This window comes from Scardinius erythrophthalmus (genome assembly GCF_964197995.2).
Source record: "Scardinius erythrophthalmus genome assembly, chromosome: 2".
NCBI classification, from domain to species: domain Eukaryota; kingdom Metazoa; phylum Chordata; class Actinopteri; order Cypriniformes; family Leuciscidae; genus Scardinius; species Scardinius erythrophthalmus.
Window position 1 is genome coordinate 38075119 of NC_138222.1, and position 279324 is coordinate 38354442.

General features: G+C 38.6%; 7 protein-coding genes across 13 annotated transcripts; 4 read left to right on the plus strand and 3 right to left on the minus strand.

Moving 5' to 3' along the window:
- Positions 1 to 31144: 31144 nt before the first annotated feature.
- Positions 31145 to 34083, minus strand: LOC308680987 (uncharacterized protein). Of its 3 annotated transcripts, none has more exons than XM_081349494.1 (3): positions 33967 to 34083; positions 33569 to 33678; positions 31145 to 33130 (listed from the first exon to the last, which is right to left on the minus strand). In XM_081349494.1, exon 3 carries the CDS (start codon positions 32809 to 32811, stop codon positions 32083 to 32085), a length of 729 nt encoding a protein of 242 aa, XP_081205620.1. In that variant the 5' UTR covers positions 32812 to 33130; positions 33569 to 33678; positions 33967 to 34083; the 3' UTR covers positions 31145 to 32082. The 3 variants fall into 3 exon arrangements, with proteins under 3 accessions (XP_081205620.1, XP_081205621.1, XP_081205622.1); XM_081349495.1 differs by having other exon boundaries at positions 31153 to 33130; positions 33493 to 33678; XM_081349496.1 differs by having other exon boundaries at positions 31153 to 33130; positions 33569 to 33769.
- A 10311-nt stretch (positions 34084 to 44394) lies between these two features.
- heatr3 (HEAT repeat containing 3) lies at positions 44395 to 89134 on the plus strand. The gene is made up of 15 exons (XM_081359956.1): positions 44395 to 44709; positions 45114 to 45286; positions 50483 to 50570; positions 51054 to 51157; positions 51895 to 52004; positions 52312 to 52452; positions 75830 to 76140; positions 76803 to 76893; positions 77092 to 77246; positions 80136 to 80218; positions 80304 to 80440; positions 86858 to 86946; positions 87051 to 87194; positions 87619 to 87795; positions 88194 to 89134. The coding sequence occupies exons 1-15, from the start codon at positions 44578 to 44580 to the stop codon at positions 88305 to 88307; spliced, it is 2049 nt and encodes a 682-aa protein (XP_081216082.1). The 5' UTR covers positions 44395 to 44577; the 3' UTR covers positions 88308 to 89134.
- Positions 89135 to 89272: 138 nt separating this feature from the next.
- On the plus strand, positions 89273 to 124596 carry tent4b (terminal nucleotidyltransferase 4B). 2 transcript variants are annotated; one of them, XM_081359957.1, is made up of 12 exons: positions 89273 to 90254; positions 109074 to 109197; positions 115195 to 115241; positions 115860 to 115980; positions 116076 to 116183; positions 118339 to 118467; positions 119660 to 119873; positions 120029 to 120155; positions 120840 to 120949; positions 121029 to 121225; positions 121345 to 121488; positions 123902 to 124596. In XM_081359957.1, the coding sequence occupies exons 1-12, from the start codon at positions 89746 to 89748 to the stop codon at positions 124037 to 124039; spliced, it is 1968 nt and encodes a 655-aa protein (XP_081216083.1). In that variant the 5' UTR covers positions 89273 to 89745; the 3' UTR covers positions 124040 to 124596. The 2 variants fall into 2 exon arrangements, with proteins under 2 accessions (XP_081216083.1, XP_081216084.1); XM_081359958.1 differs by having other exon boundaries at positions 89437 to 90254; positions 121092 to 121225.
- Positions 124597 to 127812: 3216 nt separating this feature from the next.
- On the plus strand, positions 127813 to 182320 carry adcy7 (adenylate cyclase 7). Of its 2 annotated transcripts, XM_081393732.1 has the most exons (27): positions 127845 to 128013; positions 154786 to 155297; positions 158218 to 158424; positions 158596 to 158760; positions 159016 to 159165; positions 162988 to 163145; positions 164154 to 164265; positions 165544 to 165671; positions 165817 to 165975; positions 166100 to 166232; positions 166335 to 166523; positions 168179 to 168219; positions 168412 to 168471; positions 169389 to 169469; positions 169593 to 169662; positions 170219 to 170316; positions 170471 to 170555; positions 170928 to 171065; positions 171288 to 171353; positions 171656 to 171831; positions 172224 to 172332; positions 172469 to 172627; positions 174154 to 174300; positions 174777 to 174881; positions 179153 to 179267; positions 180394 to 180518; positions 180668 to 182320. In XM_081393732.1, the coding sequence occupies exons 2-27, from the start codon at positions 155133 to 155135 to the stop codon at positions 180812 to 180814; spliced, it is 3288 nt and encodes a 1095-aa protein (XP_081249858.1). In that variant the 5' UTR covers positions 127845 to 128013; positions 154786 to 155132; the 3' UTR covers positions 180815 to 182320. The 2 variants fall into 2 exon arrangements, with proteins under 2 accessions (XP_081249859.1, XP_081249858.1); XM_081393733.1 differs by lacking the exon at positions 168412 to 168471 and having other exon boundaries at positions 127813 to 128013.
- Positions 182321 to 184956: 2636 nt separating this feature from the next.
- Positions 184957 to 196314, minus strand: brd7 (bromodomain containing 7). Its single transcript, XM_081394197.1, has 17 exons — positions 195899 to 196314; positions 194873 to 195066; positions 194662 to 194785; positions 194502 to 194559; positions 193608 to 193752; positions 191944 to 192054; positions 191504 to 191688; positions 189952 to 190063; positions 189785 to 189860; positions 189597 to 189704; positions 188129 to 188270; positions 187791 to 187902; positions 187238 to 187294; positions 186037 to 186133; positions 185595 to 185738; positions 185235 to 185378; positions 184957 to 185089 (listed from the first exon to the last, which is right to left on the minus strand). Exons 1-17 carry the CDS (start codon positions 195945 to 195947, stop codon positions 185052 to 185054), a joined length of 1896 nt encoding a protein of 631 aa, XP_081250323.1. The 5' UTR covers positions 195948 to 196314; the 3' UTR covers positions 184957 to 185051.
- A 5544-nt stretch (positions 196315 to 201858) lies between these two features.
- On the plus strand, positions 201859 to 212755 carry LOC308687163 (uncharacterized protein). Of its 2 annotated transcripts, none has more exons than XM_081359448.1 (18): positions 201859 to 204365; positions 204725 to 204842; positions 205114 to 205206; positions 205338 to 205548; positions 205883 to 206052; positions 206148 to 206246; positions 206618 to 206850; positions 206938 to 207116; positions 207204 to 207297; positions 207443 to 207787; positions 208001 to 208118; positions 208194 to 208285; positions 208388 to 208505; positions 208783 to 208899; positions 209512 to 209703; positions 209929 to 210081; positions 210756 to 210958; positions 211107 to 212755. In XM_081359448.1, exons 1-17 carry the CDS (start codon positions 204264 to 204266, stop codon positions 210956 to 210958), a joined length of 2637 nt encoding a protein of 878 aa, XP_081215574.1. In that variant the 5' UTR covers positions 201859 to 204263; the 3' UTR covers positions 211107 to 212755. The 2 variants fall into 2 exon arrangements, with proteins under 2 accessions (XP_081215574.1, XP_081215575.1); XM_081359449.1 differs by having other exon boundaries at positions 210762 to 210958.
- A 4253-nt stretch (positions 212756 to 217008) lies between these two features.
- On the minus strand, positions 217009 to 225608 carry LOC308686869 (uncharacterized protein). Of its 2 annotated transcripts, XM_081358938.1 has the most exons (9): positions 224924 to 225608; positions 223917 to 224396; positions 222839 to 223004; positions 221598 to 222080; positions 220675 to 220719; positions 218748 to 218789; positions 217775 to 217842; positions 217453 to 217496; positions 217009 to 217197 (listed from the first exon to the last, which is right to left on the minus strand). In XM_081358938.1, the coding sequence occupies exons 2-9, from the start codon at positions 224127 to 224129 to the stop codon at positions 217134 to 217136; spliced, it is 1125 nt and encodes a 374-aa protein (XP_081215064.1). In that variant the 5' UTR covers positions 224130 to 224396; positions 224924 to 225608; the 3' UTR covers positions 217009 to 217133. The 2 variants fall into 2 exon arrangements, with proteins under 2 accessions (XP_081215064.1, XP_081215065.1); XM_081358939.1 differs by lacking the exon at positions 217775 to 217842 and having other exon boundaries at positions 217115 to 217197.
- Between the last annotated feature and the right edge of the window lie 53716 nt (positions 225609 to 279324).

The window sequence follows — 279324 nt, forward strand, 5'->3', positions numbered from 1 at the left end:
AGGTCCAATTAAAAAAAAAGTACCCTTTGTGCTTCTTCTCTGAAACTGACTTTACTGACAAGGAAAATTTTAAGCTCTTGAAATTTATTATAAATGGAATTGTAAAGCATTTAATTGAATTGTATTTTCATCTAATCCTGTACGGAGGTTTATAAATGGCTGCTTAACTCACTCACATTTTGGTGTGATTGTGGATGAGGGGGATTATCTGAATATAAAGAATTACATTACAGAGCTACCATGTAGCTTCTGAAGACTGATCATTTTATTGTGTTGGACCTTTTTTTAAGTTTCACATGTCCAATGGTATACAAAATAAAAACTAAAATGAATTCAAAATTAAACTGTAACATAATTATCAATCACTTAAACCTTTTAAAGTTTAGGCTTAAGTGATGTAATGGTTTGAAACAAACTGAATACGCCAGCAGGATTCACACAGAACAGAATGAAACCGCTATAATATCAAATACAGTAAACGTGCAAAAAGATGGCATTGAACTGGTTTGATTCATCTTCTTGAATAATACAATAAAACAAACCTATTAATTCCACGAATTCAATATTATATGACCAACAGAGATTTGTGAACATTTGTAAGTCTCTAAGTTATTCATACGTACATTGTTTCTCTTGTAAAAACATTCTATTCACACTATACCATTCAAACGTTTGGGATGATTTTTTTTATGTTTTTAAAAAAAGTCTCTTATGCGCATCAAGGTGCATTTTTTTAATCAAAAATAACTGTTTTCTATTTTAATATATTTTCAAATGCCATTTATTCCTGTGATGGAAAAGCTGAATTTTCATCATTACTCCAGTCTTCAGTGTCACATGATCCTTGAAGGGATAGTTCACTTTAAAATGAAAATTCTGTCATCATTTACTCACCCTCAAGTTGTTTCAAACCTGTATGAATTTCTTTCTTCTGCTGAACAGAAAGGAAGATATTTTGAAGAAGGTCAGTAACCAAACAGTTAATTGTAACCATTGACTTCCATAGTATTTTTTTTTTCCTACTATGGAAGTCAATGGTTACAATTAACTGTTTGGTTACTGACCTTCTTCAAAATATCTTCCTTTCTGTTCAGCAGAAGAAAGAAATTCATACAGGTTTGAAACAACTTGAGGGTGAGTAAATGATGACAGAATTTTCATTTTAAAGTGAACTATCCCTTTAAGAAATCATTCCAATGCTGATTTGCTGCTCAAGAAACATAACTTATTAATGTTGATTTATTTTTTATTTTTTTACATTTCATATTCAATTTTTTTTAGGATTCTTCGAAAACAGATATAAATAAAAAAAAGTCATTATTTGAAATATTTTGTCAAATTTATTGTAAATGTCTTTACTGACACTTTTGATCAATTTAAATGCATTCTTGCTGAAAAGAAGTATTAACTTCTTTTTAAAAATGACTGACCCCAAACTTTTTTAACGTAAGTGTATGTCATTTTATTCTGTTTCTTTGTAATTTCTATTATACTGTATAATAAATTAAGTGTTTCAAAAGGAATTTAGGAATTCTTGTACTTCACCTTCATCTTTACCTGTTTCCCTTCTTCTCAATCAATGATTATACTATATGAATATGTGAACCTGAAAGTCAGTTTTGCATTATATATCTAGCTATTTCAACACCAGCGTTTGGCTCTGTGTTTGTTAATATGTGCACTGTAGAGGTCAAAAACATCCTCTCAGTTTTGGTAATCTAATGAAAACTTGCTAATGCAAGATAAGATGTGCTTGCTACATATGCTTTCCAGTAATATCAATTCCTGCGAGTGATGAGCTGCATATATACTGCAGGACATTGAGAAACACGACATGTTGCTCACATAATGTAGACTTGATTGGGGACATCACATGTTGTGTACATTGTGTAATTTGCTCTTTTCATTACATGTTACAGTATGAATGAACATATTGCTCAGGTCAGGATATTCTTATGGTGAATGTGCACATTGCGTCATGTCCTGCTGAGTGCTTTCTCATGAAAGTAGCATAAAATAAAGAACTCACAAGTGATGTCACAATAGAGTGATGGATCTGTTACATTGCTAGAATACAAATTACACTTATAGGATCCGGCATTGTGGTTGGTTTGAGGAGATTGCGCAATTGGAGTAATTACGGTTTTTCAGTAAATGGATGAGAAGTGGGCAGTGCTATGACCTTGTGTCCCATTGGGTGTGGGTGAAGGTGGCTTTTTTACACGTCTTTCTCATCAGCCCTGGTGAAAGCTGCGGGAAGTTCCCTATATTAACGGACAAAATGTTTCTGTAATTTCCTGAAGAGTTTGCAGATGTGTTAAATTATCACATATATGTCAGATATGTATGTATGTATGATCTTGCTAAACAAAGCAAAAGCATTTCAAATTAGAAGAACGGTATGACTCTGGTGTCTTCCTCAGAAATCACATGTGCATCACTGACATCCAAGTAGCCCTGTGATTCACTCGCTGTGATACTGTTGTGCCTCTGTTGCAGGTATGTGTGCACGCTTGCACATGAGAAACACTGTATATGAGTGTGTGCTATGCTATCTGGCATATAGTGAGTACAGGGCAAAGCTCTTCACCAACTCTTAAAGGAAGTCAGCGGTATGTGTGTTTTGTATATCTGTTGAGGTAACCAGACTATCCCAGATCACATCTACCGCTGGGGGTCTGTGGTCTCTGTCACCCTGTCATCCCAACACACACACACACACACACACACACACACACACACACACACACACACACACACACACACACACACACACACACACACACACACACACACACACACACACACACACACACACACACACACACACACACACACACACACACACACACACACACACACACACACACACACACACACACACACACACACACACACACACACACACACACACACGCACACACACACACACACACGCACACAAAACACTCAGCTTCCCGGCAGTCTCACCCCTCTCTTCCCTTCTTGGTAAGTTTCCTCTTTCTCCCCCCATATCATGTACTTTCTATACTGTCCATTTGCAGAGGGGAAGGACAGCACGTTTCTGAAATGTTTTATCAATCACACACACACGGTTCTGACATCACTGAATGGAGACCTGCTTGTACCATTTGTTCTGGAGAAAACAGGATTTCACTGATGTCTTTCGAAATCTGTAAAACTTTAACTGAAATGAGGAAGGATCCCTCTGAGAGCCAGTTTAGGCTGATGAGCATTAATGATAGTGTATGCAATCTCATAACTGCACTTCAGGAACATTACCACATGCACACTGGCATTTATTATAATTCCCAAAATATTGGAAGTTTGTACTGATGCTTCAAAATGGTTATTTTGTTACACAGTCTATGATAATTAAATATTATTTAGTCTTGGTAAACATAACTGCACAGTAAATGTGTGTGTGTGTGTGTGTGTGTGTGTGTGTGTGTGTGTGTGTGTGTGTGTGTGTGTGTGTGTGTGTGTGTGTGTGTGTGTGTGTGAGAGAGATAGAGTGTGTGTCTGTCTTTCTGTCTGTCAATAGCCAGTTCAAGAGGCCCGTCAAAGTGTCCCAGACCTATACATTGATACAGACAGATTTCACTGAATTAATCAACAATAAATGTAAATGTAAAAACAAATGCATAAATGTAGATGTGACTTCATATATCTAATTTACATCTGTCTCCAGATACATGCTAATGCAAGTGAAACATTTGAACATTTATAATAGAGGAACACTTCTATTATCCACATTGTGAAGAGATGGTCAGTTGTCCATCTGTGATGAGTCAGAGCAGATTTGAGGCCGCGCCTGCAGTGCAAAGCTCCACACTGCCTCTCCCATCAGGCAGAAAAGGGAAGCGAAAAGGGCTGACGGCTGCTGCAGGCCTCTTTTCAGTCTTCCTGTTGGGTTTAATTTAAGGACAAGAGAGAGAACGCCTGTCCTTCTCTCCTAATTTCCAATCTCTCCATCCATCAACATATATCACATGGTCCTAACGCCTCAGCAACACCGTGACCAACTTCTGTTTTTTTTTTGTGTTTTTTTTTTCTGACAGTTTGGGTATGTGTGCAGATGTTTTTCTTTCTGTGCGCACGCAAATATAAGATTTTAGCTCAGCATATTTAGGAAAGGGAAAGGGAAAATCTTTTGACTTTCTCATGTTCTGGTTTAATGGTGGAGTTTGTCATTGATTTGAGAAAAAGGTGAAAATCAGTTGAACAGGGTGAAGCTGAAATAAAAGTGGTGTGCAATGTGCAGTGAAAAGTAAAACAGCAGGTCGTGGTTCTCGTAAAACTTTTATAAATAATCATTTAGAATAATTTTTAGTTTAGTTCACAAAATGGTTTTAGCATTTCATCTTATTCACACATTTGTTTTATAGTTATATGTATAGTTTTCTTTCATAATGAAATGAATTGAATTTGATTTCTTCTTTTTATATATAAATCTTGTTATGATATAGCTGGATACAATGCAACATTTACCTTCGGCCCATGGCCCTCCAAGAAGTTCATTAATGTCATAGCTCACTTTTGGGACAAAAAATACATTTTTGTCCCTTTGTGGTAAAAAGCTTGGATATAGATGTTTAATCTCATTCAGTTTACAAATATTATTCTATCAAGCAGTTTTAGAAGAATTATGCATATAAACCCCAACATAGAGGAACTGCTTTTTTTTTTTTGCATCCTCAAGAGAGATCTGCCTCCGACTTTAAAACTCAAACTTCTTGGCTGACATGTACCTTATAGGTTTGCACAAAAAATATTGGCTCATTCTTATGTAGCCAATCCTGAAATCTGGAGGCTTCTCTCCCTGTGGGAGTTTATGTTTGTGTGGATCCATGTTTGAATCCATGAGCATGTCTCTAAATTGTCTTGCATATGTTGAATCCAGGTCTGCATAAACCTCTCACTGGACTCCTAGGCTATTGTACTGATTATTTTGGTATTCTTAGTGATGATGAAAGTCTTGTCAAAACTTTCTTTCAGTATTTCGTAAGCAAAGTTGTGTAGAAACTGAAACATTGCCTGTGTTTATATGATATTACTTTTGTTTTCTGTTAGTGTTACAGTAGCCTGAGGAGTCAACTGAACTGAATCTCTAGAATCTCAGTGAAGTTAAATGTCTGAAACGGTTTCACAATTCTAACTCTCAGCTGAGTCTAAGACTGTATTCAAACCCAGTTCTGGGCAAGCTTGAATGCATTTTTTTACAGCATCTGCCAAGAACTGCTGTTTTTAAAAGTGTTTGTTTCAAAAAACCTTTTAAGATCCATTGGAAGATTTGGTGGGTGATGTTCTCTGTAAAAAAAATCAGGAATTATGAATCCACAGTTTACAAGAAAATAGTTTCTATTAAAGAAAAAGAAAAGAAAGAACTGGACTAGTCTAGTACGTAATATAAACAATTTAATTTCATTATATTCTCTTTCGGAATTAAAATAGCGTAATGGGACTGATGGATTCAAATGGAAATGCAGCAGCATGAATATACATATTATAGCTTTGAATAATGGAATGGAAGAGTTAATAAATAAATGAGTGGAAGAATTCAAAAGCTCCTTTTTTGATCCATGCCTTGTGAATAAGGTTTCAGCTACCCCTGTCAGCACTGCCTCCTTTATTTTATGTATTTTTTATATTTTTTATTTATTTATTTATTCTCAAGTTCCTACTGTAGTTATGCAAATGTTCAGAAATAGGAAAATAGAAATGATTTATTAACAAATGAATAAATTAACCTAGTAATTTAATCATGGAAAAACCCAGGGCCTGTTTAAGAGCTAAATCAAGTTTTACTCACTTAAAATTGTTAATAAAGGAAGGTGTTTGGTGGAATGAGCACTTTTTCATTTAGGAGTTTATTAAGGGCAAAAGTCATACTGTAGTTAATTGGACCCTAACCTAAAATATGTAGCCTGGTTTACACCAGACCCTTCTCAGTCGTAACTGAGAGTGGGTCTGGGGAAGCTTCATTCACATCACATTTCCAAAGGGGCGTCACCAACGGACATCGCTCAAATGCCTCTAGGCGCAATTGGATAGACCTAAAACCAATCAGAGCGATCGTCATCGTGTAGAGCCCGCCTCAACATTTGTGATTGGTGCCAAGATTTGGAAAGATTGGAAATGGGCTTGAATGGCCAGACTGACTTGCAGAGTAAATCTAAATGGCTATAAAATATGACCAAAGTAAGATAAATGCACAAAGAAAACTTCATAAACAGAAACAGATAACAAATAACAGACATATTATATAATCAGTAAATAATGAATAAAAAAAAACAGTGAACGACAGTATTTTGTATACTTTGAACATGTTAGACAGAAAATTCGTCCAAAATGGTTTTATTTAGCCTCCTACATGCGGTTAAAAGGGGAACATGGTACATGTACGACCCAGAAAAAATGCTTTATAAATAACACAGTATAATTGTGGTTACATTATGTATGTGTGCATGTGTTTTTTGTAAAGGCTTGAGCGGAAGGTTAGTGACCTGAACAATTAGGCCTATGTTGGATATGCACTCTGCATATGGACTCTCTCTGTCTTTAAGATTTTCTTCTGTCTCACAAGCAGCAACACTTCACTGTATTCATACACAACATTGCAACACATAAACTACACCACCTGAGGAAGAACAGACAGATGCATAATCATGAATTAAACATGAAACTGTGAAGACAGATCTGGATATATACTTTTGGGCCTCATCCATCTATATTGGCGACTTTTCACCTTCAGAGGCTACCTGTGTAAATATCAGGGAAAATGCTCCATCTTTACAGCCCTCTTCAATATGAACTTTGGACTGGGTGAGTAGTGCAGGGCAGGAGGTGTGTGTGTGTGTGTGTGTGTGTGTGTGTGTGTGTGTGTGCGTGCGTGTGTGCGTGTGTGTGTGTGTGTGTGTGTGTGTGTGTGTGTGTGTGTGTGTGTGTGTGTGTGTGTGTGTGTGTAGATTTTATATATTTGTGAGGTCCAAAATGTCCCCACTATTCAAAAATGTCCTCACTAATATAGTGAAACCTGCTGAATCAGGAAATTGTAGGGTTAATTATAATTGGATAATAATAATTAGCTTTATACAAGTCTGTGATTTTTATTAAAAGTCAGAGATATGTGCTTAATTAGATAGCCAGGCCTGTGTGTGTGTGTGTGTGTGTGTGTGTGAGAGAGAGAGAGAGAGAGAGAGAGAGAGAGAGAGAGAGAGAGAGAGAATGTGGGTAGAGCTCACTTTAAGATTTGGAAAATTCCATAACAATTATTAACTTGTGTTTGTGTGTGTGTGTGTGTGCGCGCTTGCGCTTCTGCGTTTGTGTGTGCATGTGCGTGTGTTCACTAAACACATATATCCATAAGTCTGTGTGTGAGTGAGCATGTATTGAAATGCTGCCATGCTGCAGTTCAAATGTTGATCTGAAGTAAATCAGTAATAATTGTAAAATTACTTTCTCCAGAACTAGCTTTACACTCTAATTCCCTTGCGTTCGGTCTTGTTGTGAAATTAATCCATGTGGATCTGTATGCTTTCCTCTATGAAAAATATTAATATAAATCATGATGTTTAGTTTATTCCAATGTATGGTTCAGCATTTTTATGTTTAAGCAATATTTACTGATACATTTGTTCCAAAATAATTTAAACACAATTGTTTACTGCAACCCAATGATATAATTTTCACAGTTTAATTTTACCATAAGAGCAGATGTTGAGCATCTTGATTAATGCTTTGAGTTAATTTATCTGTATAAATAATGTACTAGCCTCTGTAAATATTAACATTAGCAATAAATAATTTCTGCTCATTACATCACTGATTTTAACGATTTAAAAGACTGGAGGAACCTAAATGAATATAGGTAAATAATGATCAAATATAAAATAATAAAAACTTAAATAATACAAAATACAAACAAATATGAAAAACGAAATTACTTTTAAACTCTGAGAAGTTGAGGCTCAATGGTGACTCACACCCAGCTCAATTATGATTTTATGGTTAGCTTAATTTAGAAAATGTGTATAATTATGCAAGTATTATTTTTTTCTTTGATGATTGCTGTCTGTTTATACAGTATAGGGTGAGGTTCATATTATGTCACTATAGTAGCAGGCCCATTTGAGACCTAACCTGGTGCTTAGCCACTCTCTCAGAGAGTTTTTGTCTTTCCAGCAGTTCCTACTTTAAGACTGGTGAAAGAACAGAACAGAAATGACAGTAACAGCATTTTAAATTGCTCAGGCAATGAACACCTTTGAAGCTCTTTTTCATAAAAGAAATTGAACAGCTCAATGTTCAGGTTAGTTGAATTATGGCTTTGTGTTCACTAATGATTTACCAAACTGACTCACCCTGTTGACTAAAAAAAAAAAAAAAGGAAAATATGAGTCTTGACATTTTTGCAGAGGTCACTCCACTAGCGTGGAGCAAAGGTCAAACTTTGAATAGCACAAATGAGCCACACGTCTTATGGTGATCTTAAAAGATGACGGATATGACAGGACAGATTAGAGAGAGAACTAAAGTAGGGTGGGATGGGTGGGGAGTGAGAGTGTGAGTAGACAAAGAAAAGGGGAAAGAGAGATATGTTTGTAATTTTTGTTTAGAAAAGATGTTAGCATTAATTTGCATGACAAGTTAGGGAAAAGATGGCTTGAATTTCCATAGCAATTCATTATCTTCCATTATTTGCCAACTGACAGCTTGCCATGAAACATTAAACACTGAACACAAGACAGTTCTTGTTATAATCAATTGAATTCTTCACATTGCAATTCATTTGTTCAAAATGAACTTCACATTGCATTTTTTAATATGCACATCTGCAGACAAACTGTCAGTGTTTTGCACTGAAATGTAACATAAGTTGTTCAATTATTTGTTTATTATTTGTTGTTGACCCATAAATTGTTATTCTGTTGAGTGGGATTGTTCACATATTGTATTGGTGTGCATTAGGTTTGGGAGTGTTCTGCTACCTCATGCTTGGTCATGTTTGTGTGAGAGCTTCTTCCCTCAGAGATCTGATAGATTAAACTTGTCAGTGCCGCAGGCTGCAGTCCTCTGGCTTGACATTCACTCTCATAAAATGTAAAAAGACATTCTGGCATGAAATGTGCCTCTAATTTACTTCTTGGGCACATCAATTAACTCACATTAGTGAGAATCATGTCAGTTTGTCTCTGATTTGTATAATCTGGAATGTGAAATAAGTGTATGTTATCTTCTCTTTAATGAAAATGCCTGAATTATTTTTCATGCTACTTGGAATTTCTGCAGTTGCAATTTCGCGTCTTTTGAACCATGCTATGCTGTTTGTTTGTTTGTTTTGCACTGAAAAAAAAAGAAAAGTTTTTGCACGCAGATTTGTAAAGTAAATCTCACATATGGAATTAAGTAAAATCTACTTAACTGAGTTAAGTAAAATTAACAAAGAAAATAAGTCAATTTAACTTAGAGTAAAAGGTTGTTGAGTAATGTCTACTTAGTTTCCTTTGCAAATGCTTTTTACTCAAATATAACACTGAATTAAGCCACGCTTTTAAAGTGTATGCTTTACTTAAACATCTAAGTAAATAATACAATAAATGTTGTATAGACACCATATCTATAAGTATATAGCGGCACCTGAACACATAGACCTGAATACTCAATATACAATGATGGTAACATTCGATGGATGGTTTTTGAGCATGAATGTGGCATTTTGAGTAGAAAATAAACTCCAAATGTCACAAAATGGCAAGTCTCTAAACCTAATAAGAAAAGCAATGTAAAACAGTGTAAGTAAAGCTGGAAAACGTAAAACAAAATCAACCTTATTACATTTTCAAGCCACAGTGCATGATGGGAACACCGGTATCAGAAAAGTTGAGTAGTTTTACTTAAAGGGATACTTCACCTCCGGGAAGATGAATGTGTATTTAAAATAGGTCATTTAAGTAGAAGAAATGTGAAGACATTTTTGAATTTGGAGCTTTCTAGACTGAGAAAAGCCAGAAAATGTATTTTTGGCTTATGTGGATGAAAGACAACAACTCCCAGAATGCACTTGCTTCGCTGCCTTAGGAGGCCACTCCCAAGCCACGCCTACCGGTGAGAGTGCGCAGTTGAAAACAACAAGGCTAGCCTACGTGATGAGTTTGCCAGGGATTTAGAGATCGCCCAAAATGTCCAGGATTCGGCTTTTGCGTTCTATAGTCGCCATTCATTCATCATGTTTACTTTGGCGAGCAGGACGAGGCTGACGGCCGCGGGAGAACGGCGCGAGGCCGGTGGCGTCATTACTGAGACGCGCCGGGTCTCGCATCGCTCACGGAGGAGCGGGAATTTTCTCAGCAATGGTAAAACGCACATCAACCGATCACTTGTTTAGCATTCATGTAAACACTACATTCAGACTCACCAATCGGAATGAATTCAGTTAGATTGAAACAAAAGGTGTGCATGTAAACAATGAATGGCGACCGCAGAAAGCAAAAGCTGAATCCCGTACATTTTGAACGATCTCGCCCGCCGGACAAGTCCGGGAAAAAGAGGATGGTAACCCCTACTTACTCAGCTTTCTCCTACTATTCAGCTTTCTCCACAGAACAAGAGCCTGCAAGCTTAGAAAGACGGCTGACACTGTGTACATTCTGTGAGTGAGATCTCACCCTCTATGGGCGGGTTGAAAACATGCGGAACAACGCCATCTACTGGCTGTAGTCTTTAGCCTCTGGCCAGAAAATCCTCCGATGACGCAAAATGACGATTTTGCGTCATCGGAGGATTTTTTCCAGACAAAAAATACATAAATCTCTCCTCTCAGGGGGATATGAGGGTGGAAAGCATGGTAATTCGAAAATATTAAATATTATTAGGTTTTCTACTAATACAAAGCTTAATGCTAAATCCTGAAGTATCCCTTTAATTTTATAACGTTGATATTTATGCTTTAATTTCTACAAATCTGAATTGAGTGCTAATATATCATTTACTTTGTTTTTTTATTTTTGTAGAAATTACATAAATTTTTTCTGTAGTATTTACTTCACCACAGAATAATTTTTATCAGTCTTCGTTTTTTGATGGGTTTCTACTTAACTTTCTAACATTGAAAATATGTAGTTCTTATGTAATCAAAGCTCAATATTTAAAGGAACACTCCACCGTATTTTCATATTAAACTATGTTATTTCCTTAACTAAGACGAGTTGATACATACCTCTCTCGTCTCAGTGCGTGCACTCAATCGTTCTGGCGCGCGGTGACACTCTGATAGCACTTAGCTTAGCTCAGTTCATTCATTAGGGACCAAACAGAGATGAAGTTGGAAGTGACCAAACACCTCCATGTTTTCCCTATTTAAATACAGTTACACGAGTAGTTACCTTCTCACTTCTGTCATTAGAACCAACGTGACTTTTTACTGTGCCGAGTCGAAGTGCTCCCAAGTGCTATTCTGCTATACATTATAGTTATCCTTTTTACCCGCTTAGAAAAGCGCCACGTTTTATTTTGTGTCACCACACTTGGTCGTGTAAGTACTCGTGTAACTGTATTTAAATAGGGAAAACATGGAGGTGTTTTCATCTCTGTTTGGATCCTAATGAATGAACTGGTCTAAGCTAAGTGCTATCAGAGTGTCACCGCGCGCCAGAGCGATTGAGTGCACGCACTGAGACGAGAGAGGTATGTATCAACTCGTCTTAGTTAAGGGAATAACATAGTTTAATATGAAAATATAGTGGAGTGTTCCTTTAAATTAGTCACCTGTGTGTAGTGATGCTATTTTTTCAGTTAAATAGTTCACAAGCCAACCTCACCTATCAGGGATGTTAATTATTGAAGACTGTCTGTGTATGTGTGTGTGACCTTACCAATCAATATGGGTCTTTATGTGTATGACCCGACTTATCAAAGTGTGTGTGTGCTCTCGGCTTATCAAAATGCCCTCTGTCTGCCAAATAGTATCTCATCTGCATGTTAAGAGCAGGTCTTATCTTACTCAGCTCTACCTTTGCACCTAGTGTCACTGCGTCCTGTTTGTTGAAGCCCATATCTGCATTCACAGTCATCTTTCTATCTACACACACACACACACACACACACACACACACAGACACACACACACACATACACACACACTCGCTATCTCTCTCTGTCTGTCTCTATTCTGGATTGAAGTGATACTAGTGGCTTGCTATTGATCAAGAGCTTGTTTTTTGATTGACTGTGTGGTCTGAGAATTGGTCATTGCACATGCATGTCAAAAAAAGAAGACACTTGAATCGTCTGCTGTAGACTGATGAGTTTATTCCTCGTATGTTATTTGAAAAGGATCACAGATGTAAGAATGGCCACCTTGTTGCACTGTGTGCTGCTTACTACTGTGAATTTATCCAATGTCATTATTATTTCACTTTCACATCAATCTCTTTAACATTGTAGACGTTAAAAGCACAAAGAGCCATTGATGTGTGCCAGCATTGTGCTTTAAGGGGGAGCAAAAGGTCCAACGTGTGGAAATCTGGGTGCTCTTTTCCACTTTTTCTACTTTTCAATGCTGTTATAGGTATGACATAAACGCTGCTCTCTTGGAAAGTATTTATTTTTAGACATGCTCAGGATTTAGGACTAGATTTCTTTATCATTCGGTTGCAGCACAGAACTGTTTGATTTTAGTCATTGTATGCTTTGGCAGAAGTTGATTACAAATATTGGACGAATAAGCATGACACTTCAAAATGATATTTGTTTTATCTGTCTTCTTTTCACTGTGTAAAAAAAAGTATATTCACATACTGCTCAATGCAAGTAATACATTTATTTAGCAAGGATGCATTAAATTGTTCAAAATACATTTATTATGTTACAAAACCTAACAACAGAAAGAACCCTGGTATAAAAAAAAAAGTTTTATCATGGATTCCACAAAAATATTGAGAACTGATAATAACAAGAAATGTTTCTTGAACAGCAAATCAGCATATTGACACTGAAGCCTGGAGTAATTCAGCTTTGCCATCACAGGAATAATTTGCATTTCAAAACATATTAAAAATATTAGAAAATAGTCATTTGAATTTGTAATAATACTGTAAACTTTTAATGTATATGTGTTGTGTGAACATATATTTTGAAGCTGAGAATAAAGCTGAGATCAAGGGCCTCAGGAAAGAGTTTTAGCAGAAAAATATGCAAAAAGATTTATATTTTTTCTATTCAGTCATTTAATTGAACAACAAATTGGCTAATATTTTAATTAAGACTATATGGCTGGATCACATCTGTTCAAAATGACCATTTGTGTATGCTTGTAAATATGTGTCAGTTTAGGTGGGCTTTTCCAGCAGTCTCGGTTCCTCTCAAGGTTCTTCCTCATCTACTTAAACATCTTAAGGACTTTACTGTCACAAAGAAAACAGGAGGGTTGTAAAGCTCTATTCTTGTAAAGCTGCATGCCTTGAAACAATATGAATCGAAAAGTGCTATGAAAATAAGAATTAAAATGAGTAAAACTGATTTGAATTGCTCAGGACTAGTTTCAATATGGCTCATATTTAGTTCAAGTGAAATAATCTAAAAGTTCTAAACAGGTTATTGCACAAATCTGTTTACACTGTAAATATATGGTAAATATGGTATTGCTTTATAAACCTAATGTATTTATTTAGATGGTTGTCGAGATTTGAAGCTGAATTATTGAACTTGTCTGCAAGAGTGAAAGCTATGCATTGTTACTTTCTTTAAGAAAGATAGAAAGAGAGATGTTCAGTACACAGCACCCATGCTCTAACCTGCCAACACTAATATTTCATCTATCACTCCTCTCTCTGTACCTGTCAGCACAAATCTTTCAGATGTATCTTTAATTTTACACACACACTGAATTCTATCAGTTAAATGTCTAATTTACGTGTAGAATAGCCAGCTGAGCCAACAACCTTCTCCAGGTTTTATTCTGTTTCCCCCTGTGGAGACATGCTCAGAATTTAGGACTAGATTTCTTTATCATTCGGTTGCAGCACAGAACTGTTAGTCACTGTATGTTTTGGCAGAAGTTGATTACAAATATTGAAATATTGGACGGATAAGCATGACACTTCAAAATTATATCTTTTCACTGTGTAAAAAAAGCATATTTACATACTTTTTAACCCTTTCATGCATAGTGGTCACAGTGGACAGCTATTAAAAAAGCATTTTCTTGAATTTGCACGGGTTTTGATGGCATAGTTGCACATCAGCCTCTTCAGTGGACCCTGGTGCATCATCCTATACATTGCAACCAAGTGGCAAACCGTTGTGTTTCGATTTTTCCCCCCTCCAAACCAAGATGGCCAATGGTCAGTCAGAAATGCCAAGTTGCTCCAGAATATCCACCCATTCCTTCTATCCTAGGAGACTCTTGTTGGTAAAAAAAAAAAATATTGCAGCATCAAGCAATATCTAATGAGTCATATCACAGTAAAATTTTCCAAGTTTTGATTTTAGATTGGGAGAAAAATCTGATTAATCATCCGTCCACTATAGTGGACCTCTGGCATCAATGGCTATATTTCAGCTACAATTCATACTTATACTGTGAATATTGTTTTTGAAAAAACTTAATCTGCAGTGACTTTTTTTGACTGTAAATAAATGTATTTGTATTATTAGAATGTAATTTTCATTGACATCAAAAAAAGTTATGTGATTACATAATGTATGTGACTTGTAATGCATTACTTGTTAGATCAAAAAGTAATCTGATTTCGTAATGCACATTACTTGTAATTAATTACTTTACTTGTTAGATCAAAAAGTAATCTGATTAGGTAATGCATGTTACTTTTAATACATTACTTGACCCGTAACATTAAAACAAATCTGATTACATAATGCAGGTTACTTGTAACACATTACTTGTAACATCAAAAAAGTAATCTGAATGCGTTATGCAATGTTACTTGTAATGCGTTGCCCCCAACACTGCTCATTTCAGATGAGATTGAAAAAACGTATCGCTAGGTTTTCTCAGAGGAGGGCTATACTAGAAATGTGTCCATCTTGAACATAATAAGAATTATCAGCTAATAAGGGTAAACTGACATACTCTGGTACACTGGAGGGAGCATCTGAGTGGTTTCCACAGTTGAACCTTGACAGGCTGTAGAGATTTCTGATGGAATCACGTCCTCATGTCCTGATATCAAAGATACGCGAAGTGCAACTTGTATGAAGTTCAATTGCCTTTGCAATATTTCGCATTTATATTTTTGTATGTTTTATAGTTTTCACATGATTTGACATAATTTTATTGATTAGTTTGTTAAATACACATACTTTATCTGTTTGATTATTGTATCATGTTTAATACAGTATCTCTTCAGTTTAAACCATAAACGCATGCTGTCCACTCAAGAGGACATCTGAAAATCTCTTTGAAAAATGTGTATAAATAAATAAATAATCAAATCTTGTTTTTCATGCCCTAAGAGCAATAAAAACACATAGGGAAAAAAAATCCTGACTGAGGTTATCATAATTCATGCATGAAAGGGTTAAATATTTTTATGAAAGAAAATAATACATTTATTTAGCAAGGATGCATTAAATTGTTAATTGTAAATAATTGTAATTATGTTACAAAATATTTATATTTCAAATATAAATGCTTCTTTATTTTAATAGTTCTTTTAAACTTCATTTTCATCAAAGAATCCTGAATTTAAAAAAAAAATTTTTTATCATGGATTCCAAAAAAAATATTTAGCACTTATAATAATAAGACATGTTTCTTGAGCAGCAAATCAGAATATTGACACTGAAGACTGGAGTAATTCAGCTTTCCCATCACAGAAATAATTTGCATTTAAAAACATATTAAAAATATTAGAAAATAGTCATTTGAATTTGTAATAATTGATAGTGTATACTGTAAACCTTTTGTGTATACGTGTGGTGTGAACATAGATTTTGTCTATGCATACTTATTTTGGTGGTTTTAGTCTATGAACAGTCATTTCCAGCCTTGCAAAACAGCTACTTTCAACTGTAACCATTTCTCTTCTATATGCGTTTTAGTGTTAGTGTTCAACACTTTCCTCTGTTTATTCTGGTGGTAAAAAAAAGGGCTACAGCTGGTGATTCCAAGACAAATGTTCCTTGAAGAACTTAATGGATGATGTTGCACAAGCTACAAAACTTTTTTTTTACCTTTATATGAAAATACTGTTGAGTTTTTCCCCCCTAAATTTAAGGTATTTATGGAATTTGATGAGTAAACCAAAAGAAATGTAGAACTGCACAGTCAGATGATGGATTAAGTTCAGTGATCAGTGATGTAAACTGGTGTGGATGAGTGTGTGGTCTTGTCTGGGAAGTGTTAATCAACTGTGAGTAGAAAGGGTTCAGTGGAACACTAAACCGTAGCGCATGGATGGATTGTACTAGAGAGGCTAGTGATGTAACAGGAGAAACAAGTCAGAGCAGAGTAACATTTTTTTTTTTCTTGAATTCAGAATGATGAAATAGGAGCCGTTATTCTCCTTACTGTTATTCTCCCTCTGAAGTGATGACATGAAAACAGAACACCCTCATCCCAAACCTTCTACATCAATTCATGCTCTTTCCATTCTTAAAGGAGAACTCCGGTCAATTTTAACATTGAGCTCATTTTTTTGTACATTTGGAGTGCTGTCAATACAGAGAACAACGACAAAAATCGGTGTTGCCTACACCGTGTTATCCTCTTTTTAAAATTTGCACCCTGTTGACTTCAATGGGGCAAGTTTTAAACCTGCTTTTTGCCTCTTAACATCCTTGATGTGTCATTACAAGTGCACAGCTAATGTGAGTGATTCCTTCAGAGTGATCACGGGTGAATCTGACTGCAGTAGATGTGAAAGATATTAATAAAAGTGATGTTTATTCAACCAGCGCACATACCTGTATTTACATCCTGTTTTCGGTCGAAGTCCATAGTAATCGATTATCGAGTTCACATGCATAGGTTTAGTTACCTATGATCACGCGCGTGAACTCGACAATCGATTACTATGGACTTCGACCGAAAACAGGATGTAAATACAGGTATGTGCGCTGGCTGAATAAACCTCATTTTTATTCATATCTTTCACATCTACTGCAGTCAGATTCACCCGTGATCACACTGAAGGAATCACTCACATTAGCTGTGCACTTGTAATGACACATCAAGGATGTTAAGAGGCTAAAAGCAGGTTTAAAACTTGCCCCATTGAAGTCAACAGGGTGCAAATTTTAAAAAGAGGATAACGTGGTGTAGGCAACACCGATTTTTGTCGTTGTTCTCTGTATTGACAGCACTCCAAATTTACAAAAAAATGAGCTCAATGTTAAAATTGACCGGAGTTCTCCTTTAACCAGTCTAACAGGTCGAAGTTAAAATGCACCCATGCATGCAGACAGACGCTCCTCCCACCACACAAACACTGTATTAATCAAACACTTTATCACATCTAAGAATCAAAGACATCTTTGTATTAAGTGTATCTTTTTTCTACCCACTATTAGAGTACAGTTAGATGCATACATTTTAAATTAATTCATTTACTGCTTTTCACATGAAATGATTCATAGTAGTTTATTTATTTATTTATTTATTTATTCATGTCAGTGGATGATGGGTTTAACAGATTAACAGAGCTTGACTATATTTGAAACTGAAATGGCTCTTCACTGGATGAGGAAGATTTTCTAGAAGCCAGTATTTAGTAGCACATGTGGCAGTGACTTTTTAGACTATAAGCAATTATTAGCAAATAATTGTAACTTGTGTGTGCAACGGTGGGAGTCTTTAAAGTACAGAAGCCAAAAGCAGCCTGTTTAATTCTAAAGGTAAGAAAGAGTATGATAAACAATTGCAAAAAAAAAAAAAAAAAAAAAAAACTAATGGCTAAGGAAAAAAATAAAAATAGTGGACCTTAGGGGAAAAAATGTAATTGTAAACCTCAACTTCCTCGAGGGGAGCTGCCTTTTAGCCCTCTATGAACCCATGGCTTTTATTATTCCATCTACCTTCTTGTTCCAGCCATACTGTAGCTTATATACTTCGTCCAAATGTGCACCTCAGTTTTGATGACACTAGCCTGTTAGTATTTAATATACAGTATTCTACGTGGGGTGGACATTTGACATATTTGGTTTGTAAGCCCTAAATAAAGATACACCGTCTCCAAAGACAGCTAAATATATGCACTCTAACACACTCTGACACACACACACACACACACACACACACACACACACACACACACACACACACACACACACACACACACACACACACACACACACACACACACACACACACACACACACACACACACACACACACACACACACACACACACACACACACACACACACCATTGAGTCCAATATAACACTGAACTCACTCAATAACTCTTCTGAAAGAGTCCAGAGAGAAAAGAATGAACTTTTTGCACTATACATCATTGACAGCTGTGAAATCTCTTAATGGATTGCACTAATTTGATTGCTACCAGGACATTCCCCAGAGATGCAGGGGGAACAGAATAGTCCCTGAGTGATTTGTTGCTTTTCTGCATTCTGGAGCTCAGATAATAATTCTGTCCAAAACGCATAACTCAAACTATAAGTGGGGTGCATGGGGGCAGAGAGAGGTAAAGAAAAAGAGGGAGGAAAAAGATAGAAACAGAGTGAAAAATATGTACATAGAGAGAAGCGGAAGTGGGGAAGTGGAGGAGTATGTTAGCCAAAGGGAGTTTTCTTTCAACACGGTCTCTTAATGTTGAGTTTTGAGCCTTGAGAGAGTCAACAATAAACCTCATTCAACCCCCCCCCCAAGCCCCCCCCCCCCACACACACTCTATCAACACTTTTTTTCTTTTACTGTCCTATTGTCTCCTTGAAAGCAATGCAAATTAATTCATCATAATTAGGAGGTAAAAAGGAACAGTCAATAAACTTTTTGAATTAGCAAGGCGGATACGGCATACCCAGACATTATCATTGTCACAAAGGTAGACATCAATCTAGTCCTTTAACAATGTTTTCTCACTTGTTATACAAATTGCTCTATTACTGACTTGCTTTTTTAAACTGACCTCCAAGAGTTTTAAAAGTGTATAGTATTTGTAAAATGGTTATATAATTATTTAGTTAAAGCCACTTTGTCATGGTGATTTGCCATTTTGTCATTGTCGTTGTGAAGACTAAATTTGATCAATGTTTTGAACAGTTAATGCAGAATTAATGCAGAGCTTGATGAAATGGAATGGAAGTTTTCAGTGCATTTTCACAATCTTCAGTATGTATGCTATCATGGAGGGATTTCAATCAGAATTGATTATTTGTGCTTGCGATTTTTATTGCAACAGTAGATTCTGCAGTAACTCTTTATGCACTTTTATTTTCTTCTGTCACAAACAGTTTGCCAATAGCAGCACCTGTGAATTGGCATTCAGCATTCAACACTATGGCTGCAGGTTCAGTGTATTGCTACATGAATAATGTTTTTGGAACGACAACGTAATTTAATCATCCAAATGATTCGTAAGGCATAAAGTTAGCACATTTGACTTGGGGGATTCAGTTTTTATCCGGTGTTCCAATATGTTTATTTGAATAGGCTAAACTGTTATTATTTGCACTGAAACAAAGAGTTTCATTTCATGAAACTGTACTTGCAACACAATTTCAATTTTTGTTTTATTGAGAAACAGGGGGTTTGGCACCTGTGAATCCCTCATGGTTTCTAGTCACAGAATTGCCAAACTGAGTTTAAAGATTTATATATTTCTGACCATAAATCAGACCTGTGTTCTTATTTCATTTTATGATGGTCTCTCAAAAGGAGAAATTTAACAATACAATATATGTCATGGTGCAGAACAGTATGATTCAAGCAAATGTTCTTAGAGAAGTAGTGAAGTTTGCAAGTAGCGCTGGAGTGTTTTAAAGATTCTTTATTTATTTAACACATTTTATCAAACTGGACAAGGATAGTATCACATTGTCTTCCTCCCAGGATTCAGTGATAACATTAGCAAACAATTACAGTAATGATTTTGACGTCATAACATTTGTCACATGACCTCATCATATTGCATGTTTAATCCAGTTATCATCTTAGAACAGAAAGAGCACTAAATGAGCAGTTTTTACAGCTCAGTTTCAATCTTTTTTTCTTTTTTAAAAAGTTCTCAGCATGTCAGTTTTAAAAACCAGGAAATCTGATTCCTCATTATATCTATAAACTGATTTTATAAAATGTATTATTATTTGTTTCTTTGTCTTATACAATTTCATATACAAATGTTTATGGTTGGTAAGCTATTTTAATGTTTTTAAAAAAAAGTCTCTTCTGCTTACCAAGGCTGAATTACTTTGACCAAAAACACAGTAAAAACGGTAATATTATTATGAAATATTATTACAATTTTAAATAACTGTTTTCTATTTTGCTGTATTTTAAGATGAAATTTAATCCTGTGATAGCAACAACACTGAATTTTCAGCATCATTACTCCAGTCTTCAGTGTCACATGATCCTGCAGAAATCATTCTAATATGCTGAATATTTTTGTGTAAACCTTGATGTTTTTTTCAGTATTCTTTGATGAACATAAGGTTCGAAATAAGTGCATTTATTTTGTGTCATTGGAAATGTCTTTAGTGGCACTTTTGGTCAATTTGATGTGTCCTTGCTGAATAGATGTATTAATTTCTGCATGTTTAGATATATTATGTACATTATCTGACTTTTTAAACATTCTTTGTAGTGAGAATTGAAAGTTTTGAAAATTTGTATTTGTCATTGTTATACTTTCTCTAAAAGGCGTAAGAAATAATTTCCTGTTTTGCAGAAATGCTTCCGTTCTGATCATTGTTATTTATCTTTAATCTTTTTTATCATTAACAAAGTGATATCTCATCCTGAGATGGCCTGTTGGTCTTTGTGTTACATTGGCCTGCTATAATTTTAACACAGTGCCCAATGTAGGCAATGTTTACTCTAATTTGAGGAAAATTAAATAATAAATTAAGTATTCATTCCTCTATTAAAGTATTAATTCATCTATATGAAACTTTAGCAAGCTTTAGCGCATTTCTTTATCAAAGCGAATGATTTTTCATCATTTAAAGTGCTCCTATTATGCTATTTTAAAGGTTCCAAATTTTCGTTAGTCTCCAACAGGTTTACAAAGGTCAAAAAACTTAATTTTCTCATAATATAAATTGCAAATCACCTAATTTCTCAAAGAGTCTGAAAACGACTCGTTCGACGATTCAGCCTCTCTAAGACCCGCCTTTCTGAGAGCTACTCAGCTCTGATTGGTCAGATGGCCCAATCTGTTGTGATTGGTCGACTGCTTACAGAGCTTGTCGGAAACGAAACGCCCCATTACCATAACTGAATTTCAGCTCCGGAGGCTTCCCAAAGCTCAGCGATTGTACACACTGTAAAGACGGTAACAATGGAGTCAATATCAATGTTATGGTAATCTTTATGGGGTTAACAAGAAGATTATGCTGTTGTTTTAAAGCTGTTTTCACTCAAAAAAATAATCTGTTGAACGAACTTAATTAAATTAAGGAAAGGTTTTCCACGAAATTGAATTACATTTTTCCAACAAAATCGAAATAGTTTGAAATTATTTGTTGTAATCTTGTTGTATGAATTTAAATTAATTTAGTCATTCCTGCTAGATAAAGTTTTGTCAGGTTAACTACATTTAGTTTTTGTCCTGCCTTAAATAACCAACATTATAATTTTTGTTAATTTGACTCTATGGTCACTTCTAATGATAGACACTACTATTATACAATTGAATTATTACTTGTGCAGGACTGTAAGCGAGGTTTACACAGTGTATACTGAATGCCCACAGCCTGAGCACGAGGTTTAATGCACATATAGCATAATACTGAGCCCACAGCCTAAACACAGTCGCCACTCTTCTGCATAATGGTAACCACAAAATTCAAAAACATTACAGAAAGTCCTCTAAGTTTCTAACATAACTGAACATTAAACACTAACATTAACTAACAACATCTTTCCATTTACTGAAAAACACATAAAATAACACTTTTTCCCTAAATTGACCCTCTTAATGCAGTCCCTTGCAAAGCATGCTGGGAACTACAGATCCACTGCCCAGTTAGATGTCAGCAACAATGATTCATGTAGTTTTCACACAAATGAATTAGGTTGATTGAACACAATTAAATTAAGTTGTGACAATATTAAACAATCGTGTTACTTTTGCTTATTGTAATTAATTATTTTAACAAGAGGCCAAAATTCTTTTTTTGAGTGACATCCGGTTAAGACGAACAAAAAATATTCATGTTGACTCAATTAAAAAAAATTTGGTAAACCAAATTTTTTACAAATTACATTGATTACGTTTAATGAAATTAAGCTGGAATCATTTCTATGAAGGGTTGTGTTGTATATGCTCATTTTAATTAATGAAATTGAACAAAGAGCTAAAATCATTTTTTTTGAGTGAATAGCTAGGAACTCACCACGCCTTAATTAGTCCATTTTAGGTGTGTAGTAAGAAACTTCAAGAGAGTCTGCACACTCCGCCAAAGACAAGAGTCATCAAAAAAGCGAGAAAAAATCAATGCTTGAAGAAAGGGCAAACGTTTCGGTCACATTTGACCTTTATCAATGCCAAGCTTACAATGAAAGTATTGTTAGTCATGGTATTACGGTATGGTAACCTAACTGTACAGCTTAAATCTGAATTGGTGCACCTGGTACTGACAGAATTAACAATTGTTGGCCATGAAGAACATCTTAATCTTCGAGATTTATATGAGAAATGCATTCTCAATCAGGTACAGACATGCAGAATAATGTAGGTGATCAAACTCACTTCTTTTATCCACAGTATATGAACTGCTGTGTCCCAATGTGCAAATTAAACAGATAGGCCTACAAGAATTCCTTTGTACCTGCATCTGTGCGAATGTTGAATAAGTGTTTATACACAATATACTTACAGATTGTGATTCAGAGGAGCAAGTTGGTCCAGCTACAGTGTTTGAGTTTGGCGGGATGTTGTTCGCGGGCAGCCAATGAAGACCCAGCTGGCATAATGCAAATGTGTCACATTGTTACATATGAATGTTACGGAAGTAAGACTGGAATTACTGATTTTACTATTTTAGGCAGTTCAGAATCGGTTCTTTCTTTTTGGAGACAATAACTTTATTGAATAATGAATGAATTAAATCATTTATTTGTCATGCGCTTTGATCTTTAAAACTTTGCAGACCTTTTACATTCACAAACAGCTATTACACTAAGCATGAAAGGTAATATCTGAAAAAGCATAACAGGGACACATTAAAGTTTTATAATAGTTACTTTGTTCTGACATCAATGACATCATCATTTTTTGTTCTAATGTTAATAGTGCATCATAGAGTGACACGTCCAGCTGATTTTTGTTTTGTTTTGTAATTTTATAAACATATTGCCTCATTATCTGAACAGTGTGTGGGGGTGTATGAGAGAAAGCAGTGTTTTCTTCTTTGTGTTTGAGACATGCCTGTCTGTGCGTTTTGATGCCTGGTGTGAGTATGATATAGGCTTTGGGTGTTGGGCAATGTTTGTGTATTTTCTGCTGAACGCTGTGAGTGTTTGTAGATTTGCAGGGAATGATTAATTGGTAATTTGTCCTAGATTCGTTTTTTCCTGACCCTGTTATCCTACACACACACACACACACACACACACACACACACACACACACACACACACACTTTTTGGGTTTTCATGTTTTATGGGGACATTCCATACAATTATTTTTGTACTGTATCTTTTATACTGTAAAAACTGTATAGTCTGTGTGCCCTACCCTACCCTTAAACCTACCCATCACAAAAACTTTCTGCATTTTTACATAAAATAAATAAATAAATTAAAAACTCATTCTGAATGATTTATAAGCTGTTTTCCTTATGAAAAAAAAAAAAAAAAAAAGTCCCCCAATAGGACATGGATTTCAAATATTGCCATCTTTGTGGGGACATTTTTAATCCTTTTAAAATAGCTGCATTTTACATTTTTTAATTTTGAGCTCGTGAAGTTTAGAGAAAATATAAGGAAAAACTGAACTTTGAGCACTTTGATTAGCTGATTCCCTGTCAGTGATGATGCCGTGGAAATGAATTACAGAGTTAAAACTCACCAACTAAAATAAAAATAAAATAAAATAAAATATACATAAAACATGTCTTAATATATGATGTTATAGACAAAACTATTCTAATTGATGTTGTAAGAAGATAGAAACTGTGTTAACATGAATTTACACAGGACTAAAAAAGAAACAGAGAGGGGAGTATGCTTCCTCATTTCAGAACACCAGAACACTTACACACCACTGTTTCATCTGCAGACTGAAAACCAAAGGGCTGAAGAACAACCCTCCCAACATCTCACGAAGACCATTTACAGTCCAGTCACGGCTCATCGAGTGCAGTCATGTTATGGAGTACAGGAGCTTCCAGTCTAGAGTCCCCTGATACCCAAGTGAGAACATGCTGTGTCACAATGGAAACAAACACGCTCAGGCTTCATGGCGTGTGGGTATGACCAAACACCATACGTGTGATATGAAGTCATCTGATCCCAAAATATCCTCTGACACAGATACTCATGTGGTCATCACACCCCGTCTTCTTTACAGTGTTTGCCAGGAATAGAGATGTCAGTAAATATGCAGATTCATAATGATTGACAGCTGGAATAATTTTTATAGCATCTGTATGATTTCATTAACTTTTCAAATATACAGAAACAAGCACTTTGGCCCTTTGGACTTTTAGAAAGTATCAATTTTCACACTCTCACAAGTTCAATTCCTCCACTAACAATTTACTTTACACTAACTTTTTTTTTTTTTTTTTAACATAGGCCTACTAGAATTTTTTTTTTGACGGATTTTTTTTTTTTTTTTTTTTTTTTACGTAGGCCTTTCAGGGCTTCCGTAAATCATAGTTCTGAAAACGAAAAAATTACAAATCTGTATTTAAAAAAAACTTTCTCGCTCTTTTTAAAAAAAATAATAAAAATCAACCTGGGAAAAATAAAAGTGTGCAAAGTTGAGAAGAACACCCTAAATTATCATATCAAACTAATCAACCTATTTCCCTCCTTCTCCCACAGTTTTTCTTTTGCAGTCCTACCACCAGCACCCAGTCGTAGGGCTTCAGGTAAGTGTTTTATTTGTTTTTGAATTCTTGAAGCATTAAAATTAAGAACAGCATGGGATAAGCTCATAACTGATATGATGGCCCCGCAGTAATAACATCAGACACTGAGCTTCAGTAAATAAACAGTAGAATTGTGGAGGGGGTGACCTGCTGATGTCATCAGGACAGAATGTGTCATGATCATGAGGCTGTCATCAACAACAATGTGAAGAAGCTCAGCTGTTGCTTGCTCTACAAAATAACTGTAACTCTTCCTAATAATCACTTATCACATTCAGAGTAAACAAACTAGTGGCGAAGCATTTTGAATTGTGGCGTACCCCATCAAAAGTTGGCTATTTTACAAATAGATGTTTGAAATAATTTAATAAACAATAATAACTATAATAAACGTCTTATCACACTATAACTTTATTTATTTAGCTAAAATAATGATTAAATGCAAGTTTCCATGGTCAATTGCAGGCGATTTCCGTTCTCCCTCTCCCCATAGGTGCATGTATATATACGCTTGTCAAAATAAAACTAAATGTGATTCGTCAGTTTCTGTTAGTTCCCTCCACAATCTTATCTTTATGATGCAAGGTTGTAAAAGTTGTAATAGTGATTCGCACTTTTGTGGGATTGAATTTGAAATTGGCGACGCAAAAATCAATCAGTTGATAAAAAAGCCTAAATTGGATATCCCAATTGTACTACTGCAAGAAACCAAGGCTATATGAATATATGAATCCAGGCAATTCCTATAACTCTGTTTTTAACCAGAAGTTCTGTCGTCTCAGACTAATATTGCAGGAGGACATGTAAAGGTAAGTACAAATATTTTCTCAATGTTTATAGTTAAAAAAAATTCTAAACATTAATTCATAAAGCCTAAGCCTGTTTATACATACTTGACAGAAAAAGGAAGAGCCATTTTATTGTGTGTTTTCATGCAATTAATAAAAAATGATATGATCAATAAGTCATAGCAAGTTGAAATAAGTGGACTTATTTCACTTAGGACTACACGCCTGCGCACATATAGGTTCCAACGCGCATACCTATAGACTAAACACATGATGCGCATGTGCACGCCGGCGGCGTTTTTGCGGGTTTGCGTTTTTGAGGTTTGCGCATTGGAATCTATTTCAGGGTTTGCGCTTTCGAGCCACCAGGCACTGTTTTGTGCGAATGAGCTAGCCGGAACGCGTTGAGTGTTTTCTGTTAGAACGGTGTCGTGTTAGCGGCCCATAAGTTAATAACTGGTGATCTTAGCAACGGAAGTGAATCAATCAAAACTAACTTTAGCTGGACAATAACTTTATTCTAGAGCTGCTATAAAGCCAAAACAATCTCTGTTAGCCTACTTTAATTTCCTATTATCACTGTTAAGCTGCTTTGAAACAATCTATATTGTTAAAAGCGCTATATAATTGAGGGTGACTTGACTTGACTTGACATGTGTTTTTTATGTTGCATGATTCAAGTTGACCTTCAAAAGAAGCTCATCTTCCCAGAAGAGGTGGTGGTGACTACACTTCAACCAGACATGGTTCTTCTGTCCAGGAGCACAAAACCCATCTTGGTTGAGCTGACTGCTCTGGGAGGACAGGCTAGCCATCTCTTATGAGTTGAAGAAGGCTATCAATATCTGATTGACCAGGCTTCTATTAAATGATGGAATGCAGCATTGTTTCCTATCGAAGTTGGCTGCCGCAGCTTCCCAGCTACATCTGTGCGCTAGTTCTTACTGAAGCTTGGGCTGGAACCTAAATGACTGAAGCTGTAGCAAAGACTAGCTCAAGGTGGTTTTGGTTAAAGAGAGATCGCAGTTGGAATCCTTCTGTAGGTGAAGGCTGATTTGGTCTTCGCTGCCCTGCTCAGGTGAAGCATATCTACAGGTTGAGGGGGGAAACGCTCATGACCCTGAGAAACCTGCTGAAGATGCAGAGGGATTTCCCAAAACCAGTGCTCTGACCACGCAGTCGGCTACTTTGAAGCTGCGTTATTTTTTTATTTGTAATTCGGTGTGCAGTTTTCATACTTATCCGCTTATTCCATACTGTTTTATGAAGGTCCACCCACTTGAACATTTCTGGCCTCGTCCCTGGAACAAACCTAATCCCCATCCTTCTGTTTTCTAACTTGTACATCTTATCTTTCTCTGATGAATGTTGATGGTTAAGATATAGAACTCCTCCCTTATGGTTCTGGACTTCATCTTCGACGAAAACATAAATACAAAAAGAGAGATATTTAGAATTACTATTAGATAAGGTAGAGAGGAACGCTAAAATATTTATATATATTTACTTGTAATGTACTAGTGTATTAATCTATATAAATGTACAATGTTAAAATATCTTCTTTTGTGTTCCACAGAAGAAAAAAAGTTTGGAACAATAGTGACAATGATGGCAGAATGTTCATTTTTTGGTGAACAATAACTTTAAGGCATGTGAACATGTTTATTGACCCCTCTGGGATCTGCACTGCAAGGTATCCAGTGTGTGTCTGTGTTTTTGTGTGTCAGCATTTCTGATGCAATCCTCTATAATCAAGAGCTTGTCTGTACAGATGCCACTGCTTTCTAATAACGTAAAATTCAAAGCCAAAGTGTTTCCTCTAGATACGCTGGTTTAATGTCTTTCTTAGTGCTCATTATATGTAATTCACTTGCTTTGAATTGAAGAGTTAATTCAAGTGAGGCAAAGGCATGTTAACAATCTGCCTTAATCATGTCTGCATTACTATACACACACACATACACGCACACACACTTTTAGTTGATATATGACTACTATAAAATTAATGGCAACCTCTTGCTGCCAAGTTTGCCATTGTATCAGCCTGTCAGAACACATTCTCTCTTTCTCATGTCATTTGTCCTCAAGGAAAGCTTGTGAACTTTATTCCATGACAGCGGCTTTTGATCACTGCAAACAATCGGATTTGGATTGGACTGGATTTTTCCATCTGTTGACGAGAAGGGGGGGGGAAGGGCAAAGTTCTTTCTTCGACTGCGCCTCGGCCCGCTTATAGTATGTGCTGACCCGATCCAGTGCCAGGCATTCTTGAGCTTGCACATGGCACAAAGTAGGGGTTGTACAGTAGGTACGCACAGATGCTAAGAGTCTTATGGACTTGGTGATACTTTGATGAAGATTTGAAGGGCATCTCAGTGCACTATAACACAGTGACGTAACAAGCCCTAGTTTACCAGACTGTCTAATGCATCACAATTTCCCATTTTAGGATTTTTAGAGTGCTGGTATTAGCAGAGACTTTGTTTGAAATATTTTTGTTGAACAATTGCAACATGGTAGACAAAATTCAGGTGTTTCAAAGGAATATTTTAGAAAAACAAGAGCCAGGTGTAGTCTAATATTCCTGTCTGTTTATGATTCCTGTAAATTATAAGTTGCCTAAGTATTGATAATTGAGTGACAGTTTCTACACTGAAAAGCTTTCAAAATCACCTTACACAGGCTCAGTGACAACATGCCAATGTTTCAAAACCCAAGACAGTTGTATATGTTCCTGGGCTGAATGTTGCAATGCATTATTGCTTAGGATTGGCAGTTAACCAAGACAATCACTAACATATATTACATTTCCATTTATCATTAATAGTTTAACTGAATCAGAGAGTGAATTATAGTTTAACGTGAGGCCAAATAAATGTACAGTATGATACATCTAAGGAAAACTCTAAAATGCAGTTAAACATAAAGGAACATTTTCTATTATATAATATAACCGTCAGAACTCATGTTGTATTAAAATCAGCTACCAATAATTACTTTTAATTGGAATGCATGTTATGTGCCTGTGTTTTGTTCAGTTGACTGTGGGGCCTGTCCATAAAAACAGAAGCATCTCCAAGACAACATGAAGATGGTATAAGATAAAGAAAGTAAAGAAAGAAAGAAAGACAGAAGATGCCTGTAGTGACGCCACAAGTTCTGTAAGCAGGGTTTGCTTTCGTGTGAATGGTGCATAAACTTTGATACCTCAGTTTGAGTGCTCAGACCAAGCTTTTAATTAATATAGCAAAGCATCACCCATTAACTACCATTCATCTTTATATCTTGACAGCATAATAGGAGTATTGGTGTCTAACATCAATGTGCTTCTGGTTTCTTTATAATTGTGGTGGAACATACAGTATGCTCTGTTTTTATTAATTATGTCACTCCAGAAGATATTAAACATTTTGATTTGAGCACTGAGGCATGCTCTGGAGTTATTTGTTTTCAAACAGACTCAGTTGGATAATTATGGTTGAACCAAAGTATTTTTGTTATGCACATCATGTAAACCAAGAGAATATTACAAACCAAACCACAGATCTGTGATGTGATGGTTTATTAACTACAACATTTAGCAGTAGGAAAACATGTTTGACATTAAATGAACAGTAGTGGTTTAGTGACAGCCTTCAAACTTCATATACATTTCAAAGCTAAACCTTTAAAATATTTGGGTAGCTGTAATTTGTGTCAAAGAGTTGCAGCAACAGCTCTGGACACATACATGCTTCAGGATGAGCGCTTTGGGAATTTTACTGTATTTCATGTCAGTCTCTTAGCAGCAATGAAGAGAAGTAAAACTCTGGACTCCATCAGGGCCAAGTTGGTGAAATGGTGCTATCAGCTTTTAAACTCGTAGGGATAAAAAATAAAATAAAATAAAAAAACACACGGCCATCCATTAAACTTCTTATCAGAGGTTGAAAACCAAAGGCTAGTCGTGATGGCTTACACTATAAGATTTCACACTGGTTTTGTAAAGTTGTAAATATTGTCTTTAGCTCTTTCCGGCCATTGATGAAAAGTAATAAAATAATTTGAAGCATGCACTGTGTACAACATAGTTATTAGCATCACCAATTGTTTTCAAATAAGTTTCCAGAAGATTCTCTTTGTCTAACTGATAGTCCCACCCCCAAATTCAAACCATTGGTTGAGCCAATGCTTGCTGGTCAGGATGATCAGTAAAACAAATGCAGTTCCCAGTTTTCAAAAGTCAGAATGCTAGATAAGATGGTGTATAATTTCCATAACAATGACTCTTTAAAGTCAGCATGAAATGAAAATTCACGTTATTTATTTTGTAAATGCATGTTATAGATCTTATTTTAAATTAGTCTCTTTTTTTTAAGTGACCTAAATTTCTAAACTGGATCTTCCAGAGAAAATAACAAACGTTTCTGGTGAAATATGCAGGATTTCTCCAATCATTTAGTCCGCCTAAACTCCTCCCCTGCAAGCTCACGTTCACCCGAATCTCAACGGCCAAATAAAACCAGGTCCCCATCCTATATTCTTTCTTTTCTTTTCTTCTGATAATCCGTTACACTAGTATATATATATAAAACTTACATATATACATATATATTATTACTTATATATTTCACATGACCTTTTTTTGTGGCTTCCTGGGAAACGAATGATACTGATACTGTCCAGTCAGATCCAATCATTATTATTATTCTGGGAAGACAATTATCTTTTATTTTACTTGATGGGAGCGGTAAGGGAACTGGAAAATGGATAGGGGCTTCTGGCCCCAAAAATGTTAAGAACCACTGTCCTACATTAAAATGTGTGGTAACAGTAGTGATTTGTAATAAATGATTTTTAATTTTTAATTTGCATATTTTGGATATGCCATCAGAGTCTGGGGATGGAAAGTTTTTTTGGTTGTTCAGTGGACTCGTGAATCAGCACAACCCTGCCTGCTACACTGGGAAGTGGTCTGCACTTCCTCTTTCAGTCAGAGAAAGACAGGAGAAAAAGAGACAGACAGCATGGCTAGTCTCATGATTCGGGGGTGGAGGAGTTGTTTGTAGGGGGGGCTACTCCGTTCTTGCACAGACACACACACGCGTAACAAAAGACTTATTCCACACACACTGCTGGACATTGTGTGCATGCATTTATTTGTCGTTACAGGAAGTAGATCCTCTTACGGAGCATGTGCTCCTGCATCATCACAGCGTTATGTGTACCATTTGGTGCTGATCTTATTACAGTCACAGTTATATAAACCTTCAGAGAACAGCTCCATATAATCACTCCTTCAGTCTCAGTGTGGCATTTCTGCTGATTCTGTCTGGCGCACATGGGGCAGCTGCTCATCAGGGTGAAAGGTGACATGAGAAACATTAAGAACGCTGTGCAAAGGTTAGCTTACTTGTACTTATAACTAGCCTTTTTAACTGCTTGAATGTCTTTCATTTCTCCTAGAGAGAAAAAAAATCCTTATTGTTACAGCTGGTAAATGTTGATTGAAACACTGAAACAGTTCATGCGTTTTAGTATTTAAAATGTGAAAAGAATATCTTTATAAGCCTGGTTTACATCAATGTATATTTTGTGTGAATTTTGTATAAAAAAAAAAAATGCACTAAGGAAGATGCAAATAAATTGTCCAAAAATACACAAAAACCTACATATGTTCTGAGTTGCTAGTGGCTGCTGTAAATCGCATGGCAAAGGAAATTCAATAAAAAAAGTTGTTACTTGGAAAATACAGGAACAAAACCACTTTCCAACATAAATGAGACTGAACAATGATCAGAGGAAACTAAGGGCTTAAATACACAGTGATAAGGTAACTAAATGAACAACAGGAGAACACAATCCAATCAGTAACCATAGAAACAAACAGAACAACGGAAAAGCAGCAAAGGGAACAAAAGGAAAACAAAACAAAAGCACAAGATCGTTACAATAGCATCCCCTCCCAAAATGAGTACAACTGAGGAGAAAGGGTGGAGGCTTTGGCGGAGAACAAGGGGCTGATGAAGGAAAACAAAACAAAAGCACAAGATCGTTACAATAGCACCCCCTCCTAAAATGAGTACAACTGAGGAGGAAGGATGGAGGCTTTGGAGGAGAACAAGGGGCTGATGAAAGGCAGGAAACAAGAGGAGATGATGGCGTGAGAAACCAGGGCAGCGATGACGGTGGGAAGAGCCAGGGAGGAGAAGAGAGCAGGAGGATCCAGGTGGAAACCCAGAGTACAGCCAGGACAAATGCCCCTGGCATATTCGAAGGAGGGAGGAGACATGGTGGCGACTTGGCCGGCGGATGACAAATGGAGACGGAGACCGAGGACCAAGGAGGAGCCAAAGGGGTGGAGGTAGAAAGCACAGCTGAAAGCCCAGAAGTCCGTGGCACAGGCAGAGTGATGTCTAATCAAGGTGAAGCCGGAGGGACAAGGGAGCTCAGTGGAACCAACTGATCGATGAGCCGAGGTGGAGTGATGGGCTTGGCGGCTGGAGGCAGAGCCAGGGGATCCTCTTGCCAAGGTGGAGTTGGAGACCAGAATACTCGAGGCAGATCCACGAAGCAACAGAGGAGACGAGGGACAGAAGGAAACAACAGATGTGTTATAGGCAGAGGAGGTGGTAGAGAGGCTGGGCTGGATCTTTGGAGACACAGGAGACTTGGAGCTGGGCAGAACCAGCAGGGATGGACGAATCAGGGAAATGGGCTCCTCCAAATACTCAAAACAGTGTGCAGAGACCAGCTGCAGCTCACCCTCAGTGGCGGGAGTGTGGGCGGGGCTCCATTCCATCAAACTCCATGAGGACACTCACTGGCACAGATGATATTGCTGGCTCGTGCACCTTGTCAGACCTCTCGTCGGGCTTGGGCTTGGGTTCCGGGGCGATGGTGGGCCAAGTCATTCTTTCTGTTGCTGACATCATGGCAGACTCGGGCTCCGTGTCTGAGGTGGGCTTTGGCATAGGCTCTGTGCAGGGAGTGGGAGGCGGCTGGCTGGGCGGGCTCTGGGACCAGAGTAGGGATGGTGACATCTTCATCAGCAGAGTGATCACCAGCACCCACTACACAAAAGTGGTTAAATTCCCTTGAGGATCATCCATGCTGCGTGCCTTGAGAGAAAAAAAAACAAAAAAAAAAAACGGAACAGTCGGGGAAGTTGGTAAGGCACACCAGGTCTAAAAGTTTCCTTGTGTGGTTTAGATCTTCTTGCTCTGGTAGACAGAGCAACTAGATAGCAGGTAAGTCCCTATTTAATCGGTGTAATAAAACTTTCTGCGTTAAGTCTTGTTACAAGTTGCTGTAATAAAAAAAATATAATAATAAAAAAAATTTAAAAAAGGCACAGGACAAACAATGAAAACTTTAATTATACACCAAAAAAACAACAACTTGGATATAAACAGCTATTAGATGCTGCTAGCATTGAATTTTGATTAACACCAGGCTATGACTCTGGGGCTTGAATAGGCACCTGGCTGAGCAGTGGGGCTTGAGCAGACTCATGTGCTGGAGCCAACACTGGAGCGGACTCAGGGTCTGGAGCCTACCTGTGGGTGTCCCAGACACACATAAATGCTAGAGCCATTATGGATAGTGCATCTTTCTGGAATTTCCCTCACTGGAACAGACTCAGGAATTTTACACTCAGGAATGGACTCTGGGAAGCCATTTTGAGATGGGAGAGAAGCAGATCAGCAAAATCAATATGGGTGAGGAGAATGCTCATGTTGCTGTCTGTTTAGGGTCTTCTGTTACGGAGTAGTAGATTCAAGAAAGATTAATAGGAAAAATATGGAGAGAGTTTATTACGACAGATGACAAACAGGTAAGTAATGCAGAAATATGGCAGTTCATTGAGATAATATTACTGAATTGGAGCTTGCAGTGGAGCTCGTGGATGTGCAGATGGAGGACCGGTGAAGGTAAGTTGACTGGTAATCCTTACTTGAACACAGGAAGACGAACGGAGACACTGGAGTGTGCACAGGGACATAGCTGGAGATAAACATACAAGTCCTTGAAAGGCAGGTAAGAGTATTCACTCAAAACATGACCAGACATCCATGAAGAGTGTTGTGCTGGCTTTTAAGGTGTGGAGCTGATGAGGGTGATTGATTGCAGGTGCAGGTGATGGTGGAGTTTGTGCAGGTGGGAGCCAGGAAGGATTATGGGAAATGAAGTTCTGAGGTGACAGGTGATCACTACAATGACTTTGTATCAGGTGTAAATGTAGAGTTTATTCATTCATCCCACATCCACTGTATCCCATTCCTCAAATAACCACAACAAGCAGCTGTAATATCTGTTACTATGACAGCAATTAAGGGAGGATTCCATATCCCTAACCCCCTTTCCCATCCCACATTGGAGAAGAGATAAGATCCATTAGGAACTTATGATGGGATCCTCCTACAATAGCGAGCTCATTGTGGGATGTGTGGAATGGCCTTATGAACCAGAGCATGTGAGAACCAGGCTCTACTTTTGGCAGAGGACATTAACACACAGAGCTGATTCAGCAAACATGCCATACACTCAAGCTCTTTATATAGATGCGCTCATTCATTAATAGTAAGTACATTCTGGACAGGATCTTTACTGATCTACAGGAAGTCCTGTTCTATATGATTTCTTTGAGTATATTTGATGGTCAGCTCTGAGAAGTTGTTAAAAAAAGACTGATAATGTTTTGTATCTGTTCAGTGTTAAAGGGGGGGTGAATTACTGTTTCATGCATACTGAGTTTTTTACACTGTTAAAGAGTTGGATTCCCATGCTAAACATGGTCAAAGTTTTAAAAAGTTAAGTTGTACGTTTGAAGGAGTATTTTTGTTCCAAAAATTGTCCTTCCGGTTTGTCACAAGTTTCGGAAAGTTTTTTTTCGAGTATGGCTCTGTCTGACGTAAGAGAGGGCGGAATTTCCTTATATGGGTCCTAAGGGCACTTCTCCGGTAAGATCGCGGGCGCGCGCGCACTCGTAAAACAGAGCAAGAGAGTGAAAGCAGTTCGCCATCAAAGCGCCCTGCCCGGCTTTTGGGAAGTCAATGTCACCAAAGAAGTGTGTTTTTGGTTGCCAGGGCAAGACAACCCTGCACAGATTCCCAAAGAACCCGGCGTTAAGGAACCCGTGGATGGAGTTTGTTTTCCTGAGCATAAACGGAGTTGTGATAGACTGTTGTTCCCTGCATTTCGACGATGATTGTTTTATAAACAAAGCCCAGATCGATGGATTTGCAGATCGTCTAATGCTTAAGGATCGAGCAGTCGCAATGATAAAGGTTCGCGGTCGTGCGTTGGAACGGTGAGTAAAACTGTTGAACAAATGTCTCTGTGTGTTGTTAGCTCGGCGCGTTAGCACAGCTTTAGCTTCGCCCACACGGCCCGCCCCCAGCCGCTCGTTTTTTTCCGGAAAGACTCGGTACAGCCAATCTTTCAATTAAAAATATAATAAAACAAAAGACTTTTTGGAGATATGAAGGATGCAATATTACTCTATAGGTACTCAAGATTAACAGGAGATTGAGTGAAAATGAGCATTTCACCCCCCCTTTAAGTTTTTTTTTCTGTGTGTCAACTTAAAGAAGAAAATAATGAATGAGGAAAATACTTCAACATTTTCTGATCATCGTGCTGGTTTATCTCCTCACCACACATATCCAGAATAGCCGTCAGGGCCAGCACGGGTCATCTGGCTTTGTTTGCTCATGTTAATCCTTTGAAGTTAGTTGAAAGATCAATCCAGAGAATATTAATAATTATTGCGATGAATTCACAACATACAAATTTTAAAGAACAAAAAGACAAATGGAAAAAATCTGTATGCAATACAGTAAAAATCATAACAATTTTTGAGTTCATTCTTCAAAATAAGAATTTTTAACAAATATGTTCAATAACATTGTGAATTTTCCATTCTGTGTTAAAAGAGCTCTAGATTTTGCCCTTTAGATTTTTGCCTTAATTTAGCAGAGGTCAGTGAACTTAGCTGCAATGTGTTTCTTCGCTGCAGTAGGAGGAAATAAATCAGTGTCATCTGCAGAGTGATTTTGGAAAGCAGCATTTGGAATATTCCACTAACAACCCAAACTAGCTTTCAGAAAACAAAGGGCCCTGTAAAAATGTCTCCCTCTGAATTACTGCATGATTTAGTTGTTGTTGAGAATGAACCATTGAGGAATCAGGAATCCTAATAAAAATCATTGAGACCCTAATGCGTATATATGCAGACTTTTATAAGTGATAATATTTACAGAATGATGCTTTGAATCTCTTAAGCTGTAAAAAACTAGATGAGGTCAGAGAAAGCTTTTTTTCAGATCAGATCTGGCTCCGATAACAGCTCAGATACATTTGTTCCAAATTACTGTTTTGTGGAGGCACAATTGAGGAAAAATGTGCTTCATGTGGAAACATTTAAATTAATTGATTTTATTCTAATCAAAATATATCCTATTGACATCACTGAATCAATGTAAAGTCCTTATGTTACAAATTTAAGGGTCAGAACAGGTAGAATTAGGGCCAGCACAAACCCTCTTTTGGCGTTAAAAAACTAGTATCAGGATTTACTAAAGACACGCCGTGAAAGATTTGCGCTGAAAAGGCGTGGACAGTTATTTTTGCGGCTGATTGCATATGCATTTGAAGGAGTTTCCCTTTCAGATGCAAAACTTATGGGAGGAGAGTATTTAAATGAATCATGCAAGGTGATGCACTAGTCAATTTACCGGTATTTGTGCCATTATTTAATGTCCCCCTGCGTCTGTGTTCTTTAATTTGCACGTCGTCAATAGACCACACACAGAACTTTGCACTCCCATCTGCGCTTTTTTGGGATTACGCTCTCACGCTAATTTGCCGTTTAGTAAATCCGACCATTAGTGTCTAAAGGTAAAAATTGTAGGTTATAGTGTGCCCACCAAAAATTTACATTATGAGGACAAACAGATACAATGCTGTGCTCATTTCTAAAGAAGCTTTGAGCACCAACTCTGAGTGTTTAAAGTCCAGCTGAGCTTCTGCCAGAGAATGTCAAGCCCACGCCCTCCTAGCCATACACTGGAAAACCGCACAGAGAGCTCACACGATAGGCCAGCTGACTGCAGCCATTTCAGCCAATGATTACACTTGCGAGGCTAACACCCCACCCTCTCTTAACCCCCCACTCACTGGGCACCCGGGAAGAGATCAGGAGGTCTCTGGGTTGCAAGGTCTAACATAGTCTTTTTCTGTGGCATTGACGCACACTCTGATACATAATTTATACCCCTTCACATTGTCAGAGATCCATCTTCTGGGAGTTAAATATCAGCCACACTTTTTGCCCTGGTGGAATTCATCCATCATATTTCAGCCTTTCACCCAATTAGTTTCAACTTATGCTCTCTATGCACAGTTTTTTGTATTCATTTAGATACAGACATGGCTCTGTCCCTTATCACTGAGCCCTTCATATCTATTAAAGTATCATCCCAGTAACTGAAGCTGGTACTGGTACTACATTCGATACCTTTACGCGGCACACCGTGCAAGAATTTCTTACCTGGGTGTGACAAGATTTCAGTAGTAGCCCTAAAGAATACAGAGACCAAAACAGTGTTATTTCATGAACTTGTGTGCACATATAGTATCTTGCATGTGGCATCAAAGGCACAGTGCATTGATTTACCGGGCATGAATATTCGCTACATTGTGGTGTTTGTCTGAAATGCGGTACATTTGGACCTTTCTGCTCATCCACCATATTTATGACCATCATTGGGGTGAAGTATTAGCAGTGAATACAAAAACATATTCTGATATAAAGGGAGGTTGAATAGCGTTGCATTAAAGTGGAGTATATTGTACAATTTTTCTAAATAATTAGGCTATTTGTTATATTTTGAATTCATGTTTTAAAAAAGATACAGCATGGCATGATGTCACATCATGACCGATGCAGTGTCTGAAGAAATTTTGCGTGTTTAAAGTCTAATGCTGATTTCTGTGAAGTGATCATGGATCAAGCTTGAACAGCATGGATAATCATGTGCTGAGTGAACACAATGCGTTAAATATGCTGTCATTCTCAGGTGTAGGTTCAACAGGTTCATCATGTGGTATTTACATATAATTGATTAAAAAAGTATTTTTTCCCCTTTCCATTTATATTTTATGCATTACTGTAATGCATATTGTTATGTGACAGCCCTTAACAGTTAATTGTACCAATTAAAGGGATAGTTCGGCCAAAAATTATATTTAACCCATGATTTACTCACCCTCAAGCCGTTCGAGATGCATATGTCAATCAGTTTTCAGACGAACACATTTTCAGTTATTTTAGAAAATGTCTTAGATCTTTCAGGGGTTATAATGTGAAGTAGCCTAATGGGGTCCACTCCTTCAAGTCCCAAAAATGTGCATGCATCCTTCACAAAAGTAATCCATCCGGCTCCAGGGGGATAAACGAAGGCCTTCTGAGGGTAATCCGTGCGGTTTTGTCGTAAAAATATACATATTTAAAACTTTATAAATGAAAATAACTGGCTTCCGGTAGCGGTCGACGCGCGTTCACGGAGATGGATGCTGGCGTATGACGTAGGACGTAGCGTAGGAAGCGTCGTGACGTAGAACGAACGTTGTTTGCCAGAGCAAAACAAAACTCTACGTTCGCTCTACGTCACAACGTTTCCTACGCTACGTCCTACGCCAGCATCCATCTCCGTGAACGCGCGTCGAAAGCTTCCGGTTTATAAAGTTTTAAATATGTATATTTTATGTCATAGCTATTTATCTATACATGTGTCTGACAGATTTTGATAATTAAATGGATCATTTTGCATGTGATGGCGCACACGTTGAATATGTTTACAAACAGTATGACTATTTCACACCATGTGCATTTAGTTATTGTGCAAATTGTAGACAATAGTTGCATGCATACACTTCACTTGCTTAAAGGGTCATTTCACCCATTTGAACATTGTTTTTTTATTTAAAGTGGGTCATATATTTAGTCGAAATGTAAAATAATTTTTGAATTTGGTGCCTTCGTAACCGAGAAAAGACAAAAAATAACTTCAGAACGCATTTGTATGAAAGACAACAACTCCCACAATGCACCACATTGCACAGCTCCGCAAGCCACTCCCACTAATCCAGAAAGCGCATACAAGGCTAGCTACTACCAGAGCTTGAAATTCATTTCACATTCACACAAAATGTCTAGTTAGTTGGCGAACTCATATAGTGCATTACTCCTCGTTTGTATTTCTTTCGAAAAGGTGAATTATTGCATGGTACCTGGATGTTCAGTCAGAACATATGCGGTGCGAAACTAGGATAGTTCTCAACACAAACGTCCGTGTCCTCGTCTGATTCAGAGATTTCGTCCAGGAGAAATTGTCATCGTTGAAATTCTTTGCCGCAGACGGACTCTATCTCTGTGTTCGTAGCGGTTCGTAGCTGCATTGTGAGATCACCGGCGCCACCAGTCCGCCCTAACTCGAGCCAGTCCGGGCTCCTCGTCCGCGGCAGGCAGGTCTTCTGCCTCGGCTGCTCTTCGCTATAATGCGGCTTGTAAAGGTAGCCACAGACACCTGATTCAAGCATCAGACTTCCGAAATCCTCTTCTTCTATATCATATTGAGCACTCTCCTCCGCTATTGTCATAACTTTACATCTGTCTCCACAGCGCCTGTTAGCTTAGCTTCAAACAAGATGGAGGATATTGCTTTCAGTTTCAGAGAGTAAAGTCCCACCCACTGATCTGTAATAGGTCTGTAGCGTGAGCGCGCCCCACCCTGGCAAAGATGAGAAACTAGTGTCTGTAGTCTTAACAGAAATCCCCCCCTCTAACACTTCCTCCTACAATGACGCAAAATGACGATTTTTGCGTCATTGTAGGAGGAAGTGTAAGAGGTAAATAACAGATTTCTCCCGTCTCAGGGGAAAATGAGAGAGTGTTGCACGACCATTCAATAGTATGACTGGGTTTCTAACAATGCAAAGCTTAATGCAAATGGGTGAAGTGTCCCTTTAAAAAGAAATTAAAATGTGTGAGCAAGAAATTAATTGTTCAAAGATCTGAACTTATTGTTATGAGAAAAAAAAAATCTCATTCAAGAACTTAGCCAAAGCGACTGAGAAAAACTGATAGTAAAATGAAACTATATACAGTAGATATCATTATAGATGCACTATAAAAACTAAACTAAAACTAAAACCTTACAAACTAATGTTAGTGCCCATTTTAGTCCATATTGTATATTCCAGCTATCCAGTAATATCCAAACATGCAAAAACCGAGCATCCAATATTATTAGAAAATATGTATATATGTATGTTTGAATATCTATGAATACAAATGAGTTGTGCTTTGAATTTGTTATAGTGTGGGCACAGTAGTGAAGATGTTCAGAACTTTCTGTTCAAAGTTTTGGATGTTCAGGTAAAGAAAAAATATGGTTGCATAAAATCAGTTGAACTAGTTTTAACTGGCTAACATGTATAAACTGGACTCAGAAGAGACGTCAGGATTAGCAAACCAGGAATGGAGTTCCGTGTTCACTTGAGTCAATGACTTTCTCAAGCTTTTCAGTGACGCATACAAACATAAAATTACTACAGCCACCAAACTTCCTTTTCTTTGTTTTAAACAGACACACACTGCATTGCATGCTCTTGAATATGTTTATGTAATTAATTATTGTTTATTCACCCTCTAAATGACTTCAGAGTGGGTCAATTTATTTATTTATTTCTTACAGATTTCAAAACGCTAAGACATACTACACTCAAATTACTATTAGACAAGGAGACAACAGTAAAGCTACCATGGTATTTTGATATATTATGGTACTTACATGGTGCTGCAAGGTACTACTTTAAAAAATGTAGGTGTTGTGGCATTTTGAAATCCTTTTTGGGATCCTTTTTACTGGCATCTATAAGCCAGACAGCGGTAGATGTTTTGCTAATGGCTGGAATCTAGTTGTATAATAATGCATTTACCCCCATGCACGTCATTTATGTGAATAACTGAGAAGAGTTTTCTATGTGGCAAAATGCCTAACAGTTGAAGGAACTACAAATTGTTTCACTGGAAAGCCAGTCATATGAATCAATGCAGTCATTTCCCGTAAGGCAAGAGTTAAACCTGTCTGATCAGGTTGTTCTTGCATGAGTGATCCACAATTTTAGCATGACATCACAGTTCCCTCCTACACTGGGGTCCCAATTCAGAGCGAAGAGAGGTGAGGGAAAGTATTTGGACCCACTCACTACGTCAAGATCTGTACTGAAGTAATTTTTCTCTCATTGTTTCTGCAGCTGGATTGTGTGAGTTTTGTTGCTTTGCATAAGAGGTCAGATTGAAGCCTTCAGGGCAACAGCTGATGGAAAAAGATCACACGAAAAATCATAACAATTATACCTCGTCTGCTCTTACGGCCTCTTTTTCTCCTCTTTATTCCATGGAAAATAAATATACCGATTCTCTTTTCTGCATTTAGTAAATAAGTTTGTCGGTAAAAAGAAAATGGCTAGTGTTTCTGCATGTTGTTCCTCAGTGTCACCCAGCGGAGGAGGGCTGCAGGGGGCAGATTATGTCTATATACTGTAATTAAATTTCATTATGTGGTTTTTCTGACATCAGCGACAAACATCACCCATTTATTTTGACCTAAAGGGCCGTCTTTCCTCATTTTACATAACACCAGCTTTCCTTCTGCCTCTCTCATTCTCTCTCTTGGATGGAAATGCTCTATTGTAGCATTTTAAGGCAACATGGGGCCGATTCTGTGTTTCTGACTCTGTTATAGTGCTTGTGTGGGTGAAGATGGCTAGTCTAGAGGTCACTGTCTCATAAGGCAGAAAGCTGATGAGCTTGTCATGAGGTACAAATGCGCAGCCGTGTCCTCTATAAAAATTCACAGCGACTTCTCTCTTGCCCCAAACCTCAGAACAGAAACATTGAGGATAAATTAATATTTCGATAAAACATGAATAACTAATAATAAAAAACAAAACATTGGCGTAAAGAAAATTATTTTTTCTTTTTGGTTTGATTTTTAAAAAAAATTGAACTACATTTAGAAGTCTGAAACCAGTTGAAATGGACTCCTGGACCAGAGCTAATAGACAAGAAATCACATGAAGTCAAGAGGTTTTTTTTTTTTTTTTGCAGGATTCCTCTCTTAATTTTGCTCAGTGGGATTCTGAACATCCGTTAGAAAAAAGCAGAAATAATCTTCTGCTGTCTTGTGCTTGGGTTACTCACATGCTTGTAGATATCATCTAACACGCAACAAAACAGACCTGTGCAATATGTTATAATGTCTTCTGGCATTGATATTCTGAAATTACAAGAGATTTGATAAGTCTTAGAACATTCTGCAACATGTAAATCTACACTGAAGAGTGAGTTTTACTTCATGTCGAAATGGCTAATGTTTTAAAGCTGAGTGAACAATGGTAAACCATGTAACTGAGCGTGCTTGCTGGAGGAAAGTTTGGCCTATTTGCTTTACTCAGAAGAAAAGCTCGTAGATCATTCACCTTACAAATGCCCATCCGACAGCCTCTCAGTGCGGTTCAGCTTTCCTCTGGCCCAGGCGCTGATGGATATTTCACCAAACAGATGTATTTCGTCATCATGCTGCACTGTTTATTCGCACAAACATGATCTGAAAAAGTGTGAAATTGCTGTGGAGAGATTTGGGACGTTGCGGGCGTAGTAACATAGAACAATACTTCCATCTAGTGGTGAGATGGAGTTTGTGTTCACCCTCGTGTTTGAGGGGATTTGTGAAGGTCAAGTAGTGTGTTTGTAAGATGATAGATGGGGCTTTTATGTTCGTACTGTGCAAAATCTTTGACTTTCTTGCATTTTAGAACATATTAAAGCAGGATGTGTATGAACGATAAAAAAAATGAGTTCACGAGTTCCTCAGTCGTTATCATTGGGAGCCGTTATCAGTGAAACATACAAGGACAGCTGGCGCTGTGCTAGAGGAAACCTGCTGGATCAGGAATCAACCTTTACACACATTTTTCAGATTATTCAATATATTGCGGACAGAGAGAGGGAGAAATGTGTGTGCGTTGACGTTGAGATGTGCTTTTTTTCATAAAGTGTTTCAGACCATAATGTTGAAATCCTCTCTGATCTACTGTATGTGATTTTGAAACATGCTGATTTTGGGATGAATTATGGGTCCTCTCAGGACAGTTGTCGGGGAGGTTTGCCACGTGCTGACTTGCAGGGGATTTGGAAAGGAAGACCCGGGGTCTCTAGCTCTCATTTGACACTGCACAGGGTTAGGAGAGGTCAAACCTATGCTACTCTAGAAAGAAAGAAAGAAAGAAAGAAAGAAAGAACGTGGAATTAAAAATGTTAAAACTGAGAACTTATAAAGTTATTTTATGTATGTGGTAGATGGAATTGCTATTTTCTTTATCCAAGCTAAATTACTGATTCTTGATTGCTTTTTTTTTACACACTATTGTTCAAATGTTTGGTATCATCATTCTGGTATAAATGCATTCAACAAAAATGCATTAAAGTGAAGACATTTCAAATAAATGCAAATTTTCAACTTTCTATTCATTAAAGAATCCTGCAAAAACTGTATTACAGTTTCCACAAAAATATTCAGCTGCACAGTTGACATTGGCACATGTTTCTTGAGCAGCAAATCAGCATATTGATGATTTCTGAATGATCATGTGACACTGAAGACTACTGATTCAACTTTGCCATCACAAGATTAAATTACATTTTAGAACATATTAAAATAGGAAACAGTCATTGTAATAATATTATATACTGTATTTTTAAATGCATTTAAATAAATTCTGCCATGGTGAGCATAAGAGATCGTGCCGAGCTTTAAAACACACTTTAAAATGATATTGGCCTTGTGTACATTTTCATTCTTTAACAAGCACAAATCAAATAAAATAAACATTCCATTCCTATTCCAATCTTAAAAAAAAAAAAAACAAAAAAAAAAAAAAAAAAAAATGAATGATTGAATTAATATTATTTTAGATCCTGTTTAGGCAGTGAATGATAGCAAAATAGATTACCCCCCCCCCCCCAGATTCCCAGGTTCCTGAGAGATGATGCAGAGGTAGGCTACAGTACAGACAGATCTCAAACACCATGTGGGAATATTCACTAACTGTTAAAGATTAGACATGGGCTCTCCTGGAGGAGTTTATCTGTAAGAAGATCAAATGCGCTTGTTTTTTTTTTATTTATGTATTATTCTGTGGTGGAACTTCAGATAGAGAAAACAGATGACTGGATGCTGACCATTTGACATCCAATATCTCCCTTGCAGAGTAATAAGATTTATTTTCAGTCAGACCCGCTTTCAACTGCAGTGTGTTTTTGACCCACAGGGTGGCGCGCCAGTGTTTTCGACGACACTTTACTTTACGACTATCTCCTGCGCTTTACGGCAGCTGCTAATGTCCACATGGTCGCTCGTGTTGTGAGATTGCCCGAGTTTTAAAACAGTTTGGAGTTGATTTTACACTTCAAGTGTATTCCAAACACATTAAAAACATGGGGAAGACTAAGAACACCAAATTCAAACGACCACCGTTTTCTCCTGATGGTCTTGCAGCGACTCCTGTTAAACAGGCTGTTGAAGAATCAGAAGATGAAGACTCTCCGGCAGCGGAGCTACTCGATAAAGTAAGCTTCCAGTACTGTGACAACTCTACAGAGTTGCAGTAAATTATGTCTAGGAATCCGAATACCCCAAAACACTGAGATAAAAACAGTATTAGTGTATCAGGTTAATATGGAGTGTGTAATGACTGTGTCAGCTCTTTCTCTGATGGGATGTTGACATTGAATAGATAAAGCGAGTCAGCAAACCTTCTTTACTGCTGAACTGACTGATGCAGCTGTCAAGCAAGTGAAATTCAGCTCTTCAACTCTGAACCAGCCAGTCTTTCTTAACTTGCATAGGTGGGTTCAAATATATCTCTGTTTGTAACCCTCTCTCTCTCTCTCTCTCTCTCTCTCTCTCTCTCTCTCTCTCTCTCTCTCTCTCTCTCTTTCTCTGTCTGTCGGTCTGTCTGTATAATGTACAGTTACAGAGTCCATCAGCAGATGTGCGGGAGTACGCCTGTGCCAGTATCTCTCGTGTTGTACAGCAGAGTCAGTCGATCCCAGGATTCCTCCAGAGAGATGCAGTCAGGAAAATTGGACCTTTACTGCTGGATCGCAGCCTGGTGGTCAGAGAGACTGCTGCTGGAGCTCTCAGGTACACACACACACACACACACACACACACACACACACACACACATACACACACACACACAATCTTAAGTCTATCGCTCAGGTGAGACTGACATTCTACACCTGAGCTGTAGTACTATTCAACCACCATGGAGCTGAACCACATATTTTCACAAGCGTACAAGTGAGGGCTTTTTACACGTAAAATATTATGTTTCTTTCTAAACCCTGGTTAAATGGAATCCTGGGTTATCTTGCTTCACATTTCACATTGCTCATAATTTACTGAGGTAAACAATAAGTTGGCGTGTCATACTGTACTTTCCTGAAACCCAGGTTAGTGTTCTTATTTGCATAAATGCGGTAAGGGCTGGACTGGGACAAAAAATCGGCCCTGGCATTTTGGCCCAGACTGGCCCACTACATATGATCATAAACACCATATGAATATGTATATCAACTCCTATTCCTTAAAACCACTAATGCCGTGTAATGAGTGAGTAGAAACAAGTGAGAGTTAACAGATGAAATAAGTACAAAATAGTCATTTATTAATACAATTGAACTATACTCCTAAGTGATGAATCCTAAAACAAGCTATAAGCTGTATTGGCATAGCAATACCAGTGTTTCTCACAGGATTTTTGGTAAAACTGTGGTGGCGGACCTCGGGCCTTCTAGGGGGGTTTGGGGGCATTCAAACCTCTTTTAGTTACAGTGTCTGTCTACATTACACTACTACATAATAATAGTTATAATATTAATCCCATAACAGTAATAGCTATATATTGTAATATATATGTATATGTATGTATTAACTACATGAAGTAAATACTGAAAAATAAAGGAAACTTTCATAATTAGTTTTGTACTAATTTCTATACTTGAAAGAGATAAGCACATGATCTTTTATTTTGACGGAAACTGCATCAAGCTTTTATTTTGGTGAAAAACATGGTTTACAAATGCGTCTCATTAAATTTCTAGTAAATTGCGGTAATCGTCAACTATGCAGATGTGGAAATAATGCATAACTGGGCAATGGGTTCCTACATTCATGACATAGCCTAAGTTGTTTGAAAGTAGTTCTGCTTACCACAGGCTCTACACTCACTCATCTCTCTCCTCATCCTCCTCACTATCATCATCATCAGCCACTGGAGCTGCAGAAAACATATTTGACACATTTTACAGGGCCTGTTTCTATTTTTCACACTATTTCTCTGCACATTCCTTGCGTTTCTTCTCCATCTCTCTATTCAAAATCGGACTATATTGACAGATACACACTGACACTGCACACTCGCTCAGAGCCCAAACGGGGAGGCGTTTAAAGATGTGATTGGGCCAGCCCAGTGTCAATCAAGAAAAGAACCAATGGTCTGCTGATCATGGGCCGTTCTGTTAAAAAAAAAAAACTAACTCTGATTTTTTTTGACCAATGCATTACACCGGCACAAACCCAGCGCCGCCAATTAAGCAAAACAAAACAAAACGAATGTATGAGTTTTATGGGCTGTTAAGACAAAAAAAAAAGGTATGAGATGTCAGGGCTCGCAAAATTTCAAAATCACTGGTAGCCCTTCAGGCAGGCACTCTTCAGATTTTGGTAGCCCGAAATTACTTTTACTAGCCCAAATAAAAAGACAATTTTTAATGTAGAAAATTGGTTAGGAGTCAAAACATGAATCAAAAACTAGTTTCATTAACATGCAGATGGCAGGGTTTTTTTCATCACTGAGGTCCCGAATGTGAGGTAGGCTAGTTAGGGTTTTCGGGGGCTCCCCCGAGAAAATCTGATCTACATATGTGCATTTCAAGACGTTTGAAGGCCAAAAAAAGGATAAGAAATAGCTTTAAAACCATGTCAGCGGGCAGTAGATTATTTGTCATTATTACATGGCGGTTGAATTCTAATGTAGAATGCGGTCTGTTATTTCTTGATAACAGACCGCTGCTAAGTAAAACACACCGTTGCCATGAAAATCAGAGCGTTGCTATGGACGCAGGATTCTAACCGTAGAGACGAAATGGACTATTTTCCTTAGCGGAAGCAATACAATCGTTTTTAAATTAATAAACTCCTTTTTAAAACAATATATTGTGTCAAATCATGGATTTATTTGGTGGGTAGCCATGTAATAAGCGGGATAATGTAGAGCAAGGTGGTTGTTATAGCGAATACAACCCCTTCAGGCTGATTCAAGACCCCTCCGCGCCTGTCGGGGTTGTATTCGCTATAACAACCGCCTTGCACTACATTATCCCTTACATACCCGCTCTCACTTCTTATCCATCACTCTTTGTTTTTCTCTCAGTCTCCTCATCTTGCCCTGTCTCTTCCCCTCCTAAAGCTGAACTTTTTTGAATTTACTGAAGGCTACAAATTGTACTATATTAATTCTTAACATGTACACATTCATTATTAATCTTGTGCCTAACATGATGAAAACGGCTTTGTTAATGTTTCTTGTCCCCTCACAATGACAGTAAACTATTTATTACATTATGAGTCACGTAACATATAGGCCTATTTTTAGTTCAAAATGGTGAAATTAGACAAAAGTATATTCGTTTGCCTGATCATTTTTGTCATTCGTTTCACATTTATGACCTAAAAAAACGATCAAATATGAAATGTTTAGTTTAGCTACTTACATCTTATCTCGCACTTGACCGTAAACTGAAGCGTCGAGTTGCTTTGCTCAAATTCACGCTCAGCAGCTTCTGTGAACATAAATCCCGCCTACTTTGATTTGATTGGTCATCTCAAATATTCTGACATTGACGAGCAGTGGCTGGCCAATGAGGCTCAGGTGAACACACACACACTGTCCTCTGTTTCTGACGTGCGCTGTGCTCGGCGCCGCTGCGGATTGAAGATGAAGAACGCGCTGAATCTGATTATAACAAGACTGAAGTGAACAATATTTCAGACAGCCCGTCGGGCAGGCCGGTTATGCATTTTGGTAGCCCGACTGGAAAACACAATAGCCCCGGGACGTCAGGCTAGCGATTTTGCGAGCCCTGGATGTATCGGCCCAAAAAGCACGACGGCCCACCGGTGAAGTGCCCGGTCTGCCAGATGGCCAGTCCACCCCTGATTGCGGTGTCAGTGTCACTGATTGGACTAACATAGATTTTAGGGGTGGGAATCACCAGAGGCACCACGATACGATATTATCCCGATACTTGGGTCACGATACGATATTATTGCGATTTTAAACATATTGCGATATTCTGCAATATATTGCAATTTATTACTTTTTTCCAAATTCAAATTATGTCCGCAAAGGAAAACTGTCAACATCTGTTTGTTCATGTCACATCAATTTTAATAATCTCCGTTAATAATCTGCGTTAATAATCTGTTACACAGAACTTTATTATATTAAATATTAATCAAAAATGATTCACACCTTCACAAAATCCAAACATTCAGTGTAAGAGTAAAACAATGACATAACATTATTTATAGTAAGTTTATTTGATTCACATCTTATTTTGAGTTTTGACCTCGACAACCCAACTGCATTTACCGCAAACAGTCTAAACTAAAAGATTGTTTTGGTTGAATCGGTTCAAAGGAGTAGTTCGCGAATCGGACGTGTCATTAGCGGACTTGTACAACGCGTGTGATTATCCCGGCAGTCAGGACATCGCACAAGATTTGTCAACACAGAAAACATTTCATCATTGGATTTTGTTGTGTTTATTGAAAGTGTTTTTCATGTCAGCTGAATGTGCGGAACGCTTTTCAGAGAAGATAAGGCAACGTAAAAGTTTTTCTTCTTTTTTTTTTTGCACAACACCCAGCAGTAATTCAGGGAAAAAATACCCGAATGCTGCACGTGAAACTTCGGTCTTCCGATCTTTTACCATCGTGTCAATTCTCAATTGATTTTGATTAATATGCGCGAGGGAGCGAGAGTGAGAGAGAGCAAGACAGTTTGAAGACGACGAGGGTGCGCGCGCGCGACCGGGGCTCTCTCTCTCTGCTCGTTCTGCCCATAATATGCACATTATCGCAAGCGCAGCAGTCATGTACATCACTCACCGATCAAATAAGGCTTTGGCGAGACAAAACATTGCTTGTGAGAGAGACGCGTGAGTGACAGAGAGACGGAGGGAGAGCAGGGAAAGGAAATGCAGCTGAATGAATATGCTGCGTGTTTTAAATTGCGTAAAAAAAAAAATTATAACGAAACGCAATATGTGGCCGGTGTTGATTCTGTGGCGCACCGCCACGAATTAGTCTATGCGTGGGATTTCTTTCTCTGATGCTGCCATGTTTATTTTATCTACGTCCTCCTGCATGCTGACAGTCAACCCGACAGTAACCCCGCTGACCTCACCAGAAAACAAACAGCACCATCTAGTGGACTGAATGAGCAATTGATTTTTAGCATTCTACTACCAAAGTTAAATTCTCATGTGTAATTTAAATAATAAAAGATCGATACATGGCTTCCGTGTATCGATACAGTATTTGCCACAGAAAATATCGCGATACTATGCAGTATCGATTTTTTCCCCCACCCCTAATAGATTTGCATGTGACCTGTACATAAAGGGTCTGGCTATGTGCATCCTCGTATTATATTGCTGACTCTACTTTTTCCTGAATGGACTATAAGATATGCATCTTCTTCACTCAGATTGTGAAACTTTTCATCACCATTTGACACTTTTTCCTCTCAAACGCTGAAACTACTGTTTATACGACAAATTGTGTTTCTGTGACTGCCCAAAACACATGAATAAGAGGCAATCAATTTGCTGTCTTTTGCTAAGCATCTAGCTGTACTGCATCCGTTCACACTGTACAAATTTACCACTGCAATGTAGGGTTAAATCCGTAAAAGCATTGCTGTAAAAAGCGACACAAACCCTGCTTTTAAATTACAAATGTGAATTGTTCTTCTACCCAGCGTTAATAGGGTTTTAGAATAGCAATAACCTGAGGTCAAGCGTAGTGTGAAAAAGCCCTATAGAAACTGTCACACAGACTGCGTGAAGAAGTCTAAAAAGACTACTTCAGCATTTATTGTGTAGAAAAGAAAAATGGTAAATATGTATGTCATTATTTCTCTCTGGAATAGTTTTTCTAATGAACCTCTTAGTAATGATATGCTTGCTATCACTTTTACACAGCTCTTTGATACAAGACTCCTCTGCTTTGGGGTTTATTCTGTAAAAATGACCCTCTGTTTTACAGGAATCTTAGTGCCTGTGGAGGCCCTGAAGTATGTGAGGACATGGTGAGACAGGATGTGCTGACATCTCTGTCTGCTGTCCTGAGGGAGGTATGAATCAAGGATCAATTCACTTCAAACTTTTCTCTGTTTACGTATATGATGAAACACGCACAGGCTAGTAACGCATGTATGCGAAAACCATCTAAATGTGTAAACTATAAATATAAAATATAAATGCTATTTTATAGCTAAAATTTAAACGCTTAAAATAGGCTTACCATCGTGAATGAGGGTAAGACAAAACACATTTTGGAAGAAGGATTGATTATGTATTGACTTTAAATTAAAATTTTGTTAATATTGAACAAAAAAAGTTACATAGTGTACCTTTAAATGGGAAATGAGTTAGGTGTACTGTACTGGCCAGTAACTTCCAAAATAGTCTTAAACCAACATAAAAAAGAATTGATAAGATCATGGATCATTATCCTGCCTGAAAAATTGTAATATTAACACCGCCCACCCCTAGTGAGGAGGAGACATTTTTCTATTTATTCATGAGACTCTGTTGTGTGTGTTTGTGGAGAACAGTGCTGTGCTGGATTTGACGTGACGACCTCTCCTGCTATGAAAGGACAGAAACACACGGTTGAAGACGTCGCCAATGAGGCAGTAAATTTACTTTGGAACCTCTGGTAAGACTGAGCTCAAACTAACTCCAAAGTCTTTTTTGTGGTCATGACAGATTGACGTTTATACCTAACAAGAGTATTAACAAATGTCTTAGAAATGCTCTTGAGTGTTTCTTGTGACCACTTGACAGTGCATCATTATGCTTTATAGTGTCCCTAGGGCAAGAGAGACACATTCCCGGTTACTCCTGGTTACTGTGGTTAAATGTATGGGCTTTTTCAGATTTTTCAATCTAATAGACAAAATCATTTTGCTTGCACAATTTACACATGAACGCGACCGGAGATGCCGGAAAAACGAACTGAGAGTAGCAGCTATCTCTCTTCACATAATGTTTACGCATTAGGTCAGTAGACGAAGAATAGGCGCTCTTTTGTGGCTGTTTGAATGTATTTGTTTTTGACTACCTCTGGAAGTGGTTGAAAATGGACAAGCTCAAAATGTTTTACACCCTGTTTACACCTGTATTTACCGTCGTCCACTTGTGATCCGATCGACCAAAACACATCCTAATACCAGGTCTAAACAGGGCCTAGATTGATCAGTTATCATATTAAAAGAAAAGTAATTTAGCAAAACATTTAGTGATGACATTTAGAGTATTACTTAGCATGTACTTAAATTAAAACAAAGCATGAAGAGTTGTGCTGTAACCGTTCAAAATACATTCAGAAAGTTGACAGGGTTGCAGTCTTGTATGATCTGTGTGCCTCTGTCTGTTTTCTTTGTGGCTGTGTAGTGAGAGCAGTAGCAAAGCAGTGTCAGTGTTCAACAAGTCTGGACTTCTAGATATTCTTCTACACTGTCTACAGAGGCACCCTCAGAATATGGAACTGGCAATATCAGCAGGTACACACACACACACACATACATCCTGACTGAAAGATTTGTATCATGGTTTACACAAAAATATTAAGCAGCACAGCTAATTTTAACATTGATAATAATAATAATTATAAAAGATTCTTGAGCATCAAATCAGCATGTTAGAAGTATTTCTGAAGGATCACGAAGACAAGTTATTTCAAGTTAAATTCAGTTATTCAAAATAGTGCTGTTTTTACTCCCCCTCAGATTGTTACATTTCATTCTCACACTCCTTTATTTGGGACTATTTAGAGGTTGTTTGTGTATGTGTTTTTTTCCCCCTGTGTAGCTCACTGCTTGCACACAGTAACAGAAGAGAACTCAGAGCTGGTGCGCAGTGTGAATGCAGGGGTATTTGGCATCTTGGACAACATTCTGTCCACCACACATACCAGTATGGAATACACTCTCCTTCGCACACTGGCTGCAGGTAAAACAACACAACACTGGACGTGTAATAAATATTTTTACTAAATACATTTACTACATCCAAACTTTTTTACAACATACAGATTAGGGCTGTCACTTTATGTTCGATAATCGATTGTACAATCGGTCGGACCAACCAACGCAAGTTTAAAAAATGAAAATAGGGAATCGATTTTAACGGTCTTTTCTAGGAGCGCTTCCAGCTCGTCACGATACGCCCGCAGCGAACGCGCGTCACATAGCAACTGCAGGCTCTGACAAACACGCATAACAGCAAATTATACTTCTGCATAATGTGTCTCTTTTTACAACTAAACTGTGCATTCTGCCGGTATGCAGACAGTCTCATGCATACAGATACAGATTCGGGCTACGGTCTATAATTGCCTATGTAGGCGAAATTTGTTTGACATTTTTAATCGTAAACACAGGCATGTTGAAGACTGAGGTAATGTTTTTCATTTATGCTATGGCAGTCCACTCTGCTGTTTTTCGAGAATGTTGCACTCCTGTTTGTCACTGTGTACGAAACTTCACGCCAATAAATCATCAGAAAATTTGCTGATTTGTGCGCGTTTCAAGCGCCCTCTTTACGTTCGTCCTAATGCCTGTTAGTTGTCTGTGGATTTCCCCATATTTGGCGTTTAAAATGGAAACGTCTTTAGACATGGAAAATCGATTTTACAATCGATTCAATGAACACTTATGTCTCAAAAATCGAACAGGATTTTTTCACAAAAGTGACAGCCCTAATACAGATGGTACTCAATAAGAATGCTTTTTTGTGGCAGGAAAAACATTTCTGCTCTTGACCACTAAGTGGCGCAATAACCATAGATGTGATAAATGTTAGATTATGTCCATTATTATTGAGTGGACTTATCACAGCTCGTTTTCGCGCCATGTGGAGATTACAAAAAATCACATTCACATAACCAAATGTAGTAATCCAAAGCCAATGTAAGCATTTGCTGTTTATGAATTCAGACAGAGCAGGACATGTCAAAATTGTGTTTACTTTTTCATGCACTTTATAATGCACTACCAACACCCGCATTCCATAAAAAAAAAAAAATCTTAAGCCTAAGTATTATGTTCTAATCTCCTATTAATATAAAAAAAAAAAAACTATAGAAATGTGAACTATCAGGCTACACATTGGCATGGGAGTATTGAGAGTGATAGCGTAGTTTTCTAATAGGCTTTATGAATTAGGCTTTGCAAGGAGTATTAGGAGTGATAAGACAATAGCCTTGTGAGCAGGGCTACAACACATGCTGCAACTGCACTTCAGGCTATTCGAGCTCATGGCTTGTTCACAGGCTTTAGCCTCTAGTTTAATATTTGTCACAAATAAAAACATTTGAAATGTACATTTGATTTGATTTTTATTATAACAAAATACTATAGTATTAGGCTATGTTTATTTTTAATTGATACTTATGATAACATTGTAAATATTTACTCTTAACCTCTGTTGGCTGACAGCGTACGTTTTACCGTTCTTAGTGAGGCTTAGAAATAAAAGAATAAACAGATTATTATGGTCCAGCATTTGTTTTTGTGAATCACTCATGAAATTGAGATGACTGACAGTGATAACCAAAGCAGCAATAGAATAACAACAAATTTCAAAACAGATCCGTACATTAAACAAACCAGTGTTGGCTGAATATGTTTATTATAGCTTTAAAAAGACTAAACCTTTTTGTTGACTAAAATGAAAAAAAAAAAAAAAACTAACTAAATAGGTATTGCTTTTTAGTTAGTTTTTAGCACTTAACCTCGTCATAAAAATAAACAAAATTCTATGCTTTTGCTTTCCTTTAATCCCTTCCTATTCTAGCTTATGCTACGTTGAGCAATGTCTGAAATGTATTTTGAGCACTTCCTTTGTATATTTGCCTCTTCACGATGAATCGCTTGCTGTATTACTCATTTGTAAGCCGTTTTGGATAAAAGCATGTGCGAAATGAACAAATGTAAATGCTTTAAACATAAAAACTAATAAAAATTAAAAAGGATACTTAAATTGAAATTCAGTAATAAAACAAACAAACATATTGCACATTTCAAGGTTTACATATATTTTGGAACAGTATTTATTTTTTACAGGTTTGCATAGAGTTTAGTGTTTGTTCCCTGTGCGATTTTATTTAAAATGAGGAATACAGAATCTTATTCTTATTCTTGAGACGGTTTACATTTGAATTGCCAAAGAAATTGCAGCATTGCTGTGTACAATTAAAAGAGTGCGAAATCAAAAGGAAGAGTACAATGCAACAGCATATTAAGAACAGAAGTTTTCTTTGCTCTCTCTTGTGGACGCACTGGATCTCTTTCAGCAAGTTTTTTTGTCTTCCTTGCTGATGTTACAGGTCCAAGAATGACACTGTGGTCTGGTGTAACACATTTAATTAAAAGTCTGTTGGAAATACAAAAGATGTGACAGGTCATTAGCGCTCTTGTCAAGTCAAGTCATCTTCATTTATATAGCGCTTTTAACAATGTAGATTGTCTCAAAGCAGCTTTACAGAGATAAACGTATAATTTAAGGTAACAGAGATTGTTTCGGCTTTACAGCAGAGTTAAGTTATTTCCATCTAAAGTTAGTTTTAATTGATTTGGTTCCGTCGCAATGATCATTTGTTATTAAATTAGGGGCTGCTAAGACGACACCATTCTCTCTACACAGACTTTAAACGCGAACCTGTGAGAAACGCTGATGGCGGTCACATGCGCATTTAGAATGGGTTCTATAGTTATGTGCGTTAGAATATACGCAGGTTTGGAATTCCCTACAAGCCAAGCCTAAACAAAATACTTGTCTTTCCTTATAAATTTTGTTAAGGAATTTTATTTTATTTGTTGCTTTGGGGTAGGACCGCGAGACGAATTTTCCCGACAACGCCTTATCTGTAGAGTGGTAGTGGGATCCTCCATAGGGAGAGACTAGTTGGCACTTCAGCACTGCGTTGTCATCGGTCCAGGCGAAGGTCCTTCGTCAGATCTGGATACGGCCTGGATCCGGCAGGCTGCAGGAAAAACCTTGGGATAAACACAGACACTAAAATTAGCGTAGATGCCATTCTTCTCATGATGTAACGAGTACATCAGGATTTTTGGGAAGTGTTCCCGGTTCCGGCTGACCTAATCTATGCAGCATAACATTAAATTATAGAAGTCTATAATGTATTATGTGAAAGCTAGGTCAAAGAGATGTGTCTTTAATCTGGCTTTGAACTGAGTGTGTCTGCTTCCCGGACAATGGTAGGAAGACTGTTCCAGAGTTTTGGTGCTAAATAGGAAAAGGATCTACCGCCAGCAGTCGATTTTGATATTCTAGGTATAATCAACTGGCCGGAATTTTGAGATCGTAATAGACGTGACGGACTTTAATGCGTTAAGAGCTCGCTCAAGTACTGCGGAGCTAAACCATTCAGTGCTTTGTAAGTAATCAGCAATATTTTAAAATTTATGCGATGTTTAATAGGGAGCCAATGCAGTTTTGACAGAACTGGGCTAATATGGTCATACTTCCTGGTTCTGGTAAGAACTCGAGCTGCTGCGTTTTGAACCAGCTGTAGTTTGTTTATTAAGCGTGCAGGGCAACCACCCAGCAGAGCATTACAATAATCTAGCCTTGAGGTCATGAACGCATGAACCAATTGTTCCGCATTTGTCAATGAGAGCATATGACGTAATTTAGATATATTTTTAAGATGGAAAAATGCAGTTTTACAGATACTAGACACGTGACTTTCAAATGAAAGATTGGTATCAAAGAGCACACCCAGGTTCCTAACCGACGACGAAGACTTAACAGAGCAGCCATCAAGTGTTAGACAGTATTCTAGGTTATTACGTGAGGAAGTTTTTTGTCCAATAATTAGAAACTCTGTTTTTTCAGAATTTAGAAGTAGGAAATTACAAGTCATCCAATTTTTTATATCCGCTATGCATTCCGTTAATTTTGTGAATTGATAAGTTTCGTTAGGTTTTGAAGAAATATAGAGCTGAGTATCATCGGCATAACAGTGAAAGCTAATGCCATGTTTCCTAATGATATCTCCTAAGGGTAGCATGTACAGAGTGAACAGCAGCGGTCCTAGTACTGAGCCTTGTGGTACGCCATACTGAACTTGTGATCGATGAGACATCTCATCATTTACTGCTACAAACTGATAACGGTCAGATAAGTATGATTTAAACCATGCTAGTGCATTTCCCGTAATGCCAACATAATGTTCTAATCTATTTAAAAGAACGTTGTGGTCGATGGTGTCAAATGCAGCACTAAGATCGAGTAACACTAATAGAGAGATACAACCACGATCGGATGATATGAGCAAATCATTTGTGACTCTAACGAGAGCTGTTTCGGTACTATGGTACGGTCTAAATCCGGACTGGAAATCCTCGCAGATATCATTTCTTTCAAGAAAGGAACACAGTTGTGAGGATACTGCCTTTTCTAATATCTTTGACAGAAAAGGTAGATTCGAGATCGGCCTGTAATTAACTAATTCTAAAGGATCAAGTTGCGTTTTTTTAACAAGCGGTTTAATCAAAGCCAGCTTAAAGTTTTTTGGTACGTATCCTAGAGACAAAGACGAATTAATGATATTAAGAAGAGGATCTATGACCTCTGGAAGTATTTCTTTCAGTAGCTTAGTCGGTATAGGGTCTAACATACATGTTGTAGATTTAGATGATTTAATGAGTTTAGTAAATTCTTCCTCTCCTATAGCAACGAATGAATCAAATTTTTCCTCAGGGAGACTACAATGCACTGCCTGATGCGATACTGTAGTAGACGGTTGCATAGTTATAATTTTGTCCCTGATATTATCAATCTTATAAGTGATAAGAGTACGTGTGTGGAAGTACGTGCTCTTCCACACACGTACTCGACAACTCTTGTTCTGGCCAATATTTAACATTACCAAGTATCATAACCTATAGTTCATGTATAACTAGGGCTGGGTATCGTTCAAAAAATTTCGATACCGATACCTTGATTTCGATACCGGTTCCTGAACGATACTTTTTTCGATACCAATTTTATGAAATCCATTTTAACAAGATTACATAACACATTACCTCAGAAAAACTTTTTTTTTTTTTTTTTTTCAGTTTGACTCATGCTCCTTAGTCAGTGCACAAAGGAACAAAAAAAAGCACAAAGGAACAAAATATTCCTTATACAGGGTTTTTCCTGGCTCAAAATGAGGCGGAGGTGGTAAAATCCTAATAATGTATTTTAATAATAAGGTAATTAAATGTTATTTTTCATAGATCATCATATAGTCTAATGTGTTTTCGGCATTATTTTTGTGGGTGGAGGTTGGTACCTCTAGGGGGGTCCGGGGGCATGCCCCCCCGTAAGATTTTTTTGTACATTTTAAAGATAAATTCATTAATCTGGTGCACTTTGAGTCACCCAAATCCACTGTTAAAAATAAAAAAATCCACCCGCAAACCACCCATATTTTTTGATTTAGATATCTGCATCTGATCACATTACAATTATTCAAATTCTCAGTGTTAAGCATGATAATATGGTAACATATCACACTGAAGTTGGCTAATTAAAAATGAACAATTTAAGAATTTAAGAATTAAGTTCTTCTTTTGGCAAAATTACATTTCCTTAACCCTCTGGAGTCTGAGCGGTTTTCTGGGCCCTTGAGATGTTCTGACATGCCCTGACATTTGTGCTTTTTTCAGTTGCTTATAAACATATTAATGGCAAAGGTGTAAATTCACTCTATAAAGCACAAACAGGGCTACCATAATATGTGAGCCACGTGTATGTACATGTTTTAATTTTTGAGAGAATAATGTTTATGCGTGGATATTGAAAAAACTAAAAACTAAAATGTCTGAAATAAGGCCACAAAACACATAGTAAATATGTGTCAATAAGACTTTTGACCAATGGATGTCGTCGCCTATAGTTTTTTCTTCAAAATTATGTGAAAATAGTCTTGCTTTATCGTTCAAATAAAACCATACATTGATTTAAATTGATGTAAAACAGGTTTTGCTTGGAAAGCCAATATGCGAGGGGGCGTGAACGAGGAGTGGTTTTCACCTGAATTACCACCCACTCTGCATAATGACTCTGTATAATGATGAGCCATTCACACAGGTGTGAAACTGGCTGAGCCACAATGCTTGGACAAAAGATATTTAGAAGAAGACTTATATTGACCATTTAAGATTTTGCTTACATCTATCTTGTACATATGTTGTGCTATTTTATTAAAAAGGTTACAATTACAACAATAATTACAATTTCAACAATATTTCAAGTGTACTCTTTCTTTGTAAAAAAAAGAAAGATTATAGGCCTACATTTTATCTATGTATTCATTACTTTGAATATAGCCAACATTGGAAGAGCTAACATCTTAGTTGATGACTTTATTTTTGACAAAAATATTAGGCTATTTTATATATAGAAATTGCTAAACAAAAGCTTATTTGACGAGGCAGTATATTCTACAGTAAAAACTGTACCCAAATCTACTAAACAAAATGTTGTCTTTCATATTTCGCCTGACTGTAAAGTTGTTTTCATGAAATATTAGGGCATATAAATGTTAATTTGCAGTTTACGTTGCTTATACAAATAGCCAACATTTTATTTCAACATATTTCAGTCGATTTTTACTCATCTCAGTATAGCAATACAGTTTGCTAAAACATCATCATTCGTTGACGATAGGCTTATTTACTTTAAATCCAGGAAAGTTGTTAATGAAAAAAATATTAAAATTAAGATACAATTGATACAAAACGAAATTCGTTTTAAAGAAAGGATTTGTACTTTTTGTTTTGAGGTCTCTGTGAAAGTTTGAAAGTCTTTTAGTGTTTTTTTTAGAGCTCGCGTCCATAATGGAGAAAAAACAGAGCGCATGCCGTTCATTCGTCAATAAACAGAAACCCGAGAAGGAAAAACTTACTAGTATTCCTCAGCTCGTATTCCTCGTATTCCTCATTATTCCTCACAGCGCTGCAAGACGGTGTAAGCAAGTAATGTTCTGAATAAACTTGTGTTTTGGTTTTCTCGAGCTGATGGGGGCGTTCACAGGATTGCGCGGATTACCTCAGCCATTTGCGTTTGAATAGCGTGCGCTCTCCGTGGGCGGAGTCACATTACATTTGAATTAGCTCTAATTAGGTCGACTGGAATCGCTCTCTTTTAATTCAGATTTCACAAGATGAGAATATTTGTTTTTTATATAAATTACTTCATTTAAAAGAAGAGATTTCAAGCTTCATAAAGACATATATCACGTGTATGTGTGAGAAGTATGCACTGAGTTATGGTTCATTTTCGGACGCGTTTCAGAATGGACTACACGGACAGAGAGAAGGCAGAACTCGCTTCGTGTTTATTTTTCTTTATTTGTCGAAAAGCACAACACTATGTTTTTATTGTGAGTATACACAAAAATAATACACATTTAACAGAATCGATTGATGTATAGAACTCCTATGGAAAATCAAAGTCAACAGAGTATTCATGAGTTTCTTTTACACTGATAAAAAAAAAGCGAGCTGGTATCGCCGGCGATACCGTCGACCTCAGGGGGTTAATAGCCTTAACAGAGGCTTTACTCCATTCAAACTTAAATTGTCAATGTTTCATTACATCGCTGTTTGAAAACAGAATAATTTTTTGTACCTTTAGAAGGTTTTATTTTATTAAATGTTTGCTCCATCTTTCATTTCAAATTCTTAAATTTGATCAATATATTCAATTAAAATCAGACATTAGGCTGTTTCCAATCAAATTAAATAATTTACATTGAAAAATTATAACTGTATTAAATTCGATTATTTTAAATATTTTTGAATATACAAATAAGGAATGTTGAAAAGAATGATACTTTATGAAACTAAACCGCCAGTAGGAGGCGGCAGGCGACCGTCTTAATGAGCGAGTCATTGAGTCATTCATCCAAACGATTCGTTCAAAAGGCTGATTCATTCCGAATGAGGCAGTTTATGAATAGGTAATTGAATCTTTGACTTAATCGATTCGTTCAAAAACGCTGAATCATTCAGTAATGAAACACGGCTGAGTGTTGCTGTGAGATACGTTACGGTTCTGCTGTGATCTTTGTTTGGAACTATTTTCGCTGCTGAAACAGAACAACCATTGCGTCTCAAATGTAAGTGACTTAATTTTAACTATTTGTTTATTGAACTGTTATGAAATCAGTCTCGGTTTCAATCTTGATGGCATTCAGAAAAACATCACTCTGATCGTGTGTAGCCTAGGCTATATATTGTTTCTTAACTATAATATAAATAACAGCACGAGCCTCAACAGCGCAACTTTGTTACCGTCAGTACATTAGGTAGGCCTATATTATCAACTATAGGCTATCAATCGCCACTTACATTAATTTAAATAAAACAGAATCATCCTCACGTTTTCGGTGATTCGGAATATTTTTATATTATTATTTTTTTTTAATCAGGGCATTTGTCCGGATGGGCTACAATTCTCTCTCACTTTTCCCTTCAAAAAAGAAAGAAAGAAAAACACACGTGTCCCGGACAAAGTATATGGTCCCAGACAAGTGTTATTGTCAGTCCTCCTGATATGTTTTCCTTGATTGGTTTTCCATGAAGAGAATTACGTTGTTGAAAACGAAAGTAAAGTGACGCACGTTCATTGCGTTTTACCGAGTTCCGTGTCTTTATTAAACTCAACACAAAATTATTTATCTGTCATCCACCCTCGATTAATTGGAATGGAATGTTTTTATTACTTGTCCGCGCACTGCGCGCAGCAGCAGCACTATACGGTTTGAGAATGGACACAAGCGGTAACCGCAACAGAACCGTCACGGTGGAAAAAGTGTATCTGACCATGACTGTCTGTCCGAGTTTTGTCGAGAGCCGGAGGCGGCACGAAATTTGACGGAGGCGGCCGCCTCATAATTCTCTATGCAGGAAAAACCCTGTTATACATATACATAAGGAACAAAATATTTTTTTATAAAGAGCTCATGCTCACCAAAGCTGAATTTGTTTGATCAAAAATACAGTAAAACTTGTAATATTGTGGAATAGTATTACAATTTAAAATCTTATTTGAATATATTTAAAAATGTAATTTATTCATGTGTTGTCAAAGCTGAATTTTCAAAATCATTACTTCAGTGTCACATGATCCTTCAGATACATGAAAACAGTTTTTGGAAACTATGATACGCTGATTCTTTGAGGAATATAAATTTCAAAAGAACAGCATTTATTTGAAACAAAATATGTGTAATGTTACAAAAGATTTCTAAGGTCATTTTTGAGCACTTTAATGCATCCTTACTGAAAAAAAATTCTGACCAACACATTTTTGAACGGCAGTGTAGCCTACATTCAGTAGGTCATTATTGCAATATAAACACTGTCAGAGTGATCAACAAGGTAATCTCTTCATTTACCAGTCAAAGACGGAGCAACTTTCTGCTCTTATGTTTACTCCGTGCACTGTCAAGGGCTTCATCATATCTGTCGCGGTACCGGTCTTTGCAGCAATTATTTTACCGCAAATACTGTTATCGCGCGCTGTTGGCATCGAGCCTGGAGAAATGTAGCCACACTTTTGATCGACTTTTCCACATCTTTAGGGTATTGTGAGTGTGTGTGCTCGCGTCTCATTGAGTATGTGCTCGAGTTTGTGTGTGTGTGCTCGCGTCTCATATGAGAATGTGCGTGGACAGTTTGTGTGCGCGCGCGCGAGTCTCTCATATGAGTATGTGCGCGGAGAGTTCCGCGCGTCTCGTGTGTGTAGTGTATGTGCGTGAGCGGCGTGTCGTTGTGCATTTCATATGTATTTGTTTGAGCACTGACGTTGACGAGTTAACCCCTCAGGTATCGAAATCTGGTACCGAAAGTCATTTTTCGATACTCGATAGTATCGATGCAATTCGGTCGGTACCTAAAAAGTATCGAACTCGGTCAGGGTTTTTCCTGGGTCAAAATTGGTCTTCGGTGGTGGCTGACCGACATGGTCATCCACACACAGCAAAGAGTACCCTAGTACCCACATGATCCGCAAGCCCAATATTGACAATACATGTTAAATTTAAAATAAATACAAAGAAACGGTTTGTGATTTTTTTTCTTATCCTATTTATTCAGGAAAAAACTATCACTGTCAGGCTAGATAGTAAAAGAAAGCGATTACAACTTATTTTATATCTATACCTTGATGTTTGTTTATTTTGTTCCTCGTTGTTAATATTTGGTTGTTCATTCTTTTATTTAATTTTTTTGGGGGGGCATTTTCTTCCAGACTGGCTGATAATAATTCAATATTAAACCACTTCCAAATTATATATAGACTGCAATTATCAGACACAGATATTACCTGTCACACTCACTGTCATCCTTTCTTGCCCTCTTTGCAAAAAAAGCTGTGATTTTTCCACGACTGGCTTTCATTGTTTTGAAAGATGGTGGGCGATATGGCAAAAATATCATATCACGATTTTTTTCAGGAAAATCACGATTCACGATTTTATCACGATTCTTTTTATGTTGGTTTTACTATTTTGTGACTTAGCATTACAGCCAAACTAATGTCCATATTTTAAAAACAAAGCCTTAGGTAACAAAATATAAAAATAAAAAAAGGCAGACAGGGGCGAAGATAAAAATATTTGTCATTATTTTCTTTGTTATTAAATATTAAGATCAAAGATACACATTACACATACACAACTTAATATACAAATTAAATAAACAGTGCTTTGTTTTCAGCTACAGTAGGTGTATTTAACAGTAGCACTGAAGAAAGTAATTAAATGAACAAATATGAAAATAAAACAAAACATAGACTTCACTGTATAAATTATACATTGATACTTATTAAAGCTACTATTAAAGTTATCCGTCAAGAGCAGTGAGTGATTTTCTCTTTGCATTTTTATACATTTTAGATTTTAACTTTGTAAGGGATAGTTCTCCTAAAAATTCAAATTATCATAATTTACTCTCTCAAGTTGTTTTAAACTCGAATAAGTTTCTTTCTTCTGGTGAAAATAAAAGTTATTTGGAAGATTGTGGGTAACCAAACAGCTGATGTACCCCAGTGACTTCCATAGTATATTTTTCTCCTATGGAAGTCAATGGGGACCAGCTACTGTTTGGATAGCCACATTCTTCAAAATATTAATATTAGAAAAATATTAGAAGGAAATTAATAGAGGATTGGAACAACATTAGAGTGCGTAAACTATGAGATCATTTTTAGTTTTGGGTGAACTATCCCTTTAAGGACAAGCGGCAGCGTGTTTACTATTGCTGCTGTCTCTTTAAGAGCTGTGCGCGACGCGTCTACTATACACGCATTTGACAAGCAGATTTTCTCTCAATTTTCTCAAGTTTGCTTTCACTTTAGACATAACCGACTTTGTTTATGTAAACCTTGTGTGTATTTAACAGTATAAGCACAATAAGACTCGAAAGATAACTTAGTCAAGTATCCAGGCGCTGGTAGACAGGCTTTTAGTGCATGTGAGCTTCACATGTACGCGCTGAGGAACTCACACGCAACAGTGCATCAGCACGCGAATTAGCCTAAATGTTTAACCGACAAGGCATTAAAGCACATGCAAATTATGAACTGCAGTGTCCCGTTCCGTTCCGCTGCGTTAACATTTTATGTGAATATACGTCGCGTTGTTCAGTATGTTGGGACCATAGACTGTAAAAAAAAATACAGGGACAGAGGCGCCAGAACAGATATAATGCACGATTCTACGATATTTCTTTAAAAGCAGATCGTGGAGACATTATAATCATCCACGATCAAAAATCGTCATATCGAGACCCCCAAACCACTTCAAACTGGATAGATTTTTGGCGTTTATTTAAAGTTATGTCAGTTGCATGTGTGGAATGCTTGTCACAAGTTGTAAGAGAAGATAAGGCAACTTTTTTTTGACTGCAATTCACACCCAGCGCTAATTCAGCAAAAATATTCTCCGAATGCAACACGTGAAACATGGATTCGGTCTTCCGACTTTTAGGATCAGTTGATTTTGATGCGAGGGAGAGAGCAAAGAAGACGGAGAGTGCGCGCGCGGGGGTGGGGCGCTGTGATCGTTCTCTCCGTCACTCCGTCAGTAGCCTGCTTCACTCACAAAACCCAATTACAGATCAAATAAGGCTTTGGCGGGACAAAAAATCGTTTTGGCGGCCGCCAAAAAATTTTCAATGTAGGAAAAACCCTGTCGGTACCCAGTAGGCTTGGGCGGTATTGGAATTTTGATACCGTCAAACCTCCTCCCTATTTTACCGGGGTATACGGTATTACCGTGACTAATTAAAAATTATGACATAATGGGCTCTGATGGCGTCACCAAACTGTTGGCTTGTGCCTACACCGTTCAGAAACTGAATGCCAGATAAAAAAAAAAAATCAAACCGTGCACGTTATGTCTGAGTCCGGCTGACGGCATTAACTGTTATTATGAGCCCGAGCCCACCATTATTCAACATAATATCTGTGTGCGTGCAACAAGCAAGAAGTGCCTTTGTAATCCGGTGACGCGTGTCCATTGATTTTTATTAATAAAACTTTTCTGCAAAGATGGAAGTTGACGATCGCCATCTCTGTGGTGAACGCGCCTATAGAGAGAAATGCACATCATTGATCAATCAGATTTATTTTCGTTTTGAATTGTTTCGTTTAAAGAAATTGACGATCGCCATCTCCATAGTGAACGATAGAGAGAAATGCACATCATGGATTACAGAGAGTAGGCTAGTCTATTTCTTTTCTTTTCGTTTTGTATGGTTTCGTTTACTGAAATTGATGATCGCATCTCTGTATGAACGCGCCTAGAGAGAAATGCACACCATGGATTAAATAATCAGAGTGGCCTTTTTCTTTTCGTTATGAATTGTTTCGTTTAAAGAAATTGACGATCGGCATCTCTGTGAACGCTATAGAGAAAAATGCACATCATGGATTAATCAGAGAGTAGCCTACCCTATATTTCTTTTCGTTTTGAATTGTTTTGTTTAAAGAAATTGACGATCGCCATCTCTGAGTTTCGGTTAATTTATGAGATTTCAATGCAAGTGACCGTGGCATGCCAGCGCCCATCATGTCATGATTATATTAAATCCAGGCAATTTGGTTGATAAAAAAATTATTAAAATTAAGATACAATTTATACAAAACGAAATTCGTTTTAAAGAGGCCTTTTACAAAACGAAATTTATTGAAGTGGTCAAATCGTCTGACTCCCGATGCATCCCATCTTATTTGTGCTGTTCACTTTTCATAATCAACAAAGATGGAAAAAATAACATTATAATATTTTAACAAATACGAAACTTAATGCGCTTATTTAATGAACTCGAGAACAAAATGCATCCTGGCAGCAGTTGTTTCGGAGATGCGACATTAGAGGTGTTTAGGCTACATCTCTCGCGGTCACCTTTTTATGGCACAATTTACAAATTGCCTCGTCAGTATTTACCGCCTCTCCCTTCTCATTTGGCTGGAACCAGAAATATTACCAAACTGCAACCACACAAGCATTTTTAGGCAATAAATAAATTATATATATTATAGGCTATATAAGTGCCGGTAATGACGGTATTGAAACTGATACCGGTGCTATTTTAAGATCCCGCGGTATCCGATATTACCGTAATACCGCCCAACCCTAGTACCCAGCCCTATGTATAACCCAATCACACATTGGGTTTCATAAGAACATTGTTAACATTTAATAGTTGAATATGCAATTAAATGCAATGTCTCGCATAAGCAGTTATAATGTAACAGGTAAGTATTTGTGAAGATCCAGTGTGTGTGTGTGTGTGCGCGCGCGCCGATTGTGTCTGTGCTCGCGCGCATGTATGTGTGTACAACATTCTCACTGAACAACATTAGCCTATGTTCTATTCCCAGTATGGGGATAACAGATAATATTTCTTAACATCAATACAGAAATAATGTGACACTTAAACAAGAGAGGACAATCCTGTCTTGGTGTATCCTTCCTTAAGAAACCACGTAGAGAGTGTAACATAACAATAACCTCTATCGCGATTAGCGTTAGCTAACATACATTCACTCATTGGGGCTGATGCTGACACAAACATGGAGCTAATACACAAAACAATACCTTCAATATTCACTTCTAGCATATTTTACATAAGTTAACCTCATACATTACATACACAGCATTAATTTCTGAACTGTATTATTCGTCTAGCTGACAAGCTTTCGTATAACGTAACAAACATACTCAGTGGCTTTGCCAATAACCGTTAACTGACCACGCGCCATTGTACTCTAAGAAGCTTGTCAAAACTCACAAGAAAACACATTGCTGTAGAGAGTTAACATTACAACAGGTCGCTATCTGTGTTTCTACTACTGTTAACTATTTTCAAGATTCTGTTTTAAGTGTATTTACCTGTTGGAAATACAAAAGATGTGACAGTTCATTAGCGCTCATCCACACACGTTCTCGACAACTCTTGTTCTGGCGTCAGCTATTTACTAGTAGTTGCCCATGTGTATTACAGAGAGCACCATCTGCTGGAAATTTTACTCTTAACAGGGATGAATTATATCACAATGAGAGGTCTACAGAATCAGTGGCAGTGTTCCTACCAAAAATAAAATGGGGTTCAGTCTTTTCTGTTTTCTAAAATCACCCTATGCCGCACTCTCCCCCACAAAAATAAATGTCTCCTGACATTTGTCAATTTACCACACTTAAACTGTCCCAAGGCCGCCAAAAGGTCTCAGTCTCTGAAATTCGAGTCTCTGTTACCTTACAGTCCTGCTGTGCGTAGCACGGCTGGCCTAATGTGTCATACCTCAACATCACCGGTCGCTTTCTCAGTCTCTTCGGTTGTTGTCTCACCAGCTGTGGTAGACTTCTCTAAGTCAGAGGTGTCAGCCACTAACATGACTAAATTGTTAGACTTGTTAGACTAAGACTTGGTGAATGGTGTTGTAGTGGCATATCCTCTTCTGACTGAGGTTGTAGTGGCACATCCTTATAGTTGAATAAGAGATCAATTGGCAGTCGGGGCGATCGTCCGAAGAGAAGATAATAGGGTGAGTAGCTTGTTGTTTCACATCGTGTACAATTGTATGCATGCACAACTTTTGCCAGTGACTCTTTCCAGTCCAGTTTCTCCACATCTGCAAGGGTCCGTAGCATGGCTAGCAAGGTACGGTTAAACCGCTCTACCTTCCCATTACCTTGTGGGTGGTAGGGCATAGTATGGGAACCACGGATGCCTGAGAGCTGTTTCAGTCTGGCCATCAATTTGTTCTCAAATTCCTTGCCCAAATCATGATGTAGTTTGCTCGGGAATCCAAATTTGAATGCGTAGTCATTGAAGATCTTATCTGCCACGGTTTTTGCAGACGTGTTTCTGGTGGCGTATGCCTGGGCAAACCTTGTGAAATGATCCATAACTACTAAGATGTACTCATATCCGTGCTTGCACTTGTCCAAATGTAAAAAGTCTATGGATACCAGTTCGAAAGGGTAAGTGGTACGGATGGGTATCATAGGGGCTCGGGTCTGCTTGTTTGGCCTCTTTCTCTTCAGACACTCACACTCATTCGTAATAAAGTGTTCCACATCTCTCTGCATCTGGGGCCAGTAGAACCTCTCTCTAATCAGACTGAGTGTTCTCTCTACACCCAGGTGACCCATGTCTTTGTGCAATTCTTTGAAGACCAGCGAGTGGTAAATTCTAGGTAGGAGCAGCTGTTCTCGCCTGGAGGTCTTTCGCGGGAGCATTCCATCCTCATCAATGAAGATTTTTGTCCACTGTTTCAACAGCAATGCCCCTTCTGGATGCTCATTCTTTGCTTCCTCTCTCCCTGGGCGATGGTTCTCTCGCTTATACCTTAGAATTCTGCCCATGACTCCATCTTCCTCCTGAGTTTTTCGGATCTGTGCGGGCATGAATGGTTGGTCAGGGTTGCTGTTGCCACCGTCCTTTACAAGCTGAAGGGCACAGATTTGCACCACTCCTGCCCCTTGGCGAGGGCTCTCTCTCTCCACTGCCACTCCTTCAATCGATGCACTAATAACATCCTGACATACTTCTTCTGTGCACTTCTCCATGTAGCTCTCCAGGTCCAGAGGCATCCGGGACAGTCCATCCGCATCAGCATTGTTTTTCCCCGGCCGGTACTGTATCGTGAAATTGAAATCAGCCAATTCTGCCACCCACCAATGTCCGGTGGCGTTGAGTTTAGCTGAGGTGAGCACATACGTCAAAGGGTTGTTGTCAGTGTATACGACAAAGGATGGGGCTTGGAACAGGTAGTCACGGAACCGCTCACACAACCCACTTCAGCGCTAAGAATTCCAATTTGCCAGAGTGGAGATGGTAGTTCTTCTCTGATACACTAAGAGTACGTGAGCCATACCCTATCACCCTCATCTTCTCCTCCTGGCGTTGGTACAGAACCGCGCCCAAACCCTCCTGGGAAGCATCACAGGGTAACACAAATGGCTGCATAAAATCAGGGTAGGCCAGGACTGGAGGCTTCATGAGGGTGTCTATCAGCCGGTTAAGGACATCTTGGTGAGCTGGTCCACTGTATTGGAGTGCGTGATGGGAGCTGTCCTCTCTTGGTCTTTTTAGGCATCCTATTCTTCCTGCGGTGGGGGTCTGGCAAATCTGGCATGATATTCTCTCCATGTGAACTGGTCAGTATCCCATACAAAGGCTGGGCAATCCGGGAAAAGTTAGGAATGTAAGTCTGGTAGTAAGAGAGATATCCAAACAGCTGACGCAGGTCACCCACCGTAGCCAGTGTTTTCTCTTTCATTGCTTTCACTGGCACAGTTTCGGCTGGGTCCATCGTGTAGCCTTCACCTGTCACCATCCTCCCGAGGAACCTCACTCTTCTCCGGAAAAGATCACATTTCTTCGGAGTGAGATTTACTCCATGTTCCCGGTACCGCTGAAACACAGCCCGAACATGTTTGAGATGATCTTCAAAGCTGCTGCTGTGTACAAGGTTGTCGTCTAAGTAAGGCAAACAGAAAGTGTCCCTCAACCCCCCTAGACAGTGTTCCATGCTCCGCTGGAATTCGGCTGGAGCAGAGCTTAAACCAAATGGTATACGCACCCACTGGTAGAGGCCCCATGGAGTTATGAACGCTGTCAACGGTTGGCTCTCTTCATCAAGGGACCCCGGTGGTAGGCCTTTCCCTGGTCCAATACCGAGAACCATGAGCTCCCACCCAGTGCATCCAACATGTCCTGTATCCTCGGGATGGGGTGGCGATCTGGAACTGTATGGAACTGATGTACCCGACATCCTGCTCATCATATGCAAAGGCCTGGCATTCTTCTCTTAGCATTTGCTTTGCTACTTCCTGTTGTGTCTTGGTTAAGTGGTCCAGGTCCACTGGAGGGTCCCACACCTGTGACTGCTTGTGGCTTCTCGGGGTGGACTGTGTGTCGATGGAATTGGACGTGGACTTGTCCTCCAGAGGCCTGTCCATGTCCTGTGTTGCCGGTACGTACACAGTCTTCACTGCCTCCAAACGTCCCATAATTCTGTGTGGCTCCAGAAAGATATTGTGGTCTGTGGTGTTACTTATGGGAATAGGTACATACATCACCTTCCTATATGGGACTCGAACCAGCACTTCATTGATGACTAAACCTTCTGGGGGTGGGTGGAGCACGTCAGAGAAGAACACATCCTGGCCCCGAAACTGAGGACTGATGTGGGCCCGGACATGAGCGGTGATCACTTGTTTAGCTGGTACAAACATTCTCTTCCACCCTGTCCTCACGACACCGGGGTTCTGTTGAGCCTCTGAGTGTTATATCAGCTTCATTACTGTCTGTGCCATGTCCACTGTTTCGAGAAAGCTTTGCTCACTTTGTGTGCCAGTTCTTGTCTCCCCAGAGCAGTTCTGCCCACATCCTTCTGAACGACTGTCTCAATTACATTGTAGCCTATTATGGGGTCATCTGCCACTAATGGGTCACTAGATACCAACAGGGGGACTCTGCAGTTCTGTTACTGCATCCGGTTCTCCAGCCAGTGTGAAATTAACTTCAATCCAGCCAAGGTAGGGTATTGGTGTGTTATTGGCTGCATGAACAGTGAGGGTTTCTTCCCCTAGTAGTTCTTTGATGGGTCGAATGGTTGTATGAGGGAGGTGCTGCTGACGCCAACAGTCATTTATTACACTGGACTGAGCTCCTGTGTGTCCCACAATGCTTCAATTGGATGGTTGTCCAGGTAGCAGCTGACCATGCATCGTTTTCCTACCAGTCTGACTAGCTGTGATTGGTGTTGGGGTGATAGGTATTGAACACTAAACTGGTTAGAAGGGGCATTACTGGCTATTTTTATGTCCATTGGGGCTATCGGAGTGAATGGCCTGTTTTGTAGTGGGTGGGACTTTTCCTGAAGAACTACCGAGTGTCCCGTCTCAGCAGCCCCTGTCCGTTTCCCGACTGGTTATTCTGTACCCGGCAACCACGTGAGAAATGGCCCTCCCGACCACATCTGAAGCAGTGCTGACAGTTGTCCCCATTCTGTTCTTCTTGACACTTGTTGCAGCCTCTGCCACGCCGCCTAGGCCATGATGGGGTAGTATTGGCTTCCATTGCTTCACGGAACATCTGTTTCATTTCAGTTCTGAGCTCTTCTATAATCTGTGGTGTGCACAGTGTCTCCACTTTACTCTCCTTTCCTTTCACAGTTTTCACTGCCGCAGCAGCACTGGCTTCTTTGGGTTGCTGCCTTATTCACCTGCTCTATCAGTTCCTCATCTGATGTTCTAACATCACTGAGGTAGGGCAATAGCTGAAATTTCACAGCGTCACTCAGCAATCCAGTTTCGATTGAACGTAGGAATTTGCGCTGTACGGTGTCCCTGCTATACTGCTCATCGGGATCCCCATTTGTGAACCTTCAGTTCAATAGCTCTGAACACAAAATTTGAGGCTGACTCCCTAGGTTCTTGTGATATGTTGATTAGTTGGTGATAGAGGTCAGTGGCACTGTCTACTTTATAGTGGCCTTTTAAGATTATGAAGAGCGAATTAAGTGTAAGTCCGCGCTTGATTTCTAGCATATCTCGCAAGGGCAGGCCTGGGCTGATGGTTCTAATCACAGCCTCCATTATCTCAGTATCTGAGTGTCCTTTGTCCAGCCCTACTTCAATCTGTCTGATCAGGCTAAGGTAAGACAGTTTATCCCTCTGGCCACTCTCCCCGATTTGCCCAAAGATCTTAAACTCCCTTCTCAGTGTGACTTCCGGCAATCCAGCAGGCTGATTATGTCTGCTTCGAAACTGAGTATGGCTGGGTTTTGTGTACACATTGTTTGGTGTTTGTTCCTCTGTCTCAATTCTAGTGTGACTGAATCGCAGGTATTTTTCACCAAGCCCTCTGCATTGGCTGGGATCTTTAATAACAATCTCTTTCCGAGCGGCACCTTCCTCCATCTCAGTCACAAATGACAGTATGTCGGCTAATAATGAACTAACCTCACTTTCTTCCTGAGCTGCTTCTTTTTCATCCAGCACACTTTCGGCCATTTTGATGAGCGACCTCCGGGTTCTGCTGCGGGGTTCTCCTCTGTCCAGTCCGTCACATTTCAGATACATGCAGACTTCAGAAAGGTCCTTCTCCCCCAGCTGCCAGGGTGCATCACTTACTTTGTCTCAAAGATACTGGATGTCTCCCATTGTCTCACTCCAGGTTCGTCTCCGTATGAAAGGGGTGATGTTCCTTGCTAACTACTCCTCCTGGCTGGTGGCTCGCCAAAATATGTTACAGGTCCAAGAATGACACTGTGGTCTGGTGTAACACATGTAATTATAAAGTCTGTTGGAAATACAAAAGATGTGACAGGTCATTAGCGCTCTTCCAGACACGTACTCGACAACTCTTGTTCTGGCCAATATTTAATATTACCAAGTATCATAACCTATAGTTAATATATAACCCAATCACACATTGGGTTTCATAAGAACATTGTAAACATTTAATAGTTGAATATGTGATTAAATGCAATGTCTCGCATAAGCAGTAATAATGTTACAGGTAAGTATTTGTGAAGATCCAGTGTGTGTGTGTGTGCGCGCGCGCGCATGTATGTGTGTACAACATTCTCACTGAAAAACATTAGGCTATGTTCTATTCCCAGTATGGGGATAACAGATAATATTTCCTAACATCAATACAGAAATAATGTGACACTTAAACAAGAGAGGACAATCCTGTCTTGGTGTATCCTTCCTTAAGAAACCACGTAGAGAGTGTAACATAACAATAACCTCTATCGCGATTAGCGTTAGCTAACATACATTCACTCATTGGGGCTGATGCTGACACAAACATGGAGCTAATACACAAAACAATACCTTCAATATTCACTTCTAGCATATTTTACATAAGTTAACCTCATACATTACATACACAGCATTAATTTCTGAACTGTATTAGTCGTCTAGCTGTCAAGCTCTCGTATAACGTAACAAACATACTCAGTGGCTTTGCCAATAACCGTTAACTGACCGCGCGCCATTGTACTCGAAGCTTGTCAAAACTCACAAGAAAACACATTGCTGTAGAGAGTTAACATTACAACAGGTCGCTATCTGTGTTTCTACTACTGTTAACTATTTTCAAGATTCTGTTTTAAGTGTATTTACCTGTTGGAAATACAAAAGATGTGACAGTTCATTGGCGCTCTTCCACACACGTACTCAACAACTCTTGTTCTGGCCTCAGCTATTTACTAGTAGTTGCATATGTGTATTACAGAGAGCGCCATCTGCTGGAAATTTTACTCTAAACAGGGATGAATTATATCACAATGAGAGGTCTACAGAATCAGTGGCAGCAGTGTTCCTACCAAAAATAAAATGGGGTTCAGTCTTTTCTGTTTTCTAAAATCACCCTATGCCACACTAACACGCCTGATCTATCTCATTTAGGTAGTGAAATTAAACTTTTAAGGGAAGAAACACTTCATATTATATTGTAGGCTATATAATAACACTGCATGTGCCACAGCGTGTTATCCAAACCAATTGCAAAAACCAACTGTAACAAATTATTTATACTTTGTTCCTTTAAAGGAACCGAATGCCTTGAGTTCACCTTACAATAAAAACGAGGCTGTGTATCCCCTGCTCCACTCACATTAGTTTCTATAGAGTTGGCAGGGACACGTTGCTCAACAGTTCATGTTTAGATAATGCCAGATTGTTGACAATCCTAACACACTGCTCAAACATTCTAAACCCTACAAAACCAATGGCAACACTTGGATTGAAAATTATGTACAACCTTGAATACGTCACAATATTCATAGCTTAATAAGATACATTTGGACGCATCTGTTGAAATACATCAGTGAATTATTAAATATAGTTTCAAACGTTTTATTTTTAAATAATTTGGTCAAACTAATTTGGTCACAATATAGACAAAGTAAATAAATCTGTTTGATAGAAACTCACTGTTCCCATTCAGATCCACCTAAAAATCAACCTTTTCTGTCATTTTATTTATTTTATGGTATAATGCACTCCTCAATCTAATCTAAAATACTGGTTAGTAAAATGTAAGCACACTTCATGCAGTGCCGTCAATGTAATATTTCACTGTAACAGAAGTCAAATAGCTGGAACATTAAGAACTTGTATGATGAATAATTAGCCAAGAATACATGTTATAATACTATATTTTTGTTATTATTATTACTACCAGTGATTTATTAAAATTGTTTTATCTTCATTTACAAGTAAATATGTCACAATTACTGCCTTACTGAGCAATGATGTGGGTGAAAAAAAACATCACAACATTTATTTCTATCAGGAGGTGCATCATTTTTGGTCAAGATTTCTTTCACAATTTGAGTCTAATGAATCTTGGCTTTGTCATCCTGGAATATGGCCATGATGTGCATTCCCATGATGGATAGCCATGATGTCTAACCCTTCCTACATGCTTGTTTAAGAAATGAGGGTCAGTTAGGGTTAGAAGAACTGTTGCCAAACATATAACATGCTAGAAACATAATCACTGCAATAATGATCCAATCATAGACTCTTAAAAATTTAAATTTTTAAGCATATTATAATATTTATATATTTATTATATATAGCCGCCTATTTAAATACAAACAGCATAATATTATATTATTGCAATAGCCTACTCCAAGACATGGTAAAATGATAATAGGACAAAGGTAACACCAGAATAAAAATATTGATGATTCTGAAGCAGAAAATACAGAATTATTTTAGACGAATTATGCTTGCTCTCTGTCACTGACTAGATATATTTAAAATAATGTAGGCCACTTTTTACTGGTAACATAAGACATTTGTCATTATCAGGACCCGCAAATATTCCCCCATTGCATAATTATACATTATATTCAAATAGGGCTGCCCGATTAATCGTATTTTAATCGCGATAACGATATCTGCCTCTCTCGATTAATTTTTAAAAATTGTCGCGATATTTACCTGCTCGTTTTTTATCCTGAAAACGCTTTTTTATTAGACATTTGCATTATCTTGCATTGTAAAGAAGTCCCCACTAGCATTGATGTTTGTGGTTGCCAGATCTGAATAGCTTAAATCTCCCAAATTACCCAAACAAAGCTTTTCTCTTACATTTTATTACACGTGTTTTACTTAGTCAGTGCAATCTGGCAACCCTGCACGCGCGCTCTACACTGCGGAAAAAGCACTGATCTCCACAGCGATATTCTGTTTGCATGAAATTGTTATACAGCCAGTCTGTTTCTTCACAAGCCACTTGTGCTGTTTGTGTGACTAAATCTGTTTCTAAATGAGTTTCACTGTTCTATTTTTTGAAGTTTAAGTTTTTAACCAGTTTTCATGATGTGTCGTGAATCAGTTGAAAACGACAGCCACAGCCCTATATTCAAAGTTATATATAGTAGTTTAATGTAGTACTGACACAGTAATTTTTATTTTTAGTGAAATATACACAATACATATTGTCAGTATCCACGATACATTGTGTTGCATTTTTGTATTACGATATATTGTGACACGATATATTGTTACACCCTTTATCTAGATTAATAAGTGCTGTAAAGAATCACATTCATTATTAGTTCATTATAGCTAATGCATTAACTGTTAACTTATTGATCCTTGTCTTCCAAAGAGTTGATAGTTTTAATAATTGGTGAGGAAATTTAAGACTGAAATACTGCTTTCTGAATGGGTAGTGGAGACTTAATATATAGTTGAAATAAAGCAAATTTTCATAAAGCTAGTATTAAATGGTTAATAGTTGTTTGTCTTTCATCTGTTCTTCAGGCTCTTTATGGAATCTAAAAAGCAGTATGTCTTCTGCTCAGCAGTCTCAGGCACTGACAGCGCTGGCCACCACTCTCTCACACTGTCTCATTTTGGACGCTGGAGTGCTCATCCCAGAGCTGTGGCATGCTGAATATGCCCGTCTGTCTAAAGAGACAACATCTGCCACAGAGTCAGATCATACAGACGAGCGGCCTGCAGGGCACAAAGCCGAAGAGATGGAGGAGGATGTGAGAGATGAGAAGATGAATGGAAGAAAGCCCAAGGGACAAATGTCAAAAACAAAAAGTGACATTTCAGATCTGTTGCCTGTAAGTTTGAAGCTGCTCTGTCTTGTTGTTTAAAAAAAAAGTAACTACAAAAATGAGCCTTTTATTATGATAGGTTAGAGTGCACATGGAGGTCACAGGCACACTCTTAAACAACATCTTCACTATATTCCTCAACATGAGGACTATGTCTTATTGACTGGCTGAATGTGTCACATGACTCAAATAAGGCCATTGTGAGGGCGGGAATACCTTCTGCACTCTCTCTTTCCCCTTCAAGCCATGTCAATGCAAGTGATGGCATATCTGTCCCTCAAAGCAAGATGGTTCTCGCTCTCTCTAAACACAGAGTGACTGTCCTCATTTACAGTAACCTCTCTGAACTCCTTTTGGCAAGTGTAACCTGCCCATAGGGTGTCCTGAACATTGTCCTCTGAATGTTCATGGTGAGATTTGATCCAGATCCTCATTTGTGGCCTAGTTCTCATCTGGAACCAAAGCAAAGCATGTTTACTGTATCTGTCCTTTCCATGTTGCCATGAATGGCCTTAATTCTTTCATTTTCTATTTCAGCTTCATCAAGTCAATTATTAGTAATCAGTTAAACTATCTTAAATCAGTATAACCATCACTATATGTGTACAACAGACGACCCCAACAATTACTTTTGTGGTTTTGTTGTGTGTGTATGTTGTGGTTTTAAGAGAGACAGGCTGGAGTTGCGAGAGGCCAAAGCACTGATGTCAGCACAGCAGACGTCCCTGGAAATCATCGTCAACATGTGCTGCTCCGATGGTGAGTTTGTGTTGTTTGTAGGCGAGCAGGTGCTTGGGGGAAGACATGAATATTCTGGATTAGAGGAACGATTTCTGTGTTTGTATCATAGAAGACGAGGCAGAGGATAATGTGATGGGATATTGACTCTCTGTGTGTGTGTGTGTGTGTGTGTGTGTGTGTGTGTGTGTGTGTGTGTGTGTGTGTGTGTGTTTGTAGAGCCCTCAGATGATGAGTGGGAGGAGATGTCCAGCAGTGATGAGAGTGAGGTGTGTGCTGATGGGATGCCAGACACTAATTCCAGTATGTTCTCTCCTCTCTGTCTGTCTGCTGAACTTCACACAATCCTGCTCAGCCACAGCATACCTCAACAGGTAACACATATCATTACATAATATTAGTCTGCAAAACTAGCCTAGAAATCTAGATGCACCCTAGCAAAATGTATTTTGCAGCCAGGGCAGTCTAGCAACTCTCCATTGACTTTCGAGCTGCAAAAACCTAAATTGGGTCAGGCCAATCACATCGTGTATAGAGTAGGCGGGGCGGGCTTAACATAATGACGACAGAGTTGCGACGGTTACCTGCCACTTGAAAACAAAGAATGACGGCTGCTGCTGGAGAACATCTTTCGAATCGGCTTTGTCTGCGACTCTGCAGGACTTGGAGTTAGGTTTTTCTTTGAGAAAAGAGCATAGAACAGCACTTAAGTCATTCTTAAAAAAAAGGAAGATGTGTTCGTAGTTTTGCCGGCCAGATATGGCAAAAGTTGAATATATCAACTAGCTCCGCTGTTGGGAAAACACTCTGGTTGGATGAAGCGCTGTCCTATTGCGTGCAGAGGGAATTTGAAAGACAGCCGTTTATCCTGCCCCTCGGATTGAGCCGTGTCTATTGTGAGTTGCCAGACCTAACATCTTGATGTAGGTCTGGCTTGCCAGGCTACTGCAAAACATAAAATGACATGATCTTTTTGTGTAACTCTGGTGTTACAGACTCTTCTGGTCCAGTAGGGAAAACAAACCTCACATGCTGTACTCCAGGCTGCTTTGGGATATTTGTAAAACAAGCTAAATTGGGAGCACTATAGTCATATTTTGGCTTAATTGTGAAATGAGGAGATTGTTTAGTCCTTATGAAAGGTTTTTTTTTTTATTTTTTTTTTTTAAGAAAACCTTAAAATTGACAGGAAAGACATTTATAATTAAGGCTGTCACAATTCCCCGATAAAATTTGTGTACTCAATTTTAAAAAGTACTTGATTTGCAATTTAACCATGTCGAGTAACCGGCAAAATACTGAATGTTGTGCTTTCCACGGACAAGAATCCATGAAACACATTATTAGACCGTTTTCTAGGGCTACACAATGTATTAAAACCATTTAAAAAGCATACTATAGCATTGTGCTATTGTTAATACTCAAAGGCAGCGATTAAATTAAGTTAATACAGTATATGCCCTGCAGGTTTAATATATATGCGCTTTATTTACATGCATGTAGGTTACGTGCGTCTGAGAGCGGCTCCATTTACAGTAAATGCTGCTCCACATGAACTTAGGCCTGTCGCGATAGTCGATAATTCGATTAATCGCACGATAAAAAAAAAATGAGCTCGATAATTTTTCCGGCCGCGATAATTCCATTTGCATGCTTGTTTGTTTTCCTCGTCTCTCTCTCTCTCTACCAAAGAGACTGGATGACCACTCTCGCTCGGTTCTTTAGCGTATAGGAGGAGTGAACCCTCTTTGTTGTCAGTTGCATGGTCTTTGTGTGGGGAGGCGGCGCTGCGGCGCTTGTCAGTCACATGGTCTTTGTATGGGAAAGCGCCGGCGGGACTGTTTGCGGCTACTGCCGGGAGAGAGAGAAGACGCTAGTTGTGAGTTGCGACAGCAAGCCCGATCACATGAAAATGCGTATCTATACCACGAATGTTATTTCTCGTGCCATTTATACGCCAAAAATAGTTTTTGCATGCATATGATACGCTCTTTATGGCGTGTAATATGCACGCACTTCTCACCCCTAATCCTAACCAAGTATTTTCAGTGCGTAGCATACACGCAATAAAGTGCGTCTCCGTCTTCCCGACAGTACACAATCACTTGACAAAGTAACAGGAGGACAAAGTAACAGGAGTAACAGTCGAAAATTGTGTGATATGGCTTGTTGAGGCTTTTTTTATTTGTTTACAAAGGTCCTAACTGTCAGTTTTGCCTGTTATGGAATGTATCACTATTTAAGCCTAATGTCCAAAGCCTAATGTTTAATATTTTTTGAAGTGCAATTTTTTTTACATCCATTTTATTTATTAACAGACATTTATTTTGTTAACAGACACTAAAGCGGGTCGCACACCGGACGCGCAGCGCCACGTCTTTTAAATTCGAACACATTATTCTCTATGAGTGTACACACACCGGCGGAGCCTTTCGGCGTCTGTCCGCGGCGCCCAACAACGGCTCAGGACCGTGTTCAAAATCCTGCCGCGCCACAGAGCGCCATTTACATAGTTTTATATACAATTTACATTATGTGTCTCAAATCGTAGTTAATGTATATATGGACTTAATCCTGTGCTGCAATATACATTTAGTTTTATATTTATTTACAGAAATCAGAAAATTGCTGATGTTATCGGATTTGCAGGTGACAGTTGTCCAAGACGTGGCGCGGCGCGGCGCTGAGCTGCGCGTCCGGTGTGCGACCCGCTTAAGAGTCCATTGCTTTCATTGTTTTTGGTTGTTTTGTTCATTTTTTTGGATATTTAAAATGTTTTCCGTTTTCAATGTTTAATATTCTTTAGAAATAAAAGTTTATAGATCGTTGAAAAGGTGTACCTGCATTATTATGCCATTATAATTATATTAAATGAAAATGGTCTCAGAACAACAATATTATCGTTTATCGCGATAATTTCTTGGACAATTTATCGTCCAGCAAAATTTGTTATCGTGACAGGCCTACATGAACTGTTAACATTTACCTGCGTGGAGCGCGTCTCAAAATCCATCTCTGCATATGCTGTGAGTTTGGGTTGCTTATAACATTCATCTGGGAACTCGATGTGCACCATTTCATCAGATTTGTAACGTAAATCATTTATAAACCTACGCCAAGTCCCCAACACAGGAGAATACATCAGTATGTTTCTAAATATGCGAAATATACTAAATACATACTCAGGTATTAATTGTATAACATACTGTTCCTGTGTCATAGCTGTGTGTACTGTATTCACTTCACTGTCTGATTGTTTTCAGGTCTTAAAGAAGGCAGAGTTCCCCAGTGCTGCGGTCCTTGAGCTTTGTAGCAAACATCCTTCCTGGAAATGCCTCTTGAAAAAGTAAAAAACAAATGCTTGATGGTTTTAGTATCATGCAAAGCTATGAGAACCCTAATCTTATTCTCTCGAGCTTTGTTTCTTCTAGGATGCACCGGGTGCAGTGTCGTGCACTGACGTGTCTCCATAATATCCTTTCCTCTATGGATACAGAGTCTCTTGGTGGTGCTTCAGGGCTACAGGCAGTGGCTCTGCACCTCTCCACATTGGTCTTCAGCTCAGCAGGTGATTATTTGCTGGGAGATTAACACAATTTTATTTTCAATTACAATTTTGGATAATCTAAACTTGTGCCACATTCCTTTTTGCAATGATTCTTCCAATTTGTCATAAATCCAGCGCACTTTTTTCCTTTACAGCGGAACTGTAACTTTTGTCACGTTACATCAATATATTAAATTAATAAGTAAAAATAAGCTAGAATGAATATTTTGTAGTGCACTGTGAAAGAGCAACATAGTTGATCTTATTGATTACCATTTTTATTTTTGTATTTATATAAAGGGTTACTTTGTTCACCCAAGAATGTCGGTAACCAAACAGTTGTTTATTTTTTCCATACCTTTGGAAGTTAATGGGGTCCATCAACTGTTTGGTTACACATATTCTTCAAAATATCTACTTTTGTGTTCAGAAGAAGAAAGAAATTCATACAGGTTTGGAACAACTTGAGAGTGAGTAAATGATGATAGTATTTTCATTTTTGGGCGAACTATCCCTTTAATGTGTATATATATTAATTAGTACTGTCAAAAATCTAACATAAGTTTTTGTTTACATAATATAAATTTGTGTGTATATATAGTGCTTTACGCTATGACCAAAAATTTATATCATGGTATTTTTCAAAATTATAACGTTTTCACGTATTTTTTTTTCAAGCATGACTGGGTGTTAACCACATTTTCTACTGATTGAGAGAGGAAATACTGCTTTAGATTTACTTAGAATGCCCTATTTTGCTGTCATGAGTGAATATTGTAGAAAAATTCCACACTAGTATTAATACAGGTTTGCAAGGCCCCACAAAATGATGCTGTTTACAAAGAGTTGCCAGCAGGAGGCGCTTTAGGAGCAACAGAAATAGCGGTTTCCCCGGTAACGGCTGTACGCAAAGCAGCGCAGCGCTCATAAACGCTGCTTTATCAGGAAAGATAAAGAAAGATAAAATAAAACATAACATAACATCGAAACTCTTCTAAAAACAGTCAGTTCCCTACAAAGATACTTTAAAGGTATAGTGGAGGATTTTCTTTTTCCGGGTGGATCATCAAGACTATTGGTCCTCCTAAGTGTCAATCATTCTGGTAATATGTTTACGTAAGGCCGTCGTACGTGCTCGTGCACACGATTCACACGATGGCGTGCGCTCAAAACACAGGTTGGGCTTCCCACTGATGCCTCAGTCGCAAAGTTTCTACTTGACAGGTAAAGTTTGGTATGCTAATTTGGAGAAATCCATTTAAAATCACTGCTAGTAAAAGTTAATGTAAGCTATGATTAGCTCGTGCATGCTCTCTCGTGCACACGTTTAATTTGGCGTTCCCTCTCGGGAGCAGGTAGAGTGTTGCGCATGTGCATTTTTTCAAAAAGTGGAGAGGGCGGTTCTTTTCTAAAATTCGGTAAAATCCTCCGCTATTCCTTTAATATAAAAACACCCGTGCCGCGTTTTGACTGAAAGGTGCAGTGCTCATGTTTACTCAACGATGTCAAAGCCTTTTGGAAAAACTATTTGTGGCGGGCAGTGTTGATATGGTGAACTAATGTATGGAAAACTGTAATATAATTTGACAGCTATCAATTTATTATAGTTTAACCTATCCGTCTTCACAGTCACACTTAGTAACACACACAGCTGTGCATCACCACAGTGCAACAGTGAAAAGGGACCCTCTCAAACAGTGTCGCGCCGCATTCCGAGTGTTGTTTAAGCGTCATACACCGGTATTGCGGTATATAAAAAAATTCATATCATAACAAAAATAAACACCAGTATTCAGTATGAACTGGTATACCGCCCAGTACTGTGTGTGTGTGTGTGTGTGTGTGTGTGTGTGTGTGTGTGTGTGTGTGTGTGTGTGTTACGGCATTGGTCCTGGTTTTTGTTCACACAGGGCACATTCTGGGACTTATCCCGGCAATGTTGCTAGGTCCCCATCCCGGCATCAATCCCGGGACGTGTTTGCGTTCACACAGAAGGCACTCAAGCAATTTTACGGCAATTTCCCAGGATCAACGCACTGTGTGAAAGGGGCTTTAGTTGCAGATTTTAAAGGGGTCATAGACTGGATTATTTTATTGTTTTATAATGTTTCCTGGGGTGTCTTTATAATGTTAGAATGATTTTAACATCAAAAATTGTTATAATTTTAGCCTGGGTTTCCCCATGCTGCCTTGCGCGCGGCGCGATTTTATTCACGCTGCTAGGCAGCCTGGATTCCATGGACCAGATTTTCGCCTCAGCGAGGGGACCAATCACAGAACGGGGAGGAAGCAGCAAGACGATGACGATGTCTATGCGACACACCGAAGCAGTTTTTTTATATCTATGGATCCAACATGGCATCAGACGCGAAGTTACCTTTCGATGCAGCCTTAGATAGTGTTCTAAGTAGTTTAGTCTTCTTCAGCCATCGTCTTCTTCCTCATCGAATTTCTGTCGCTTTACATACGTCATCTGGTATAATTGAAACGATTGGCTATGAGCTACGTACAGAGCATTTGATAGACATTCGTAGCGCCCAATAAACGGCTCTGGGCATTCGTAAACCACGCCTCAAATACGAGAAAATGTGGTTCCCAGACCACGTCTCAATGAGACTAGGTCTGACGTTAGCCAGGCTATTATAATTTACAAATAAAAGGCATTTTTCCAAGCCTGATTTTAGCCTCTGATTTGAACGCTCTGTTTGAAGGGGCGTGTCTGCTTTGAGACTTCAGTGTAAACGCCCACTGCTCTGATTGGCTGACATGTTTGCATATGGAATAGCTAGTATTACATGTGGAACTCTCTCTAAAACTTTTACTACGTTTTTACTATTACAGCTATCGAGATTAAGGAATCATTGACAAGTACTGATCATAATGATCTATTCCCATCACATGAAAGGTTGCAGTGATGAGAATTGAGCAGATGACAGACAGTCTGTTGATTGCATATGAAAATATCTTATCATTGCAAAGCAATTTCGGCACTCTCACGAATGCTTTCACCAGAGGTGTAAAGTCCAGGGGTCAGAAAGTAAAAGTCCTGCCATATATTTATTCCACCCATGAACTCAGCCAGCTGATTTCACTAATTAGTTCTATCTCCTGGTTGAAAAACGTTGCTAATTAGCAAATCCAGGTGATTGGAACAATAGCTACTGAGGAGGACTTTTACTTTCTGAACCTGGACTTTACACCTCTGGCTTTCACCAAATAACAATGCTAACACGATGTAACAGCATCATGATTTTATGATGATTGATTTCAATGAGTTTTGGCAAGTGTCCAGAGAAACTCGCGCTGTTTGATTGACAGCTTGGGCAATTTGAAAGGGAGCTGCTTTGATCGCTTTCTTAATATAATTTAATCACAGTTTAAATAAGAGTATTTTCATCCTACTAAGAGAAACGACGTGAAGTTGATTGTTTAGTCACTGGCTTGATTTACTGATGCATAAACAGTACTGATATCTCGATATTTTGAGATATAATCTGTCTGAACTTGAATAATTACATCAGAAATCACTGATCACAGGTCAGGCATTAGAATAAACATGACTACTTGCATGTTTGTGGCGTTGCTGGCAGATCCATATCGTAAAAGTCTGTTTGCAAAGCCTGCGCCAAAATTTACCAAATAATCCACAGTGAAATACACCGAATACAAACAGCATTAGGATTAGGGACTAGGACTTAGGGACTAGGATAAGGACTAGCATTAGGATGGTTTGGAAGATAATGGTATTGATCCTGTGTCGATCTTTTCTCGTTCTCATGTCACTATTCACTAACGCTTCAGTGGGCAGGGCCAAAGATGCCCTGTGACGTCATAAGTCTCCACTTTTTAGATCCTGTTGTTTGCTGGCCTTGGTTTCAATAAAAGCAGTTTTTGGAATAACAAGAAAGTTTTGAAACTTGCAGGGTATTTTTTTTATAGTATAACAAACTCTTAACTGTCAAAGGATCAAGGAACATTTGAATTCTCAGTCTATGACCCCTTTAAAGAAAATTACCATTGTTTGGGAAATAAATAAATTACTGAGAGTTACTTGCGTATTACTAACATTATATCATGTAAACTTTGATACACCTCAAACAAGGGAATTTATAGTAAGTTATATTGTTAATATTGCACCTATGTATGTCTGGAGACATACTTGGCCACTCCTTCAGCTTCCTCAGCAAGGCAGTTGTCATCTTGGCTGTGTGTTTGGGGTCATTATCATGCCGTTCGGCCCATTTTCTGAAGGGAGGGCATCATGTTCTGCTTCACAGTACATGTTGGAATCCATGTTTTCCTCAATGACGCTCAGTTCCCCAGTACCAGCAGCACTCATGCAGACCCAGACCATGATGCTACCACCAACATGCTCGACTGTGGGCAAGACACAGTTTTCTTGGTACTCCTCACCAGGGCGTCGCCACACATGCTGGACACCATCTGAGCCAAACTAGTTTATCTTAGTCTCATCAGACCACAGTACATGGTTCCAGTAATTCATGTTCTTGGACAGGTTTTTGTGGGCTTTCTTGTGAGCTTCAGAAGAGGCTTCCTTCTGGGACAACGGCCATGCAAACTGACTTGTTGCAGTGTGTGGTGTATGGTCTGAGCTCTGACAAGCTGACCTTCCGCTTCTGCAACCTCTAAAGCAATGCTGGCAGCACTCATGCGTCTGTTTTTTGAAGCCAGCTTCTGCACCCGACGCACAGCACGAGGACTCAGCTTCTTTGATTGACCCTTGCGAGGCCTATTCTAAGTAGAACCCGTCTTGGAAAACCTCTGTATGGCCCTTGCCTGTACTATAACTCAGCTTCAGTGTCATCTTTGTGGAGAGCAACAATTCTAATTCTCAAATACTTAGAGAGTTCTTTGCTATGAGGTGCCATGTTGAACATCCAGTGGTCAGTATGAGAGAATTGTACTCAAAGCACAAATTTTAACTGCTCTAATACAAGATACAACAATTTGTATGGTCCTGTCAAGCAGACAAAAACATAAACATGATGAATAGGACATGTGGCTTTGCATGGTTAAACGACGTAAAGCTATTGTCACTTAGGGTGTACTCACTTTTGTTGCCAGCTATTTTGACAATAATGGCTGTATGTTGAGTTATTTTCAGAGGACAGTAAATATATACTGCTATACAAGCAGCACATTGACTACAATAAAATATATCCAAGTTTCATTTCTATAGTATTGTCCCTTGAGAAGATTTACTAAAATGTGAGGGGTGTACTCACTTTTGTGAGATACTGTATATACACATTATATTATGCAAACAAAAACATTTGTTAGATGCGATTAATCAGTTTGACAGCACTAATATTAATATTGTTCTTTGTTTTATTTTTCATCTGTTTTTGTATGTTTTTAAGTTCAGTCAAATTTAAAGTTCAAGGAAATCCACTATTAAAAATACAAAAAAAGAACAAACAAAAAAAAGCATTATTATTGAACCAAAAAAGTTCAATAAATACATGATGATATCAAAGTCATTAAAGGTGACATATTATGCCCCTTTTCACAAGATGTAATATAAATCTATGGTGTCCCCAGAATGTGTCTGTGAAATTTCAGCTCAAAATACCCCCAGATCATTTATTATAGCTTGTCAAATTTGCCCTTTTTTGTGTGTGAGAAAAAAAAACTTGTGTGTGTGTCCCTTTACATGCAAATGAGCTGCTGCTCCCGCCTCCGTTCAGAAAAGGGCCGATCCTTTACACGAGCTTCGGATACTCCGGCAGTAACAAAACACGTGAATTTCAGTCAAATTTCAGAAATAACCAGTAGCGGGGTGCAGTCGTATATAGAGACTTACGAAGAGCTTGCAACTTTTAGATGCACCTGGACGTTTCTGAATGGTTAGTGGATACATTTATGTAGTTGTTGTGGAGTTACATTGATTCGTCTAATCGACTTGTATGTACCGTCATGTTTAACTTTACACAAGTTGACACAGTTCCCTGAGGTCTTTATAAGACAGCTGTGAATTCTTTTGGTCAAATAGTGTTCTGTGCTCGTCTGTGCAGCCAACGACAGAACCGTTTGCATGCTTTGCTCAAACTTTTGCCATTGCGTTAGAACTGGTTACACTGGTGTCGCTTGCGAAAACCAAATGGCAGCGATGTGGGTGGAAATGAGCAGATTAAGGGGCAGTAATATTATAGTAAGATCCCCTTTCTACGTCAGAAGGGGAGCGAAATCTGATCGGCGTATTTTTCCATTAATAAAACAAAGTTACTGGGTTGTCACTTTTCACATTTTCTGTGTTGGTAGATACACCAGGGTCCCGATTATAGCACTTAAACTTAGTCAGATTTTCATGATATGTCCCCTTTAAGTAATGGTATTAAATAACTGTGAATTCAGTGTTGACCAAAATTATTGTGATTTGTTGAATCATGATTTCTTCAATTCTAAATTCATTTCTAGAGGTGTTAAAGGATGAGGAGTTCCTGGAGGCTGTGACCAGTGCTCTTCGCTCTCTTCTACAGATCATGGCTACCAAAAACATCCCTCAGGTCAAAACCACATTTATCATTTTTATGCTTTAGTGGAACATCATTTCAATCTTTACCCTGTATTTGTGTGTAACTCTGTGTGTTTTATGTGCTGTATCCTGCAGTGTATGACCCCACACCAGCTAATGAGTTTTTGTGAGGCTGCCACCAGCTGTGAGCTGGTCAGTGTGAGAGTTAACGCTCTGGCCATTCTCGGTATCACAGGAAGTTCTCTTGCCAAAGAGAAAAGCACAGAAGACACTCTACAGGTAATACTGATTGTGGTAGAATTATTAGAATAACATTAGTCTTGTTTATATTGCCTTTATTATGCCCACAATAAATATAACATTAAGAAATTATTACCTTATTTTAGGTTAGAAATAATGATCAAATGTTCATTTTTTTATATATTTTATGTTTTGTTAAATTCTGTTTTATTTATTATTAGAAATAAATTAATCATAGAGTAAATAACATGGAATGCAGTCTCATTTTACTAAATTACAGATGGATACGTTTACTGATGGCTATATTTTGATTTAACAAATGAATTGTATGATAAAATATGCATGTATGCCTGCCTTTTAATAAGTTAATCACTGAGCTAAGTTTTTGCAGTTTATTCTGCATTAGCTTTGGTCAGTTGTACAGCTAGCCTTGTCTCTTTTTTTTTTTTTTTTTTTTTTGCAGCTGATTGGACATGCATTACTGAATGTTGCAACAAAGGACACAAACCTGGTGGTGTGCGGGGAAGCGCTGGATGCCCTCTTCGATGTGTTTGCTGATGGCGATGAAGCAGAGACTGCTGGAAAAAATATTAATCTGCTTTCATCGCTCAAAGCTCTTCAGCCAGGGTTTAGGGCCAAGGTTTGTTTAAACTTAAAGCCAACAAGAAATATTATCACAAAGTTACAAATGCATTCATGTTGGCACACTTGAGCTGGGATATTAAATCAGACAAATCTCACACCTCTAAATACAGGCTTGAGCTTAAGGTTCAAGAGCAACATTTTTGTCTGTTCTCTGAGATTGAGATCTGTTGCATAAGCACTGTCATAAGACTGTCCACAGATCCTTTCAGTTGAATTTCAGTGCTCCTTTCTGTCTTGGTTGGCTGATCTTAAAAGTTCCACTTTAAAACTGTAAAGTACTTTTTTTTCAGCTGCTTTTATCAATTCACAGTCTGACCATTCGCAACATTCTAGTATGTTCTTAGGCCTTTAGATGGCAGGCTTTTCAAAGTTTGGCCTTTTGTTCCCTCACAGCTGCGAAAAGAAGGCAGAGGAAAATACAGCCCTGATCAGCTTTGTGTTCTGGACAACATAAGGATCAACCTTAAGAGATTCATCGGCTACTTGGAGAACACGCAGAGAAAATGAGGTTTCAGAGATCAGGAGTACAAATTCTCTGCAAACGGCTTGCCTAATTTTATTTAGCATTTTCTGTCTGTACTCTATGGTTTTCTTTTTATGTGAGAGTGTTTATGTGAGGAAATTAAGATACAAAATTATGTTTGTAAAACCAAACATAAAAGTGCTTTAATTAAAGAATCACATATCATAATGGTCTCTTGTTGTGTTGTTGACAATTAAGAAGAATTATGAATCATTGATGTCTGTGTGGTTTTGACTTATAATGTACACTCCCTTGACCATCAAATCTCAGCATTCATACTAAACTGCGTGAAGCAATGTCATCCTGTCGTAAATCAGATGCCCCTTTAACCCCTTGTTTATTTACTGGCTTCTGGTAAGACCTGTCCACAGCGAGAACTTCTGTAAATGATAATGGATCAGTGCCCTGGGGTTACTTTATAAACACTGCTATGTTGTTCAGCTTCCCCTCTCACCCAGTCTGTCATCATGTGAAAACAACAAAACGCTTGTATGTATTGTTTTATGGCCCACAGCAACAGTAGATTATCAGATGTTTATGAGTTGTATTAGATCCCTCATAAACCTGTCTACATGAAAATAAACATTGTCTTAGATAGTTGATTATTTTGATAACTTCATATTATTAGCATGCTTAGTTAAGTCGTTTTGCATACATTTAAAATGTAGCAGTTCAGGTGTATGTAAAAAACAGCATATAAGATAAATATATTTCTCAAGAATTGGGAGAGAAATTATGACAATTGTATTTTTTGTTAATTTTATTTTTTGTGGTAAAAAATAAACACTGGTCGGACCTGTTCCACAACAATAATACTGTTGTTTATATTCTATTTGCGGACTCTGTTCCTAGTAATCTAATTTCTGTTAATGCATCACAAAATAATCCAATTATAGGATATCAGTGAGACCCCATGCACTAGATATAGGGCTCAGTGGATTAGCGCCATCCTTTACGAGGTACGTTTGAAACATGACAAGTGAGAGGTTCGTGTTACTACAATGTATCAAACCTGCTGCTGTTACGTAACAAAAACTAACGTGCGCTCTTGCGTAACACTCGGAGTCAGCGCGTCCCCGCTGCGCGCTCGCTCACGCCTGGTTGAGCATGCGCAGTCGCGACTTGGTCTGTCCGCCATTGAGAGACACGATCTTAGATAGAAACGGGTCAGAGGCAGTGACACAGACGACACTCACGTTTTTCCATTCCTCGTGCTCTGAAGTTTGACGGTTGCCTTTTTTTAAGCAGAACGTATTTTACAGTTCGTTTACACTGGTGTTTTCATTTCCCGAGAGACGTCGATGGACCCGTACATGATATTTTAGTTGCTGTCCAGGGCGAGTGTGTTCCCGTTAGTGGGTGAAGCGAACCGAGCCTGGCTCTGCTCTGGGGGCAAGTGTACTTGCAGCAGCTCAGCGTTTGATGGATCCTAGAATCGCCTGGTTTCAGCCAGAACAGCGCGGACCCGCCAACAACCTGTGGATGCACATCTGGGAAACGACACAGACGCTGGGAAACCTTTACTTTAACAACAACTGCAACACAGCCAGCGCCAAACTGACGAGCAGCAGCGGCGGCGGGGACGGGGCGTCGAGCAACGCGGTGGACAGCAGCGGAAAGACCAAGGATCATCAGGGGATGTCTGGATCCAAACTCGACAGTGAGGTGTCCCAACAACGAGACTTTATCCCGCTGGAAACCAATAACAATAATAACAGCAGCAGTAGGGCGAGCAGGGGTGTCGGCGGAGGGGGGCAAGTGGGTGGCAGTGGGGTCGCAGGAGTGGGAACGGAGTTGCCAAGCAAAAGGAAGAGAGACAACAAGGCGAGCACGTTTGGCTTTAACAAGAGTCTGCTGCTGACGGATGGGGCGCAGGACATCTACACGGGCACACCGTGGAAGAGCAGAAACTACACGGACGGCATCGTGGGGTGAGTGCAGACACGAACTTTATATGTGTGGGTGTAGTAGGATAACCTCCTCGGTGCAGGGCCCGTTTGTTTGCTCGGATTCAGGAGCTGGCCTACACGTTTGACACTAAACTGAGGGGTGTTCAGTACACCTTTAACATGTCATGACCTGATTTAAAAGGCTATAGCAGCTCGATGTTGGACCTGCGACCGTTCATTTACAAAAATAACTATCAGGTTCTCGCAGGTTTACCAGTGGTTTGACATCCGAGCCGTTTCTTCTCCATATTTGGCATGTCTAGAGTATCCTCCTCGCAACCCTTCCATTTAATGACCTGCGCTGGCTTGTCAGCTGCTCCCTTGACGGTCCTCTACTCCAGTGCCCGAATACTTGTAAAATTACGAGTCATAGCACAAACTCTCTCAAAGTCAACTTAGTCTTAAAGAGAGAGTTCACCCTAACTCTAACTTCTGTCATTATTTAATCACATGTTTTGGTCTTTTTAAACATCTGTAGGCTATTTCTTCTGTGGAACAAACACTGAGCCAGTTCTCAAAATATCTTCTCTTATGTTCCGCAGAAAAGTGACATACATGAGGATGATTAAATGATCGTTTTTGGATAAACTATCCCCTTGTATGCTGCTTGACGGTTTGTCACAAGCCTACATAAATGCATGGTTTCTGTCATAATGCCATCGTTACTACAGTTGTTGCTAAAATAAAACTCTGGTTACTTTGTGTCAGTTTTACATCGTACACAGTTTGAAGGAGATATATTAGATATGTTTTTCAGTTGTAACATTTGGTGTTTTAGAAACAGTTGTTGCCATGGTAGATGTTTGTGTGAATAAATGCTAATTTAATGTGATTTATAGAAGAATAGAACTAAAATGTCTAAACTAGAAGTTGAAGAATTACATATGGACTGTTATATATCTCGGTGGATCTTTTCCCTTGCTTGCAGGACTTTATTAAATGAGACCAATCCCAAATGGAAAACTCCAGTACTGTACTATGAATTACATAGAGTTGCTGTATGTTCCGCCTCTATTAATTGTTATCTTCCTCCCAGTCACTCAGTCGGTCAATAATCTACACCTTGCCTGCACTTCACACTCTGGTTACTCAAAGATCATAAGTCCTCATGATGACAGGCTTCTTTCCATGTTTTTATAGCTGTCATTGTTAAGGTTGCTGCAACTGTTTTTGATATGAATTAAACGGCTTCAAAAGTGTGGTTCACCCAAAAATGAAAATTCTGTCATCACTTGCCCTCATGTCGTTTCAAACCCGTTAGTCTTCTGTTCATCTTTGGAACACAAATGAACATATTTTTAATTCTCTCATTGTTTTTGTCCATCCACAATTATCCATGCAACCACATTTTTCACTCTTCAAAAAGTGCGAAAAGACATCATAAAAGTAGTTTATATGAATTGAACACAACACGATCACTTTGATGAACATTTCATTTAGGCTTTATTCATATATAAACCTTGATCAGCGCACTACATAGAGCACTAATGAGGCTGTTCTCGTGTATCAGGCAAGCATACTGGATTGCTTAACATATGGATTTACTTTTAAAATTTTGAACTTTGAATGGATGGACAATAATGATGTGAGAACATTTAAAATGTCTTCATTTGTGTTCTGAAGATGAATGAAAGTAGCCTAAATGATGATGGAACTCTTATTTTGGTGAACTATCCCTGTATGGACTGATTAAAAGAAAATCAGCATCATGCTCTCAAACACATTTTCCCTGAACCAAAAAAAACTTCAAATTAGGTTTTAATGGCAGTCCATTATTAAGGGCATTAAATGTCCATAAGCACATCTTCCAGTGTGCCAGAGAGGTCAATTGTCAAACGGTATGAACAAAGCATGTGGGAGTAGTGCTGGATTGTGTTTTCTGGTTTGTGTAGTGGTTTGGTATTAGCATTAGGTGTGGTGGTGGTTTGGTAGGTTTTTTTTTTTTTTTTAAATGCAGATGGCCCTGCTTTGTGATATGTGCAGCAGCTTGTGGAGCCAAGAGCAAAGTACAGCTGACAAGCCTTATCCACATTTATATAGTGTTCGCATAAGTGCATTCCTCTGTGATTAATATTCTAGAGTTCACCTTATAGACCTTCTCACCTGATTCCCTCTTCACTGTTTTTCCATTTCTCATTTTATAGACGTGTGTCAATGTACAGATTTACACGCAGATCGGCTCACACTACAGTTTTGTATTTGGAGAGCATGTCTGAGATGCCTTAAAGATTTTAATCTTGTTATGTAGAGGGATCATTTGTTGTGAAAACCAGGATGTGAAATGTGCTTCCTTCCTACAGCACAGAATATTTCTAACCTACATCATAGAAATATGTTTGTGTATGCCTTAGTTGGAGGCTAATTTCCCACTATAATCCTATTCGCTGTTCTGTTCGGAGGTGTGAGAAGAGAGACAGATGGTTAATGGGTGTCTGGATCTGTGTGTGTGGAGAGATTTTTCTGTTTATATTCTCTGTGTGTTGAGTAAGTTCCTTCCCTGCTCTACCCAAAACAAATGCTCCCCCTCCCAGCTGACACACGATCCCGTCTCTGTGATGTCACTGTGCTTCTGGCCAATCGGAGTGAGCTGCGATCCCTTCATCTGCCTGACAGCTATGCTGCAGTGAGAGGAGAGGGGAAATCCTCTCTCCATGCTCATTTGTGCTGCTGAATTTTTTATGTTGGGTCTTCTGAATGTTTTTTTTTTTTCTTTTTCTTTTTCTTTTTTAATAAGTGAAGGATGAATTCAGTGCACTGGTCTCTTCTTGAAGAGCACCAAATCAATGCAAATTATATGTTTTTTTTTTTTTTTTGGACAAAGACGCTGATTTGTATTCAGTAGGTGTTGCTAAACAGATGGTGGTCTGACTTCATGTCTTTGAATAGTTGTTAATCTTGTCAAAACTTTAAAGAATTGGGAATTAAATAATTTTCTCATAAGGATTCTCAGAGGTTTATCACTGCATGCAGGTTTTTGTAATATAGTAGTTGTTTTATTCATTAAACCTTAAGCAAGGTTTCTTCTGGCTGATGCTTTTCCTTTTTTTTAGCTCTGTTATGTGCAGTTGAGTTCAGACATATTCATCTATCTCTGTCATTAGTTTAACCCGTTATCATGGGGCATGAGGGAGGCATTGCAAGTTGGTTGAAGGGGGCTAAATGTAATGGAAAACCATCCTTTAGTGCCAACACATGGGGTTTCCCTGAGAGGCTTTAAGTCTTTTACTGATTCTGTCACTAGTAGCAGGATTTGGAGATGTGAGTGTCATCAAAGTCCCTTTCAAGGAAAGTCTGTTCACTCGACGGCCTTATTTGCAATGCCTCCTGGCATCTATTTCGTGCATCGAGTATTATCTTTTTGAACGGGGTTATCCTGAGATCTCAAAAACTGCTTGCCGAAATCACGATTAAATAACATTTTAAATCAGCAACAAAACTTGACATGAACTGGCCCATACATGTTGTTTCTGATGCTCAAATAGCTTTACAAAGCTTATTTTTCAGGCCAGACCAACCAATGCACACGTGCAGTCTTAAGCAGGAGTCTCTGGTTACTATGGGAACCGGAGCTTTTAACAGCAACTACATTGACGCAATGACTTTACCAATCAGCGATTGGCTCTTTTATTTAGAAGGTGGGACGTATTCCGCCATTTTGCGCGTTGCAGATTCTTAAGTAATAGGAATGCACCATCTTTTTATATCTATAGTGTCATGTGCTAGAGGAATGACTGTCCCAGACACCCTCACACACACGATTAGACCACTCAGCAAGAATTCACCCTCGTCACAAGGGCACTTTCCCAGGGTGGTCGAAATGAACGGGATGATGTCAGAATGTGTTGCCCTTGTTTTTAGACCAGTGGCAGAATGTTTGGAATCTGCATTGACATTTGAGACTTAAAAGCTTGGCTGTCGGTAAACTTTTATTCGTTTTAATCATGCCAGATCAAATGCTTACCTGCTGCACTGGGCGAGGAACTGAGCTGTTTGCACATATCGAATGACTGATTGCGTTTAACGTGTGATCAGGTTTAGTTTGAGTGTGGTTTGTCATGGTCTGCTGAGCATTGAGGCTGCAAAGCAACAGACTGACTTTACTTGCTCAACTGACAGCAAGCCATGCTCTGCCTAGCAACATGAAATGGACACTTGTTTATGCTCTGCCCCATTGAATGTACCAGGGAGGTTTTGGTCAGACTTGAGTCAGAGTTGGGTGGGTACACTTTGAACTTATGTAATTGCTTGAATGTTACTGATTCATCACAGAACAGTGTCAAATACACATCTAGATGAGAGTTCAACATGGAGCTTCAGTAAAAATAAGGCAATGTTTGGCATCTGCACCCTCAAAGAACCCTTTCAGAAGGAAGCACTGTTTGTTTGATTCTCAGTCTCAAATTGGTCAAGTTGACATGACCTCAAAATAGAAATGTGAAAGGTAACACATTTTGGTGAGGTACTTATCCAGTATAACTTGTAGAGTTATTGCAGGGCCACACAAACAATCTGGGGTTTTAATAACGATAAATTAAAAATGAACATATATCGGCCGATACGGATATGGTGGCCGATATATAGTGCATCCCTGCTTTAAGACCGACTTCACGGATCCAATGTGTGTTTTTCTTCAGAGAAACTGTCTCTCTGACAGTGTGCGCATATAGTGAAATGAGTTGTCTTTCTCTGCTTACTGTGTTTGAATGGTTTAAAATCACTTGTTTTTAAACCGCATACTTAAAAATGCATGCAAACGATACGATTTTGTGACTGTGAAGCATAGCAACGTCACGTGAGCATAACTGGGTTAGAGACATTAGTCTAAAATCTCTACCGGTTGACAAATTTCTACCAGTTTATCGTGCCCTAGTGAGCACTAGTACTTGGGATTACTATTACATGACCAAGCAAATTGTTTTCCTTTGTAATGCAATGCAGAAGCGTAATGCAAAACTCATCAAAGGTTTGTAAAGGGTGGGTGAATTTAGTCATTTCTAAAAGAGGGTCAGGTATGTCGCAAGATGTGTGCTCTCCTTCCACGTTTGTTGAACTTCTGTTAAAGATAGGCTGCTGAATTAAAAATAAACTTGTTAGTTAAAATATCCTCTTGGCTCAAAATAATGAGCCGGACTTTTGGTCTAGTTTGTACAGCATATGTACAGCACTGTATTTAACAATTAAGGGTTCAAAACAAGGTCTAAAACTAACTTTTTCCAAAGTGAAAATTAACAATTCTCTATTCCAATTTTGATACCACAGCTAAAACTACCAACATTATTAAAGACAAGTAAACAGTCAGTATTAAAATAAGAACAAATAATCAAATTACAAGCAAAAGCACAAATAAATAAAATAGAACAAAGATACAAATGAATAAACAGCGCTTTTACTCTTCACTGTATGAATTAAACATGCTTATTAATTAATCCTTATTAAAGTTGCAAACGTTATTCAGTCAAGAGCAGTGAGTTTTTTTTTTCTATTTCCTTTGTTGTTTGATTAACATTAAAAACACAAACAGCAGCAGGATTATTAGGCTGCTGTCACTTTAAGAGTGAATGCACAAATCTAATATACTAATACACATGCATTTACTTTCTCAACTGTTTACGTAGCCTACACTTAAGACGTGACTGTTTACTATCATTTTGTGTAAATTTGTCCGTTCAAGTGCAAGAGGATGTGAAAGAGAGGTCAGTTTAGCATTCGCACGCTGTATTAGTATTATGACTCGGCCTACTGGGCTTTCGAGTAACGAAATGAGCTTCCTTTCACGTCTTCTTGTCAAGGCTTAAACTTCCATGAAGATGAAGCGCTAGCCCGTCAGCTGCCGCGAGCGTCGGTCGCCGTCCCATTGTTCACGTTCATTGTTAAAATTCCTAAAAATGTTACCGGCCAGCTGGTCGGCGACACCATTTCATATACTCTCCTACGCCGATTTTTACTCGCATTTGTTAATTTTAGGCCCTGGTTCAAAACATTTTTATATCAAATGAGCTTCACAACTAAAATGCTTTCATTATAGTCCAAAACATGGGATGTGCCTTGTTCGCAGTGTACAGTGTTGATAAGACTACAGCTACAAAAATGCATGTGGCCTTTTTTATTTGTTGTATAAATAATTTTTAGTTTGTGTTAAAAAGGGGAAAAAATATTTAGCTTATTTATTTCTGCATTTAAGTATAATTAACATTGGTCGATCTCTAGTTTGGTTACATGTTCATGAGTATATTCATTACATGGATTATAATCTACCCTCATTATACCTCACAATGCTTTTTTCTTCCAATTTTAAGCTACTCGTTTTTATACACTATTGTTCAAAAGTTGTCCCACCAAGGTTGTAGTTGTCTTTTGCTGAATTAAAGAGGTGGGCCTAATTGCTTTCCACAAACTTTTGAACGGTATTTGTAACTATGATTATCTGTGCTCTTAACTACCTGTTTAAGTAATTGTCAATGGTCAGTTTTGTAATAAATAATTTGCCAATATTATTGCATCTGATTGTGTCATGCGTTTGTGCCACGTGTGCTACCCCCACCCTAACCGGGGAATTTCCCCATTTTTAGAGAACTTCTGGAGGTGACATCCAGTAAGAAAAGACAAATAACAGCAGTCTTGATCTAAGCCCACAGATTACTAAAAAAGTGATTTCGATTCATCACCAACATGACACTGACAGGTCTTATTTTACCACAGAGTCATTGTCACTCCAAAAACATATGGGTACAACTTCCTTTCCTGGTGAAATATGTACAAATTAACACTGTTCATTGTTTGTTGAAGTCGCGATAAAACAGAAGTAGAGACGAATCTTTTGTTCCATATTGCAACCTACATCAGAGTGTAATGGTTTAATGGAAAACAATGTAGTCCGGGCATTTGGTTCTTTGCGCAGGTTGTTGATTGAATGTTGAGATGTGGGCTTTGGACTCAAAATTAAAGGAGATGAATGTGAGCTTAAAGGGGCGGAGTTAAAGCAGACTAAATAATTTAATTCCGGCATACGTTAGTAGACAGAAGTCTGTCGTTTTCATTGTAAGGTCCAGTTATGGGGTACACACACAAAAAAAAGTATTTTAAAGAAATGAAACCTCTGGACAGAATTTTTCACATTTAGGTCAGTAAACATGCATTTAGAAAATTGTCATGCCAACTTTGCAAACATTTGGATCAGTTAATTTTTAAAATGAACCTGTTTAAGGTTTTTGCTTTCAGCAAAGAGATTTTATTGGGGCTTTTAAAATATTTCCTCTTAAAAGTAAATGAGGATGATTGTGTGATCTCAGTATGTCGTGTGAGTCAGCAGTGAAAATTCTGTTTTGTTGCATGAAGGGTTTCCTATAGTGACAGAGTCTGCTCTCTGATTGGCTAACAGTTACAAGAGTAAACTACACGCTGCTTGTGCTCTATTGGAGGACACAACAGGCTGCAGTGGAGAATTGAAACTGATCTGAACAGCTTATTCTGTGAAACGAAACTCAGACTCTGTGTGTCATCTGCTTCCCACAACCAGGGTGGACGACTCTGTGGTCAAATGTGCTTTTCGAACTGTGAAACAGCCTGCTGAGAATTATTTTACTGCAGTTGAATTGAGTGCTTTAAAAATGTTCAACTCTTGTCTTGATCTTGGTTTGTCAGCTTCTGCTAACTCTTGTCCATTTGTGTTTTGTAACTGTTTTTAAAGCTGATATGGTGAGATCAAGAGCTCATTCAGGCCCTGTGTTTCCATTCTTGCTCTCAGTTCTGTTGTTAGACTGTACGTGTTTTTTTTGTTTTTTTTTTTCACAGAAGTGAAACTCGCACTTCTATCTAGCCATGATGAAACAAAAGCACACACCCATATGCAAATATGTACTCAGATGAACTTTGAATAAGCCTGAAATGCATATAAACACTAGAGGTGTGACGGTTAGTATATAACCGTGAGACCGACGGTTAGTATATAACCGTGAGACCGACAGTTATAGTTGAACACCATCATTAGAACTCTATAACTGCCCAAACCGTGTTATTAAAATATTTTTACAAACATTTTTTATCATAGATAAAATAAAATAATAAACAACGTATCATTACCGATAACTGATCATGCTGTTTAATTACCCCTTCACTGGCCCCAAACATGTTTGATAAAAGAAACATATACAGTGTAGTATAGCCTATATGATGTGTATTACATTTTAGCTCAAAAACAATTGTAATAAAAGATAGGATCATAAGATGCGCAATATATCGGGAGACATGGTTTTTACCACTGAATGAAGTTTCATTTTGTAAATCGTAAGACAGGATTTTTACCACTCTATTAAGTTTTGCTTTGTAGAAAGCCTTTCTTTAAAGCGAATTTCGTTTTGTACAAATTGTATCTTAATTTTAATAAATGTTTCATCAACCAATTGCATGTATTTAATGCAATTTAATGCATGAATAAAATGCAAATATAGCAGACAATATAATAACCGTGACATGGAGGTGCCGGTGCGCCGCGTTCACTTGCATTGCATTGTGAACTAGAGCGCATCTCATTGTAAATGAATGAAACTCAGCGTAGGCCTATGCCTCATACATTAGCATTACATATCTTTGCTGCATCCTTTCTAGAATAGACAAGGGCTTTCTTGCGGCTCGCATCAGCAGAGCATTGCATTGTCCATAGACCGCAAAACAATCAGCGGATGGCGGGTGGGTGCGGCTTTGAAATTTGGTCAAAAAACGTTGGTGCGGATGAGTTTTGTGATTTGGTTGCGGATGAAATAATACCCCATCCACGTATCTCTATCGATAACAACATTGAACACTACACAAATATTAATTTTATTTTTTTAATTTAGGCGATCAAGTAGCTAATCAGTGTCTGCTAATCAGTGTCCACATTTGACTCGCGTCATAACCATCATCACCAATTCTGAAACCGGCACACCCCTAAAAAACCCACAAACGTGTATTCTAAATCTACTAGGCCTACTAATTTGTTATAAATGGAAATGTGTGTTCTTGTTTAATGATTCTATGAAAGTTTGTAGGGCTATGTATTTTGGGATAATTTTGTAATATTGTCTGACTTTGTCTTTTCACCACTACATCATCACTGAAGCTGCAGACGTGCAAAATTATTCACACTTGAAGTGTTTTGTACAGTGTCACAGCAGCAGCAAGATAGGCTACCTGTCTGTGTATTAGGCTACATAACTAAAAGAAAGTTTATATATCATATTTTCTGGCTGGTTTACTTTAGTTTTTTATAATACACCATACATTCACCCAAACTGAATAATTAAAACAAGTTTATATGGGAAAATATATTCTATAAATATTTAATTATTTTCTATTTTAATTTTATTTTCTGACATGCTCCAATTCTTGTTAAAACACACTAGACCTGCTTATTCTGTGCATTTTGAGCACTTTTTGTGGGAAATCATATTTATTTTGTCCATCAAAAGTGTGCTTTCACTTTAGTTGAGCATGAGCAGCGCAGCAACAATAGACTCGGCGCTTCACTGGACCCCGCTTCACTGCTGCTCACGCGACGCTCCTGCTCCCGGTGTGAATGCAATCGAAAAAATATGCGCTGCTCATGCTTGCAGTGTGAAACGGCCGTTTAACTGCAAGCTACTTCTTGACGTACTGTAACCGAATATTACGGGAGAATAGCCGATTTGGCCTAGTTGATAATATGTGACAGATTAGATAAATCTTTAATGCAAGTGCAAGTAGGTAGACACTGATTGAGTTTGTGACCATGCACTCGCACAAATGCGATGCGAATATTGTACATGTAAAAGGGAGGGGTGCCTAATCCTGCTCCTGCCAATCGACTGTCCTGCACAGTTCATCTCCAACCCTAATCAAACACACCTGAAGCAACTAATTAAGGTCTTCAGGATCTCTTGAAAATTAAAGGCAGGTGTGTTTGATTAGGGTTGGAGACGAACTGTCCAGGACAGTTCATCGGCAGCATCAATTAGTCTTGGGAATGGCCAGAGAAGGGATTTTGGCCAGAGGGATTTTGAGCCATTCCTCTTCCAGAACAGTGGACAGGTCACTATGTGATGCTGGTGGAGGAAAACATTTTTTTGACTTTTGCTCTACCAAAATACCCCACAGTGTCTCAAAAATATTTAGATCTGGTGACTGTGCAGGCCATGGGATGTGTTCAACTTCACTTTCATGTAATTAATGTCACAAGTCTTGCTATGTGTATAGGTGCGTTATCATACCGATGCAAGGCAATCCCTTCAGAGTACAATGTTTGAACCATTAGGTGCACATGGTCCTCCAGAATGGTTTGTTAGTCCTTGGCAGTGTAGCATAGTAGGGAATGCCATGATATTGCCGCCCAAGCCATGACTGACCCACCTTTTACTCTGGGCAAGCAACAGTCCAGGTTAGGGATGGCGAAAACTAAAAATTTTCTTGACCGACCACCGAGCCTCATTAGCCGGTTGAAACCGGTTAACCGATTAGTTTAAATTAAAATGCTACGCTATTTGAAATAACAGCCATTTAGAGCCGCGCCTGCAATTTTGCAACTCTGTCGCGTCTCTCTGCCGCTCTGCAAATCTGCTAACAATAATAAAGAAAGATGATGATCATCATCACCTTACATCATAGATGATGTGCTACTACTGTATTTAAGCACTGTATCACACAAGTTGCAACTTACATCTGTGTCATTCTTTTTGGTGAAATGGTCCCACACACTACTTTTCTTTGCACGCTTCATCCTGTCGTCTGCCCTGGCTCTAACCTCGAGTGTTTTAGCCTGTAGCCTTTACTTTTCGCAAACCTTGTGAGCGCGCGAACCCAAAATCTGTGACCTCGCGCCAAATGTTTTTATTGGTTTAAGTACAAACAGGCAAGTTATGAAAAATTGAGTGTGAGGGATTTGTTCACTTCACACAAAAAGATCTTGGAATGAGATGGCTAACTGTAGTAGCGTTTAGGGCTGCAACAAACGATTATTTTGATAATCGATTAATCTAGCAATTATTAGAACGATTAATCGACTAATCGTCGATTATTTCATCGACTAATCATTAAGTTTGGAACGATATTCAGCTTTTTCAATTAGTTAAAACACTGAGTTATACATATTCTAACTATAATATAAAAAAGATAATCACTTCAGCTTTTGAAATGGTTGTTTTAATGAACTTTGAGACAACTAAACAGGTCATTCTCTTTAAGTTTTCAGATTTCTGTCCAACTCAAATCACACACAAATGCTCTAAGCATTGGTTAACCTGTTAGCCGTTGCCAGAGCGCGGGCGCACTGAAGCGTTTTTTTTTATAAATAGTTCAAAGTTACTATCAGATTTAATGTTATACCTTGACAAACTATACATCATTACAAAGATATAAGACTCAAGTTTCAGAATTTGACCACTATTGTATTCTGAGAAACTTATAGCGACAGTTATTTCTTAATTTGTGTCAGGAGTTATGAAATGAAAAAATGAGTCGATACCTTTGATATGAATTATGCGCGTCAGCCGCTTTCATTCATAAAAAAACTCCCGTGCCGTCGTCATGACAGCGATACACAAAACAACGTCCTTCCGGGCTTTTAGCTAAAAAATGTGCAGATTTGGAGAAATATTGATATATTCTCATAGGTTTACATCAGATTTCTATAGACAGGAATAATATTTATTGAATTTATACCCAAATGCGTCGATGTAATCATTATGAGCGTTTGTATACTCTGTTAATGTGTTTTCAATTCATACCAATAGCCTGAGGGCGCCCTCGCCGCCCTGTGCACAGTATTAGAACATGAAGAAGTGCCATAATCATGTGACAATCCAGGAAGCCTCGAACACACACACACAGCTAACAAGAGATCGCGCTGTAACTAGCTATGGCTGTAACATGGAGATACAGTCGTTTTGAAGACAATAAACATGTTTGCTATGATATTTGAGTTACCTGTGTTTTTCAATGCATGCCAGGTATTTCCATAATAATAGATTATATTTATAATGTAATGCTAATCTATATAGGCTATCATTGTGCAGAACAGTATACAATAGTATATTTTCTGTCTGATTTTTTTATCTGAAGCCAAATTAGATCACAGAAAATTATTTAAAATACTCGATTTGCTTTATAAAGTAAGTTTGGAGCACAAACATGGTTTTAATCTCATAAATTGTCGTGTATTGATGGTGTGCTAAGCTAACATGCTAGCTAGCCCTAGGTGCACCTGCCACCTAGAAGTTATATTTTTATTATTTTTTGAATGCTTACTGAAATGTTTCTTTATTCAAGAAATGCATTTGATACAGTTTAAAATGTAAGGGTGAACTTTGAGAAAAGAAATTAGTGACTGAAACCATATGAATAGCATGTGAATAGCCAGTCGTTAGTAACTATAATGCAGACAAAAGAAATGCATATTTAGAGCCATAACCAGTCTGGAGAGGTGTGAATGTGTGCAGGGGGAGACTGAGACTGAATGGGGCTCGTTTCCACCACAAAACAATAAAGACAATATACTGCATAGATGGTAAGAAGATGACAATAAATATCAGTAGCATTTTAGCATCAAATCAAAATAGTCACATGACATGGTCTTGAAAAATATTTCACTAAATACAGAGTTTTGGACTTATTATCTTAAGATTTTAAACATAAAATGTTTAGACATGTGGCATTAGCTGTAGTGCATTTCTAGATTGCTCCAGGGCCAACTTCAATTTTATTTTCATGAGGATGTTTCATAAAAAAATAATTTCTAATAACTTTACAAAACTTTGAAGCTATTTATAACAATTTTTGTCATTATGACAATAATTAATTCTACATTACAATAAACTGCCAGGTGTCAGCTTTCAAATGAGACCATACTTGTGCTTTTAGTACAAAGGGTTCATGAACTGTATCTGTTTCAGTTTGGGTATGTCATTTCTTGGGATTTTTCAAAAGTGGGGTTGCAGCTTAACAGGTTAAATATTCTGTTCTCTTTCAATAGAAAAAAATAAAAAATAATAATTAGCTGCATTACAGACAAACTTAAACTGCAAACAATTATTATAAGAATAAAAAATAAATAAATTGACATGACAATTGAGCTGAGCTGACAGAGACACACTCATTCACCTTTTAATTTACAGAATAAAAAAGTAACTGACATGATATTCTTCATAACATCTCCTTTTGTAAGTCTTCATGAATATGGAACAAAATACAGGCAAGTGATAAGACCATAGTAAGTTATAGCCTAGTTTTACAATAATAAAAACAGCCCTGACTCCTAAGCTTTATTGACTCGATCAAGCTTTATTCTATGCAAAAATAAATCACATTACTGTAATTATATTATTATTATTATTGTTAATATTATTGCTATTATTAGTAGTATTGCATTCTCTAAAAAGAGATTTACTGCTAGTTATTTAGCTCCAGCTGGAGAACATTCACCCGTGCCGGGTTTTTCCTCTTTAAGTGTTTTAACATGCATGTTGTGCTCCCGTGAAAAGCAAGTTCCGCCTTGCATGTATTGCACACGACAGTATTCTTGGTTTGAAGTTTTGTGAAACTTAAACTTTCACACAGCTTGCTAGTTCGGATTCGTTTGCACTCCGTCATAATTCGCGCTGTGTTTTCTTCTACCGCAATGGCATTTGTAACGGCTGCATTACACTCTAGCGCTACAGCGCCGTAGCGTTCAAATCGCGATATTGCAGGCCCTTACATTAGGTCACGTGGGATCAAACGACAATTTTTTATTGTCGACTAATCGTTTCAGCCCTAGTAGCGTTTAGTCCACTGTCTATAATAGCCTAATTTAGAGATCACTTTTTTTTCTTTTTCTTTTTTTACCGACTACCGAAAACTTTGATCGGTTAACGTTGATACGGTCAACCATCGGTTAAACGGTCATCGGTTAACATCCCTACTAGTCCAGGTGTTAAAGGGTTAGTTTACCAAAAAATGAAAATTCTGTCAGTAATTACTCACCCTCATGTTGTTCCAACCCCGTAAGACTTTCGTTCATCTTCAGAACACAAATTAAGATATTTTTGATCAAATCTGAGAGCTGTCTCACTCCTCCATAGGCTTCTATGTAATCGATATCTGCCATCCCAGAAAAGTTAGTAAAGACATTGTTAAAATATTCAAGTGATTACAGTGGCTCAACCTTAAGTTTATCAAGCAACGAGAATACTTTTTTTGCACAAAAAAAACAAACCAAAAAAAAACTTTATTCAACTATTCATTTTCTTCTGTGTGGACCTCTGAATGAGTTCATAGTGTAACAGCGCATATTACTATTATAGAGCTGGTAAGTCCCGCCCCTTCCGCTAACCCCACTGGACCTCTAGGTTGAAAAATCGTCAATGCAAGTGAATGGGAGAAAAAATTATTTTCTGGTCCCGTTTGAATTTTGCCATGAATGTGAACATATGTTGTCTGTGAATTTTTTATTTCATTTTTCGTGTAAAGAATGCTACAATTTAGCGGGTAGAAGTTTGATACGGTTAGACTTTTTATGAGAGCACTTTGTGGACTACAACTCTTCGCTGCTTTCGACGCGTTTGAAACGTCACCACCACTCGCACACGGACACTAGCTCACGGATCCCGCTAAACATGACTGTGTCTTTGGTGCACTTCACCGCCTTCTTTCAGGGAGAGGACAAAATCGTTGAGGTTGGCGAAAACCACGGGTAAGTCAACTTTATGGGGTGACGTCACATAGGCGACATGTAGTCTTTCTCGTTATGTCTTTTCCACAACTGCTAGCCGAAGAATCATACCATATACTGTCAAACTCGTAACATGAAAAATTATATAAAAAATTCAGACAACATATGTTCACATTCATGGCACAATTCAAACGGGACCAGAAAATAATTATTTTCTCCCATGCACTTGCATTGATGATTTTTCAACCTAGAGGTCCACTTGGGGTTTTACAGATGGGCGGGACTTACCAGCTCTATAGTGAGCCTACGTTCTGACGCACAACACAGAAGCGCTATTTTAGTTGTTTTTTTGCGCACAAAAAGTATTCTCGCAGCTTGATAAACTTAAGGTTGAGCCACTGTAGTCACTTGGACTATTTTAACGATGTCATGAGGTATGAGAATACATACGTTGACAGGCAGGTAGGACATCGTACCAAGTGCAATGATTGGACGAATGACTACTAGTCAACTAGAAAAATCTTGTTGTGTGCAGCCCGAGTAACCTGAACCACTCTTTGTCTCAAAACACACAAACCCAGTGGTATGGTTGAGTATCGTTTGAATTTTATCTATTTCAATTCCGATTCTGCTTATAGATTCCATTTCTTATTGATTCTTAGTTTTGAATAGGCTAAATGTGAATGATATCCAAGTTTTTTTTTTTAGCTTAAGTCTTTTGGCAAAACATTTTGTTGCAGCTGAATACCACAAACAAAAATCTACAGGCTAAAGAATACTTAGGCTACACAATAAACTTTGGCCTATGGTTTTAACAAAAATGCCATAGCAAAAACTACATTATAATAATATTAATATAATTATATATTATATAGGGGTGCAATGGATCCCAGTTGATCCATGATCCACAAACACCAAATTGATTACTCTTTCGTGTCTCCTTGCGCTTGAACAGTCACATACACACAATTACATGTTAAAATACCCGTCTCAGCAAGGATTCTCGTAAACATAGTCAGTTATGTCTTAAGTGAACGTACACAGTTAAGAAAGAAATCTTTTGCTGATCTTAACTATTGGGCAAAATGACGGTAAAACCGTTTATCGGTCGATCTTTACTCAAGACAAACCCGACTTCGTTTACAAGGATATTTTGACAATTTTGTGTGCATTTGTCCGTTCAAGTGCAAGAAGACGCAAAAGAACTCTATTCAGTTTTTACGCACTATATGAGAGGTGGCTGTGTCTGTGGAGTCATCAGCGTGCGTCTGCAGTGTGTTCGTGTTGCAGTGGTGGCCAGATCTGATGAATGCTGTCAGACTGCCTCTGCATGAGAAAGTTCTGCCCTTGGCATGACGCTCTGCAGTTTTGTTTCACGATCACGATCAGACAAATGCGTTTAGACACCGATCGGACCCCGAGACACTTGTGTGTGTCTCTGTTGGTGTTTATGCTCAAAGCTTTGCATGACTTGTTTGTTTGTGCAACTTGGGTGACTGGTGGTACTAAGAAATGTAACCGATTCTTTCATTTGAAATGGAAATCAGTGCATAGTTTTTGAACAATTCCCAGCATTTTTGATGAGTGAGTCTCATTCTTAAGTATTAAGATGCCTAGGATTCCCAGAGTGCAAATTGTTCTTCAGGGCATGATGGTTTCTCACCTGTCCTGTCCATTTCTAAAATGTCTGGGCAGATTTGGGTAAGCCTTTTAATTCTCACACTCTTTAGAGTAAGAAATTTAGTTTGGCAGCTCTAGTTGAATGTAAGGGATGCTGGGATTATAAGGTTATCTGAACACCTTGTTATGCACTAAAGATGTAACAAATTAAATGTGGCCCACTAACCTTCCCTTGGTGTCAAATGTGGAAGAGAGACTGGATTGTAGGGCTGGTCTTTTTTTCTTTTTTAATTATTTTTAAATTGAGAAATTACGGGTTTGAATAGAAATGTTAGCAAATGTTACAATTAATCATGTTGACAATACTGCAATGATAACAGATAAGAGAAGAAAATAATCGACCACATGATGATTAACTTGATTAACCATTTTCGTGTTATGTGCTCTATGAACGTAGAACACATCACTAGTCTTAAGCGTCTGTTCACACAATGCGTTATTGAGTTGAAAATTAAGAATTGAAAACATTAATACATTGTTTAAATTAATAACTTTTTCGCTAACTGTGATTTTGTATATGCACATTTCTGAAATACGTAACTTAGACCGTTACACCGGTTTCACACTGCACGCGTTAGCAGAGCGGAGGCAGCGCAGAAGCAGTGCGTATGGTGAGTGGGAGCAGCGCACACCCATTTTTGCTTTCACACTGTCGGCGTTTGTCGTGCGGAGCTGAACCGCGGCTTGTGTACTTTGACAGATTTTGTATATTTTTTTGAATAAATAAATATTGATAGGTAATTGATACCTGAATTATTTATTATTATATATTATCTGCATATGTATTACATATTATTTAGCACTCATCTCCATGAAAAGCAATCTGCAAAAGGGAAAAACTTTACGAAATCATTTAGATTGTTGAAATATCTGATACACATCTAATTTACAAACATTACCCATCATAAACATCTTAAAGATAATTCATAAATGTCTGTAATAACAAACAGCAAAGTTCTTAGACTACAAAGACTCGTTCCTCATTTTTCCAGGGGGTGGGACCCACTCACGCTACACATACATAATTAAATTAATCTGTAACTTAAGATAAACTGGCAGTATAACTTGTTTTTGTAGTTTGTTTTTGGACATTTGTTTTCTTTTTAAATTGCTGAAGGTCATTTGATTTACTGTTTAAAACACAATAGATATCACCAATGCGCTTTTTGGGTAAAACTGCGGTGTATTTGGCCGTGATCAATGCCATGTCACTTTAATTCAGCGTGAGCGGCGCAGCAAAAATAGACTCAGCGCCGAAACTGTAATAGCCTGTTACTGGTGTTATACTTGGTCATTTTGAATTTGATTTGCCTTGACTTTTTGGGCTGACATCTAAAACGCAAAACTTTTCTTATTTTATATTATTTTTAGTATATATTAGTATATATTATGTTTAAGATAAGTTTGTACAATATTTGCCTCCATATTTCATTCATATTTTCTGCAAACATATTTAACAAACAAGTCATTTGTTTTACATTTACACCATTTTGATCACTTCAGGGGTTGTGCGCTTGGAATATAACTTTTTTTTTTTTTTAACCAGATTGTTAATAAAGAGAATGTTACTTCAATATTGTAGTTAAGTTTTTTTGCCATATCGCCCAGCCCTACTGGATTGTGACAGAACAGTATATTTAATGTTAGGCCACTCTAGCAGTTAGCAAATACAGAAATAACCAATGCAGAACGTTCATTTAGTGTAGGAGTAATTGCAGTGTCCACACAGATTCTATGTTCAACCTCAGGAGGAAAGACTGCAGTTCTTAGGAGAAGCCACACGTAGAGCAAGTCACTTACTGCAAGTCAATTCACTCTGCCATCTTGGTAACATTCCAGGGTAGTTTCTGTGTCAGAATACTACATTTAAGCATTCAGGTTGAAATGAACTTTGTCAGATTATTAGAGATGTGTAATAGAGGCGTCACCTAGCCTAGATAGTAGCTACACTCTCCCTCTTCCTGACTCAGAAGCTTCACTAGCTCTCCCTGCTGTTATAACCTGTCTTTGAATATTTACTTAACTGTAGCTAGGCTGTGAATTTGTTTCTTTGTTCTTCTGTCACCCAGAGTTATGTCATTAATAAATTACATTTAAAAAAATATTAAAATAGAAAATCTATATTTTAAATTGTACATTTATTTCACAATGAACATAGGCACCTAAGTAGTTTAGGTGTATTTACCCTAGTTAAACAAAAACCTTTGTATGCTTACTGTTGGTTGTGTAATGTCTTATTCTTTCTTTATTGTTATTGTATGACACTCACAACAGCTCAGGTCATCAGAAACCAGGTTTATTATTAAACACCAGGTTTATCATATCATTTACCATCGCCTGGTACTGTGCTGCTAAATCATTTTAATATTGTATTTGTGTTACACATTAAATGACTTTATTGCTAATAATGCAATCACTCTTTGATGAACTAGATTATGTAATCATTTATTTTTCTTTCTCTCAAGGCTGCATGAAGAGATAAAGGACTTTTATGATTACATTTCTCCTCGTCCAGAGGAGGAGCACATGAGGCTGGAGGTGGTGGCCAGGATCCAGAGGGTCATCAAGGACTTGTGGCCAAATGCCGAGGTTTGTGTTACTCACACACACCTTTTAGTTAAACTGATTGTTTTCTTGAGGTTTATGTAATTCGTATTCTGGATATTTGGACAATTAGGCACAATCAATATGGCATCTTCCATGAATGCATTAATACGGACATAAATATAAACACTTGCCTACTTTCAAGTTTCCAGTTGACCGTTTAAATATCAAACACCATGTGTGGGTTTATTCTTGTGATAGTTCACCATTACACCGGTGTCATGGACATGCAGAGGTCTAAATATAAAAGCCCTGGGGGACTCCAGTTCACCATTTAACAGTGATTTTGCTTTATATAATTTTTTTACAGTTTGCATTGTTTAGTCCAGCCATATTGAATTTGTTGGTGCTCAGTGTTGGGAAGGTTACTTTGGAAATGTCATGGGTTACAGATTACAAGTTACCCTATTTAAAAATGTTTGATTACTTTTTGATTATTTTTCTAATTTCCAACACTGAAATGCATTTTTATCATTCACCATGGTGGCAACTCTCAGACAGGTTGTAGCCTAAATCTTTCAGCGGCTATGTGGATTGGTGTAATTGGCAGATGTGATGCGCTTCAAATTAAAACCAGAACCAATCAAAGGCATCAGAATAGCATCATTTTACTAAACAGCCTTTAAATGGCAAGAGGGATAGTGCAAATCAAAAACAGGCAAATATTCAAATTAATATTAAACATATTCTAGCTTTTTACAGAAAATATTCAGATGTAATCTTTAACCTTTTCATAAGTAACTAATTTAATTACACATTTTTTCTCAGTACCTGTAAATGATTACAGTTACATTTACTTTGTAATTAAATTGCGTAACTCTGTTACATGTAACTAGTTATGTTCTATGTACTCCCAAACACTGTTGGTTCTTAATCATCTTTTTTCTTTCAGTTAGACGATTATGTCAGGTCAATACGCCAGCTGGAGTTTTAAAGACAGCTTCTTAATGTTTTCTAGCAGTGAAAGAAATATGCCTAATGGGTGTTGAATGTAAAATAAAGAAAAGACACATGACATGGAAATTTAAACTGTATCGAATCCGCTAAAAAATAGCAAAGCTGAATCAACAGAATCAGAATCAGTAAGAGCTTTATTGCCGAGTATGTTTACACATACAATGAATTTGTCTTGGTGACAGAAGCTTCCAGTGCACAGACAGAATGACAGTGATAAGACGGATAATAAAAATAAATTAAGTGAATAACACAATATAAATAGACAATGGACAGTATGTACAGGTATGTTATATACAATGCAAGGGAATATGAATAGAGGTAGCCTATGGTATGCTAAATAAATATGATTAAAAATAGTGGCCAGTGGGGGCATTTAAAGGGCCAACAGTGACCCTTTAGCACATTCCAGAAGTGGCAGGACCCTCTGTTGCTAAAATGTATTTTTAAAATGCATGTATCTATATGAAGAAGTCTTTTGCTTGCTCAAAAATAATCCATAGCTTTTCAACGGTCTGATTTGACCTTTGTGTTTTGAAAAAAGCCGTTTTATTTCTGGTTGTAACTATTTTTATATATTTAGCTTAGAGTGCAGGGTAATGTTTCATTGGCAACATAATCTGTCTAATAACATAAGATTGCATGTTTTTATCAATATGAGGGCAAATTGGTAGAAAAGTAACCGAAGCACTTGTAGTTATGACATGCATTTTATCAAAGTATGACTGATTTATATTGGATCTCAGTGCTGTGTGTGTCTTCATGCACAGATTAAGGAAACAGAATTAGCATATTTTCCTCAGTGCCAGTGTCTGGTTGCTTGTGTAATTTGGGAATGCATATTGTCAGACATTCTATCTTATAAAAAGTGAATTTCTCCTGTGAGCTGATATAAGTGCACAGGCTAACAGCTACTAATGGTTAGCACTAAATATCAATTATTCTCAATCACCCTCTCAATATTACCTAAAGGATGTGAAAAGTCTGTGTAAGAAGATTGAGTATTTAACTGTGCAAGGAGAGGCTTAACCTGCTATTTTTGAACCACATACATGTCATTAAGTCCCTCTGTGTATGAAACACAGGTTGTTGAATTCTTGTCCTTAACCCTTAAACAGGCAACGTGCACAACATGATACATACACTTTAGTCTCTTGTAGGAGGCATGAGAAAAAAAAATACATCCAAATTCTGTTATCATTATCATAGATGAGTCTGATTGGATTATGTGGGTCACAATACAAGGTTAAAATTTTCTTGTTTTGTCAGTTTGAACTAAAGCCAACATGTCCGCCAATAGTGCTGGACATTCTGACTTTGTAGAAAGTAGACATCTATTTTTTTTTTTTTTTTAGCAAAAAAATACTAAACAACTGCTAATATTAATTGTTAATATTGTCTTAAAGTCCCCCTGTAGTCAGTAATTAAAAACTTAAAACTCGTCTTTGATCTCCAAAATTACATATTTAAAAAAAAAAAAAATTTCCTTGAAAAAAATTCTTCATGCCTTAAAATAGCTTGAATGTAATTCTAAACCCTTGCCTCATTTAGTATAGATGGTTCTATGAATATGCAAATTAACCCCGACTCCACTCACAGGTAGTTTGTGATGTCAGAAATACCAGCGATTTCAAACTGCGTTTTTGAGACTGTCTTTGGTTCACTGCAGTTCCCTTTCAGTCAGTCACTATGAGTTACATCAGTGAATGACGAAATGGGGGGTTTCGCTTAGAAGCCTATCACCTTCAAGTTCTAGAAAATGAGCCAATGGCAAAACAATGCCATGGGTCTGCGGAATTTGCATAGCGCGGCTCTGCCCCACCGCGTGGGTATAAAAGGAGCTGCACGGCAATCTTGCATTATGTTTTTGCTTCAGAGCCAAGAGCATTCTGCACTCCTCTGCAAGCTTTCTGAGTTCTACTACTACGAGACGAGCGACTCTTCAGTGCTGTTAGTGTTACGGCATGTTCCAGCTAGATCACATTACCTGCTGCTGGTCTGTGCAGTGATCTGCCAACAGTGTGTGTGTTTCTCCCTGGGTGCTTCAACACACTGTTGAGCTTTTTCTCTCCTCTCTAAAAGAGCTGCACATGGCACGTCTTTTTAAAGATGACTGGCACGTCTTTTTAAAGATGACTCGCCCGTGTATTTCTGGGTGCGGTAGACAGGTTTTGTCTAGATCTCCTCAGACCACACCCCCCTCTTGCACATTGCAACCCGTGAGGTTGCCGGATGATGTCGTGGGCCAGTCTTCGGGCAGGCCTCACGTTTCATTCAGCGATCCAGAAGACGACTCTATGTCTATCACCATATCACAAGGTGGGCTAGAGTCTTCTGGAGATAAAGGCTTGGCTGTGCTGCCTCCTTTGTGTGTGCCAGCTTTGCCCGAGTCTGATCCAGAGTTGACGGATCAGTCAACTCAACTCCGTTGACTCGGTCGCCATGTATGCACAGCTTACGAGTGAGCACGTGCGGTCACTGCTGAATTTTCAATTCGAGGGCAAGAGTGCAGTTCCACTGAAGGTATTTCAGAAGCTCCTGGGGCATATGGCATCCACAGTGGCAGCCACGCCGCTCGGACTGCTTCATATGAGACCACTTCACTTCAGCACTGGCTTCGCGATCGAGTCCCGAAATGGGCATGGCAACAGGGCACGCTCCAAGTACCAGGGCCAGAGTGCCCTTAGAACAAGTGTCCAGGCATGTTGTTGTCTCAACAGATGCCTCTTCCCACGGGCTGGGGGCCCGCGGGCTCCTGGATAGTACCCCAGCGCCTTTGGCATGTCAATTGCCTCGAGTTGCTGGCAGTACGTTTGGCTCTGCACCGTTTTCGAACGTTGGTCAAGGACCAACACGTTCTAGTCCGTTCAGACAGCATGGCGACAGTACCGATCAACCGACAAGGTGGTCTGCGCTCCTGCCGTATGTCGCAATTCGCCCGCCATCTCCTCTTATGGAGTCAGAAGCATCTGAGGTCGCTTTGAGACATTTACATTGCAGGAGAGCTGAATCGTGCAGCCGACAAGCTCTCATGATTTCGGCCACATCCCGGGAAATGGAGACTCCATCCCCAGACAGTTCAGCTGATTTGGGAATAGTTCGAACTCAGACTTGCGCAGGGCACTGGAAGACAGCCGCTGTGGCGTTATTGACACGTTGTATTAGTCGTTATATTTGATTTATTAAATAAGTAATTAATTAAATGATCAATCACATCAAAACATTTTTCAATCCTACTAGCCCTTTATTTATATTAAAAACCCACCTCATTCATTTGGTGAGGAACATAGCGTTTTGAGCTTCATTTGCAGACCCTGTCATGCTGTTGGCTATATGCCACTGCAGTGGACGCAAATTGCAGTGTAAAGGCTAAAGGCTAACAAGCGTTAATTGAAACGACGATCGATCATGGGAATTTGTGAAAATTGACATCTCTAATATTTACATATATTTACTAATATTTATAACAACATTTATAAACTTGATTTTCACCACAGGGGGACTTTAAGAACTTTTTTTCTTTAAATTTACTTTTAAAGAATATTAAGTTATGTTGCTCATGCTGTTATTTACTGCATTTTGAAAAGTTTCCCCTGAAATACGTTGCCAGATTAGGGTATAAAAAAAGGATTATCCACAGTATTGACAATGAATTGTGTCTGAAGGTAAACTGGGCCCCTGTACCTGTCACGGCATTATTGCGCATTCCGGGGTGAGGGGTGGGTTGTGGCTGGTGGGGGGTCCAGTAGAAAACTCGTCCTTCTGGCCTCTGGGCACCCTCTACACAGTCTCCCTTCTCAATCTATGCCTATGTATTTTATGTAAAAAAATTGTGAAAATGTTAATATTTAGTTTAGTTGACTACATCTTTGCATTTTTAACTAGATATTTTCTTACAGGGTTTCACGCAGCTCATTTTAGGATAGAACAGGGGTGAAAATTATATGTTGTATCATCAATTAAATTATATGACTGATTAGGGATGGAGCTAAGCCCTGCAAGACAGTGGACCTCAAGGGCTAGATTTGCCCACTCTTGAGGTTGAAAACGAGACAGTTTAGCAGTGAAAAAATCTTAAAATCATTCTTTTGGATATGTTTTACTTAAGTCCAGATGATAAAAAATGTGACATGAAGTAATTTTTTTTTGATGATCATTTTCCACACTTGCCTGTTTTAGGGTTAATTATTTATGCTTAGCTCAAATGTGCTGTATATAATTTTTTTGACTGAACTAAAGCATAAAAATACCACATGTTTCCTGATATTTAGGAAACATGCCAAAATACAGTTCTACAGAGAGTTATTCCACTTTGAAATGTGCATTCTGTGTCGGAATGTCTGTTTTTGTTTTGGTCTGTGTGATCCCACCCACTGCCTATTTACCTAATAGTATTTCGATACCCCAGGTGGCCAGTTGGTGGAAAACACAGCATATTGCAGCCATGGAAGCCAGCGAACAAACTGGGTCAGTGATCGCAGATTCTACCCGACCTAAAAAGCCTCTGCATCAGTCTAAAAAGCTCTATGACCAGAGGCATATTAAAACGCAGATAAATCAACTCTTCAACTTAGTGTAAGGCTTTTTGCCTTCCATTGTCAATTGCGCTCGTCCCTGTTGCGTCCTCAATCTGGCAACCCGCGTGAGCATCGAGTCTGAGGAGGAGGGGGTGGGGGAAACAACTCTCCAATATTTTTAATTTGGACTGCAGTACACATTTCAGCCGATAGCTGTCAATATTACATACTGCACCTTTTAAGGTGTTGAGTACATTGTACCATAGGCTTGCATAGCATGTAACTGTCAACATATATTCATGCATCGGAGTTCACATCTTTCTCACCCATTTCAGTCCTTGTGTGTTTTTTGCAAATAATTACATTTGTGCACTCAGACAGAAACTCTGATTTGCATGTTTAGATTTTAAAACATTTTTGTATCAGTTTTAAATATGAACAGGATGTTTGTTGGGTTCTTGTAGGCAGGGGAAGACTGAGTTGAACCTCTTTTCCTATTTTCTGATTGCAGGTTGAAGTGTTTGGCAGCTTCAGCACAGGCTTGTATTTGCCTACAAGGTAATGTTATGATTTTTTTTTCTCTTGCTAAATTTTTTCACTGAGCACAATATTCTTATGGTATCTTGCATGGTCTTGTACGTGCAACTGTTTTGTGGTTTGAATTAAACTTGAGTTTAAGAATTTTTGTAATTGTGTATTATACAAGTATTATGACGTGTAGATGTATGTGTATTTGAACCTTTTGTGTTTGCATGGAGGGATTAAGATTTGTAATTTTAGCTCTGCTTATCCTGTATCTGTGTGCATTTTTTGTGAGAGCCAATCTCATGTCACACACCAGTACTGCATTTATACAACACCTGGATTACTGAACTGTGGCTTAGTGGAATAAATCTGTCTGTGCCAACACACACTGTTCACACAACACACGTGTTCTAGTTGCTGAAGCAGTTGAGTTTAGCACTCAGTTATGTGACGTCAGTAACTTCTTAACATACTTAGGAGCACTTAGATAAAAATTTTTTTTTATTAAAAGCCATCAAACTTTTCCCAAAACATCAATACACCGATTCATTTTTTACTGGATTATTTATTTCTTAAGAAGAGAATGATTTCTGTTTGCTTTTTTATTTTATTTTTTTTACTTTCTCTCTGTATCCTCTCTATTTATATCAGTGATATAGACTTGGTGGTTTTTGGTCACTGGGAGACTTTACCTCTTTGGACTCTGGAAGAGGCTCTACGCAAGAGACAAGTGGCAGATGAAAACTCTGTCAAAGTCTTGGATAAAGCAACGGTATGAGCACTACCGTGTGTCATACATGTGTGTTGGGTGTTTTTTGGCATCTGTCAGACATCCCTGCTTGTCTTTAATGCTCTGTGTGTCTGTAGGTCCCCATCATTAAACTGACAGATGCACACACAGAGGTAAAAGTGGACATCAGCTTTAATGTACAGAGTGGTGTAAAAGCTGCAAACCTCATTAAGGACTTCAAACAGGTGAGTGTGAATGTATATGTATGTATGTATGTGTATATATGTATGTATGTCATGGTTCGGTTCATACCTCGGTTCAGACATCACGGTTTCGGTACAATGGAGGGAAAAGCAAAACAAAAATGCAGAAGGCTTGTGCATGTCTTAGGCTGTACTACCAAAGGAAAATAAATTACTTAAGCCTTGCATTTTTTAAATAAGGTTTATTTATAAATTAAAGGCATAGAACCAGTTTATTTGTAGTGCACTGAAAATAGTTTTATATAATTATTTTATTAATTAAAGGGGTCATGAACTGGATTGTTTTATTATTTTATAATGTTGCCTGGGGTGCCCTTATAATGTTAGTATGATTTTTACATCAAAAATTGTCATAATTTATAAATAAAAGCCATTTTTCCAAGCCTGATTTCTGCCTCAGATTTGAACGCTCCGTTTTAAGGGGCGTGTCTGCTGTGAGACTGCAGTGCAAACGCCCACTGCTGTGATTGGCTGACATGCTTGCATATGAAATAGCTAGTATTACATGAACTCTCTCGAAAACTTTTACTTCGTTTTTACTATTACAGCTATCGAGATAACAAATCGTGAAAAGTATCGTTTAAAGCATTATATTTAAATCTATTCCATCACATGAAAGGTTGCAGCATGATGAGCACTGAGCAGATGACAGACAGTCTGTTGATCGCGTGAATAAAGATCTTATCATTGCAACGCAATTTTTGCACTCTCACAAATGCTTACACCAAATCACAATGCAAACACGATGTGAATACACAGTAAGAGCTTCGTTGTGTAGTGTAACAGTGTCATTATTTCATCACGAGTTTGGTAAGTGTCCAGATAAGCTCTCGCGGCTCGCGCTGTGCTGTTTGATTGACAGCTTGGGCGAATGGAAAGGGATCGTTCTTTGATCGCTTTCTGTACGTTAATTTAATAACAGTTTAAAAAAGATTATTTTCATAATACTACGAGAAATTATGTGAAGTTGATCGTTTAGTCACTGATGCATAAACAGTATTGAACGATTTTAAGAGAAAGATATCTGAACTTGAATAATTACACATCAGAAATCACTGATCGCAGATCAGGCATTAGAGTACACATGGTTACTTACATGTTGCTGGCAGATCCGTGTCGGGAAATTGTGATCGACTCACTGATTTAATAAAGTTTAACCATGCTGGAATCCTAAGGAAGCTTAATGCAGACTGTCTTCTTCCACAAACAGGCGCTGCACAATATTTTGTAAACCGCATGTTTATTGCTTGGAAGTAGCTCGATCCGGTTTAGCAATCATCATGTCGTCCTATGTTATTTAGCATGTTTGGGCGAATCGGTGGGCGGGGCTAAACAGGCCGTGTTGAAGTAGGCGTTGATCTTCTTTTGTGGAGGCGGTGTTTTATCCTCTTTGACGTCATTGTTCCCCACTTTGAAAAATGAGTCGTTTGCTGAGCCTGATGTCTATAAAAGCTTTTATTGGACTAACAAGGTAGTTTTCAGTTCTGAAACTTACAGGATATTATTATAGTATGATGATCTCTTATATGTCAAAAGCTCAAGGAAAATTTGATTTCTCAGTTCATCACCCCTTTAAATTAATAAAAAGTTAAAAAGACCTTGAGATATTTTTGGTAATTGTACCTGAATGAATTGAAAATATATTTGCTACATTTCAGAATAATATATTTGTTTCCCTTAAACTTTTAATTAACAGTAACTTAAACACTTTGCAGTTTGAATGATGTCCTGTGTAAACAAAATGACGGAGTATGTTTTTAATATAAGTAAACACTTTGCGACTTTTTCGATCTCTCTCTCGCTCTCTCTCTCTCTCTCTCTCTCTCTCTCTCTCTCTCTCTCTCTCTCTTTCTCTTTCTCTCTTTTTTTTTTTTTTTTTTTACACCACGGCCCCACAAATTCAACATCACCACCACTAAGTGGGGTAATATTGATGTATTTCATGTGGTAGAATAAAACGTGAAAGTGTCTTGAGCTTGTTCACCGCAGACCTTATTTCAGCCATTTAACCAAAACCCCATTCAAAAAACCCATTGACTTTGGGACAATGGAACCGGGCCTACAAAGTGATGTCATACCTGCACCACTCTATTGGCTCTCCCAATCATGTTCTGACTTGTGTGTGTGTGTGTTTCAGCAATATCCTGTGTTACCGTACCTGGTGCTGGTTTTGAAGCAGTTTTTACTGCAAAGAGAGCTGAATGAGGTTTTCACAGGAGGAATCGGATCATACAGTCTGTTCCTCATGGCTGTCAGCTTCTTACAGGTAATATTCTACATACTTAGTTTAGGGTACTATTGAGAGTGTCTGACAATAAAGCCAAAATAAATGCAAAGAATCAGTTTGAAATATTAACTTGTCCTATTTATTCATTAAATTAAAAATAATCACTTTCAGGACGGGTCATAAAACAGTGCTTAGATTTAAAAATCTGCAAATTTGTACAAAGTCAATGACTGATTTGAAAAGTTTGTAATAAAATGAACGGCAAAGTAACACATTAAATAGAAAAAGTGTCAGGTTTATTATTTTGCATTTATACTCAGAGACTTTATATACAAATCATTTGGCATACAGCCTATCGCATTTTGTTCTGTCCATTGCAATGGTTATCACGGTCAATCGGATTCAGTTGTGCATTTAAATATTGTTAATCCAGACTCTTTGCATTGCAATGTGTAGTTAGCAGCATGAAAAATATATATATATACAGAAAGCAAGCAAAGATCTTTGATAATGATAATTTTCATTTTTATAATAAAAGGATTTGTCAGCATGCAGAACTCTCGCTGAACAAAAACTCAGCCTTTTTGAGTGGTGTTGAGGGATTCTGACTAACTTAAACACATCTAATTGGCCATTGCGTTCACATGCTCAACAGATATGTCTGTGATTGGCTACATTGCTCAACACTGGAAAACACCTTGTAAATAGAAAGCTTTTGACGCTCTTCACAGAGCGCTTACACAAACACTCACAGGAGTGTTTTAAAGCAGCCGGCTAGCAACGGGTATCATCACATTAAATAAACCAAATAAACCTTTGGTGGGACAAAGATTCATTTTGGCGGCCAAAATATTTTAACCGCAGGAAAATCCTTGAAAATAGAAAATGGTTATTTTAAACTTTAATAATATCTCACATTATTACTGTTTTTACTGTGTTTTTGATACTTATTCCTTGAGCATAAGACACTTAAATCTTATTGACCCAAACTTTTGAACAGCAGTGTACATTAGAATACAACTTAATGCATACATCTCAACACTGGAAAATTATGTAATGCTTCTTTTTGTGAATATCAGCTTGCTAAAGCTTGCTTTTGTTATCAGAGGTAAATATGCCTCTGCAGATTTACATTCAAAGTGAAAATCACCTGATTAATGGAAATTGTTTATAGGCTTTTTTGCTAAAATAGCAATTTCATCACAATTCTAATTACTGTTTTATTTCCCAGCTGCACTATAGAGAGGACGTGTGTAGTTCAAACGCAAACCTGGGTGTGCTGCTGATTGAGTTTTTTGAGCTGTACGGACGGAATTTTAACTACCTGAAGACGGGGATCAGGATCAAGGACGGTGGCTCATACGTGGCCAAAGATGAAGTGCAGAAAGGCATGCTAGATGGGTACAGACCCTCTATGCTTTATATTGAAGATCCATTGCAGCCAGGTACACATACAAACCCTTGTGCACACACTGATAAGATTTAAACAGTCAACTGCTTAGCATTTTAAACCGTTCAACTGACATGAAAATAGCATCATAGATTGTTTGGAAGATGTTCTAATTGTTATAATTTGTTTCTGTGTGTTTGTGTGCCACAGGAAATGATGTCGGACGTAGTTCATATGGGGCGATGCAGGTGAAAGAGGCTTTTGATTACGCTTATGTTGTCTTAAGTCACGCTGTATCTCCAATTGCCAAGTACTACCCCAACAACAAGTCAGAGAGGTGAGACAAAGAGAACTGTAAGAGATGTGTGCGTTTCATTTTCTCAGCTGTTAGGGCTGGACAATATATCAAATATATAAGTTGTGAATTTGATAGAGACACTTTGAGCCATGATGTAATATGTAGTATAGACACTAGGACCACTGTATTCAAGCTCTCTTGATTGGGGAATTTGCACACCTTATCATAGATAATGGGTCTCAGTCACTATTAATTGCAAGGAATATTTGTATTTATACACTGAAGATTTTTACCTAGTTTACTAAAATAAGCACATGAATTTTTTCAGATCTCTCGTTGGCAACATGTATATACGCATATTTGTGCACTTTTTTTTTTTTGCATACGTGTGGTTTCAGTTGTTCCTCAATTTTTTCATAAACTTTAATACGAAAGCCCTTGAAAAATCATGGTTTGTTTTGTGAGTGAAAACGTTTATACGCAGATTTTGTGCACAAATTTGTACGTACGATGAATGACACCAAGTGATTCCCGCAAAAAGCTTGATGCTTCTAATACATTTCTGAGCATAGGTCAGCTCATGCCATACAATATGTGGAGAAAAAGACAGTAAAAAAACAACTGCAAACTGACAATCTAATATTAACTGTCAGAGGTGGGAAAAACAATTCTGTGATAATATCAGGATCTGATTCTTGATTAGTTTTATCTTTTCTCCCACAGTATTCTAGGTAGAATAATCCGTGTCACACAGGAAGTAGCAGAGTACCGTGACTGGATCAGTGCGCAGTGGGGTCAGAAGAGCAACAAAGAGCCGGTCCTCAACTGTAATGGTAAGACATTATTTCTGAGCTTATTGTGATCCATCTCTCACTCTAGAAAGCTGAATACAAATTTTTTGTTTCTCTATAGCAAATGATGTCACACTGCTAGTTAAGCCTGAGGAACTTGATGAGTGTAATAATAACCTTTCAGAGGATGGTGTTGGGCTTCCTCCTGTCCCCCGGAGCAAAGTGTCATCCAACTCCTCCTCTCCTTCCCCCTCTTCTCCTTCATCACCATCATCATCGTCATCGCCATCTTTAACGGCCTCTAGCTCAAGTGATGCGGTAAGTACTTCATACTTTTGGCATAAAACAACCAAATAAACGATTTTACTTTGTCTGTATTGGTGAAATACAAAGGAAAAAGAAAACAAAAACATGTTTGTTTTACTTGCTTTCTGCAGGATTCTGATGGAACACCCTATAAGACAGCGAAAGCTTTGGGTGGGCGAGGCTCTTACAGTGAGAATACAGAAAGGAATCTGTCCAATCACAGATCTCAGAATCATTCAGCAACAATGCCCACCCCCACTAATAAGGGAAATAAGGTAAGAACCTGTTAGAAGTGACTATAGACTTCCTATAATTGAGACCTTCTTTTTCACCTTATTATTATTATTATTATTATTATTATTATTATTATTATTACTCCTCTTCTTCTTTTTCACCTTCTTCTCCTTCCTCTTCTTCTTCTTCTCCTCCTTCATCATCTTCTTCTTCTTCTTCTTCATCATCTTCTTCATCTTCATCTTCTTCCTCTTATCCTTCTCCTTCTCCTCCTTCTCCTCCTCCTCCTCCCCCTTCTTCTCCTCCTCCTTCTCCTCCACCTTCACCTCCTCCACCTCCTTCTCGTCCTCCTCCTCCTCCTCCTTCTCCTCTTCCTCCTCCTCTTCCTCAGGGCTTAAAGTATTTCGGCACCGTGCCGGATCTCCGGCGTGCGGCCGTGAGGAAGAAAAATAAATAAATTTGAATCTTGCATGCGGTTTAATATTTTCGAGTCAATTGATTTCACCTACCAATCATATGAAAGAAACGCAGCTCTACTAACGTTACAAGCCTATCAGAAGCAGAGCAGGGCGGGGCCTGGCAACACAGTGTGATTGAGATTTATACGTCACGTTAACGTTGTGGGGGAAAGGAGCGCTAGTTCATGATGCTTGGGGATGATGTCCTCCTGCACGGGCGTAATTTCCTATGGGGACACTTTCCAAAATCCCGTTGTCCTCCCCACCCCCACTCAAATTCGTTTGTTATGATGTTTAACCGCACGCCGTCATTGACACGGAGGACTCGGAGCAGGACCGAGCCTGTGTAAAATAGCTCACTGAATGTTCTAATGAGCGAGTAACTTAGCGGTTGCAGCACAGACAGCGATGAAACGCCAGAAACAACAGGTAACGGTACGTGACTTTAATGTCATCATGGATGAAAAGAAAGAAAGGAGAGGTGTGAGTTGGTTCAGTAAATTAGCTCAGGTCAGGATAATCATCTTTTCTGTCTACACCTGTTGATAACTGAGCTAACGTTAACATATGCTGCTCCTTGGTAACTTCAGACTTGGCTAAATATTTCATTTGAATATTTAATTAAATATTCTGTGTAGCTTACAAAAAAAAAAAACACATTCTGTGTAGGCCTACCATGAAAACGAGTCCACTTTAAACCGCAGCATTTTCTGTCAGCAATGTACAAGTAGCCTAACGTTAGTGCTGTCAAAGTAAACGCATGCGATTAATTTGTCCAGCTTTAACGTATTAAAATATTTATCGCAGCGTCTGTTCTTTCTGTCATCCTTTGGGTTATATGATCATGCTCTCCTTCACGCAAATGTTTTAAACTATCAATGCGCGAGAAGACAAAAGAGCGCTGTCAGTGACGCGCTGTCAGTGAATGAATGTCCTCCTGACACACACACACACACACACACACACACAGAAAGACGCGCGCCAGTATCGCATTCGCAGTCGACAGCGCGCCATCGAGTTCCCTTTCGCGCTTGTACGAACCATAACACACACATTTAGGCTATGTCAAAATGTCAGTTTTGTCGAGTATCTTCACAAGAACAGTAAAATGAGTTAAATACAATCTTAAATAGTTCGTAAAGAGTAGAGAATGCGTGAGATCCTGTCAGCAGCGGCTGGTAAGTGACAGCAATTCTCTCTGTTAGTAAAGTCAACCAAAGAACAATGGGAACAGAGAAAATTACTAACCGCCAAACGCTTAAGGATTAATCTATTTTTCATTTATAATTTATGCAGTGCGGACTGTTTTATAAACGTATTCAATTTCTATATTCACATTGGTTAGACAGGTAAGGTACAGGTAAATATTACATTTATTATGGGTTTAAGTGATGATTGTTTTAAGTTTACTTAAATTAAAAGTTGTTATATTTTTTTAAGCCTAATAAATGTTTCAAATTTTGGACAAAGAGACATAAGTAGCTATATCAGTGAATACTGGTCTTTATTCATAAAAATATGCCATTAACATGCTTGAAAATAAATGGTGCCAATGAAGCCCAAGGCACCGCACCGCACCGCACCCCCCCCCCCCCCCCACCCGCGCCTCACAAAAAAATTTTCAGGCTCAGGATTTTTTTTCACTTTAACCCCTGAACTTCCTTCTTCTCCTTCTCCTTTTTCTCCTTCTCCTTCTCCTTATCATTCTCCTCCTCCTCCTCCTCCTTCTCCTCCTCCTCCTCCATATTTTAGCTTGTTTTCTAATCCAGCTGTCTAATAAACTTGCCATTGTATACTATGAATATGTAAATTAACTAATATGAACAAACCTTGACAGAAAATTAACAATAAATAAACTAGTCTAGATTAATAAATGCCTTAAAATTTTCACTTTTATTTAATGATACCTAATGCATTAACTGATATTAAATCCGTAAATTTGTGTTTAATTACTTTAAAATGAATGTCATATTTGTTTTTTTCCTGTTTTATTCAGAGTCGACAGCTTGCTAACAAAAGTGCTCAAGGGTCACACAGCAACCCCAACAAGATGCAGCAAAACAAGTCTCAAAAACTCCTCATAAAGAAGAGGAAACCTCAGCGTGAGGTAGCGCATGGGGACCTGTGTAGATAGGGGGAGCTGTTACTGCAGACTCACACCTGCTCTTAATTTCTCTGACCACTGAAGGGTGCTGGTGGTATCATTTTTCTCTCCTGTCCCACTGTTCAAGGGATGCGTGTGACTTTGTAGCTGGAAAAGGAAAAGAACAAAACACACAAAAAAAAGAATAAGTCAAGTGGGGCATATGCCATGGGACTGAAATCATGTGGGAGAGTTTAGGCCTGAACTCCACTGGCTTCTGCACAGCTTCTGCTCACTGCCCATAGGGGAGCTGCACTGCTCTACTGGAGACGTGGAGGACCAGAGAATGTAGGAGAGAGAGAATTCAACTTGAGCAATACCTGAAGCCCTGGACTTTTGCCTCACTGAGGAAAACTGAAATTAAAAAAAAAAAAAAAAAAGACTCAAATTACATAATGTTATATTGAAAGTGCAAAGATTTTTAAATGTCTAAAAAAAACATGAATATGTAATTAGTACAAGAGAAATTATGCATGTTCTTTTTGAAGAGTGGTTCTTTTTTTGTCATGTACACAGATTATACAAATATTTGTACAAGAAAACGATACAAAAAAGGAAAAAAAGACAAAAAAACTAAAAATACCCCAAAAATATTATCAAAAATGAAAATGGTTTCATAATACTTTTATAGCATTGTTCAATTTTTGCCATGCTATAGATGTACACACATTAATAGAAAAACAGCTCCTCACAGCTATGTATGGGTTTGGGTTCAATTGCCAACCCCTATCATCAGCCTCTTCTGCTGTTGTATTGTTTGTGGAATGTTGTTTGTTGTTGTTGTTGTTTGGCAAGTAAGAGAGGTAGAGAGTTAACATTTGACGACATCTGGAAATGAGAGAGAGAGAGAGAGAGAGAGACAGTTTGTGTGTGTGTGAGAGAGAGAGAGAGAGAGAGAGACAGTTTGTGTGTGAAGAGAAAGAGAGGGGGAGAGAGAGACAGTTTGTGTTTGAGAGAGAGAGAGAGTTTGTGTGTGTGTGTGAGAGAGAGAGAGAGAGAGAGAGAGAGAGAGAGAGACAGTTTGTGTGTGTGTGAGCGAGAGAGACAGTTTGTGTGTGTGAGAGAGGGGGAGAGATACAGTTTGTGTTTGAGAGAGAGAGAGAGATTGCACTAACAAGATCCTTGCTGTCTGTCTGCTAGAGGAGAAGAGTGCAATGATCTGGAAATTTGACAAACACTACAGCTGTGGTATTCAATCTGCTTCTCTGAATTCTCTGCCCATCACAATATAAGTTGTATTTGTTAATGTATTTATTTTTATCAATGACAGCAGATTTCTATATGCTGACCGTAGTGGCCAGATATGTTTTGTGTTCTGTCTTAGGGCTGGGTGGCAAAACATGATTGTTGCTTGTAATGTAGTGTGCTATATATATATATATATATATATATATATATATATATATATATATATATATATATATATATATATATATATATATATATATATATATATATATATATATATATATTTTTTTTTTTTTTTTTTGTCAAGTACCCATTTTCGGATAACAATTGAGTGACCAAGTATATTTCTGAAAGTACATTTTAACAGAGGTATATAGAAAAGGTGGTTTAAACATTTTTATTTGTGGCTGGTCTACTTAAATGGAGATAAGGTAGAATAATTTATGTGATTTTTATTTTTATTTTGTTCATTTTTTTCGCCATTCCACTACCTTGATGTACTGTGTAAGAATGCCTGTTCTCTCAAAATTAATATTGTAGTTCTTTAGATAAACAGTAGGTGGTGGTGTAACCTAAGGTTATTTCATACACTGTAATTCCCCTGACTTGATTTTTTTTTTTTAACGATTTTCCTAATGGTTTTGAAATACTCGCAGATCTCTGGTGTAAGTTAAAGAGATGATGGCTTTTGATCAGGCAATACTGTATTGAGTGTTCGTGATGCTATTATGGAGTATCAAAGCCAGTAGTATGTCTTAACACCAGATGGATGCCACTGTAGAGTGAGAGATGCAGAGACAGCAATTAGAGGATCATTAGTGCCACAGCCAGTGCTCCAGAGACAGGTTTACTACACATGTATCCATGAACATCCATGCAATAAAAAATTACAGCACAACTATCAAACATAAAAGTGGTAAATTTACTATTTCTGCTGAACACTTATTTTGTTTTAAAGTTGCAGTAAATTGTGTTACTGTCCTAATGTTAAGTGTACCAATTGTTGTTTGGAATTTTTTTTTATATTGTTCTATGGCTTGGTATCGGCTGTTTAGCCAAATGCCATCAAATGTATATTGTTCTATAGTCACTGGGAGCAGCAAAACATAACTTGACAAAATGCAAACCTGACATTATGTTCGGTCAAGTATGCTTTGATATATATATATATATATATATATATATATATATATATATATATATATATATATATATATATATATATATATATATATATATATATATATATATATATATATATATATATATTCACAGATTTTTGCTTGGTTCTGTATTGGTTGAGGAGATCCAAAAATTTGCTGCTAGCACATTTACTGGACGTACAAACTCTTTTTCCATTAGAAAATACTTTTATCTTGCTTTCAGAGGAATTATTTTTAAAAGTGTATTATCAGGTTGAGCTCCAGCAGCTCCATTTTATGTACTACAGAACATCTGGTGTGAAACAAATTTTGAAGTGCACCAGGTTTAACATGACACTGAAAGCATTGATAATCTTAAAATAGTTAAAATCCCAACTCTTAGGGTTTTTTTTTTTTTTTTTTTGGAGACTCATCACCCATTGCAGAAGAATTGAGCTACATCATTTGTCCAGGTGGGAAGCTTTGCCCTAGACAGACTTTGCCTCTTCATCCTCATCTTAATTGTCTTTGACATGCCAATACCATGACATGCTATTTGTGTGATCTGTGATTTTCTGTGTGTATATATACATACACACACACACACACACACATATATATATATATATATATAAATATGGCAGTTTTGGGAACAATTGTTGCTGCTTGAGTAGTCATATCACTTTCCAAAAGCAGTCACCAAAAAAAGAAAGAAAAAAAAGGCAGAGATACTGTTTAATTATACTTTTTGTATATTTCCTACTTGTAGTGCCTCTCTGTGAAGTGTAGGCTATTCCAGCTGGTTCACTAATATGTACAAAGCACAGAACAGCAGCTTTTGCATTGTTTCTGTTGACTTCTCAATAGTTACATCAATGTTAAAAACTGGTAATCCCAAAAAGGAACGAATATTGAATATGCATAAACAGTTATTTTTATTATTTTTATATATATTCCATGATTGCTCTTTATTTTGAAATGAAATTGTTTTGAGTCATTGTTTGGAGGCTGTCAGTCATATTATTAGCTCTTATAACTACTGTTAAGACAAATATGTTTTGTATATTTTTGTGAGAACGAAAAGGCAATAAAGCTCCATTTTGAACTCAATCAAAAGGAAGATCTGTATTCTACAATAAAAATGCACTTTAAAATCAGCAGTGATAGCTGTGTTTTATGTGGATTACAATTTACATTCCAACGCAACAACAAAAATTCACACACAAGAAGACAGTGTGAAAACATTACATTCATTAAGCATACAAAATGGACACCAGTGTGGACGTGCATAAGATAAACAAAATTTTTTTTCCTTTTTTTATTTCTTTTTTATTGATTAGGTTTGTTTCAGCATGCAATTAAAAAGTCTCACACAGTTAAAACACCGCAGAAACAGTCGTGTTTTTGCTGCACGCGGGGAGGCGCGCGCAAAGCAGACATGATACGAGGAACGAGGTAGTTTCAGTAGCGCGTGCACAGTTTATGATCGAGCCTCTGGAGCTCGAGCATCTGCGAGAGAGAAGGACAAGATTTTACACTGTCAAACACGGAACCGAGGACAAAATCTAATTTATCTAATCGCTGTGAGATTCGGCAACAGGAAAACTGAGTTTAGCATTCGACAGTATCGGCCAGGTGAGTGAAGTTTCTCGCTTTAGCGAATTAGATACCTGTAGAGTACAGTTACCCATGGACTCCCGAAGGGAAATAAGCGAACAAAGATGTTCTTTGTTTCGTTTTTTTTCGTTTTAAAATGTAGGCTAATATTAGGTGGTTCATTTACGTTTTCGGTTAAACGAGTGCTTCTTCTGCCTGAGATCATCATCACATGTCCCTTTTCGTGTCTGCGGGGCATCGTCAGTTCGGCTCGGAGAGAAAGCATAAACATTCCTGACTGAAAATCTAGATTATTCCCGTATTATTGATACACGTGGAGGGAATGTTGTCCAGCCTTACAGAAAGAGTTAAAATGCCCTGCAATAGTTGGGACTAATGTCTTTGTCTCATTTTTTTGAAGTATCAGTGTAGAGCGCAAACACATCTTCTTGTCCCGTGAAACAGGGGACTTGTGTATGGTAGCGTTACTGAGTGTCTGTTGGGACTAGTGTTGATGTCCAAAATCTTTCTGAATGCAGATAATATGCTGTTCCTTATAAAAGTAAATTTCCAAATACAGCCAACACAGCTGAAGCTGCAATCCTCAGGCAATGTCTGCTAGATAGTGGAAGTAACTTGTTTGCTTCTTGACACAAATGGTCTCTGTACAGGAAATGAATATGTTAGTGTGCATGAATCTAAGTGCAGTGGAGGCTTATCGTATGCAGTGTACTCTGAGCAAACAAAGCCACTGGGCTTACCATCTAAAAGTGAACAGAGGAGAAAGACAGTGATAAAACAAAAGGCGATTGATTAAATTCGATTCACTGGATTTTTAAAAGTTTAAAGTTGAATTCTCTAGTCCTGGAAAAATGATGGGCATTTCTGTCTTGAATATAAATTGCTTTGCACTTAGACTTGGAAATCAAAGTTTCTATATATATATATTTGGAATATCCTCTGTATATATTTGGAATATCCTAAAAAAAAGAGTCTAGTAATCATAACTGGAAAAGTAATGGAAAATCACGGGTCATAAAGGGTGGAAACCCTTAAAAAAGCCATGACTGAAGATGAAACCTCGTAGAGGAAGTGTCCACTCTAATCTTCTGTAAACTGCTGTAAGTGTTTGATAGAAATGAATGGTTTTGAAATATCAAAGTATAATTGTATGCAAATATGTGCATTTTCTAATTTGTCATTGGTGTTTAAATTGCTATTGTTAAAAAAGGGTTTCTGCCATGTCAGAGCTGCTGTTTAGCTGTCTACTTAATTGCAAGTAGAGACTAAATAACATTGACATTAAATCAATCACTGCTTGATTTGTTCAGAAACAGGTCATGTAAACTAAACATTTTGAGTATTTTTGACTGATGTTTGATGGATCCCACATCTTACCACAGCAGAGTCATTGTGGTACAGAATCTGGCACGACAGCCGCATTCAGCACTGTACAGATAAACTCTTCCACTCAGAAAAGTTCATGGGTGATGAAAGATTTAGGAGACAGGAAGTGAATCTGAAGTTTCCTGAATTAAAATATTTGCTTTTTGTTGTTATTTGTTGTTATTTTGCAGCTACTGGAACATAACTTTTAAACTTTTTTTTTTTTAAATGATGTTTTTAAATGTTTTTGTTTGTGTTTGGTAAATTTGAGTAAAAGTACATTTTAAAACCTAACCCTAACTCAGATAGTAAATCTTACAACTGTTATTATTATGTAATACATATGTAATGTTCTGTCACCACTTCTAATGTCCATTGAATGGAGTTTTAGACTTCTTGAAAGCCGACTCATATAATATGCAAGGAAGTAATAAATTAGCCACTTAATGTCACCCGATATGGACTAATGGGACATTCATTCTTACTTGATGGCAGACTGGATTGTGCTTTCATGCTGAGAAGGAACAATCTAAAAAAAATCAATGAGAGCGAGATGTATGGGTCTCAGTATGACATGAGATGCCTGATGCAGGACACGTTTCCAAGCAAGTCAAGCTAGTCTAGTCTTGCTTTCTAGTTGAGAAATGTCCCTGTTGTGAGCCTTAAACATATTATATTATGCACATACATACTTGTATGTAGCACATACAAAATACAAGAGGATTAATACAACTGCCAAACTGAAGGTGAAAGTGCATTGTTGTGTTTTCTGTACGAGTTTGTGTTGGGCATCTGTTGAACAGAGAGTTGACTGAGTTCACTGAGAGCCTGACCGAGCCTGAAAGCAAGTGACAAGCAGACAGCCTTACTTACAGACATAAGGTTAATTATAACCTCACACCAAATGTGCTAAAGCATTGTGGTCAGACTACTGGTAATGTGTATAGGCCTACATGCATGAGTTAAAGCGGATGTGCAAGCATTACTGTGCATTTCCATATTGGGACTTTACAGTGTCTTAAAATATATTTCAAAGCTAATGCTCTGCTTGTTGATTCCTGAGAAGGTTGCCATTCAATTTCAATGATTATTGAATGTTTATCAAATATAACTTTATCTGTCCTGTCAAGATCATTTTTGTAGTTTGCCTCTTTTATCTACAACACTCATATTGTTTTAATATTATTAAATATTATTATTATATTATTCAAATCTCAATAAAAGACTCAATATTACATTTTGGAATTTGCATTGGCCACAGAGGCTAAATGTAAATCCGATTGTGCAAAAAGTCAGTTGTGCTGAACATGTATGGATCTGTGCATGCATACTGTATGTGTGTCTGTGTAATTTTAGTAATAATAATGTTGCTATTATTGTGATAGCCAATATTTTCTTCTCTCCTACTTTAAAAGAAACGCACAATCGCTCCATAAGACAATGGAGAACTGCTAGATCACTTATGCTTAATTTGAGAAGCACATGGACCCTCTCTGACCCTTGACTTGTTCTCCACCCTTCTCTCTCGCTAATGTTGGAGATCTATAGAGTAGAGGCTATAGTTAAACATTCAACTGTGTGTGTGTGTGTCTAGGATGTTCTTCTCTGATATTCCCTGAGTTTTTCCCACCCCTGTCCCATTAGTTGCACACTCCCTTCCTCCTGTGGAGATTTTCTGGAGTGTACCATCCTAATATCCACACAGGCGATGTCTTTTCCACTGAATGGAATTTGGTGCACTTTCAGGGAGTGACTTCCTGAGCTTACCTTTGTTTTTTTGTCTTACACTTACACACAGTTGTCTGCAAATTTTGAAGTTACTTTATTGCTAAAAAGAATACATTTTTTACTTTATCTCAATTGAAAACGAACAAACTATTTATTTTTTTACTTAAAGTTCCACTGTCATAACAAGGGCATTTCACAGTTTTCCTTTCATAACGTGTTCTGTGACGTTTAGTGCTGGACAGATCGACCTCTACTATGAAGATGCTCTGCTCTGTGGAAACTTTATGTTATCTGTTTGGTAACCATGGCAATTTCAGTTAGGACCTCATTTAGGATAGGAAAAGGGTATTACAGAAGCACCCTAAGAACCCTAAGAAAAAAATCCTAAAAACTCTCTTAACTTTAGGACAACCCCACTGGTGTCATAACTTCAAAATTATTTGTGAAATTAATTATTACTGTAAAAATCACATAATAATAGCCCTGTCTAAGAATGGTGTCACATGTATTAATGATACAAGATCAAGAACAGCGATGTTTGATGGTGGAAAGACTTTGTGAACACCCAAATGATGTGCTGCACTTTGACGACAAAACAAATAATTACAGACTCAAATAAAAGGATTAGGAAAAGCACCACTTATTTTGTTTCTCCATTCTCCAGTTTTTCCATTTTACTTCACAGCAGCTGTTTGCTTGTCACATTGTAACAGACCTGAGAGTTGATTACCGAACTCGATGGAGGGGCTTTAAGAGTTCCTAACTACAAATAAGATGAGATTTTATAAGATAAAAATCCTAAATTAACATGTCAGATCTTAACTTAAAAGAACCGTATGTAAGATTGTGGCCAAAACTGGTACTGCAATCACTTTAAAATTACTGTAGAGCGGTGTATCCCCTCCCCCTCCCCCCCGACTCGAGGTTGCCAGCTAGGATGCAGTATCCAGCAGGAACGTAGGCTGCTACAAGGAGCTTCCAATGGCAAGTGACGAGTCTCCTATACAAATCCTTGTTTTATTTCAGACTTTGTCACAACGTATTTCAGATTCATAACGAGGTCTTTTAGGTTTCGTAACGTTAGACATTTTTTATCCGACACGTTTGTAGCTACAGCTGTGGTAACTAGAGCAGAGCTGGCAACCCGGATGCCGAAACACTACTGACTTCGTGAGTCGTGATAGGTGGAGGGTGGGGCATCAGGCCAAAACACAACATGACAACATCAACATCAGTTGAGGGCTGCAACTTCACTTTTAAATGACAATATCCTGGCCGGACTACTGTTGTCAGTGATATAAGTATTTGAAATGAACATGATTTCTTAATGTCTAGTGACATATCAGGGCCATTTTATGATTAATTGAAATACATTTCTTACATACGGTTCCTTTAAGTTTCTGTAATATGCCCCCTGTACCTGTACAAAGGTAGGGTAGGTCATTTTGGAGAAGCTAGCAATAGCGAGCTAGCTTTGAAAGCATGAGAACCCACCCTCCCTTCAGATCATCTCCAAAGCTACGCCTCCTCCAAAACACATGAACGTACACAGCCAGAGCAGAGTTTGCAAAGTGTCACAAGAAAAGACATGATGTTAAATAACCTCATGTCTCAAAGCACATAGCATTACAGTAATAATGAACATAAACAACTTACAGAGCTCTTACTTGTACCACCTGACTGCTGCACATTAATTTCGGTGTTGATTGTGTTGATAAACACATAAATCCTAGTCCAAGTTGATGACGTGACATATCTGTGCGAACTGAGTGCGCGGAGACGTGGAAATACATAAGTTGACAAGGAGGTAGGACATCATTGGACAAACATTTTTTGGTCCTGAGACTTCCACAGAAGATATATGTACATGTTTTAATATTTAGACCACTTCTATTATAGATTGTTAATAGGATGTGAAGAGAGTTTCAACCAGTATAACGAAAAGTTTTTTTTTTTTAAATTGCCTACCCTACCTTTAAGGATTGATGACCACTGAATCCCTTCATCTCATTGATGTTTTTATAGGCAATTACACAAAATCAATCTGTCCAGTAATGTAATCACCAAACCAATAACAGACGAAGTGATGCCACGCTGCTCTTTAAAGGCATTAGTGGGATATTTAATATGGTATGGTTGATTGTTATTGTGTTTCATTTTTGAGTGCTGTGGTCTTGACAGACAGGGTCCATCTGCTGAAATCTGACCACACCACACATATGACAAACAAACAATCTTTAGAGAGAGAGAGAGAGAGAGGGAGAGGGAGAGGGTGATTGTAGTACGGTGACAGCATCACAGACATCTGTTGTATTAAATGTTAAGCAAACAGTCCATGTAGTGTGATCACAGCTACCACAAAAGGTTACTGACTGTCACTTGGAAGGTCAAAACTACTTCCCCTCAGTGCAGTCTGCTGCAGTCCTGGCTTTGTGGGCAGTGAAGCATGTGCTGTTTGATCTATTTTAGATTTTGTCTATTTGAGTTGCTTAACAGCTCTGTGTTAAAACAAGATCTCACACTTCTGTGTTCAAGCTGTGTGGAGGAGTTGTAGAGTTTGCAGCCATCTCTTAAAAAGGTGGTCAGCTGGAGTCAAATTCTAAACACTTCAGTGTCATCAAGCGATTAATAGGGTATCCTGTGTGTGTGTGTGTGTGTGTGTGTGTGTGTGTGTGTGTGTGTACACTACAGGCTTGGCTATACTTGTGAAGGACAAATGTTCTCACTTATATAGTGAAATAACTGACTAGTGAGGACATTTTACTGCTCATCACGAGTTTAAAAGGCTTATAAATTGACCTTTTTTTATTTATTTAAATCTAGTGTTTTGCACATGTTTCTGTGATGGCTAGGATGAGGGGTAGGGGTTGGGTTGAGGCCATAGAAAATATTAACCTGATATAAAATCAATGGAAGTCTATTTAATGTCCTTACTAATATAGTGAAGCAAGCACACGTGTGTGTGTGTGTGTGTGTGTGTGTGTGTGTGTGTGTGTGTGTGTGTGTGTGTGTGTGTGTGTGTTGCTTTGAAGTCTTCTGTGCCTCTTTTGGGATATCCTTCTTCAGTAATATCTGACAAAGAAAGAGAATTGTATTTCAGTAAGATTGGATAGGAGTTCAGCACCAAGGGTTAGATCATGTACTGATCGCCCATTTGTTCAGCTGAACTACAAACAAGTATGCTGCACCTGATTTAGCAAAACATTGAAGTGTTATTGTGGAATCCATGTTTTGGTACACCTTCTCAAGGATTCTACCGTATTTTCTCTGATGTGATGACCACAAGCTACTGCAGTTTTATTTTAGATGCCTGAAATTCTCAGTAACGGTTTACTGCGTAAAAGGTCTATGGCGTAAGAGACTTTAATATGAAGCCGAATACTTCAAAGAGTTCATCAGATTTTGAGATTACACAAGGTCATGGCAGATCTTCTTTGGCCTGTGAGAGATGAAGAGGTTATTTAATTTGCCACGTCTGATCCTCTCATATAAAGCACACTTGAGCTGATAAAAAAAGCATATCTGTTGTCTTTGTTATGGTGTCTTTCCTGTAATCCCTTTCTTATTCTCTCATTTTGTTTTTCCTCCCTCCCTCTTTACCCTCATCTGCTGGACCGCACCAGTCTGATTAATTGTTCCATATATCCTCTGCCTATCCCCTCCCTCAACCCCTCAAAAAAACGTTTCTCCCACAGGCACAAAAGCTTGCATTTAAGCAAACAGTAGTTGATAACAGCAAAAATATTACGAGTATAATATAAAGCGGAGGAGCGGCATCCGTGTGTCACATGCATTCTGAACATTCTTTCGCAGTGTGTGATCGCTCGTAGCACTGATGTAATGTTTTGTCTAGCCTTGTCTTCTCGTTTTTTCCACCGTCTCTCCTTCACACGCGCTCTCATCCTGAGATGCAGAGGTGTGGACATTATCCCTGCGCAGTGTGGACTGTGTGGAAGTTCTCCCGCTCTTGACCCTTTTGACACTCTTGTGTCTTTGTCCTAAAAGATGTGACACTTGAAGCTCTTTCTGAAGATCATTTGCCGTTGAAAGGTATTTCAGGTGCTAATGTGAAGCATTGTATAGTGTGTGTCGCCGCAGTGTTTTTTGTATGGATTCCGTTCATCTTAATCCCTTATTAAACACCGATTATTGCATGTTTTTGCGATATTTTGCATTTGTTATTATGTATATATGGGATTGAGCATGCCAGATTTGGGTGTATTTGTAATAGTGTTTGTGAATGGGTTTTGAGATGGGATTCTCTTTCCTAAATGGTGTGTTATGAAGAGACTAAACCTGTTGTCCACAATGCATATTTTTCCTTTCTTTTTGTTAAAGGGATGGTTAATTCTAAAAAGGATAAAACTGCCATCTTTTTTCACAGTTTTGCACGCCCATTGACTTCCATTGTATGGAAAAAAACGGTTGAATCGGTCTTCAAACATCTTCTCTTGTGCTCTGCAGAAGAAAGAAAAACATATACATTTGTGAACGACATGAGAGTGAGTAAATGATAACAATAGTCTTTAGTCAGAGTATAGCGCCATATTTTATGTTTGACAGGCATGAAATCGAGGCTGAGAGGGGTAGAAGTACAGTTTGTTCAATAGATCATTCTGTAGTTTCATAGCATTTCAGTTGTTCAGATGACAAAATGTCATAAAAAAAAGAAAAAAACCTCAATAAAGCTGTTTTGACAGTTGTTCGTGTTGAAAATTTTGTGATCAGGTCATTTATACCTTCTATTCCTCAGAGACTTGTTTTCATCTACATAAAATTCAATATGGTGTCTGCCCTGACTAATGTCTGTTGTTGGGCGAATCATCCCTTTAAATCATCCTTTTTTGGGGCTAAACTTGTCCTGTCTTTGTTAAAGGGATAGTTCACCCAAAATGAAAATGATGTCATCATTTACTCACTTAGTTTGGACCCCATTGACTTCCATAATATGGACAAAAACGGTTGAAACATATTTAGAATTTCTTCTCTTGTGTTCCACAGAAAAAGAAAAAAATATGTTTGGAAAAACATTTGGTGTGTTTACTCTGTAGATGGATTTCCACCGATATAAGCGACTGGAGACATCAAGTATAGATGGAGAACAGAAACGAAGAATTACGCTCCTTGAATGGTGGGGGAGCCTATGTAGGTTTGAAAGCACCTGAAGGCCAGTGTTTGTAAGAGTCCAGGTGTTCAGGTCTGATGTAACATGTCTGAGACACACTTGTCTTTGTTCTGTGACAAGTGAATTGGGGAGCTCGAGAAAACGACAGTCCTTCTTCATTGAAACCTCTCAGAAAAGGTTAATTGTTGTTTGAAGCGACGTACCTCACTGCTCTGCCGCCTATACTGCACTGCCTTCAGCCCTGTAGTTAGGGAAATGAGTCATGGTTGCTAAGGAAATGGGTTGGTGTGTGGTTAGATTGAGTAGACATCTAAGGTTGTCTTTGATGAGAGTTTCTCTGCTCAGAAAATGGTGGATTCTGTCTTCTGCTTTTGTGTGTGCTGTGTGTTTCTTTGACTTATGAATCTACTGCCCACTCACTCTGACTGCCTTTATCAGCACAAAATCATCTCTGTCTTTATGCAACATCTTTCACGTCATCATCATTATGACTAAACGTGCAGGTGTGTAACTTAAAATGGTTGAAGTGTGTTTTGAAGGTTACGTTTTTCATAACGTGAGTTTGGGAGATTTTGTCATGGTGACGTTTCGCAGTGGTTTTACAGCAGCTGTCGTTAAAGACCTGTTGCTCTTAATGGAATTGACATTTTAATTGACATTTTAATTTGAGATCATACTGGTAGAGGTCATGTATGTGTGTGGGAATGAGAGAGAGTGAACAAAAAAAGGGTGTTAAATGGGGGGGGGGGGTGATTAATGTACAAGATAGCTATTTTCACTAGCTATTAATCAACCTTTCGACTTCCCTCTCAGTCATACAATCATAACAGTCACAGATTTCTTACCTAAAGGCTGAGCTGATACAGTATGTTTGTGAATGTTTGTGAACTACTTGTTCACAGACAGAATGTCTGTGTGTGACGTGTTTAGATGAATTGTTTAGCAGCATATTCCTGGTTACAATCTGATTTTTGTGTGTGTTCCAGTGTCCTTCCACCATGGAAAAGGGGAGTGAATCACAATATCGTGCAGGGAGCTACACAGACATACACACTCTGCGTAAATGTTCCTGCATAGCTCCGCACAGATGTACACACCTGAAAAAACACACACACGTTTAGTTGAAACAGTGTAATAAAACACCGGGGCACCAGTTTCTGATACAACGGCTTTCATTGTCATGAAAGAGAAAAAGGAGAGAATGAAAACGAATGATGCATGTAGTGAGACAGAGAATGAGCTTTACTCTGAACAGCACTTAGTTCATGCTGAAACAGAATATCCTGTCGTTTTGTTTCCTACCAAACAGACAGTATGGATATGTATTTTATGTATATTGTATATTATACATTTTTCTAGATTTTTCCTTAGAGTACCGGTTGGGATCAGTATGTTTTTGTTTTTGTTTTTTTAAAAGAAGTGTATACTTTTATTCAGAAAGGATACATCAAATTTTACATTTTAAAATAAATGCTATTCTATTCATTAAAGAATCCTGAAAAAAAAGTATTACAGTTTCCAAAAAAAATTGAGCAGGATAACTGGTTTCAACATTGATAATGATACATTTTTAGGTGACGTAGTTACATTGTACTTACTCAAATAAGTACAAAGTAATATCAATTAACTACCTGTACTTAGTTGGGTTACAGTTAGGGCTAGGTTTAGGGTTAGTTACTTTGCATAATTTACTATCATTACTACTATAGTAAGTACATGAAGTAATGAGTAACTTTGTCACCTTAAAATAAAGTGTTACCATGTATCTTAAACCAGCTAAATTATATTAGTTGACAAGTATTCCGGCAACCCACAGAGTAGTCTATTTTGAAAAAAAAAAAAAAAAACCTCATTAGTTTTGCCCGTCCCTAGTATTAGGAGCCCTGTTAATCGAACATAGAAAAACATTAGGCTCAGACCTTGAGAATCTGTCTGAGGATATTTAGGAAGCAGAAATGAGAATCAACATGTAGAAAGACAGACAGTGAGATGAGTCAGCCATTTAGTCCTGATGGCGGCTCCTAATGAAAGAGAAAGACCAGATCGCCGGTAGTTACATCACATGTAATTACATGCGCAGTAATCAGATATTGGAGGTGTGGAATGGTTGGGTGCACTGACTCTAACCTCAGATGGAGGATAATAATGCCCTCCTGTGCAACATTTACCTGAACTAAACATCACATCGCCCCAGCTAATGATATTCTGCAGAGAGTGAGTGAATGTTTATTTGTAATTCACTAGTCTGACCTGGTTGGGTGTGCAGATCCTTTCAGCAGTCTGTCATCATGCATTCAAGTCGGAAACATAACATGTCATGGAGGTAGTCTAAACAAAACAAAATAATTATATTCTGAATCTGAACAATAAACCCAGCCCAGATAACTACAGCTGAATTAAAAATGAAATAAGCATTTATGTCTACAACTTATACAGTAGGGTAAACGTACCTATTAAGCTCAAGTACCCATTAAGCACAATCCCATCTTGGAGCTCAGATTATAAAAAGAATGAGCAATGTATTATCCTATTTGATGTATTAACCAATTGATGTGTTTGTTACTATATACCTCCTGTAATTTTAAACCAATCATACCATTGCACACTGAGATATGTGTGTCCATGTGTTCACACTGTCTGGCGGCTATTTTGAAAGCTGTCTGAAAACTTTCACCAGAAGAGGAGCCCCTCAAATGTGCATTTTTTATATGTTTAAACATTTATTTTGAAGAAGTACGTCTTCTTATTGCAAAATTAAGAGATTAATGTTTAGACTTTTGCATATTATAACCTGGAACCTGGATGTGGGAAATAATTACAGTTAGATCTAAAGGATAGTTTTAGCAACATAGCCCAGATGCTACGAACATAGCTAGCTTACTAGCTGTATAAGATTGTGTGCTACATTAATATATTACTTCACAGGCATTAATGGCTTGTACTTTTAAATCCATAATATTATAATTTTACATTTTATTGATAGTCTGTGGTTTTAAACTGCTGTAATTTTTAAAGAATTCATATTATTGTTAGGTGAGCTTAAAGGGTGCACTACTATGACAATCACACAGCTTCAGTGTGACATCAATTAGAAAAAGCATAATTTCATAGATATTGTCAATTATAGTTGTTCATATTAAAATTGGTATAAACTTAATACATTACCTAGATTATTAATTTAGCTAAATATTTTCCTTTAAATTTAATTTAATATTTATTAATTAAAAATTGTTTTTGCTCCAATTAAGCACAGTGTGTGCTCCCTTTAAGCTCATCCACATTGAACGTCCATGTAAATACTTCATAATCAGAATTTAAATATTAGCTGATGGTTGTCACTGTTAATCTTCAAAAAAATTATTAATAAATTACTTTCACAGTCGTAAGATGACAAAAGCTAGACGAAACTATAGTGTATGCCCAAAAATGAAAGAGGCATGTCATCTATACAAAGAAAGAGCCATCAGAAACCTGTCGTATCTGTCCAAGAAGTTTGGAGTAGACAGGAAAGCTCTGACCCAGAGAGTTAAAGGGATACTCCACTTTTTTTTGGAAATAAGCTCATTTTACAACTCCCCCAGAGTTAAACAGTTGAGTTTTACCATTTTCGAATCCATTCAGCCGATCTCCGGGTCTGGCGGTACCACTTTTAGCATAGCTTAGCATAGATAGATCATTAAATCAGACAAGACCATTAGCATCTCTCTCAAAAAAAATGACCAAAGAGTTTCGATATTTTTCCTATTTAAAACTTGACTCTTCTGTGTTACATCGTGTACTAAGACCGACGGAAAATTAAAAGTTGCGATTTTGAGAGTATAGTTCCTAGCCATATCAGCCTAGAAAATCACAACTTTACATTTTCCGTCGGTCTTAGTACACGATGTAACTACAGAAGAGTCAAGTTTTAAATAGGATAAATATCGAAACTCTCTGGTCATTTTTTTGAGAGAGATGCTAATGGTCCTGTCCGGTTTAATTAATTATGCTAAAAGTATACTGCCAGACCCGGAGATCGGCTGAATGGATTCGAAAACGGTAAAACTCAACTGTTTAACTCTGGGGGAGTTGTAAAATGAGCCTATTTCCAAAAAAAAAGTGGAGTATCCCTTTAAGGAGCACATTGGTTTGTTTTGTTATTTGATTTTTCAATATGTGTTACCAGAACGTGGACTAGTCTAGATGTTGCAATGAGTTTGAATGGCACGTCACTATGAATAGGATAGGCTACCTGATCAAATTGAATGCCTTGTTGCTTGATTTTAGTGTTCTGTTTTTTTGTGATTGACTCTGTGCCTTCAAATAAAACTTTTTTCAATTATTCCTTAAAAAGGTTGTTTAAAATAAACAAGAATTTTTAATAAAACTTGTTGTGAGCTTATTGGGAACAGGGGTGTGCTTAAAGGGTACAAAACGTACCCATTAAGCACAGCCAGACTTTTTATATTTAATGATGTACATCTTAATTGAAATACTTTTGTCATTTAAAATAAAATGAAATATTATAGTGTGAGAGATTAATATTTTATTTTAAAATAACTTCTTGTACTAAAACCAATATCTTGTGCACTAAAAATGTCTCAATGTAGATTTTAGTGAGCTTAATAGGTACGTTTACCCTAAATGGTATCACACAACTAAATGTAAAACAAACCGTGAAAGTTGAGTGATTAACACAAGTAGCTACAGACTTGTTTTTTTTCTATTTATAGATTATAGATAAGATATATGATATTATCAATATTATAGATCAGTGTTTCCACCATGTTTCGCATAGACACGTGTGTTGTGCATCACTCGTAAATATGACTTGAGAGGCGGTTTTGAACACATGTACAATTTCCAACTATGAAACTTGTATTTTTGGTAATTGTAAAATAAATAAATAAATAAATAGAAAAGGTTATATTAATTTTGAGGTAGGCCAAGTAATACATTTAACAGTGTTAAATTATTAGTCTTTTTAAAGATTAAATTTAAGTGAGCATTAGATGAATGCAATGGTAATCTAAATGTAGAAATAGAGGAAATGAACATGTACAATAAAATATCCAATATTTACCAATATATATAAACTAGGGATGGGCATGATTAATCGACGATCAATAATTGATCGTTAAGAATTTCGTCGATCACGTTTATTTGTTCTCGATTAATCATGCAGGTTGCGTTGCGTAGTGTGAGTCTTGAAGCAATGGAATTCATTTTAGCGCGGAGGTAGGCTACCTGTGCATCCCGGCAACGTCATTCCCCTCAGAGCGGGTGTTTTCGGCGGCTGGACTGGCTGTCACCAGGTTGCGGTCGCATCTGATCCCAGATCATGTCAACATGCTTATCTTTCTCAACAGAAATCAGTGGACTGGTGCAGAAGTTCTATGGGAACTTCATGCGTTTTCTCAGATCGGATAGCTATCTGATTTATCAAAACGATTCCATTTACACCTGGTCACATAAATGTGTTTTTGCAAAACGGATATAAATCCGATCTTGAATTCCCGCGCTACATGCATATTTAAATTGTTGCACGTCCGAAAGCAACTGATATGAGCTGCATTTTATTGATCATCAGCGGAAATTTCTAAATCAAAGACGGCAACAAGATATTGCGGCAACAGCCCTGGTAAGATCATTTCGGTTCTTTACTTTTAATGAAGATGATTGTGTGTTGATGAATTACTTTCACTTTGATTTGCGATAGTTTGCACGTTGGCTTGATGAATAGATGCTCATCTGTGGTGATGCGTGTTGCAGTAGCGTCGTCATATCTGGCTATAACCAGAGCCGGATTAACGCAAAGGCAAACTAGGCACGTGCCTAGGGCCCGATTGGCGGGATGGGGCCCAGACAGAGGGACAAAAAAAAAAAAAAAATGTACAAATGTCCTATCTACAATTTATTTCAATATTTATTTATTAACTAAAAATAGTGACGATGTTTATCTTAACCATAGACTGTTACATTACTACAGTTAAACCAATTAATGTGTCCGTTACAAAGCGGGTGCCGGCTTCTGAAAGTATGTGTAAAGAACGCATCCATCAGGTGCTGCGAGGCAAAAGCCTAATAAGCACACAAAGAAGCACATCTCATACAGCATGGATGTGTTAGTTGTCGTCATCTATTTTGGAGTGATTGCAATGTATTCTAAATATAAACTTGTACTGTAGATCAGCGTCATTTCTGGAAAAATCATTCACCGCTTTATTACGAGTTTAAAAGAGCGCGAGCGTAACGTGCCCAAGACGCGACGCTTTGAATTTGCGCGTACAATGAATAACATCGCGTCGGGAGCTGACTAGTAAAAAAGCTACACAATTAAAAGACAAGACGTCTGTATTCTAAGTTAAAAAGCCAACACACTACAACATTTTTAAATGTTTCAAATAAAGGATCTCATATCTATGGGTCTATCTTCTAAATTCTGCTGATGATTAGATTCCTGACATTACGCCAATAATATCACTTTATATATTTTTTTCTGCTCAGTAGCGATCGTGTCTTTCTCTTCCACTTGATTTGTGTATAGCATATTTAAGGTAGCAATGCAATATAAAATCACTTATGCTCATCTACTGAAGTGGGATTCTGGAACTGTGAATAAATTGAATAAAACAGCAAAATAACAACAACAACAATAACATCTTCATTAAACAAAAAAGAGATTACCTTAGATAAAGTTTGATTAATATGTACATACAGTACCGGTAAAAGTCTGGACCCATTACTATTTTTAATGTTTTTGAAAGAAGTTTATTATTATGCTCTACAAGCCTGCATTTATTTGATCAAAAATACAGAGAAAAAAAAACAGGAATATTCAGCAAGGATGTGTTAAATATATAAAAAGTGACAGTGAAGACTTTTTTAAAACAACTTTTTAATAATCAAAGATCCTGAAAAAAAGTATCACAGGTTATAAAATAAATATTAAGCACCATTTCTAACATAATAAATCAGAATGATCACGTGGCACTAAATTCAGCTTTGCATCACAGAAATATAAAGTATAGTAAAATAGAAAACCATTATTTTAAATTTTAACTATTTTCACTATATTATTTTTCTGTATTTTTGATCAAATAAATCCAGGCTTGATGAGCATAAGAGACTTCTTTCAAAAACATTAAAAATAGTAATGTGTCCAAACTTATGTACTGTGTAAGTAAAAATATACTGCTTTTAAAATTAAATGTTGTATAAATAAAAAGGTTAGGAATCATATTTGTTTCAAGTGTTTTTTTATTGGGGGTGGGGGGCCTCCAACATGAATTTTGCCTAGGGCCTCCTAATGTCTAGAACCGGCCCTGGCTATAACATGATATAGCCTAGGCCTATAAAACGCTCTCACATGTTTATTTCTTAGCATTTTTGGGATAAGTCAAATTTACATAGTGATATCAACAACCAGATGCATTTACACTTGTCCAGTTTCGTCTGGAATGCGTCTCAGATCTCCTCCTGAAGTGGTTTGAGCGATCGGGTTTAAATCCGTCTCGAATGCGTTTCGGAGGGCATTTACATTTGGTCTTTTCACGGATAGCTATCCGATCACAGAAAACGGATGAAGTGGCCATGGGTCTCTGTTCAAGAACGCCGGCTCGCAGCTGCAGGTTCCGCTGTTTTAGAGCACCGCAAGGCATCTTCAAGTCTAACGTTACCGAACGTCCAGTTTCACTGCCACAAGTTGATCTTCTTGTAATAAAGATCTCATCGAGGACAAACAAACTGTATTTTTGTATTTACATTGCATTTTTAATTTATAAAAAGTTAAAGAAATAATGAATTTCAATATAAAAATATTAATGATTAATCGATAGTCGATCGTTAATTCTCCCGACGATCGACTAAGAAAATTTAATCGAATGCCCATCCCTAATATAAACAATGTAACAAATATTTGTGATTTATATGTTTATACAGTAGCTGTCATTGTATGCTACTGAGAGCAGATTTGTGTAAATCTTACAGCAGAATAAACAGATTTTCTTGATGTGAAGCTACATGAAGTCATTTTAAACGCTATAGTCTGTTTCCCATTTATGTTCAGTTAGTATCATATGTTTATAGCATTTATGGCTGCTCTAGTGTGTCTGTATTGCTAAACTAATTTAACTCGTGGGATGAAATGTGATGCCGTAAAAAGATTGGCAACACTTAATGTGAGAGTTATAACACTCCATCCTGATAAGGCAATATGCTGAAATCGACTATTTTGCCACCTACTGCAACATCAAACATTTCACTCATCCTTGTGTGCTCTCAGGAAATACAGTCTTATCTTTCTTTGACATCAGGCGTAGTCATTGAATAATAGTTTCATTGAACCTAGGTTTGTTTTGTAGACTGATCCACAGCTACAGGAAATGGATTTAGGTACAAATTCAAGTCTAATAGCAAGCTGAGGCTAATTTGCTTTTCTATTCACTAAGGCAGCTTCTATTTATGGGACATTGAGCTTTAAAAATAATGCATTGAATGTAGGGTTGGGAATCAAAAATGTATTCCAATCAAGTGCAAGAAGAGTCGAAAGAGAACACTATTTTGCACCCGCGTGCTGTTTGGGTGTGTGAGCACGGAGAGCCGCCTCTCATTTACACTCGCCCACATAAATGGGGATATAAATCCGATCTTAAGTTCCCATGCTATATGCAAATTTAACGGAGTTCACATCAGTGAAATCAACAGATATGAGCTGCATTTTATTTATTTATCATCAGGTAATTTCAAGATCGAAGACCGCAATAGGAAAGAGAGCAGCATCAGCACTCGTAAGACCATTTAGTCTCACTACTTTTAATGAAGATGATTGTTTTTTGAGCGTCTGCGACTTACTGTCTGTTTTATTTGCTGCAGTTTGCGAGTTGGCTTGCTGAAGAGATACACAGATTAATCTGCGGTGATGCGTGTTGCGGTAGCACCGTAATATCTGGCTATAATATGTAATATGGCCTATAACACGATCTCACACGTTTATTTTCTAACATTTTGGGAGGAGTAAAGTTTACATACGTGGTTTCAACAACCAGATGCATTTAGACTTCTCCAGTTTCGTCTGGAATGCGGCCCAGACCACGTCCTGATGTGGTTTGAGTGATCCGGAATTAAATACGTCTCGAATGCGTTTCGTAGGGCATTTACACCTGGTCTTTTCATGATCGGATAGCTATCCGATCAGAGAAAACGCATGAAGTGACCAGGTGTAAACACGCCCATATAGTGCTCGAATAATGTATTGAGTTCTCTTTCTTGTCATCTTGCACCTGAATGGACAAATATACACAAAATTATTTTAAAATATCTTCCTAAACTGTCAGTTTTTTCTTAAGTGAACATAAACAGTTGAGAAAGAAAATGCATGTGTAACAGTATATTGCATCTGTGCAGCTCTTAAAGGGTTAGTTCATCCACAATTTACTCACCCTCAAGCCATTCTAGTTGTATATGACTTTCTTCTTTCAGCCAAACAAAATTGAAGTTATTTAAAAAAAAAAAATCCTGGCACTTCCAAGCTTTATAATGGGAGTGAATCACGCCTGAGATTTTGAAGCCCCCCAAAAAATCACGATTCGTTTCAGGGTTTTTTTCAGTATTTTGAGCAAACAATACAGGCAGTACCGTGTTCAAAAGGTCCTTGTACCTTTGGATAACTTATTTTCTCGTTTTTGTCTTCAAAACGTAAAAACGAAGAAACCGCTCATTTTATCACATATTCGACCCTTCTCATCATGCACATAAAAATTCATGTGGGTTTTTTCTTATTTTTATTTTCGATTTCATCATACTTTGTTCTAATTCACCAATTGGAAACACAATAAAACCAAAATAGATAAACAGCTTGAATATTCAATCTCTACATGGGCGGAATTAAACGACCCGTTCCGCTGATTGGTCAACCTTATCAACTTTAATCGATACTAGTCTGCACTTCACATCAATGTAGCCTAAATCCATTTTTTCTGCACTGTCCAGCACTTACGAAAATTAACCAGTTTTACTACAGATACCATGTTTAAACTATAGTTAGAGTAGCAAAACCATGGTTAATTTGTGCTTACCATGGTTTAACTATATTAACCATGTTTTTTTGGTTTTATTTGTAGTAAATCATGGTTAATATTACGGTTAGTGCATCACGCAGCTTTTCCTCACAGATTTTAATTGTTGGTCAGTTAAATAAAACAGACAGTGTTCCAAATATGTAGGCTTGGGGTAGTTGTGTGTAAAGATGTGAAGTAAATTAATATTAATGAGATAAAGTAATATATCACAGCGCATTGGTGCTATGTATACACAGAAGAAAGCCCTGTCTGTTCTGCCCCGGTACGGTTTGTGTCAAGCCATTAGTTAGCCTGGTTTTTTGATGAGAAAGACATTAAATGTAGTTGCAATAAATTGTTTAATAATCCGTGCAACTCTAGCAGTGGATGACTATTACTTTGTTGCGCGGAACTGAGGATCAACTGATGCTGCCACGGTTTTATGTTTGGTTGACCAATCAACGGAAAGGGGCATTTAATTCCCACCCATGTAGAGATCGAATATTCAAGCTGTTTATTAATTTGGTTTTATTTTGTTTCCTTTTGGCGAATTAGAACAAAGTGTGTGCAGTAACATGGCGATATTTGCTATCATGCACGCTGCTTGTGGATGCAGTCAGACATACATGCTCGATTTTAATGTTATTTTAAGGTGGGGTGGAATTAAATGAGTGGCAATGCATTTTGTTTGTGTACCCCTTATGTCACCTTACATACCCCAGTTTGGGAACCAGTTTGTAGGTGAACGCAAAGGTGTGGTCATTATAAAAACTCACACTCACACACACTACGTTTCCACCCACAGCAACACTACCAGGATTCCTTTGTAGCTTGACCTTGTCGTCTCACGGCAGGGTTGCTATTGTCTGTGTTTCCGAAAGATAACAGTGATGTCTCTTTATGAGAGTGATGATGGAATATCTTTTCTTCAAAAAGACAATTTCACTCTGCAGGGAGCCATTTACCACACCTCATCTGGGAGTCCAGAGAGAGAGAGAGAGATAAAGAGAGAGAGCGAACACAAAGAGAGTTGAGGCAGAGTTGATCTCTTGATAAAAATTAGTATACAGTGCATTCTGTAAAGTCATCATAAAATGATGTAGACCCTACTGCCTCTCGTGTGGTTCGTGTGACGCACTTTGTTATTGTGTAAACAGTAATAAAGGGACCTGCAGTATATTGTTACTTTCCAGAACACGTTCCACAGATTTCAGTCAGTTTTGTCAGGCCAGTGCATTTATGTAAGTTCTGAGTGTCATAAGCTGAACATTGCTTGGCATTTGTGATATTATAGACACAGTCTGTTGAAACAAATAGCACATAAACAATGATACATTTTCATGTTTTTATTGAACGCACTGTGTAAACATTCACAGTGCAGGGTGGAAAAAGAGTGTGAATCCTTAGATTTATTAACTAGCTGACCCTGCAGTCCAGTTAAATAACCCACACCAGACGTTCACGTTGATTGCAGATCAGGAAGGATTTTGCTTGTAGTTTTGCAAGTCGCAGTGTCCACCTTATTTAGCAATGTGGAAGTAAGCTATTTTCTGTGCGAGACTTCTGATTCAATAGCCACTAAAGGCAAGTAACCAAGAATAACAAAGTGCTGTAAACATTAAAACTATTTGTGTTACAAACAAACCAATGTGTTAATGATTGAATTAAAATGATATGATAAGCAGTCTGTGATATCAGGCAGCATAACGGACTGTCTTTGCACAGCTAAAGTAGCTGGAAGCAGATGACACTGGAAGTTTTGCACATTCAAGTTCTAAATGGCTGTGCCTGCTCTTAGGTTGAAAATAAGGTGGATAAACAAATCTCTAAAAGTCTCAAAATCTCTTCTGTTTGATGTTTTTGTATTATTGCACAGTATCCGAGCATAAGATTTACGGTTTCAGTCAGACCAAAGTGTTTACATGAGATTTTTAAAGAGTCAAATTATTGCTTTAGTACAACTGAAAATGAACTTTTATTATGCATGTGTATTTACTGTCAGGTGCACAACAGATTTGTTGACCTTTCACTAAAGAGTCAGGAACACGAGTTAAGACTGATGTCGGATAGATGTTGTTTAATGTAGTTTCTGCTCTATAGACCAAATTGTCCCCAAAATGACATTGTAGTTGTCCTGGGTGATACCGAACTAAAATCATACCTCAGTATTGGGCGACTATGACGTCAAAGGGTATCAAACACCGCCTCCGCAGAAGAAGATCAACGCCAAATTCAACACTGCCTGTTTAGCCCCGCCCACCGATTTGCGCATTAAATGAAACTCATGAAATGAAATGAATTTATAACATTTACATATAAGGATATAACCCTGTGATGTAAGCCATGTGATGAGGAAAACAGGTCTCAAATGCATAAAACCACACACATCTGATATGTGAATATTGATATTCTGATATTGAAGGCAATGCGCTTTAAACTACATGCTTGTATGTTAGTTGAAGCTCTTATACAGCATGTCTCATGTCTCAATATACTGCCCAGCTCCACTTTGTAGCAGAACACTGGATTGTCATGCTGTTAATGAGTGAAGAACCGAGAGAAGAATTTCAACAACAACGTGAGACAGAATTCATTTAGTGCCCAAGTTGAGGATGTGCCTTTGACTGTCTCCACTTCCTGTGTACACTACAAACAGCAGCCGTGATTAGCCAAACCAGTCTCGGATAGCATCTGACTAATCAAATCACCCCCCAACCCAATGTCATCTAAGTCTTCCTCATCAGTGCTAATTCAATATGCTTCATATGTGGGGATATATTCACTTTGAGGGCGAGTAGTACCTGTGGCACAAAGACACCATTGTTTAAGTGGACTTGCTTTTCTCAATACTACAATTATTATTATTAAAGGAGTGATGAACTGAGAAATCAAATTTTCCTTGAGCTTTTGACTTAAAAGAGATCATCATACTATAAGAATATCCTGTGGGCGACTATGACGTCAAAGGGTATCAAACACCGCCTCTGCAGAAGAAGATCAACGCCTACTTCAACACTGCCTGTTTAGCCCCGCCCACCGATTCGCGCATTAAATGAAACTCATTATAATAATATGCAAACTGTTATCCAGTCATAGCAGTGAGTATAATTACTTAAGCAGGTAGTAAAAGATAAAAGTCAATAGTTGCACAGCTATGGTAATAAATGACAGATTGCAAAGGTAAACAGATTAAATCCTTATGGAGGTACCTTGCTGCTAAATCAGTTATGATGTGTGAAGAAGCAGATAATAATTTATGAAGTATAAATAATATGCAGTAAACATTTAATTAGTCTATTGCAATAGCCACAGTGTATGATTCCTCACAACAAAACTAGCCTGTTCAGATGGTTTTGTGCTGTGTGTAGGCAGTGATCTACTCAGTGCTCAATGCTTACACTTCTGTTTATATATATACATACATACATACATACATGTATATACAAAATTTATCTTTGGCAGCACAGCAATAAATTACATTTGAAATAGAAATGGAAAACAGAATTTTTTTAATTATTTTTTTTATAATAGAAAACATTTATTTTAAATAATAATTACTATAATAATGACAATATGTGATGTGATAAACCTAAGATTTATGTATTAGTTAAATTTCAGTTATTTTCAAGTGAATTACAAGCCAAAAAAAATGGCACATCCAATATGCATGTCTTCTGCTCTTTCTAGGTAAAGAAAAAAGTATTCAAAGTGAACAGCATATCTTTTACTAAGGGTGTGTTCACACTTGGCAGGTCTGGTTCAATTAAAACAAACTCTGGTGTGATTACTTTGTTAGTGCGGTTCCTTTTAAGTGTGAATGCTGCCATCTGAACCCTGGTGTGCACCAAGCAAGCAGACCAAGACTGCTGAAAAGATGGGTCTCGGTCCACTTGAATTATGAACACATTACGACCCTAAAAAGGTCAGAATGCTGAATCGTACCTGTTTTTTCTCGTCATAGGAGCTATACGCTGCCCGTTACAGTTTGGCGTCAGAAATGCCGTCTCCTTGCAGTAGATCTTTGTTTGTGTGAACACACTAAGTGACATTGTTTAAGAAGTATTTCCAGAATTAATGGAAATCAAATGGAAATCTTAACAGGGCCCTCATCTTGTTTGCTTTGTTCATCCTATGCAGATGATGTCATTGGTGCACGCAGCTACCAGAAGATAATCATGGGCCTAGCATTTGCTCTTTGCATTTCCATAAACATTACAGATGAATATCTGTACATTAAAATCATTAAAATCATATCACAGTCACTGTAACCCTAATAATTAGCATATTATCATAATTTCAGCATTGTAAAACAAAAAATCAGTGGATGGTGCAGCCCTACTGTGGGTGATGGAATGGACTACAAAAAAGGAAATGCAAAATAGAGGATGACGAGTGTAAATAGTACATTTTCTAACTAGTTTTGCTGGATTAAGGCAGAGAACGGGGCTTTTATTTGTTGGAAGGCCACTGTCCTAAGTTTGACCATGGACAACACCATCTCTCACATAGAGCTCTTGAAAATTCACATTTAGATTGCTCAGATTTGGACTCACATACTTCCCCCTGCCCGTCTTCTCTTTGCTCTATCACATGTTTTTCCACAGAAGCGCAAATAAAAGATGAGTGTGAGAGTGTCACGATCGCCAGTCCACCTGCTAAACAGTATCTGTTAACAATATTCAAAATATGTTTTGTCATACAGGTTTGGAAAGACATGGGAGTGAGTAAATGATGACGGGTGAGAGAATTCAGCATTGCAATGATATTTGATTGGATAGTATGAGAAGTGATTGAAATCTCAGTGTTCTCTAATAATGCAATCTGCATCTGTCTATTAACAAGTTTGTAAATATTTTTCCAACGTGTAATCTATGAATGACATAATGGACATGCAAAAAAAATAAGTATATCAACCAATCATGTTTAGGTGAGGTGAACGTAATTGCTTCCTTGATGAAATGAATTCCTGTATTGTTAATAGTGATGAGTAGCATGCATGAGTCGTGAAACCTTACTGTATCACTGATCTGTGCTGCAGACTGCTGTGCTGTTCATTATATGTAGCTGCATAAAGTTTGACCCCCGACCCCGAGGAGACGGGCTGATTATAGTGCTGTCCGGGTTCATACAAAGTGCGTAATTTATGAAGTATTGAATTTGGAAAACCCTTGAAAACAGCCATATTTATGGAAAGTGCTTTAATTATTGAAAGACAATATATATGAAATTAGTGTTTAATTTTTTCGATAAAACACAATACAGTTTTTTCAATATAGCTATAGAGCCATTTACATGGCTATGCGCGTGATATTACTCATATATTTCCAAGAATATAATACAGCTTTCATTCTTCAGGTCAGTCATAAATTCATAAGGGGTTTTTGAATGAGGAAATATCTCTGTCATAGTATCCTTTCAATGGTTAAAGGGGTCATATAATGCCATTTTTGTACAAGCTAATATGATTCTTTAGGGTCTAAATTAAAAGTTTGTAATATACTTTTAATTAAAAAATCTCATTAGTATTGTAAGAAAACACTAATTTTGCCTGGTCAAAAACAGCTCTGTTTTCAGCACGCCATTTAAGTGCATGTGTCTTTAAATGATAATATGCTTTGCTCACCCCGCCCCTCTGTTCTGTGTGTACACCGTTTGTAATACAATAACACAATAGCCATAACGCGTTGTTCATTATAAACGTGGGATTATGAATTATATTGAGAACGTCGTACATAGAAAACATGCCGTAATGTACCCTGAGTGTAAACAGCCGCATTCATCGTGAAGCGTGCAGCAAGCGATTTGCAAATATTAATATAAATATTAATATAAAGGTTAATAAAACGTTACACTCACTTCTTCTTCTGGAGGTGCAGCAGGAACACGAATAGTTGGTACCGATCCTTTTTTCAGGAGCAGCTTCTTAGCAGACTATGATAAAAGACAGCTCGCTCACGAGCAAGGGCGGGTCTGTGTTGAAACACTGCTGTCAATCAACAATCGTGGGAACGGCTTGATTTGAGACAGGGGAAAACATATAAGAAGATTAAAAAAAAAACACTGGATGGATTTTTATCATTTTATGATGGTTGTGTACAGGCACTGCCAACACACATTTCAGTACAATCAACTTGTAAAAGTGCATGTACCATTACATGATCCCTTTAAGGTGATTTAGCGCTGGACAATGGATTGATCTCTCTGAAGTCAAGCGTCAGATTCAGCTTTAACCAGGGGCCGCTTTGCTTGTTGCACTTTTTTGTACCATTTTGTTTCATTAGTATACTCTTATTTATCTATTTACCCTTTTTTTGTATTATTTGTAAGATAAAGATATTGTTTGATAAGTGTGATCTCTGATTGTAGTCCTTGAAAACCAAACAAATAGTGCTTGAAAAGTACTTGAATGTCCTGGAATTAATTAGACAGTATCTGTACGAACCCTGTGCTGTGCTTGCGTCATGTTTAGGGTCAGATCATTGTGTAGGTTCAGATCTTCACCACTCTTCGCTGTGCTTTGCAGGATCTACAGCAGCAGCCAGGAGGATTTGACCCTCCCTGTTTCCGCATGGAGAGACTGTTCACTCTCATTCCTTCTGTCTCTCCCACCCTCTCTCTGTCTTTCTTTCGGTTATTGCCCAGTTGGATTGTTCCTTTGCCATGGTAACTTTAGTTTGGGAATATAAAGGCTGCTTGTTGGCTTGGGTGCATTTGTCTGGGAGAGTGAGAGACTGACACGGTGCTGTCATTCAGGTCTTTAATGACCCTCAACAAAGAGATAATCGTGGAGCATCCCAGCTCTCTCTCTCTCTCTCTCTCTCTCTCTCTCTCTCTCTCTCTCTCTCTCTCTCTCTCTCTCTCTCTCTCTCTCTCTCTCTCTCTCTCTCTCTCTCTCTCTCTCTCTCTCTCTCTCTCTCTCTCTCTCTCTCTCTCTCTTTGCTGTTTTTTGTGCTTCTGTCCTTTGACTTTCTGCTCTTTTAATAGAGTTAAGAGGATATTTCTAATACTTCTTTGGTAATCCAATGAATTTACAGGAAATGACAATTTATTTATTTTTCAGTGCTATTATCAGTGATCAGTGTTGTCAGCAATACGTCAGCACAGCCGGGTTTAGCATCATTTGAAACACTCTTGATGGCTTGGTGTGTTTCATGGTGTGTGTGTGTGTGTGTGTGTGTGCATTCAGATGTGAAGCTGTTGCTTACGCTTCCATGATCGTTTGGTTGCCCTCCTCAAACAATAATAACCTGCAATGAGAAATCATGACCTTTGGATGCAGCTTATTTGCAGAGACTCTTCTGCTCTTCTTTCCTCCACCTGAATGAGGATGTAGTGATGCAGATTGTTTTCCGGCACATTCAGATCAGGGATGGGTTATGATGATGACGACGATAAACTGATCAACTTTATGTCCAACAACCAAACAGTAGATAAAGGAGGTCAACTAGTGTATCTATTTTTCACTAGTCTCTTATGCTCACCAAGGCTTATTTGATAATAATTGCAGTATAAACTGTAATATTGTGAAATATAAATACAATTTAAAATAACTGTTTTATATTTATATATATATTTTAAAATGTAATCTATTCCTGTGATGAAAGCTGAATTTTCAGCATCATTACTCCAGTCTTCAGTGTCACATGATCCTTCAGAAATCATTCTAATATGTTAATTTGCTGCTCAAGAAACATTTATTATTACTTCTTATTTTTTGTTGAAAACAGTTGCTGGAAACTGGAATGATTTTTTGTTAGGATTCTTTTATTAATAGAAAGTTAACAAAAAATAGCAATTATTTGAAATGGAAATCTTTTGTAACATTACACATTTCTTTACTGTCACTTTTTATTAACTTAATTCACACATGCTAAATAAAAGTATTAATTACTTTAAAACAAATGTGGTGTATGTACAGTATGTATTTTACCTAATTGTTGTGCTGTGCTGACAGCATCTTGTTGCTTTCCCGCTTTCAGAAAAATGAAGTGTCTATTTTTAAGATATATATATTTTTTATTGTCAGCATAAAATAGTGTACCATTTAAAAGCATTACACAACTCCCTGCACTGAGGACAGAGTTCACATAATATGTGTCCAGTGTTTTTCTTTGTAAAGCTCGGCTCGTCTCGTCTCAGTCTAAGTGTAGCTGAGGTTTGGCCGAGGATGTCATGGACAGCAGCCATCTGCATTAGGCTCAATAATGAAGAGAGAACTGAATCCACACAAATGTTGAACTCTACCCAAAAGCCTTTTCACAGGCACAGAGAGCCGCCAGTGTGGGAATGACAGAACAGAGCAGCGTTTACTGAGATCAAAGGGTTTGACCTGAAAGTGTGCTCTCTAAACTTGATGCATGATTCGACAGCTTTTGAAACAAACCCAAGTTAGTTTCCAAATGAAAAGCTCCTTAATTTCAAGGTTTCTTTGCTTTCAAGTTACAGGTAGTCAGAATGACTATAGTAGGTGTCATATTAGTGCAATCATTGTAGTATATCTAACAAATTACTCTCTCTATTTTCTGTGTGTGACAGGAATTTTTGGACTCTGGAAGAATCCGTAATTGCATTGCATCGCCTTTCATCAAACTTACACACACAGTGGTACCCTGAAGCCCTCTCCAACAGGACCAGGAGGCACCAGAGTGACGTGAAAAGTACAAAAAGAAGGATCATAAAGGACATGCACAGAATGGTGCTGTGGAGGGTAGAGCTGAAGTGTTCTGCACTGGAATGACCTCCCACACACTCTCACGTGGTTTCTATGGGAATTTCAGCATAGCCGTACTCTGCTGGATGGGAGGAGGTGTATTTCTGTGGCATCTCATCGCTCTGCTCTGATAGGCCAGTAATATTCAGCCTCTGCACTGCCGTTGGTCAGTATGCCAGCAAAAGGGAAGTACTTGCTGAATGAGCAGAAGTTGAAACAGGAAGCACTGTACAGGAAATTTTCTGGCATTAGCCAATACCAGCCATTCGTTCTGTTGCTGGGACTGAGCATGCTCACTTGTGTCTCACTTCTAGTGCTCTTCTTCAGCCTGAAACTGGTGAGATGCCACATTCATGCAAATGCACTCATACAGTATACACCAGGGGTAGGCAAGTTTGTTCCTAGAGAGCCATTGTCCTACAGAGTTTGACTCACACCCTGGAAAAAACCTCTCCTGCCTATAGCCTTTAGGCTACGTCTACATTAATCCGGATACATTTGAAAACAGCGTTTTCGTGGAAAACGCCTGAAAACGCTAAATTCACTTTACTGCGCATGCGTAAAACCTCACAAAAACTCACTGCGATGATACAGACGGAAAAATAAATAATAAAGTTATCGCAAAATTCTTCTGACAGGATAATTTTATTTAGCAAAATATCTCACCATTCACTGATGCGTCAAGGTCGCAATTAGTCACCGTATGTTTGGTCTAAAACGTAACTTCTCTCATGTATTGCAGCAGGACAGCAAATGTGAGTAAATTTTCTGTCATCTTTGCTGGACTGTGATATGAAGAGTGTGCAAAGGAACATTTTAGCAACAGTGTGAAAGTGAATAGCACATAACAGGCACAATACCGTGACTAAACTTGCGTCATTGTTTCTAAATACCTCCGTTTTGACAGTCCACACTAATTTATCCACTTTGGAGAACGTTTTCAAAAAGCTTTGTTTTCATTAATAAAAACGCAATCTCAGTGTGGACGCAAAAAAAAAGCGTTTTCAAACGAAAACGTATAAGTGTGGACAAGGCCTTAGTAATCCTTGTTCAGGTGTGTTTGATAGTGAATAGGGTTAGAGCTAAACTCTGCAGGACAGTGGCTCTGACCGAACTTGCCTAGCCCTGGTATACATGCTTCCACGCTCTTAAGTAGGGGTAGCCAACCCTGCTCCTGGAGGGCTATCTTCCTGCAGACTTAAGTTCCAACCCTGCTCCAACACACTTACCTTGTTATACCATGAACACCTTGATTAGCTGGATCAGGCATGTTTGATTAGGGTTGGAGCTAAACTCTGCAGGATGGTAGCCCTCAAACCCTTCTCTAAAATGCCCACTCGCTTAAACTTAGGAAAAACACAACACAAGTCAATATTCAACATACATTGCTCTTCTTTCTGGAACAGGTTTGTCCTTGTTGTTCAGATGGTATCTGATGATTGAAGCAGCCTCGTTTACATAATCCTGCGGCGACTGAGGTGCTGATTCTCAGTAGTTGCGTAATTTGAGGCCTGATTATCACAATGCAGATGTGAACTGGCATTATCCGTGACAGGAAATTGAGTGTTTTAATTGTAATAATTGCCAGTTGATGCCGAGTCCTTTAGAATTGCTTTTATTTGGGGAATATGTAGCACATTGTATGATAGTCTCTCTTTCTCTGGTTCCTTTGGCACATTATCACATATACTTTCTCTGGAGTCAGCTGGATGTGAAGTGGGGCCGTGAACGCTCTTTTTGCACTGCTGTTGTTCATCTCTTTAGCAGATAAGCACTCTACCATCTGTGCGAACTTCTGTAACCTCCTCTCTCCACCACCCGGCCGTGGGAGGAACAGAATTACAACCCGTGTTGCTCTCTGTGTGTGGGCATGTGTGTGTATTTTGTTTTACTATTCATTTAAACCTTCACAAAGCCCATAGGATGATGGCAGTATGTGTGGGTGTGTAAGTTTCTGAATGCTTGTGGACTGAGGTATGTATTTCTGCTCTGTTTGAAAGTTAAGTATCTCAGTGGTGGTTCAGTGGTTGAATTAAATGGGTGAACATGAGTGGAGGACTCACTGCAGTGAGTGTGTATATTGGTGGGCGGGTAAGTGGCTGGGTCGACCTAGCGCTGTGATTTGCCCACACAGATAGTGACTTATAGTCTGATAGTGTCATTTAATCATTTTAATAATCCAACTCTATATATGTAATCTATGTGTTTATTGATTATACTACTGTTGGAGTTTATAAGAGTTTAAAAAAATTCTCACAAAGACTGCATTTATTTAATCAAAAGTTTTAATCAAAAAACTTTAGTAAAAAAAAAAATTACTGTTGTCAGTTACACTCCAGTGTCATTACTGATTACTGCAGTGTGACCTGATCCTTTAGAAATCATTCTAATATCCTGATTTTGTGCAAAAAAAAAAACATTTCTCATTATCAATGTTGAAAACTGCTTAATTGTTTTGTGTGGAGATATGTATATATATATATCCACACAAAACTGTATCTCAGGCAACCGTAGCAATATTTATGCATTTTAAAACGAAAACACACTTGTGTAAACAGGGCCTAAGTGTTTTAGAATGAATTTGCTAAGTGAATGATTAAATACCTCAGTCATAAGTCACTTGTTTCATTCCTGAATGAATCAATGTGTTTGAATGAATTGGTTGATTGCAGGATTCAAATGATTAACTTGATCTACTCACGTAATCATGTAATCTGCCGAAAGAGTAACTAAAACATCCCCACCACAAATGCACAGCCTGTCTGGAATATGCCAACATCAAATTTGAGGACTGGAATTAACTTTTTATCGTCATAATTGTGTTGCAGCTATTATTGCTCACTCAGATGGTGTCTGGTTTTAAGCTGGTGTTAGCTCCGTGACAGGTGGATTTAAGTGATCTCTGGAGCTTTTTAAAGATTTTTGTGTATTTATGTTTGTGTTTTTCTGCCTTTCGGGGATAAGAACAAAGGAATAGAGTGGGAAGCAATAGTGTAATGTGCAAAACTAATGTTTCTAAGAAAAACTGCATTCATACACACACATTCACAAAGTTTTTTTTTTTTTTTTTCTAGAGAGAGCATTAACAATTTCTTTTGAACAGATTTATTTATTTCTTTGGAAGCTTATGCACTGCAGCTCATACACCCACTCCCACAAACACACTGCTTTTTCCTAACCCTTTGAATGAGCTGTCTTATGTGATATGCGTGTTTGCCCTTAACACCTTGCTCTCTCCATATGTCTATGTGTTTCAGATTGCACAGGACCATGGTGTATTTGTGGGAGTTGTGGGAGGAGCATTGTGTTTGTTCCTGGCTGTGTTTATATTAGTGTGTACAGATACCCTCTCTCAAAGATGGAGAACTTTGCTTGGTCTCGCCGTGTTTGCCACACACCTCACAATGGGCTTCGCCTTTATTTTCTGCATAGAAAAGGAAAGGGAAATACAACCATGGGACCAGGTAACATACTTTTTAATATTTTACAGAGACTTAACATGACAAGAGTACTTTTCACAGCAAGAACTTTCTTATGTGTTCACTGTTATGTATTAAATGATATAAATAGGTAATTTAATACTATTCAGTCTTAAATAAATGTTGATGTTGCACTCTTCATCTTGTTCTCTCCAGGTGCCCTTCTTCCTCTTCATCATCATTACAGTCTACACCATGCTGCCATTTCAGATGAGCTATGCTGTAACCCTGAGTATCATCTCCTCTCTGTCTCACATCATTGTTCTTTCGGTGCACCTCACATTGTTCAGTTCCCACCACAAACAACTCATCATCAACCAGGTAAAAGAAAATCCACATCAGGATTGGTTGAAAGGAAACCTTCAGCAAATCTGTATGTAAAGAAGCTGGAAAGGATTTAACATCATCCTCTCTCTCTCTCTCTCTCTCTCTCTCTCTCTCTCTCTCTCTCTCTCTCTCTCTCTCTCTCTCTCTCTCTCTCTCTCTCTCTCTCTCTCTCTCTCTCTCTCTCTCTCTCTCTCTCTCTCTCTCTCTCTCTCTCTCTCTCTCTCTCTCTCTCTCTCTCTCTCTCTCTAGTTGCTGTCAAATTCTGTGGTGTTTGTTTGTGGAAGTATGGTTGGGGCTTTTCATAAGGTTCTGATGGAGAAAGCTCTCAGGCAGACATTTCAGGACACTCTTCGCTGCCTCGGCATTCGCATGAAACTGGAGATTGAGAAGAGACAGCAGGTGCTCATATAATTTTACTTCAACATCACAGACACAGCCAGAGCAAACACATAGAAGAAACAAATACATATACAACATACATGTTGCATGTAAATATACATGTTCAAATACACATCGCCCATGATATCTTGATACAATTTATGCCTCGTTTTTACAGACGGTCAACATATGCTTGCGAGAAAGTTTCATCTTTGCATCTTTGTTGGCGCTATTTTTCTCCAGAAGTTATGAGCGATAAAACAATATTTATACTTCTTTAAAATAGACTTGCTGATATCTCTTATTACCCCCCTCAGCCAAACGCTCATCAACATGGGTGTCTGTTGTTATTGCCTTGTCCAGTAGTTGTTTGTTTGTTGTTCCATCTCAGCTGTTTATCTGTGAAACAACGGCCCAGCCAGTGTTGCTAGCTTGTGGACCAAGTGGCAAAAAAAAAATCAAGGCACTTGTGTGAGCTGAGCGTACAAAGTATTTGTGGTTAGAAAAGTCTAGCTGCACATGTAAATATGTACAAACTATGCATACGTCACACACAATGTAAGAATGCCCTTTGAGCTTAAAGGAGAACTCCGGTCAATTTTAACATTGAGCTCATTTTTTTGTAAATTTGGAGTGCTGTCAATACAGAGAACAACGACAAAAATCGGTGTTGCCTACACCGTGTTATCCTCTTTTTAAAATTTGCACCCTGTTGACTTCAATGCGCGTGAACTCGACAATCGATTACTATGGACTTCGACCGAAAACAGGATGTAAATACGGGTATGTGCGCTGACTGAATAAAAATCATTTTTATTAATATCTTTCACATCTACTGCAGTCAGATTCACCCGTGTTCACTCTGAAGGAATCACTCACAAGACCTGTGCACTTGTAATGACACATCAAGGATGTTAAGAGCCTAAAAGCAGGTTTAGTACTTGCCCCATTGAAGTCAACAGGGTGCAAATTTTAAAAAGATGATAACACAGTGTAGGCAACACTGATTTTTGTCGTTGTTCTCTGTATTGACAGCACTCCAAATGTACAAAAAAATTAGCTCAATGTTAAAATTGACCGGAGTTCTCCTTTAAAGGGTTTGTTCACCCAAAATGGAAAATTCTTTCATTATTTACTCACCCTCATGTCGTTCCAAACCCGTAAGACCTTCGTTCATCTTCAGAACACAAATGAATCTGAGAGCTTTCTGTCCCTCCATTGACAGCTACACAACTACCACTTTGACCCTTCAAAAAGTTCATAAAGAGATCGTAAAAGTAATCCATATGAATCGAGCGGTTTAGTCCAAATTTTCTGAAGAGACTCATTCGCTCTATGTGATGTATATATATATAAACACAGATTTAAATTGGGATTTTATTCACATATGAAAATTCATCACTTCACACATCAGTTGTGGTAAACAGAAGCTCAAGCATGTTCGCTTGACGTGCGAGAATCAATGAGGTTCATTCTCGTGTGTTACACAGCACTTTTGAGCTTCCGTAAAACCAATGAGGTTTGTTCTCGTGCGTCTAGCAGCTTCTGTTTATGTTCACTGATGAATGTTTATATGTGAATAAAGGCCTAAATCCAATCTGTTTATCATAAAAAAGATTATCTCTTCTGAAAATTTGGACTATACCGCTCAATTAATATGGATTAGTTTTACATTTTGAAGCGTCAAAGTGGTAGTTGCGTAGCTGTCAACGGAGGGACAGAAATCTATCAGATTTAATCAAAAAGATAATTTGTGTTCCGTAGATGAGCGACATGAGGGTGAGTAATTAATGACATAATTTTCATTTTTGGGTGAACTGTCCCTTTAAGTCTATATAATTTAGCACAGTCCTTCAGTCTGTTCTGACATGAGTTATCATATATTTTGTAGTAGATTGGACTGACAGTTTGGCATTAGCTGACAGAACAGCGTAGCAAACACCCATCTTCGGTCCTAGCAACCACTCAAAAAACCTTGGCAACTGCTTTGCAACACTATAACAACCACAGCTTTCAATCTACCAATCTCTCTTCAAATTGCCCAAGCGTTTGAACTATGCAAGACTGAGATCCTTCAAATTTTGAATTTCTCTTCATTCTGCACAGGTATTCAGTCTACATACCTCCACTTTATTAATTCATTTATTTTTAAACTTTGAATATTAACTTTGGGATTTTTTTCTTGAAAAACTTTTTAAGGATTTTTTTAAAAAGGTTAGTTCACCCAAAAATGAAAATACTGTCATCATTTACTCACCCTCATGTTGTTTAAAATCCCTAAGATTTGTTCCACAAGAACCAATAATGTCTGTTTTCGTGCATCTAGCAGGTTCGGTTGAGCTTCTGTTTAAGTTTGCTGATGAATGTTAGTATGTAAATAAAAGCCTAAATTAAATCTGTTCATCATATAAAGCGATCAAGTCTCTTCAGAAAATTAGGACTAAACCGCTCAATTAATATCGATCTTTATGAACTTTTTGAATTGTCAAAGTGTCTAGCTGTCTATGGAGGGACAGAAATATCTCAGATTTTATTAAAACTATCTTCATTTGTGTTCTCAAGATGAACGAAAGTCTTTCAAGTTTTTAACAACATGAGGGTGAGTAAATGATGACAGTATTTTCATTTTTGTGTGAACTAACCCTTTAATGCTTCATTCATCTTCAAATTTGACAGCTGAAGGTTATATTTTGCACATTACAAATTTAATCAAGGAGGTATAAGTTTATCCTGGAATAAGTTTATCCTGTTCTTAATTAAACTTCTTGTGTCCTTTTACAATCAAAGGAATTGTTGTTTCTCAGTTTGTTATGACTGTTGTTGAGGAAGTGACATCACATAAAGAGAACACTGAAAAGCAGGGTAGAGTTTAATGGCAGGCTGTTAACCTCCCTGACAGCACATGGACATTATAGTAAAGCTCAGAAACAATGTCCTAATGGTGAACCCTAAAGGCAACATAGAACACGGGGTAATAGTGACCTTACAATACACAGTGAAGACAATTCTTTCTTCTTCTGAATGATACAGTTTCCCATTACCTTCCCATAGTCCAGATCTCAGCCTGGTGACACTTTGGACCCTATTTTAACGATCTGAAACGCAAGTATCAAACGCGTAACGCAAGTAACTTTGTGGGCGGATCTCAGGCGCTGTTGCTATTATACCGGCGGGATAAATGACTCTTGCAAATCTAAAATGGGTTGGTCTGAAGTAGCTACATTTCTCATAGGTGTGGTTTGGGCGTAACGTGAAATAAACCAATCAGAGCGTCATCTCACATTCCCTTTAAGAGCAGGCGCGCTTGTTTCATGGCGGATTGCTATTATAACGTCGGATTTGCAAGGCGCACACCAGGAGCGGTTCACAGCCGAAGAGACCGATGTTCTCGTCAGGGTGTAAAATACAGAGAAGTGACATTGTATGGGGATGGGAGAAACCCACCCAAATTAGCTTTGGTTAAACAGGCTTAAAATAATAGGTTTTTCCTGGTCAGTGGCGGAATTGTTTTCTGAAACTGCAAAGTAGCACCAGGGAACGTTTGCGCCAGAACACGCCTCCTCTTTTCGCTGAGCCACCCCCGGGAGTGCAAGTTCATTCCCTAATTTACTTCTGACGAGGGAAAAGTCCACTGTGCATCGGGTGCAAAATAGAAATGATACATGCGTCGGTGTACAAAGTCAATTGCACTGTGTGCAAGATAGGGCCCTTAATCTGTTACAGTCAAACAACTGAAAAAGATAAGGACACTTGAGATTAAAAATAGAAATTAAACAGACTTTAACAGGAAACTCAATGTATGATATATTGTGTTATCTTTAAATGTGTGTGTTTGTGCTGTAGGAAAACCTTTTACAGTCAGTCCTTCCTGTGTACATCTCCATGAAGATGAAGTTGGCCATAATGGAGCGCTGCAAGTGTAAAGATAAAGAGGAACAGCAGCGTATGGTCCGGGACAACAACTTCCACAGTCTCTACGTGAAGAGACATGAGAATGTCAGGTAACACATCATATGCTTTTACTCATCAATGCTGTCTTACAATTCATACAAGAGGCATTTGTGTGTTGTTCTGTTTTCCATTCTCTAATTTTGCAATTCCTCATTAATCAAGTCCTGATAGTGAATGAATGGTCAGTCTGTTAGACCTAACTCTCAGAGTGCTCATCATGAGGCCACTCATTTAATTAGTTTTATTTCCCATCAACCCCAAGAGTGGACAGGGGGTGGGGTGCATCTATTAATATGTTTTTGTCCAAGCTCACAATGCTTGGTTCTCAGGCAGCCGTTTATATTTAGATAGACGGACGGCTTACAGCTGCTCAGATAAAACACAGATTGACTCACCTGTGTGTGTGAGCAAACAATAGAGAGCTGTTCACCTGCCGAGATTTATGGGGTCCGATCTCTTTTTGAACTTGTTCATTAGGAGTGTGATGACATGGATTGTGTGTGTGTGTGTGTGTGTGTGTGTGTGTGTGTTTGGTCTTGTTGTCAGCATTGAGAACAGCTGGGTCTTAAAGGTTCATTTCCATGAGCCGTGTTTATGAGGTTTTTATTCTTTCCAGGGCGTTCAGACAGCTGACACTGAGCTGCTGCTTTTCTCTTTATTAAAAAGGAGTCGGCACAAGTCGTATCAACTTCTAAATGTCTTCTCTTCAAACTAGCAAGCACATTTGTTTCTCCCTTTGTTTCATTTCCAAAATTAAATACTAAAACACAACGAAGAAGTTTCAAATGGAAGCATTTTTTAATTAAAATCACATTAACTCAGATATTACACATAGAACTTAAATACACAAGGTGACGAACTCAAATACAATCAGGTGTGCTCTAATTAGGAACATAAAGAATAACCATGACACCTGTTGAATGACATGTAAACAGAAACAAAGGCAGACAGCAACAGAGAAACATAATAAGAGTCCATGAAAATGAAACGTAAGTTAAACTGAATATAATGGTGACAATAAGATTGTCTATTTTTGTCTTCCCCTTGTTTTCTGTTAGCATCCTATATGCTGACATTGTGGGTTTCACACGTCTGGCCAGTGACTGTTCTCCTAAGGAGCTCGTGATCATGCTGAATGAACTTTTTGGGAAATTTGACCAGATTGCAAAAGTAAGTACAATTAAATATGTGCATAATATAATATAATTATGCTCTTATGCTCACCAATGCTCCATTTATTTGAGCAAAATACAGTACAACTGTAATACTGTGAAATATTATTTGTTTTAAAATATGTGTTTTATATTTGAATATATTTTAAAATATAATTTATTCCTGTGGTGGCAAAGCTGAATTTTCAGCATCATTACTCCAGTCTTCAGTGTCACATGATCCTTCAGAATTTATTCTAATATGATGATTTGGTGTGGATTTTTATTTTTATTTTATTATAATCAATGTTGAAAACAGTTGTGCTGCTTAATATTTTTGTAAAAACTGTGGTACATTTTTTCAGTATTCTTTAAAGGTGCACTGTGTAATTTTTAGCGGAGGTTGCGAATTGCATCCAACAGAAGTTATGGTGGCCGACAGGAAAATATATCGTCGTCTAAGACAGCAGAGAGCAGCCATTTAAGGAATGAGGCTTCTTTACAAAGATAAAATAAGAAATTACGTTTACTTGATTATTCAGTAAAATGATATGTTATTGCGAATATTATTGTTACTTGTTCATCATTGCGTCAGTGTTTTATTCGCTCACTTTAGCTAGCTTCTTTGCACAAAGAACAACATAGTAACGAAACGTGTTTGTCAGTTTAGGGCGACTGTAGAAACATGTCGGCGCATTTCAATGTAAGGGGACCCGCGGTGTATGTTGATAGAAATGGCTCTTTCTAAGGTAATAAAAACATAATGGTTCATTATGTAAGGTCTTTAAACCCTACTGAAAACATAGTTATGTATATGATATGGCATTTCTGTCAACAGATCCTCCTAAATATAACACAATGCACCTTTAAGTACAAAAGAACAGCATTATTTTTTTTATAGAAATCCTTTGTAACATTATAAATATCTTTACAGTCACTTTTGATCAACTTAATGCATCCTTCCTAAATAAAAAGGTAGCACTTTATTTTACAGTCCTGTTTCGCATGTACATATACCTATTGTAGTAATTACAAAAACTGGGCAATAACTTGGTACTAGTCCTGAATCTACCCCTAAACTATCTAAACTATTCTCAACTAATAAAAGTGTTAATTTCTTTAAAAAAAAATTAACTGACCTCAAATTTTAGAATGGTGCTGTGTATAACTTAATACTGTATAACATAATATAATTTAATTTAATATAATTCAATCTGATCAATTGGTAAATTAGATACTTGTGCTCTGAATTGTACATAAGTTGTCCTTGTGTGTGCTTGTGTTTTTTCCCCTTTAGGAGAATGAGTGCATGCGAATAAAAATTCTTGGTGACTGTTATTACTGTGTGTCTGGCCTCCCCGTTTCCCTGCCAAATCATGCCAAAAACTGTGTTAAAATGGGCCTGGACATGTGCGAAGCCATCAAGTAAGTCTATATGTTTATACAACATGTAAAATATACATTCACGTCATCATTAGCACAGCATTTCTCCTTATAGTGTTTCTTTCTAGCACTGGCCAAGAAATTTGGCATATGAATGTCTGATTATTTTTCTAATCATCACTTGCAGGCAGGTGCGTGAGGCAACAGGTGTGGATATAAACATGCGAGTAGGTGTGCACTCTGGAAACGTCCTCTGTGGTGTGATTGGCTTACGGAAGTGGCAGTTTGATGTGTGGTCACATGATGTCAGCTTAGCAAATCATATGGAGTCAGGTGGATTACCAGGGTATGAACCATAAAATCACTTATCAAATGATAATTGATAAAAGTTGCACAAAGAATACTGTCTGTATCATAATGTCATACCTCAGGGCTTCTTCATAAGATGCTACTTATTTTTTCTCCATCAGACGAGTTCACATCACTGAGGCGACTCTGAAGCACTTGAACAAAGCGTATGAGGTGGAGGAGGGGAATGGTCACCTGAGAGACCCCTACCTTAAAGAGCTCAACATCAAAACTTATTTGGTCATAGACCCTCGGGTAGAGACTTTAACTGAAACGTTACAAGTGTATGTCTGCCATATATATGTCACTTATATGAATCTGAATATGTTGGTGTGTTGTTTATGTTTGTGTGTTTAGTCAAAAGATCCATCACTGATGGCCCCCAGTGTCACTAAACCTCGTGTGAGTGACGGTTTGAAGATGAGAGCATCTGTGCGTATGACACGCTTCCTGGAGTCATGGGGGGCCGTCAAACCGTTTGCCCATTTGCAGAGCCGAGAGGAATTCTGCACAGATGCTATGGTCAATGGAAAGGGTCGCTGCAAGGTCAGAGATACAGACGTTAAAGGAATAGATCACTCAAACATGAGAATTGACCTCACAACAGCCTAAATACCAAACAAATCGCTGCGCTGATAAGCCTTGTTGGTCTTGTCCGCCAGTTTGACCATTAAACTTACACCGTGTCTACACTGGACGCGACAGTTGAGGAGTCGCATCACACTGCAACAGCTAGAAGCTGTCAAGCAAATCCATTTGTCCTTCCTATGAGAAGTATCACGAGTGCTTGGAGTACGTCATAAATAGAACGAGGCATCGGTTTACTGTTGGGGATTTGTCATGTCGTGCCACGCCGCATCCAGTGTAGACAACATCACTGATTATAATGGGTTCTTTTGTCGCGTTGCACCACGCTGTTCGTGTCTGTTGTAGACGCGGTATTACTAGACTTTAACGGACATACAAACTCTTTTTGGCAAATTCCCAGCATTATTGTGTCGTTATTGTACATGTGATTTAAAAACTAGGCATCCACAGAGGCTAGTGAATTAAGTTTTGTTCATTTCATTCTCAATACAAGACAGTCATTTTGAAAAATACGTGTTGTATCAGATTCTGCTGTAGATTGCATGAAGAACTAAACTTGCCTATTTTAAATGATCATCCAACTGCAAGGAAAAGAAAAAAAAAACGTACCCCTGTTTGCATATTTTATGACATCAACTGTCTTACTTTTTGACACGTGGATAGATTTCCCCTTGTCATTTTCTTATCTTGTACCATTATATTTAGTGCAACATAACCTGATACAAAAACTTGTTTTCTGTTTAGTTTAGTTTTTTTTTTTTTTTCACGGTTATAAACTGTATAGTAATTAGTAATTTATTCCAGAATCATCAGGTACATAATTAACATATTTGCAACATTATTTTGTTTAACAGACAGAGAAAGTGTACTTATTTGTGGTGCAACAGATCACAAAACTCACAGTTCGGATCATATTATGGTTTTTTTATTCACGGATTGGATAATTTTTTGGATCAGCAAAAAGTTAGTTATCAACAATATAACAAAGTTACAAGTAAAGTAAGTACACTGCATAGTGTTCACTGATTTAATCTATTAAATATAGATTCATCTTTGTTTAAGGCCTTTAGTATTGTTTAAAGCCAAGGTATTTATAGCATAACCGATTGCACGGATCCAATATAATGATACACGTCATATTTCTTTCTCGGCTGTTTATGTTCACTTAAAACTGTGCCGAATGTGTTTAACTGACTTTGTTTACGTGAATACTAGCAAAGACAGGCATTTTGACATAATTTTGTGTGTATGCATCCGTTCAAGCGCAAGGAGACGCAAAATAGGAATCAATTTGTTGTTCGGAAGCTATCCGAAACGCACCTCTCTGTGTGTGCGGCTCTCTTTTGTCTCTTTTTTGTCTCTTTTTGTGCTGGAATGGTTTAAAATCGCTTGAATGTGTAAATTGGTAAGACAAAAAATGTGCAAATGATAAAAATTTCACTCTATGATGGTTAAACTTTGCAATTAATCCTTGAATCAAGTGCTTCAAAACATGCTTTAATCCTTCAAAAGCAGTGGCCATGGTTAAGTAATCGGTGTCGTGAGGTCAATTCCTACATTATTTACACACAGAGAGGTGCAAAGCAGATGTTCACGTTTGTCTCTCTCTTTAGGACATCCCTCTTAGATCAGTAACGACCAAAATTACAGAGAGGTGAGTGTTGTTTGTGTCATATATGGGTCTGTCTTGTGTGTATCTCAGTTGGAAAAAACAAGGTCTATGACCTAAGGGCCATTCAAAAGCTTTTTTATAAATGTCCACTTTAGTATGTCTTGAGTCTGGTTTTGTCTTGCTGACTGAAGCAGCGATGTTGAAGTTGTCTTTCTCACTGTTGCTCTCTGACAGCTTTGATGAGTCTCTTGAGGAGCCCTTCTCTTTACCTGCCCCTCCCTTGTGCACATATAAGTGAGTGGAGCCATACTGGCTCAGCCAGCTCTATGGGGCCCGTAGTTTCAACACTAACAATGCAAATGCTCAGTGAGCCGCTGTTAACTGGTCATATGGTTAGCATGACCATAGCTGCACTCCCTCAGTGGTGTGTTTCCAGCCCACAGTGCACTTTTGGTTTAGACAAGCGTGCGTCTCTGCTTGCAAAGAGAGAGAAAGGAAACAGCATTTTCCTTTCTGAGCCGTGCTGAGGCACATTGCAAGGGGGCTCTCTGTCAGGGTTTAAACTAACACAAGGCATTCTGTCTGCCACGGCCCTTACACATAAACACACACACACTCACACACACTGGTTTCCATGTTTTATTGGGACTTCCCATAGACGTTATGATTTTTATACTGTATAAACTGTATATTTTATCCACCTACACTAACCTACTAAACCTATCCCTAAACATACCCATCACAGAAAACTTTCTGCAATATAACATTTTCATAACACTTCATTTAGTATGATTTATAAGCTCTTTTCCTCATGGGGACAAAAAAAGTCCCCAGACTGTCAAAATTTACTGGTATTGATATCCTTGTGGGGGCATTTGGTCCCCATATTGTAGGGAATACCAGGTACACACACACACACACACTCAATTCTACATTACAACTCTCTCTTATTATCTATTTAGATCCCTGAACCAAACAAAGTATTAACTACAAAACTAGTCGAGTCATTTAGAACTATGAACTTCACACATATTCACCCAAGCTTCCCTTGTACTGGCTGCAGTCAAATATAACTCAATAACAGCATGACAACAGCTATAAACATATTTTCTATCCCACAGTGCCCATGCACATTTAGACAATGTGTGTATGTTACTTCATGGGTCAAAGTGAGTTTTTGTCTCTGTGATCTGTGTCTACTGTCCTTGTAGGAATAAATCACAGAAGACTAAGTTTGATGAAGAGCTTCACGACAAGATGACCACCACCATCAATGATCTGAGCTCCAGCAAGTTAGTCTTACATAAACAAGCACATTAAATCATTTTGAATGGAATTAAGTCCAGTTTGGTTAAAGTTGCACATTTAGTGCGTATGAAAACGAGTGAAGAAATATTTTGTGTGTGTGTGTGCAGGCAGTGGGTGAAGTCTGAAGAGATCTCTGGCCTGACTCTATGGTTTACTAAACGAGACCTTGAAAAGCAGGTTAGTATTTTCCTGTGGGCTGTAACTTCTGGGATGTATGTGTTAGACAGACAAACAATTATTTATTTATTTATTTAGACTTTTATTTAGATTTAGATTTTTCTTGTTTCATATACCATGTGTTGTCCAGTGGCGTAGCGGATGGGCACGCTTTGCGGGGGGGCCCCGCTAAAACCCCCGTGCCAGTTTGTGCCGATAGACGATGATCAGCTGATAGACGCAATGCGCTGATGCGCGGATAGACGATGATCAGTAGATGATCAGCATCAGCTATCGGCCTTATCAAGTGGATTTGACATTTCCAATTAATGTAGGCCTAATAAATTATTATTATTATTATTATTACTTTAAATTAATAGGCTATTAGCGACAATTCAATTTCCCTGCAATGGTTTTATGGCGCATATCCCCTAACCGACATTTCAAAAACAACTTGTTTAAAACGAAATACTTCTTTTCAAATTTTTGCGCTACGCCACTGTTGTCTATATGTAAAAAAAAAGAGAGAAGAAATTAAATAAACTAATATTAAATTGCGTGTATGTGGTTCTCTCAGTACAGGACTATAGAGATGCCAAGCTTTAAATATTACATTGGTTGTGCCACCTTCATCTTTATCTGCATCTTCATCATCCAGATGTTTTTTACCGAAGAGTAAGTGCCATGAACACAAGCGAACCCCATATGCAGACTCAATTTAACACTTTGGTGCTGAATGTGTGTCTTCATGTGCTACAATCATTTGCCCTGAGAGGAGATATAACTGTCTTTCTTTGTCTCTCTCTCTCTCTCTCTCTCTCTCTGTTAGGCGTAAAAAGCTGGGGCTGATGTTTGCGGTATTGGGGTGTTTTCTGCTTTTGATTCTGTGCATCTGTTTTGCAGGTCATATACAGGTTAGACCACCAATGCCTTCTTTTGCCTCAGCACACACATTCAGTTGGCCTGATGGTTTCTGGGGTATTTTTATGGTTTTGTAGATGCTGGAGCATGCAGTGCCTCCCTTGCTGTGCACAATGCTGTAATGTGGAGAATGTCATATGCTGTGTCCATTGTTGGCACTGACTTGTATTGGAAATGTTAAATAACTAAAAACAGTTGCTACAATATTGCAAACTGAAATACTCCCAGTGTCCTCTCTGCCCCATTCAAATACACTGTTGCTTTTTCCAACACACTCTGGCTTCAGTAACCTTGAGCTTTTGCTCAGGTCAAATCCAGCTGTCTTTCTCTTTGAACAGCTGTTTTTCCCTTCTTTTTTTGCTCAGAGGACATTTCCAGAGAAGTTGAAGTCATGCACGTGGCTCTCGGCTCTTTCAGAAGCAGTGGCTAAGAGACCTTTTCTGCGCCTCCCATTGGCAACTGTGGCCACCGCAGTCATAGTCATCATCGCCATTTTCAAATTGGTAATGCTCAGCCTTTCTGTCACTGCAATAAAGGTCACACACACATTATTTAGCTAAGTGTCTCATGCTGTGTAAAAAACACAACAGAAATGATTCTTTTTTTATGCTCAGACAATATCACACTGCAACAGACAATTGTTGATATGTGTGTTCACTGAAGCATGACAAAAAGAGTTCCATCTGTTAACATTTTACCCTATCAAAATGTCTTTCACTCCACAGTATTTTGAAAAACCGAAGACTCAAAACAATACTAATTCTGACCAAGAGGACCTTTCGTATTTACCTGTGAGTATCAAGCACGTTTATTTAAATATCTAAATGGAGACATGGCCTAAACTTCTGTTGTTTTTGTATACAGCTAATTATAAATACAACAAACTAACCCAAACCCACATCATAACCCCCCCAAAAAAATTATTTACATTATTATTTATTACATGATATAATTTACTCATTTATCATCTTTATAAATGAGTATGTGTCATAGCCCTGATGTTAGATTATGAGAGTATTATAACTGCTGTCTTGTTGCCAAAGAAACAATAGAAAAATGATTTATTGAGTTTCTGTATGGTTTGTCTTTCCAGTACTCAATATATAATTGTATTTTGGCGTTGATCGCCTGTGGCGTGTTTTTGAGGGTGAGTTTTGAGCTGAAGGTGGCCTTCCTCTTCATCGTCTCAACTATTTCCTACATCATCATCTACTACTCCCAGGGGGATCTCTTCTGGAGTTACAGCAACCAGCTCTGCACCAACCACAGGTACACTCTCACAAATACATCTTATATTTGTACTCAGTTGATTTTCATATCATTTTCATAAATTTATATTAATTGTTATTGTATATGCTTATATTACCCCTGTTTTTACATTTAGATTAGCGTTGCTGTCAACTTAGTTATTCTATTAATATTTGAGCACTGTTACATGTTATCATTAGCAAATCTCAAAATAAATATCCACTTGTTTCATACTGGACATTTAAAACAATAGATTTTTAGTGTTTTAATTTGCATTTGTTTGGACAAAATAGTATAGAATTTTAATATTGGCCTATTATCAGCCATAACATGAAAATAATAATCTGTATTGGCAAGGATTTTAATATTTGTGCATCTCTGTTAAAATCATGTCTATTGTTTGTCTGTTGTAGTCAATCTGTCAATCAGAAGTTGTGCATAGGAATTATGACGTGCCCACAAGTCATGAGCTGCATCTACATCACACTCTTCCTCTTTACCATGCTGCTCATATTCCGCCAGGTACACACCACACACACACACACACACACACACACACACACACACACACACACACACACACACACACACACACACAGTAATACAGAGCAGAGAAAGTCACACCCACCCTTGCTCCCATCCTCTCTCTTCCCTTCAGAATGAGTACTGTTGTCGTCAAGACTTCCTGTTGAAGAACAAGAACCTGGCCGATAAGGAAGAAGTCGAGCTGTGCGAAAACCTGAACCGTCTCCTTTTGGAAAATGTTCTCCCTGCGCACGTGGCCGCTCTTTTCGTGGGCGAGAACAAAAAGAATGAGGTGGGGTTGCTGTCCACTATCTCTTTACTAAACCGGAAATACAAGGTAGGAACCGGCTTCGAGTGAGTGGGGTGAACCTGTATATCATCCGCTTCTGTCTCCCATACAAGACCAGACATATAACAGTGATTCCCAACCAGGGGTACCTGAGCCGGTTCCAGAGGAAAGCACTTGGAAAGATTTCGATTTTGCTTCGTTGAATATTTAAATACAAAAACAGAAAATGGATGTCGATACATTAAAATAACTATTTATGAATAATGTTATGGTTTTGCAGGTCTTTTTAAGGAAAGAAAACAAAATAATGTGTGTAAAATTAACATTTGTATGAGCCATTTGTACAGACTGGACTGTGGCAGTACATAAGATTAAAAAGGTTGGGAAACACTGCCATTTACCACACAAGATCATATCATAAAATACCCCACCATACCGTTCCAATATCATTACTGTATGATTACAATTGTAGACTATACAAAGAATACTAGGTCACCCTACACTGTACTGTATTTTATGGTAACATCTCTACCATTTTCTACCACAGTCCATAATTTACCTTTTCATATTTAAGAAAGATTCAAAACTTTAGGTTGGAAAAAATGCCTGAAATATTTACAGATATTTATATATTTGTATTCCTCCCTGATCTGCATTCTTTCAAGAAATGTTAGTATAATTTTACAATTATCTAGTACTGCAGTGATTGGATCATTTTTCGTATTCTCACTGTCCAGAAATGATTTTATTTTGTCCCTGCTTGTCCAAGTTGCAGGTCAGGAAGATATTTTAAAAAAAAGTCTCTACTGCTCACTAAGTATGAATTTATTTGAAATATGGTAAAACAGTTATATTGTGAAATATTATTGCAAATTAAAATAACTGTTTTCTATTTTAATATATTTTGAAAAAGTAATTTATTCCTGTGATGGCAAAGCTGAATTTTCAGCATCATTACTCCAGTCTTCAGTGTCACATGATCCTTCAGAAATCATTATAATATGATGATTTGCTGCTCTAGAAATCTTTTTGTCACTGTCAATGTTGAAAAAAGTTTTGATACAAAACCATGATACAATTCTAAAAGAACAGCATTTATTTGAAATAAATATATATTTTGTAACAGTGAAAAGTCTTTACTGTCACCTTTGACCATGTGTCCATGCTAAATAAACATTAATTTAAAAGTGTATATATATAACTTCCTTATGTATAACTTTTTTTGGTTTCTTACTTTTTAATATGGAGATTTTTCATTTGTGAAACAATTCATCAAATGTCTCAATTCATTTAGTCTTGTTCCTCCCTTGATTTTATTTATCCCCTGAGTTTATTTGGTGGACATTTTCTTCATCTTACTCAAAACGCTCACGTCATGTGTCGTACCAGTCGTACCTCATGCCCTCTGTGAGTCTGTGAATATCCTTTCATAAAACATGTTGTTGTTGTTTCTGTTGTGCCAAGTGAATAATAATTACACTGAATCATTGAACTCTTGCTGCATGTGTCTTTCCGATCCTCTTCTCCAGGACCTGTACTATAAGTCATATGACTGCGTATGTGTGATGTTTGCCTCGGTGCCGGACTTCAAAGAGTTCTACACTGAGTGTGACATCAATAAAGAAGGACTGGAGTGTTTGAGGCTCCTCAATGAGATCATCGCCGACTTTGACGAGGTCAGAGTGATGTCACGTCTCACAGCATATGTGATGGTCCTGCTTTTCTTCTCTTATCATTCCCTGAATGGATACAATGAATCATTGTATACGAGTAGTGTTTTTCTGCCAACATCTGAAGAGCTTCTAAGGGTGTCACCCAAGCTATCATTTGAGTATGATTTGATGAAATGAGGCAGCCATTGTTGTACACTCATATCTGTTCTGCTGCTTATTTCTGAGCTACAAACAAAGCCCTGGCTTGACTGACTTCATGTTTAGGATCTAAATACAGGTCCATGCTTGGCTTACTTCACTTATTACTAGTGTTTAGTTTCAGGGCGGTATGGCTGCTGTCCCGCTTCTTTCAGTTCTTATTATCCTCCCTTTCTCTCTCTCTCTCTGCCATTTATCATCAGATAACATCTTGGCATGAATTTCTACTGCTCTGAAACATTGACATCCATTCTGCCCTTCCCTCTTCTCCTTACCTGCAGTTGCTGTCGAAGCCCAAGTTCAGTGGTGTGGAGAAGATTAAAACCATCGGCAGCACGTACATGGCTGCTGCAGGACTGAGTGGACCTCCAGAGCAGAGCAGCCAGGTACTTACTGCACGACGTTAAATAATCTAGAAAAATGTAGTCAAGGCAAATTTAAACTACGACTCTCACAAATGCATTCATAAAATTAATAAATGTCAATGTGTTAAATTCTCAACTGCCTTTACCTCTCATGTATCTTGTATTTTTAATTAATAAGAAAAGAGAGAGAGAGAGAGAGAGAGAGAGAGAGATGGATGCTCATACTAATTGTAGCCCACTGTTAGCAGTTTATTTTATGTTAATTTGTCAGCTTTTGCTGTCATACTTTTGATGTTTTAGTAGCTATTATCCCACATATTTGCCTCTAAATGGAATGCAGGCATTTTAAATGTGCCACATGTCAATATGCACCAATCAGTAATGGTGGCATTGGCATATCCTGAGGCTTTGCTTTAGGATTACTAAAAAATAAATTTTATGAAAATGATTTGCAAAACATTGTGAATTCAATTTAGATAACTCTGATTAAGCCACACATTAAATGTAATTTGAAGTCTGTCCATAAAGGGGGCTCGATCCCGAAGCTTAGCTCAAGCTCCCAACCCTACATTTGGAACTTCATTTAGTCTGTACTCAACAACTAATGGATAGCAACAAGTCCCCGCCCTGCATTTTTTCTTTCCGATAATCCGTTTCACCCAAATGTGAAATTTTAGTTGCAAGGGTAGTGTAGATCACAATATGGAATAAAAGATCTGTCTCTACTTTTGTGATATTGCGACTTGAAATTAGTGTTCTTGTTTGGAATGTAAACAGGGTGTTAAACTAATTTTTAAATTACAGTTAACTGGTGGATTATTATAGCCTAGAAATCTAGACGCACCCTAGCAGCAGCAAATGTAATATGCAGCCAGTGTCGTCAAGCAACTCTCCGTTGGCTTGCGAGCTGGAAAAAACAAACTCTAGTCAGGCCAATCATATCGTGTATAGAGTCGGTGGGCGGGCTTAACATAATGACGACAGAGTAGCGAAGGTTCCGCGTGAATTCCCTGCTACTTGAGAACAAAGAAGATGGGTCTTTCGAATCGGCTTTGGCCGCGACTCTGGAAGACTTGGAGTTAAGCTTTTCTTTGAGAAAAGAACAAAGAACGGCACTTAAGTCATTCTTAAAAAAGGAAGATGTGTTCGAAGTTTTGCCGACCACATACGGCAAAAGTTTAATCTATCAACTAACTCCGCTGGTGGGAAAATGCTCTGGTTGGTTGTAGCGCTATCCTATTACGAGCAGAGGGAATTTGAAAGACAACCGGTTATTGAGCCCTGCCAATGCTGTGTTCCCAGACCCAACATCTTGATGTGATTCTGGCTTGTCAGGCTAGGATTATTATGGTTCATTATTAATAATAAAAGGTTCAATTAGTTGTATTTCTATATTAATAAACATGCAACATCAGGGTTGCTGTTATGACTGGTTCATAGCAACAGGTCGTTTGCAGCATATTTAAATCTCAAACTTTCATTCAGGAGGAAAAATCTTTAATGACAGTGAATTTCAAAAGCTTGATAGAAACATCTACCATAATTTAACACAAAATTGATGGTTTTGTTATGGCATCATAAGTCTACGCCGCTGCATGACTAAAGATAGAGGTTCTGAGGCCCCTAAGCCCCAACATTGCATTTTACCTGGAATTGCACAACATTAATATTGAAGAGAATTAAGTGAGATTTAAAAACTGGATTTATTTTTCTTTGCATAACAGCAGACAGTTTTTTTTTTTTACAATTTGGCTCTTGCTCATTTCAGTTATAAGCAAACCTTCTTGAATTTATCTGAGGTCTTGATTTTGTCAAGTCAAGTCACCATTTATGTAGCGCTTTTTACAATACAGATTGTTTCAAAGCAGCTTTACAGTGATATTAGGAAATGAATGCAATAAAGATTGTTTTGGCTTTACAGCAGCTCTAGAAGAAAATCAGTCCACTTTAAGTAAGTTTTTATTTGATTCATTTCCGGTGTAAAAATCATTAGTTATTACCTTAGGTGCCGCTTACAGAAAACTTTTAATGTGTTCTAGCGGTTCGTTTACATGACAACGGCGTTTTGGTGGCCTGAGAACGCGAACTTTGAAGTAGGTTTCAAAGTGCACGTTTTTGAAAACGAGTTTTGAAAGTGATACCATTATTATCTCTGTGAAAACTTAAAAAACGCGAATCTGTGAAAACTCTGATGGCATACACAATTACTTGTTTGGCATGCATAATACAGCGTTGAGTGAAATACCAATGAAAATATGCTTCCCCTTTCAAAGAGCTTACAAAAGAAGCGGACACGTTACACGTTGCATACACACCTTATAATCACCACTGCCGTTAGGGTTGGGTATTGTTTGAATTTGAGCAATTCCTTATATGGAGAATCCAATAAGGAAAGACGGACATAATATACTTTTGCAAAACATTTTGTTACAGCTGAGTACCATGAACATAAATCAGCAGGCTAAAGAACACTTACATGAGGAACATTTGCCTATTTGGTTTTAACAGAAATACTGCAGTAAAAACAACTAGAATTACTAATATATATTTTAAACATTATTAAAGACAAATTAAATGGTCAGTAATAAAATAACAACAAATAAAAAAATTAGCCATAGCACCAAAATGAATACAACTGAACCAAGAAATCAAATATAATCAAATGTAAAATAACACAGCTCTTTTCATAACTAAAATAAAGATTATTAAAGTTATTTATTCAAGATCAGTGACTTTCCTAGGATATTTTGACATCATTGTGTGTGTATTTGTCCATTCAAGAGCAAAAAGATGCGAAAGAGAACTCAATTGAATTCATAATTGCGCACTATGTTGTCAAAATAATTCCAGTTCACTTGGCCATGGAAGCGATAAATAATTCTGTATTATACATTTTTAAGGCCAGACAAGTCATTTGTTGAGGTAAATTTATTAAGAAAGACTACACGTCTGCGCACATATAGGTTCAAACACGCATACCTATAGACTAAACACGTGATGCACATGTGCACGCGTTTTCGCGGGTTTGGGTTTTTGAGGTTTGCGCCTTGGAATCTATTTCAGGGTTTGTGTTCTCGAGCCACCAGGCACTGTTGAGTTGAGTGTTTTCTGTTAGAACGGTGTCGTGTTAGCGGCCCCAAAGTTAATAACTGGTGATCTTAGCAACAGAAGTGAATCAATCAAAACTAACTTTACCTGGACATTAACTTTATTCTAGAGCTGCTGTAAAGCCAAAACAATCTCTGTTACTGTAATTTCGTTGACAGAAATTTCGTAAAGCTGCTTTGAAACAATCTATATGGTTTAAAGCGCTATATAAATGAAGGTGACTTGACTATATGAGAGGCGAGTGCATCATCTTGTGCTTAAATAATTTAAAATCACAATAAAATGTGCACACAGGAATTGATTAGTGGAATAGAAATTTACATTTTACAACAAGTATCCGATACCTGACCTTAAGTATCTGACTCCAGAATTGGAATTCGTTTCCCAACCCTAGCTGATGGTGCGGGCTGGGTCTTCCACCTCATCCGATGTTTCATTTGGATTTTTCAGCAATATTTTTTTTTTAAGCTTTGGCAAACTTTCTGTATTGGATTTATTCTTTTTGAGTGCCACTTGGATGTGTGCTTCCTGGTTGCTTCTTTCTACTTATCTGGACCAGCTTCTTGCATCTTCTCGCTGGTACATGGCAGCGTAGTTGTGCGTTCACAATAGCAGTGATGCCGTCCACTGGCACAGCTTTTTTATGGCGAGGAACTTGTATGTCGGGTCTGTTCAGACCGTGCAAAGTCAACGGTCTGGTTCTGAAGAAGAAAGATTCACTGGAATTGGCGTTCAGCACCGCTTTATAAAGGCAGGGCACCAACCACTTTTTGTGCACTTGAACGCTGTTCAGCAGTTCTGATCTCCCGCGCACCACACTTTGAGAACCACTGACTACATGAGATTTGCATGTGAAGTGAACATCATTGAAAAGTTAACATGCTGAAAGTATTTGTGAATTTTAATTATGCATATGTGCTTTAAGATTTCAATTCACCTTGACTATATTGTTATAGGAAATGAAAAGAGTCTTTTCAAGACTCTCCAACATTTGTGACTGAGGTGCACTTGATGAATAAGGTGATAAATATTGGAGGCTGCACATTTTTAAACCAAATAAAAGAAGTTGCTTTCGGCTATGCGGGTCATTTTATTCTCTGACCCCTGCTCACCCTGCATTTATAAAAGTGTCCTTCAAGCTACATCATTTATGTATCTCTGAGCTCTGTTGTGTGTGCTCTCAGGACCGCGAGAGGCAGAATACACAGATAGGAAACATGGTGGAGTTCGCAATCGCTCTGATCGGCAAGCTGGACGGCATCAACAGACACTCCTTCAACACATTCAGGCTTCGTGTCGGTAAGTCTCAATTCTACATCACTGTTAATTACTCAGTTTTTGCTTGGAGGACACTTTATCTCCAGGTATTTCAAGAGATATTTCACTTTAGCCTTTACAACTCTGACTTTTGAATTGAGGGTTAAAAATGAAACCAATATATACAGGATGTAGCTGAAAATCTCATTGAAAAACAAAGGCAGCTCATAAGAGAGAACTCAGGCATCTTCAGCAGCTCAGGGATAACAGATGCGCTCAGGGAACTGGCATGCTTCATAAACGCTCCATTTAAGAGTCTGAGAACATATCACCCATCTGTGGCTGAGGTTTGATCAAACTATAACAACAGACACAAATCCCTTCTAAAAGACTTTATTATAAAAAGGAGAACAACATTCCAGCTGTCACTTTAGGATGAAACTCCTTGTATCGCTGGATCTGTTTTATGCAATCAAGTACTCTGTGAGTTACATTATATTGAGCTTCAAATACAGTTTTGCTGTCACTTAGCAACAACAGTCCATGGCTACACAAATGCTATGATTTAATTAAATAAATAGATGCGCTGCATGTTTTAGAGTGAAGCGAGACAGTGTGTTCTTTTACACGCAAGCAGCTCATTATCCAGTGTTTCCAGCATCTCAGAGTGGCTTGGATCACAGTAAATGCTGCTCCATGTGTTTGGGTCACTTATAACAAGCAATTGTGAACGCAACGTGCTAACCATGTTCACATCTTTGAATGAAGAAATGAAGACATCTGTAAATATTATTGTAATTTAACAGTCGTACTATTATTATTGCACAGTTTATATCATATTTTTCATTTTACAGTGAAATGTTACAATAATAATCTTATTTTGTTTGATATTTTTATTTAGTAATAATTGTGATCAAATTAATATTAATTGTAATTATTATTATTTTATAATCATATTGGTGTATACTCTCAAACTCTGGACACATTTTGTAACCAAGCACAGCAAACCGTTTTGTTTTTCTTTTTTTTAATCGCATTTTAAATCACATTTAGATTCCCCCCAAACCCCCAAATCATGCACCATTAGTACAGTGACCGTGAATGACTGCTGGTTTAGCATGAATTCAAATGCAGAGTTTTTTTCATTGATCTGCGTGTGTTTGCGCAGGTATAAACCACGGCCCAGTGATTGCTGGGGTGATTGGAGCCAGGAAACCACAGTATGATATCTGGGGAAACACTGTGAATGTGGCCAGTCGGATGGAAAGCACTGGAGAGCTGGGAAAAATACAGGTAGGAATTGAATTACTCTTACAGTACTTCACGTCTCTAGATCCTCTCTGATGAGAATTCTCTTCTCATGTCTAGGTTTTCAAAATAGCTTAGTGATTTGCCCTTGTTAAAACATGAAATGAAGATCAGTTTTTCTATGACATCTGCAGGTGACAGAGGAGACGTCAGATGTCCTGCAGAAGCTGGGCTACTTATGTGAGTGTCGTGGCCTGATCAATGTGAAGGGCAAAGGAGAGCTCAAAACCTTCTTTGTGTGCACAGATTCCAGCAAACAGCAGGGCATCGGTCTGAGCTGAGATTGACAGCGACACACACACACACACAGACACACACACACTCTGGACCTATATGTGATTTTTTTTTTCAAGAATGTTTTATTGCTACTGGATTTGTTTCTTTAGAGCATGTCTAAAGAACTCCACATTTTTTCTGAATTTGAAATGTTAGAGTTTGTTTTGGCAGTATTTGGAGACCTGAAACTCTCAGATATGCAGCAACGTATACATAAACACATCGCGCACTAACACAAGCTGAACTGTGCGATCCTCTTATGGGACACAGACCACAGACAGTGGGGAACTTAGTTCGCTGAAGGAAAATATTAAAAATAGTTCTCAGTATTGCTCTCAGACTTTCTGGGTACTGCTGTCATAGTGGCCTTGATCCTGTTGGATTTAGACTGATTTGGGATGACTGAGCTTGTCGGCAGAGGGAACACCTGACCCACACAAACTCATTATCACAGATAAACAGATGTGAAAATATCTAGAATTTCTTCAGTCATTTAAAATAATGTGTCCTTTATTATCAACTTTTCGGTCAACTTTCGGACCAACAAAATAGTGGCTATTCTTGCTTGAATCTACATACTGTGGATGCTTTTTGTGTGTTTTCTTAAAAAAAAAAACTGCCAAGTGTTTTGAATGCCAAATTTTGACATTCAATGTTGATTTGTTGTTGCCTTTGAGTTGAGGTTGTGGATTTTGGAGATGGGCCTTCCTTAGCTTCATAATATCCTACAGATTCAACTAGTAAAGAACGTTTACATATACCAGGGGAATCAATGTAAATGAATGAAAATTAAACATCTTAAAGTGAAAATGTATTTTCATCTATTTCCCATCGTCTTGACCAAATAGCTCTGTGGCTTCTCATCTGAAGTTGTATATTCACGAATGGATGTACTCGTGCATCTTAGCTCACATCGCAGTAAATTGTTTTGCTCAAATGGTCTTGGTTTCTGTTCCATGAGAATGCTTAGTGAAAGTGGGAAGTATTTCTGTCTAATGAAGCCATAGGCATAAACATTAGATTCCTATGCGCCTCTCTGGGTTTTCAGCACTCATTGAGTGTTAGTGGGACTGAATCTACATAGTTTGAGATTATGTGCTGCCTTTCTGTACCAGTGTTTGTAAGAATAAATCATTTTACACTTAATATGCTTCCTGTGTAGCATTTTGCCAAATTGTTGAGAGAAATCTCCTGTACCCATAGGTCATAGGTCACACAGGACATGGGGCTCCATTCTGCAGGGTGAGACTGTATATTTATAATAGCAGATTCATTTATAACAGATAAATGATGTGTTGCCTTACCACAGTAGCAAATCTCAAGAGAGCATTAAGAAACATGAACCAACATTATTTCCCAACGGATGAACTCAGACAGAATATTGCTTTTATTTTAAAATGTTCTTTTGCAAATGTTTGTCATTGAAGTTATATCTGGCATTGCGAAATATAAAGGCTGATTAGAATTGTGATTCTTTGTAAAAAATAAAACCTTTATTTTGGCTTCAAATCAAAGCATCAGTGGCGACACAAGTAATAACATCATAGGTCTTGGTCTCATTTCCTTTAAGGATTACTCTTAATCCTCCCATAGCATGATAGGATTTGTGATCTAGCAGAGAGCACAACTGCCGCTATGAACCACTCTAAGGTTATAGCTAGAATTTTCCAACCTTTTAATATTTTATTCAGACATTGTCATCATTTACTCATGTTGTTCCAAACACACAAGACTTACATTCATGTTTGTGAACACAGTATTTTAATAGTTTCATAAGTCCACACAACCGGAACTTTCTACACAGACATCATCCATATGGTTTCACGAGTTCACACTTAAATCAATTAAAGGTTACAAACAGAGTAAAGGTTATGCGGGGTGGGGGGATTTTTGCCCGAACCCAGAGTACTCCCCCCGTTGTTGTAAGAGTATTTAGGACTAGAAGTGAGGAGAATGGGTGGTGGAGGGATCAAGTCAAGTCAAGTCAACTTTATTTATATAGCGCTTTTCACAATACAGATTGTATCAAAGCAGCTTCACAGTATTAAATAAAATAGTACATCAGTGTTTGTTTCTGGTGTAAAACATCCACGTTTGGTAATGCTGATCAATAGCACTGTTGAATCGATTAATCAAATTAAGTATCCCCAACTGAGCAAGCCAAAGGCAACAGTGGCAAGGAACCGAAAAACTCCATCAGGTGACCTAATGGAGAAAAAAAAACCTTGGGAGAACCCGGGCTCAGTCGGGGGCCAGTTCTCCTCTGGCGTTTATGAAGTAGAGACCGGATTAAACTGTAAGATTAAAAATGTTATATAAATGCCTGGCTGAAGAGATGCGTCTTTAATCTAGTTTTAAACTGGGAGAGCGAGTCTGAGCAACGAACAGTATCAGGAAGACTATTCCAGAGTTTTGGAGCTAAATGTGAAAATGATCTCCCTCCTTTGGTGGATCTGGATATCCTAGGTATGACCAAAAGCCTCGAATTTAGTGACCTTAAAGAGCGCGATGGATTATAGGGCGATAGAAGATCTGTTAAATAGACTGGAGCTAAGCCGTTTAGGGCTTTATAAGTCAGTAGCAATACCTTGTAATTAATACGGAACTTTATAGGTAACCAATGTAGTGATGATAAAATTGGTGTTATATGGTCAAATTTTCTTGATCTAGTAAGAACTCTAGCGGCGGCATTTTGGACTAACTGTAGCTTGTTTATTGAGGATGCAGGACAACCAGCTAATAAAGCATTACAGTAATCTAGTCTCGAGGTCATGAATGCATGAACTAACTTTTCTGCATCAGAAACTGATAGCATATTACGTAACTTAGCAATGTTTCTAAGGTGGAAAAAGGCTGTTCTTGTAACATATGAAATATGATTTTCAAAAGACAAGTTACAATCTAATATAACACCCAGGTCTTTTACTGTAGAGGATGAAGTAACAGGACACCCTACGATGTTAAAGTTGTATTGTAAGAGGTTTTGTGGGCGGTTTTTTGAACCGATAAGTATTACCTCTGTCTTATCTGGATTTAATAAAAGAAAATTGCGCGTCATCCAATCTTTTTTATCTTTAACACACTCTGTCAATTTGGATAATTTAGCGTTTTCATCCGGCCGTGATGAAATATATAGTTGAGTGTCATCAGCATAACAATGGAAACTAATTCCATGTTTCCTTATAATATTTCCAAGTGGCAGCATATATATTGAGAATAATAGAGGGCCTAACACAGGGATGCTGCTAAACTGTCAATGAACGGAGGCAAGTCTGCTGTATAGATACACCTCTTAACTCGTTGATTAACAGAGTGTGCTCCACTCGTGTCTAATTAGGTTTGATTATCTGAATGTGCTCCACATGTTTAATTAGGTTTAATTATCTTAATGTGCTCCTCCCGAATTTTGTTAATAAAACATAATTTAATTAAAGTCTTTTGAAGAGACATTATCGCTTTATATTATGAATAGATTTAATAATTTAGCTTCAAGTATTAACAATGATCAACGCCCCTACAAAGAACACATCAAATATAGTAAACAGAAACTCAAATGTGTTTTCTTGAGGATTGTTCTCGTATCAGGCAAGCACATTTGAGCTTCCGTTTACCATATCTGATGTGCTCCATGTATGTGCATTGATCATCGTTAAAGGGATAATTCACCTAAAAATGAAAATTCTGTCATTTACTCACACTGTATGGAGTTTCTTTCTTCTGTTGAACACAAAAGAAGGTATTATGGGTAACCAAACAGTTGATGGAAGTCAATGGGGTCATAATACCTTTGACCATAATACCTTCTTTTGTGTTCAGCAGAAGAAAGAAACTCCATACAGGTTTGGACCGACATGACGTGAGGGTGAGTAAATGACAGAATTTTCATTTTTAGGTGAACTATCTCATTAATATGTGAATAAATTAAATCTGCTCTTCAGAAAATTTGGAGCACACAGCTCCATTCATTTTGATTACTTTCACAATATCTTTTTGATGCGCAGACTTTCAAACGGATGGCCAAAAATATCTTCATTTGTATTCTGAAGATGAACAAAGGTCTTAGTAAATGATGAACTAAAATGAGCAATTTATTTTAAGTCACTTGCTAATGTTCAATTTTTGCAACTTAAGAATGGAAATACACAAAATGCTTAAAAAAGGATTTTTATTTAATGAAACAAAAGTAAATCAGAAACAGCACCATTGCGGGATGATCTGGAATAAGCAGACTGATGGAGGATCTCAACACACTCCCTCCATGGGTTCAATTATATCTCCCACTGAAACACAGAAAACACATTTACCCCCGTTTTCCTGTTAATGTCAGTTTTTGAGTAGATAAAGCAAACAAGAGTCATTTCACAAACAAAATGCGTGAAAAAAACTTGCTGGATATTTCTCGTTTGTGCTGAGCGTTTACATTACCTGTGGTCAGGTGTGTGAACGTATCCTGCGCGTTATCATTGGGTAGCGAGACACCCATGGCCTTTCTGATACCATAAACACTGCACACGTCACCAGGGGTCACCTGACTGGTCAAATGGGCCAGGTTACCCGTAACCTTCTCCGCTGCAATGAGAATGGTGGGGGTTAGAAGTTATGTGCAAATCATATCTGCTTTTAAACAGCTGCTGAAACCCACAGGTCTGTTAATGTGCACTAAAACTCCTTGAGTAAGGAAAAACTAAAAACACATGAGACAGGAAAAATATTTGTCTAGTGTTATCTGATAGAGTGAGAGCAGTGAAGCGGTCATCATAGGTCATGTATTGTGTTTGTGCGTACCAAGCTGCAGCTCTTTAGCAGTAGGAACCAGTAGGCAGATGATGTTTGGCGGCTGTTTGGCACTCAGTCTCTCTTTCTGAACCTTCTGCAGCTCCCTCAGCAACACCGTCGTCTCATCCAGCTTCTGTTGGAAATGCTCTGCTTCTAAGGGAGGAAGAGATTTTTTACGGAGATAAATCCTTTTGCGGTTAACTAGATGGGAAATGAGCTCACGCGTGTTACTGATGCGCTGCGTTACATTCCACTGCTCAGGGAGGAGGATCATAATCGGTTCATCAAGCATAATAGACATGAAAGATGCATCTCAAGAGAAGAAAACGGTTCATTAATAAACTGGAAAAACATGGGGCCTGGATTTTCATAGGGTCTGATCACATCTAAAATGACTAAACAGGATATATCCATATTTCACACTACACTTTCAGAAACAGGAGATTCTCACCTTCTGTGTTGAAGCTCTCAGGAAGCAGGTCAGGATTCAAACCCACAGAACTGAGGGCCATCATACTATCAACACTGCTGGGATCTGACGCAACAACCTACAGAGACATGCGCGAAAAGACGTGAAAAGGGGGGGGGGCATGGACTGACACCAGGACAGAAATGTGCTCAAAATTTAGAGAAAAGTGCGAGCATCTCAAGTCAAATCATGTCACTTTTTTTATTGGACTATGCGTGCGTGTGTGTATTCACTACCACTCAAAGGTTTGGGGTCTTTACGATTTTTTCAAATGTTTTTGAAAGAAGTCTCTTATACACAGCAAGGCTGCATTTATTTGATTAAAAATTAAATAAAAAAAGTCAAATATTAAATAAAACTACACTATTTTTAATATACTTTAAAATGTCATTTATTTTCAGCATCATCACACAAACCTTCAGAAATAATTCAAAAACATTTCTTATTAAAATGGTTGATTTTGTAACATTATTTTACTGTCATTTCATTAAAATACAATAACATTCAACTTTTGAAAAAGTATGAAAAAAAATCGAATTATAGCATTATATACAATTTGTTATTTGAATGTACCGACAGCCATATCATTTGGCTGTTCATTTCTGATTTTGTATAATTTACAATCACAATCAAATTCCTTCCATGTACCCCATGGAACCGGCCTAGATATCCCGTTAGGAGTAAGTACACAGTGTTGGGAATCATTAGATAAAAAGCTTGTTGGGTCTTGGGATAAAACTATGAATTATCCACTGGCTATAATGTGTGATACTTAGACTGCTAAAACCAGTGTTGAACAGTAGCACCACCCTGCTAAGGTATGCTAGCTGGACCGCAGTCACACACAGATTAATGCTGCAGTATGTTCACAGACGACCCATGCTTACCTTTCCTTCTATGTCCACAGCACCCTCACACACATACATCAGTGTGAGTGAAGGAGGAAGTCAAAAAATGACAGGGGGAAGAGTGTGTTGGTGTGTGTCTGGGCAAATATTCTTTCCATTAGTGTGTGAAAGTTGGTTGGTGTTGTTGACACAGCTGCTGCAGAGCACAGAGTCTGCGGTCCTGACGCTGCCTTTGAATACCACGCTTGTGTTTTCACTTCAACTCAAGTGAGCTGTACTCTAGTATGCACTTGTAGACATTTTAATCTCATTCTGAGGATATGAGAGTGCTTTACCTCAGCATCATCTGTTGTGTCTACTTTCTCTGCAGGCTCTTCCATGGGCAGATTATCCTGAGGAAAACAAAAATCATCCTATCAAAACCAGAACAGATTTAAAGGAATAGTTCACTTTAAAATGAAAATCATATACTCACCCTCACGTTGTTTCAAACCTGTATGAATTTCTTTCTTCTGTTGAACAGAAAGGAAGATATTTAGAAGAATGTCAGTAACCAGACAGTTTCTGGGTCCCATTGACTTCCATAGTAGGAAAGAAATATACTATGGAAGTCAATGGGACCCAGAAACTGTCTGGTTACTGACATTCTTCTAAATATCTTCCTTTCTGTTCAGCAGAAGAAAGAAATTCATACAGGTTTGAAACAACATGAGGGTGAGTATATGATGACAGAATTTTCATTTTAAAGTGAACTATTCCTTTAAGTAACCTGCCCCACTGAAAAGAATTCAAATGGATATACCACAGTATTCATATATTATGGATTAAATGTGCTGGTAAATTTTGACCAAAGACTTGCAGTAATGAGTGTGTAGTGAGATTTCTTACAGTTGCGGTCTCTTTCAGTTGTTTCGAGTGCTCCCCACTGGTTAAAGCATCCAAGATATTATCTGCTAACCTGCTCATGTGCTCCTCGGATTTAGCAAGGAAATCTGCAACACTACACATACACACACACACATCCAAATTATAATTGTGGAATGGAAGGGGAGTGGTAGACGGGTGTGAATCAGGCCTTTTGTCCTGCAGAAGAGCAGCTTCACATAACACCACAAATGCATGTAGGTTCAAAACACAGTTTTAAAGAGTAGGTGGCTGCTTCTTAGTCATCTAAATTCATGGATATATTTCTTTACATGGCTGATTCCAAGCATACACACACACACCTTTCAGATTCTGGCTGACTGTTGTCCTCTCCATAGAAGGAGTAAATAAGATCGGAGTCCTCTTTGCTGATATTGGCAAAACTGGAGTCATATGTAGGAGCATATGAGCTGAATGGGCCATATAGGTAATTCATATAGGTAACTGCAAAAAAAGAGAGAGAGGCATGAAGGGACCTTACGCATAATTTATGGAACATAGACTGATTCCAATTATAGTAGGTATATTTTTTACAATGTTTCAATAAGTAACTGCCAGAGCCAGCGGTTAGACTGAGAGGAAGCACAGAACCTTTTAGACTCCATTGTAAGTTCCCCCTTCTCCTGAATTGGTTTCCTAAACTTATTTTAATATATTGGTACTCTAAATTCTGTAAATAAAAGTAACTAAAATAAGTACAATTAAAATATCTGACGTTTTAGTTGCTGAATGTTACTGGATATGGAATCTATTTTAGCATAACAAAATAGTGCATTTACAGAAAAAAAAAATTGGTCATGTTGTTTTAAGATTTTCTTAATTTACATGACTTTTCCTGGTCTAGAAATTTCCAGGTCTTTTAAAATTAGGCTACAACATATATCAAGGTTTTCCAAGAGTGTGAAAAGCCTGGTTCATTAAATGAAACAGTTGTTGAGGGGGGTGAAATAAAATAATAAACATCTTGATTTTTTTATCTTATTTTAAATAATTTTAGGTCACCTCACCCAAGGCCAAAATCTATAGAAGACAATGAGAGATTTATAAAAGACGGTCTAAACCTAATGCGCTGCTCACTCCAACACAGTCAGTTTGAAACAACATAGTACAAATCTTTAACTTGACTCTAAACCTTCAATTTTTTATCGAACAACTATAGCGTTTTACCTTTTCCCATGTCCCCAAGTAAAAAATGGCCATGAAAAATCTTACAAGGATGCTGCGAGTGGTTAACAGAGCAGTGCTGTGTGGCTGCTTACCAAATCCCTGGCTTCTTAAAATGGAAGACTAAGACATTTTTCTGCCTAACCCTCACAATTTGCAGAATCAATCACAGTGTGGGACAAAAAGTCTAAAAAAATTTTAATTTAGGGATTAAAATATTACTACACAATCGCGAAACTTTATATAGCAAGCACCACAGATAACTGACAGATAAAAAAAAAACAGGAGTAGAAACTACAGCCCACTGTTTTTTTCCTAATTGACAGCAGGAACAATTCGATTTTTCCGGCACATAATATTACATTCCTCTGGGAGTTGAACACTAGGTATTCAAACAGAGATTATAACACACCCTTCCCATGATCTTCTCCGCATGACTGAAGGTTAGGCCACAGACTGGAGCCCATTGCTAATTGAGACATTTTATTCATCAAGTCAATTTTCCAGGAAAATGAATAAGAGTAGTACTGGTTTTAACAGGGCGGTTGAGACTGATACAAAGTGAGATTCAAGTTAGTGACAGAGTGAAAAGTGAATGTATAATACCTGGGGTGATCATGTTTCTCTTGTCCTCTTTGAAACCCTGAAGGGTGTTTATTCCAGACTGCAATCTACCTCCCATCATTCCCAATTTGACTGGGCAGTATCCTGGATCTGGCATGGAAGCATAAGATACACGTTTTGTACACACGTCTAACATTTGCTTGTTTTCTTTAACACTCACAATCACAAACCTCCAGCGCTCAGGTCAGCGGGGTTCAGGATTCCCAGAGTGGTTGAGCCGTCGGACGTCCTTCTCTCAAACTCCAGCTGCTCGTAAGAAAAGCGACCGTTCATCAACTGTTATCTGACATGCTCAGTGAATGATCTGTACAGTAACACATGGTTCATGTTCTCCTACCTCACACTGCAGACGTCTGTTTGAGAGTTTCCCTCCAGACTCCTCAACGATCTTCTTGATCTCCTCCAGGTCTTTCTCTGCTTGGCTCTTCTGAGCGTCATCCTTACTGTCCCTGTTACACAAACATTGATGCAATTCTGAATGTATTTGTGTTATCAGTAATACTCCCGCTTTAGAGTAAATAAATTCCCACATGAGACATATCATTCCTGAAACTCCTAATGAACTCAGATGTCAGAGCAGTGATTGGATAAATTATGAATAATGTCGTAATAGATCAGTGTGTGGTCTTTGTGGGCCTGTTCTCAAGCCTCTACACTACCTGCGGAGTAGTGTGCAGGAAGATGATTCATCCTCCCTCAAAAGATACAAAGTGTGTGTCTGTGCGTATCTCGTTGGCTACAGATGGCCTACAAGTCACAACATGTTTAAGCATTCCAAGACTCCGGCCCACTGCAGCAGCCAAGCCGATTTACGTAGGCAAGCAACAAAAAGAGAGAGTAAATAGAGAAAGACAGTGAACACCCCGGCAACACCTTGGAATGTCTCACTGGCTTCAGTACAGCATCAGAAGCCTTGAATCCAGCTACAAAGCCAATGTGAATAGTTGCACAGTTAGGAAAACTGGAGAAAAGAAGCTTTTTTACTGACCACATCACCCATTTAAGTAAAGTCACGCTCTTTTTTTTCCCAGGCATACAATACATCTTATTTAGTTTAATGGCAGCCAATTCATCACCGTGATTATTAAGATCTGGTATTAACTTTCTGAATTGAAAACTATTTCCAGCCATAAATATTTTATGGATAAAGGTGTATTTTGCATAACTTTCTAAAATGTAATCTTTTAGATGTGCATCTCAATGTGGAGAAGAAGAAAATGTACCCTAAGAGGTTTATCTAGAACGCCTATTTCCACTGAGGTAAAGGCTGTCGTAAGATGCACAAGTTGAGACAGATTTTTTTACACGTTGTGTGCGTCTTTGACGTCACTTAGATCAGCAGCGGTCAGACATTCGGTTTTAAACCAAGCGTTATGTCGAAGTAACCTGCCAACTGGCGAGAAACCTGCAAGCATTTTCACTCACATTTGGCAGTGTTTCATATCCTGCCTGTGATTAATATGAAATATTATTTTAAGGATTATATAAAAAAAAAACCTTTCAAAGCAACATCAGGTTCAGACTAACTGAAAGGAAGTTGCACCCAACTCTCAACTGAACTGACCTTTGATGACTGGAAGATTAAGGCCTATTCACATTATGAACAATAGCTAAACCCATAAAGTTTAAAAAACTGTAATACTAATAAGAGTATAATGGAGTTCACACCACAACTACAACTATTACAATACAGAGGAACAACAGTTGTTGTTGTTGTTTTTGACAGGCAATTAAAATCCATTGACTTTAACATGACTGCAGTGTGCAATTACAACTGGTGCAGAGGCTAATATAGTTTAAGTTTTTGTTCTTGGTGTGAACCGGCCTTTAATCTAGACAAACTAGCAATAGATAAGAAGTTAAAAAAAACAGAAATATGTGATTCATACCTTGGAGTATCTTTATTGCCTACACGGGGTGATTGTGAGTTGTCACTTGTGTCCATGACCGACGAGTTCTCTTTGACAGGGTCAGACGTCCCACCATCCTCGTCTCCATCCTCTGCTGAACGACTGCTGGACGTCTGCAGACCAGCCATGAACTCTATGCTCTGCTTTAAACTGTCCAGTCTCTCCTAAAAGCACAAAAAAAGTTAATTTTCATGTTCAACTTTTCCAGTTTGATAGATTTGAATGGGTATAACTGAACAACATTCTACTACAATACTGGGATCAAATTGTGCATGGCACATCAGCGCCCTCTGGTGTGAAAACTGATTTTTAACAGAAAATTGTGAAAATGGCTCAATTTAGTTTCAACAACTATACCTCTAAAATGTAACTATCTAATACAAGTTCCAATACAATTTTCCAGTTTTTCTTCTACTCACTGTGCTCAGGATCTTCATGCCAGAGTGAAGGAGTTTCTTTGCTGCTTTGTAGTAAATCGTCTCTGGTTTGTTGTAGATCATAGCGTTCTCACACATCACTCTGAAATCCAGCTGTGGGGAGAACAGCACAGCATCACCTCATCAACTGTCCACGTCTAAATGACCATTATCAATATTCAATATATGACTGTGTAGATCATTGCTCGTCACTTGTCAAATAAAGGCAGCTGGAATAATAATTCATATATGACTACTTAAAGGTGCATATTTGAAATCAACCCAAATAAACACAGCCTTCCCTTCATTGCTCCGCCATGCTATGCAACCAGCAACAGTTTGCGAGAGTATAAATGAATCAGCTGTGATTCAACAACAACAGCAACATATCTTTGTTCTGTGAAACATGGCAAAACTAATGTTACTCAGCAGAAACAAAGCAACTTCGGCATCCATCTGAGGCCTTCCTGCTCTCTAACATCTAGAAAGCTTATCCAATAATAACACGGGTCTGAGCTCTTTCCTGATCGTAACCCTTCATTTTCCAAGTATATTTCTCTGACCTTTTCCTTTTTGGTAATATCTCAGCCATCTTTCTTTCTACAAATGTCCCACTTGTTCACTTTCTCTCCTCCCCCACCATGGCTACTAAAGTGCTTTGGTGCTCAGTTGATCGGTCTGATCCACTCTGTTTTTCTCCTATTCACACAGCCAGGACTATAGCCGCTTTTCTACCGTCAGGCCGAACGGTTCTCAATGCGTAACTGTTCCATTCCGTGCCGCTCCGGTACAGCTGGTACGGTTATGGTTTCATTTCCCACTGTGGGGCTGATAGCGGCCGCTCTTTGGAATGTAATACAAATGCGTCAGTCGTTGCCTTGGTAACACGATGGTTTACTGATGATATCAGATGTAAATAGTGGCCGCGTAATGGAGAATGGTAAGCTATTGCTTTTAATTTTATTATTGCTTTGTTTACTTCACTCAAATAGCGGGCTTAACCAGCTACAGAGAAACTGGTAGCCAGGCAACAGACAAGTGACCAATCCTGAGTGGCGACGTCATTTCACAGATTCAAGCAGCACGGTTCGGTGCGGGTAGCCATTCGCCGGCCCGAGAAGTGGAAACACAACTGGAACCATTCCTTACCATTCTAAGAACTGTTCGGACCGATGGTGGAAAAGCGGCTTATGTAAACCCATGTTTTGTTTTTTCAGGACTTTCAGGACTCAGAAAAGACATCTAGCAATTATTCACCAATTTGTTTGTTTGGGTGTTGATTACATTTTCAACAGCGTTTCTCCAAAATTACTTACTGCACCTAAAGGCTGATTTATACTTCTGCGTCGGACCTACGCCGTACACTCTACGCTGTAGGCTACGCGTCGGTTTTCATTTATACTTCTGCGCCGTTGTCCGCGTTGACGTGCTATTACACATGCAGAGGGAGCATGTGAAACCCAAGGGAGGGGTTCTAGCAGACCAATCACAGCGCTTGCGGTCCGCATAGAATTGACGCGTTGTTACATTTTTGGAGAGGTGCACGTCAGGGTACGCCATAGGCTACGTGTGCTACACACAAGCTACGACGTGAGTTCGACGCAGGAATATAAATTGGGCTTTAGTGCCAGTCTGTGTCCTAGTAATGGCTGTGATGATCACATTACCTTGAGCTCCTCAAGTGACTGGTATTGTTCCCTCTTCACTTTCTCCTTCATAGTGCTGAAGTCCATGGGTCTCTTTATAATGAGAGAGTATCCTGGGGCGATCAGGTCCGTCACAGGGAATGAGAAGAATGCACTAGGGTCTTTCCTGCAGTAAACAGCAGCGTTCAGCTCTCATTCAGTAATTACAGACAGGATTTTGACCATAAACAACAGGAAAATAAGACCCAAAACACATATCTAACAGGATACTCAGAATGAGAAGACTGATGCAGAATCAGAAGTCATTTGTGTAAGATTTTTTTTAAGATCAGCACTTTAGTTATATATTAAGTTATACACTACAGTTCAAAAGTTTGGAGTAGGTAAGTTTGAAGTTTTTCTTTTAAAGAAATTAATACATTTATTCACCAAGAACATATTAAACTAATCAAAAGTGACAGTAAAGAAATGTATGTTACAGAAGACTTCCATATCAAATAAATACTGTTGTTTTGAACTTTCTATTCATCAAAGAATCCTAACAAAACCTATCACGGATTCCACACACAAAAAAAGCAGAAGAGTTTTGAACATTGATAATAATAATTAATGTTTTTTAAGCAGCAAATTTGCATATTAGAAGGATTTCTTAAGGATCATGTGACACTGAAGACTGGAGTAATGATGCTGAAAATTCAGCTTTGCGGTCACAGGAAGAAGTATTTAAAAAAAGAAAAGAATTTTCATTTGTAAAATTATTTCACAATATTTCTGTCTTTACTGCATTTTTTGATAAAATAAATGCAGCCTTGGTGAGCATTTTAAAAACACAACCCCCAAATCTTTCAACAGTACTATGCATTAGTTATATATGAATCCACAACTTGTCCTCAAGTTAGCCATGTTTAGTCCTACCTCTGGAGTTGTCGGATGAGCTGACTCAGGGCCTCCTGTAGAGGCGTCTGCTCTTTTTCTGAGGAATTTCGAAATCCATAATCAACAGATAATCAAGCACAAGCACACAATCCTTCAAAACAAGATGAATCCTAAACCCTGAGAGGGTGCACTGCTTTACCATCCATTCTGGCAAGTGAGAGGGTGAGGGGCTTGTCCTGGGAAACATCAGAGCGAGCAGGAGTTCTGCTCTGTTCATCCCAGTCTGGATCCACAGAGTCTGGGACCTTCCTCTTTTTGGTCATCTATGAGACACATTCATTGCTTAGGACGTAATAAGCAGGTAAACAACACAAGAAAATCACAAGCCAAAAACAGTTTACATATCTCACCTTTTTCTTTTTGTCAGCCGGAGACACTGGAGGACTGGCTCTGTCCTTCTCGTCCTTCTTTTTCTTCTTCTTTTTCTTGCTGTGTTTGTCGTAATCTACCTGGTCGTCATAAACACTCTCAAGGCTAGGGCTGCCTGTGGTGACTTCATTCCCGGCCACTTTTAACACCAGCTTCAGAGGACGCTCGGTGAACTCTTCAATGCCAGAAACACAAACGACTTTGAACAACTGATTTATCCAATGTCTCTCTTTAGGTGCTATACTAATAACCTAACCTAATTAATACAGAAAACCTTAATATATTATTTAGTGTGTCATTGTTATCACTAATAAATAGCTGCCTCTTTTACATTTAATCAATTAGCAGACGCTTATATCCAAAGTGACTTACGAATGAGGAGAGCAATAGAAGCAATTAAAATAACAATAGGACAACCATATGCAAGTGCTGTGACTTTTGAGAGGAATTACACTTCTCATATACCAAACTATGTCTATGAGAAGTATAATTCTTCTCAGCTATTTATTAGTGATGACAACGACACAAAATAATACTTTTTTTGTGTGTGAAAAATCTCTTTTAAACCTAACTTACATACAGAATTTCAATTTCTGAAGCCCAATGCACTTTCATCTGGTTCTAGGAGAAATTGGCTTCAATACATTTATGGAGAAAATAACCTAATAAATAATAACCTAAATAATTGTTATTCTGATACTGCCTTGATTAATCTGATGTTTTGAGCAACAGTTGCTAGTTTTCCGGAGCAAACCAACCAAACAATCAGCTCGGTAGCCTTTGGATTAGCGTTAAGCTACTGAGAAAACACACATTACTCTATATTCGCTGTGGACATCAGATATCAGCCTGCTAACGTTACTCATCCACTGACAGATTCAAGAGTCTGAGTGCCGCTTCATAGTGCCTCTGCTGCTGTTAGTTTATAATGTTACTTAAAACAGGCTTTCAGCCTACAGAAGAAAAAACTATTATCCAGCCTGCTTAATGAATCGTGAGTGACCTACCGTCGTGTGTGTGCTTCTCTGATTTGTGTTTCTTATGCTTTTTGCCCATTATTTAAAGTAAAGCCGGTGATTCAGTCAGGTCAGTGCTTGACCAGTCTGCTCTTTGTTTTGTGTCGTTAACGTTACTCGGTAAAGACTTCAGAGCGCCTCTCACGGAGCTGCAGGATTCAAACAGCGGCGTCTAGTGTTCGGGGGTGTAACCAACACCTAAAACCACGAAATCCTGTTTACTTCCTAATTTTGACAAAACTGACTGCAGCTCCATACACAAGTAGTTACAAATAAAATAACAGAGTGAAATAGGTTCACATAAAAAAAAAAAAAAAAACGAGGAACACGAGGAAACAATCAGCCCGAGCAGAGCCCGTCTTCCTATTAGACATTCTCTGGCCCGAGGTAAAAATGCAACTGAATACAAATAGGCCTACCGCTAAGAGGCACCATTGTTAAACATTCAAAACAACAGCGTCCCCAATGCAAAACCCTAACAGGTAAGAGCTATGTATTGATGTTGTGTTTGACATCGAAAGAGCAAAAAAATAATAATAATAATAATTACTTCATAGTGTTGCTGTCATAGAGCATATTTGTTTGAGCTCATGTTTCATAGTTCATAGTTTCCATTTCCAAAGCCAGTAGGCTACGTGGTGTAGAAGTTTAAAATAAGTTTAGAAACATAAACACATTTTAAAATAAGTTTAGAAACAAACACATCCAGAACTTCGGGATTACAATAAAGTCATATGATTAAAAAAAAATAATGCTTTTTTGGTTTGTTGTTTGTTTACTTAATGAAGTAATTTCTTTTCACATTTAGCTGAAATATTTAAGCTCTAACTTCATTTAAATTAGCATTTTATGTATAGAATGACCCACATGACCCTCAATCTGTCCTTCTCTGGTATGGCTTAGGCTTTCCAAAAGCTGCCATTATATACACTGGAACTCCCTCAGGCTTTTCTCCAGGCAGTCTGTGAGTGTGATGTGATTTAACTCATCTCATACTGTAGCCATTGCTCTTATCTCTCATATAAAGCCACACACACACACACACACACACACACACACACAGATTTAATGGCTATATAAGCTATGCTGTATCTATTTGCAACGGATAGCTTCCCTTAAATCTGAGGGAAGCTATCCCTGTTTGAATAGACATGTTGGACTTAATCTTCTTTTCCATCACATAGGCCTAGGCTACCTTTTGTAATGCCATTTCACACATGGCTCTGGTTTGCTTTGAATCCCTTGAGTAATTATTAGTAATATTACAGCTATCACCATTAGAAATGAATCCCGTCATTGTATTAAATCTTATTTTAAAAATCATGGCATTGATGTTCCCTTTGCTCATCCTATAAAATGTGCATCGTGTAGCCTAACTTTGTGTAATACCAAAGGGCCAAGGCTGTTAAATATGTGTGTGAAGACCAGTGTTGTTATTGTAAACTAAAACTATTACTGTAAATAAAAATAAATAAATAAATTGCTAATTGAAATAAAGCCGGAATAAAATATAAATATTAGATGAAAAACTTAAACTTAAAATTTTTAGAAATGCTGCCTTGACAACTAACTGAAATACGTTAAAGTACTAGGCCTAAAATGTACTAAAAGTACTAAAATGTTAGTACAAAAACTGAATTAAAAATAAACAGAAATATATAGAAAGAAAAACTAAATTCAAATGAAAACTATATATATATATATGGTATATATAAATTATAATTAAAAAAAAAAGTTTTTTATCAAATTATATGGTTTGAATCATATTCCAGGTTTTAAAAATGTGCAGTAGGAACATGAGCCAAGGTATGCTGCTCTATTATGCTATATTTATGGAAAACTAATGGAATTTGATGACTATAACATCCAAACTTTAAAACCTTAAGAGATGGATCCAAAAGCACAAGAGCACAGTGAGGTGGGTCAGTTTCATTTTCTCCAAGTCAATGACTTTCAGTGTCTTTTGAAAACAGTGCATTGGATGGATTTCTCATCAAAGCAGCCACAAGCCCTTGGGGACAATCATCACATTTGTTCTGGTGATTCATTTTACCGTTAATATCTAACACAGGGCTGGACTTGTTTTTCCCTTAACTTTGAACATTAAAGGGACTCAAAAGGATGCCACAATTATGTATCAATTACACTGATGCACCAGAATATATGCAATCTCTCAAAACTCCCTAAACTGTGAAACCCATTTGCACTTTACTCAGCTGGTTTCTTAAGATCTGGTGCTGTGACTAATCTGACTTGCTTGAATGTATCTTTAGGCTATGTGTGGCATTTGCTTTCTATTTTCCACATATGTATGTAAACACGGCTGATAGCGTTTCTGTGATTTGGAATGGCACTAGCCCTAATTTTGTATGTTGGACATGTTCCATAAGTGAACAAAATAAAATCTGGATTTGCCTCAGATGGATTTCTAGGTTTCTTGGCCAGGTGTTCTTTGAAGTCTTGAAGTCCAGCCTGAGGTGACTGTGGGTCTGCTCAGCTTAGCTTAGCTTTAGATTTATAGCGATTTGTTTTAGCATGGCAGGTTAAAGCTATAGGGTCCTGGTTCTGCTTAGGACGGTAACTGTCTGTGTCTGGTATTCGTAAGCCTGCATAGAGACAGGCTCCTTCATCAGGTGCACACGAGGTGCATTATCTGTCTCTGCTGACATGAAATCTTAGAGCTCTGCAAAGTTTTAGTTTACCTTGGCTCCCAAACATGGAACTTCTGCTCCAGAAGAAGAAGCTATCTTAAACTCATTCCCAATCAAATAATAGTGGATTAAACTCTCAAAGTGATTCATTATAGCAAGACTACATTCCTTACCCAAGCTATGAACAAAATTAGCTTTCCTCCCTTACATCAGGCCATCATAGTGTCGAATGTTAATACAGTGATAACGAATTGTCATGGAGTGGCTATCTACCTATTTCCGCTAAAAGCTCAGTGTCAGCCAGGGTTATTATAGTTAAGTAAAAAAAAAAACAAAAAAAAAAAAAAACATTTTTGTTAAATAAACGTGAACTGAACTAAAATTATATAGACATTTAAAAAAACTAATAAAAATTAAAATACACTTAAACTAAAACTTTACCTAAAATTAAAATGAAAAAAATTAATAAAAATAAAATTTTCTCATTGCTAAAACACAATTCATGAAACAATTCACCATTTCTCACTACTATAAACACAATCTCAAAACTACCTTGAACAAACCTCAAAGTTCCACGTCAAATTCAAATATTTTAGTCAACAACATATTCTCTTTTGTCAAAATCAAACTTTGGCACACAAAACTCAACAAATCCAACGACTACTCCATTGCCTACTAGGGAACACTAGTGAGATCAATTCATAACGCTGTTACAAAAACCTCCTTTTAGCAATCACAAATCATTTTACAGCTTAATGTCTATTACAGACAACATAAATAGAGGGATGCAAGAGAGTAAAATTTAACAATAAGCTTTAAAGAGATCTTACAGTATGAAAAGCATTAGAAAAATAATTGAATATGAACTTGGTATGCAATACAATACAGTACTTGTCAATTACAGTTCAGTAAAAAAAAAAAAAAATTGCATTACAGTAGTAATGACATTTGGCATAATAGAGCAGTTTCTTAGTCTTCTGACAAAATAATTTCTCTCCCTCCATAGCAGTTGTCTCTCAGTTCTGCAAAAATACGAAATGTAAGAAGTACTTGGTCAGTTTGACAATTATGAGTTTGAGGATGTACAAATGTGCTACAGTATTAACTGTAATAGTGAAAGTTATCTCATCTAAAGTACTTCTACTGTGTACTATTATCATGTTTGTGTATAAAAACCTTATATAGATGACCCTGTGTAGATCAACTTCCCTCATGGTCATTCCATGCATAAGAACATGGTCAAATGTACTGCTTTGTATTTCACCCAGAACAAATGTCTTTTTACCCTGTCTCCTTCATTTTTCTTTACCTCTCCTCTTCCTCTTCCTCTTTCTCTTTGTCTCCTACCACTAGGATTCATCCCCTGTGGCCCTATTTATATTATCCTATAAGATTCTGATTGGTGTGTCATCAGTTTTGCAACTTGTTGTTTACACGTGGATAAATGTTCGCTATTGGAGTTCACAGTGTGACACTTGGGCCCTAATTATACTAATTATATTGGACCCTAACTTACACCCAGCGCAATGCAGCGCCAAGCGCGACGCAAGTGTTTTTTGCTAGTTTCAGTCCGAGTCGACGCAGTTATCATTTTCACGTCCTGTGCCACGTTGTTTAAATAGCAAATGCATTTGCGCCCATTCGTGCGCCCATGGGCGTGCTGGTCTGAAAACGAGGTGCTTATTAAACACACAGGGACGCACAGCAGCACATAAACATGCCAAATATTTAAAATAAAATAATTAAAATGTATAAGATTATTATTGTGTATATAAAGATATGGTGGAATCCGGCATGCCCCGTAGATGGTCTGCTTGCGCACTTTTACCTCGCGCACGAGCAGTTCCTTTGCGCTCTGGAGACGGCTTCCTCTTTCCTCTATCAAATTCCGTCATGTAGCGAATCTGGCATGGCGCGAGCGCAACTGGCATTTAAAAGGAATGGGAGATGAGACTCTGATTGGTTTAACGCACCTAAATCCCAAAACACACCCATTACTCATTAAGAGTATAGGGACAACCCTTTTAGACCATGCGCCTGGCGCGCCGACCATTTTTCCCATCGTTAAACTAGCAAAACTAGATTCGGATACGCCCTAGGTGAACATGGCCCGTGCGCTTTAGGCCATGCGCTAAGAGATCGTTAAAATCACATTATGTGTTTGTGTTTTCTTAATGAGAGCATGATTACCTGTGCTAAATTAGGACATTTTTGTGTAGAGTTTGGCAGAAAACACTGAGAAAATTGGAACGTGTGTGAAAACAGGTGAAATGTGTTAAACCTTTTGAGAAACATGTCTTTGTTTCTAGAACTGAATTAATGATTTGGGAAATTGGACCAACCAAAATCCGTTATAGTCTGTTATCAATCAAGAAAAACTGTAATAAAGACTATAGTAGTATCTCAGAGCCACTAACTAAAATAACAACCCAGTCTCACGGCAGTTCGTGACATAGTCACGAAATTTAATCTATTGATTCGTGTTCGTGGACACGATTTTCCCTATTTTTTCGTGTCACTCAGCACGACTTTCAATCTAATGTATTTCAATGGGACGTATTTTTCGTGCCTGCACCACGTTTTTCTTTCGAGAGCACAGTATTGTTTTTTCTCAATTGTAATTCATTTTGCTAAGAGCTACATTACTCAATATTTAATCAAGAGATTTTAATCGTCGTTTTTATTGCTTTATATTCGGTTGGCTACTCAACATTAATCTATTTATTCGTGTCCAAGGGCACAAATATCCTTCTTTTTTTCGTGTCACCCAGCACGACATTCAATGTATTTCAATGGGACGTATTTTTCGTGCTTGCACGTCTTTCTTTCGGGAACACACAATTGTTTTTTCTCAAATGTTGGGCTATTCCTTTTGCAAACTTAAAGGGCTACATTACTCAACATTTAATCAGGAGATTTTAATCCTCGTTGTATTGTATTCGGTAGGCTACTCAACACGAATTTATTCGTGTCCATAGGCACGAATTTCCTTCCTTTTTTCGTGTCACTCAGCACGACTTTCAATCTAATGTATTTCAATTGGACGTATTTTTCGTGCTTGCACCACGTTTTTCTTTCGAGAGCACAGTATTGTTTTTTCTCAATTGTTATTATTTTGCAGACTTTAAGGGCTACATTACACAACATTTAATCAGGTGGTTTTAATCATCTCTGTATTGTATTCGGTAGGTTACTCAAAAACAAATTGATTCGTGTCTATGGGCACGAATTTCCTTCTTTTTTTCGTGTCACTCAGCACGACTTTCAATCTAATGTATTTCAATGGGGCGTATGCACCACGTCTTTCTTTCGAGAGCACACTATTGTTTTTTTCTCAAATGTTTGGCTATTCCTTTTGCAAACTTTAAGGGCTACATTACTCAACATTTAATCAGGAGATTTTAATCCTCGTTGTATTGTATTCGGTACGCTACTCAGCACAAATTGATTCGTGTCCATAGGCACGAATTTCCTTCCTTTTTTCGTGTCACTCAGCACGACTTTCAATCTAATGTATTTCAATGGGACATATTTTTCGTGCTTGCACCACGTTTTTCTTTCGAGAGCACAGTAGGCTATAGTTTTTTCTCAATTGTTATTAATTTTGCAGACTTTAAGGGCTACATTACACAACATTTAATCAGGTGATTTTAATTCTCGTTTTTATTACTTTATATTCGGTATAGGCTACTCAACATGAATCTATTGATTCGTGTCCCTAGGCACGAATTTCCTTCTTTTTTTCGTGTCACTCAGCACGACTTTCAATCTAATGTATTTCAAAGGGACGTATTTTTCGTGCCTGCACCACGTCTTTCTTTGCAACATGGTCTCACCCCTATTCGTCACATAGGCTCAGCATAGGCTATGCCGTTTGGTCATTTCCCCCTCACGTCCAAAGCCGACGTTGAGGGTACCCCCTATTCGTCACTTGACAACGGAGAGGGTCGTCCGATAGATTTGAGTGCAAATCACTCATCTTTGAATTTTGAACTTTTATTATTTTCCTAAACCTAACTCTTTTTCCTCTCTTTTTATATAATTTTGGGCTACATTAAAATTACATAATTACAAGACGGTATATTTTCTATTTGCTTAAAACATTCCTTCATTTAGGTGGGATATTTTATAATTTTCGATCACATATTGTGGTAATTTCCCCCTCACGTCCATAAGCCGACGTTGAGGGTAGCTAGCTGAAACCCTTTTCTAAATCGGTAATATCACGATTTTTCCTCTTTTTTATATTATTGTGGACTACATTAAAACGACATAATTGCAGGACTGCATATTTGCTGTAGGCTTAAAACATGCCTTAATTTATTGTGGGATATTTTATAATTGTCGATGTTATTTCAAATTGCAATGGCTTATAGTGAGCCTACTTTTCTTTTTTTTCTGCGCCCCAAAAAAGAAAAAAGAAAAAAAGAATAGCCTACTTTTATAGAACTTTCATCTCAATACTGTTTATGCAGTTGTAATAAATTAATTATATAGCCTACTGCAGAAATGTTTATATTACTTTATATGGACATATCCTTTCGCAAAGAGATGGATGTATTCTGGGAAGTGATATGTGTTTAAATGTAATGGCTACATACTCGTTTTTCCTTCACTTGGACATTTATGCTGACCCCTTTAAAATTGAGCACGGATATAAAATATTAAGACTGTACTTTTAATTATGATTGATATTTTGGCGCAATTTTGTGCAACACGTCACTGTGTGCGACCATCGCAGAAACCATTGCCCAGCGCGATTCCACCACGGTAAGTCGCTTACAACAGTCTAATAAGCAAGATGAATTCATAAGCATTATTTACACGTCCAAAATGAAGAAAATTACGAGTTAAAAAAAAAAAAAACATGTTCTAAGCCTAGATATATAGCTGTAGATGTATATATACAAAATAAAATTATGAGTAACGTTAGCCTATTTCCACATAAAAAAAACATGTTGTGATATATATATCATGTCCACATGATGTAGTCCACATATATTTTGGACGTGTAACTGCTTATTGAGAATTTATTGGGGGAATAGTAATTGGGGACATTTAGATGATGTGATTTTCTCTCGATCATCGTGGTTCACACTCAACGTCACTGTAATGTGTTAGTAATAACAATATTATCACTTGGTCTAACGTTATACTGCACATAACGCTGCCTTTATGGCGAACCCCAGGCACATGTTACGCGCCTTTAAAAAAAAATGTTAACTTACGCGACTTTTAACAGTAGCACAGGAAATAGAAACAACGTGAATCTGTATTTATTTATCCTAAGCATTTACAAGAAAATGGGAATCACTCACTATTAGGGTACACTTTTTAAATCTTATATCAACAACACTACATAATTAACATTTTCTGTTGTTCTCCATGCAGATCCTGTCAAACATATCACCTGTCGAACCTATCCGAACCTGATTTTCAAAACCCAAAGGCACTTTTAAGAGCCAACCTCTATCTCTTCATTATTTTCTATATCTTACATCCTCTCTTTCATCCTCAATCTTTATCTATCTCACAGTCTTTATCTATTGCTCTTTCTTTCCTCCCTGTCTGTCTTTGTCTAGCACTACTTGTCTGTCTTACCCATCTTTGTCAGTCTGTCTGTTTGTATCTGACTGTCTGTCTGTCTGTCTGTATCTGACTGTCTGTCTGTATCTGACTGTCTGTCTGTATCTGACTGCATTGCAATGGCCACCAAGCATAAACTTGATTCAAAGGATCCCCACTACCAAGAGGGGAGACGCATGGCTCTGGAGCTGAAACATGAACACATTCTAGCTGAAGCCAAGGTTAGAGTTTTTGTACACCTCAATCATTTTATAAAAACAAACATAAATTAAAGTAAAACGTGATGAGGAATATGTAAGAATGATGAGTGCAGAAGATTTTATACAGGTATATTGCATGATGCATCCTGCCATGTTCTGTGACGTGTTAATAAGGGAATATAATAATAATAATAGTAGTATATGCAGTTCCATCCCTCTGAGTTACAGAGACTTGGAGAATCTATTCCAAGGCTCATTTAAGCTGTTCAACACCTTACTAACACACTATGTTGTGTTTTCCTTTCACAAGTTACCTGCCTTTTGGTTACCGTACTTTTATCAACATCAGTCTTACAAGAAATATTCACTCCAATACACAGAGAGCAGCTGATGAGAGGAAACGTGTACGAGACCCTCCACACACCTCTAAAAGGGACTCTGTAGGACGTGGTAAGCCGAGGGGGAGGCGAGGAGGGCGACGCCATGCCTCCGCTACAGGTTATATCTGAATTATTTGACATTTGTAGGAGGAATTTACAATGATAATGTTGGACCAACTCAAATTAGAACACTGTAATTGTTTATTGAGAGTTTAAGATATTCAAATAACTAAAAAAACATTAGTGACACTATTGTAGAAGACACTACCAAGTACTTAACAAAAATATGTCTGATTTCATAAATTGTTTAGTATATAGTTTGAAAAGAAGAACAAGAATAGAGTGTGATAGCCTAACTTGTTCTTATTCTTCTATGTGCTGTTTTACAGCCACATACCCCACGGTTGAGGGCTCCCTGTCATCCAGTGTGGAGGTTCCACTTACTGCAATCTCAACAAAACTAAATCCTCAAGGGGAATTTGGTAATTCACAGTGATTAATTTAAGCTTGCACAGTATAAAAAAAGTGTTCATTCTAATACTGATCAGTTGACTTTTAATTGTTCCTTATCTAAATTATCCCTTACCGCTTTATTTTTGGATTTTCTTTACAGAAAAAAATATGGAGAGGCTCTCTGATATTTTGGCGTCATGTCCTTCTGCTGCTCAGCCTCAAAGTAGCTCTGCATCATCATGGTCTTTTCGGCAGCAGAAAGCCTCTGAGCGCTGGAAAGAAGCAAGACCATACCACCTAAAATGCCTTATTTCAATAGAGGCTGTTGGTCATCCCCTGTGTTGCCTTTGCAACGAGCCTGCTGTTATTAGGTTGGTTTTCATTAATATCAAACTTCAATTACCCAGGGTAGGTTTGCAGAGTGCCCTGCTTTATAGGCTAAGATGCATGTCTTTTGGGATGGGAGAAGACTTAGATACCCAGATGAAAAACACATTAATGAGAAAAGTACATCTAGGACCTTCTTGCTGTGAGGTGACAGTGCTAAACACTGAGGCACTATGCAATCCTATACAATAAAATCAAACCTAGTAAAAGGTAAATAGCTTAAATAGAGTGTACAGTACTTTATATGAGTTATTCATATAACATATAATAATGTATTATATTATAATATTAATTTTATATATATAATTTTCTCCTTAGGTGCAGGGAGTGTCTTCCTGAGGAGTGGTTCTGTGGGGACTGTGATGTATTGCATCACAAAAAACATCCACTCCACAACAGGGAATGCATGATTCGTGGTTTTTTTGAAGCCATTCCTCCGACCACATGCATCATTAAAGGGGAGGATGGATATTGCACCCATGAGCAAGGTACGTTCTCACGAAAGCTTTAATTTTGCTGTTCAATGTGTGTCTGCAGACAGTTACAGATAATCTAAATGATTGGTTTTCCTTCTTTTTGCCAGCTTGCATTTTGCCAACTGTGAAGGTGCCAGACTGCTCCTGTGGAGGCACAAACTTCACTGTGTTACCAGGCAAACCAGTGATTTTAATTACCATCAATGGTAAAAAAAATAAAATAAAAATATATATATATATATATATTGTAGATGTGATGTTTTTCACACTATTGTGCTGTGGCATTGTGCTTACAATTGCAGAAGTGACAGAAATATGGAATAGCACATGGTAATGTTATTAACTGAAACAAAGACAGATGTTTTTTTTTTTTTTTTTGTCCTAGCATCTTTCCAGCATGATGTCCAATCAACACAGCAGTGTGGAATTTAGTGAATTTGAAAATATAAATGTGGGATTATAGGAACTTGCGCAATGTCTCTTAACCATTCACAATGTGCATAATGAACTAAGTGTTGTAAAATTAAGTATGTGGTAAATGTGTATTATATTTTTAATTATTTTTTTTTGTTCCAAGGGCGTTTTGACTTGCATCAGCCATTGTATGAATGTCAAACATGCCAGCAGCAGTGGACCCCTGACTTTAAAGACCTCCTAAGAAGTGGATATTGGCCAGCCTCCGTCACCAATTCCACACTTTATACACTGGACCTCTTGAGCTCCTTTCAGGAACTCAAGATCATCTCTCCGGGATTCTCCAGACAAGCCTTCGCAAAGCTGCTGGAACATCGCACTAAGTGTGGAGGAAGAGTAAGTGTAAATGTTATTACCATTTTATAAAAAAAATTCCATAAGCAGACAATATCAAAATACTATTTCATTCTATATATTTTCCAGTCTGGATCTATCAACGGCGATGCACTGCAGCGTAGCTTCTTAGAGCTTTCGTATGCATCATTTGAGGAAGACCAGCTCTGCTGTAGTGCTCCTTTCACCTGCCCAGCCTGCACACCAGAAATGTTGGCTGTTTCAGCAGATGGAAACAGAAAGCTATATCGCTTTCGCCGAAACGGAAGGTGATCTTTCTTCCAGTCTTTTTATTGATTTATTTTCTTACTTCATATATTTCATGAATGGATTTTCTATTTTTCTTTCTTCCTCAGCTCTGATGATCCTGGCTTTTTTGAGGGGCTCTTTGTGGCTGAAGACAGCGCGGTGTCTAGATTTGTCGACACCATACAGAAAGCAGTGAAAAATGCAAGTTGACAAAATAGTTGTTACAATAATAAACGTAACCCCCACTTCAATTACTCCTGCATATCAATTACAAAATCAAAATGCCATATATTGAATGACACCATTGCTTTTATTTGATTTGTCGTGTTTGTTTTGTGTTTCATAGACACAGGGAAGAGGCACATGTGGGGACTCCCAGTGGACAGCAGCGAGGGAAACTTCAAGGAGGGCTTCAAAATTGGATGAAGAGGGGATGGAGGTTGCTGTGTGTCGCCATGGGTTCCTTTTGAAAGCCCTTAATATGTACAGGGGGGAGATATTTGCCTACCCTCTGTACCTTCAGAAGGAGCTCATGCCAGCCAAGGCACAATTCTTCGCAATGGACGTGGCATGCAAATACTGGCCATACCTGGAGAAAGTTGCTAGTGTCCTTCCTGCTCTTCAGGAACTGACCACTATGAAACCCTTTCTCAGTGTAATGCATGCTCGAGCCCATGCTACTAAGTGTGAGGTGTGTATAATATTTTGGCATCTTATGTACATTTGTAATATTTACAAGCACATTAATAATATTAAATATAAGTTAAGCTACACTATGTTATCTTGTGTTTTTGCATAACCATTTCTTGCATGGAATGTAATGCCCTTTGATGCAAATTGTGGTTTGTGATATTGGGCTATATAAATAAAATTAAATTGAATTTCTTCCACCCTTTACTAACAGATTAATTGGAGTGGCAGGAACCAGGAAGGAGCAGGGACTACCGCTGGTGAGGAGGTGGAGCAAGTGAACAGCTACCTCTCACGTTGTGCCCTGACGACCAAATATATGTCCAAAGCAGGTGACCGGAGTTTGCAATATTCTTGTAAAAAATTTTTAGATTGATCATCATAACCTCATTATTTGCTTTCAACAGCACGGGTGGACATGCTTACGTTGCATGCAATGGGGTGGAACGAGAAAAAAAATATCTCTTTACATCAGGCACTTTCCACAAGATATGTGAAGGTAAGTCTCATATTAATTGTTTTGTGTGTCCTTTTGTTGTGTTTACTTGGCCTGTTGTTAATCAAGTTTTAATCCTTATTATTGTATAACACTGTTCATCAGACTTGTCAGAGACTCCATGATGAGACTGCAAGGCTAGCTGACCTAAAAACAGAGCTAGATTGCACAGATGAAGTGGTGTCACAGTGGCTATCTGATGTAAAGGAATGGGCAGCTGGTGGTAAGCATGACCAGATAAAAGAAACAACAAACATCCCTTTCTACAATCTAAATTTTATGTTTGATATTAAAGAGCAGCAAAAAATAGTAGGTTGATCATCATCTAATGTGATGCCACATTTATGATGTCAGGTTTATTAGTATATTCCAGTTTCCTGCAGGAAGTGCACATACAAAGTTTAAATAAGTTTGATTAAAAGGTTTTACATGAAATTCAAGCAGAGAAACGGTTCTGTGTTGTTTTAACAGTGAATTTGCTTTCGTTATATCTTCTACAGAGACACCTGATACATCTCGTGCCAGTCAAGGCACCACACACAGAGGACTTCAGCAGTCAATTGAGGGGCTCTACCTTAGTGTGAGGCACCGGAAGCGAACCCTCTACCGTCAGAATGGTATAACTATATAATATAATATAATAGGTTGATAAGTTCAGGCTACTGTATGCATCCTACTCCACCAACATGGAATTAGCAAATAAGTGTAGTAGCACAGTTCAGCTCAATCGTTGAATTCTGTTCTTTAAATGACCAGTCTGTAGGATTTAGTGGTAGGAATTAGTGGCATCTATCAGTGAGGTTTGACGATTGCAACCAGCTTCCCTCACCTCTATCTTTCCAAGCTACGGTAGCCGACGAGAAAATGTGAGAGGTACTATCTAGTGTTTGTTTGTCCGTTGTGGGCTACTGTAGGAACATGGAGGTGCAACATAGAGGCCTCCGTGGAAGGGGAACGTATTTAGATAAAAAACTGCCAATTCTAAATTAATTAATGCACAATTATTATTTTCAGGCAATCATGAAAATCATGCAAATAGATTCCCCCCTAAATGTTACACCTTGGACAATTTGTTTCCCATGTCAGTCTACATTATAATTTTCACATACTGTATTTCATTATGTTTTCAATAACTGCAGCTTTGCTTTTCAATTTTTTGGTGCTATAATTTTTTTATTGTTGAAGAGTTCTGTCAAAAACCTCTGCCTCTGTACTTCATGTCTTTCTAGACAGCAGCAAGTTTCGCCATCGCCTTCGAAGGAAGCTGGCAGAAGACAAAAAACTCCTTCTTCAGGAGATACAGAAATACAATGATCTTGTACTAGAATCGGCAACAAACATTGACGTAGCTGTGGTGGAGCATTCCCTAACTGGAGAGAGTACTGTGTCTCAAATATGGCCGTGGGAGGTTCATGGCAGTGGTATGTCTGTTTGTAGATGCTTCACAGGAATTTATTTACAGTTCTGCTTTATAGAGTATACTGAACTAAGGCATGCATGTTACATATTGAGTGTTGTAATATTAATTTAGTTTAATGGTGTATTTTCAGTTTTCTTATGTATCGATTTGATTAAAAAAAAGTCAATGTTTGCAGTGATTATGCAAGATTGTCTCATGGATACATGTAACTGTTATTGATTCTTAGCAAATATTTCGATCAAGAAACGAGTGCACGACCAAGTGATGTTAACAAGGCGACTGCATGAGGAAACAAGCGTTTTGGTGTTGGAGATGGCACAACACTGCACGTGGTTGCAGAGCCTGGCAATGGTTCTCAAGAACAAGTTGGCTGAGGAGGGTAAGTTTAATTAAAACCCTGTCCATCTAATGTGTTTAAAAAAAACATACAAAAAAACACATCAGTCACAGAACTTGGATGGAGTAGAACGGTTATGGCTCTCTTTGCCGTGGTCCTTTGGGATATACATAAAATGGGGATTACAATTGTTACTGTAGCTATGGTAACAAGTCAGTAAGGTTGTAAAGATTGATGCTTGAAAGATGTGCAGATATGTTGTATTATGGCTGTTACTTGAAAGCGTAAATGAACAAAAGAATTTTGACCATTGTAATTTGTGTCCTGATATGTTACATGGGGTTAGCATAACATCAAGATTAATCTTATTATTATTTCCTCCAGTCAACATAGAAAACCTTGATGGTCAGGAACTAACACAATGTGTTACTTCAGCATAACTGTAGTGAAGAAGAAAACTGTTAACTTAAAACAGCTATCAGACATGGGCACAAAACGCTTATATGCTGCTTTGGGCCTCCCTCCATAAAGTCATCTCAGTGAGCCGTCATGTTGCCTCAAGTCGTTTTATACAGAAGCTAGCCTGGTCCCATGTCAGCGATACACATAAAAATGGCAACCATCCTGCTATGTAGATTTTAATAGGTTAGTTCTTTGGCCTTATTGAATAATCTTAACATAGTTTGTCTTTAATGTAATCTCTTTTGTATTTTGAGACGTAGACAAGGGAAATGAGGGACTTTGCTGTCTCTTAAGAAGAAGACTGTCAGAGGTGTCAGAAAGGTTCCAAGTGGTCCTCCAACAGTATAAGACTGCCTTAGGTCCTGAGGCCTCTGTCCTTCTACATGTTGAAGAGGAAGATCAAAGTGGCCTCAGTAGTCCAGACACCAGTGAGGATGAAGAGGAAAACACAATTTAGGTCATTTATTTATTTATTAATATGTATGTTTGTTAGTTTTTGGAATAACCCCCTAATACTGTTATTCTTAGTAATTTATTTGTGTATTTTATTTATGCTAAAACAGCTGAAATTCAGCCTCTTATTATTGTTTTCTGTATTTCCCCAGATGGAAGCTGAACGAAGGACTGTGTTGAAGGAAATGGACTTGCCCTATATCTGTGTATTATTAGTATGCTGATTTACCTCATCAAAATCTGTGTGCATTATATCTTGTTGAAAATTCAAACTGTAGGTGCGTCCCAATTCGCATACTATCCATCCTAAATAGCATTCGAAAATAGAATTAGTACGTCCCAAATCGTTGAAATGAGTGTTCCAAATATACCCGGATGGTCTACTATTTCCGGTCAGAATCCGAAGTGCAGATCGATGCACACTATAACGGCTAATATTGCCCACAACCCATCGCGCGTTGGACGAGGATTCGGTTAGAACTACAAACACGAGTGAAAAGTGTTAAAAAACTACAGACATGGAGGACGCGTGAATCCAGCGGTTATGTAGAGAGGTTTAGATAAAGGGGTTAGAGTGATTAATTATCAGTATCTAACCTGACGAAAATGTATTTATTCAGTGTTGTCTACATTATATTGCATCTGCAGATGCATTGTGGACTTTTGTAAAGATACGTTTTAGCCATTAACTTTTACATCATTATATTCAAATTGCAAACACATGAGGAGAGTCTCCGCATGAAAGACCCACGACTGGCAGATCAACGTGCAACTACATTTCTCTCCGAAACGGTAGAAAATAAAATTAGATTGAATGGAGAATTTTAACAAGATGATTGACAGGGCAGTTAACGGTGACATGATGCACGCGACAGATCTGTCCATTAAGATGACAAAGTAGTATGTCCCAAAGCTAGTATGTCCTAAATTTAGTAAGCACATTGCACAGTTCAATGAAGATGCACAAACCTACCAGTATAGGTGCACCAATCTTAGCCAAAAATGTCAACTTAGCATGTATGATATTACCAGATGTAATTACTGGGCTCACATGATATTTGGGTAGTGTATTCATACTCTTTTAAGAGAGACTCCCCTTGATTGTGGTGACCCTGTGACCTTTCCTTTTGCACCAACATCAGGCCAAACTTTTGACTTGCATACAACAAATGTTATGAACCAATTTTTGTATTTTGCTGAGCAATGAATCATGTCATTTTTGTTGACCTCATGACATTCCCTGTAGCACAACCATTAGACCAGAATGTAAAATTTGACATTGTATTTGATATTGTCTAATTGTGCAGATTGCCATGAAATCTTGTAAGCACATGATGACTTTGGTGACCTCATGACCATTCCTTTATCATCACATTTAGGCCATGATGTAAAAACTCATTCTTGATTACTTGCATTTCTCCACATTTACTTATTCTGCGGTGCAGCAGCAGTGTCTGTGTCTGTCTATGTCATTTTTTTTTTCAGAGGCTGCCTATGGATCGCTATTTGATTGAGTGTATTATACTGTAGGATATAACTGTTGTGTAATTTTATATTACTGCACAGATGCATTATAGTATGTAACAGAAAAATACACTGTTTTTTTGTTATGATTATTCTTTATTGTATATTATTACAGATGACTTGATTCTCTTTTCTGCTGGAGCTTTTCAAGTGAACTTAACCTCACAGTCCAGTGTTTTTTAAATACAGCCTTATGGCTTGTTTGACAAATATGCATTTGGTGTATTTTCAGTAGTATTGTTGTAAAAGACAAGAAATAAAGTATTTCCAAAGATGAGCATTTTATGTTTTTTTCTTTTTCATCCATTATTATTGAAAAATAAGATTTTATATTTTTATGGTTGATAAAAGTCAATAGCTGGAGAAAAAAAACATCACGTATTTATATGTGGAATTTTTTTTAATTTAACATCACACTGCATTATTAATTCATTACTTTAATGCATGTCTTTTTACTTATTTTCAAACCAACCTGGCTTGTAATTAAACAAGATCGATCTAGTATAATAAGTAATGTGTATCTAAGGTGTGTTAAGGCATGTTACAGTTTTACTCGATTGCTGAAACACTAACCCTAACCCTAAAATTTCAAAACCATAACACCATTCATCAAAAAGCACACCCTTTTCCCCAAACTATAAACACTATTCCCCAGTTTTGACACATGAGTAAGATTTCTTGAACTTTCACTGCAAAACTTTACACACATATCCCTTCATTTATCATTGCCGTACACAATGTTGTAATTTAGAAAGCACTAGCATTCAGCACAGCTTCAGCTCAATTAGCACACAATCACCCAGGAGGAAACACAAAGAGTCAAAACTGGTCACACAGCAATCGAGAACCTTCAATATATCGATGAAAGGGATAAGATGAGAGGGGGAGGAGAAGGGGGAGGGCAAAAAGACAAGCAGTCTCAGATGAGATTTGTGCCTTTTTAGTTGACCATGTTCTTGTCCATGGTAGGCTATGACTAAGGAGGCTGGGCGACGAGTACAGCCAAACTTGAGAGTCACTTCACCGTCGCTTCCATTACAGTTTTTCTCAATTGTTTACACACAAATACTGGTACTTGAGACACAATGAGCACAACATGTAACGCATTCACGAACCCCCTGAACCAATTCTGCGAAACTACAAGGACAATTCCTGCTTTACACTCAAATTGCAGTTCTAAAACCATTTTCAAAACACTACACACAATTCTCTGCTTATGGCACAATTTTCATGCAGAAAATCTCTTGTTTTCACAAGGAACACACTGCCATTCAAATATGCACACTGACTCTTCATATGGGCAAACACCCGTCACACAGTTTTACAATTAACAATCAGAGCTTTAGCATAAAAGAGCAACAGGTCAGCTCTTCAATGGGGCAATGGATGCCAACATTTTTTACTGTAAATGTACACAGGCAATTCTTCTGTTGTTTTGTATGTAGACAACTCTATGTACAACTTTTTAATTGGTTGGGATGTACACTGTGTACATTGTTTTTGTGGGAACAATAAAATGTATTTGTTACCGTGTATTTGTGTGTTCTGAGTATAAAAACAATATTCTCAGATATTTTACAACATTTATGTATGTACTGTCTGTAGTAAGTGTAACACTGAACAAGAAAATACCTAAGTCATTATGATGGATGGAGAAGAAGTGTTTTCCATTCATCATAGTGTTTTACACTGAACACATCAGTGTTCAACTGGTTCTTATAAATGTCTATTCATATGATGGTTTGTGTGTGTCATTTGAAAACAAAATACCATTTTGAGAAGAAATAACATTGTTTTGAATGTAAAGTTTCATTTTGCAGGAGAATTGAGGGGTTTTGCCCATTGTGTGTGTGTTTTTTGATTTGTGTGTAGAGTTCTGAGAATATGAGGCATGCTTTCAGAAAATGTGTGTAAACAATCAAGAAAAACTGTATCAGAAACTTCAGGGAGGAAAAAAGGTACAGTAGGGGTCAGACTGCTCTCTACTGTAACTTTTGAGTGCTGTACTCTGTGCTGTGACTACACATACTGTACATGTATGGTGGCTGTTGCACTATACTACTTTAATGAAAAGAAATGCATCAAATTGCCTCACATACAGATATATGCTTCCATTTTATAAAAAGGATGCATTATCAGTGCTTCTAATTTTGTAGGACACGATGGATTGGAAGAAGTCTGCCTGCACATTTCATTTCATGCGTCCCAGGGGATTTTACCCCCAATGACTGGTTAGGACCAAAGATGGGATGCTGGAGCAGAATCATCTTTATTGGTGTTATTTGGTGTATTGTTTTGTATTAAGGAATGAAAAAAAAAAAATTTTTGTTGTGTTTGAATTTTTGAATTTTTGAATTTTTGTTGTGTTCATCATGTGAAAACGTTTTTGAAGGAGAGAACCACAACCAACATCGCTTGCGTATTACCGCATTAGTTTTTGTAGTATTGGTTTGCATGTAGCCTATCTCACCAGTGTGTATTGTAGAGTGTGTTTGTTTTTGAGATTCTACATGGCTCCTAAAAAAACTACAGTTTGTGTATATAGTGATAGTAATGATCAAAATAAAAAAAAATCGCTAGGATCTCAGGTCATTAAGTATATTTAACTGATATTGTAGTTGTAGGACAACCATCAGGGCCATCTCCAATGTACGCTATTTATAAACTACAATTCCCACAAGAGACGCGCCATAGAACTTCTTACAAAGTGTACAAATCAGCCACCATACTTGTAGTTCTTCTGGTTTCCCGACCAGGGTTATAAAAATGTGTCTTTACTATTATATATATCAAGAAACATACATTATATAGCCAAAACATACATTATGCTGCATTTAGATGATCAGGGTGAAACAAAATCGCCAGGATTTAACATCTGTGGTTTTAGCTGGTAGGCTATAGGCTGTAGCCTACAGTAGAAATGAATTCGAGTTTGTCGGCGGGAGTTTAGTCCTTCAAAGAGCGACCTTTAATTTTTTATTATTATTATTTAATTATGGCCTCCACGTGTTTGTTTTGCCCCCTGCCCTGATGAATGTAATAAACTGCTGTGTATAAATATGTCAGCATTAGGAGACAAAATGTGCGATATACTGTCCAGATCAAGACCTTCACAATAAATCAATATTTGTCTTTTAACTAGTGACAAAAACTGTTCTATTCTAGAAGCTAAAATCATGGTGATCCATGTATCTTTATAATTAAATCAGTGTGTGTGTGTGTGTGTGAGAGAGAGAGAGAGAGAGAGAGAGAGAGAGAGAGAGAGAGAGAGAGAGAGAGAGAGAGAGAGAGAGATCACGTGTGTGAGAGAGATCAAAGTGTGACAGATGGAACTGGTACTTCAGCCAACAAGCGGCTCCGCACAGTTCTATGCTTTATCTTTTGAAATATATAAAACCATTTATTTTATTTGGATTAAATATGCATGTTTTTTTCATCAGATTTACCAATTGTTATAATTTGTTTGTGCTGGTCAATTATGAACAATAGATAAAACTGAACTGCAAGCAAAAACTTGGGGCCGAGGGGTCACTGTTTCAAATATTTGAGGGGCTCCTCCCCAAACAAATGTAACCTCACTCCAATTTTTTTATAAAACTTGAAGGCCCTGATTAAATTATATATAGGCTACATTTTCATTTAAAAAGAATCCACTTGTAAAGTTAAACAAATTCCACATATAAATATACTCAATGAAGGTTGTTTCTTTTGTCTCAACCACATCATCATATTGTTTTGAATTTGATGTATGGAAAAGTAAAAACAAAAATTATCATCTTTTGCAAGTGTTATCATAGTGTATTTGTGGTCTTTCACAAAAATATAAGTGAAAATACACCAAATGCTTATGTATTGCTTTATTACTCACAAGAGGCTTAAAGGGTGATCAAACAAATTTATTGACAAGGTGCATGACAAGTAGAAACTATATAGTCTTTGGCAATTGGAACACATCGAAACATCGTTCTTTTAAAGGTGTACTGTAGAGAAATGCATGATATGAAGAGGGATATCCCCTACATGGAGCCGACACTGGTGGTGGTGAAGGGGTGAGTAGCAATGCTGAGATCTGGATGAATGTGGAGCTCTTCTCCTGATGAGCACAGCGGAGGGACCTATGACACGATTGGCTCAAGAGGGTTGAGAAGAAAATACATTTGGTTTAAGACGAAGACGTAAAACGCCCAGTCAGCTGATGAGTTTGGAGTAGAAGAGAGTGAGAGAGAATGTAAAAGATATAAAGTAATGAGTGAGTATAAAGAAGGTCAGTCTTATTTGTTGAACTTCATATTTAAGCTTCATGTCAAACAAGCCATAAGGCTGTATTTCTTAACAGTGCACAGTGAGGTTAAGTGAACTTTGAAAAGCACAGACAACAGAACATGAAATCAAGTTACGCGTCAACTGTAATAAAATAAAAGTGCAATGTATAATCATGAAATATGAAAACATGCTTTTGAATAACATCTGAAGAAGAAAATTCAGTTGGATTAAGTACATTTCTAGTACAGCCCTCTCGAGATTAAACTCCAGGTCACATTCTTGGAGATTTTCACCTTTTCATTACTACAGAAAGATGAGATACGACTTCAAATGCAAAACAGAAACAATTGAATAAATACGCTGAAACCAAAATGGAGTTCAAAACATACATTTTATTTATTTTCATTATTTCGGAGAGAATCCTTTGGCTGCCAGGACTGGGCCCACTGCTCACCACTAAAAACAGAAGGGAATTTTTAGGGAATAACAGTTTAATTTTCCATCTATGAAGGACCACCACCTTCATGCATGCATTAATGGTGGTGGTCCTTCATAGATGGAAAATGAAACTGTTATAGTTCTGTAATGATGTGTGCTTTACACTTGTTATAATGCTTGTTTAATCTGAAACAGAACGGATTAATAGAAAAAGTATTGTAGCCAACCCCCCTATCTCTAATTCATAAAGCAGAAGAACAGAGAAATACTTACCATACTGGACAGGGCTCCCAGTCAACCAACATTTCTGCTTTGCCCTATCAAGAAAAATAAATAAATAATTCCATTCTTAGCATAAGGCTATTATGTCTGGTTATAGGCACTGAGTTTCATTGATACAATGGGTCATTATTTTCAGTAGACACTCCTTTCTAAACTGTAATTCAAAAAAGACCAAACACATAAAAAGCATCTACCTAACAATTATGGTATGTATACTGTAATATGTATTTGCCAACTCACAAGGAAGTTTCTAAATCCTATATTGCACTCTGCATACTGCCTACACTCTGCAGTTCCTTTATGACTGTCTAACCTTTCTCACTCTTTCTCTTACTACACTCCTGATGGGGAAAGCCTCTAGGCGAGTGTGGTAGGAGCAATCTGTGAACAAAAACACGTTTCAAATACTTATTAGTTAGTTTAGGAACAAAATAAACACAACTATGAAGACTTACAACTATGAATCACTTTGTGATTTTCTAGGCTGATATGGCTAGGAACTATACTCTCATTCCTGCGTAATAATCAAGAAACTTTGCTGCCGTACCATGAGTCCAGCAGACGTAATGATATGACGCAGCGCCTGAAAATAGTCCCCAGCTCGGTAGACTAGGGTCGACCATTTTCAGGCGCTGCTACATATTACTGTATTTTGACTGTACAACTATGGGGGAGTTGTAAAATGAGCCTATTTCCAAAAAAAGTGGAGTATCCCTTTAAGTAGGGAGCAGACTTGCAAGGATGACAACAAGTGATGTTTATCACTAATCAAAACATGTACCATGGAACCAAATCACTAATTTCCAATGTGGTATGCTTGCTTGAATAACCATACTACTGCTAAGCCACAGCTCACAACTGAGAATACTCCACTGCTGCTGCTTCTACTACTACAATGCATTTTGGTCAAATTAGACTAATTAAGCCTGTTGGATTTTATAGGTTGTCAATTGTACTAATCTCACTATTACTATTATGTACTACTATTATTATTATTATTATTATTATTACTATTCTATATCTATTATGAATAATCATGGTTATGTGTGCTACGCTGGACTAGCTGGACTGGTCAAGACATTTACATATTGTTGCCCTGTTGCGGGTCGCTAAGTCGCTTTGGATAAAAGCTTTTGCTAAATGATTAAATAAATAAATAAAATTTTGACTAATTGTCTGTTTTAAGTAGTTAAAAAAAAGCAATGGAACTATAGCAAATAAACCGGGGTAAAAGTTGCAATGTATAGCAAAGTATCAATCATTGCATTTACATGCAATGCACTTACTCTTTTGTGACCTTTTCCTTTCCGGCATATGCCTTGGTCCCCCTGTGAGAAAAAACAAAAAACAAAAAAACACATTTACATTAATTAGACAAAATGCACTTTGTAATGTCTTTTCAACATAAATATGTGTCCCTGACTCCCTGGTGTGTCTAGAGAGTAGAGACCCCTGAAATATGGAAAAAGACCATCCTCTATTTCAGTTAATGTGTCTGCAAACACGCTGTTTATATTTGGCTCCACATTTTACATGACATGCAGGCTGAGGCTCATTAGAATAGTAATCATAGTAGGCTTATAGAATACTCCATCTAAAACGACTCGTTTCAGACAGGGTCTGCATAAAGGACCAGTTCAAGATAAATAAGGATTTTTTTTTAAGGATAATGCAAAGCTACTCTAGTGGACTATCAGAACAAAAATATAGAACTGGAAATTAGCATAATAGGTCCCCTTTAAATTCTATTTGCGTAATTCATTTATTTACTTAAAGGGTTAGTTCACCCAAATATGAAAATTCTGTCAGTAATTACTCACCCTCATGTTGTTCTTCCAACCCCGTAAGACCTTCGTTCATCTTCGGATCACAAATTAAGATATTTTTGATTAAATCTGAGAGCTGGATCACATTTCCATAGGCTACTAAGGGATTGAAACTTGCTGGCCCAGAAAATGTATTAAAGAGATTGTTAATATAGTCCAAGTGACTCCAGTTGCTCAATCTTAAAGGAGTCATAACCTGTAATTTTCACTTTTCCACGAGAATCAATGTATGTTATGATTGCCTAACGATTATACACTGGCCGGGAAGCCGATATTTAAAAGTGAAGCGTTTGTTTACCCCAGGATTCATCAACCAGCAAGCGTGCACGCGCACTCAAATACGAGATTTTAATTTCAGCCCCGACTTGACGTCATGACGGGGCAGGATATACCATATATGGACACCGCAGACCTATGCCGCGGGAAGCCTGCCCTGCCCCTTACCCCCTCATATTCAATTCAGTCGCGAAAGATGCAGAAACGTAGTGCACACGTGAGTTGCTCTGTTGTTGACTGCCAGAATCAACATGTAAATGTGTTTTCTCTACCAAGAACGGACCTAGCTATCAGGGACCAGTGGATTAAATTCATTTTTAATGACGCGGTTCCTACAACCCTTCCCACTGGCTTAACGTTTGGTGTCTGTGCTAACTAAACATTTTACGCCGGAATCCTTCACAAATTTGGGGCAATATCAGGCGAAGTTGGCATCGAAGCTCGGGAAAAAGGGGCCATTTTCAACAATCAGAGACTTGCCTGCAATTGAAACGGTAAAGGCCCGTTCACACCAAGCACGATAACTATAAAGATAACGATAAAGATAACTATATATGTGTCCACACCAGCGACCGATAACGGACTTTTTATTCTAAGCACGCGCGCGCCCGGATGATCCAGATCCATTTTAAATGCGCGAGACCTTTAAATTAGAATGGATTCTGATTGGCTGTCAGTGTTTTATCGTTCGACAGCTGGAAAAAAATCGTTCTGAAAGTGATCCCTATGATATCGTTCCTCATATCTTTATCGTTATAGTTGTGGTGTGAACTCTGTTATTCTTTAATATGGAGAACGATTTTTAGAATTATATCTTTATCGTTATCTTTATAGTTATCATCCTTGGTGTGAACGGGCCTTAAGACTGTGTTTTTATTGCTCTACTGTGTGTAACAAACAGCAGCTAACTGCTAATGTGGCTATTGTATGCTAGCGGGAGTATTAGCTTCGAGGTAAACATGAATGTTGGAACAACATGAGGGAGAGTAATTACTGACAGAATTTTCATTTTTGGGTGAACTAACCCTTTAAGAGAATCTGCTTGACTAATGAGCTATGGTAACAGTTATCAGAACCACCAATAATTACCCAACAAACATTATTTACATACCTGACTTTTTCTTTTTGCGACTTGCAACTGTGCCCCTGGCTGACCCTGTGAAGACAGCAATGGGTTTGGAGAAAGAAAATTACTCATATACCAAATAAATCTTTAACTTATTATTTAAAATACTGAAAGACCACAACGTCGCACAAGTGTGGCAGTACATGTATTAATAGGTGTAAAGTACATGTAGTCTTATTGCGATTGAATTAAGGTTGCTCCATTTACTCCACGTGTTTCACTTTCTCGCTTATGTCCATCCTGTTTGTGATAATCCTAATTTGTTTCAACAAGAGCTGATCCTTCGCTGACTTGATCAAGGAACGCAAGGGGTGGGAAAATGGTGGTGTGGTTGTGAGCATGAAATGTGCTCATCAAATTTCATAGCAATCTGATAAATTGAGATATGTTGCCTTCAAGTTTAGTGTGCATGGGACACTGACATTCCCAATTATTTTGAATATTCAAATTATCCTAATATCTTTAATCTTTAATTTTGGCCAAGTAATTTCAGCATTCGATTAGTAGCATTTTTTTTTACTTTTAGATTTATAATAGACTCACAAAATTCCTTCCAAAAGCCCTAGTACAGAATCGGATAGACCATCTAATTATGTAATATCAGATCAACTTTTCTAGCAGATTATCCATGGAAAATGAGAACCTTGTGAGTTTTAATTTATCAACCAGCAAAAAAGTTATAGCATGGTGTGTTTGAGTTCATTTCCCCTACTTGACATCATGCATCCTGCATTGTGACTATTTCACATGCACACATTGCAATGTCGATGCTGAAAAGAGCCCTAACCTGCATCAAGCTCTATGGGGGAAATAAACTGGAAGTCAAGTAAATTCAAGGTAACCCATTGGTCAAACACTTTAGGCCTTTACAAATATAAACTGTAACTCTTTAAATTTGTTCTAATTACCTTGCCCCTCCATTGGGCTCGTCTGCTCCACCTGCCCCTCCACAGGGCTCGTCTGCTCCACCTGCCCCTCCACAGGGCTCGTCTGCTCCACCTGCCCCTCCACAGGGCTCGTCTGCTCCACCTGCCCCTCCACAGGGCTCGTCTGCTCCACCTGCCCCTCCACGGGGCTCGTCTGCTCCACCTGCCCCTCCACGGGGCTCGCCTGCTCCACCTGCCCCTCCACGGGGCTCGCCTGCTCCACCTGCCCCTCCACGGGGCTCGCCTGCTCCACCTGCCCCTCCACGGGGCTCGCCTGCTCCACCTGCCCCTCCACGGGGCTCGCCTGCTCCACCTGCCCCTCCACGGGGCTCGCCTGATCCACCTGCCCCTCCACGGGGCTCGCCTGCTCACCTTCTTCCGGTTGCTTGTTCTCCAATGGGTCACAGGGTGTGAGATGCAGCGTAATCAGCTGATCATCATTGCCACTGGAATCCTGGGTCCAACCTGTGCAAGTTAAACAAGTGTTGTGTTTTGCTTATTTAAAACATAGAGGTTAACAAGCTTGATCTGTACCTGTTTTAAGTTTTAATCTGTTTGAATCATATAGGCCTAGTCCAAATTTTGCCCAACCAGATTTGAAGGCACTTTTGATTGCAGGAGAACTATTGAGTGTCAACTGGATGTATTAGATATCTGCAATATATTTGATTGATTTCCAATGACTATAACCAATACAATATATCTTTAAGTCGGGAAAATAAAACCCAAACTGCTCATAATATCTATTCAAAAAATGACAAGTATAATGTTTGTTTACAGTCTGGGTTATGCCTCAAAGTTAGTAGCAGTGTAAGTTTTTGGTGTATCCAGCCAACATTTGATTGTTTTCTTTTTCTTTGTGTTATTTCTGGTAATGCTCTACATTTTAGCGCCGTCCTTGATATTGTTTTATTGAATATATATATATATATATATATATATATATATATATATATATATATATATATATATATATATATATATATATATATATATATATATATATATATATATATATATATATATATATTATCATTTAATTCATTGACCCAGTAACCAAAACGTGTCTTTGCGAATTTCATGTGTTCAATTAGTATGTCCAGATTTTTGTGATTTACAAAAAATTAAGCTCAATGTTAAATCTCCTTTAAGATAATAAAATCTTTTGCGCTCTCAACACAAATTGTGAACTGTGACTTTAAGATACAGTGCATGCATCTCACCTTCACAAAGGTATTCATAAAATGAACCTATCTTCTGAAGGTAGTCCTGGGCATAGGCGGAGAGGGTGCAGCGAGGGGTTAATATTTCACACTTCATTTCTTTTTTTTTGGTCTCCTTTCCAAGAAGCAGAACTGGCTTGTATCCAATGGCATGGAGTTTCTCAAGCTGCAATGACAACATTGTGTATTTTTGCTGTTTAATGAAATAGAAAAACAACATAAAAAATAACTAGGAATATTAATTATTAAGAAAATATAACATTATTAATGACAGCATCCAGGTTACTGCCATTCAGGATTTTTAACCTAATAGTGAGTTTTGCTTTTGTAAAACCAAGTATGTGCAAACAGGAAGGCTCATACAGTAGAAGCAAAAAAAACAAATATATATAGAAAATAAGGTTAAAATATAACTTTTTGTAATATTAGGAGCTTGGGTTTTGCACCTACGTTGATAAGATTATGTAGCCATTGTGCAACTGGACAATGACAATCTAAAGATTTATTTTAAAAAGGCAGAACCTTAGTGATAACATGACCAAATGGGTGAATGCTGCACATATTTACAGTAGACACGTGCACATTGTTGTTTTGAGTAGTACAGTATGAATGCAGTTCATTTGTTATTTCTCATCCACTCGATAAGAAAGTTTGATTATTATATTGCAATTCTGTCACAATACATGCCTGTATTTGTTATGAACTCAAGAATTCCTGAGTATCAATTATATTTGCTGTGTGTTCAAATTTTGCTCTGGTAGATCATTAAGGTCTGTGATGTGTTATGGTGAAGATGTGTTTACTTTAGGGTATTAGCCTACCACTAAAATAAAAACTAAAAATCACAATTACATCTACCTTCAAATTTGATAGTTAAATTGTACTTTTAAATTAGTTCTGATGACACAGGGAGGACAAAGTATCATTAGAAAAAAATAATTTAACTTTATCTATATTGGCAAAAAATACTGTCTTTCTGACCTTGCGCTGGCATGCTCACTTAATAACAAATGGTACCACTGAATGTACTTCCTAGATGATCTGGAAAGTTTAATGTCATGTATGAAATTGTACGTACCAGGATATTGGCTTCATCCTTGATGGATGCAATGTTGTGGTTTTTCTTACGACCAACCACCCATTCATCTCGCTTCTCATCAAACCTCTGAAGCTTCTTCTTGAGGCGCTGCTTCTGAGGTTGCTCCTTTTTACAGTGTGAACAGACCTTTTGTGCACAAAATAAAATGCCCTGACAAAAAGGGCAGTTCTTTTTTGTAGACCCCCCCGGCATTATAACAGTCAGATACAGACAGACAGACAGACAGACAGACAGACAAAGATGGATAAGAGACAAGTAGACAAAGACAGACAGAGAGAAAAGAACGAGCAATAGATAAAGACTGTGAGATAGATGGAGAGAGAAATATAGATATTGAGAACAGAGAGAATGTGAGATATAGAAAATAAAGAAGAGATTGAGGTTGGCTCTTAAAAGTGCCTTTGGGTTTTGAAATCAGGTGTGGCTATAGGTTCGGACAGGTGATGTGTTTGACAGGATCTGCATGGAGAACAACAGAAAATGTTGATTATGTAGTGTTTATGTACCCTATTAATGACCCTAATAGTGAGTGATTCCCATTTTCTTATAAATACTTAAAATAAATAAATACAGATTCACGTTGCTCCTATTTCCTGTGCGCGTAATTTTTTTTTAAAGGCGCGCGCGCGTAACATGTGCCTGGGGTTCGACATCCCAGATTAAAAGGCAGCGTTATGTGCAGTATAAGTTTAGACCAAGTGATAATATTGTTATTACTGACACATTACAGTGACACTGTGGGTGAACCACGATGATCGAGAGAAAATTACATATTTTAGATAACTAACGTTAGAGTTAGCATGTTGAAGTTGGCTATCCATTTAGCAAGCCTAATTTCACAGGATTTTTTTCTGATAATGAGCAAACCTTGGACGGGCTTTAATTCGTTGCCCTAACGTGTAAATCATGTGAATCTAATATGGCAAATGCATCAATTATTTATAGCAAAACGTGATCGTTACGTACGAATGAGCCTAGCAACTTACCTGGAAAGTGGTTTGAGCGCAATGAGAAATCACTGAAGAAATCACCCAATTACAGGGCGGGCTGGCTCCGTCTCCATAGCAACGGAAGCTGATGATCATGGGTAATACTGGAAACAAATAAAACTGATGGCCATAACACATAGTATTGTTGAATTATCAAGCACACTTTCGCGTGTGTGTTGAAAAAAGATGAGGATATCATTAAAAGAGAATCGGTGGCGGGTCCTCAGTTTTATCTGTCGTCATCCATAGTAACGGTCGATAAGGCTCGTGGGAAATGTAGTTACTGTTAGATTTGACACGCCAAACCGATGGAAAACCGGTATTTTTCAGCAAAGAAACAGGAATATTTAGAAGCAATAGCCGTAACTCAACTTTGCACTCGCATTCAGGAATAATATACATATTTTTTTAATGTAAGGAAGCACTGACGATGGTTTACAATGTTGAGTAGCCTACCGATTATAATTTAAAAAGCAATAAAACAAGGATTAAAATCTCCTGATTAAATGATGGGCAAAGTAGCCCCTAAAGTTTTCTAAATGAATCACAAAAAAAAATAAAAATAACAATACTGTGTTTTGAAAGAAAAACGTGGTGCAGGCACGAAAAAGACGTCCCATTGAAATACATTAGATTGAAAGTCGTGCTGAGTGACACGAAAAAAGGAAGGAAATTCGTGCCCATGGACACGAATCAATTTGTGTTGAGTAGCCTATACCGAATATAAAGTAATAAAAACGAGGATTGAAATCACCTGATTAAATGTTGAGTAATGTAGCCCTTAAAGTCTGCAAAATTAATAACAATTGAGAAAAAACAATAGCCTACCGTGCTCTCGAAAAAAAACGTGGTGCAGGCACGAAAAATACGTCCCATTGAAATACATTAGATTGAAAGTCGTGCTGAGTGACACGAAAAAAAGAAGGAAATTCGTGCCTATGAACACGAATCAATAGATTCATGTTGAGTAGCCTATACCGAATATAAAGCAATAAAAACGAGGATTAAAATCACCTGATTAAATGTTGTGTAATGTAGCCCTTAAAGTCTGCAAAATTAATAACAATTGAGAAAAAACAATACGGTGCTCTCGAAAAAAAAACGTGGTGCAGGCACGAAAAATACGTCCCATTGAAATACATTGGATTGAAAGTCGTGCTGAATGACACGAAAAAAAGAAGAAAATTTGAGCCCATGGACACTAATAAATAGATTCATGTTGAGTAGCCTATACCGAATATAAAGCAATAAAAACAAGGATTAAAATCTCCTGATTAAATGTTGTGTAATGTAGCCCTTAAAGTTGGCAAAATGAATACCAATTGAGAAAAAACAACTCTCGAAAGAAAAACGTGGTGCAAGCACGAAAAATACGCCCCATTGAAATACATTAGATTGAAAGTCGTGCTGAGTGACACGAAAAAAATGAAATGCCTTTGGACACGAATAAATTCGTGTTGAGTAGCCTACCGAATAGGCTACAATACAACGAGGATTAAAATCTCCTGATTAAATGTTGAGCAATGTAGCCCTTAAATTTTGCAAAAGGAATAGCCAAACATTTGAGAAAAAAAATAGTGTGTTCTCGAAAGAAAGACGTGCAAGCACGAAAAATACGTCCCATTGAAATACATTGAATGTCGTGCTGAGTGACACGAAAAAAATAAGGATATTTGTGCCCTTGGACACGAATAAATAGATTAATGTTGAGTAGCCTACCGAATATAAAGCAATAAAAACGAGGATTAAAATCTATTGATTAAATATTGAGTAATGTAGCTCTTAAAGTTTGCAAAATGAATAACAATTGAGAAAAAAAACAATACTGTGCTCTCGAAAGAAAAACGTGGTGCAGGCACGAAAAATACGTCCCATTGAAATACATTAGATTGAAAGTCGTGCTGAGTGACACGAAAAAATGGGGAAAATCGTGTCCACGAACACGAATCAATAGATTAAATTTCGTGACTATGTCACGAACTGCCGTGAGACTGGGTTGAAAATAACACTGAAGAGTGCTATCCAGGCTTCCGGTATTGTATTCCCCCATAGCAAACTGTGAACGGCTAATTCTATTATATTATAATTAGTGCTGGGAAACTATTAATTGCATCCAAAATAAAAACCAGGAACCTCTTAACCTCTCAAACCTCTTAACCAGGACCCATTAAGGGCCTCAGCAAACTTCCAAGGTGAAATCATCTCAAGATGATTTAAAGTCATTTAAAATAAGACAAATTTCAATGACCCCTAAACAGTTGTATTATCTTTTTCTTCTTCTTTTTTTTAAGAACCAATGTTCCCAAGGTCTTGATAAATATGGGTAGCCTAATTTTAAAAGTCTGATTTCTACAACTGGAAAAGTAAATAAATAACATCTTATAACTTCATGGGCATTTTTTATGCATTTTCTAGTTTTGGCAAAGTCTTACAAACTTTTTTGTAAATTGTGATTTTAAAAATCCTTAATTCTTAGAATAAATCACTAACAACTTTTGAATGTCGTGGACAATGGCGGCCCTTGAAATCAAAAATGTTGAGAACCACTAATACAATGTTTAATTCTGTGGATCTACAGTAATTTATTTGAGAACTAGTGGAGGATACCATGAAAATTGTCAGTGAATAATGACTTAAACATCAGTCTGTTTTTCAAACGAAACTATCATTTGACTTCAGAAGAGATTAAATATAGCACACGAGTCATATGGACCACTTTTATGGTGCTTGTTTGATAATTTTGGAGCTAGACAGACTCAGCCCACATTCACTTTTATAAACTTCACATTTCCAAGGAAGAAAGAAAGTCATACAGATTTGAAACAACATGAGCCTGAGTAAATGATGACTGAATTTTTATTTTTTGGAAAACTAGCCTATCCCAAGTTTCTTGCAAACTCGTGTCAGATTTCACCTAATTCAGCCATGACAAAGAGATCGAGACATCCATAGGAACATACAATCATAAACGCTATGTGACAGTCCCATTCCAATGGTGGGTAACTGCTTTCTCTTGCTCCTGGGTTCGATTGAAATATTTGGTCTCATCCCCTGCCCTCCTCAAAGGAAATGATTATCTTTTTATCTGGCCAGCACACAGTGAACCAAACCAAAGCGCCAAGGATGGGTTCAAAGACTCGTTTTCATCATTGTGAAGGACAGTTGGACATTGTAGCAATACAATACTGTATGACTCTTGATGCTATATCCATATGTCAGCATCCAAGTGTGAAAATTGTAAGGAATTTTAATGTAGACCTGTACAATCTGTATAATATATAGATATATGCAAAATCATTAGGTCCACCTGCCGTAATATTTGGGGACCCCCTCTCCCTGACCAATTTATTTTCACATGAGACGCAATGGACTCAGAAGACAGTAGAAATGTGTGGTAGGTAAGGTATTAAAACGTTTCTGATTCAGTATCAGCTCATTGTTTATAGCTCTAATACATGCACTTGCCGAATGGCTCTTTTTGAAATATACAGACAAAGTTTGTTTATAACATCAAAGTCAAAGGGTTAGTTCACCCAAAAATAAAAATGCTGTCATCATTTACACACTCTCATGTCATTCCAAACCTGTATGACTATTTTTTTTCTGTGGAACACAAAATATAATGAGAGAAATCTCTCTCTACCTCTCTTTCTCTCTTTTTGGTCCATGCAAGTCAATAGTGACTAAAACTCTTTGGTTAACAACATTCTTTAAAATATCATTCCACAGAAAAATGAAAATTTCATACAAAATGAAGGTGAGTAAATAATGACAGAACTATCCCTTAAAGATGTCAGATAAAAATGAGTTGGTAGTTTCTTTTCAATTTTATTTCAAATTATTTACTTTAATTATCTCTTTTGGAGTTTTATTATTCTAGAAAAACTATCCACAAAGAAAGGCAGTGATCACTGTCCTGAAAGCTTTATTCTTCAATCTCAAATTTACAATTTGGATCTTTACAGACCATAAATGCCTGTAACTAGAAGCATCATCCCATTTCCTCTAAAATTCTGGTGAAGTTTTTCCTCCATGAGAGGTAAACAGGCTTCAGCAGTCAAGACATGAAGGAGAAATGGAGGATGAAAGTTAAAATCAAATAGACTTCTAGACTTTCAAACGCAAAAAAAAAAACAAAAAAAACGTTTGCCTTGCCACATGGATCTGATACACTGTCATCGTCAGCAACATCCATTTCCAGTAACTCTCTCACATGCTGCTGTTCTCTGATCCAATTACTCTAATGAATATTTTATTTAGCTTACTTATTGTTTTTGTAGCAGGCTATATCTGATGTTTAAGCTTCTTTAATGTATTATTCTGTTTTTTAAGGTCCTTTTATAATTAAAGTAATGGGCTTTTTAACAGCCTGTTCTGATGAGAGACACTGTGGGGGAGGCACGCCGTGTGTGTGTGTGTGTGTGTGTGTGTGTGTGTGTGTGTGTGTGTGTGTGTGTGTGTGTGTGTGTGTGTGTGTGTGTGTGATGAAGAAAAGGAGGGTGGGGGGTACTGATAGCTGTCGCTCGAGGCCTTTCTTCTCTGTGAGCCTCTGAAGACAGAGGCCCTTTGGAGAGGAGAATTCACAGGAGAATAACCGTTCAAAGCCAAGGAGCGCCATGATGGTCTTCCACCAGATTCAGAGACGTTTGAAAAGTTCACACAAACTGTGATGCTGCCATTGGGAAACGTTTTTAACACACACAACGCTCTGGTGTGCTTCAGACTGTGACTCGCTGTGTTTATCGTCAAGAGGAGGGCAGGAGAGGAAGAAAAAAAGGCAAAGAGGTAGAGGGTGTGCGGGAGAGACGGACAGAGTAAGAAAGAGGATGGAAAAAGCAGAAAAAGACAGATTAGAAGAAAAGGCAAGCTGTGACCCCAGCAGCACTTACTATAAAGACCACTCGCTGTCATTCTGTTTGAAATCTCTTTTAACTTAAATAATCAGAACCCTTAAAGGGAAAAGTTGCATATCACCTGATTCCCTTCAACATGCAAGTCTCTCTGTTTAGACAAATGTCCTCAAAGGTTACAAAATATGCAACAAAATCAATTTTTGATGTAATTAGGAATAAAACAGATAGGTTTAGATGCCTCACCCTTACATTATGTCTCATCCATGTCCATGTCATTTAATCTCTTGCCATTTATTGAATTATGCTGTTATTATTCGTGACTTTTCATCTGAACATGAATAATCGTGAGATTTATTCCATCTAAATAGTTTATAGGTTGATTTTTTCATTATGAAGCTTTTTTTTATTAGATTGAATGATAATGATCTGTGAATTAAGTTGGTATGTCTGTTTGATAATAGGGGATTTGTGGACACTGTAGAACATTTCGATTTGTAGAGTTAAAATATTGAAGAGTTAATTTGAGACCCCTAATTTCAGAATTAGGTCAGAAGGTTGCTAGTGTCTTTATTATTTAACTTATTTATTACACTTCAGGGAGTTATTTAATAATTCTACAAATTAGATGTACGTTACAAACATATTTTACATCACAGTTGTAACAATTGATTCCCATTCAGCCAGCCACTAGAGGGAGCCCTCTCCTGAGTTTTGATTATGGACTGCTTCTTTGTTGGTTATTTCCTGTTTGCCACATATATAAATAGCTATGTTCCTGCCACAATACTTCGCCATATTGTCAGTTGCTACTGCCTTACCCTAGGGTAGTGATGGGAGAATGTTTTTTCAAAGCATTGAATCAATTGAACCAACTTCACAAAATGATTCACTGTTTCGAAAGGTTAAATGCCACACGCTGGTCAGAACAGTGGAAATGCAAAAAAAAAAAAAAAAAATCAGGCCGAACATGCATCAAAACACCAGATTGCAAATATTTTATTGAAAGTAAAATCTATCAAATGCAATTAACTAATCATATAAGAATAAATATCAAGTGTCTGTGTAATATGTGTTCTTTCATACATTTTCAGGACTTGTTTCACTAAGAGTTAGCCTGGTCCTACCTACTCAGACAAATTTCATTTGTACAGAGAGTCTGGCCACTCCCCATTGACAAGCGTTAATTTCCTTGAGGGTGGGTACTCTGTTGAAGTTTAAAACTATTGGATCTGCCCAGAGCCACTCTGGATCTGCCATAACCAATCGCTAGCGTTTGCCTTAGCCAAATCATTCACCATAACGGAGCGAGCTGGAAAATCAGACTTTTCCCAAACCCCGTGGGGAGGAGGGCCACAACATCATGGCAACCAACAAAACTCAGTAAAGATTGTTCTTGCTCCGGCTTTAACTTCTGGATATTCGGCAGCGTTGCCACAACGGACCTAATGGCTTCGCTACCATCTTTCTCCGCCGCCATTACTGAACTACAATGTAGCGCACAACCTCAACGTCATCGTTCTCAGTCTCGCTCTGTTCGCTGATTGGACAGGTAAAGACTGGCTGGAGAAAAACTGTGAATATACTGCAAACCCAGATGACGTACTGAAGAGTGCTACTAAGAGTACCCTGAACCTTATAACTAAGGGTTTTCTTAACTTAAGGGCTTACATGCAACCGGGCCCTGTTCCTTGGATAGGACAAGGAGGAATTCAGAGGGCTAGACACAATAACTCAGACAAGAGCTCCCTCTACACGGCTATAAGCCTTGAAGTGGTGCCTTTTCGCTACATGGTGTTTTTCCCGAGGTGAAGACCCATGGAGATGTGGCGTTGGGTCAGTGCTTTCCTTCCTCCAAGAAAGCCTAGAGAAGCACTTGTCCGCTACCACCTTTAAGGTGTACATGGCTGCAATAGCAGTAAACCACCACACTGTGGGTGGCAGGTCTCTGGAAAAGCAGACCTAATAATAGGTTCCTGAGAGGTGCGCAGAGGTTAAATCCCACAAGACCCACACATCCCCTCTTGGGATCTCTCCTTGGTCTTACAGAGAGATCCGAACTTGTGTGTGCAGGTGAGGTAAGGGTTGCCAGGTTTTCACAATAAAACCCTCCCAATTGCTACTCAGAACTACCCCAATCACGTTTTGGGGGGGAAATCCAAGTATTTTTGGTGGATTTCCCCTGGTAAAAATTGCATTCCGGGGGGTAAATATCATGTTATCGTTGTTGCTTCAACCCACGGAATTGAAAAACAACCCACGGCAAAACTGCAGGCTTGGCAACATTGGAAAGCAAGAAGTGACCAAAGCACTGTGAGGCAAGTGAGGGAGGACTCAAAATGTTTCTAAACGTAAAATGTTTTTTTTTGTTTTTTGCCTCATTTGTGTTTGTATTGTTATTTTTTGTCGCCAGTCGCTGGCTCCCTTATCAGGTGGAGCCCACCACAGGATCTTCCCTATGTAGTAGGTGAGTCCATAGGACGTACTCTTCACATATTAACCTCCCCTTTGGGTAGTATGTGGTCTCGGCAGTGCTCCTTTCTTGGCAGAGTCATGGCCATAAACTGTTTGAATTTTAAAGACTTATGGCTAGAGGAATATATTACTTGAACCTTGTCTTTTATTTCTGCTTTAGTGAAATTGAAAATGTCCTGGAAAATTATCACTGAAAAAGAGTGGGAACCCTTTAGTATTTTACAATAATGACACTTCAAAAGAAAATTGAACATGATTTCTGATACATTTTATATATTCAACAAAAACAGATAGCAGTTTACCCCAGGGGGGACTTCTTGCTCCAGGTCATCTTACCCCAGTGTGGAGTAAATTCCTTTGTGTGAAATAAGACACGGCTTGATTCATGAATTTTTACTATTGGGGACCGATCTGTTTGTCCCTCAGCTGTTATCGTCACCTTTCAGACTGACATTTTACTGCTCTTATAGCTCAAAGCTCAAAGCTCTGCTTTAATTCTTAGGAGGCAGATGATCAAATACTTGATTATCAAATATCATCGTATTGTCCAGGTCTGAGTCGGCCTATTGAGTCTCTTTGTCATTGTGTCTTTCTTTTAAGTTTCTTGGTGAGCCCTACACCATGCAACAAGGTGGAAGATTCTGATAAATGTCTACACCAAAGTCTGGTTGGCTGCAGTTAAGGTAGATTACTGACCAGCCATTATTTCCTCTTTAGCTCTGTCGGACATCCCACATTATGCATGTTATTTCCCTCACTCTAAAGCCCCTGGATTGAGATTGAATAGGTGTGGCTTTATTGTTCACAGGACGAAAGGAAAGGAAACGTATAAAGCAGATGAGAGGCTTAGGTTCAGCGTGGGGCCTTTCGTCAGTGTGCCGCTCGGTTCTGTGTACGGCAGCAGAAGGCAGGGGTCTGTTCGTTCTGTCACCAGAGACATGAGGAGCCAAAGCTTCAAAGCATCTCTGTAATCTGCCTGAACATCACAGACACCAGGAAGTGACTGTCTAACCGGCGCTCTGTCCCCGCCAAGAGCAGCGCAGGCACACATACACACTAATGAAACTGAGATAAAGGGATCATTCACACAGCAAGCACTGGCTGTTCTGATAAAAACAGAGAGAAAATGGAAAATCAGTGGGGTTGTGCTTTTCTATCATTATTTCATGTCTTATAGGATGTTTCTTCAAGAATTCACAAGCAGATAAACTGAGTATCCAGAATTTCATTTGTGTGTGTATATGTGTATGGTGAAAGACGATGTTTAATTCTTAAAAGGGCATGAAGGTGGCAATTCAGAGCTGACATGGGTCTCATTTGCTAAGGATGTGTACGCACATTTGTGAATAAAATTTGCATCATAACGTATTTATACAGAAATAATGACTTAAGTTTGGGCTAAAATTCATAATGACAAGTAGTTTAGCTTAGACTACAGTTAAATTATTATTATACATTTTTTGCAAGAAGTGTCTTATGGTTATCAAAGTTGCATTTATTTTAATTTGACATTAAAAAAGGAACTATAATGGCTTTTTATATTTGTTTTACATTTATAACTATAATGGGGGGACGAGGAGTCTGGTAAGGGCCAGATACAAATGACAAATCACAACACACTGGTCCAGCCAACCAATCAGAGCACATTGCTTTTTTTCAGAAGGAGGGGCATCATAGAGACTGGAACTAAAGAGTGTTACTGACAGACTGGGAAGAGAGGTGCTGCAATAATGTAAAAAATGTGAAAAATAATGTGTTTTTGAACATTCAAGCATGAAAACCTATTATAGTAGACCCCAAAAACAAAATCAAGTATTTGTAAAAGGGCACAATAGGTCCTCTTTAATTTGATTAAACAATTCAGTGAAACAGTAATTTTATATTATTACAATTTAAAATAACTGTTTTCTATGTTAATATATTTTGTAATGTATTATATATGTAATTTATTCCTATGATGGCAACATTTTCAGCAGTCATTATCAGAAATCATTCTAATGTGCTGATGAAGAATAGCAGTAAGAAGCATTTCTTATTATCAATATTGAAAACTTTTGATCAATTTAATGCATCCATGCTAAATTAAAAGTATTTTTTATATATATTATAAAAATATATATTTATTTGTACTATAAAATAGATTTCTGTGTGTGTGACATGACCAAGTTACGCTATTTTGGTCATGAAATTAGAATACTAGGCGACACCATTGAATGCAGCATCATGGCACGGTTAGTGGAAGGTTTTAGAAGTCATGGAAGACCAAGAATATGCTGGTTGGATAAAATCATGACATGGACTGGTCTGTCAGGAGCTAGCCTGCTTCATGCCATACAGTACGAGACAGAAGACTCTGGTCATTACTTTCTCATCCATGCAGCCAACCGCCGCCAAGCGACGAAGGCGAAATGACATGACGTGTGTGTCTTAATTGGTTTTGAGAATGGTTCTCACTGCACCACTAATTCACATCGCACTGACAGACAGCGACCGACGGCAACAAACACGTCAGGTTTTGTTCATGGGATCAGTGTTTTACCCCTGTCAGTGTCTGTTGCCATTGGTCAGCAGCACTTGTTTTCATGTTCGATCTGCATTTTTCCGGTCATGGGATGTCTGAGAAGTGACATCTCTGGTGATTGTCAGTGTTGGTCAGCATTTGTCAGTTCAGTGTGAATTAGCCCTAAGATTATGCTGCTGATGTTCTATTTATCCATTTATATGCAATTTGAAGTTTATCAAGACATTTGATCTTAAATTTAAATATAAGATTAAACCCCACTTTGTGGTTCATCATTCATCACATTTAATGACATCCATTTTCTCTGATAGAGCATTAGTGAGCAATACTCAGTAGAGCATAGACTTGTCTGACTTTACTAAACCTTTCCTTCTGGCTGTCTGTCAACTGGAGTCAGGGGACTTGTTAACGGCATGTGGACCACGTTCTACAGGAAGCATACAGGGGGGTTGATTTCCCCTGAGCATCTGACAGATGAATGGACCCACAGCAGCCTGTCAAACACCTTCACTTCTTCTGCTTTCATGGTTTGGGATTTTTAGTATTGCTATCTTAAAAGGGAACATGTAGTCCTACTTCTTTAAATAAGTGAACACCACACAAGATGCCTGGAGAAGCTCTAAAATTGTTGCTGCATATCAAAATAAAAAATGTAGGTATCACTAAACTGAACATTTCTCCTTGTTGACATTGCATATGAGAGGACTACATCAACAACCCAAAAAGACTTTTCAGACTCTTCAGTACAGATTTCCTCTATGACCAAGACTACAATATTGAAGAGACAGACCAGTAGACCACAATGACATGTTGCTGTAGAGAGTATCGCACAACATACAAACTTCAAAACAAACATCCATCAGGCTTTAATTTATGACAGCAGTCATATTTGAACTTGGATATGGAACATATACTTAATCAAATAAGACTATATAATAATATCTCTTTTCTTTAAGCTTATGAATATTTGAAATATTTAACAGATTAGGACTCCACAAATGCTATTTGTATTTAAACCAAGAGTAGAATAAATTAAAATGAAATTTAAACTGTATTGACAGTGTTTCTGGCATGCTCTGGATTAGGCTACCACTGAAGATAATTACCGGTACTTTCTTTTGACATAATAATCAAATGAAAAACTTTATAGTCTATGTAGCCTATTGAGCAAATGCGCTGTTTTATTTGATTTATTTGTATTTTTGTTAAATCATATAAAAATAAATATTTTTTAAAATATTTATTTAAATAATAATAATATTTATTGGCTTGGTTTCATAGACAGGGCATTGATTAAGCCAGGATTAGGCCTTCTTTCATTTAGGACATTTAGCTTTTTATATATGTAACGTGCCTTAGAACAAACTGATCATTACTGGTGTGCATCTTGAGACAAAACAATGGCAGTGACATATTTTAATATAACATATATATGTTGTGCTGTATATTCATCCCAGACTTCAATTGTGTAATACTGTGCACATTTTCCTTTGTGAGGCAGAATCATTTTCTGTGGTAATAAACAACATTCCAGTCTTTCTTTCTTTCTTTCTTTCTTTCTTTCTTTCTTTCTTTCTTTCTTTCTTTCTTTCTTTCTTTCTTTCTTTCTTTCTTTCTTTCTTTCTTTCTTTCTTTCTTTCTTTCTTTCTTTCTTTCTTTCTTTCTTTCTTTCTTTCTTTCTTTTTTTCTTTCTTTCTTTCTTTCACTTTGCTATTTGAAGCTGTTTCTTGTGCTGATCCTCTGTATAGTGGTCTTAAACCGAATCTTGAAACTGTGAGACAGCCTTTAACCTCATCTGACTTCACCTCAGTTTTAAATATGAATCAAAGTTGAGGGTGTCCAAAAGTGTTCAAGCCCTCTAGTTTGCAGACTATGTGTGTGCGTTTATGTTAATTACACAGTAATCGACTCCCTACAGCAAATTCATCTAACATAATTACAGTGAATTCACTCGACTCCTGTTGATCTAAATCTGTGTTTTACTGGCCACTAGCCAATCACTGGCTGTAATGCAGAGAAAGCAGTGAATCTCTGGGTGTCAGCTGACGTTCAGTTATAAACAGCCGCTCTTGGAACACCCCTCATTCCTGGGGAGCAGAAACAGCCATTCCAGAGTTGTGTAATTAGCTGGAGTTTAATTAAAGAGCGATTTGAAGCAGGGAGGCTGAGAGGCACAATAAAGCTGCTTATAAAACAGAAATTAAATGCTTTACAAGCTCTGTGTTGTCCTTCAAGGCTGTATTGAAATTGCAGAAACTTTACACAAAGGTTTCATGTTTAATGCTTTGCGGCCTTCACGTCTCTCCAATGTTTGCTATTAAAAAGAAAATAGGCTTTATAAAAAACACACAACAGATGAAAAATTTTACCGCATGTTGACGCTAAATTTGATTCTGAGTTAAGTAAACAATTAACCAAAACTCACTACTGCTAATTAAACAAAGTGATTTAATCGTTTAAAATGTTTGTCATTATATTAAGACAATTTGTGCGAGGCAATTAATATTTTATTAAGCACAGTAGCTCTTGAATTCACTTGCACAAGAGCTTTGCAATTATTTATTGAAAAAAGGTTGCTGTGATTTTTCTCTCTCTCTCTCTCTCTGTGTGTCTGTTGAGTTTGACTCCATGGCTTCAGGAATCATAACAGACTCAGGAACAGAGGGACATTATCATACGTGTGAGATAATTGCATTAATCCATCATAATTTAAAGCCTATATTACTCCGAATTTCACTGTACAAAGAACAGTCTTACATAAACCTGTATTCCCCAAGATGCTTACAATGAAAAAGTGACAAAAACTTTCTAAAATCAAGGCAAGCAGGAGTTTTAGCATAGTGAGTCAAATATTTCTCTGCAATATTTTCTACAGCCTTGAGTTGAAACAGTTAGCTGCAGTCTGTGTGTTTCCTGTGAGATATCATTGCTGCGTCCATAGCACATCACACGACTCACAGAAACATAGGGTTAGGCTGTATTTTAAGGACCATCTCACTCCAGTGCCAACAAGTTTACTTATTTTGGAATGGATCGCTGCCTGTGGAGTGCGGTTAACACGGGTGCCAGCTGAAATATAATTTCATGATGGATAGGCTCATATTGTGTGATTTATTTCAGACTTACAGACGTGGGTAGTGGTTAAACCTACAAAAGCTACTGCCAAAAGATCAGTTTCTGCTACGTAACCCTATTATATACTGCATGATCAAATGTGTTCCCTGCTCAGTGACTTGCCAAAAGTAGAGAATGGAAGGCTTGATACGAAACAGATCTTTTAATGTGTTTTATGGCACTATGAAGAGCTACCGTTGGACACAAGCGATCAAGGGTACACTAATACATATTCAGTTACCGGTTAAACAGGGCATATGTTGCTGTTAGTTTATTCTGTTAAGTCAGTTTGTTAAATAAAGGGTACATTTGTAAAGCAGACCACTTTTGTCCATGAATGAGCCAAGATCACGTTCTGCCTTATGTTTACCGGAACAAGTTATATTCACTAGACGGCGAGTCTGCTGGGCACGAGTGTTAATATAGAATTGCGTCAAGACTAATTAAATGACTAGAAATTATCAAAGCCCAACAAAAAGCGATTAAAACATGATTAATGTCATCTGTCTCAAGGGATTTGCCTTTAAGCCTTTTGTTGGAGAAGGGCTGAGAGCTTTGATGGCTTCAGCAGATGTTTTGTGCTGAGAGTTGTAAAAGGAGCTCGAAAGGCTATTTTTTGTTGCTATGAAATATTTCACTGCTTTTATTGTCAATGCAGATTTAGACTTGATGATTTAAGAAGTGATAAGTTTAGTAAATGGACTGTTTCGTTGAGTACTTCAACATTACTCCACTTTCCTGTGAGAGACAAGGCCATGCACTTCATGTGTTGAAATATAATAAAAACCAGACTCTTTCATTTATTTGATTTTTGTTAGATTTTTTTTTATCACATCATCTTAAATCACCATGAATTCATATTACAGTATTTATTACACATGATTTATCCGTGTACATCATATATTTTTTATTTATTTATGTGTTCACAGACTGTCACTCACATGAGATCACAGCAATAGCAAACTACAATGATCCAATCAATTCCTCCCTCCCTACGTTTGATTTTCTAGTTTGAGCTGCTGATTTCTTCAGATATACATCACAATAGGCAAGAAAATTATACTTTCGTTTCATGCCGACTTTAAAAAATTGTGACAGAAACTTTTACTTTCTTTCACTCTCCCCATTTCCCAATTGTTCTGGCTTAAAAATGTTGTCACGTGTCAACAAGTAAACAATATGACCAGAGACAGCAGAACACACTGAACCTGCAATACATCCAGCATCTGAAAACAATGCATGCTAATAAACCTGGATGATAGTAATAATAACCATTATCACTATCACTCTCTCACTCTCACTCTCTCGAAAGCTATGGAAATGCAATATACCGTAGTCCCATTAACCTGCTGTAGTTTACTGCATGTTCAAAACTTGGAAATGTGAACGGGTCTATAGTTAAACCCAGCGGCAATATAGGTGGCATAATGAATGTATTTTACCACATTTTATTTTGAAAAGCAAAAATCATGGTTAGATTAATGTACTAAACCTACAATGGTCACAGTGTCTTTGTTTAAAGGTCAAACTATGAAGTTCATATTTTTGTTAGCACTTTCTACTTATTACAGTATCTGTGGGTGACATACATTAGCAGATAATAATACGCCTGGATTCGAGTAAAGACGAAGCAGGCGGCTTTTCTTTAGAGCTGTTTTCATCATCAGGCATTTTAGAGATAATTGGAAGAAGACAAGCTGTCCTCATGGCAGTGAAGTTGAGAGATTAGATAGAACTTCACACAGAGAAGGTCAGTGAGTGAATCTGTTTTACTAATCTCATGTTAACAGGCATAACATTTAAGTTTATTAGTCTTTGTATTTTAGCATAGGCCCCATTTACTTCCATTAGGTGCCTTTACAAATTCTGTCAATAACTTCAATTTTACTTGGAACATTCAAAAGGTCACAGTCAAGGCCAAGAGTCCTACAGGCAACTGAACCGATCTACTGGAGCTAGTGGCTGAATATTCCATAGAAGTGAATTCTGTAGAGAATTAATGAGTCTGGTTCTACTAAACCATTTATTCTTTGTCTAAACAGTCACATTTCAAAGCCATACACTTCCTGAGGTTTTCTTTCCACTTTCTTTGAGGAAACCGATCCGACACGCTGCACACTACACGGTGCAAGGGATCACTGCACAGAGGAGCTGATAGTGAGGCATGTTCTCTCTAATTGGTGCTGAATGAATAGGAGAGTCTATCTTTCCTAACAGATCCAACAGGGCGGGACACAACGCCTCGATTTCGGCTCACTCTAACACAAATCCCCTCTTCAAAATAAGCTAGCATGACCCTGTTTCCTTAGTTTAAAAAAAAACACACACAGACAGAGGGAAAGGGAGGGGAAGATGAGAGAAATTGAGAAAGAGCGAGCGAGTGAGAGGTTTGATGGGGGGTGCTGAAAAAGGATGGAGGGATAACTTCAAAACCCCACATCAAAAGGAATAAATAATTGTTTCTGCTGCTTGTGTTGTTGTGATAGGGATCTGGAAGAGGGGTGCAGCAGTCTTTGATTGCAGGCTGCTCTCCTGGAGAGGGCTCCTTCTGTCTACTGCTCCTGTGCTGCGGCAGGACCCGCTGATTAAACCCTGTTTGTTTTAATCTCCTCACAACCCCACAGGACCCCAGCTGAGGCAGGGGAGAGGTATCTCTTTATGGAAAGAAAGTGAAGCAAGTATAATGATATTGAGATGATGAAGATGGAACATGCGAGAGACAGACGAAGGTGTTACAGAGGATGCCACTCATGCATCGGTGGCAGTAAAACTCATATTTGACCAGCACATTGATCATCATATTAAAGAGTTGTCTGTGTATATTCTTAATGTTTATTAAGTCCTTGGTGAATGTTTCTTTTATTCTTATCGTTTAGTGTAGTTGCATACCTCACCTGATCTCACCATTACTAAGCCTTGAGCAGATGTCACAAGCAAGGTGATGGAAGTACACACTTAAAAATAAATGGGTTTTCTCAGCGTCGCCATAGAAAAACCATTTCACGTTTTCCAAAGATCCTTTCAGTGTTCAGTTCTGAAAAGTACAGTTTTTTCTTAGTGTGAAGAACATTTTAATAATCCAAAGAACCTTGGTGCAATGTAAAAAGGTTCTTCATGGAACTATCAATAAAGAACCATTTTATCTAGAGTATTTATCTGAAGTTTTGGTAGGACGTTAAGTTGTGCTAGTGAGATGCTATATGGTCTTGGGCAGGTAAACATATTAACATCAGTCAATGAGGAGGACCACTCCAAAAATCTTCTTGTTAATCGACTCACAGAATGAAATAGCCTTTCACATGAGATTTTCTGGACAGCTACAGCTCACACCTGACTTAAACAATAAAAACATAAGTAACATAAGTAAAATAAAAAATAAAAAATAAAAAACATAAGTAACAAAACTTAAATGTGAATGAAAATCTAGTTAAAGCTAAAAACTGTTTATGTTTGGTTATAATTGCTTCATGAGAACATACAACAGACAAATAGTATGTAATAATTTATAGTATTGATAAAACAGAAGGTGAAAAGTACCCGGATAACTTTTGTGCATCTGATGGACACTTTGCTATCCCACGAGGCTCTGCAAGAGCGTTGGAATGGAGGGGAAGGGATGTAACTGATGATGTAGGTCACAAAACATTCTAAAAAAAGATGGTTATTTAAAGGTTCTTTACACATAGTAAAACAGTTCTATTTAGTACCGTATCATCCTGAAGAACCCTTTATATGCTGAAATGGTTATTTGTGTTTGAGTTTAGAGTTCTTTATTCCCACCTTTTTGTTTTTCTAATCTGTAACTGTCACCGCCTCCTCGTGATTTTCTGGAGCTCAGCTATACACTACAGTTACTACACAGACTGTCAACATACTCTCAACAGGTAAATGATTTCTTTCTTAAAACGTCTATAAATTATACCTATAAAAATTGTAACAATCATTTCCTAACAATCATGTCTTTTTCTCTTTTTACTTTAACAGAACATTTAAGTCTTAGCAGCTCTGTTCAGTTAAGGATACTCATCTTCTCTTCTCCACAAAGTATAACAGAGATATGGAATTTATGATCCATATTGTTAGATTTTTTTATTTTATTTTGACTTTATGCCTAAAAATACCCAGTCACTAAAAAAACATTAAAGCTATACCATGACTTTATATCACTTTTCCCTTTTAACATGCAAAGGGCTCATATTGTCCATTTTTGCTAATTTTGGCCTTCATGAACATAATTGTTTTTACATAATCAAATGGAAGAGACACAATGTGTGTTGTACCATAACCTTATCATCTGCAGAGAGAAACTGCCACTCAGAATACACATATAATGAAGGACGTAAAGACATCACAGACGACTGTGAAGATATTTCACTAGAACTTGGTCTTCATTACATCTATATATGTGTAATATATATGTGACCCTGGACCACAAAACCAGTCACATGGGTCAAATTTTTTAAATTGAGATTTAAAACTGAAAGCTGAATAAAAAAGCTTTGCATTGATGTATGGTTGATAGGACAATATTTGGCTGAGATACAACTATTGAAAATCTGGGATCTGAGGGTGCGCAAATATCTAAACATTGAGAAAATCACCTTTAAAGCTTTCCATTTATGTTCGTGATTGTGCTGCATCCACTCGCAAAAATAAATGTTTTATATATTTACGGTAGGAAATTTACAAAATATCTTCTTGGAACATGATCTTTACTTAATATCCTAATGATTTTTGGCATAAAAGAAAAATGTATCATTTTGACCCATACAATGTATTGTTGGCTATTGCCACAAATATACCCGTGCGACTTATAACTGGTTTTGTGATCCAGGGTCACATACCGTGTCAATAGTACGGTTATTTATTAATGTATTCATCTAACCTCTGTTGTTAGAGCACTGTCATTTTTGCTACAATCTGCCATGTCAATAAAAAAATAAAAGTGCCTAGTTGACACAACATGCTGTTTAAAAAAAATAAAATGTAAAACCCAAATAGAGACAACAAGATATAAGACCAGGCAGATAGAGGGCTAAAATAAAAATAAATAAAATTAATAAAGAATTTATAAAATAAAAAATAGTAATATTAATAATATGAAGATACTAATATACTAATATTAATTAAAATGAATATAATTGAAAAGGTTATTTATAACACCATTAAGGTCCTATAGCACTTTCAAAGCATGGTTCTTTAAGGAACCTTATAAAAAGGGTTCTGCTATTGTTACAAGCCGAAGAACCCTAATTTGGTACTGTTTAGAACATTTTTTTCTTAAGAGTGCATTACAGTGACAACATGGCTGATATCATTCATACTCTCATGCATACTACATAGAGTATTAACAGTCGCAAAGTAAGTCATTATTCAAAACGTAGTACCTCTTAAGAGAGTTCGCAATTTCAGACGCAGCAGATTTATCTAATTATATATAAAATTTAGACACATAGGTGAGTCTTGTGCTCAAGCCATCCAACATGCAGGGAGCCAAATACATGTATCTTTATGAACATGTGTATAGTTTATGATTTGACCATAGTTCATCTACTCCACACAGCCTCTCTTTCTCTTTCCCCCTCATTCTCACTTTCAGAGCTTAAATAGGCTGCTGAAACAGATGAAAAGATGAAGCACTTCAAAAGCTTCAGCAATGTTTAGAGAATGCCTCCCGCTCAAATATGCCCCCACGCCACATTCAAGAACACAGAGCGGTAAAGTAATCCTTCTCCAGCTGACCTTGTCACGAAATATAATCCTTCTGCTGCTAAGGTCAGCTGGACCTTTAAAGTTATTTATTTATTTATTGTAAAAAATAATAATAATAATAACAAGCACATTCCTTCCTCGCATTGCTATTCTTGTTTTCTTATTCTGTTGTTTTTTGTGGGTTGTTTTCTGTTTCCTCCTGTTATCTGTCTTTACTCTTTGTCCTCTGATCATTTCTATAGCTAAAATGTACATAGAGCACATTAATATAATGACTCCACACCTCACAGATCACTCTGGTCTCAGTGCTTCTCTCTCCTTCTTTGCATAATTGTAGGCTACACCAAGGGGTTTCAAAGTCAAAGACAATGGGCCTCCCTTAACACAATATACAGTATGAACTGTGTTGTATGAATTATAAACAGATTCTTAATAAAGCTATGAAAGATATTCAGTCAAGAACAATTGAATGATTTTTTTATCACAGGCCTATATGAGGCTAATGTCACTAATATAATGATAATTTCACCCAACTGTTTACATTCACTTTAGATGCTCTTTTTTTCTCATTCATCCATGTCTCTTTGCTGCTCTATCGTGTTTATGCAGTCCTGCATTGCACGAATATATTTACACACGGTGCCAGGATCTACAGACGGGTCCGCCTGTGTGGCAAAGTGAAGAACCCCAAAAGGTTCCTCCAGGCACCTTTTATTTTTTACAGTGTAGAATACTTAATTATACTTTTTAAATATATCTCGATCAAAAAAAAAAAAAAAGTAGACTGAAAGTATACTTTCTTATTTTTAGTTTAAAAGAAGTAGGCTTGGCTAACCTATACAAAAAGTAGGCTACACTTGAATAAACTCTTTTTCGTAAGGGTACTCATGAATAACATAAGTGTTTATGTAAATAACATTCAGAAACTGTATTTGAAACTAAATGAATAAGGATCAATAAATAAATAGGACTACTGTCACGGTCACCAGTTAGTCACTGTCTTCACTACATGTCCCATCATCCTCTCCGGCTCACACCTGCACTCACTCCACCATTACCTGCACCTGCCAGCGATCATCATCACTCACCATGTTCAGCTGTTGTCACCTTGTCTTTCTATTTCATCTGTGTAGTTCCTCATTGTTCACGTCAACACTGAGTTGTAGTTTTGGTACGTTTCTGTTTATATTAAATTCCTGGAATATTGGACTCGTATCTGTACCAGCAAGCTCCAGCGGCAGCAATCCCAGGCACGTTTGCCCAGTATCTGGAGTGGACCACGTGCTACTGTTGAGCGGCTCAGCCTTCACTGTGAGTGAGGCTGATGATAACATCGCCGCTCAACCACCATCACCTGCCCTCCTCATCACTACCCCGCCTGCAGATCGTGATGTCCAGCCTGATCTTCTCATCATCCTTGACCAGCCCGATCTTTATCATCAGCTACAACCCGTGAGCCCTCGGTCGAGTTGTCCGCTGCCACGCCGCCGCCTCGCCTCCTGAGCCCTCAGCCAAGATGGCCACCGCCTCTTCGCCTGAGCCAAACGTGTGACAACTACTGATACAAAAATCGCAGAACACTGAGCGATGCACACAGCAGTGCGCTGTTTGGGACGGGTTTGTGTTAAATAGCCGCTAACAAAGTGATCTTTTCCCATAATGTTCTCTCTCTTAAAATGTAAGCGAGTGTAAATGTCAGCATTATCATATGTCTAAAGAATTAAGGTCTGTTGTGTAAAACAAGAGCTTATTGATACAGTTCCGTCTGTCTGCTATTTTATTTCAACTGTTACTCCTGATCAGAGTTCAGAGCAATCACAGGAGTAGTTGTCATATTAACCATGAACATACAACCAAATCATTTTCAAAATTTTTTTGTCTCAGTTTTGAAACCTAACATGAACTTGCTAAAAGGTTTACTTGAAATGTATGTTGTACATATTTAAAATAAATGACTTTGTTCGATATTTTGTTATATAATGTAAAGATATTTATAAATGTATGTGTAGCTTATGTAAGTCTCCAAATACTTTTTGTAACATGTCAATGACCTTTTTGTGAAGTTGATGTGAATATATTATAGAAAGTGTTAGGTGCCGTGACTGGTTACCATTTCCTTAAAGATTTTAAAACCACTTTTGAACACTGTGCCTTCGCTAGTTCATTTTAAAATAGTTCTGTGCAGTGAATAATTCTATATATATTTTTCAAATTAAAAAAAAATGTAATTGAAAAAATAGTTTGATGAAGTATTGCGTGTCACACCACAGGACGTGCCAACCTTTAAATTTTCTGTCAACTGTCCATGTGCTGCTTATGTGTGTTAAAAGCAGAGTATCAGTGCAGACCCACTGAATCATCACTGGGAAGAATCCAGTCAACACTTTCATTAATTCTTCTTTTTGGTGCCACTGGTCAAGACAGTGAGAGGTTTGGATATGTTGTGAAAGAGTTAAAGGCTGAGTCTGTAGGGCTCAAGAACAGCTTACATTCTCTATAACACTAACCCTTCTCTCTTCTTTCATCTTTTAATCCTGCGCTCATAAGGTTGCTAGATAAGTGGCCATGACTAACACGTCTCTCTCTGTCTGTCTGTCTCTCTCTCTCTTTCTCTCAGCCCTTCTAATGGGAAAGAAGGGGAACAGCCCACATAATGAGAGACTTTACCTTCTTTTGAAGACAAATTGGACTGAAATTCCATCTTTGATGAATCTCCCTTTCAAATGAGCAATGTTTAAAGACGGAAGCACTAGACAGAGTAAGAAAAAGATGAAGGAAGGAAAAGAACGTGGTATACATATACAGAAGGGTAGAAGAGAGAATGAGCTCTGCTTCCTGCTCTGTCTCAGGCTCACATCTTCTGTTTGTTTGTGTCCTGATTTCAAAGCTTTCAAAACCATTGAAGGCTAAACTTAGTCACTTCATGCATCCTGATCGATGAGATTGCTATCTGATTAGGGATGCACATTCCACACAATGCAAAAATGATATAAATGTTAATAAATTTGATCTATTATTTCTTACGTATGGAGCCAGGCTCTAAAGTGAACTTGCATGCCACACCTGCCATGGTGGGTCAACTGAGAAAATGTACCAACCATCAATATTTCTCTTTGGTCATGGAACTATTTCTTAAACAAAATTTGTTTTGTCCCTGTGACAATTTAGCCTTATATCCTTAATCATCATGATATTTTAGTTTTGGAACCTTAATGTGAAACGCAAGACAATATTCGAAGCAATGGTCCAAACCATTTTTTACAGTCTATGGTCCAAACACAATGAGACAATGTCCTACCTGTCTGTCAACATGTTTTTCCATACCTCCACCGCGCACCCTGCTTGCGCAGACAACACACGTCATCAGCGCGTTCCGTAAGAATATGCAGAGTTGTAGACAGTCATCGAGCACCACAAACAAACTGCAGCAGCATTTTATAGTTTCGCCTGAACCAAACGGGCTTATGCTGCGTTCACACCATGTCGTAACCGTAATTACAAGAAGTCAACCCGTGACGTTCTACTCGGAGCTGTTCACGTCCTCAGAGTTGGATTTATGCATTTCTATGTCAACACTATCAACACCGAAATGAAACTGCAGCAGTCAGTTGGTACAAGAAAGAGCTCTGTAAGTTGTTTACGTTCCTTATTATTTGTAATGGTATGTGCTTTGAGACAGAGATCATTTAATGACGTCTCTCGTGACGCTTTGCAGACTCTGGCTGTGCGCATGTTCATCCATCAGTCTATAGGTTTGTTCGACTTCATGCAGCTCTGCGCAGACCGATCGGCGGCTGACTTGAAGCAGTGCATGCCGGTTAGAAATTTTGTCCGACTTGATCCCATAGACGGTATATAAACTGGACAGAGCGACCCCATTGGATTCAACGGAGGAAAGTGAAGTCAATTAGAAGCACTAACTTCCTGATGGTCGAGCGTACTGCGCAGACTCAAACTGAGCTTGACGACGTAGATGTGACGTGAGCAACCCATCTGTCTTCTAGTAGCTGTGCCAAGAGAAATCTGAATCATTCCCTTCCGAAACTTGCAGAGACGGAGAGTGTGAGTAGGAGGTGTCCATGAGATAAGAACAGGAGAAACTTTTGTTTCTGATTTCTGAAAGTTTTCTGATTAATTACTTTGCCATTTTGCCTCCACGTCCTCCCGATTGCGCGCGAGCTTCTCCTCCTGTCCATACGGTAATTTCTCTACTGTGCGACAGAGAGTCGCGTGGTTATGAAGCAATCGTTAGCCTATTTTTACAAAAACTGCTTCTACGGGGCCATAACGTAAGATACAAGGTAATGGAGCCTTTTATACATTTTCGTGTTTCTTTAGAAATAAATAATGGACAAATGGAGTCTTTAAACGCCTCAGATGTAAAGTTATTCGCTGTCAAAGTGACGCCAAAATGAATGGGAGTCAATGGGATGCTAACAGCAGGTAATGGTCTGATAGCCAATGGCGGCGCCCGGGGAAGCTTCAACATAATATGAAACGCTGCCCCCCTGCTTGATCCAGCGCCGACGCCACGTGACTGTGACGTATGCCATCAAAGTAGCGAGAGCGATTTGAGAGTAGCCGGAGTACTCAGCCAGCGCAGCTTCTCAAGAGCGGCTGCACTGGGCTGCAGGAGCTCTGATGACGACACAGCTGTTCCACGATTGGCCAGATCCATTGCATGACAACGATCACATGTGTTGCGTGTTTATTCAAACACCTTTAGTTCCTCTAAAGCGCACAAATCAGTTTTTTAAAACAGTAAACACTCTTTTCATGTAGTTGCGATGTTATATTGTGTCATGTTTATCAAAATAAAACTGATTAAAAAACGGAGACTCCACTTCATTGATAGTAGCTTATGTTGAACTTTATTCTTGTTCAAACAGACGCTGTGTGAAGCAGTACATAAACTATTGAATGAAAATGTCTCTGAAACATTATTTGGCAAATATTGCATTTATTTCACTTCAGCTGTGGTAAAGTAGGCTATGCAAACACCACGTGAGCGGTCACTACGGGAACCAGAAAGTGTCCGACTTCACATCTCCGTTTGCAGCTCCTTCCCGCCTGCACGCGGCTACTCTCGCCGATCGGATACATCCAGTCGCAGCCGATGTCGAACACACCTTATGGTGCTCATGTGTTTTGGAGGAGGCGTAGCTTTGGGGACGCTCTGAAGGGAAGGTGGGATCTCATGCTTTCAAAGCTAGCTTGCTAGCTTAAAAGCTAGCACTTTCTAGAACAATTATGATGATCCCTGGTTAAGAATCATTTTCTGTATAACCGAGATCACTATTTAAATGTAATGTACGGTACAGGGTTATAGAGAACAATGGTGTTGGTTATGGTTACATTATTTACCAATTCCATATAAAATATAGTAACGTTACTCACCACCAGCCACCATGTTTTAATTAATGTTTAAATTAAAGGGATGGTTCGGAGTAAAATCAACCTGGGTCCTTTGCACCATGACCTCGAACCAAACACCCCTCAGAAGCCTTTTTTCCCTTGTTTGAGCATTATTAAAGTTAGAGCTTATTTAGAGATATCAGCCGGATGGCTTAGTGCAGGCGCTAACGGATCCAAGGATGTATCTCGTAAATTACCCCACTAACATTGACACTAATAATTTTCTTATTGTGGAAAAGGCATTTTCTGTCTTTAAACCGATTTGAGCTTTTCTTGAGCTTAGAATTGACCGCCATTGAGAAAATGAAACAAATCAGAAAATACAAATCAGACCGGCAGGCTGCTCTCTGTATTTTTATAGCACTAAAATGATAGATATTTACAGATAGATACTCCAAATATACAATAACAAAGATAACTGATGGATCCTTTATGGTAATAAACATGATATGGTACAACTACAGTGCAATGCAAATAGTAAATAAGATAAAGTGAGAAGTAGCCTAGTAGTAAATAGTTTAGTGTATAGTCAATAAAATAAACAAACAGTATACAGCAAATAAAATAGTAATGAATAGTATAATTATATAATATCATAAGTACAATAATATAATATTATTGATAATAGCATATAGTTTATGTATAATACTATAATAATAGCAATAGAATATGAAAATTAAATTACACAATAGACAAAAAATAATAAGTTAAATAGTGACTATAGTAAATAGGCTACTACAATAATTTAACAGCATATAATAGATTGATAATCGCAAGTGGTATAATAATAATAATAATAATAATAATAATAATAATAATAATAATATCAAATACAATGTAATATCAATTGCAGAATAATATAGACAATAATAAAAATAGTAAATTAAATAGTATAGTAACTTACCTACCCGAAACGAGTAGGGTACTTGTCATAAAAGTCGGTTTTAAGAAAATATAGATGAATATTTAGATTTCAGGAAATGTACTTCATAATATAAAATATAATATAAGTTAAAACTATAATATAAATCATGTCAACTCATGTCTCAACTTTCACAGCTAAGTGACATCGCTAGCTATTTTAGTCTGACTCCGGTGGCCAACTAACATTACTATTACAAATTATATAATGACCAAATACAACCAGAAACAAATGTTCAGTCTTGCTTGTGAAAGGTAATTCCCCAAGACCTTTTTTTCAATTGTGCAGCGATTTGTATAGCCCCAAGCAGCACAAAGCAGGCATTCCCGTTATGAGTAATGGGAAAGTGGCCCTCCGCAATATGGCGGCGCCGTTGACGTACGATCCAGCGGCCAATAGGGCGTCTATGTATTTATTATGTCTATGGTTTTAATAGTATGTAACCATTGTATATCAACATAAAATATTACTTCAAAATCACCTACATCAATTATAGCTGCATATTTATACTCGAGAATGCTTTGACACCATACCACAGCGCATGATCCCTAAAGGGGGTCGCACACCGGACGCGCAGCTCAGCGCAGCGCCACGTCTTTTAAATTCGAACACATTATTCTCTATGAGAGTACACACACCGGCGGCGTCAGTCCGCGGCGCCCAGCAACGGCTCAGGACCGTGTTCAACATCCTGCCGCGCCACAGAGCGCCATTTAAATAGTTTTATATTAAATTTACATTTATGTGTCTCAAATCGTAGTTAATGTACATATGGACTTAACCCTGTGCTGCAATATACATTTAGTTTTATATTTATTTACAAAAATCAGAAAATTGCTGATGTTATCGGATTTTCAGGTGACAGTTGTCCTAGACGTGGCGCTGCGCGGCGCGTCCGGTGTGCGACCCGCTTAAGGGAATGTCTGGCAATTCCACCAAGTAAAAACGTATAATCAGGGTTTGAAATTAACTTTTTCACCCACCGGCCAATTTGGCTTCTAGCCTACATTTTTAAGTTAGGCCATTCAGAACTTCTACTAGCCAAAAAAAAAAAAAAAAAAGAAATAATTAACCATATATATATATATATATATATATATATATATATATATATATATATATAAAGAGTTCAGATGCAAAAGCCTCTAAGTGCCATCTGAAATTTTCTTCTAGAATGATCATTTTTATAAAGCTTGTATATTTAAGTTAAGTAATTTCACTTAAATGTCACTAATGACTCATATCATATCATATCATATTATATTATTATTATTAATATTATTATACTTTTTTTTTTTTTTTTTTTTACAATTTTGATTCATTTTACATTCATTTCTTTTTCAAACTAAATCCTGTCATCCAGCAATCTCCTCCCTTCCTCATTCATTCTCATCTTTTTTTTTACCAAAAATGTGTTTTAGGTGGACAGATCAATGCAGTACAAAGAACATGTAGGATGTTGGAAAATAACAATGTCTTTGCTGTTAACCAAATGTTTTTTAATCTACGCTATACAATGCAAGTGAACAAGCGCGCCGTTATTTGTTGCTTAGTGACGTGTAAGTCAGAAATGCGCATATTCTGTGCAATACGCTGTATTTAATAATCACGATGACTCACGAGTTGAGTATTTGTGCTAAATCTACGCAGATTTGGCTTACACAAACTTTCCCAGTAAAGTGAGTAAACATAGTAACACGCCAAATTGGCTAGTGATTTGACAGCATTACCCGTCAAAGTAAATTTTTACCTGCATTTGGCAGGTGTGAATTTCAAATATATTTTATTATAATATAATTTGATAAATAATAATAAAAAACATTCGGTGAATTGCAGAATTACAGGATGGTATTGGCACCATTTCACCTGTAATAAGTCAGTCTGGTCACTAGTAGGAACCTACCATGAGCTTTGGGACATGCAAAAAAAAAAACCTTTAGGTGAATTACAGTAGGCCTAATGTTTTTATAAAAAACAAAACAAATTGTGTACTGTGCATACAGGGAACTATTGGCACAATTCCACCTGTTGTAAGTCAGTCGAGCCCGATCTCACGGGAAAACGTACAAATTCTACGAGGTGGCTTATTCGTATGAATTCATACGACCTGACTCGTACGAATTAGTAAGATTTTTGCAAAATCGTACATATTTTACGAATTGCCCAATTCGTATGAATTCATACGAATGACCTACCCCTGACCCCGCCCCTAAACCTACCCATCACGTGGGTTTAGACAAATCGTACAAATTCGTACGAGTGAGGTCGTACGAATTAGTACGAATTAGCCAACTTTTTATCATTCGTACGAATTCGTACGAATTGGTCGTGAGATAGGGTTGGTCAGTCTGGTTAATAGGAATTACAACCTTTGAAACATGATTAAAGAAAAAAAAACTTTTATTAGAAATTTCCTAAAAAAATAATTGTTTACTGTAAATACATGAAGGGAGGTATTGGGAAAAAGTCACCTGTAAGTCAGTCTACTACCAATACAATCAAGCTTTGGATTTTGAAAATGTCTATTTTTGAATGTTAAAAGTAATTTTAATGAATACAAATTATACGTTTTAATAACTTGGAGGAATTGGCAGACGTTCCCTTAGGGATCATGCGCTGTGGTAGCCCGTCAAAGCATTCTAGAGTAGGCCTATAAATATGCAGCTATAATGCACGTAGGTGATTTTGAATTAATAAATGTCGATATACAATGGTTAGCTCGTGGTGTTGATATTTTTTTTTTGACTGCTGGCTCTATAGAGCAGTGGCATGGAAAACGTCTCGGTTACGTATGGTAACCCTCGTTCCCTGAGTCCAGGAAACGGAGACGCCTCGTCGGGGGAGTTCCCCTGACGAATTGGGATCACGCTAGGGAGCCAATTGCCTTCGAGAGAGTTAACAACAAGCCAATGAAAGAGAAACTGAATTGGCATGCAAAATTTGCATTCCGCGGCCCGCCTACCAGCGCGGGTATAAAGCCCGGAAGTAAACATTGCATCATCGCTTTTCACTGAGGAGCCGAACAGTGTCCAGCCCTCCGCGAAGGTACAGCAACATGGTGACGGGACGAGGCGTCTCCGTTCCCTGGACTCAGGGAACGAGGGTTACCATACGTAACCGAGACGGTCCCTTTCGTCAGCAGGGAACTCAGACGCCTCGTCGGGGGAGTTCCCCTGACGAATTGGGATCCCTACCAAAACGCCATGGTGCTGGCCCCTTCCAGTGCCCAGCTAAGCTACCCTGCAGCAGTTTCCAGAAATTTTGCGGGAGCTAGCTAGGGAATCACACTGCTGTTCCGCAAGACCCAATCAGTGGATATTGGATAACACTGGGAAAGTGTGCCCGTCCCCAAGGAAAATAATAATGGGGGGGAACGCTGCGGAAGCTGAGGCAGCCTAGAGGAAGGCCCTCAATACACACATGTACTAACCACATAGGGTAGTGAAACATATGGCAGAGTCCTTGAAGGTAGTCCCAGTCCAGAGGAGTGAGGAGCGTACTCAACAGGGACGACAAAATGAGTCTGTCAAGGGGAAGACACGGCTGAACTGCACGTGGCAATCACGGGTCGCCGCAGGGACCACTGGAAAAGGCACCCAGTCTACTAGCAACTCCTTACTGAAGGTAGCAGACCTGGTGCCGGGCGGTCCGCAACGCCTGGCACCGGAGGGGGTGATGAAGGAACTCACGAGGTTAGCCGTTTGCTGGGTAACCAACGGAGCAAAAGACGCATGTATCCGCTCACGGAATGGCGTCGCAAGCCAACACACCTATACCCATTAATTTCTGGCCATAGCGAGTACTCGGGAGGAAACAGGTTCCACACGTAGGCTATAAAACCTAGCGAACGTGTTTGGTGTCGCCCAGCCCGCAGCTCTACAGATGTCTGTTAGCGAGGCGCCTTGTGCCAGTGCCCATGGAAGCGGCAACACTCCTAGGGCCCGGACGGGACAGAGAAAAGCTAGGGCTGGGTCTGCCTCCTCCTGGGGCAGCGCTTGCAGGTTCACCACCTGGTCCGCGAAGGGGGTGGTAGGAACCTTGGGCACATATCCGAGCCGGGGTCTCAATATAACATGAGAAAGGCCAGGCCCGAACTCTAGGCACGATTCGTCGACCGAAAAAGCCTGCAGATCCCCTATCCTCTTGAAGGAAGCCAATGCTAACAGGAGCGCTGTCTTAATGGACAGGATATTAAGCTCAACTGTCGTCAAAGGCTCAAAAGGAGGACTTTGGAGCGCTCTAAGCACTAAAGTTAAGTCCCAAGAGGGTACAGGGTGCAAATCGCGAGGTGGATTTAGCCTCCTGGCACCCTTGAGGAATCTGATGACCAGGTCGTGCTTCCCCACGGACTTACCTTCAACTACATCGTGATGTGCGGCTATTGCGGCAACATACACTTTGAGGGTGGAGGGAGACAGCCTTCACTCCAACCCCTCTTGTAGGAAGGAGAGCACGACTCTGATCGGGCAAGTTCGTGGGTTCTCCCCGTGGGAAGAACACCAGCCGACGAATAGGTTCCAGAGATGGTATCTACCACTGCCTGTGGCAGGCCATCTAGAACCTCCGCGTCCCGTCCAGGGACCAGACATGGAGTTTCCAAAGGTCTGGACGCAGGTGCACTAGGGTGCCCCTTCTCTGAGAAAGTAGGTCCTTCCTCAGAGGAATCGGCCAAGGAGGGGCTGTCGCGCGTAGCATGAGTTCTGGGAACCAAGTCCGGGTTGGCCAATACGGGGCCACCAAAAGGACCTGCTCCTCGTCCTCCCTGACCTTGCACAGGGTCTGTGCAAGAAGGTTCACTGGGGGAAACGCATATTTACGTAGGTCCCGGGGCCAGCTGTGTGCCAGGGCATCCGTGCTGAGAGTTCCTTCGGTCAGGGAGTAATACCACTGGCAATGGGTCGTATCCGGAGAGGCAAACAGGTCTACCTGTGCGGCTCCGAAGATTCGCCAAATCAGCTGGATCACCTGGGGATGGAGTCGCCATTCTCCCGGAAGGGGGGGCTGACGCGAAAGCTCGTCGGCCCCACGATTGAGCTCCCCGGGGACATGAACGGCACGAAGTGACCTCAGATGCTTCTGACTCCACAGGAGGAGGTGGGAGGCGAGTCGCGACATACGACGGGAGCGTAGACCACCTTGTCGGTTGATGTACGCAACAGTCGCAGTGCTGTCCATACGGACCAGTACGTGCTTGTGTTTGAGATGGCCCTTGAGGCGACACAAGGCTAAGCGTACTGCTTGCAACTCTAGGCAGTTGATGTGCCAATGCAGCTGGGGCCCCGTCCACAGACCCGAGACTGCATGCCCTTTGTACGTGGCCCCCCAGCCCTTGGCAGAAGCATCTGTGAATACCACAGCATGCCTGAAAACCTGGACTAGGGGCACTCCGGCCCGTAGAAACACAGGATCCGACCAAGGGGTGAAGGTTTGGCGACAGTGCAGGGTGACTTTGACCCGGAACGTGCCCCTCTGCCACGCCCACCTCGGGACTCGATCGTGAAGCCAGTGCTGGAGCGGTCTCATATGCAACAGGCCGAGCGGTGTTACTGCGGCTGCGGCTGCCATATGCCCCAGGAGCCTCTGAAACTGTTTCAGTGGGACCGCTGACTTGCCTCGAAAAGACTCGAGGCAGTTGAGCACTGACTGGACGCGTTCCTCCGTGAGGCGCGCAGTCTGGGCGACCGAGTCCAGTTCCATACCGAGATAAGAGATCCTCTGCATGGGGCAGAGTTTGCTCTTGTCCCAGTTGACCCGAAGCCCCAACTGACTGAGGTGCCGGAGTACCATGTCCCTGTGATCGCACAACACATCTCGCGAGTGCACCAGAATGAGCTAGTCGTCGAGATAGTTGAGAATGCGAACGCCTTGTTCTCTGATGGGAACAATGGCCACCTCCGCGACTTTCGTGAAGACACGGGGTGACAGGGCCAGCCCGAAGGGTAGGATCTTGTACTGATATGCTCGACCCTCGAAAGCAAACCGAAGAAATGGTCTGTGTCGGGGAAGAGACATGAAAGTACACGTCCTTCAGGTCGATAGCTGCAAACCAATCCCGGGGACGGATGCATTCGAAAATGCGTTTCTGCGTGAGCATCTTGAACGGGAGCTTGTGCAGGGCCCGATTCAATACTTGCAGGTCCAGGATTGTCGCAGGTCCGCCGGCTGGTCGGCGGCGGAACAGAAAACACAAAATTCAACACAAGATTCTCCGCCCGGCCCTCCTCCGGGGGAAGGAGAGGAGCAGAGGCCCCCTCCTGAAGAGCAGCACATCGGTCCTCCGGGTCGCCCGTCTCAGGAGCGCCTCTTTCCTTTAGACTTCTTCTTGGGTGTCGGAGGCGGCTGAGCAGGTGGGGGAGCCCTCTTGCGACCGGCACCCCACCTCCTAGGGTTGGACTGCTGCCCAGGAGGAGGAGCGGAGGCAGCCACTGGAGGGCGACCTCGGCGACGAGCAGCCTGATGTTCCTCGGCCGCAGCAGACGGACCAGCAGCATTCCGTCTCCTGGGCAGGACATGCCGAAGCGCCTCAGACTGCTTCTGGGCGGTGGAGAACTCTTGGGCGAAGTCCCCCACCGCGTCGCCGAAAAGGCCCCCTTGGGATACAGGGGCATTCAGAAATCTGGCTTTCTCTGAATCCCGCATATCCGCGAGGGTAAGCCAAAGGTGGCGCTCCTGGACCACCAAGGTGAGTCGGTCTGTGTCTGGCAGTCAGAGGTGCCATCCACGACTTCGTCAACTCCTCATGCACCTCCGGGAAGAATGGGACCGGGGCGGGACGTTGGGGACCAACGCGGGCCGCCCCGATACACCAATCATCGAGCCGTGAAGGATCAGGACCCGGTGGATTTTTCCACACAAGCCCAACATTCGCGGCCACCCGGGCAAGCATAGCGGCCAACTCAGGATCCGGCTCAGCTGCGGCCACCACACCCGAAGGGGGTAGACCCGCTGATTCGTCACTTGAGGATGACCGCTCCCCCTCCGATGCAGCGATAGACATCGCATCGTCAGGTGGCGCCCCGAAGGAGACCACCGGAACCGCACTGGGCGGCTCGAGCGGCTTCAGCGGGGGCACCGATGGCAACGACGCTACTGAGGAGTGGGAACCTCGTGAGGGTCTTTCACCTGGTATTCCGCACTGTAACCCTCACACGCTCACCAACAGGAACAGCCGAAGTAGCCGCCTGCTGAACTGAACCAGCAGACGAACTAGATCGGGTGTACACTGAAGGGACACCTTCAGCGATCTTATGCTGAAGGATTCTCAGTCTCGAGCGGAGCGTCGCCAGAGTCATGTTCCCACAATGAGAACATGACTCGTTCACAAATGCTGCCTCTGCGTGCGCTAAGCCCAAGCACGAGACACAGTATTTGTGACCATCACCCTGAGACAGAAGTCTACCGCATCCAGAAACACACGGGCGAGATGACATCTCTTTCATTGATATTGCACAAAGAAAAAGATGCAACTCACCTGTGATGCTCTTTCAGAAAAGAGAGAAACCTCTCTTTTAAGTGCCGAAGCACACAGGGACCCACCGCAGCCACACACGGGGAAACTGCAAGCCCGTGTGGGCACTCAATACCAGCCATGAAAACGGCTTTTGTTTTAGAACAGAAAAGCACGTCTGGCAGCAGGAAGCGGCGATCGCTGATGAAGGCTGTAACACCGGCAGAGAGAGGACTCTTTTCCCAAAGAGGACTCGTTGAAAAACTTCTTTTTTATATCTCTCAGGCGAAGGAAACAGCAGCACACGGTGTGAATCCTGTTCGGCTCCGAGGCGATAAGCGATGATGCAATGTTTACATCCGGGCTTTATACCCACGCTGGTAGGCGGGCCGCGGAGTGCAAATTTTGCATGCCAATTCAGTTTCTCTTTCATTGGCTCTCTCGAAGGCTATTGGCTCCCTAGCGTGATCCCAATTCGTCAGGGGAACTCCCCCGACGAGGCGTCGGAGTTCCCTGATGACGAAAGGGAACTAACTTTATCGCGCTCCGAGAGCTCTCTAGTGGTCGGGAGCATTTCCGTTGTGTTGCGGCTTTATTTCATTGTATTGTGGTTTATTTCCGTTGTGTTGTACATTTTCTGTTGTGTTGTGGCTTAATATCGTTGTATTGTGAACTTAATAGGGCTGCACGATATTGAAGAAAATTGCGATATGCGATAACTCATTAAATAATGCGATATTTGATATGTGATACGATAATGCTTAAAATGTGTAATATAAACTTACATACCTGTATGTAATATTAACCTACATATGTGTTCCACATTCTTTTTGTGACAAGAAAACGTACTCGGTTACTAATGTAACCTCGGTTCTCTCTAGAAGAGGGAACGAGTATTGCGTAAGTAGCTTACGCATCGGGAAAGTCTTCTTTCTTCGAGATCTGAAGCCAAAAAATTATCCTTAATTTTGTATTCATTGTCAACGCAGTGCAGCAGCCGACAGACCTAGGCAGGCTGTATAAGCGTGCTCATTGGCTGCTCGGCTGCAACTGCTTAAGCCTATCGGTGAGCGCTCTGAACGCGGCAACCAATGAGGGCGCTTCGCGCCCTCCACACCCTTCTAACCGTCAGAATGGGTGTGGCCAGCGTGTATATATTCAGCGCTCACAGGCTAAAATTCTGGTTTTCGCAGTCTGAAGCGCAAAAGCTCGTGGCGCGACACGGCAGGTTACGCAATACTCGTTCCCTCTTCTAGAGAGAATAGGGCTGTGACGGTGGCAGTTTTTTATCACCGCAGTAGTAATGGACCCAAATACCGGCGGTGTTGCGGTGGTTGGGGGGGGGGGGGTGTTTTGAGAAAAAAAAAAAAAAAAGAAACAACACTCTAAAGCCTGAAAAGCATTGAAATAAATATCAGTAAATACTGGTAACTTACATAATATAATAAAGTTGAATCTATTAAAAAAAAAAAAAAAACTTTCCACACAAAGGCGCGTGATAAAGCCTACCGCTCTGCGCTTTGAGAGGGATGTGGACACGAGCAGGAAAGAGACCATCGATCTCGTTTCTGATATCCACATGTTTTCTACTTGTAAAAGGTATGAAGAGCGAATTTTATCTTCCACAAGGGCAAGGCATTTAAGCTGTTTGCGCGCTGCCAGAGAAAGCAAAACTAAAATCACCCGCGCGTGTGAAACGCGCTTTACAAAATGAACTTGACGCGCCTTACCAATTATCATATGTCTAACAAGCACAAACTGTGTTAAAAATAATTTGACTTACAAGTAAAAATGTTGGCTATCTGTCCTACAGCGTTTTTCTACTTTAACACAGTAAAGAATACGAAAATAATCGACCTAAAAGCGAACAAAGGAAGAAACGTTTAACGCGTCTTTGGGTGAGACGCGAGTGAAGATATGGGAAAAGAAAAAAGAGATTCCATGCAGGGATGAGTCACGATTTTTGAATATTCGATTAGTTGATTTAATTATAGAATATCTAATGTTCTAATGTCTGTTGTGCGATCATTCTCTAAAATAAAATCTCCATGTTCTGGTGCTGATGCAGTGGTGACGCGTTCATGTAACCGGAGGGTGACGCAGTGCTGCAAATAACGCACATAGCTGTCACAAAGAACCGGCAAAAGTAATGATTATGAACGTGTCAAATATAGCAAGGAGACATTTGAATTGTTTATTAATAAAGTGTTTTGTGTGCGTGTGTGTGTGTCAGTGTCGAGCTGCAAAGATGAAGTTGACGATGAGAAATGCACACTTCATACGGAAAACATAATGCTAGTCGGTTTATTTTCGTTTTGAATTGTTTTGTTTAAAAGTAGATAATTCAAGCTTTCTATAAGGAATAACTAATGGAATATTTTTAAATTCGCTAATAATCGGGTGACCAGATCGCAAACCAGAATTCAAAGCCGACAAAGCTTAAGTTTATGGGCTCACGTAGGCTACAACTCTCTCATTCGTCATGAATTCAAACTTTTCCATGGCTGCGATATAACATTTAATTGCTAAACCTATTATTTCTTTTGTAAACAAAGCTTTGTGTGTCATAATATTAATGTAAAACAGCATTCATATACAAACATTTTTTTTAGACAAAACACCGCCGGTACTACTCAGCCACCGCGGTGGCGCTTTACAACCGCGGTGGTGCGGTTGTCAAGTTTACCGGCACAGCCCTAAGAGAGAACCGAGGTTACATTAGTAACCGAGTACGTTCTCTTACGAGAGGTTCTCTCGTATTGCGTAAGTAGCTTACGCATCGGGAACCCTTTGTCAACGCCGTGTGCGCCGAGCATCCAGCCCATGAATCCCAGGGGAACCGGGGAAAACACTCTGCTGGGAAATGTGGCCGGTCGGAGAGACGGGCCAGCGTAGTACATGCACTTCATGCAGCATATGAAATAGAGCGGCGCGGCCGGTCTATAAACATAACAGTACAAACAGTAGGGCCGGCGGAGCGAGCCCATACAGTACATAAGCACTCATAAGGGTAGGAGAAAACGACATAGTCGGCCTCACATGAAGAGAAAAATTCCCGCGCGGCAGAGAATAATACGGGCGGCCAGCAGCGCGGGCCAGCACCGATAACAGCGCGTAACGGGAAATAGGAAACAGAACGGATCAGCCGGTCTGAGTCAAACACTTCACCCTGAGTAGTTACCAGAATAGCGCCAGCATATGAACGTAGTCTGCACACGGGAGCTGGGCAGAGCATACATGTCACTTATACTGACAATATTTTTGCCTGTAGGGCAGGAACTTCCAGGTTATAAAACCTCACGAATGTTGACGGGGAGGCCCAGCCCGCCGCCATACAAATGTCGTGGATAGAAATTCCGCTGGACCAGGCCCACGACGAGGCCATGCCTCTAGTGGAATGGGCTCTGATGCCCAGAGGGCACTGCAGGTGTTTGGAGGCATAAGCTGCTGCTATCGTGTCCACTATCCACCTGGACAAGCTCTGCTTCGAGGCGGCAAGACCTTTGGTGCGTCCGCCGAAGGAAACAAAGAGCTGCTCTGAACGCCTGAAAGCGGCGGAGCGCGTGATGTAAACTCTCAGCGCCCGGACAGGGCATAGGAGGCTATCACTGTCCCCACTATCGGATGCTGGCAGAGCCGAGAGGGAAATAACTTGTGCCCTAAACGGGGTTCCAATCGCTTTGGGGATGTAACCGTGCCTCGGTCTGAGAATGACTTTCGAGTCATTCGGCCCGAACTCGAGACATGCAGGGCTAACAGATAGCGCGTGCAAATCACCCACTCGTTTGACTGAAGACAGAGCTATCAGAAAAACGGTTTTAAGCGACAGATACTTTAGATCCGCGGATTCAAGCGGTTCAAAGGGAAAAGCCTTTAGGGCCGCCAGGACCAAGGACAGATCCCACGAGGGAACCGAGGGGGGCCGCGGGGGATTCATCCGTCTAGCTCCTCTGAGGAAGCAGATAATGAGCTCATTCCTTCCCATTGCCCGGCCGCGCGTCGTCTCAGCGAACGCTGTAATAGCGGCCACATATACTTTGAGCGTGGAAGGGGATCTGCCCTTTTCCAACAGCTCTTGTAAGAAGGAGAGCACCCGCGGGACCCCGCATGCGCGCTGATCCAGGTTTTGAGTAGCGCACCATTTAGAAAACACCGACCATTTAGACGCGTAGAGCCGTCTCGTGGAGGGGGCTCTCGACTGTGTGATCGTGTTCACGACCCCTTCTGACAGGTCAACGGGGATCCGTTGATCACCCATGCATGCAGCGACCAGCGCTCTGGATGGGGATGCCAGATCGATCCAGCGGCTTGGGAGAGGAGATCCTTTCTCACCGGGATCGGCCACGGGGGTGAGTGCGACAGCCTCACTAGCTCTGGGTACCAAGTTTGGTTTTCCCATTGCGGGGCTATAAGCAGCACTGAGTGGTGCGTTTCTCTGATCCTCGAAATGACATGTGGCAACAGGGAGATCGGAGGAAAAGCATACAGCGGGAGGCTGGGCCATGTCTGGGACAGCGCGTCCTCGCTCTTCGAATAAAACTTCGGGCATTGAGCATTGTCTTTCGACGCAAAGAGGTCGATTTCCGCTCTGCCGAATAGGCGCCAGAGAAACTGGACTGTCTGGGGGTGCAGAGACCATTCTCCCGGGGGAATGTTGTCCCTGGACAGTCTGTCTGGACCGACATTCAGGTGGCCCGGTACGTGCGCGGCTCTCAGCGACCGCAGCGAGCGGTAAGCCCACACGAGAAGGCGTTCTGTCAGCCTGCACAGATTCCTGGATCTGACACCGCCCTGTCGGTTCACATAGGATACCACGGACATGTTGTCCGAGCGGACTAGCACATGGTGATCCCGTATGAATGGGAGGAAGCGCCTGAGCGCGTTCTCGACCGCTATCATCTCCAAACAGTTTATGTGGAGGCGTTTTTCCCGGTCTGACCATAGGCCAAAAGCCGGTTTGCCCTCGAACAGAGCGCCCCAGCCTGAGGTGGAAGCGTCCGTCGAGATAATTTTGCGGTGTGAGATAGCTCCCATTGTCACTCCCCGCTGGTACCAGTCGGCCGCTAACCAGGGCTTCAGAGCTGAAACGCAGCTCTGAGTCACTCTGATGCGAATACCGCCGGAAGCCCATGCTCTGTGAGGCACTCGGGCATTCAGCCAGCATTGTAGCGGGCACATTCGTAAAAGACCCAGCCGAAGCACTGCTGCGGCTGAGGCCATACAACCCAGTAGCCTCTGAAATGTTTTGAGAGGTACGGTGCTGCCCGGCCGGAGGGACGCGGCCAGGCGTCGAATGCAGCGCGCGCGCTGTGTCGACAGGCGGGCCGTCATCGCTACAGTGTCCAGATCCAAACCCAGAAAAGAGGTTGATTGACTGGGCACGAGCGAGCTCTTGGTCCAGTTGACCGTAAGCCCCAGGCTGTCCAGATGGCTTAAAAGCACTGTTCTGTGGGCGATGAGTTCGGCCTCTGACTGTGCTAGGATCAGCCAATCGTCCAAGTAGTTCAAAATTCGCATTCCCCGACCCCTCAGGGGAGCGAGAGCCGTGTCCATGCACTTCGTGAATGTGCGGGGTGCCAAAGACAGGCCGAACGGCAGGACGGTGTACTGATATACCTGACCGTCGAAGGCGAATCTCAAGAATGGCCTGTGACGGGGTATTATCTGGATCTGAAAGTATGCGTCTTTTAGATCGAGAGATATAAACCAGTCCCTCGGGCGAATTTGCGCGAGGATTTGTCTGGTTGTGAGCATTTTGAACGGTCTTTTCAGAGCCTTGTTCAAACGTCTCAGATCTAGAATTGGTCTGAGAGCTCCGTCCTTCTTGGGAACGAGGAAATAACGGCTGTAAAAGCCCGACTCGCTCATGGAAGGGGAAACCGGTTCTATTGCCCTTTTGCACAGAAGTGTGGCTATTTCTGCTCGAAGTAGATGTGCTACTTCCCCATTCACTCTGGTCTCGACACGCGCTTGAAAGCGTGGAGGGCGGCGAGCGAACTGCAGAGTATAGCCTCGTTTTACTGTGCTCAGCACCCATTCTGACGCGCCTGGAATAGCTTCCCACGCTCTCGCGTGTGCAGCCAGGGGCAGAATAGCCTCCGGGCTCTGATCGCCGCTGATCGCGGGCTCGAGAGCTCGAAACGGAGGGGCGGGCGTGACGCGCGCGCTCTTGGTGCTTGGATACGGCGGGTCGCTCACAGCGGTGACTGGCCGTTTTACACACAGCGTCCCGGTGGCTTTTGACGGGGAACATACAGTGTGAAGCACGACGCTCGAAGGCGGCGTCGGGGGCGAAGTAAGAGAGCGGATGTGTGAGCGCGTGGAAGCGGGCACAGCATCCGTGTTTATAACCTGACCGGTTGTGAGGGGTTGTGTTACAGAGCGGGCAGTGAGTAGGTGTGGGCACAGCGGGGTGGACACGTGACCTACTTTTAACACTCGAGCGGCTTGTGCCAGCTTTATGCGAGTGGACTCTGTGAGAGACACGGGGTTTACAGTGCTTGTGTGCAGAGGTGAACACAGATAAGTGGGCACATTTACTGCATTTGAAACACTTACAGCGCGAGGCGCGCGACCAGGCATAATACTCTCTTTGAGATTTCTCTGGGTCGCCGTGAAAACGGCGGTTGTGTGCAGGCGAGAGGGTGAGTTCACCGGCTCGTTGGCTGCGAAATGAGTGTCTGCAGTAACCGTGGCGACGGGGACTGACAGAGCTTGAAGCTTTGACGACGGTCCGGCCGCGGCGGGACCCAATCGTCGCTTCTCTCCTCGGGCTAGGAGGATTTTGGAGGCTCAGGCTTCACCGTGATCCTCTGCCGGGGTCCCCGGGGAGGCGGCGGTCTAGCGCGGCTGGTCGAGCGAGAACGAGGGCGGCCGCCCTGTCGTCGCTGCGAGGACGGAGGTCGAGCTGGACGCTGGGCAGAGCTTTGTGCAGGCTGGTCCGAAGGACGGCGTGCAGCAGGCCTGGAGCGCCGAGGCAGAAACAAATTCATTGCCTCTGTAGTCTTTTTCACCTCCGAAAAGCGGTCGACGATCCCGCTAACCGCTGGGCCGAACAGGCCGGTGGGGGAGAGGGGGGCGTTGAGAAACACCGCGCGCTCAGACTCCCTCATGTCCGCGAGCGTGAGCCAGAGATGCCTTTCTGTAACTGACAGAGAGGCCATGCACCTTCCAATGGCCTGGGCAGCGGATTTCGTGGCGCGAAGGGAAAGGTCCGTAGCTCTCCTCAAATCCGTGAGGGAAGCAGGCTCCGAGCGCTTCTCGTCCAGATCACGGAGGAGGTTAGCCTGGAGGATCTGCAGTACTGCCATAGAGTGGAGTGCTGATGCGGCCTGTCCCGCGGCGGCGAAAGCGCGGCCGACGAGGGCTGAAGTGGTCCTGCATGCTTTGGACGGGAGGGCAGCCTTTGAGCGCCAACGAGAGGGCGGGCAAAGGTGCGCTGCGACCGCCTCCTGCACAGGGGGGATGGAATTATACCCCTTCTCAGCGGCGCCGTCAACCTGTGAGAGCGTCGATGAGGCGTGTGAAGACACTCTCGCGGAGAATGGAGCATTCCACGATTTAGAGAGCTCGCTGTGAAGCTCAGGCAGGAAGGGTGCTTTTCTGGACGCCGGCTGTCGGCGGCGTTGGTGAAGGAAGCAGCCGTCGAGTCTGTTCGGGGCTGGCTCTTCCGGGGAAGACCAGTCAAGGCCCAGCTGTTCGACAGCTCGCGTGAGGAGGCGTAAAAGTTCCGCGTCCTCGCCCGCTCGAGATCGGCCTGAATCCTGGACTGATGAGGACGCAGTGGACCATTCCTCGCTGTCAGAGGCCAGGAGAGAACAGCTGTCCGCGGCGCGTTCACCAAACTCATCCGCCTCATCCCCTGAAGCGGCGGAGGCGCGGGCGAGGGCCGGCGGCTGCGCGGCCGTGAGGGGGGGCGGGGAAGGCGAGGGAGAAGCTCGAGGGAGAGACTCCGGCGAGCTTCTGTGCGCCTGGTTGGTCTCCGGCGGTCGCTGTGAGCGGCGCTTCTTCTTGCGCGGCCCAGCAGGGACGGGCGGGGAGACATGTTGGTCGAAAACTTCAAGCCGAGCCCGCAGGGTCGACATTGAAAGTTCCTCGCACTCGGGGCAGCCGCCCGTGGAGAGTGCGGTGGCGGCGTGATCGCGGCCCAGGCAGAGAGCGCAGATGGGATGGCGGTCTCCGTTGCTGAGCGGGGCGTGGCACGAGCCGCAAGAAAAATGGGGCATTTTTAGAAAAACGCCCCGTGCTCTTTTAGAGGAGAGGGTGTGTTGCAGTAGGCGAACACACAGCAGTGAAAAGGATATGACGCCGGATAGCGTAGCAGGCACGGAAGGCTGAAGGCGGCGAAGGCGGCCGGCTTCTTCAGGCGCTGTCCTAGGCTTGCTGGTCGCTGGTTTCAACGGCGGCGGCTTCTCCAGATCCAGCGATGCGAAGTGATTCGCTGAAGACAAGAAAATCAGAATTTTAGCCTGTGAGCGCTGAATATATACACGCTGGCCACGCCCATTCTGACGGTTAGAAGGGTGTGGAGGGCGCGAAGCGCCCTCATTGGTTGCCGCGTTCAGAGCGCTCACCGATAGGCTTAAGCAGTTGCAGCCGAGCAGCCAATGAGCACGCTTATACAGCCTGCCTAGGTCTGTCGGCTGCTGCACTGCGTTGACAATGAATACAAAATTAAGGATAATTTTTTGGCTTCAGATCTCGAAGAAAGAAGACTTTCCCGATGCGTAAGCTACTTACGCAATACGAGAGAACCTCTCGTAAGAGAACATCCCTACAACTTCTGAAAGTGAACAGCAGTGTTTTACTGTAGCATAAGAAGTGTTATTTTAACATCAGTGTAAACCACGGGGTTCAGGGTTTCAGGTTATCCTACATTAGGTTTATTTAACAACAGAAACGGAATAATCAAATGTAAAAATAAAACACTGCTTTGTTTTAAATATATACTGACTCTTATTAAAGCTACAAAAGTTATTCAGCCAAGAGCAGTGAGTGATTTTCTTTTTGTCTTTTGTTCATGACCCCAGTTATTGCAAGCTGTTTCGATATGCATATCGCGATATATACATTTGCGATATTTCGATAATTCAGATACATTGTGCAGCCCTAGAACTTATGTTTGCTTTTTAAATTTCGTTGTGTTGTGCACTACTGGGCCACCGTAATGATGGCATCAGAATGATTGTAAAGTGTTTTATGAGGAATGGCAGAGACCCCTGTATGGTTCTGGTTCTGTTCCAGACTGCAGGCCTGGCCGGCACTCTGGGGACATCTAGATATGATATATTATAGTGAGGCACTTCAGAGGAAGTCACAGACGCCTGCTTGCTGTAGCTAAGCCTTTGAAGCTACTTGAAGTAGAAGAGCGCCATTGTCCTCAAAACCCTGTAGGCATGTTGCAGGAGAGGGAGAAATACAGAGAGCTTGAAAGAGAGAATTCAAGAAAGAGAGAGAGAGGAAGACTTTTGGAAGACACTGTAAATGTCATCTCGTGTTGACGCAACACAAAATTCAATGGCCACTCGTGTTTCACTCTGTCCCTTTTGTCCTCTCTAAAGTGCATACAGATATAGTGTTTAGAGCTGTATGTGTGTGTGAGGGGGAGTTTGTGTGTCCAGCGGTGCACCTGTTCCGTAGACTGCTCTACCATGGCAGACGGATTAAAGCCCTTTACCAGAGCCGTGTAACAGAGGCTGGGAAGCAGTAAAAGTGCTCTGTAATGACACTGGATTATTCATAACAATAGTACAAACTAAACATAAAATATTATATTATATATTGTTGTAACAGATGGCTGTGTGCACCGAGTGCACGATGCAGGAGAATACAATACAGTCTCTAATCCAAGGGAAAACTCAGGGCAACAGATTACAACCATTAAACATTGATGACACCGAACAATGAACTCAGGAAACACAGGGAGTGCGTCTCAATAATCAAATTGATGCTTCCTCATTTTCTCGCTTCTCCCTCCTCCATCCTGTGACCCTGAAACTGATCAAAGTTAGCCATGTTGAAGGACATCTCAATTCTCTAATTACGCTGCGAGGAATCGAGGAGCGAGGAGTGAGGAAGCTTCCAGAGGAGCTATGAGCGAGGATGCACAGGTGTACCCTATGTGGAAGTCGAGAAATCTGACGCACGTGCAAATTCTCCTCCTCCTTTACATCTGTCACAATTTTTTTGCTTTTCCTTTGCAGTTTAAATAAACCATACATCTCACATATTTCAACAGGGCATCTTGGTTTATTATTATTTATGAATTTCTTAAATAACCAAACTTCAACAACATAAGGGCAGATCCTCTGAGCGCAGCTGATGATGCTGTGAAGTGACGCTAGAGTGATCAAGAATATTCCAATGTACAAATAATAGTGTGTATTATGTGTTTTAGTGTATTATGGTTCTATAGGAGAAACACCTTTTGTATCTCACGGTAAATAAACTAAATATTACAAAATGGTTAAACGATTAAAGAAGGTATTTTTAAGGTTTTAAAGTGTAGTCTTGTTTAACATCATGTAGGCTAATCCTCCGAAACGAGTTTGCAGCAGAAGGCACGAACAGAGTGAAATGTTATTATTTCTTAAATTAGTAAACTGCATTTAATAAATGCGACTGAAAATGTAATTGATAAGACAGTTGAATGCAATAGAGTCAAAACATTAATGCCACGATTTTAATATGCATAAATAGGAATACGTTCAAATTTGTACGTCGGTAGAGTTGTTCATACGTAAATAACTTACATTTTTGTGCTGTCAATATGTAAATAATTTATGTTTTAGTGCTTTAAATACGTTAGTACATTTCTGTGTATAAAATATAAGTAAATGTACGTGTGGTAGAGATCACATTGCAACTTTTTTTTTTCACTAACAACGTTTTTAGTTGTTTTCGTGATCCATGTGAATGGAAAACATTTATTTCATATTGTGAGTTTCTCCCCACTTTTTACTTCAATGAAAGGTTAGAATTTTGTGAATTATTTGAGTGAAAGATAAAAAGGATAAACAATGCAGATTTATTTTCACAGCCGCATTTGCTCATATTTACCAAGGGTGCCAATATTAGTGGAGGGCACTGTATGTTTGCTATTCCTTGGATTTATTAAAAGAATTATTCACCATAAAACAGGGCCGGTTCTAGACATTAGGAGGCCCTAGGCAAAATTCATGTTGGAGGCCCCCCACCCCCAATAAAAAAACACTTGAAACAAATATGATTCCTAACCTTTTTATACAACATTTAATTTTAAAAGCAGTATATTTTTACTTACACAGTACTACATAAGTTTGGACACATTACTATTTTTAATGTTTTTGAAAGAAGTCTCTTATGCTCATCACGCCTGGATTTATTTGATCAAAAATACAGAAAAAATAATATAGTGAAATATTATTAAAATTTAAAATAATGGTTTTCTATTTTACTATACGTTATATTTCTGTGATGCAAAGCTGAATTTAGTGTCACGTGATCCTTCAGAAAACTTTATAATATTCTGATTTATTATCAAATGTTAGAAATGGTGCTTAATATTTATTTTATAACCTGTGATACTTTTTTTCAGGATTTTTGATTATTAAAAAGTTGTTTTAAAAAAGTCTTCACTATCACTTTTTATATATTTAACACATCCTTGCTGAATATTCCTGTTTCTTTTTTTTCTGTATTTTTGATCAAATAAATGCAGGCTTGTAGAGCATAATAATCAAAAACATTAAAAATAGTAATGGGTCCAGACTTTTACCGGTACTGTATGTACATATTAATCAAACTTTATCTAAGGTAATCTCTTTTTTGTTTAATGAAGATGTTATTGTTGTTGTTGTTGTTGTTATTTTGCTGTTTTATTCAATTTATTCACAGTTCCAGAATCACACTTCAGTAGATGAGCATATGTGCTTTATATTGCATTGCTACCTTAAATATGTTATACACAAATCAAGTGGAAGAGAAAAACACGATCGCTACTGAGCAGAAAAAAAATATATAAACTGATATTATTGGCGTAATGTCAGGAATCTAATCAGCAGCAGAATTTAGAAGATAGACCCATAGATATGAGATCCTTTATTTGAAACATTTAAAAATATTGTAGTGTGTTGGCTTTTTAACTTAGAATACAGACGTCTTGTCTTTTAATTTTGTAGCTTTTTTACTAGTCAGCTATGTTATTCATTGTACGCGCAAATTCAAAGCGTCGCGTCTGGGCACGTTAATGACGCTCGCGCTCTTTTAAACTCGTAATAAAGCGGTGAATGATTTTTCCAGAAATGACGCTGATCTACAGTACAAGTTTATATTTAGAATACATTGCAATCACTCCAAAATAGATGACGACAACTCACACACCTGCATTTTGAGCAGTGCTTCTTTGTGTGCTTATTAGGCTTTTGCCTCGCAGCACCTGATGGATGCGTTCGTTACACATACCTGTACTTTCAGAAGCCGGCACCCGCTTTGTAACGGACACATTCATTGGTTTAACTGCAGTAATGCAACAGTCTATGGTTAAGATAAACATCGTCACTATTTTTAGTTAACTAATAAATATTGAAATAAATTGTAGATAGGACTTTTTTTTTTTTTTTTTCCCTCTGTCTGGGCCCCATCCCGCCAATCGGGCCCTAGGCACGTGCCTAGTTTGCCTTTGCGTTAATCCGGCTCTGCCATAAAATGCTAAAATAAGATTCAAATAAGAGATATTATGGGGATATATAGGCTAAGAGATAACACCAATAGATACATTTTAATTTTTAATTTCATTTAATGTAGAAATAAGTCTATAACACTAAAATAGGAATATATATAAAAAGAACATTAGAAGTAAAAAAAAAAAAAAAAAAAATGAAAGAGTGAGTGAACTACTAAAGTATTATGATTAGTAATGTGAGGGACTAGGCCCTTAGACTAATCTGGGGTGCGTTTCCCGAAAGCATCGTTGGCCAACTATGGTCGCAAGTTCCGTCGTTACCAATAGAGTTCAATGGACATTGCGATGAACTTGCGACCATAGTTGGCCAACGATGCTTTCGGGAAACGCACCCCTGATTGGATATCTCTTCAGGATTTTGTATAGTGTTGTCCTTCACTACTTTGGCATTGACTTTGGCAATTAAACATGATTTTTGGGTGATTTGTTTGTTACTTTTTTTCTAAATCCTGTAAAACCAAGCTGTTTTTTATTTTTATTTTTACTAGCTGGAAACTGAATCCAGTTTCCAAAAAAATACTAAACATTGAATTGTTTTTAAACATACTGTGTTTTTGTGTTTATTTTTGCCATATGCTGCTGGGGATGGGTTACTGATGAATTTTTTTTGAATGGCATAAAAAAAAAAAAGGAAATGTCCGTCTTGTCCCTCCATAGCTAAAATGCCAACTACACCTGATTCTGCCTAATAATACAGGTTTGGAACAACATGAGGGTGAGTAAACGATGACAAACGTTTCATTTTTGAGTGAAGTAATCCTTTAATTCATCCTAATATGTTCCATGTGTGTGTGTGTTTGTATAGGTATCATATGTCTGACCACACACATGTTGGCACTGTGAGAGACCTGTCCAAACCTCTTTAAAATGAAGCTATTGAGCAGAACATTCCATCTGGCTCAACAATTTTGATAAGAGTGCAACTGTGAAAACTTGATTTCAGTTGAATCTGCTCATCAGTGTTTATAGTTTCATGGCATTTGTTACTGAATTGTGATAAATTATTGTTATTATCGCCGTGTTTTAATTATTTTCCTTTTTATATTACTGAATCGTTAATTAATTATTGGAGGTATTTATTCTGCACTTTACATAAATAAATCTGCTCTTATAGCGAAAAGAAACTATTGTTCAACTCTGCTCCAAGAATTTAGTTTATAAATATATTATAATTACTAAAAGAAATAAAATTAAGATTGATGTCGTATACTTTTTAAATTTGCCAAACAAATTCTGTGGTCACTGGTGGCGTTTTCCAGCTTAGCGTTATTGCTAAACTTAAATCATTTAAGGATTTAGAAACTATCGAATTTAGGTCGGATGGTCATCTGAAGAGACACTATCACTTTATATGATGAACTTGTTATTTTAGGCTTATGATCATTAATAGACACATATCGAAGCTGTTTGATGCTCGAGAACAAACATTGCTGTTTCTCATGCATCAAGCATTTTTACCATATCTGCTTTTATTTGTTTTTATGTGAATAATTACCTAAAATAAATCTGTTCATCATATAAAGTGCTCATGTCTCTTCAGAATGACCACACAATTCATCTACATTACGTTTACAATGTTTTTATGAACTTTTTGAATCGTCAAAGTTTTGGTTACATGGATTTCATTAAAAATATCTTAATTTGTGTTTTGAAGATTAGCCATAGTCTTATGGGTTTGGAAGGACATGAGGGTGAGTAAATGATGACAGAATTTGAATTTTTTGGCTGAACCAAGCGTTTAAACTTAACATGATACTTTAATAATTTCACTTCTCGTTTCTATAAATTTCCTTAAAGGTGCCATATGTAACAATTGAGGTAAAAATATCCCAAAAATGAGCTACACACATCAAAAGAATGAGAAGAAATAAGGGCGATGATGTCATTAAAAAAATGTCAAGTTATAGTGCTGCAGAGATATCAACCTTAATTAGCATTAGCATTACTAGCCACGGCCCGACAGGTGTCGTAATACCAGTTTCGGCCATGGGAGGCGGTATACGGGCAACATAACCACCAGCCAAACATGCAATACACGAATAACTCGCACGGCTTGTGGGCGTACTTGAACCTGATGTGGAAAGTACAGCCCACTACTACATTTCAGTTCAGGGAAGAGAGCGGAAGGATGGCTGAAGCCCTTGGCAAGAGACCCCTACCACCACCCGCTGCAGGGAAAAAAACGCGCTCTGAAGCACAAATAAAATCTCAAAAAGCTATCCGCCACACTGGCGGGTGAACGATCATACCAAAATATGACATTTTAAGCGCGCGCGCGCACTCACTCACTATATTCAGAGCGGTCAAGTTTCCCCGTACTTTTTGACAAGCGTCCTTGACAGGGCGGCCAGAGCTTCTTTGCAGCTCAAGTCGGCGGCAGTGTATACAGTTTTAGTAACGCTCTATCTGTTGACGGCGCTGAGGAAAAAGCTCCCGCCACTGGAAGAAGCTGTCGCCGCCCATTTGTGTCCTCCTGCGCACCCATCAAAGCCGTGCAGAACGTCTTCAGCACTCACGGATCGCGCATACTCCGCCGCTGGCCAGGCTGCTTCTGCTTTACACACCCTGGACGCACGAAACGTAACGGAAAACATTGCAAGGTGTAATGAGACCGAATGTTTTTTGGTGACTAATGATAACTTAGCTAGAAGTGGTATTGCTAATGAAAATCAAACTTGATATATGCTGCTAAATTAGCTTCAGGCGGGCAGCGTAACACTCTAAATAGATGTTGTCCCTATTTTAACTTGTATATGTGCAGCTAAGAAGGTAGGGGCGGAGCATAGACCAATTCACTTTCTGGAGGTATACTGCCCCCATCTGGTATGGAATGTGGAGTATGACTTGATTTTTTTTTGCCAGACATGACATATGGCACCTTTAACATAATTTCATTAGCTATCTTCAAATGTGATATTTGACAAACTGGAATTTGATACGAACCAAATACAATCTTAGCAAATCCATCCAAATCAATATGAAACATTCACCCTTACTGTGCTAAATGCGTTGGCTTAGCGTAAAAGCTCGGCATGGGCTAATTAACTTAGCTGTCATTTGCACAGCTGGGCCTGTAAACGCTATCAATATGACTCCAGAGTCCAGACTGCTTTAGCCATTAGCCACCTGCAAGCACCGGCTGAGTCCCTGTGCTGCTGCTTTCCTTTCTACATACCCCATGATTTCAGCTTGCTGCTTGATGTTTGTTTTTCTCTTATTTGATTTGATTTTGTTTGATGCTTGTTCTGTTGGTGATAAAAGATCAGCAAGAGCTGACCAATTAGCTGTCTCATACTCACCGGGTGCTTGAGAACATCTTAAAGCACTCCAGCTGTTTTTAAAGGGTACTTTGAAGGGGGAATAAATATATGTGAAAAGGGGTGTCCTGAACAAAGAGAAGAGAAAAAGTTAATTGAATGCTTTTTCATTAAGTTTTTAAAAGAAAGCAGATTCACAGTCCTCTTTGTCCTACTTTCCTTTGACACCAGTCAAACAACAAGGCTTCAGTGCACACAGTGAACTCATCATAAGCCAAAATAATTAACACTATACAAATCCCCCCACTCTGACAGTTGTAATGGGCCACTCTCACAGCACATCTATGAACAAACTCTGCCAGGCTTTCTCTCAGCTGGCTGCATGGTCAGACAGAGCAGGATGTAATGTGGCGCTCGCTACCGGACAATCTGCTCTTTCATCTCTCAGAGGCTATGAGTCTTACATCAGTCTAGAAACTCACGCAGCTTAAAAACTGCGAAGGCAGTATTTTTCATTTGAGTTGCCCTTTAATTTTTTTCCTCGCAAACCTTTTGATCTAAATCTTCTCAACTTTATATCAACTGCTATGGCCTGTTTGAGGTGTCCGAGCCTTTTCAATCACTGCTCATCTGATTCCAGCAAGTCTGGAAATGAAGGTCTCTGACTCAGTCGCTCGTAGAACCTCGTATAAGAACACACATTTACAAAACTCCAAAACTTAAATATCATCTGTATTTGTATATCAGTGAGTATGTGTGAGAATGAGTGAGGGTGTTTGATAGTGTTGTATATGTGCAATATTGCTAATGACCCGCCAAAATAATGTTTTCTTTCTTCCTCTTATGTAGGTATCTGTTTGTTGTTGTCCTGATGAAATTAGCATTGAAGTGCTATGGTGAGGTAACTGCTAACACAGGAGCTTAAAATGCGTGCTATTCCTTTCAGGCCTCTGATAGAGGTCACAGGCTAAGGATGTCATTACTCACATCTGAAGTATTTCAGGCTGTTAAAGATTCTGTGTCTTTGTTTTGTATATGGTGTCAAAATGAGACAATCCGTGTATGAAGCACAATGCCTCTGTGTGTGTGTTTCTCTTTCTGTGTGATTAGAGAGGTCTAAAACTCTAACTTTTTAACATCCTGTGCAATATGATGCTAAGGTTGCAGTGTAATGCTTTAATAATGCTTAATAGTTAAAGGCTAAGAAGATGGTAGCATCTGTGTATGATAGCAATGTACTATTGATAAAGTCTTCCTATTTTCTTTGGTGCTTTAAGCATAAGTATTTATATTCATAAATATTTTTCTTACACAAACACTTACACAAATCGCTTATTCGTCTGAAAGAAGAATGTCATATACATCTAGGATGACTTGAGGGTGAGTAAATTATGGGCTAATTTGAATTTTTGGGTGAACTATCCCTTTAAAGCCTTTAGCATTGATTGCAGTGTGCATTCATCGTAGCATTGTGTCGACAACATTATGCAAAGTCACGGTGTTTATTTCCTTCAAGAGATGTATAAATGATTGGTCGAGATCTTGTATTGACAGTGGGAGAGTCAATGGGAGAGTGGAACAGATGATTCGTGTGTGTGTGTGTGTGTGTGTGTGTGCGTGTGTATAAAAATAAGCTTTACATTTGGTATGGCTGTGGTACATAGATCTAGGGACAGCGATACTCACATGCATATGCCTTGCATCCACTAGAGCTGTGTTCATTGGTCAGATTCAGATCAGGTAACTCCTGTTTGAAGACTCTGTGTGTGCATGTTCTGCAATGCTTGCTGTGACTGCTCTTGACTGAGTGGTGTTAAATGGGTTTTTGTGTCTGATAGCGTGTGTGTGTGTGTGTGTGTGTGTGTGTGTTTGTGATACTCTGTCATTGAGCTGTGGGCTCAGATGTATCTGCCTCTCTGGGATCGCTCACCACTCTGCTGCCTTTTCATCTCTTAAGCCACTTGGCCTGCGGACAGACAAGGAGAGAGAAAGAGCGATGGACAACGGGAGGAAGAATGAATGAGCTGAGAGGGATTCCAGGCAATGGAGGGATCGCTGGCTGCACTTCCCCTGTGATCGGGCCCTTTCTTATTTGTCCTCCCACCCTTGGTATTATTCGGCATGAATTCTTTGGAACGCTTTGGTACTGCTTAATTTACATGTATGCCAACAGGCTTTTAATGTATTTAAATCTTGGAAGATGTTCAAAGGAAACCCATAATTCCTCTGAAATAGGCCTTTTGAAGGTTTTATCTCGCTCTTTCTCTCTAGCTAATCTCACAGCCCCTCAGCATGCCACAGCAATTTTGCTAATGCCAATTAAGCTTTGCATTAGCATAAAAACAGCCTTTAAAGTTTCATCCTTTTCATATAAAATAAAGAATAATATTGAATGCTTGACCATTTACAACTTAAAACAAATGTCTTTGGAGCTTTCCACTTACAGGCTACTTCAGGGAAATAAAGCGCTCTTTTTCTGCTGTTTCCGTTGGCGTTCTGGTGAACGGGAAAGAGGGAAAAGGTGGGAAGAAATCCCTTAATGACGACTCAACAGATTTCCTTCTAATGAGCAGAAGCTGTTTTGAGACATCTCAAATTCTTCTTTCTCTTCAAATGAAGGTTATGCTATAAATGTTGAACATGCCGGCGCACTGGAGCTCGGCTCTACAGAAATGTTGTAATTGCCATGCAGTTTTGTTAGGAATCAATTAATTAGCATTAGGGGCTGCACTCCAAAGCACCAAGTTGCACACGGCAGAGTTTCATTAGCCAGTAATGTGCAAATGCCACCCAGAGGAGGCACGCAAATTCTTTTCAGATTTCTTGCATGTTTGTGTGGAAGTTTAATGCGTTTCTTTTTCTCTTTGCCCCATTCTCTGCATGGGAGACTGGGAACATTCCTGTCTCTCCCTGTCTCAGTTGCTCTCCATTTCTTTCTTTCTCTCTCTGTAGTACAGAAAACTGTGGGAACCACGGGACCACTCCCAAGAACACTCAACCCGAGTAAATGCTGCCCACAACTGCTTAAGTGTCATTAGTATGCTTGCCCAGATAAGGGCAGAAAACTTTAGTTATCATTTTATGACAGCACATACATTGATTATTCTGCAATTATGCAATTTTGTTTTTAGGATTATTTTAGGATTTTAGATGCTGGATATCCAGTACCGTTCAAAAGTTTGGTGTCCTTATTAAAATGTTTTTGTAAAAAAAAGAGAGTCCCTTTTGGTTTGCATTTATTTGATCAAAATTACAGTAAAAACGGTAATATTGTGAAATATTATTGCAATTTAAAATGTTTTCTATTGTAATATATTTTTACAATTCCTGTGATGGCAAAGCTGTATTTTCAGCATCATTACTCATGTCTTCAGTATCACATGATCATTCCAATCTGCTGATATGCTGCTCAAGAAACATTTCTTATTATTAATGTTGAAAACAGTTGTGTTGGCTGGTATATTTGCAGTAACGGCCATGCATCATTTACAAGATTCTTTAATAAATAGAAAGTTCAAAAGAATTGCATTAATTTGCACAAAAAAACAGCATTTATTTTGACAAAATTTTGTAAAAAACAACAACAAAACAAATTCTGACACTTTTGATAATGCACCATGCTTACTAATCCCAAACTTTTGAACAGTAAAAGCATTTGCTATTGAGTGAGCTCAACTTGAATTGAACACAAAATATTTCTGTAATCTCCAGGACTGATTCAGAGTGGAGGTCGCAATTTACTCCCCACAACATGGAGAACAACCTGTCTGGTCTTCTGTAGACCAAAATAGGAAGGAATAGTGATACATTTGAACATAAACACAGAAATATATACTTTAGTCTGTAGTTTGAAAACCGATATGCGCTTCACAAATAAATAATTCCGACAAGAACAATGGGGTTTTGATATGTTTAAAAAACTGGGTTTCCAGAAAGCTGCCAACCAAGTAATTGCCTTATAAATAATCTTATCAACTGAGCATGTTCCACTTTTTTCGCTTAGCTGTTGTTGTGTAAGCACTTGTCATTATTTACTTGCGTTTACTGCACTTCAGCGATGTGAAAAGAACCTCAAAAGTGCCAAAGTAGAGAAAACAGAGAGCACAGAGGAGAGAATGAAATGTTCAACCTATTAGCAGCTAGTCACCGCGACTGACTGTCAGCATAAGGAAGTGCTTTCAACAGTGCTGGCTGTCAGCTGGCATGGCAGCTCATTGCAGATGAGCACGCTCTCTGATTTCTAGCTCCGCGCTTCAGTCGGTATTGATGAAATCAGTCAGACCTTAGATTCTTCTTAGATACTTAGGATCTGTGATGGAGGCATGGAGGATCAAAGCAGGCCAAGTGGCTCAAAATTACATTGACCATCCAGAGCAGGGCGACTCTAAAGAAGGCAGTTCTAAGCTGCTGTCTAGCGGTCGCTGAGCAGACCTCAGTTAAAGAATTCACATCAAAGAGGATTGGAAATCTTGTCCCTCTCCCTCCCTCCTCTGTGGGCTCAATTGAACATTTAGCCTTTGGGTTTTGCCTTTTCTCCTCTCATCCTGTTCTAATTCTCATTCTAATGTTTTAAATTACCCGTCCTTTTAAGTAAAGAGCTGTGCTGAAGGAGGCCATTTAGATGAGAAACCTGCTCTTCTCTCCCTGCAATGCCACGTCCTGCTTCATAACATGCTGTTTCTTATTGTAGCGTTTTGATGTGCTATAAAATACCTTCTTTCGTGGTTAATCTGTTGCTTCTTGTGGAATATAATACACCACTCATGGTATGCTACTTTGTCATTTCCGCAATATACTCCTTACTGTAATCTTCTGTGTTTAATCTGTGTTAAGACTTCTTTTGTATATAGCTATAATAGCAAAGAAATACGATTGGACTTACAGTACATTCTTTCATATAGGCTACAATCTAGTTGACATGTGACCGTGCTGTTGTGAGACAGAGTTGACATGGGAGCTGATCTCTTGGAAATTCATAACTATTTCACATTTTGGCAATTTGTATGATCTCATTTGTACATTTTTCGTACGATCTGCTGCATTGAAGTTATGTGACCTTCATGCTTACTTTTTTCCTAATAATCGTGAGTTTTTGTATGATTCACATTGTAGAAATTGATATGAAATCACCACCTCGTAACATAGTTAAATTTTCTGTGAGATCAGGTTGGTGTTTTTTTGTAGTGTTAGTGGTTCAGAAGAAAGATTACTAATGAATTTGTAGACTAAACCATTGTTAAACCTTCTCAATGTGAGTCTGCTGACCATCGGAAGTCTGAATAACATGAGGTTTATGCATAATTCTACCCTTTTTCAAAAATGCAGCAAAGCACCAATAGTTGCTGATTTCTTGGATAGGGTGTATAGGGAGACACTGGAGTTTTGTAGTCTAACGTAGCAGGACCTTTGACTTTAAACAAGCAAACAAAAAAGTCTAGCAGCTTATTCTGTGCAAGGACAGTAAATGTAAAGCGACCAGTCACAGTTCGTTTTGTTTTGCTGGTGAGGTCTCTTTCTGGATATATCTGAGATAATTTATCCCACAATATTAGGCCACTGAAAAAAAAAACCCACATGTATTTGAATAATGCTGTGGCAGTCTTTGTGAACGATTTTACACAAAGCATGCTGAAAAATAGGGGAAAATGTCTAGATACTGTGAAGTTGCCCGTAGTTGTTTTCAGTACTGTACAAAATAAAAAAACCCAGCTGCTTATATAGTGATGCTCGTGGATATCTAGCAGTTTATTTCCTATCAAACAAAAAGAGTATTTTTCAAAGCATTGATGCCACTAACTTGGGAAACTTGATCTGTGATTAGTCAAACATCATCTGGATGGATACCACAACTTTCAGTTTCCTGACAGACTAATACAAAAACCTGTCTTCTCTAAGTTCAGACAGATAAGAGATTAGATCTTACTAAATCAAGAAAGTTTTTTGTTCAAAACAAACCTTTACCTA

Bases quoted from the DNA above. Each gene is read 5' to 3' on its own strand.
- LOC308680987 (XM_081349494.1), bottom strand. From the start codon at position 32,811: ATGGAATGGAGCCCCGCCCACACTCCCGCCACTGAGGGTGAGCTGCAG.
- heatr3 (XM_081359956.1), top strand. From the start codon at position 44,578: ATGGGGAAGACTAAGAACACCAAATTCAAACGACCACCGTTTTCTCCT. The intron at 52,453-75,829 runs GTAAAACAACAC...TCTGTTCTTCAG, and splicing joins CCTTCGCACACTGGCTGCAG to GCTCTTTATGGAATCTAAAA. The intron at 76,141-76,802 runs GTAAGTTTGAAG...TGTGGTTTTAAG, and splicing joins ACATTTCAGATCTGTTGCCT to AGAGACAGGCTGGAGTTGCG.
- tent4b (XM_081359957.1), top strand. From the start codon at position 89,746: ATGGATCCTAGAATCGCCTGGTTTCAGCCAGAACAGCGCGGACCCGCC. The intron at 115,981-116,075 runs GTATGAGCACTA...GTGTGTCTGTAG, and splicing joins AAGTCTTGGATAAAGCAACG to GTCCCCATCATTAAACTGAC. The intron at 120,156-120,839 runs GTGAGACAAAGA...TTTCTCCCACAG, and splicing joins CCCAACAACAAGTCAGAGAG to TATTCTAGGTAGAATAATCC.
- adcy7 (XM_081393732.1), top strand. From the start codon at position 155,133: ATGCCAGCAAAAGGGAAGTACTTGCTGAATGAGCAGAAGTTGAAACAG. The intron at 168,472-169,388 runs GTGAGTGGAGCC...CTGTCCTTGTAG, and splicing joins CCTCCCTTGTGCACATATAA to GAATAAATCACAGAAGACTA. The intron at 180,519-180,667 runs GTAGGAATTGAA...TGACATCTGCAG, and splicing joins GAGAGCTGGGAAAAATACAG to GTGACAGAGGAGACGTCAGA.
- brd7 (XM_081394197.1), bottom strand. From the start codon at position 195,947: ATGGGCAAAAAGCATAAGAAACACAAATCAGAGAAGCACACACACGAC. The intron at 191,689-191,943 runs GTGAGTAGAAGA...TTGTGCTTTTAG, and splicing joins GCATGAAGATCCTGAGCACA to GAGAGACTGGACAGTTTAAA. The intron at 185,090-185,234 runs GTAATGTAAACG...TCTGTGTTTCAG, and splicing joins GTTCACACACCTGACCACAG to TGGGAGATATAATTGAACCC.
- LOC308687163 (XM_081359448.1), top strand. From the start codon at position 204,264: ATGGCCACCAAGCATAAACTTGATTCAAAGGATCCCCACTACCAAGAG. The intron at 208,119-208,193 runs GTGACCGGAGTT...TGCTTTCAACAG, and splicing joins CAAATATATGTCCAAAGCAG to CACGGGTGGACATGCTTACG. The intron at 208,286-208,387 runs GTAAGTCTCATA...ACTGTTCATCAG, and splicing joins TTTCCACAAGATATGTGAAG to ACTTGTCAGAGACTCCATGA.
- LOC308686869 (XM_081358938.1), bottom strand. From the start codon at position 224,129: ATGCCGGGGGGGTCTACAAAAAAGAACTGCCCTTTTTGTCAGGGCATT. The intron at 220,720-221,597 runs GTAATTAGAACA...CTGTCTTCACAG, and splicing joins GAGCCCAATGGAGGGGCAAG to GGTCAGCCAGGGGCACAGTT. The intron at 217,843-218,747 runs GTAAGTGCATTG...TTTTGTTCACAG, and splicing joins AAGGAAAAGGTCACAAAAGA to ATTGCTCCTACCACACTCGC.